The sequence below is a fragment of the Patella vulgata genome, chromosome 1 (assembly GCF_932274485.2).
Source record: "Patella vulgata chromosome 1, xgPatVulg1.2, whole genome shotgun sequence".
NCBI classification, from domain to species: domain Eukaryota; kingdom Metazoa; phylum Mollusca; class Gastropoda; family Patellidae; genus Patella; species Patella vulgata.
Window position 1 is genome coordinate 917,817 of NC_065879.2, and position 272,184 is coordinate 1,190,000.

General features: G+C 37.1%; 9 protein-coding genes and 2 long non-coding RNA genes across 13 annotated transcripts; 5 read left to right on the forward strand and 6 right to left on the reverse strand.

Annotated features, from left to right (window-relative positions):
* Positions 1–16,285: 16,285 nt before the first annotated feature.
* On the reverse strand, positions 16,286–22,025 carry LOC126808527 (uncharacterized). The gene has a single exon (XM_050533346.1). It carries the CDS (start codon positions 21,973–21,975, stop codon positions 19,744–19,746), a length of 2,232 nt encoding a protein of 743 aa, XP_050389303.1. The 5' UTR covers positions 21,976–22,025; the 3' UTR covers positions 16,286–19,743.
* A 16,635-nt stretch (positions 22,026–38,660) lies between these two features.
* Positions 38,661–45,632, forward strand: LOC126808555 (homeobox protein ceh-31). Its single transcript, XM_050533398.2, has 3 exons — positions 38,661–39,526; positions 42,211–42,418; positions 43,887–45,632. Exons 1-3 carry the CDS (start codon positions 39,085–39,087, stop codon positions 44,155–44,157), a joined length of 921 nt encoding a protein of 306 aa, XP_050389355.1. The 5' UTR covers positions 38,661–39,084; the 3' UTR covers positions 44,158–45,632.
* A 2,599-nt stretch (positions 45,633–48,231) lies between these two features.
* On the reverse strand, positions 48,232–65,093 carry LOC126825536 (serine/threonine-protein kinase TNNI3K). Its single transcript, XM_050555191.2, has 14 exons — positions 65,083–65,093; positions 64,645–64,789; positions 63,443–63,581; positions 62,459–62,563; positions 61,609–61,703; positions 60,413–60,568; positions 59,302–59,445; positions 58,169–58,319; positions 56,487–56,613; positions 55,012–55,079; positions 53,878–54,035; positions 53,058–53,243; positions 52,232–52,341; positions 48,232–51,005 (listed from the first exon to the last, which is right to left on the reverse strand). Exons 6-14 carry the CDS (start codon positions 60,498–60,500, stop codon positions 50,619–50,621), a joined length of 1,419 nt encoding a protein of 472 aa, XP_050411148.2. The 5' UTR covers positions 60,501–60,568; positions 61,609–61,703; positions 62,459–62,563; positions 63,443–63,581; positions 64,645–64,789; positions 65,083–65,093; the 3' UTR covers positions 48,232–50,618.
* A 6,805-nt stretch (positions 65,094–71,898) lies between these two features.
* LOC126808515 (uncharacterized) lies at positions 71,899–101,590 on the forward strand. Of its 2 annotated transcripts, XM_050533281.2 has the most exons (22): positions 71,899–72,228; positions 73,842–74,028; positions 75,314–75,444; positions 76,472–76,572; positions 78,930–79,024; positions 79,205–79,401; positions 79,988–80,066; positions 81,112–81,217; positions 82,054–82,137; positions 82,972–83,121; positions 84,009–84,125; positions 84,681–84,760; positions 84,963–85,226; positions 86,834–86,903; positions 87,936–88,114; positions 89,088–89,157; positions 89,900–89,976; positions 91,543–92,219; positions 93,611–93,736; positions 95,437–95,648; positions 96,364–96,511; positions 97,151–101,590. In XM_050533281.2, the coding sequence occupies exons 1-22, from the start codon at positions 72,032–72,034 to the stop codon at positions 97,257–97,259; spliced, it is 3,456 nt and encodes a 1,151-aa protein (XP_050389238.1). In that variant the 5' UTR covers positions 71,899–72,031; the 3' UTR covers positions 97,260–101,590. The 2 variants fall into 2 exon arrangements, with proteins under 2 accessions (XP_050389238.1, XP_050389239.1); XM_050533282.2 differs by lacking the exon at positions 93,611–93,736.
* A 2,778-nt stretch (positions 101,591–104,368) lies between these two features.
* LOC126808564 (60S ribosome subunit biogenesis protein NIP7 homolog) lies at positions 104,369–112,239 on the reverse strand. Its single transcript, XM_050533408.2, has 5 exons — positions 112,092–112,239; positions 108,030–108,116; positions 107,207–107,345; positions 104,779–104,919; positions 104,369–104,545 (listed from the first exon to the last, which is right to left on the reverse strand). The coding sequence occupies exons 1-5, from the start codon at positions 112,145–112,147 to the stop codon at positions 104,426–104,428; spliced, it is 543 nt and encodes a 180-aa protein (XP_050389365.1). The 5' UTR covers positions 112,148–112,239; the 3' UTR covers positions 104,369–104,425.
* A 249-nt stretch (positions 112,240–112,488) lies between these two features.
* On the forward strand, positions 112,489–135,993 carry LOC126808559 (cilia- and flagella-associated protein 300). Its single transcript, XM_050533401.2, has 7 exons — positions 112,489–112,644; positions 113,822–113,903; positions 114,443–114,515; positions 114,860–115,026; positions 116,406–116,578; positions 117,558–117,624; positions 135,351–135,993. Exons 1-7 carry the CDS (start codon positions 112,547–112,549, stop codon positions 135,480–135,482), a joined length of 792 nt encoding a protein of 263 aa, XP_050389358.1. The 5' UTR covers positions 112,489–112,546; the 3' UTR covers positions 135,483–135,993.
* Positions 119,919–131,078, reverse strand: LOC126808584 (uncharacterized). Its single transcript, XR_007674685.1, has 2 exons — positions 130,774–131,078; positions 119,919–121,164 (listed from the first exon to the last, which is right to left on the reverse strand). It is a non-coding gene; the product is annotated as an uncharacterized LOC126808584 (long non-coding RNA).
* Positions 135,994–137,400: 1,407 nt separating the features above from the next.
* Positions 137,401–145,035, reverse strand: LOC126808545 (cyclin-dependent kinase 9). Of its 2 annotated transcripts, none has more exons than XM_050533386.2 (4): positions 144,876–145,035; positions 143,457–143,538; positions 142,609–142,699; positions 137,401–141,642 (listed from the first exon to the last, which is right to left on the reverse strand). In XM_050533386.2, exons 1-4 carry the CDS (start codon positions 144,977–144,979, stop codon positions 140,807–140,809), a joined length of 1,113 nt encoding a protein of 370 aa, XP_050389343.1. In that variant the 5' UTR covers positions 144,980–145,035; the 3' UTR covers positions 137,401–140,806. The 2 variants fall into 2 exon arrangements, with proteins under 2 accessions (XP_050389343.1, XP_050389342.1); XM_050533385.2 differs by having other exon boundaries at positions 137,401–141,645.
* A 280-nt stretch (positions 145,036–145,315) lies between these two features.
* Positions 145,316–155,754, forward strand: LOC126808561 (STING ER exit protein). Its single transcript, XM_050533405.2, has 6 exons — positions 145,316–145,531; positions 148,261–148,375; positions 149,907–149,948; positions 150,776–150,905; positions 151,115–151,204; positions 153,781–155,754. The coding sequence occupies exons 1-6, from the start codon at positions 145,411–145,413 to the stop codon at positions 153,916–153,918; spliced, it is 636 nt and encodes a 211-aa protein (XP_050389362.1). The 5' UTR covers positions 145,316–145,410; the 3' UTR covers positions 153,919–155,754.
* Positions 155,755–161,772: 6,018 nt separating this feature from the next.
* LOC126808529 (uncharacterized) lies at positions 161,773–166,269 on the reverse strand. The gene is made up of 3 exons (XM_050533348.2): positions 166,171–166,269; positions 163,247–166,050; positions 161,773–161,924 (listed from the first exon to the last, which is right to left on the reverse strand). Exon 2 carries the CDS (start codon positions 165,683–165,685, stop codon positions 163,643–163,645), a length of 2,043 nt encoding a protein of 680 aa, XP_050389305.1. The 5' UTR covers positions 165,686–166,050; positions 166,171–166,269; the 3' UTR covers positions 161,773–161,924; positions 163,247–163,642.
* Positions 166,270–224,323: 58,054 nt separating this feature from the next.
* LOC126808573 (uncharacterized) lies at positions 224,324–266,186 on the forward strand. The gene is made up of 3 exons (XR_007674671.2): positions 224,324–224,600; positions 253,107–253,201; positions 265,777–266,186. It is a non-coding gene; the product is annotated as an uncharacterized LOC126808573 (long non-coding RNA).
* Positions 266,187–272,184: the final 5,998 nt, after the last annotated feature.

Here is a 272,184-nt window from a genome sequence, read left to right on the forward strand (position 1 = left end):
ATCCTTCCAATGTCCAATGATTCGGGGCAATTTAACAGTTTAACGTCAGTTTGTGTCGGGGTGTAAGTTTTGGGCGCCATACAAAGAAATGATCTTAAAGCACTCTTTGTCACACCCTGCATATCACCTCGGTGGAAGCGGACGTAAAATACAACTAACACTAACTAACACCCTGCATGGACACCCAATCCACCTCAAGTCATACGCTTCAAGCAAGAAAACATATGTCCCGGGTGGCATGGACTCATTGCTTTTATACTTAACACATCGCGCAATGGGTTTTGACGTCCATTCGACACAAACTAGATAATTTCGGGACTAACATATGGTTCAATTTTATTTCAATCATTTGCTAGGCTTCTTTAGCTGTGGGAGGAAACTGGAGGACCCGGAGATAACCCACAGGGTTAGATACATCACTTAATGATGTCCCAATACTTGTCTGCGATATCACCCTAGTTTAAAGCGGACGTTAACCTCCAGTCAGTAATTGTAGTATATGCTCTTACCAAATAATGGCTAATAAATCAGATCATTCATTTTAAAATATAAAATTTAAAATAAAAATCCAAAAGACTTTTCCGCGGATTATTTTATATATATCTTTTATAAGGTGTGTTCCATATAAAATAACCCTTGACAAATAGTTCTCTCTCTCTCTCTCTCCCCCTCTCTCTCTCTCTCTCTCTCTCTCTCTCAAATGATGTATGTTTAAAGAAGCTAAATCGCTAACATTTGGGACCTAGAAATTGACAAAAGTGGGTCGCAACGCATATAATACTGTAGTATGAATGTATATAAACTGATTTACATTCAATGGTTTCCGTTTTTACTCCAATTTCAAATCAGTTACGTTCGGCGAAATAAGCCAGCAGTCTCAAGCGAGTGCAAATTTCTAGCGTCTGGTTATTCCAGTCTACATACGCCGTTTGATTTGGTGCAATGTGTCTAGCCTCGTCCCTCGAGTCTCTTGATACAACTGGGGCTGAAGCTCATTATGGTACACGATTCGTGTACCAATGGTAAAATGTTTATTTTGTCTTAAATATTAGATATCAAAAGCCCATCTTTTTCCGGTAAGATCACAACATGAATGTTGATTTAATTTGACAAATAAATCGTGTTTTCAATGTTGAAGATTTTGGATGATATTGAGTTAGAGACTTAGCTACTTTAACTACACTGTATACATATTGTTTGTTAAGAGTATTATGTTTTATATTTATGTAGATTTCTCCACTATCCGATAAGGTGTCATGTGTATATAGGCACGTATGACATAACCTTCTCTTGAATATAAATAAAATCCACTCCATCACAGATAAATCTCCAACAGTAATGTTCAATGGCAGGTCCAAGTATACAATGAGAATGACAACCAATTCTGGGGAGGTTTTGATTGTCCAGAGGTGTACAATTCAAAGACATTATCAACTCTCTCCTCTCAGTGCCAACTAATATTCTTTCTGAAATATCCCCACTTCCTTTCCTAGCCATATCTTATGTCGGATTATAATAATATTTTATAGTTTTCACAAATTAATCATTGATATTCTTGTCTTTTTAACATAATCTTCGACAAAATAAATTTAAATTTTATATAAAAATGAAAGAAAAAACCAAAGTCGTAGTTTTATATTAGGCTACATGTATTATATATTAGTACAGGTCGAATTATAAAATTGTTCTTAAATGAATAATAATGGTATGAATTACGAGTGCAGGTATCCGTAAAAAGGGAGGGAGAGAGGGGGAGAGAGAGACAGCGCACGAGGTTGTCCAGGCGATCCTTCTCCTTGTCGTGTACATGTCTGAGATTAAAGCCACTTCCTTTGACACAATGACAGACCCTAGGATCTAAAGAAGATGCGTTAGTAGACCACTTGACCCACTTGACTCAATAACAGATCTAAAGTACTGGCTTTAAACAACACGACCACCCCACCATCAAAACAACGATTGAAAGCATATTTTCTTATTTTTGAATATTCTGTGAGTGCACATAATGGTTAAAAATAAAGTTAAATGAATTATGTCAGTTATACAGAATTATAAGTTAGTTATAACGGGTTTACTTACTGTAACGTTATATAGAATTATTACAATTCGTGCCAGTAACTTGTTATTCGTATCATGTATAACTACTCCCTTGTCAGTGATACAGGTCCGAGGACCTGACAAGGACAGCGATGCAGGACGGAGGACCTGACAAGGACAGTGATACAGAACGGAGGGCCAGACAAGGACAGCGATACATGACGGAGGACCTGACAAGGACGGTGCCTATAGTTGGGATGGAATAAAAAAACGAGACCCGTTAAAAACCCGGATAGTTAGTTAGAATTCAATTACTATCCGGGCAACATTTTTGCTCGTGGGCATGGCGTTAAACATCATTTTATTTCATTCATTCATTCATTGTGCCATATATTTATTTTATGAAAATATAGTTAGTTATGTTAAACCCTCAAATAAAAGCGAATCCACGTCGTATTTTATAGGATATCTCCATTTTGGGGAAATTCACAGCGGTCATGTTTTGGAATGAGTTTTAAGAATTATTCAAATGTGATTTATTGTAAAATGTGATTTATTAGGGTAAAATGTGATTTATTAGGGTAAAATATGTTTCAAAAGGGTAAAATGAACTTACCCAAGTTGATTCTAAAAGTTCTATCAATGAAGTGTATAAATATTTAATCCTTGCACAGGTAAATCCTTGCACAGTATTTAAAACAACGTATTACAGGTAAATATATTACTTATATCACCTTGTCACCATAGAAACATGGTTCTCACGTACCGTTTTAATTAAAATTGCCGAGATTAAACTTGAAACTAATTATAGTTATTCAAACTTTAATCTCGTTCACCTGACATCAAATACCTTTAGTCTCGATTATCAAGCTTCTGGATTAAGGAATTGAAGCGTTAATCCACTTACAAGACAATAGGTAATTAGTCAGTGACGAGTAATCCCCCTTTGATGTTCCTTTATTAATCGCCCCGCCTTTCAGTATGGGTGATTTTGTCGACCACAGCGTTGATAATGAACAGTTAAGGTATTTCATAAGACAAGCTACAATTCTAAAACAGTTCTTGTGAACAACATCCGTACAACTTGCCACAAACTAGACAGTAAAAATTTGACAATAGGAAGTCGAAATTCTGTCCACGAAAGAAGAATTTGGACGATTTAAAGTTGAATGAACCCTACACGAAAATATCCCTTTTAGATCAGAATCTTGTCTTTTGCTTTTGGTTTTCTACTTTTTACGCAAGATTGTATTTTGAACCTGATGTCATTGAGCGTGGATATGGTTAACTGATATCCCTCCACGTCGTTAAGCGTGAAAATCGCTAATTTCGAATGAAAAGTGCATAGTTTATATTGGAAAAGTTCTCGGTGCTTTCTAATTTATTGGGATACGACGTAGCTGTAGTACAAATAACTGTAGTATTTTAATTGACCTTCATTGATCCCACTAATACAATTCGACCGATAAATGTTTCACGGACTGATCCCATTGAAATCGAGCGGGTTTTTATTGCATTCGGGGACGATGGCTGGGGGGGGACATTGGTTTGGCCCATGAGTCATTAACTATGACATTACGCTCAAAGCCTTCTAAGTCGTGCCGGATAGGCCTTAAAGGTGGTCGCATTGGCTAAAAGTGTGGTCGTATTGGCAAAAAAGGTTGTCGCATTGGTAAAATACGAAGATTTGTTCGATATAATTAAAGGCGATAACTTTAGAAGAAATGATATAAGTTGCTCTCAATTATTGAAACGCTCAAAAAGTTTTACAGTAGATCAGATGACAGCATCATTCTGCATACAGAGCACCTTCTACTTCATACTTCGAGAATAGATCTCTGTCCTAAATGGCCGCCATATCTAAAAATTAGTATACAGTTTTGTAATGCGTTTCTACTCTGTTACACATCTATCATACACACAAAGACTAAATAAACTTTTTAAAATTTTATTAAATGGAAGCAAAATAAATTCTCAACAAAATTCTCGAAGTATACCTACTGTATTCGACTAAAATCATTGATTTAGGACTTAAAAATCTCGGCCAACAAGCTTAGTGTCTGTTCTTAAAGGAGTTAAATCGCTAATATTTGGGACCTAGAAATTGACAAAAATGGGTTGCAACGCATACAATAATGTAATATGAATGTATATAAATTGATTTACATTCAATCGTTTCTGTTTTTACTGTAATTTCTAATCAGTTAGGTTCGGCGAAATATGCCAGTATTCTCAATCGAATTTCAATCTCTAGTGTCTGGTTATTCCAGTCTACGCCGATAGTATTTATTGGGCATGCTCTCCAGATAAGAATATAGCGTCACCGTTTGACATGACTTGTGAAATATGCCTAGCCTCGTTTTTCGAGTCCTTTATTACAAATAGCGCTGAAACGCATTATGGTACACGATTCGTGTACCAATTGTAAAATGTTTATTATGTCTTAAATATTGGACATCAGAAGGCCATCTTTTCCCGGTAAGATCACAACATCAATGTTGATTTAAACCGACAAATAAATCGTGTTTTCAATGTCGAAGATTTTGGATGATACTGAGTTAGAGACTTAGCTACTTTAAGCGGAGCTACCTGTAGACAGACAGTCTATGTTTAGTATGATGACAGCACCTGTCGTTAGAATGGTGAACAAAGGTCATAACACCGGAAGTAATTACTGCAGTGCCGGATCTACATATAGGTTTGCCAGGTTGGGACCTAGGACCTCTTGATCAACCCGGTCTCAGGCCAGGGTGCACACTGTCTTTGACGTACGGGCCGATAGTTTTAAAAAACCCTTCGTTGTCCTGGGATTTGTTCAATTGTGTTTAATACACACCTGTATCTTCCCCTAATCGTGAGGGGGGGGGGGGTAAGTGGAATAGCCTAGGTCTTCTCTTCATCTAGTTCTTGCCCTGTATTACTGAAACTGTTTTAAACCTGTAAAATGATAGGATGATAGGAGGGGACATATTACCCGGACAGCGAAGTTTTCACCTACCGGTACTCTACATTCAATTATTATTGTAATCTCTAATAATAGGGTGTTTAGCAGTGGGAGGAAAGCAAAGGACACTGAGAAAACCCACGAGGTTGGACAGGCGACCACATTACTTGTCACGTACAACCGGGGACTCAAAACCACGCCACTTGACTGCCGAATATAACCAAAATCTATTTCTTAAGGCCAGCTCAATTTTCGTCAAGGTCACTGAGATGTAAATAGGGTTAGGGCACGTGATTGTTGGCGAGATTGTGGGTTAGGATAAGCATAAGGGCTATATCCAGGGTTAGGTTTAAGAATTTGGGGGAGACGATAAGTCTCTGGAAGCCTATTCTACAATAGATCTAATCGTATTAGAAATGTTCCCACTACTGATGTCTTCCGTCTTACTCCAGCCACAGTTCAGTTGAGCAATTATTTTAGTCAAATGACTACAAAAATGTTACTGCCCTATAGCTCCCTTAATTTACACATAACTGACCCCAAACTGTACTGCGCATAGCTTAACATATAATACCCCAATTCCCATTGAAATAATGGTAAAGACTTGCCGAATAGGCCTCATTATATGATTTGATGAAACCCAAATTGCTACGCAAAATTTCTCTCCTATCCAACTTAAAATGTCCGCCCAGCCGGAAATAGCATGCGCACTCCTTACGTGATCATACGTCCCTTTCCATATATGGCATTCATCGTAAAAAAACACAGTAGCACTGACTTATAAGGGAAGTGATGGGCGGGGTTAACACATGCGATATTTGGCGAGATTTCACCTGGGTGGTGTTATGGCGGCTTGTACATTATAAGAAATATCGCTTCGAAAATGTAGAACGCATTATTACAAAGAAAAACTGTTTGGTAACTATTCTATTTTAGTGGTCCAGTCTTCACTATTTGTGATATAATTAATTATTTCAATACAAACTGTAATGATATGTGTTGACAATTGTGCGTTTGAACCTATTTGTACTTGCGCAAGGCCTCTTAGACTGTATTAATTGTAGTGCTGAACACGGTTTAGCGCGACAATATTGTAGCTAGTCACGTATGTCTCATAAATATCTTGATATTATTATGTAAATAACTCGGTTACAGACATTTTACCATTTTCTCAGATTCTAAAATAACCCAACATTTCCATAATACTCTAATAATTGTCGCCATCTTTAATCTTTACCTTTCCAGGATAAAAGAGAGAACCTGAATTGGTCCATATTTAAATTATCAGACAAATTATGAGAAATACTTCAAGTTATCTCTCATCATGGCGCTTTCTTCTCAACCTAAAATGAAGAAGCAATTATACCGTCTGAGACGTCATACCAGACAGAAGATAGATGGCCCACATAAAGACAACGTACAATAGGTGTGTCTCAAGTTGTCCTACATTTAAAGTGGGGAGCCACGGTGGTTCGGTGGGTAAGACACTGGCTCGCTAACCAGAGGGTTCCGTGTTCGATCCTAGCGTTGGCCGAGAAAGGTCATCAGGGTTTTCCCGTGTAGACAATGGCGTGCACGTAAAAGAACCCTTGGAAGTTAGAATTCGATATAAGAATAGACCGTAGCGCCGCTGTCCGGGCAAAATTTCCCTCCTAGCACACTGTATGGCGTATGCCCGTCTTCATTACCCCAGTCGGAGCAGAACAGTCGGGTGTCAGATTCCTAAAGCAATGGTCAGGACGGAATATGCGATCATTTCACTGTAGATGCAAGTATCCCATGACATTAACCCGGCCCGGTTGTCAGGTTACTCCCTCCCCCCCATTCATTTCTTTCATTTGGTTAATCCCGCGAAAACCACTACGCCCTCCACCCTTCACATACACACCACCACCACTTTGTTAGCGAAGACTGTATCCCCCCCCCCCTCCAATTATAGTTTGTTTATCCACTTGTCTCGTGTTTATCTAGGTGTAAATTACGATCTAAGATAGAAACTAGAACCTCACAGGTAAAATTTACAGTTAAGGGAGAGAGAGAGATGGGATTTAACGTCCACTCGACACAAACTAGGTCATTTCGGGACTAACATATGGTTCAATTTTATTTCAATAATTCGCTTGCGTATTGGGGTCTTTAGCAGTGGGAGGAAACCGGAGGACCCAGTGAAAACACACGACGTTGGACAGGCGCCCCCACTCCTTGTCACGTACAATCGAAACCACAAAGTTAGGAGGTCGGTTACGTCGAAATGTAGTGCGAAAAGATTTCCCGGGTGAACCTCATACCTGCCTTTGAACAAGGTGTGGCCACATGTTGCTCCATCTGTGGTTAGTAGAAAGCGTGCAACCAAACGACAATTTGACGAAAATTACCAAAAAGTCAACAGGGAGATGAATGGTTCCACTAAATTGATATCGAAGACAAGCCCCGGAGGAGCGGAAACTTTTTCCTATATTTTAGAAAATGATTTTGAAATCTATGCATTTGAGGTGTTAGCCACGGATTGGTTTAGTACGAAGTTCTTCACTTTATTAATTAAAAAAACCCAAAACAAACATAATAATAATAGCGTTTGGATCATTACTGTTTCAAACATTACTGCAGAAATAAAGTAGCTTACATCATTGCTCTAAAAATCGAAAGATGCCCGCGATTTCAAATAGAATCAAAGTATTCCATGCAAGACAGTTGAATTGACATCAAGTGACAAGAATTTTCAACATTCCAGTAAAAAAATAAAACTATAATTAACACTTTAAAACCAGCTCGTGTCATTCTTTCTATTTCTTACGACGTTACCATAGAAACAGGCAACAGCCATCTTTACAAAATGGCTACTCGAGTCGTCATGGAGTGGTTTCCATGGAAATTGGTAATGGCGGTCTTGTTGAGGCCTACTTGAGATATGAAGTAAGAGAGGTTGAAAGGCGGGAAATGGAGTCGATGGGCGAAGAGGAGTTAAAATAATATGATCCTTGGGGTTAATGGAGAGGAAACTTTGAAGTGAGGATGATTTCGGATTTTGTAATTCGTGAATGAGAATGATATTGATTTTGGTGACTGGCATATTTTATAACCAGTTGAAGTGGATCATGTTTGAGTTTTAAGTAGCATTATAAACGTGGAAGAGATCAGATAAGGTATGAGAACGTGCATCCGAGATCACGAGATCACGTATCTTTACAAATGATTATAAATTATTAAAACAACAAGACTCGCGTCCATCTACGACTACAGAAAGTCAACCACTAGATTGAACAACTACATTAGTTAGTTTTGTTTGGTTCCCTTGACCTGTTCTCTTCTGTTGATGTCTTCTATTGTTGACACCTTCTTCTATTGTGTGTTCATCTGTTAACGTCCTGTTCTATTCTATTGTCTGTGTTGTTCTGTTGTTGGTGTTGTTTGTGTTGATGTCTTGTGCAGCTGGTGGCCTTTTTACCAAATGAAATGAGGTTTAACGTCCTACTGTTCTGCTCCGAACTGGGCTAATGGAGACTGGTAAACTCCATACAGTATGCTATGAGGGAAACTTTGCCAGGACAGTAGCACTACGGCCTACTCTTAGATCGAATTCCAACTGCACGCTAATGTGTACATGGGACCTTGGTTTTTCCTCCCATCCAATTGATGACACACCCCTTGCTGGGCTCTCCGTTCTGTATCAGCAAACACTGGGAGCGAACCCGAGAAATCCTGGTTAAGGAGCGAACATCCCAATCACTGAGGGACTGTGGCTCCCCACCATTACATGCAAGTATTAAGCCCTCTTAGACGACATTATGAATCCATAATCACAAAACCCAGTTTGAGACTCAGATAATAATGGTGATTAATTTTCTATGGGTTTTGTTTCCTAGAGACAGGAATTTAATTTCATTCAATTCATTTAGTTGCCAGATCTTAACAACAAACAATAATTATTATCTTAAAACAATGTCATTTTAACTGTTCATTTTATTTACAAAAATATTTACAGTGTTGGATAAATGTAAAATAGCTGTAACCATTAAAGTTGGTATATTCATATCAATAATAGTTAAAAGGACATAGTTCAACTTTATCAATCTAAATATAGAATTAAAACAAGGGTAGCGTTCAATAGTATTGTTGCAAGGTCATAGTTCAACTTTATCAATCTAAATATAGAATTAAAACAAGGGTAGCGTTCAATAGCACTGTTGCAAACATGTTTATGAATACGAGATATAAAACTTAGAACAAGGGCAGTACACTTTACTTTTACTTTAATAGAATAAAGATTATAATAACATCAGAGGTAGAGAGAGAAATGGGGTTTAACGTCCACTCGACACAAACTAGGTCATTTCAGGACTTACATATGGTTTAATTTTATTTCAATAATTCGCTTGCGTGTAGGGGTGGGAGGAAACCTGAGGACCCGGAGAAAACCCACGAGGTTGGACAGGCGACCCTAAAATAACATCAGAAAGATTCTTATATGTAAATATTGAATGCCCTGATTCCTTCAAGACATCTTCTGAAAGTAATCATACCGGTATATCTCTTAGACAGCCCAAAGGCCAAAAGCGACCGAAAACCGCTGTTCCTTGGACCGCCTAAAACTGTCCGGAGACAAGAGAATGTCCGGAGATATGAGACAGCCCAGATATATGAGAATACCTCTATGTATCATAGGCCTATTTATTTACTAATTCTTGGTTGGGGAACAGCTGCAAATGTGGCTCAGTTGATTTGGGCCGGTCTAAGGGGTCCTACTTGGGGCGTTTCAAGTTGGGGCGTTTTCGGGCAGCCCAAGTGCTAACGGGTTAATTTGAAGAGCTCTTCATAAACAGAAAATTATTAGACAATAACCGTTTCAGAATATCAAGATAAAACAAAGCTGAGATAACCATGCCAACATGGCCAATGGTGGAAGGTTTTTTCTTACACACCTAACATAATATGAGTCACTAAAATATCCATGACAACAGTGATGCTTTCACTGAATCAATCAGAGGAGAATTATTTAAATCACAAGGGTCGTTTCCATGGTGTTCTTGTACCAATCAGAATGATGATGATGATGATGATGATGTGATAAAAGATGCGTCAAGGTCGTCACCATGGCTACTGGTAATACAATTCTAAATTCATGCCATCATGGATCTCATCTAATTAATAAGTTAAGGAAATCTTGTAAAAAATAAAACATTATATTTTTAAACAAAAGGTTTTCTATTGATACAGGATTTTAAACAAAATCTTTTCTATCGATACAGGATTTTAAACAAAGTGCTTTCTATCAATACAGGATTTTAAACAAAACGCTTTTTATCAATACAGGATTTTAAACGCGCTTTCTATCGATACAGGATTTTAAACAAAACACTTTCTATCGATACAGGATTTTAAACAAAACGCTTTCTATCAATACAGGATTTTAAACAAAACACTTTCCATCGATACAGGGTTTTAAACAAAGCGCTTTCTATCAATACAGGGTTTTAAACAAAACACTTTCTATCGATACAGGATTTTAAACAAAACACTTTCTATCGATACAGGATTTTAAACAAAGCGCTTTCTATCAATACAGGGTTTTAAACAAAACACTTTCTATCGATACAGGATTTTAAAGATTTTTTTATTATTGAACTTTAAAGCAGGTGTACTAATATAAAATACATCTACTGATGTCAGATAAACAGAACTAATACTTCACACTATCATAAATACTACATACTACTGATCTGGTTTATACATACTAGAAAACCTCATCATTGATAAATATAGTTTATATCACCTCCATATCATCTGTATTATTTCTAATTCTTGTAAATATTGTTAAATCTCTAATACAATGTTGTAATTCCATTCAGTATTTATAAATATATCTTTTACAGATGATATAACATACCCAACAAACAGCTCACATATCATACTGCCCAGGACCCCACCTGTAATCACCAGGTGAAAATATTGTAAAAAGAATCATATTTCACAAGTTAAAGAAATTGTGTATTTTAATTGTAAAAGGATACAATCACCAACAGTAATATGATCTTTAAATATTGTATACCTGAAAAATATAATCCAAGGGAAACAACTCTTAAATAACAATTCAGAGCATACAGACCACCATATAATTCCATCATATCAACCAAAGAATGATTTTTTTTTCCATGGCCGTTTTTATTGACTATTTAGTCTAGCATCTAAGAAGAGGGTTTGAATTCACATTTTCTGACAGATTTTTGGTAATACTGATGATTTTGAGGCGGAAGGATAACATAGTTAAAGGGACAATAACACTCTTGCTGGCTTGACAGCTCCAGTAAATAAATATTAGCCTTATTCTAAGTATTAGATGTTTAAGTGTCCTACCTGTTGTGTAAATTATCCATTAAATCATATTTTACTTGTCCAGAGGGTTCGAAAATATTTTTAAATCCAAGTCACATTTGAAAAGGTTTACGTTAGGCTTTTCAAATCATTTAGTTGAATTTTTCCAATTTTTTAAATTAGGTGTGTTAAGATGAAATTTGTATCATCAATTAATTGGAATACTGTAAAATAGTACAATTTGTTGACCAGAATAAAGATTGGGACATATTATTCAGTTACAACAAGAGTGGTATTGAGCCACTTCTCAACCTATACAAACTTTGGTGTGAAGACATGACGAGATGTTGCTCTGTCTGTGGGGGGAAAGACCCCAGCCTAACAAAATTTGGGAGAAAAGTTGGCAATGGGTAAAGAGACAAGAATTAGCATTAAAGTCAATTGTGAATTTACGGTGGCCTGCCTTCTACACTATTTGGGTTTTGTGACATGTGTCACCGTCTATATCAACTTTACATGGGAAGACAGATCAACATATTTCAATTTGCTTGTGTGAAGGGGTCTTAAGCCAAGGGAAACAAACAGGAGAACTCAGATAAAACCCATGAGGTTAGACAGGCGACCCTTCTCCTTGTCACGTAAAAGCGGGGAAGTTGAATCCCTGAAAAAGATTAATAGGGCACATAATACTTACCATTTCTTCAGAACTATTTTATCTGAACGTGTTCCTGTCTGAGCTGAAATAAGTTTCTTGAGATCTCCTATCGTATCATCTATGCTAAGATTGAGTTAAGGTTTATTTTATAGATTTGAGAAAGAGAGCGAAAAAGGGTTTAATGTCCACTTGACGCAAACTGAGTCATTTTGGGTCTAACATATCATTCAATTTTATTTTAATAATTTGCTTGCGCGTAGGGGTCTTTAGCAGTAGGAGGAAACCGGGGGACCCACGAGGTTGGCCAGGCGACCCTACTCCTTGTCACGTACAACCGGGGAATCGAAATCACACCAGTTGACTCGAGGAGACTTTATGATAAAACGCATCCAACCCACCTTATAGTTTAATCATGTAGAAATACTCTCCATTAAATTCAAAATGTCCGAACAACTGGACAACGCTTTATCAGCCCCTGAAACGCTACCCACGACAAGTAGGAATCAAGCTATAGAAACCTTGGGGTTGTTTTCAGACCACGCCATGATTTTTGTACCGAGGACATACTAGTGGTGGCTCAGTTCAACTGGATCTCTGGCACTGTAGAACCTGGCACAAGGACAGAGTCCAGACGTTTAGAGGGGCTGAAATACACGAGATCCTGTGTACAAATTGGCATGCATTTAAATGGAAACCTTGAAGTGAAGGTTGGAATTCTATACAAGAGTAGGTCATTAGCCCAATAGAAGCAGAAAAGAAGGACGTTATACCCCCATTTCCTTTCATTAGCCTGATCATCTACATGTACCGCACCCTCCCCACTCTCACCGCGTGTTTGTTTTCATCAAGGATACTTGCATTTAACTCGGACTTTCTTTCCTAATCGATCATTACACGTTATTTCTAACATCTTTATTTCTATGGAAACAGGAATTCTTCTTTAGTTAGGACAATTCAGCAAATAATCTGAAAGAAAATATTCACAAATCAATTAATTCTAAATTCATATGTAAAAGTTCTATTCTTATTCAAGGCGCCATGGTGGTCAACTTATCAAGCTTAGTAAACAAGCCAACAATGAGGCTGATGTTCCCCACCGAAATTGCAAAATAAATAGATGACACATATTAATTAATCGCACATTTATTTTTTTCACCAAGTTTCATCACTCTCTATCAGATAGAATCAAGATTATCTTGTCCCAAACCATCGACAAATGAAATCGAAGGGTGGGGGACACAGACACAGAGAGAGGGAGAGAGTTTAACATCCACTCGACACAAACTAGTTTATTTTAAGACTGAAATATAGATTAATTTTATTTTAATAATTCGCTTGCACGTAGGGGTCTTCAGTGGTAGGAAACCGGTGGACCCAGAGAAAACCCACGAGGTTGGACAGGTGACTCTACTCAGTCAAAGTACAAGTGGGGAACCGAAACAATGCCATGTGACTCAATGACAGACCTTCTGATCCAACGCGCACACGTCAGCCATTCAGCCACATGTTGACCAAGGAGGTTTGTTATGATTTTCCAGCAACGTTTCCCCTTGTCAGTCGACTAGAGGCTAGAATGGATGGCCTGGCATGGAACAGCGTTGTCAGTCGGCTAGAGGCTAGGATGGAGGTCCTGGCATGGAACAGCGTTGTCATTCGGAGGTGACAAAAAAAAAACCAAGGTCCTGTGTACACATTGGTGTGAAAGAGGGTCTCGTCAAGGGGAAACTACATGGAAAAATCCCTAGGTACTTTCACGGATAACACAGGGAGTGAATCAAAGCTCTCCTGGTTAACTCAAATAACAAATGTTTCCATGAGATAGTATTTGTTCGATTCATCCAGCTCAAGACAAGTGTTATTGTACAATAAACAGGTAAATATTTCATTTATTTGTTGCAATATTTAATTGTACAATGGATTTTATGTAAGGAAGTGGATAAACGACCGGATTCGGTTCCTGACGAAAATTTACTACGAAACCGGATATCGTCTCTGATTGGCCAATTTTATCACGTGGTTATTAGCGGTCTTTTCCAATATGGCGGCCTCTACAGGCATCCTTGTTGGTGCTGAATTTACGACTCTGAATTCACTTTTAGAGGCGATGAAACAATTTGAATTTACGAATAAAGTGACATATTGGCGAAGAGATATGCGGACATTAGAAAATGCAAGAAAGCAAGGGTTAGGGTTAGAACCGAACCTATCGCAACAGAATAACCATCTGATGAAATTGGCTATCAGAGACGATATACGGTTTCGTAGTAAATTTGCATAAGGAACCGAATCCGGTCGTTTATCCACTGTCATTATTTAACATCGTGTAAAGCTCTTTTCCGGTAACACAAAAGCGTAACTAAAATTGTCACCGACAGACTGTTGATTAAAAAAAAAAATTCAGATCGGAACCGGATACACTGGCTAAAACTGGCAATGCTCATGCACATGTTAACTTACCAAATCTCGCCCAAGCGAGATTACACGTCTCATAGATGATAGAAATATTCCTATGACACGTCTAATCATTGACATCACATATTTTTGACAATGACGTCAATGAAAATAATTCTCACACTTTTTTTTTTTTAGATAACAAAATTAATACAATTTAGATCTAAATCAAAATCACTTGAGAAACTTAATTATGATTATGAAGGTTTTATATTTAACAACAATCACATCAGCTTCGCTCTACTCAGGCAATGCCTGTTACATATTATGCATACCAGTATTGGTATCTACTGTAAATTGAAGTTTACCTGATGGCAATGTATGAATAAAAATCTGGAACAAATGCTAAAACATTTCCATCCAGTTTCACGTTTTTACGTTTTCTTTTCTTCTACCGGAAGTTGACAATGTTCACTGTAAAGTCAGCTCTTCTTCACCAACCGCAGTTTGGTATTGAATAAAATGAACATAAAGTTGACATAGCATAATGTATTTTGAAATTGCGTTCAGCAAAACATTTTGATCTTGAAAAAAAAAAAAACATAACAAAAGAAATAAAACTATATTCTATTTTTGTACTGGATCTAAAATGGAGTTGTCTCCCCTTCACCATATAATCATCTTCATGTTAGAGTGAATAGAAAGCATAGAAAATAAAATGAAATGGGGTTTAACGTCCTACTGTTCTGCTCCTATGCTGGGCTCATGAAGACGGGCATACGCCATACAGAGTGCTATGAGGGAAATTTTGCCCTTGCAGTGGCACTACAGCCCACTCTTATATCGAATTCCAACTGTCAAGGGATCTTTAACGTGTATTCCAATGTATACACGGGACCTCGGTTTTTCGTATCATCCGAAGGACTAGACAGCTGTCCTTGTCAGGCCTTTGGTTCTGCACCACTGACAAGGGGAAACCACGTCGGAAAATCCAGATAAACTTTCTCGGCCAATGCAGGGATCGAACACCCGACCTCTAGACTAGCGATCCCGCGTCTTAACCACCTAGCCACCGTGGCTCCCAGAGTGAATAGAAAAGCATAGAAAATAAAATGACATGGGGTTTAACGTCCTACTGTTCTGCTTCCACTGGGCTCATGAAGTCGGGCATGCGCCATACAGTGTCTTATAAGGGAAATTTTGCCCTTGCAGCGGCACTACGACCCACTCTTATATCGAATTCCAACTGTCAAGGGATCTTTAACGTGCATGCCAATGTATACACTGCACCGCAGTTTTCCATCCCATCCAAACGACTATACGTTATCTCTTGCCAGGCCTTCCGTCCTGCACAACTGACAAGGGGAAACCATGTCGGAAAATTCTCATGAACTTCATCAGCCAATGCAGGGATCAAACCTGGGACCACAAGGCGCGTGTAGTATTGGGGATAAAGCGGAGGACTCCGTGAAATCCTGTGATCAGGATCGAAATGTTTATTAACTCGAGGAAAACCAACCGACACCATTGGCGTGGATTTACCTGTCACCCCCTTAGAATCGGAAGGGGGGACAAATAGGTCTCTGTCCCCCCCATGATTTTGATCACCAGGATAGATTTTCAGGTTTATATCCACATGAATATCCCGTTCTGAAGGCTATCTAACCACTGCCTTGGGTCTCGCCTCAGTAAATCATCTTCACGATATCTTCCTCCTTAATTGTATGTAGTCAATTTTACTATATCGTCATCATATTACCCCTAGTTACAGCTTTCATCGAAATAGCATTGGTAAACTGTTCGTAATTATTATTTTGGTTTGGTAATGAAAGGTTCCAGGGTTCGTCCGCCCCCCCCCCGCAAAAATTATGAAAAATCCACGCCCTTGACCGACACCCCCACCCCCAACACTGCTGAAAAGAAATATATTAAATAACTCAAGGAATATGAACCTTTAGTACATTTTATTATCCAAATATGTAACAATAATAATTTTCTTGAGCGCTATAGTGTTCTATTTCGGCCACTTCCCGCGTCGCCCTTGAAAAAAGAAGCCCAAAATTCACGTCATGTGTCACTTTTTTCAATGTTAATCTATAGAGAAAAAAAGCGCCGTCGACTTTTTAACACGACGTCGCCCTTCAGAAAGTGGCTTGCTCCCTTGTATTAGTTATAGTGTGAATATTCCTTGACATTTTTACACACAGAATTAATACGACAATATATTTAACAATCAACTTAGTATGTAAAATTATACCCTCCATTTTATTGAAAAACTCTATAATATATCTTGGAAAAATCATAAGTCTACCCTCTGAAATATGAAGTGGTTTACCCTCTCTATTTGCTGAAATACGAACTGGTTTACACAGGTTTAGGGGAAGCAAAGGTCAGTGATTTGCTTGTCTATAAATATTCAAAGGGACCCCTTTTGAATATTTCTGGTAAGCACTTAGACAATATTCCGTCCCCAAGAAGTGTTGTCCACGGGCATACACCCCCCTCAGGCCCCCCCTCCCCCAAATGTAAGGGCCCTGGATAAGTTAATTAATGTCTAATTAATAATTTAGAAAAACATTTCTGGCCCAAAGAAAGACCTGCAATAGGCAGATTTAGCTCTTGCATAATGTATGTTTAACATTGAAAAAAAGTGACACAAATTTTGCGTCGCATGTCGCTTTTTTTAAAAGGTGACACGCGAAGTGGCCGAAATAGAACACCATACTGAACATTCAGTCAGTTTGACTGCTCTGTGGTCATTTACAAAAAAAATAAAAAATCATTTAGCACATTAAAAAACACAATTTATATGGACAACAATCACTGTAGTTGATAACGATAAGAGTATACTTGTCAAAACATCGTACTTGTCGAAACATCGTGCTATAAACCAGTGATTGTTTTACATATAAATTGTGTTGTGTTTTTTATAACAAAAATATAGTTTAAAATATAATAATAAGCCATATCTTGGCTTATAAACAAAACATCCATGTTTTCTTCAACATGTCTTTAATAATAAACAAAAAGATTTTATAATATAAAAGTTATATAGAGAGCGTAAAATCCAACATTGATTAGAGAAGAACAGTGTTAGAAGCCACAGATCCCGTGGTAGCATCAGCATTTGGCAGCTGGAAGTGAAAGAATAGTTGGAGGATATGCTTCTATTCGAGCAATTTATCTCATAGCACACTGTATGGCCTACGCTCAGTTTCATTAGCCTCATTTCATTTCAATAATGTAAACTTTATTTGTAAATTTACACCCAGTCAAAAATCAATAAACATTTATTTCATTATTTGATATAAATAATGTAGAGGAAATACCAAACAATGAAAAATTTATATTGATTTTATATCCTAGAAGGATGATAACAAAAACCCCGGTGAAATACAATATTAAATTGTTTCAATGTCATTTAGTAATTGAACTGGAATATACAGGTGACATTTCTATGGAATACAATTACTGCTTATTACTGAACAACGTTTTGACAAGGCTTTTCTAGTCATTATCAAGCTATGATAAAATATATAAAATATAACAAGATAATATATATATACATGTAAACAATCATACTTGGTTAATGCTCATTAATTAATACTTATATGCTAAAGTTTAAAGATATATATAGATTTTAAGATACATTATGTAAGATTTACATCAAGGGCTAGCTATTCTTGATATACTACATGTAGTTTAAAGTTAGATAATCAAAAATGAATAGGCCTAAATGATTGATTCATGTAATATTTGAAGCCACAAGTTTACCGAGGAGATGCAGGTTAATCCTGGTGTTGTAGGAGAAAGATCCCAGTCTGGAATTGTCAGCGGTTCAGACCAGAGGACCTGGTAAGAAAAAGAGTGTTGTCATTTGCATGGGACAAAAAAAATGTGTACATGTTGGAGTGCACAGAACCTTTGACAGTTGGAATTGTATATAAGAGTAGGCCGTGGTGCCACTGTCCAGGTAAAGTTTTCCCCATATTATTATTAGTAAAGTTCTCTTGTATACTCTTCAAGAAAAGTAAGGGATATTGAAATAGGGGATATTAAAGTAGGGGATATTGAAATACAAATACCTATGCAGGTTGCGATATGATAAATAGCCATGGACATTTGACATGCTTTGAGAGTATGTTCACAGATGAAGAACTAATCGTCCCAACAGAACCACTGAGCTCAATAGTGCCATACACGTTGGAGGGGTTCATTGTCAAATTTGACACGTCAAGGAAGGGTTGATGAAAACTGCCACGTGGTAGTTTATCCTATCAATGTTTGCTTTTCTATCGGTTCTTGCATACAATTTACTGTTTAGCGAATCTTTGCTTTAGTGTGTTACGTTTAATTTGATCGGGAGACGGGTTCGTCGACGTCAACCGACAACACTGCAAGAATTGACCGTGGCACTGCAAGAGGAGTGGGTCAGATTGTCCCAAATCGTGATTGGATGGTTGATTAGGAGTATGCCACAACGAATTGCTGAATGTCTGAGGATTGGTGGAGCAATTACTCAATATTAAGACAAAAATCAATAACGTCCATTTTCACATTTGACAGTGTATCTCTTGAGTGAAATGGGTCCGTCAAATAAGCCACCCATATGAACTGTTTATGTTCATGTGTAGGCAATTGGCCTGTTATTAACATACACTGGTCTAATAAAAACATCAGTGCATTTCCGCAGTTTTGTATTGTTTCTGAATATCCCCTACTTTTTTTGAAGAGAATATATGTAGGTAATATTGATATTCAGCTATTAACGCATATATACAGCTGTACATGTAGAGGAGTGATCCGTTTCACAGTGTTTTAAACATTGTGAATTTCATTTCATGAAATAGAAAACTTTGTGTTTTGCTTTTATGTAATAATATCTACATGTACATGTATTCTGATACTGTTTAGCCCAATGTGCATGGGAAATATTATTATTGAGTGAGCTTGTTTCAGCTTTTTAGCCGAATACACCATAGTGTCCCGCGTGCAATTATAGATCGATTTACCACATGACGTCATACGGGAAACGCAGAAAATCATCATCCCTATAAATACAACATAAAGCATGTGGTTGTTAGGCAATAAATCTTGTCTGGAACTTAGATAACTTTCATAATCTGATATCTATCGTTTGGTTCACAACAGATGAGTCTATTTTCTATTTTGATGATATCTCAGGTGCCGTACATAGTTCAAGTTGTCTGGTAGAAAAATTGCCTGAGATTTCGTTAATTACAAATAAAATTGTTATCGGACTTGCTTTGAGCAGACACCATGTCCGCCACGTACGCTATGTCAGTATAGATTAGAAGTAGGAATTTAGCAAAACTAAGAGTTAGTTCCCCAGTATTTTGTTTTGAATGAAGAGTTAGTTCCCCAGTATTTTGTTTTGAATGAAGAGTTAGTTCCCCTGTATTTTGTTTTGATTTAACAGTTCATACAGTTTATGTAAACGTTTTGTGTTTGGTTTTCCTGACGAACTATTTTCACTCGAACTTGAAGAATGTCTGCGCATCTGACCCACGTTTGTTTCTGAACTATTTAAATTTTGACGTGGTAACAGCGATATGTGCGAAGCATTATCATCGTTTGGAGTAAAATTTGACACTCTTTTAGTTTCTGACATTCTCGTTTTTTCCAGAGTCTCCGCTTTAAGCCGATCTGACGGAGTGGTAAAAACACACGGGTTTGATACTTCACTACCCGAGTCATCGCATGACGAGGAATTACTTAATTCAGCTGAGGGAGACGAAAAAACAGGTGTATGTGCACGTCCAAGAGTTTTTGGTGTTGGAATTTCTCCATAATCTCGGGAATCATCCGATGATTTGTCAGAACAAAACAGGGATGGTGAATAGAGTTCAACTGATGTGTTCGATTTCCGTGAACTTGGATTATTATTTTGCATCAATCCTGCCGGAATAAGGGTAATTCCCTTTAACCGACTACTATCATTTTCTTCTCTTCGTATTGAATCAAAAACTCTGCTTGGAGTCAGACTTTTTTCCTTGCTGCAAACTTGCGATGAAATCTTCTGAATAAACTGGGTATCTGATAATACGCTTTCACGGTCGTCTGATTCAGATAATTCTGTCCCGGAGGACTCGACTCCTATATTTGATCTGAGAATTGACAACGATCTTGGGGAAGTATTCTTTCTATTTTCTAGTTCACGCTCATTTGGATCACAAATTTGAACATTTTGAATTTTTGAGGTACATGTAGTGTCTGCCTTGAACTTTTCGTGTGTCGTGCCTTCTGGTTTCTCATCTCTGTTGGCTGCTGCGTATTTGTTATTGCTATAAACTGTTTTCTCCATGTTTGTATGCCATGGCGAATCTTTGGATGCGATAACGTCAGGATCTATAACTCGCGTAGAAACTTCACGGAAACCATTTTGATCCTTCTCTCTTGGAAAGTTATTTTTACCAGTATTTAGCTTCATGCGTCTCTGTAAATCTTTGACAAAACGTCCCATATGTTGAAACGCCAACGGCAGAAGATGACGTTTACTCTGACATTCTGTAGCCTCTTTATCAGATGCGTTACGAACATACGTCAGGTATATTTCTACACCCGCGATAAACTCAATCATCATTTTTTCCATCAACACGATACGTAACTCTGTTAAATGTCTGACATGTTTCGAGGCGGCGTCTAAAATCCATTTAGGGGTTGGTCTTGTTGCCCAGATTTCTTGATCTTCTGCCTTGGCTTGTTCCCGAATTCTCATTACGTGTACTTGTTCATTGGGTAGATCGAGGTGTTCATACAGACAAGATGCAAGGCCTGGCACGTATCTTGGTAGATCTTTATGATTCTGTGCTTGATATGCAAAAACATGTGCAACCTGCGTATCGAAGATGTTAAGCATCTTTATATGGTACTGATGATGCAACATGTCAGAAATCATACGACAGTCATGGATAACTTTAAGAATGGCTTCTGATTGGATAATGTTTTTAAGACCATGATCGAATCCATCTTCACCAAGTTTTATCATGTCAAAGAGAAAGATGGAACCGTTGGCGTCAATCTGTATCCAACAAAGTCTGCCATCACGCCCTATCTCCACACCTTCCACAGCAAACCCTATGACAGGTTTATCAGAGATGAATCTCAAGGCCTGGTAAAAGAGGTCATCTATTTTTGTCAATACCGTCAAACCATCGGCCGTATAACTCTCTTCAATGTCACTGCCTGTGTCATAATCCGAACTTTTATCACCCTTGAAAGCAGTGCGCACCAAATCTTCATCAACATCGGGTCCATTTTTACCAAATATCAATTTTTCAGGATCTAGCTCGACAAGACTTCTTAAATGTTTTGGGGTTCGCTTGACACTTTTGATATTGTTATTTTTGTGTTTTTCTTTCTTAGAATTTTGTTTTGGGGTTTTCTGTTGCGTTTCTGGTAAAATTTCAATATCTGCTATTTCACTGGCTTGAACTCGTTGAATACCCGGTAATCGCGTCTTGCTGGTGGATTTGCCTTGCAGCCAGATTTCAACTTTATCAAGAACCAAAACGCTGTCGGTCTCATTTGTATTAATGGTATTGATAAAACCTAACAGTACATTATTATCGTTCAAACTTATCTTCACACGTGCACCAGTATATAAATCCATTGCCATTGCGACTGAAGAAGCTCTTTCAGCAAACCAAAACTGTGCGCTTCACGTATTGACATGGATAGTCAGCATCTACCGGAAGTTACTTCAGTGACGGATAGGAAATGGACTTCGATAAGGACCATAGTGTTGTGTGAATACAAAACGATAACTGTAACGACCCATAATATGTATAAAAAAAAAAGTCTCCCGGATTGTAACTGAACCGTAATACATTCACACATCAAAAATGTTTAAAAATTTGATCTCATATATCCACTAAATATCGCAGGTTAGATGGCCTCGAGAGTAGCAATTATGGTTTTTCATAAGGTAGGCTATATTAATGACGTTCTTACATTACAAACTTTGCGAAAATGACAGGTTTTGTTCTCCATTTAAAACATTTGTATTGAATTTGAAAACACGATATAACTAGGCAATATTATACCAACTTTTCAAAAATTTAAAACCTTTTTAATTTTTTTTTTTTTTTTTGCTTTTGGCTATTGCTTTTGTGTAGGAGTATTACTTGGCTGTAAGAAACAGAAATTATGTTCGTTTAAAATTGTATTTATTTTTTTTTACATCAAATATCTGACAAATGAGACAGTGATTACCCATGTTCCAAACTGTGAGTACAGCGACTTGAGCGTGGTCCATCCAATATTACTTTATTTATATGGTTTGGGGTGACAAGGAATAGGGTTGCCTGTCCAACTGTGTGGGTTTTCTCCGGGTTCTCCGGTTTCCTCCCACAGCCCTAACGCACAAGCAAATTATTGAAATAATTCATATATCCTAAGTCCCAAAATGATCTGATTTGTGTCGAGTGGACGTTAAACCATCCCTCTCTCTCTCTCTCTCTCTCTCTCTCTCTCTTCGATGGTGTTTATTCACCATGACAGTATATTTTCATCTTGACTATAGAATCATTACGCCCAATGGATATTAATGAACAATGAAATCACGTGTTGTAAAAACTCATCATTTATTATTTTATAGAATTATAATGAAATAAGATAGTGTTATAGTGTATCTTTTATTATAGAACTTTAGTTAAAGTTGTAACTGACCAATGTCCGAATTGATATCCCATAATATTAATCTTTCAAGTCTTTTTGGGTTTATACTTGATGTAACGATATAATCTGCTAACACGCGTTCTTGCTATGTCGATATCTTCTTTTGTATTTAAACATCTGTTTCCTATGTACAATTTAACATTTCTGATCAAATATTATTATATAATTATTTTAATCCTAAGCTCGTAACTTTAGTCTGGTTACCGACTCGCTCTAGCGATACCTATCTTGTTATTGTGACTGTTCGGCAGTTTTGGACACTGGTTTATCAAAAGTAGAAGTTTAAACATGCATTATGCAAGAGCTAAATCTGCCTATTGCAGATCTTTCTTTAAGCCTGGAATATTATCTAAATTATTAATTAGACATTAATTAACTTCTACAGACCATAATCAACTCTCGATGTCAACGCTAGCCTGCGACATTTATTGGATTAGGATCCGATCTACTGCTCAACTTTCATTCCTGATTTAATCATGAAATGGATAATCGGTACTATTATTTTTTTTATTGTACCGACATTAGTAATGAGGACCGAGGCTAGCCCGAAAATTCAATCGCTAAAATATCGGGTCAGAGTGGATCAATTTGACTGAAATTTTCAGCAAATACCCTTTACATTATCAACTATTATAGTGAGAACTGCCAGCTCTTTATCTAATCTCCAATAATGTATCTTTAATATTTAAATTAATTTCGGGCTTCCCCTATATTATATTGAACTCTAGAAAAGCCAATATGATTTGAATTTAATCTATAGAGAAAACTGAATGGCATGGCGAACAGCTGTAACCCATGTAAAACCCGTCTCTCGAAATCTATCAATTACACAAAAACACATAAATTCTCGCCATACTTTCATACAATTTGCAACTCGGGTTTCATTGTCTAACTATATTTTTGAACCCAGTAACCTATTTTTATTTTAAAGAAGCTAAAAAAAAAAAATTAAAAAAAAAATCAATTTTATTTTTTTTAACGGGGCGTAAAAAAACACGAGTAAATAATCAATGAATTTACTTGATGAATTCTTGTCTTTTCTTTCTGGCGATTGTATGCCAGATTAAGATAAATCCTCGAGTCTTTAAAATATGTTTTTATGTCTATAACGATAAAAGGTTGATATGGTATTATACGTCTCGCCCCCTGATTTATATCAATAACAACCATTTATTGATGATCATAGCATATCGTCTAATTATTTCATTTATTAAATTATTTCCGGTTCCTGCATTAAGACGTTGCTCGTGCAGCTCGCGCGTGACGCCATTACCTGCCGGGAAGAAGATAAAGGAATAATAAAGACGCCATGATACCTGGTTTTAAAGGGACTCCAGGTGGGTTCAGATTCCACGATTCTATTGGTTTAAATCTAGTAGAAATAAAATAAAATGAAATGAAATAGGGTTTAACGTCCTAATGTTCTGCTTCGACTGGGCAACTGAAGACGGGCATACGCCATACAATGTTGGATATTGGGCCTACTTTTATTTGGAATTCCAACTGTCAAGGATTCTTTTACATAGGCGCAGGAGCTCAAAGTAATTCAGGGGGGCATAAGAGAAAATTGCCCGAAGTCAATACCGTTTTTTTCGGGCATACATATCATAAGAGAGCTTCGGGCATATAGAAATAAGTTAGTTATATTTTTTCTCTAAACGTTAATAGAAAAAAAAGGTCGTCGAATTTTTCATTGCCCGAAATTAAATCCCCCCCCCCCCCCCGGCTCCTACGTCTATGTTCTTTTTACGTTCACATCTCGATTTTTGGTCCCATCCGAACAACTATACGGTATCCCCTTCCAGAGTTAAGAAAGAGAAAATCTAATACTGAGACAAACATGTAACTATTTATTTTTATAAAGATATAGTTATATGTATGCAACTATCAAGGGCTCTTTTATGCCCATACAAGTGGAACATTTTTTTTTGTCCCATCCCAACGACAACTATAAACGGTTCCTTTACGTGCATACAGTTGGACAACCTTTTTTTTGGTCCCATCCGAACGACATCTATCAAGGGTTCTTTTACGTGTATACAGGTGGGACACGTTTTTTTGTCCCATCCGAACGACAAGGCACTTTTTTCTTGCTGCCCCACGGATACTACCCGGACACCACCTCTGACAAGTGTAATCCAGACTTGAAAATGTCGGCCAGATAAAACTACGCTTTAAGACAGGCTAAATCTATTTGTTAAGGCCAGCTCAATTTCTGCCAAGGTCGCTGAGATGTAAACAGGGTTAGGGCGTGTGATTGTTGGCGAGATCGTAGGTTAGGTTTAGGGTAAGCATTTGGGCTAGGTCCAGGGTTAGGGTTAGGGTTGGGATTACATCTCGTGACCTATGACGAAAAATTGAGCTGGCCTTATCATTTAGCACCAACCCTTTAAGACAGTAGGTCGGCCTATTTTTTTGTTTCCATATTAAACCCTGTTTTCATGTCATTTAGCCGTCATCTATAATCATGCATACAGTGATTCTATAAGATATTTTATACAATCTGATCGAGTTAATCGTCATATTTACACACACGTATTCTGTCCACGCTCTTTGATTTAATTATATTTTATCAATCAAGTTGCAGGTAAAACTGATGCCCGGATGTTATAAAGATGGCGACAAGTTTTAAAGATAAAACAGTCTATTACACTATGTTTTAATAATATTGATTGAAGAGGTAGAAGAGAGTGATGTTCGTTATGCATGTTAAATATATCCGATCATTGATTCATACACATTTAAAATCGAACGAGAGTCATGCGTTCTTTCAATTGAATAATTTAAAAAGAAAAACATAAAAAAAATGTTATAATCATTTAAAGATACATTTCGACGAATGTATTTATGGGTAGTTATTTCCTATTATGACAATTTTAGAAACTAGAGACTCCCAGTCTTAGCCTACTACAAAAGTCCTCGATTCACTGAAAAACACCAATCTTAGCCTCCTAAAAAAGTTCCCGATTCAATGAAAAACACCAATGACGCGACAACAAGACAAAAATGTGAGGGTATCCCTAATAGGCAGTCCGTCCCCTTGAGTGACGTAAGCAGTATTTCTAGGGCTAGGGTTAGGGTTATATTTTGTGTATGAAACGCGTCAAGTTTGTGTATGTCTATAAGTTTGTATTACTTGTGCTTTTTGGCTGTGTTAATATGAACAAGAGCGGATCTAGAAGCTGTGAATAGGGAACGAGGGGCTGGGGGCACATCTAGGGCGTCATCCACAATCCCACCCACACTGAATTTCAACAAAATACATAATAAAATGCATAAAATAACACCGAACGCCCCGGTAGAACACAGATCCAGGGGTTGATCCTGCTCAGCTACATAAATCAACACTTTTCATGAGAAAAGTTTCTCGGCCGTGTGCTTTATCCTTTATCGTCAGATGTGGGACAGGATGGGCACTCAAAGCACGAGATAATGATATAGACATTATGTGATATCACAATTAATGCTTAATTTCATCCATGAAATTGAATCACAATGTCATTGTATTAATTCATAATAAAAAATGACGTCAAACGAGGTGTTGAATTTCTCTGTTTTAAAAGCTCAATATACGCCAAAATGGCGATAGAGACCATGCGGGAGGGGGAGGGGGGATACATTGTCTCAGGAACCTGGCAAACCCCCTCCTGCAAAAATTCCTGGATCCGCCCCTGAGATCGTATTGGCTATATAGTTGTTCGTCGATGGTTATCTCACTAGGAAGTAGTTTTATTCAAGTTGAATGTCAAAGTTGACGTCATAATATGATTATTATTGATTTTCCTGTGAACCTAAAGGGCGACTACTTAGTCCAGGGGGCGCGGTGGGCGGGTGGGGGAGGGGATAAATCGGCTCCTGATAATGAATTTAACAGTTTATTTCCATTACCAACTAAAATATCCATCTGTAGCCTTGAAGTCACTTTACATATTGGATGATATACTATAGACCATAGTTGGGTAGGGTATACTGGCTTGGTGTCCTGTACAGCGCCATTGTTTAATAAAACAGCGGGCCCACGGTTGATCAGTGAATAGCACCCGGGTTCGATCCTGGCAAGAAAAAGCGTAGAGCCCACCCGCAAACTTGTTGAATAGCACGAAAAAGAATGTGATGAATATTTGGATTTATATTATAAAAAAATATAGAATGTATATTATATTTAATCAGGGGTTATTAAGTATGTAGAAAACGTCAACAATCGACATACAAACGTTAAACAGAATACGACGGCCCCCTAGTGACTTGTTCAAGTTATTGATATGAATAGAGGAGTTAATAAAACTACCAATAGATCAACAATATACCCTGATAATCTCGACTTAATTAAAATAGCATTTCATTTTGTTCTCTTGTTACAGGGTGGATAATAACTTGAACTTAATAATCTCTCGTATTAACATGGTTGTATATGTAGTGTGGTAATTTTGTCAGAGAGAGAGAGAAATGGGGTTTAACGTCCACTCGACACAAACTAGGTCATTTCGGGACTAACATATATGGTTTAATTTTATTTCAATAATTCGCGTGCGCATAGGGGTCTCTAGCAGTGGGAGGAAACCGGAGGACCCGGAGAAAACCGACGAGGTTGCAAGGACAGGCGACCCTACTCCTTGTCACGTACAACCTGGGATTCGAAACCAAGACAGTCGACTCAATGACAGACTTTATGATACAGCGCGCTCACGCTAACCATTCAGCCATCCAACCCCCCTAATTTTGTCGGAACAGCAATATTGAATTCCAGCTCTCTCGCCAAAGTCCCATCCGATGTTATGGTGTATATAGGGGATGTTATTGTGTATATTAAAGTAGGGTGTGTATATTAAAGTAGGGGGTGTATATTAAAGTAGGGGATGTTATGGTGTATATTAAAGTAGGGTGTGTATATTAAAGTAGTGGGTGTATCTTAAAGTAAGGGATGTTATGGTGTATATTAAAGTAGGGGGTGTATATTAAAGTAGGGGATGTTATGGTGTATATTAAAGTAGGGGGTGTATATTAAAGTAGGGGTGTATATTAAAGTAGGGGATGTTATTGTGTATATTAAAGTAAGGGGTGTATATTAAAGTAAGGGATGTTATGGTGTATATTAAAGTATGGGTGTTATGGTGTATATTAAAGTAGGGGGTGTATATTAAAGTAAGGAATGTTATGGTGTATATTAAAGTATGGGTGTTATGGTGTATATTAAAGTAGGGGGTGTATATTAAAGTAAGGGATGTTATGGTGTATATTAAAGTAGGGGGTGTTATGGTGTATATTAAAGTAGGGGGTGACATGGTGTATATTAAATTAGGGGGTGTATGGTGTATATTAAAGTTACCCGAACCTTGCCTCCACCGTAGATTGAGATTAGGATTAGCTTTAACACGTGCCCCTAGCAAGGTTTAAGATTAGCTTAGATCACAGAAAACAATTCGGACAGATCATTTCAAAATGAATGTTTGGAGGGAAAGCGTATTCTGTTGAATGAAACTTAGTATTAAATATATAACAGACATCGATAGTAGTCATATGATCGCGACTACAATCTAAAGACTTGCTCTTCAAGACGGTAAATGTGGTACGTGTTTAACCGTATTGTATAGCTGTATGGCTTAATAGAACCAATTAAAGAACAATAATAGCTTCTATTGTCCAGTAAAGATGAACGAATTATGTTTGTTTATGACAGTCATTCGGCCCTAAAATTGACTTCTGCTCTCACTAAAGTCCTTTTCCGTCGCCATTACGCCCATCGATCAGCGCTTCACAACTGGAGAAAATTCCCCGTCACTGACATCAATGGACCCAACTCACCATAACATCTCCACAAATACGGACCAAACAGTTTCCTAGCGAAGTCATCCAGTGCTTAATTTCCCGAAAACATCAGACGAAGTCCCGCTTATAAGTTTTTCCAATTAAATAGCCGTCATATTTAACGCTAGTTGAAATTGTTTGGAAGCATGAAACGTGTAGCGTTTGGTTGCCCGGCAACTAGTAATGGTGGCTTATGTTTGAGGACTGTTTGCCACCACCATTGTGCTTCAACCCATCATCATAGACATATTCACACGTTTAATTACTACATTTCTTCAGAAGTAATGGTTCCATTGGTTTATCATGAAGACAAACTTTTAATAAAATTTCATCTTTTTTCTTCCTTCTTCTGAAATTCCCTGTCAACCAGATTTAAGCGCGTGAATAGCGCGTGAAAGGACGACTAATATTAATATTTAATAATTTTATTGACATCAAACTTGGGTCAAAGGTCATGCGATATTAGTTTGTCTCAATGCTGGTACCCTGATATGTACAACTTAAAGAAATTCCTGGCTTTTTATTTCCTGGTTTTGTGCATAATGATGTTTCTCGGGAGAAACTAGGAAGCTTAAATTTATTTACTATCGGAGGACAAACGTTTCCAAGACAATCGTACAAAAGACATGTGTACCCTCTCTGCACCCGGCGGACGAGGGGAGGGGGGCGTGAACGGTTTAACAAACGAGGTCTGTCATAGAGTCAAGTCACGTAGTTTCGATTCCACGCTTGAACATGGCAAGGAGAAGGGTAGGTTGTCCAATTTCGCTGGTTTTGTCCGGGTCCTCCGGTTTCCACCCACTGCCAAAGACTCCTACGCACAAGTGAATTGTTGAAATAAAGTTGACCCATGAGATAACCTAGTTTGTGTCGATTGGATATTACCCTCCCCCTCTCTCTCTCTCTCTCTCTCTCTCTCTCTCTCGACCGAAGTATTGCAAACAATGACCGACAAGAAAGATATGCATATTCTACACATCATATCTAAAATTTAAATAATTTCATACAATTTTTACAAAATAATTCCAGAATGACATCGATATACGATAGACAAAAAAAATTATATCAAATTTTGACCAGATGAGACAAATGAAAGGAAAATTTGTCAGTTGCGATTTTCGTGGGTGTATAAAATGGCCACGGGTAATCTGTACGCTTGCGTGTTAGTCGATTGATCTCGTGTAGTTTTGTTGAACGAAATGAGAAATTAAAATAACTATCATGTTAAACGTCACCAGATCAAAACACCTATGCAGGTAAACCTTTCATCTCACCGACAACACAAACATCAAAGTGATTTCTACAAAAAGCCGACATATAAATATCAAGAGCAACAAATCAACCTCATGTTGTGGAATTCACAGGTGAGCAATGTGGCTTTCTGTCGACAAATCTGAAGACAATTAACAATATTTATATAAAAACATAGAATGGTCCAAACGTTATTTAAATTGATCAGTTTTAATTTCATCAAAATTTACAACCAATTAAATAAATATAACAAAATAAATATAAACTAATTTTTATAAAAAATAAACACACAATAATCTAGGAAACGTATTTTTTAAAAATCAAACAAAACACATCTTGTTTTAAAATACAAACAATACGCATACTCTAGTAACAGCAATACTCTAGAAAACATCTTGTTTTAAAACCCAAACAATACACATATTGTTTTAAAGGGACAATAACACTCTTGCTGGCTTGAAAGCTCGAGAAAATAAATAATATCTCTATCTAAGTACGAGATGTTTAAGTGTCCTACCTGTTGTGTAAATTATCCATTACATCCTATTTTACTTGTCCAGAGGGTTCGAAAATACTTTTAAATCGAAGTTTCATTTGAAAAGGTTTACGTTAGACGTTTCAAACCATTATGTTGAATTTTTCAAAATTTTTAAAAAAAGTGTGTTAAGATGAAATTTGTATCATCAATTAATTGAAATATTCTAAAATAGTACAATTTGTTGACCAGAATAAAGATTGGGACATATTATTCAGTTACAACAAGGGTGGTATTGAGCCTTTAAAATACTCTAGTAACAGCCATACTCTAGAAAACATCATCAGAATTTAGAAAACAATATTATTCCCTGGTCAACAAAAACATTCGTGTAAAACTGCTGGGCATCACATTTTGTTTTTGTAGAGTCCAACGACCCTTGACCTTTAGTAATTGTAGTTCGACATCAATTTAAATTTACACGCGTAGTGATATATAGTTAGTTAATCGTTTGATGGAGTAACAAAATAATATATTACCGCCTACTAACTCCGCCATTCCTCAAATATTTCCCTGTAAAGAGCTGTTCTAACTTAAGACACCCCTTCATTATATTGTTTTATACTGTGTTGATCTGTGGTTGTATAAATAAATGAATTTATTATTATTATTATAAATTTGTTGTCGATAGAAGACCCCCTAATGTCCCCTCTGATCCTGGATTTATTTCAAACTTTGGACTGCCATGTTGTAATAATGTAACAAAAAATCTACAGAACCCTTATAACAAGTTCTTGTGGTGTTTTTACTAACAGATTATAGAAGCCCCAGATTCAAACTCGTATCAGCGGGGTTGGGTGGCCGAATGGTTAACGCGTTCGCATGAAATCATAAGGTCTGTCGCTGAGTCAACTGGCGTGGTTTCGATTCACGTCTTGTACATGACAAGGAGTACGGTCGCCTGTCCAACCTCGTGGGTTTTCTCCGGGTTCTACTTTCTCCTCCCACTGCTAAAGACCCCATATGCGCAAGCGAATTAATGAAATAAAATTGAACCATATTTTAGTCCCAAAATGAACTAGTTTGTGTCGAGTGAACGTTAAACCCCATTTCTCCCTCTCTCTCTCAAACTCAAATCCATTCAGCTTTTGTCCATAATTCAAAATGAATTAATTCATCCATGTCAAGTTTTCGCAAATCTACACCGATCAAATAAATATTAAATAAAGATTAGTTTATTAATTTAATACATCTCGTCGACGTCTATTGTATAACCTAAAATCTCATCTTTATCCAAATGAAATCGTATTTTTTGTGTTGTATCCCTCAGCAAACATAACGGACCATATGTTTATTTTCCTCTTGACTAATTCTAAAACTTAAATCATAAAAACCACTCAAGTGTCAAAAGTGAATTAAATAGAAGTTAATTTGGCGGGGTCTTTAGTTGTGGGGGATTTCATTAACAGACAGAGGGCCCGTGTCGTATATACTTAAATTAGATCAAGTCTTAAATCAGAAACATGCTCGTCGAATAATAAATACCCCGTAAAGCGAATAATGTGTATTCATCAACTCGTATTTTCATTATTAAGTTTGTTCAGAACAGTAGTTTCACTTTTAATAGAGAGTCGGAGAGTAACAGATTAACTCTTTCAATCTACGGGACGTTTTCAATAGACGACAAAGGATATTGGTTTGATTCTGGGTTCTGTATAAAAGACGAAGCGAGCTACCACGTTCATTTGAGTCTATCAAGTTGTATAGCTGAATAAAGGTACATTGAATTCAAACAAAGCTTTAATAGAGTTGTCACCTTTTTATGTGCTAGTACGAACGACCCCTAGTCTATTGTCAATCCGTTATTTAGACAAACTATGAACTAAACCTGTACCCCGCCTTTACCATGCCCTTAGTCCAATATATTAATTAACGATTATAAAAGCCACCATAGACATGTTATTCTATCAACAGAATGCAAACTATCCTCAACAAATGCACGTAAATAACCCATGTACAAAACAACACAGGAAATTAGTATTATTATTACATAAAAATTGTTAAAGATAGGTCTACCCCCACCCCGTTCCTGGATGGGGGTGGATGGCCGAATGGTTAGCGCGTTGTATCATAAGGTCTGTCAGAAGGACGTTAAACCCCATTTCATTTCATTGTACGTGACAAGGAGTGGGGTCGCCTGTCCAACCCCGTGGGTTTTCTCCGGTTTCCTCCCACTGCTAAACCACCCGATTAGATTTTATATACTTCGAGAAGGTTTTTGTTGAGTAATAAAACCTTCTAGTATAGTTTATCGAGGGCTGGCCGTCCTTACCGCACGGTACAAATATTATCACCACTAGAAGCAACAAATTCCAGAACAAGCCAGAACTCATACCAAAATGGCCGCGTTATACAAATGAGTATTTAGGGGAATACTAACCCGAACCCTAACCCTAACCCTTTTAAGAGAAGTAAAAACTAAATTAGACCCAAGTTCAGTCTTTTAAAAAGGGTTAGGGTTAGGATTCGGGTTAGTTATCCCCAAAATTCTCATTTATATTTAGCGGCCATTTTGGACTCCGGAAGCACCCGAACCTCGATAAACTACTTGAAGGTTTTATTTGTACCATATGCGGTAAATACGACCAGCCATCGATAAACTACTAGAAGGTTTTATTACTCAACAAATACCTACTACGAGCTAGTTTGTGTCGCGTGGACGTTAACCCCTCTCTCTCTCTCTCTCTCTCTCCCACTTTCTCTCTCTGCCTCTCTCTCTCTCTTTCTCTCTCTCTCTCTCTGTCTCCCCCTCTCTCTCTCTCTCTCCCCCTCTCCCTCTCTCTCCCCTCTCTCTCTCTCTCTCTCCCTCTCTCTCTCTCGTGTTTCTTGATGATTTACAATGGCTCAAATATATAATAATATAAATGATAAGACTAACAAAACTAGAATAAAAAATATAATCAAATCAAACATATATATAATCTGACAAGTTTGATGAAATAAATGGGTTTTAGTTGTTTCTTAAAAAGTAGATGCTTGATGTCATGGTAACAGGTGTCAGAATGATTTTACACCGGAAGTTATTGTAGATGCCTGATTTCATGGTAACAGGTGTCACAACTCTTAACATGTTTTGAATGTTGAGACTTGTTTAAATGAAATAATCACCCGAAGAACAAATTTACCTAAATTTGTGTATAGCGGTAATTGGTTGGGGTAACAATTTACTTAATTTTATTGTTCATTTTGAAAAATGTAATGGAGTTTATCATACTACTGTGTTGCACCCACCTGACTAGATGGGTGAAATTCTCTTACATCGAATTCCATCTGTCAGGGGTTTTGTTAAGTGCACGCCAACCTGTACATGGGACTTCGGTTTTTTGTCCCATCCGAACTGCTAGACACCTGCCAAACCCTCCGTCCTTACACCGCTGACAAGGGGAAACCACGCTGGAAAGTCTAGGGAAACTTTCTCGGTCACCACCGGAGGCCAGCGCCTACTCACTGAACCATCGCTGCATTCGCACGGGAAGGGCGACGGGGGGCAAATGACACATTCTTTGTTATAGAAATTAACCCTTTTTAAAAGTTCACCCACTGTACCCATGCGCCCCACCCCCACCACACCCATGCGCCCCACTATCCAAACCCTACTCCTACATCCTAGAAATTTTGAAACCAATTTTACACGCAAATGCTTTAAATAAAAAAAAATAAAAAAACCCCAAACAAACCAGAAATACTATAAGAATTTAATAATTAATTGGATGATTGAAGAACAAAAGAGGATATTATTTAGTGTAGAATTTATTTCTTGATTTCAGTCCAACTAACAACAAAACAATAATATCTAACACGAGGAAAGGATCGAGAATTTCTTTATTCTAAATAATCAAATTTAATTTCCTTCTTCTGCAGGTTTTCATATCTGTCTGGTTTTATTGATATTAATACAACACACGGATTAACTGCCATTTTGTCGCTTGTTATAATGTTAATTTAATCAATGGATTTATTTAATTGTGTCAACTAGTAATTTGTTAATCGGGAAATCTCGTATTTCCGCGACTACAATTTTTTTTTTCTTTCGCATGTTACATTTGAATTATATTCTGGAATTATTTACTTAGGTTAAAACATGAGTAGAGAGAGAGAGAGAGAGAGAGAGAAATGGGGTTTAACGTCCACTCGACACAGAGTAGGTCATTTCGGGACTAACATATGTTTTTTAATTTTATTTCAATAATTCGCTTGCGCGTAGGGGTCTTTAGCAGTATGGAGGAAACCGCAGGATCCAGAGAAAACCCACGAAGTTGGACAGGCGACCCTACTCCTTGTCACGTACAACCGGGGATTCGAAACTACGCCAGTTGACTCAGTGATAGGCCTTATGATACAGCGCGCACGTGCTAACCACTCGGCCACCCAACTCCCCAAAACATGAATAACAGTTACATGAATACGAGTTTCGGACGATACGCCAACATATGGTTCAATTATATTTCAACAGTTCGCGTGGGCGTAGAGGTCTGTAGCAGAGAAAAACAGAAGGATCCGAGGGAAAACCCACGAGGTTAGGCAGGCGAATTGTAACCGGCACCTGATATTTCTTAATTTCCTTTGTAGTTCACGTTCTGGACTCATTAACCCCAGAGAACTCGGGTATATCTACTATCTAAATGTCGTGTACTCTAGGACCCAACCCACGACTTGCATCCGTAGCATAGCGTCATTGACCATGTGATCAGTCAATAAAATAAGTTTGCTGTGTCGATTTGTTGACCGTATAACAAGGAACTAATATTAGCATCTGGTGACTGGATATAATGATGGACTAATACCAGTATCTAGTGACTGGATGAAATCATCAGAGGTTTTTACTCTATCGACTGTTGAACGAAGCGAGATAATTCAATTAATTAAGATATCATCATTCCTTTATTACCGTCAATCATTTCATCATGTATATCAAATCATAAAAATTAATAAATCGCTGGGCTGCACTTTATTTGTTCAACTTGGTGCGCAAAAGTACGATGTTAAACCCCATTCCATTTCAATTTCTTTTTCCCCCGTGGATGGCCGAATAGTTAGCACGTTAGCGCTGTATCATAAGGGTCTGTCATTGAGTCAACTGGTTGGGTTTCAATTCCCCGGCTGTACGTGACAAGGAGTAGGGTCGCCTGTCCAACCTCGTGGGTTTTCTCCGGGTCCCCCGGGTTCCCCCCCCCCCACTGCTAAAGACCTCTACGCGCAAGCGAATTAATGAAATAAAATTGAACCATGTGTTAGACCCCATCTCTCTCTCTCTCCCTCTCTCTCCCCTCCCCCACACACATCTAACTAAACGTTATGCATGCTCGTAAGACGATAAAAAGATGAGCTAACTTCGACCATGCCAGAGAGTAATTAATTTCAAACATTCCAAATAGACCCCATCTCTCTCTCTCTCCCCCCCCCCCCCCCACACACATCTAACTAAACGTTATGCATGCTCGTAAGACGATAAAAAGATGAGCTAACTTCGACCATGCCAAAGAGTAATTAATTTCAAACATTCCAAATAAACGATAAATAAGGGAGGGGTGGGATGGGTGGTCTGGTGTCACTTGTTAAATAATACAACCCAAAAGGTCACCGACCTCCTACTTATGTTTATAAATATAAATTAACTCTTACTGGAATCGGGTTTAACATCTTGACTAACATTTAATAATATCCATTTCACATCCCAACATCTAGACACAATCTTCACATCCCAACATCTAGACACAATCTTCACATCCCAACATCTAGACACAATCTTCACATCCCAACATCTAGACACAATCTTCACGTCCCAACATCTAGACACAATCTTCACATCCCAACCTCTAGACACAATCTTCACGTCCCAACATCTAGGCATCCATTTCACATCCCAACATCTAGACACAATCTTCACATCCCAACATCTAGGCATCCATTTCACATCCCAACATCTAGACACAATCTTCACATCCCAATATCTAGGCATCCATTTCACATCCCAACATCTAGACACAATCTTCACATCCCAATATCTAGGCATCCATTTCACATCCCAACATCTAGACACAATCTTCACGTCCCAATATGTAGGCATCCATTTCACATCCCAACATCTAGACACAATCTTCACGTCCGAACATCTAGGCATCCATTTCACATCCCAACATCTAGACACAATCTTCACGTCCGAACATCTTGGCATACATTTCACGTCCGAACATCGAGAGAGAGAGAGAGAGAGAGAGAGAGAGATGGGGTAACATCCACTCGACACAAACTAGGACATTTTGGGACTAGGATCTCTGCTATAAATTACAGTGTAATAAAAGAACGTCTTTGTTTATAAGCGAAGATAATACATAAACACAAAATAAACCGCGGAAAATGTTTTCAAACATTCCAATTAAAGCCGTCGGCTCGAACTTTGAAACGTTCGTTCCAACTAGCGGTTGTATGACAATCGAGACTATAGACGTCTGATTGACAAGCTGTTTCTGTATTAGTCTCGTGTAATCAGCCGTGCTTTCTATTGACTTGTGTTATTGGCTTGTGTCGAGCATATGCTGAAGTCATGAATATAATCATGTTAAATCCATCTTAAGCCGATTGACAAATAATATTCCTTTCTTTTCAATTTTCCCTCTTTATGTTCATTTTTATTAAAACTTAGCGAGAGAGATCGTTCTCTGATAGGCTGACGATTGTCATTCATATCTTTATTTGATAAAGTTCTGTCGTATCGCTTGGACGGTTCTATCCACGGCACCGTCTCAAGACAAGGAAGTGATACGGAAAGGTTCTATCCACGACAAGGAGGCGATACGGGACGGTTCTATCCACGGCACCGTCTCATGACAAGGAAGTGACACGGGAAGGTTCTATCCACGACAAGGAGGCGATACGGGACGGTTCTATCCACGGCACCGTCTCAAGACAAGGAAGTGACACGGAAGGTTCTATCCGCGACAAGGAAGCGACACGGGACGGTTCTATCCGCGACAAGGAAGCGACACGGGACGGTTCTATCCGCGACAAGGAAGCGACACGGGACGGTTCTATCCGCGACAAGGAAGCGACACAGGAAGGTTCTATCCACGACAAGGAAGTGATAAAGGAAAGATTCTATCCACGGCACCGTCTCAAGTCAAGGGAGAGACAAAAGACGATTTTATTAATATTGAAACTTTTTGGAGAATCGAGATAATCTGCCAGTTTTACCTTTAAACAAAAACATTTTATTTAAATGGTTGTTTATAATTACGGTTAATACAAATTGTGGAAATAAATTTATTGTTTGATTCTAGTGATTAACTACACGTGTTCATGCACGTACTTGTAGGCGTGACGAGAATAATTTTAAAATTCTCTAAAAGTGGAATAATATATGGAATATTTATCATGATTTTAGAAAACCCAGAAAGACAAATAAAGCAGCAACAGTGATACCAATAATTATTATTCCTGGAAGTTGGACGGACGTTTTACAATTCCTTACAGGCATATTTCTATTTGGTTAAAAGGTGAATTAATAAGATAAAAGCGAAATTAAACTATTATATTTTAAAAACAAAGTGAAATATCGGATAAATAATATAAACACGGAACTGAACAATTTACATTTCAGAACAAAAGTGAATTAATAGCCACAAGGGACGCGAAAGAATTTTGTGATTTCGAACATTAACAATTCGTTTGAGAACAAACGGATACCAATTCAGTGAATGAAATTTTCATATGTAGTTTATAGAACTTGATAAAACTACAGAGGAACCAACAATTCGTTTCAGACGGATACCAATTCTGCGAGTTGAATTTCTGAAATCTATTTTAAATAAATTGAGTGAATGGAACAACAATATTTAATGGATCATCTTAAAGTGGTTTATTAAATCTTTTTTTAAAGTTTGAAATAAACCATCCGAAATTGATCATTTACTAACAAAAAAAAGGATAGAAGTTCAAAGACATTTTAATAATCAGACATCCAACAAAATATGTCTGAATATAATAATAGGGATTAAATATGTTTTTTTTTATCGAACAAACTGTAGAAAGCCAATGTTTCACAATTAATGAACAAACGACCAAACACTCCGTTAATGAAGACCATTAAGGAATCGAAATCATTATAAACTTACAGAAAACCGCATCGATTAGCGGTCAATCCTAAGATTGCGTGCTTGAGGTGTTTTGATAAAATCCCATATCAACGATTTCATCAATCTTGTTATTAGTCGTCAATTATTCTCATATTCAGAACAACAGATTTTATTCAATTAATAAGATCAATGGATTGAAGGCGGTTTCACTCAGGAAGGATAGAAATAAATAGAAACTTATTTATCTGGCGGTTTTCATTTAGTATTTTTACTGTCAAGGTTACGTCAAGGTTGTTAGATTTTTCAATCAAGATCTGACAAAAAAAAAATCAACGTAGATTTTTTTTATTTCAATCGGACATTTCAAGATAAAAAAAACCCAAGAATGGAAAAGAAAGAGTCTGTAACGACAGAAGAGAAATTGGGTTTACCCGGATATCAAAACGAATCTTTGTCCGATGTTTCCGACTCCGACTCCGATTCCGAATCAAGAAGTGGTATACTCGAAAATTCAGACACTGAAACCAAAGGGCAAAATGGATTTATGAAACATAATGCTGAAAAACAAAATTCAAATTTCAAAAATCCGAAAGACAGCGATGATTTCGCGGATAGACCAATGGAACGGGGACAGCAACCACCCCGTCCATCGTTTTTAATTACAGATATTTTATCTAGAGTTTCCACTTCGAGATCTGTAGTCAATCCGTGTTATTTAAGAAGTGACAGTACTGACGAGTTATCCCCCGTTCCTTATGTTGACATGACTAATAATTCTAACCAATGGGAGAATACGTCTAGTTGTGAGGATGGAACAAAAATTAAAGGTAATAATTCTTATGTAAATCAGTTAGAGATACATTATGTAAGATTTAGATCTCGCTATAATTGTTTAAAGATACATTATGTAAGATTAGATAAAGGACTGGTCGTTCGTGCTATAATAGTGTTAAGATGCATTATGTATAATAGTTTAAAGATAGGCTACATTATGTAAGATTTAGATAAAGAGCTGGTCGTTCTCGCTATAATAGTTTAAAGATACATTATGTATAATAGTTTAAAGATAGGATACATTATGTAAGATTTAGATAAAGAGCTGGTCGTTCTATCTATAAAAGTTCGAAAATAGATAATGAAAAATTAATATATTGAAAATTCCATTCAAATTACTTTTTTCAGAGCGACGTTCACTGTTTGGAGTTTTGTCATAGATTGTTATCGCGGCAAAGTTACTTTTTAATCGAGACTCAGCCTAGCTTCTACATTTTTAAATTAAATCATTAAATGGCTATCGTATTTTAATCCGTTTAAACTCCCGCCACTCCTAAGGAGTGGATTGTGGGCGTAAATAAATGTCTAAATAACAAAATTATATAATATTTTAAGCCTTAATAAAGACCAGTCCCCGGTTACACAAAGCATTCTCAGGCTTAAGTTAAGAATTTACTCAACTTTCAATCACTGTTTATGAGAAATATCTTTGATCCAGAAACACACAAATCTGCACATAGTTTCTTATTGATGTATTTGATACATTAAAACGATAAAAAGAATCATGAAGGGCTGTATTTTAGTTAAAATAAGGCAAACAATTTTAAGTAAATTCTTGAGACTAAGAATGTTTTGTGAAACCGGGGCATGTACCTAAATAGGCAGATGTAACTCTTACATATGGCATCCTTGAATAAACCGGTCTGTAGACCTACTTAGGGCTGGATATGCACGGGCTTAGCTTAGGACATCAGGGAAAGAGATGGCACCACACAAATTTGACATTGCCGGATTTACCATGAATTACCATACGTTGACAAATTACAGATAGCCTGATTCACGAAAAGCGCTTCTGTTAAAGTAGATTAAAAATCCCAACAGAATGAATGAAGACCATTTAAAATTAGTTTGAAGAATCTGATCAAAGACCTCGCAAATTAAAAAAAAGTAGGAGAAATTTTTCAATTAATATAAATAAACATTATTTTCAATCAGAACAAGAAATGAAATAAATGAATTAAAAAAAAACAACCCAAAAAACATATATTAATTAAAAATAAATGATGACCTTGTTACAAACAATAATAAAAAATAACTAGAAAGAAATAAAATATTACATATAATGGAGACAAAAATACCCTGTAAATTAAAATATTAATAAATTCCCTGTAAATACCCTGTAAATTAAAATATTAATAAATTCCCTGTAAATACCCTGTGAACTAATATTAATAAATACCCTGTAAATTACAATATTGATAAATACCCTGTAAATTACAATATTGTGAAAGTTGAATGCATCTATGAAAGAAATATCCGCTCAGTTGGTTCATCTCCGTTCAGTATTATTTTTAAAGAAATATTCACCACCCTCTCCTCTATGTTGAGCACTCCATGTAATCTTCGCTAAAATAATTTGGTGGGCCTTTTTTTTAATTCCTAACCAATCTAAGACTAGATATTATATATAGTTGATTTTTTTCATTAATTGAATGTTAAAAAAAATCAATTTAAGCGTGGACTCAGTCGTAGAAAATTTCCAGATAAATACAAATTACGCACAAACACTTCAATCACAAAAAATAAAAAAAAATATTTAAAACACAAAATAATTGAAATTATGATTATTACGATTTCATTTCATTTAACAACATCTTAAAGGTGTTTGAATGTTAGAGAATCGACCGGTTTCAACCATTATGTTTTTTTGCTGATATCCTAAACGTATAGCCTTATTCCTCGTATACTTCAAGTTTATTTTTTATTACGCTATATAGAATAAGTTCGATTGAACTAAAACCTTTCTGATTGACAACAATACACGTCTAATTTGTTTATGCTAAAATAAATTTCAACAAATTTGTTAGAACACGAACCAAGAAACAGACGCAGTTACCCCCTTTTTTTTAGAAATAACTATCAAAAAAATTCAAAGGATTTCATATTTAAAATACAAATATTTTTATCTTTTCTTCGTTTTTTTTTATATATACATTGGGAACAAAATAATTCACTCGACTACAAGCCCACGGTTATTGTGCGTTACATTAGTCAAGACATTAGTCAGTGGATTAGTCAATGGATTAGTCGGATTAACCGCAACATATCGGTGCGAACAAGATTTTTATATTTTTATTAGATAAAAGATTTGAATGATCGTGTTTCGATGAATTCTGTTAAATAGGCCAACCATTGTATGTTAGTATTCGCATAGCTTGCATGCTCCCCAGGTCTAAGTGTGGAGTAAGGTAGTCTGTCAATCTTGTGGGGTCTCTTCTGCAACTCTTGTTAGATTCCCCCCTCCCCCCACCAAAACAAAAACAAAACAAACAAAATTTGTAACGCCAATAAAAAAAAAAAAAAAGCAAAACAAACATTTGTACCATGTGCTGGCCCCGAAATGACCCAGTTTGTGTTGAGTGGGCTTTAATCTCTCTCTCTCTCTCTCTCTCTCTCCCTCTCTCTCTCCTAGGAGAGACCATTCGTGTTCACATCTGGGTTTTATTTAATATTACAGTAAATGTTGGTGGAAGGGAATCGCCTATATTGATGTATAAATCTAAAAAACCAAGAAAAGCCAGAACAGCATTTTCTGAAAATCAGTTGCGGTGTTTAGAGAAACATTTCGACCGTCAGAAATATTTAAGTGTCCAGGACCGGGTGGAATTGGCGACAAAACTACATCTTTCTGATACACAGGTGAAAACGTGGTATCAAAATAGACGGTATGTATAATCAATCCGATTAAAACACAGATCCAATTTCGTTTCGTTTTTATGTTCAAAATTTCGATTTTACTATAAAAAACGAAACGAAATATAGATCTATATTTTACTTAGATTGTATGTATATTAATTTATTAATTGTATAGCTATATTAAGAATAGGGAGCCACGTGAACGACGGGTATAATTGTAAGCATGATCTCTTACAAATATAATTAACATTTATATCATTCTATCAGGGATTCAGATTCTAATACCTTTATGGTACTTGACTAAACAGACTAAGTCACCAAAAATAAAATCTGATCTTTGTAAATCCAAACTTTGCTAATCTATTATGTAAAGACGGATTTTTAAAGTTGTTGTATATTGTATTGTATATATCGGTAATTGTTTTATAATCAACCTAGCTGAGGAATAAAATTGTTAGATGTTGTCTTTTTTATCACACATTTTTGGCAGATAAAATATTCCAGTTGGCGGAAAAAAATATAAACATTTTTTTATACAAAAATTATCACCCATTTTGGCGGAAAAAAATTGAAAGCCAGTGTGAGCCCTGCTAAGTGGGTAAGGCGGTGACTCGTGTTCGATCCCTGCATTGGCCGAGAAAGTTCATTGTGAAACTCCGACATGGTTTCCCCTTGTCGGTGGTGCAGGACCGGGGGGGGGGGGGGCTCACAAGGACAGCTGTCTAGTTTTTTGGATGGGGCGAAAAACCGAGGCCCCGTGTATACATAGACGTGCATGTAAAATATCCCTTGGCAGTTGAAATTCGATATAACAGTAGGCCATAGTGCCGCTATCCGGGCAAAATTTCCCCCATAGCAGGCTGTATGCCTGTCTCCATTAGTCCAGTATAGGAACAGAACAGTAGGACGTTAAACCCCATTTCATTTTTATTTATAATAAGAATATAAATAGACGGTATATGTAACCCTAAACACATTTATTAATTAAATCTCCAAATTCTAAAAAAAACAACCCAAAACATGCTTGGTTGAGAGGTGGGCGAGGGGTGGGGGGTGGCGGGGGTCTAGTGATCTAACGCATGCACTTTAGATGATAAGGAGTGTCATTGAGTCAAATATTGTTGTTTCCATCCCTAGCTTGATAAGGAGTAGGGTCGCCTGTCTAACCTCGTGGGTTTATCATGGGTTATCCCGTTCCCCCCACTGCCAAAGACCTCTACGCGCAAGTGAATTATTGAAGTACATTTGTACCATTTGTTAGTCCCGAAATGACCTAGTTTGTGCGGGACTAACATGGTTTAATTTTATTTCAATAATTCGCTTCCGCGTAGGGGTCTTTAGCAGTGGGAGGAAACCGGAGGACCCGGAGAAAACCCGCGAGGTTGGACATGCAACCCTACTCCTTGTCACGTACAACCGGGGATTCGCATTTCATTCTGAACAAATCAAAATAAATGTGCTAATCTACTTTAAATATGAAATATTTTTATCTTTCAGAACAAAATGGAAGCGACAGACGTCCGTAGGTTTAGAATTATTAACAGAAGCCAGTAATTTCGCCGCTGTGCAGAGAATTCTTCAATCTAATTCTTATTGGTCGTCGTGTTATCCCCAAACTGCCAGCCTCGTTTCCAACTTTGAATCGGTCGTTAGAGGAAGTACCCCCTTACTGCCACCACGCCCCCCATTTCCAGGCCTCTTCTTATCGGCCATGCATCCACAATTACGACCATTATCACCGTCATCGTTACCAAGTAAAAGAGGATGAGTTCGGATGAAGAATCTCTGCTAAAAATGATCACTGACATTTTATAATAATAGTATCAAAAACTAATCGGTTCTACATGGATTATTATCGCCATTGTTGTTGAATATTCGAATGGTTTTGCGAATTTGACAGGATAGGATGTTACTCGATTGGCTAACCATTAAGAATTAGTGAGTATTGCGATTGGTTGGCGGAATGTAGAAGAGTCGTGAACTTTGATCCCACCTTTCTTTGACGTGTTTCTCACCTGATAGACAATCGGTTTCAGACGAGTTATTTCCCCCTGAATGTGATAATGTCGCTTACGAACATGATGTAAAAGACTTTATACAGTATATATCTAGCCGCCATATAAACAGGGATTGTGTAAGAGCTAAATCTACCCATTGCTAGGCTTTAATAGGCCTTTTAAATGTTGTATAAATTATTAATTAGACATTAATGACAAGACCATAATCAACTCTCGATGTTATCGGATGGCACCGATTTTAAGTAGATTAGAACGGTTCGGCCATTTAATGATTTAATTTAAAAATGGATAATCGCGACTTTGTTATTGACGCTGTTCTTCTATGGCCGATGACTCGGCTTAGACTGCAATTTTCAGCAAATTCCCTTTCTATTATGTATTTTTAACTATTATAGCGAGAACTGTCAGCTCTTTATCTAATGCTCCTCCCTTTAATGTTATTTTGTACAGAGATTGTTATGTTCTAGACGCCCCTGTCGCGTTTTATACATTCATGTCTAAGTGTTTTTTTTACTTCTATATTATATATCTAACTATTCCTGACCCGGTGGACCGGTCACCCCTGGCTTCAGGTCATGGTTTCGGTTCATGGTTGGAGCGTATGTGGCTTGGAGATAGGGACGCCTCCTCAACCTCGTGGAATTACTCCTGGTCCTCCGGTTCCTCCCACAGGAAAGACCCTGTGGGTATAAAGCCTAACTATTCCTGATCCTGTGGGTATATTGGTACCAAACTATTTAACAGCGACCTTAATTTATGAATAAACAAAGACTCAGTTTGAAATGGTAATTTTTATATCTTGCCGACCATTAAAGGCCGGGTTCGAATGACAAGAACACAGTAGTTGGTCCAATGTACGCAGTGGGTGTGAATTTAAAACTGGAAACAAGGTCTACAAACCGAGGTTGTGTTTATGGTATCTACGACTATTCGACTTGAAAATAAAGAAGCAATCAAAGCCCTAAACCCTTATATTGTCTGCTTGCAAACTCATGTATCATTTAAGACTCTGCACCAGAAGATATTTAGGATTCGAACTGTGACTGTCTTAGATTATAATCCTAATAACAAATGTCTCCGATTATAATCTCTACATGTATAATAATAACAAGTGTCTCAGATTATACGTGTATTATAATAACAGATTATGATCTACATGTATAATAACAAGTGTCTCAGATTATACGTGTAATCTATTAATGTATCTCAGATTATAGTATCAACTTGTGTCGTTTGTATTGTTTTAATATCAATAAAACAAATTATGTCTGTGCAAAACTTGAATTTGTTATTGGCGAAATTATTGGCGATAGTAGTGGATTTGTAAAAATTAATAGAATTCCAGTCCTTTGTGAAATGAAACTGTAGTCTGTAGGTCAGGTTTAATTGAGGACTGTCATAGTTTGGCTATGATCGAAGGCTTGTAGGTGACAGAGAGAGAGAGAAATAGGTCATTTTGAGACTAACATATGGTTTAATTTTATTTCAATAATTCGCTGGTGCGTACGGGTCTTTAGCAGTGGGAGGAAACCGGAGGACCCGGAGAAAACCCACGAGGTTGGATTGTAGGTGACAAGTTGCTGGCTTCCTAACCAGGTTTCATCCTATTTGTCTACGCTGCGAATGTCTACCCACAGTTCTGTGCACCACATGCCAAGAACTCGCCACAATTTCATTGGCTAATGTCTCACATCAACCAGAACGCGGGTTATGTAACAATTCTTCCAGATCGGCTAAATCTATTTCTTAAGGCTACCTCCAGACTTGATCAAAGGTCACAAGATGTAAACACGGCTAGTGCTAAGCCTATCCCTAACCCTAACCCAAACCCACAATCTCGTCAACAATCACGTGCCCTCCTTATTTACATCTCAGCGACCTTGACAATAAATATTGTGAATTAATCTTGCTGTTTGGGGATGAAGAGTAAATAGACAAAGGTTATAGTCAATCACATCAGCCATCATCCAATACACCATTTGATAAGAATTAACACATAATAACTGATAAACACAATAAGTCATAGCTCAAGAATACACGTTCTCAGGCGGAGCTAACTGTAGACAGGCAGTTTGGGATGGATAAACACAGTAATATATATATATATAGAGAGAGAGAGAGAGGGTTTAACTTCCTCTCAACACAAACTAGGTTATTTCGGGACTAACATATGGTTCAATTTATTTAAATAAATGCGTGTAGGGGTCTTTAGCAGTGGGAGGAAACCAGAGGACCCGTTAGACAGACAACCCTACTCCTTGTCACCGGAACCACCCTAGTTGACTCAATGACAGACCGTATGATACAGCGCACACACGGCACACACACGGCACGCGCTAACCATTAGGCCATACAACACATTTATTATTTTAATTAAAGTGACATTTCTTTAAGTGAAATGAAATGAAATTGGGTTTAACGTCCTACTGTTCTGATCCGAACTGGGCTAATGAAGACGGGCATATGCCATACAGTGTGCTATGAGGGAAATTTTGCCCGGACAGCGGCACTATGGCCTACTCTTATATCGAATTACAACTGTCAAGGGATCTTTTACGTGTAAGCCAATGTGTACACGGGACCTCATTTTTTCGTCCCATCCGAACGACTAGACAGCTTTCCTTGTCAAGCCCTCCGTCCTGCATCACTGACAAGGGGGAACCACGCCGGAAAATCTGGATTTAAAGGAGCTAAGTCGCTAATATTTGACACAAATGGGTCGCAAGCATACAATAATGTAATATGAATGTAAATAAATTGATTTATATTCAATCGTTTTTGTTTTTACTGTAATTTCTAATCAGTTAGGTTCGACGAAATGCGCCAATATTCTCAATCGAATTTCAATCTCTAGCGTCTGGTTATTCCAGTCTACGCCGATAGTATTTATTGGGCATGCTCTCCAGATAAGAATATAGCGCCACCGTTTGACATGACTTGTGGAATATACCTAGCCTCGTTTTTTGAGTCCCTTATTACAAATATCGCTGAAACGCATTATGGTACACGATTCGTGTACCAATTGTAAAATGTTTATTTTGTCTTAAATATTGGATATCAGAAGGCCATCTTTTCCCGGTAAGATCACAACATCAATGTTGATTTAAACCGACAAATAAATCGTGCTTTCAATGTCGAAGATTTTGGATGATATTGAGTTAGAGACTTAGCTACTTTAACTTTCTCGGCCAATGCAGGGATGGAACACCTGATCTCCAGGCTAGCGAGCCAGCGTCCTACCCACTTAGCCACCATGATCCCCCATTTCTTTAAGGGTTTCGCTGAGGGTTCTCTCAATGGGATCACGGTGGCTAAGTGGGCAAGACGCTGGCTCGCTTGCCTGGAGGTCGGGTGTTCCATCTTTGCATTGGCCGAGAAAGTTCATCCAGCAAGATTTTTCGGCGTGGTTCCCCCCTTGTCAGTGATGCAGTACGGAGGGCCTGACAAGGACAGCTGTCTAGTCGTTGGGATGGTGTGAAAAACCGAGGCCCTGTGTACACATTGGCGTGCACGTAAAAGATCCTTTGACAGTAGGAATTCGATATAAGAGTAGGCCGTGGTGCCGCTGTCCGGGCAAAATTTCCCTCATAGCACACTGTAAGGCGTATGCCCGTCTTCATTAGCCCAGTTCGGAGCAAAACAGTGGGACGTTAAACCCCATTTCATTTCATTTCTCAACTGCATCAAGCAAATGAAAACGTTAATAAAACCCTCAACGAAATGTTGCTTTAATTAAAATAGTAAAAGTGTTTGATATTACGTTCTTTTAATTTTTTTATTATGGGTGTCAATTGCTAAATGCCACTCAAAGAAGACATAAATACTAACGTTTTTTCATTTTTTTTAAATACAAAGTTTGAATAAAATAATATATAAAAAATACATTTTATAATTGAAATATAAAACTGACCTATAATTACTGGTAGTAACACATTTTATAATCAACCATTATTTTGAGATGTTGCTCAATAGGTCTGATCTTGTTGCCCAATCGACGTGGTAAATACTGTAATCGAGTATAAGATCAATCTCTTTTACAACGGAAAACAATCTCCATACATAGGTGCGTCTAATACGCGAGAACTATTTAAATAAGTTTATATTTGATATATATACGTGAGAAAATCAGAGAAATATTTAAACACTTTTATATTTCCTCCAAATTATAGTACATGTATTTATAAAAATCTCACGGTACACAAATTTTATTCCCATGACAATAAGATATATGTACTTGTTACAAGGAAGTCTTGGCACGTCCTAAAAAAATTACATTAAAATATATTTAAGAATCCCCGCACAACAGACTTGGTTTAGAGTAGAGATTTTTAAATGATTATAACGTTATAATCATTAAAGAAATCTCTACTCTTAACCAAGTCTGTTGTGCTGCTGTTGTGCGGGGATACCTAAATTTATTTTATTGCTCTCTTGTCCCGGGGGTATCATCTTCCTGATCTAGTACCCACGTAGATCTACCAGTCTGTGCAGCTATAGTTACTCTATCAAGGGAGTGTTGACGTTCCTCTTCTTGTATCCAGTATTAATATTAACCACAATACTTATCTAAGAATCAGATACACACTGAACATACACACACACTGTGACGTGGAGGACTGGTGATACCCCGGGCCAAGTCCTTATAGGGTCTAGTAGCTGACTGTGTACCACCAAGTATAGAGTCTAGTAGCTGACTGTATACTACGAAGTATAGAGTTTAGTAGCTTACTGTATACCACCAAGTATAGCACCTTGTTTGCCCCTAGACTCAAATATTGGGCCTTGTACTCAGAAATGTGAGCAAGGAAGACATTTTAAATATGAGTCGAAACAGATAAAATAAATGAAATAAGTAAGGCAGCTTGTACCACAAACTTAACACCGATAATTTTAAATTTAAAAAAAAATTAATTCTACTATTTGATTGGATGCCCAACTAACTGAAATATACGTCCGCGGTTCTCCAGCCCTTCTGGATGCCAGGCTAGAGGGAAGAGTGGTTATATTAAAGAGTTTTGATTATAATGTTTATCATTTTAAGTAGAATTATAAAATACAATGTTGAGAGTAAATAAAGAACAATAAGATGTAAAGATAATAATAGCTGTCACATGACATGTTATTGCTGTCACATGATCTGTCATTTTATAAATATATATGTTTGACTAGTATATGTAAGCACAAGAGAGATGAAATATTTCTGTTTGAACTTGTTTCTATGTAGGTTACCCACCCAAACTTGATCACGATCTAGTTTACACATAAACACACTTGATCACGATCTAGTTTACACATACACACACTTGATCAAGTCTAAGTTATGATCCTGCACTTGTTCATGATCTAGGTTACAGTCCTGCACTTGATCATGTTCTAGGTTACGTCCCTGCACTTGTTCATGATCTAGGTTACAGTCCTGCACTTGATCATGTTCTAGGTTACGTCCCTGCACTTGTTCATGATCTAGGTTACAGTCCTGCACTTGATCATGTTCTAGGTTACGACCCTGCACTTGTTCACAGTCTAGGTTACGACCCTGCAATTGTTCACAGTCTAGGTTACGCCTATATTTGATCAAATTGCCAACAAGTCTGAATGTTTTTAATTTCTATCATCAATATCTATCAGTATCACTCATGATAAATTCAAACCATTGATATAAATATATTACAACCACACAGTCACATTACTCCCACCATTAAATATTCAAATAGTCCTGGAATAATTTAACATATTTATCATACACGAAACGTCAAAATCAAAACAATATCTAGTCAAGTTCACAATGATGAAGTTTTTAAAAAATCACGATCTAGGTTAGGATCACACAATCAAATTCACAATGGTGAAGTTTTTAATAAAGTCATTCAAGAGGTGAAATGGATCCATTACACAATAAATGGAAAAATTTACAGCATAATTTCATTTGATTGTACAGATACAGGTAACGGTAGTTTCTATGATGCAATGTGGTAATGATCATAAATATCGTTTATCTCCATGACAACATAAATATTGTCTATCTCCATGACGACATAAATATTATCTATCTCCATGGCGACATAAATATTGTCCATCTCCATGACAACATAAATATCGTCCATCTCCATGACAACATAACTCAGGTATATGACAACACCAGGTCTATATCATACCTGTTTAAATCAGATGTAATTGTATTTCCATGACAACCACAGGTAAATGATGTGTATCAGGTGTTTGGCGACTGTGATCTATCCCGACTATCCCGATTATCTTGTCGTGGTAAATCAATGGGAATACGTAACGTACTGAGTGGATCTGAGACGTAACCGTTTTTATCAATCTGAGGAAAAGGTAGATGGCGACGTATTTCTTCACGCGGCGGATCACTGTGTCTTGTAGCCTCTTGTTCCCAGTGAGATCGTAACGCTGAGACGTGACCTGCTAATGGTGGTGTTGATCTACCTTCATCATCTGAGTCACGATCTGTAACCATTGGTAACGCTGTAGGGAATGCTACAATAGGTGTTGTATCTGAGTTACTTAACATGGCTACCGCCTGTGACTGTTTACATTCTTCTAAAATTGGGACGATTTCTTTGAACTCTGGTCGATCCTTGAGAAATCATAGAAAAGAAGAAATAATTTCATGAATAAAGGTGAAATGATTTCTTTATTTATTACATCTTAATCAGGTTTAACTTAATTACTAAATAATACTAATCAGGTTTAACTTAATTACTAATTAATACTAATCAGGTTTAACTTAATTACTAATTAATACTAATCAGGTTTAACTTAATTACTAATTAATACTAATCAGGTTTAACTTAGTTACTAATTAATACTAATCAGGTTTAACTTAATTACTAATTAATACTAATCAGGTTTAACTTAATTACTAATTAATACTAATCAGGTTTAACTTAATTACTAATTAATAAATGAAATGAAATGAAATGAGGTTTAACGTCCTACTGTTCTGCTCCTAAACTGGGCTAATGAAGACGGGCATACGCCATACAGTGTGCTATGAGAGAAATTTTGCCCGGACAGCGGCACTACGGCCTACTCTTATATCGAATTCCAACTGCCAAGGGATCTTTAACGTGCACGCCAATGTGTACACGGGACCTCGGTTTTTCGTCCCATCCGAACGACTAGACAGCTGTCCTTGTCAGGCCCTCCATCCTGCATCACTGACAAGGGGGGACCCCCGCCGGAAAATCTAAATGAACTTTCTCGGCCAATGCAGGGATCGAACTCCCAACCTCCAGGCTAGCGAGCCAGCGTCTTAACTACTTAGCCGCGTGATCCCCCTACTAATTAATACTAATCAGGTATAACTTCATTCCTGATGAATACTAATCAGGTTTAATGATTAATTTCAATTAATGATTAATTTATTAATTTCAATATTCAAATCAATTGATTCAGTAATTGCAAAGAAAATCTTTTTTGATATAAAGTGCCCCTAAATTATGCTACACCATTTTAACGCAGGAGTCGTTTTATTTAGCAGGTAAATTTTATTGGCTTTATCCAAATTGAAAGAGAATTTGAAATCTATATAATGGTCAGTAGTGATCTCAAACTCCTCTCATAAAGATACTTGTTTTATACAAAAAACTCTTCAGGTTTAACTGAGAATGTGTGGCTGTTCCCTTTATTAGTTTTTACATATGACTCATCTGAGATGAGGTAAGCTACTAGAACTCTGTAGGCTTATATGAGAATCTACAGCTATTTCTTTTATATGGTTGATTGGGAACGGGATGTGGTCTGGTGTCGTCCTGCTTTCGTAATGTGTGCAGAGAAAGCTGATTTAAGATTTATACTTACATCAGGGTTGGCATGCCAACCAACTTGTAATAGACCAACTATAGGTTTAGGTATGGTGATTCCGATTGGTGGACGAGTGATATGATACGCCATCTCAGCAGCAGCAGCCGCTAAAAAAAACCCAACCCAAATACATTAATAGATAAACTAAACAGGTTTTAAACATTGGGCTAGAGAAAAGGGTTTAAACATTGGGCTAGAGAAAAGGGTTTGAACATCTATTTATTACTTCCGTCCTAAATTTGTGGCAGGAAATGTGTGATGTCCTACCAGCTGTGCTCATGGGCGTGAATTTAGGGGGGGCGGGACGTGGTCCCCCCCCACTTAGAATCGGAAGTGGGGGGGGGGGAACAGGTCTCTGTCCCCCCTATGTTTTTGATCGTCAGGCTATGTAAGCACTGCCTTGGGTCTCGCCACTGTTACTGATCGTCACGATATCTTTCTCCTTAATTGTAGGTGGTCAGTTCTACGATATCGTCATCATATTACCCCTAGTTACAGCTTTCATCGCAATAACACTCGTATAGTAAACTGTTCGTAATTATTATTTTGGTTTGGTAAAATGAAATGTTCCAGGTTCCAGGGTTCGTCCGTCCCTCCCAAAAGTTATGACAAATCCACACCCTTGGCTGTGCTACAAGAGACAGCACCCTTTCTGCATACTCTTTATTAAAATATTATTCAAAAGGCCCCTGACAATGTACAACAATCCCAAGGAACTTTATCGACTAACAACGGGAACAAACTCCTGATCTCTTCCTAGGCCACCATAGCAAACAGTTGTGGTTATAAACGAGTCACCATAGCAACCAGGTGTGATTATTACCTGGTTTAAGATGAGCGAAAGGTAATTCACCCGCCAATAATTCCCACAAACACAGAGAATAACTGAATACATCAGCTTTTATACTATATTTAGTACATTGTGTAAATATTTCGGGGGCCATCCATCGTAAATTACCAGGTTGTTTCGTCATGTTGTCCTCTTCAGCAGATCGTAAAAAACGTGATTCTAAAAAATATCAATAAAACAATCGTTCAAGTTTAACAGGGACATTATATTCCCATATTTATGACACGGAAGGGCATCAGTTTTCAATCCTATCTGATTGACTAGATGTCTTTCCTTGCTAGACTCTGCAACCTGGACCAGAGACAAGGGAAAAGAATGCCGCTAAAACCAAGGGGACACCACTCCATCTTGCACCAAGGGGACGCCACTCCATCCTGCACCAAGGGGATGCCACTCCATCCTGCACTAGAGGCAAGGGGAAACCACTCAATCCTGCAACAAGGGGACAGGACTCCAACTTGAACCACAGGAAAATAACTCTAACCTGCACTAAGGGGACATCACTCTATCCTGCACCAAGGGGACTGAATGTCACAACATGTGTGGTTTAGATCATAATGTCTGTCATTGAGTCAAGTGACAATGGTTTCTCTATCCCACACATCCACACATGTAAGTGCCCAACCACGTGGGTTTTCTCTGGGTCCCCCAGTTTCTTCCCACTGCTAAAGACGGCTGATCATGTTTCATGGCTATCAAATCAACAATATGACGATAAAATACTGATTAAATTAACTTGATACCCATTTCGAGAGACAAGTGAAGTATTATATCTAATAAAATAAATACATACCACCGAAATCAGCAACTAGAGCATGACCGTTTTCATCCAGTAATATATTATGACTGTTTAAATCTCGGTGTATTATAGGTTGTGGTAAGTTGTGTAGATATTCCATACCTTTAGCCACATCTATCGATATCGTTAATTTAGACTGTATATCTATCAACCTATCAAATATACACAAATAACATAAACTATTCTGAATGAAGACACTTTGTCAAACTACAACTGTCAAGGGTCCTGTTACATGATCATGTAACCATGGTTTTTTGTGTGATCCGAATGATTACACACTGATCCTTGTCAGGTCCTCTTTCCTGCACCAATGACAAGGGGAAACCACTCTGAAAATGCATGAGGAACCTTCTCGGCCAACACAAGGATTAATCCATGGACCATAAGGTTAATCAACGCAATAATCACCAAGCAAAAATATAGACAATCCTTTAAAAATATAGACAATCTTTTAAAGATACGTTCCCAGAAAAGTATTTATCGGGTGGTTATTTCCAATAAAAGTATTTATTGGGTGGTTATTTCCAATAAAAGTGTGACTAGAAAAATACTGGATGCCCTGAAAAACACTCATGGAGCGCATACAGGACAAAACTGTAAGGGTTTCCCTAATCGACAGCCCGGCTATTAGGAGTGTCTGCACGCGTGACGTCAAAGGTCGCACGAGCGCTTGATGTACATGTTGAAAAACTTTATGAAGTGTTAGACTTACAACAGTTTCTGAGTTAAAAACCACAGAAAAAAACTTGAGCAGTGGATAATCCGAGAATTTAATTAGGCCTTGATATTTGTGATAGATAGTTATCGATTAAAGACAACATCGTCTTGTGTATGCAATGAATTCTCCTCCGACTTCACCCCAGTTTCTAGGTACTGAGAGAGGGAAGTCACATGACACCAACATGACCTCTTTTGATCGATTTTTTTATTTTAAGGGAATTCCTTGGCAATAGCAATATTTTGAGAGGGATTTGAAGCAAAATTATGATAAATTTATTAGTTTGAATAATTTTTTAGTTCAAATATATCATCAAATCACCCGGTTTGTATGTGGGAATGTATCTTTAAAGATAATTCCATACATTATTTTGTGAATATTCTTCCTAAAATTCATAATAATTATTTTACCTTTTTTGTTCATGTAGTAGACTGTAGAGGGAGCCACCAGAGATATATTGTGTCACTATGGCGAATTGCTGAAATACAAGGCAAGATATAGATAGTCTATTTTATTCATATTTGAAAAGACTAAACAATTTAAAAATGTTTAATTGTATTACCATGGTTGTTTTATAAAACAAATATTCTTGGTACTCAGTTTAAAGTACCTAAGTCTCTAACTCAATATCATCCAAAGTCTTCGACATTGAAAACACGATTTATTTGTCGGTTTAAATCAACATTGATGTTGTGATCTTACCGGGAAAAGATGGGCTTCTGATATCCAATATTTAAGACAAAATAAACATTTCAGCACCATTTGTAACATGCGACTCGAAAGAACGAGACTAGACATATTCCAAAAGTCATGTCAAACGGTGACGCCTTACTCTTATCTGGAGAGCTTTCACAATAAATATTATCGGAGTAAACTAAAATAACCAGGTGCTAGAGACTGATTTGAAATTAGAGTAAAAACGGAAACGATTTAATGTAAATCAGTTTATATACATTTATATAACATTATTATATGCGTTGCGACCCATTCAGTGAGTAAGTGTTTGTTTAGCTGGCTAGCTTGTAGGTTATTGCCAACTGATTACGGACAGGATCTTTAGCATTAGGTAAGCAACTGGAACAAGGATGACTTCATACATGGCGAGAAACACTAACACAGTTGTGACCCAAGCCTTTGTCATGTACAAGCTTTGAATATTAAAATTATTACAATCAACTAAAGACAGTGAAGTAAAACTTACGCTAGGATCATCAAGACAAGTGCCGAGGAACCTGATAACATAGGAAGTAAAACTTACGCTAGGATCATCAAGACAGGCGCCAAGGAAACCAATAACGTAGGAAGTAAAACTTACGCTAGGATCATCAAGACAGGCGCCAAGGAAACCAATAACGTAGGAAGTAAAACTTACGCTAGGATCATCAAGACAGGCGCCAAGGAAACCAATAACGTAGGAAGTAAAACTTACACTCGGATCATCAAGACAGGCGCCAAGGAAACCAATAACGTAGGAAGTAAAACTTACACTCGGATCATCAAGACAAGTGCCGAGGAACCTGATAACATAGGAAGTAAAACTTACGCTAGGATCATCAAGACAGGCGCCAAGGAAACCAATAACGTAGGAAGTAAAACTTACGCTAGGATCATCAAGACAGGCGCCAAGGAAACCAATAACGTAGGAAGTAAAACTTACGCTAGGATCATCAAGACAGGCGCCAAGGAAACCAATAACGTAGGAAGTAAAACTTACGCTAGGATCATCAAGACAGGCGCCAAGGAAACCAATAACGTAGGAAGTAAAACTTACACTCGGATCATCAAGACAGGCGCCGAGGAACCTGATAACATAGGAAGTAAAACTTACGCTCGGATCATCAAGACAAGTGCCGAGGAACCTGATAACATAGGAAGTAAAACTTACGCTAGGATCATCAAGACAGGCGCCGAGGAAACCAATAACGTAGGAACTCTTTAACTTGGATAAAATGGCCACCTCACGACAAAACATATCTACATCTGATTTAGCTCCTACTGTACTGGCTCGATATCTGTAATTATACAATATCATATAAACTAGCTCAATATCTTATCTGTAATTATACAATATCATCATATAAACTAGCTTGATATCTGTAATTATATAATAATATCAACATATAATCTGGCTCGATATCTGTAATTATATAATATCAACATATAAACTGGCTCGATATCTGTAATTATATAATATCATCATATAAACTAGCTTGATATCTGTAATTATATAATAATATCAACATATAATCAGGCTCGATATCTGTAATTATATAATATCAACATATAAACTGGCTCGATATCTGTAATTATATAATAATATCAACATATGAACTAGCTCGATATCTGTAATTATATAATTCACAAGGTTGAGCATGCACCCCTATTCCTATGATCGCCATTTATTGATTTTACAAGTGGCACAGGAATTGACCAAGTAGATGCAGAACTGTTCCAGGAAGAAGCATGCCAATTTTCATGTCAATCAGACTTGAATTGACGGAGCTATAGACCTTATCGAAGAGCATCACCCCAAGAAGAACAAGATGAGTAGCGGTTAGCGACTAGTTTCTGGTCCAAAAATAGTGAATTGAGACCAAGTCCCATTAATAAGTACCGTGGTTACTATAATAAACAATGTATGCCACATCTTGTTAAAACTACAAACAGTGATAACTTTGCTCAGAATAAAGTAATTTGAATGAAATTTTCAATATATTCATTTTGCATCATCTTTTTATGAATTATTATAGAATGAACGGCCAGCTCTTTTTTTCTAAATCTTTCATACGGCATCTTTAAGAATCTAAAGTATGAAGTGTGATCTATTAATGACTCTAATTTCAATACAAGTTTTTATTTTAAATAACAACATCTCTCAGAACAATAATCAGTACTGATTAAAATAGATAATGGCTAATCAACAAGGTTCATTTATTTCATCTGTTTGATATACTTTTTTCCTTAATTATATTTCTGAGTACAAGGCCCACAGTCAGCTACTAGACTCTATACTTGGTGGTATACAGTCAGCTACTAGACTCTATACTTGGTGGTATACAGTCAGCTACTAGACTCTATACTTGGTGGTATACAGTAAGCTACTAGACTCTATACTTGGTGGTATACAGTAAGCTACTAGACTCTATACTTGGTGGTACACAGTCAGCTACTAGACTCTATACTTGGTGGTATACAGTAAGCTGCTTGAATCTTGGTGGTATACAATCAAGGATTAGGTTACATATATCAATGCTGCTTCTTACCCTTTGGTTTTAATAAGATTTTTATTATATTCTTTAAATATAAATATATTTATTTATAGTTTTAATTAAGGATTAGTTTCGACATGGACGATGAAGTTATTACCATATATTACCTGTAGTTTTATTACCTTTTAATCAAGGATTAGTTTCAACATTGACGATGCTTGTTAGCATATATTACCTGTAGTTTTATTACCTTTTAATGGCAGCCGTTTTTACCTATTACCTATTATATATATTACCTGTCGTTTTATTACCTTTTAAAGGCAGCCGTCTTTACCTATATTACCTGTTGTTTTATTACCTTTTAATGGCAGCCGTTTTTCCTTTACATTTTCCTTTATAAACTTTACCGAATGATCCACTACCAATGACCTCTTGACATTCTATATCTAATAACTGCAGGTGAAACTGGTGAGGTAACGTAGCTCGTAGGTGAAGAACATCAATCTTCTCTATACAATTAAAAATAAAATAAAATAAAATAAAATAAAATAAAATAAAATAAAATAAAATAAAATAATCAAATAAAATAAAAAAAAAAAAAAATAAAAATAAAAAAAAAAAAAAATAAAAATTAAAAAAAAAAAAATAAAATAAAAAAAAAAAAAATAAAAAGAATAAAAAAAATAAATAATGGGTGGGACGTAAAATCAGAGGTCCATCCATGTACACAATCGTGTCAGTTGGAATCAGAAGAAAAGTAGGTGAAAATGTTGCTGTCTTGACAAAATTCTCCCACATCACATTATAAGCACAGCTCAGCCGAAAATTGGGTTATAAACAGAGTGTATTTATTTTTATTGTTCAGTGAAATCTCTGAGTTATAGTGAGTTTGTTGAAACCACTGACATACCATCATATGTTTGTCTTAAAATAAACACAGTATCATTAAAGCTTGGCATTAAACCTCATCAGTATCCTTAAAAATGCATTATGCAAGAGCTAAATCTACCTATTGCAGGTCTTTCTTTAGGCCTGAAATGTTATATAAATTATTAATTAGACATTAATTAACTTATCCAGACCATAATCAACTTCAAATGGCATCGTTAGCCTGCGATCTATAGTGGATTATGAGCCGATTTACTGCATAACTTTCCTTCACGATTTAATGATTAAATGGATAATCGAGACTATGTTGTTTATCGTACGGACTTTAGTAATGATGACCGAGGCTAGGCAGAAATTTCAATCGCTTAGTTCTCGTTTCATAGTGGATCAATTTGAATGAAATTTTCAGCAAATTGCCTTTACATTATCTAGTTTTAAACTATTATAGTGAGAACTGTCAACTCGTTATCAAATCTTCCATAATGTATCTTTAAAACTTGGCATTAAACCCTGTTAAACTCCATTCACAGAACCATTCCTACTAATAGTTTATTACATTTTGTTTTTTTCTGATCTCCACTAACATATTATTAATACACATACCTCGTGTCATGCTACGTAATTTACCAAGTGGTGAAGGAACGGAGACGTAAGATCCGTCAGATCCAGGTTGGGAATAATCTCCACATGCCGACTCATCCTGCGGTCGTTTATGATGTTTTAAAAATATTACGATAGAATCATGTCCTGTAAAACATGAAAACAAGTAACAGATCGGACAAATAAAACATGGAACCACTGTGACTCAGTGAGTAAAACAATGGCTCGCTAAAATACTAAAAAAGAGATCTTCGGTTCGTTCCCAGTGGCATGGTTCTCCCTTGTCAGTGATGCAGCACAGAGGGCCTGGCAACGGACAACGTCTAGTCGTTTTGATGGGACGAAAAAATGAGGTCAATTGTACAGATTGGCGTACATGTACCTAAAATAAGTAATGACAGTTGGAATTCGATATAAGAGTAGGCTGTAGCACAGCTGTTCGGTCAAAATGTTCCTCATAGCACACTGTATGGCGTACGCCCGTGTTGATTATCCCAGTCGGAGCAGAATAGTAAACCCCATTTCATTTCATGAAAATAAGATAAAATGGTTGAAATGTCCTTGTAATTGTCTTCAGTCAGGCGAGTCCTGACAGTAGGATATTAAAATAATGAGAAGGACGTAGGGTCGCTGTTGTCCTCATTTGTTTCGTTTACATGGTTGATGCTGAACAATACCATATTTCTTGACATAGATGAGAATCTGAATGATGAACTGTCTAAAGTCTTGAGATGCCGAAATCATCTGACCAATCCTATTTGGTTACGTTTTTTATAGTTCAAAATTTCGTTTTCCTTGTCTTTACTACACAAGAATCTGTTAGAGTTGTTATATAGCCCATGTTCTGGTTGATGTGAGGGATTAGCCAATAAAACGGTCTGTTACGGCAAGTTTTTGGCATGCGGTGCACGGAACAGTGGGTAAACCAATAGAAACGTCAATGCTGATTGATTAATCAATGTCTGACATCATATGGTTAAAAGTCCCTTGGCGCGACCTTGCACTTCATGTAGTGGAGGCCATTGAAAGTATAAAAAAAATCGAAACGAAATATAAATCTGTATTTTAATGAGATTGAAATTTAACCAAAGTTAAAACAAATAATCAATTTTACCTTTCTCGTAGGCCCACATTAATGCCGTCTGTTCTTCCAGTTTTTCACTTCCACCATTTTGATCGCTGACGGCTGCTACTAGATTCATGTCACCACCTGATTCCAGTAGATATTGTACGATACGAAAATGGCCGTGATAACACGCGCTGTGTAATGCTGAAATAACAAACAAGGTCCCAGTAAGCCAGAATAACGTACAAGGTCCCAGTAAGCCAGAATAACGTACAAGGTTCCAGTAAGACAGGATAACATACAAGGTCACTGTAAGCCAGAATAACGTACAAGGATCCAGTAAGCCAGAATAAGATACAAGGTTCCAGTAAGACAGAATAAATTAAATATAGACCATGCTAATCAACAAAACTTAAATCTAAAAACATTTTGGACGATGAATTATTGAAATTGATCTATCTAACAGCAGTAATTGTCATCTCTATTGATATTACAGTTTAAAGGTCAAGTATCCCAGAACAATTTATTATAACGGACGCTGTGGTCATGTTACACTGGTTTATACTGATTTCACATCATCATCTTTATCTGTCTTAGTACAAGTAAATTTCTAAGACTCCCACAGCATACGTAACCATATTATTGAGAGAAAAATAAATCGTAATACTTGAAACAATTTCTCCACAGGAAGACAGAGAGAGAGAAATAAATAATAACACTTCAGACCATTTCTCCACAGGAAGTAAGATAAGTAAATTGTAATATCTGCCAGAAGGAAGTAAAAGAGACATTTTACCTGCAGGAAGTAAAAAAAAGGCACTCAAGACCTTTTTATCTGCAGAAAGGAAGGGAGAGAGCTGTATCGCAACACTTGAGACCTTTTTACCAGCGGGAAGGGAGATAACTGTGTCGTAACACGTGAGACCTTTTTACCGGCAGGAAGGGGGATAGCTGTATCGCAACACTTGAGACCTTTTTATCTGCAGGAAGGAAGGGAGATAACTGTATCGTAACACTTGAGACCTTTTTACCCGCAGGAAGGAAGGGAGATAACTGTATCGTAACACTTGAGACCTTTTTATCCACAGGAAGGAAGGGAGATAACTGTATCGTAACACTTGAGACCTTTTTACCCGCAGGAAGGAAGGACGATAACTTTATCACAACACTTGAGACTTTTTTACCCGCAGGAAGGAAGGGAGATAACTGTGAGACCTACAGGAAGTAAGTATAAATATATTAACCTGTGTGACCATCTTTGCCCTGGTAGTTGATGTCTACGGCTGGTTGATCCAACAAAAACTTTACCAGATCTAAACTTCTACCGTTCGTACACGCGCTATAATAATAATAAAAATAATAATATCATACAATTAGTCTACAATAATACAGTCATTAAATGCTGCATAAAGATGGCATACACCATCCTATCCATTTACAGCTCGGTAGGCCTACTGACTTGAATAAACCATCCTACTGGTACCAATTTAGAGTTGGGAATACAGGGATAAACCATCCTACTGGTACTCATTTACAGCTGGGAATATAGGGAGGGAGTATCTTATACAAGAACGGAAAAACATGATGCACAATTCAAGGGTCACAAATCGTTCCAATGATATAGCAAGTCCTTTTCGTTTTATTTTAGGGGGGGGGGGGCAGTTCCTCGCTGTATCATAAGGTCTGTCATTGAGTCAACTGGCGTGGTTTTGAATCCCCGGTTATATGTGACAAGGAGAAGGGTTGCCTGTCCAACCTCGTAGGTTTTCTCCGGGTCCTCCGGTTTCCTTCTACTGTTAAAGACCCCTACGCACAAGCGATTTATTGAAAGAAAATTAAACCATATGTTAGTCCCGAAATGACCTAGTTTGTGTTGAGTGGATGTTAAACCTTTCTGTCTGTCTGTCTGTCTGTCTGTCTGTCTGTTTCTCACTCTCATTTTATTTTAAGTGAGGCCCAGGACTATACAGTTTCCCTTACATATCATTCTTAAGGACTTGACTACACTGTTGTTAGGAGTTCGGAGCCACACCTGTATTATGATGAGTTAGGAGCCACACTGAAACCTGTGTTATGTTATTTATAGAGACATACCTATGTAATGGAGTTTCACTGAATATATTTTCTTTAATTAAACTATCTGCACCAGTTAACGTGACTAGTTGTCGAGCTACTTCTGTTTTAGCATTATAACACGCTCTGAAATATAATCATACAATTCTTGTCATAATGGTTTACATCCCCCTGTACACCACAATACATATATTTGATAAATAAAATGAAATGGGGTTTAACATACTACTGTTCTTGTCCGACTGGGCTAATGAAGACAGGCATACTATTGGTTGAAGGAACATCACAGCAGAAAGCCAATGGTCAGGGAACATTGAGTTCCAAGAAATGAAATGGTTTTTAATGTCCTACTGTTAAAACAAAAGCTATTATTAGATATCTTGACCTGTGCCGTATAAAAACAAATCTGATGATAGTACCATATAGAGTGGGTACCGAACATGACTCCATCGCCACCATCTTGGAATTATGACATGACAGTCGAAGTCTATCAATCGATGAACAATTGTCCTAGGAACAACCATGTCGATCGTACTTCAATAGACAGAGGTTTAGTCTTTTTACGAAGAGTGTCTGCCGTCTGTTCGAGGTCTTGGCCGAGAAAGTTCATCCAGATTTTCCGGCGTGGTTCCCCCTTGTCAGTGATGCAGGACGAAGGGCCTGACAAGGACAGCTGTCTAGTCCTTCGGATGAGACAAAAAACTGAGGTCCCGTGTATACATTGGAATGCACGTAAAAGATCCCTTGGCAGTTGGAATTCGATATAAGAGTAGGCCGTAGCGCCGCTGCCCGGGCAAAATGTCTCTCATAGCCCACTGTATGGCGTATTCCCGTCTTCATTAACCCAGCATAGGAGCAGAACAGTTAGAAGTTAAACCCCATTTCATTTCATTTCATTTCTGTTCGAGATCTGTCCAGAGAATAAGATAATTCACGGCAGGTCAATTAATCTTAAAACCGACACACGTCTTATTGAGAATAAAATATGACACGCGACCAACTTACAGATGTAGCGGGGTATCTCCGTATATATTACAGACATGTGGATCAGCTCGATGTTCTAATAAATAATGTAATATCACTAGATTACCTCCCTTACAACAAAAATGGAGGGGTCGATGTTCTTCATCATCTTTAATATTCACTGAAAAAAACAAAAAAACAATTTTATTATTGTTTTAAATATTTGCCACTGATATCCACATGCTCTAACGGAAATGAAATGAGGTTTAACGTCCTACTTTTCAGCACTTACCAATTTAATTAATAAATAAAATAAAACCAAGTACAAACAATCCAAACCATTAGACAAAATTTGAAGTCCAAAAAAAACGGTATAGGCAAAATAGTGTAATCAGCATAGACGGGCAAATACCATGCGTTATGAGAGAATTTCGTACAGGCAGTGATGCTACGACCCATTTCAACGGTCATGGGATTTTTAACATCTTGCCAATCATATACCAGGTACCAGAGACTTGTAAATTTTTGTCCCAGGCCCTTCAACCTATACCAATGACATGTGGAAATTAGGCTGGGAAATTGGGAGCCACGGAGGCTCAGTGAGTAAGATCATTGGTCAGGGTCAGGGACAACATATAGTCGGTGGTTCACCCTTGTCAGTGGTGCAGGACGGAGGGCTCGACAAGAAACAACATATAGTCGGTGGCTCCCCCTTGTTAGTGGTGCAGGACGGAGAGAGAGAGAGAGAGAGAGAGGGAGAGAGAGGGAGAGAGAGAGAGAGAGTGAGAGAAATGGGGTTTAACTTCCACTCGACACAAACTAGGTCATTTCAGGACTAACATATGGTTTAATTTTATTTCAATAATTCGCTTGCGCGTAGGGGTCTTTAGCAGTGGGAGGAAACCGGAGGACCCGGAGAAAACCCACGAGGTTGGACAGGCGACTCAATGACAGGCTTTATCATACAGTGCGCGCATGCTAACCATTCAGCCATCCAACCCCCCGTGCAGGACGGAGGGCCTGACAAGGGACAACATATAGTCAAGGGACAATGTATAGTCTTTGGAGCAAAAAAGTGAGGTCTTGTGTACACATTGGTGTGCACGTAAAAGAACCCTTGGCAGTTGCAATACGATATAATTGTAGGCCATAGTGCAGCTTTCAGGGTAGAATTCCCCCTCATAGCATGCTGTATGGTGTAGAACTTGACTACCATTTTATTTTATTTGTGTGAAATGACATACCATCTGCTTTCTGATGTGACGTTCCTTCAACCAATAATTGTGTTATTTTTAAATGACCTTTAGCACATGCTAGATGTAGAGGTCTATCACCAACTCCACCACTGATATTTAAATCAGCACCATGGATCACCAGCTGTTCTACAACCTATACCAATCAAATATAAAATAAACAAATTTATTACATTTTTCTTTGTAAATTTTTTTTTTCATTTCTGCTGAAAACAGATGGAAAAGATAAACATTCAAATGTGGATTTTTCACAAATTTTATCACACGATAACAATCTTATAGACATTACTCTATCATGTCCATAATAATAACCTTAACGTGCCCATAAAACCAATCTTATACCTTATCATGAAATAATAACACGCTTATCCTGTCCATAATAACAACCTTAGCATGTCCATATTAACAGCCTTATGTCCAAAATGAAACCTTATCATGTCCATAATTACTCTATCATGTCCATAATAATAACCTTAACTTGCCCATAAAACCAATCTTATACCTTATCATGAAATAATAACACGCTTATCCTGTCCATAATAACAACCTTAGCATGTCCATATTAACAGCCTTATGTCCAAAATGAAACCTTATCATGTCCATAATTACTCTATCATGTCCATAATAATAACCTTAACTTGCCCATAAAACCAATCTTATACCTTATCATGAAATAATAACACGCTTATCCTGTCCATAATAACAACCTTAGCATGTCCATATTAACACCCTTATGTCCAAAATGAAACCTTATCATGTCCATAATAACACTTTTATCACGTCCATAATAACAATCTTATCATGTCCATAACAACAATCTTATCACGCCCATAATAACAATCTTATCATGTCCATAAAAAAAAAAAAAACACACAATAAAAAAACAAAACAAACAATCTAATCACATCCATAATAACAATCTTATCATGTCCATAATAACAATCTTATCATATCCATAATAACAATCGTATCACCTCCATACTAACAATCTTATCATGTCCATAAAAACAATCTTATCGCGTCCATAATAACAATCTTATAAAAACACCTTATCATGTCCATAATAACAATCTATAATAACCTATCATGTCTATAATAACAATCTTGTCATGTCCATAATAACATAATAACAATGTCCATAATAACAATCTATAATAACCTATCATGTCTATAATAACAATCTTGTCATGTCCATAATAACAATCTTATAACATCCATAATAACAATCTTATAAAAACACCTTATTATGTCCGTAATAACAATCTTATAAAAACCTATCATATCTAAAATAACAATCTTATCATGTCCATAAAAACAATCTTTTCACATCCATAATAACAATCTTATAAAAACACCTTATTCCTAATAACAATCTTATAAAAACCTATCATGTCCATAATAACAATGTTATCATGTCCATAATAACAATAGTATGGCCATAATAACAATCTCATACCTTATCATGTCCATAATAACAGGCTATGTGTAAAGGTGAAAACTTGACAGCATCCGAAGCATTAATTTTACCTCCATAATCCAATAAAGTTTTAAAGATCTACAAATATAAAGAAGATATTTGATATTATTACTGGTATATGAATCACGGTGAGAGGAAAGATGGAGAGATTTACATGTCATTAGATTAATACAAATGAAATGAGGATTAATACAAAATGCATTGAATATATTTTCAAATTGACTCTAGTATATTTAGGCTTTAATATCAGCATTATGAATGTTAAAACAAATCTTTTTTTTGCACCGATGCGTGAACCTGTCAATAACCCGTCAATACTGGGTGTGTTACTAAAACAAACAGAACAAAGGTGAGTCTGAACCTGTCAATAATATTTCACACTTTTTATTTTGTGTTTACCATAGCTCACGATGGTCACATGTAGCTCATGATGGCCACACGTAGCCGCTATATGTAATGGTGTTTATAATACCTCATGATGACCACACGTAGCTCATGAGGGCCACACGTAGCTCATGATGACCACATGTAGCTCATGATGGCCACATGTAGCCGCTATATGTAATGGTGTTTATGATGCCTCATGATGGCCACATGTAGCTCATGATGGCCACACGTAGCTCATGATGGCCACACGTAGCTGCTATATGTAATAGTGTTTATAATACCTCATGATGACCACACATAGCTGCTATATGTAATGGTGTAACATCACTGTTACCAGGGAGATTAACATCAGCGCCACCTGTTAATAAAGATTCTACGATCTCTCCATCACCCTAAAATACAAAAACATAAAAAAAAATATCTATATTTAACAAAATAATGGTTGTATGTAATGATGTATATTAATATAATGGTTGTATGTAATGATGTATATTAATATAATGGTTGTATGTAATGATGTATATTAATATAATGGTTGTATGTAACCATCTATATTTATAATGGTTGTATGTAACCATGTATATTTATAATGGTTGTATCTATACATGTATTTAATCAATTTAATTTAAAATAACTGATTTGAGTATGTTGTTAGATGAAGGGGAGAGAACTGATGATGACTTACCTTGTATGTTGTTAGATGAAGAGGAGAAAACTGATGATGACTCACCTTGTATGTTGTTAGATGAAGGGGAGAGAACTCATGTTGACTCACCTTGTATGTTGCTAGATGAAGGGGAGAGAATTGATTTTTACTCAGCACTGTTTTATTATCTTTTGTATACAAGAGTTCTACTAAATCTTTACCCACTGACAAAAGAAATAAAATAAAATCATTAGCTTTATTCTGATTCATCATTTAGTTACAGTGAATATTACCATGACAATAATAATTGACAGCAATTTATATGATCTAATCTGGATGATCTAGTCTAGAAGACTTAAAGATACATTATGGGAGATTAGATAAAGAGCTGGCAGTTCTCACTATAATAGTTAAAAACTAGATAATGTAAAAGGAATTTACTGAAAATTTCAGTCAAATTGATCTACTCTAAACCGAGATTTTAGCGATTGAATTTTTGGCCTGGCCTTGATCATCATTACTAAAGTCGGTACGATAAAAACATAGTCTCGATTATCCATTTCATGATTAAATTGTGAATGGAAATCGAACAGCAAATCAAAACCTAATCCATTAAACATCGAAGGCTAGCAATGCCATCGAGAGTTATTTATGGTCTGGATAAGTTAATTAATGTCTAATAAATAATTTAGATAACATTTCAGGCCTAAAGAAAGACCTGCAATAGGCAGATTTAGCTCTTGCATAATGTATGTTTAAGTTTGAGGTGTGTGAAATGAAATAAGTTTTAACATTAACCATTTGAGCATTAACTGGACTGATGAAGACAGGGATATAGGGTTAGATATCCTACTGAACCATGCAGTGTACAATAAGTGAAACTTTGATCGAACAATTGCTCAACGCGGGCTATTCTTATTTATTTTAAATTACAACTATCAAGGGATCTCCTCAATCTATTTTAAAAGAAATACAAGCCATACCTCCTGATATACATGCTATATGAAGTAAACTAAGTCCTGTGTCCGTTTTTTCACCAATATTCTCATCCGTCAATAATCTAGTCACTCTTACTACATCTCCTCGACTGGAAAATATATAACATATACCTGGTTATATACAACATCTACCTGGTTATAGACAACATCTACCTGATTATATACAATATCTACCTGATTATATACAACATCTACCTGATTATATACAACATCTACCTGGTTATATACAACATCTACCTGGTTATATACAATATCTACCTGGTTATATACAATATATACCTGATTATATACAACATCTACCTGGTTGTATACAATATCTACCTGGTTATATACAATATCTACCTGGTTATATACAATATCTACCTGATTATATACAACATCTACCTGATTATATACAATATCTACCTGGTTATATACAATATCTACCTGGTTATATACAATATATACTTGATTATATACAACATCTACCTGGTTGTATACAATATCTACCTGGTTATATACAACATCTACCTGATTATATACAACATCTACCTGATTATATACAACATCTACCTGATTATATACAACATCTACCTGGTTATATACAACATCTACCTGGTTATATACAACATCTACCTGGTTATATACAATATCTACCTGAGATACAGTTAGATTATATGAAATGAACTGAGGTTTAACATTCTACTCTTCTGCACCGACTGGGCTAGTGAAGACGGACATATGCTATGCAGTATTTTATGAGGGAAATTTTGCTAAGACAGCCCCGTTATATCGAATTCTAACCACCAAGGGATCTTTTACATGCACTCTTGTTATACAAAAATAATTATTCAAATCAATTCCTTTTAAATTAAAGATACATTGCCAGAAAAGTATTTATAGGGTAGTTACTTCCAATAAAATTATGGTACATTTAGTATTTATACCCACCTACAAGCCAGCTGCAGTTCTGACCAATCAGAATCTCTTGGTCGTAAATCTTCAATAGCTTTAGAACGAAACAGGGCGTAACTCTCGCTGATCTTCTTCTTCAACTCATCTGTACATAAAACAGTTTATAACAAACATTACATATTGAATGAACAACCACATATAAAACATACATTACATATTGAATGAACAACCACATATAAAACATACATTACATATTGAATGAACAACCACATATAAAACATACATTACATATTGAATGAACAACCACACATAAAACATACATTACATATTGAATGAACAACCACACATAAAACATACATTACATATTGAATGAACAACAACACATAAAACATACATAACATATTGAAGGAACAACCACACATATAACATACATTATATATTGAAGGAACAACCACACATAAAACATACATTACATTTTGAAGGAACAACCACAAATAAAAACTGTGAGCTTTTATTGATTTTCACCACGGTTCTTAATCCATTTAGAAATGAACCGGCCAGAATTGGGTCAAATGAGGTCCCATAGGAAATGGGTTAATTATAAGCTTTACATTCCCTTTAATATAACTAGAATTCAAAAATAATTCCATCCGTGCAGAAACAGCCCCAATCAAACCCCTAATTCAGCTACTGTGTGTCCAACCTATTTATTTTTGTCTTTTTCCACTTACCTACACAGGATATTGTTGGTCTAGATTTATAGTTGCCCATTTTCTTCTTGGTCTTGATTTTATACACCTGAGCCCGGACTTATACACCTTGGTCTGGACTTATGTACCTTGGGCTGGACTTACACACTCTGGACTGGACTTGCATTATCAAAATATTCCAGCTATGATTCTAGATCATTATAAAGACAGGCTAGCATGTATTTGTTCATCACATCCTAAATAAAATAAAACAATTTATACAGTAGTCAACAATACAGGTGTACAGCTTGATGTAACTTATACAGGTAGTCAACAATACACGTGTACAGCTTGATGTAACTTATACAGGTAGTCAACAATACAGGTGTGTAGCTAGTGTGAAAGTGTGACTAATTATAATACCCATCACTATTGAATACACAAACCTGGCTAATAGTGGTGTTTATCTTTCTATAGTTATCACTTGTCTGTGACTTCACTTCGGTGGAAGCCAGGCCAGGAAATAACGGTTTAGATATATCTGACAAAATGTCAGGCACTAATGAAATAGTACCGGACATTTTCAACTTAGTGCCGGACATGTGTTAATAATATCAATAAAAAAGACAAATCAGACAGGCACCAAAGGTTTTGTGCCTGAAAAAGCCTGAATCTGTGCCTGACATTATCTGTGACAGGTGCCTTTTTTCCAGGCTGGGTGGAAGCGGACGGTAAATAAAGCTATTTCACACATTCTATTGTCATGATTTAAACCGTAATGACATAAAACCTACTTACATGTGTAATAGCTTACCTACTGCCTGATTACTTATCAATTTAACTGACCAGTAAAGATTATGTATATAAAATTAGGACTTAGATCTGATTGTAACATACATGTAAGTAAAAGTCATGTTTTTATCATAGGGATCGATAAAAACTTTACAGTGACGAATCAAAACTACTAGACTGTGTTCCATACAAGGCTACATTTAATATATAATAAGTTCTACATGGCTAGTACAGTAGATAAGAATAAAGCATATACATCGAATAAATTAATTAAAGATACATATGTTAAGAGCTAAATCTGCCTATTGCAAGTCTTTCTTTAGGCTGCAGATGATATCGAAATTATTAATTAGAACTTTATTTACATGACAAGCCCAAAACTAACTCTGTAGACCCTTGGATGGATTGGATACTGTTTGGTTTTTAAAGAGTAGTCCATATAATATTTAAATCAATAAATGACTGACCAAGCTAACATTGAGCGTTAATCACTAACTGTCGATGAAAGGCCTGCCAATCAAGGGTACCCTAGCCATTGAGAATGTTACTTGATAATGGAGAATATGTGACTGGAGTTATCGTCTGTCAATCAAACGATCTGCAATTCTCAGAGACAGTGCGGAGATAGTTGATCCCTATTTCTAGTCCAAACTTACAATAGTGAAAACTTCGTTCAGAATAAAGTAATTTGACTGAAATTTTCAATATTTTCTTTTTTTATCATTTATTTTTGAATTATAATAGCAAGAATGGCCAACTCTTTATTAAACTCTTAACTAATGTACCTTTAAGGAAGCCCTTCAACAATGCTAATAAGGGCGACTCGATCACCAGTGTGGTATGCCAGAATTGGTCCTATGTGCTGTATACATACAGATACAAAACCTTAGAACGCTCAACTACCTTGGCTGGGGTCAAAAATGGAACAGTTTGTATTAAGGAGTGTGGGGGGGGGGGGGGAGTTCTGAAAAATCAAACTCAGTGGTGGCATAGGAGGCCACTGGTTAGAGAATCTTCTACAAACGTTCAGTTCAATCTATAAACGAATCGCTCTTTCGACAACTTATTCCATTTCCATAACAATAAAAATTAAAATAACGACTAAACTAACGTTGAGAATGAGATTTAGTAATTCAAAAACAACCAAAATAAAACGATTTGCTAACTTCCATAATATTTTGTTGACTAGACCTTTTTTTACGTTACTGTATACGAATTTAATGCAATAAATAGCGGCTTTGGTGGTCTTTTATCGAGAAAATAAACTTTTGATAGGACTTTTTCTGCTAAATACAGGGCGCTGACATATTGGATCTCGCAGTGTCCCGTTATACGAGATATAACGAGACTGGCTGTCAAACATTGGATACGATGTAAACAAAATGGAAAATGCTGCTGTTTTTTGTAATTTCAGGAAATATAAAAGTGCCTTTAAATTCTAAATGATTGAAAAGAACTAGTGCTCAACCTTTTTAATGAAACTGTCGTTGAAAAAATGGCATGTAATTGGAATAAAGAGGACTATTTTCCCCATCTATTGAGGACTGACTCGACTTCTCATGCGGCACTAGAAAAATTGGTTGATGATTTGCATGCAGAAAAGGATCGCACGATCAGCTCGTTTCTGTGTCATTCCGGATCAGAAGATTTCCTATGGGGTTTGGTGAGATTACTAGGGGAAGATATCACCAGGTACAGGATTATACCCCCCCCCCCCTAATATTTAAAGTTTTAATAATGTCATATAAGTATAAGTATTTTCAATAACAGAAATTTTGTTACAGTAGGCCTACTACTAATAATAATAGCTGGATATTGTTGAATTTTTATTATATTTTTGACAGTCATGCCAACGGCCGAAATGGTTCATTTCATTGCTTGTGAGGTGGGTAAGGGCTCCAACAAGTTTGAGAGTGAGTTTTCTCTGGGTTCTCCGAGTTCCTCCAAAGAATTCTATAGCTATGTGCATATGGGCATAAGTCAGTCCCAAAATGACCTATGTTAGGCATTAAGTTCACATTATTTAGCCAGTTTCACACTTTCAGCACCCCCGCCCCCCCCCCCAATTTAGAAAGTTGAAGTTGAATTAAATATGTGAAAAATGTCAAAATAATATCCTTCATCTACGCCCACCCATCACAGACACTCCCAGCAACACAACCACCAAATTTGCTTCACCATAAAATGCATGGTTTAGGAGAAGAAATTAAAAAATTAAAAATCTATGAAATGGCCTAAAAGTGCCTTTTTTAAATGCACCGCCCCACCACAGGCCTATGGATCTTAAATCCATTTGAACCTAGGGATTCCCCGGTTGTACATGACAAGAAGTAGGGTCGCCTGTCCAACCTCATGGATTTTCTTTGGGTCCTCCGGTTTCCTCCCACTGCTAAAGACCCCTATGTGCAAGCGAATTATTGAAATAAAATTGAACCATATGTTAGTCCTGAAATGACCTAGTTTGTGTTGAGTGGACGTTAAACCCAATTTCCCTATCTCTGTGTCTTGAATGTTGAACCTAGGAATATCTTATTCTAGGAGAGAAGAAATGAAATGCGGAGAGAGAGAGACACTTGATTTAGGTAATTTTGGGACTAACATAATATGCACAATTTTATTTCAACCAATACTTAAGTATAGGGATCTTTAACATCAGGCGGAAAACTGGAGGACCCAGAGAAAAAATAGGGGTCCTTAATATCGGAGAGTAAACAGGAGTACCCAGAGAAAACCTATAATGAGGTTAGACAGACTAGCCTTCTGATTAATTTAGAATCCCTCAACTCCTCATATGGTTAGTTTTTAATATTCCTGTATTTCACCACAAAATGTGGGCCCTTAGCTGAACCGCTCCCTTTCCATTGGACGCAATACGAAGTCAACGACCAACATGCCCATATCAGTATGGGCGCCCTGTAAAGACAAGTGACATTGGTTAGGCTGCCCCCGCCCCCCCCCCCCCACTAGCAGTAGCAACAGATCTGAAATGGCAGAACTGAAGGATGTTAAACTCCATGTCATTTCACCACAAAATACATATTTTTATGATTTTAGGTTGTTTTTCAGTATGTAAAATGTAGTTCTGATTATATTATAAATTAGTACCAAGCTTATGTTCAATCAAACAATTTATTAATATCAGCCTCATCTTCTATTGATACTAAGCCCATACAGAAACCTCATACACATGGAACTACTGGAATAATATTTTGGTTCTATTTTGCGTGAAAGCTGCACCGCCGGTACCAGATATTTTTAACCCAAATTTCTTACAAAGATTAATTTTTCTTTTAACATTGTTTCAGAGTTGCTGGAAATGCTGCCTATATTATTGGTACATTGGCCGAGTCGGAGTTGGGCTGTTACAGAGTTCTTGCCCTTGCCCACTCTGGTCGTGCCGAGAGTGAGAAGATTCTACCAAACCTGACGCGGATGCTGGCTTTCAATGATTCTGAATCCGTCATGAATGCTGCGGGTACAATGGGAACTCTGGTATATTTTTTTATAGTTCAGTTTTGTGTCATCGAAGTAGCATTCTGGTCCCGAGTTCAAAAAGCATTCTCAGATTTAAAGTTAAAAATTTACTCAAAATTGTTCGCCTTATTCTAACTAAAATATAGCCCATTATAAAACTTTTGTTGTTTTAATGTATCAAATACATCAATAAGAAATTATGTACAAATTTTTGTGTTTCTGGATCAAAGATATTTCTCATAAACAGTGATTGAAAGTTGAGTAAATTCTTAACTTAAGTCTGAGATTGCTTTGTGAACTCGGTGCCAGGCTTGTTAGACCAGAGGCTCAGTGCAGGAGGTGTCCATCAAATGGGCACAAAACCAGATCCAACTTTTCTATGGTAAAATTTTCAGTGTAAATGACCTCATTTGTCTTTTGACCCCAAATATCTCGAAAATGCCCCAATGGCTGACAGATTACCACTAGGCATCGTATTCTAATCAAAAATGCGGTAGAAAAAATTGGGTCTGGTTTTGTGCCCATTTGAGCCTAAGACCATGTGGTTGGGCGTATATTTTGTTGCCATGTAAACTATGTTTGTAATCCGCTGTGTGTCATCTATATATGATTAACAGAGGGTTAATTTTCTAAGCTTTAACCAGTTGAATCAGGATTTCCTGAAGGTTCTCTGGTTTGCTTTCCATTCCCAGCTTGTACGTGACAAGGTGTAGGGTCGCCTGTCCAACCTTGTGGGTTTCATCCCACAGCTAAATTCCTCTATGTGCAAGTGAATTATTGAAATAAAATTGAAGCATATGTTATTAGTCCCGAAAGGACTTAATCTGTGTTAAGTGGACTTAAATCTCTCTCTCTCTCTCTCTCTCTCTCTCTCTCTCTCTCTCTCTCTATTTCTCTCTCTCTCTCTGCAATAACAGTTCATGAGTGGTGGTGGTTCAGTGAGTAAGATGTTGGCTCGCTAACCTGGAGCTCTTGGGTTCGACCCCCGGTGTTTATCCAAGAACATTCATCATGATTTTCCCCTTTGTCAGTGGTTCAGGATGGAGGGCTTGGCAAGGGACAATGTGTAGTTGTTCGGATGTCACGAAAAATCGATATACCAATTGCACCATGTTAGTCCCGAAATAATGATATACCAATTGCACCACGTTAATCCTGAAATAACGATATACCAATTTCACCATGTTAGTCCCGAAATAACGATATACCAATTGTACCATGTTAGTCCCGAAATAACGATATACCAATTACAGTTTGTTAGTCCCATCATTTTCATTCCCCATTTTATTTTTCTCTGGTTTAGGCCGAAAGTCCCCAAGGTCGTGATTGGATGTTATCAGTTTCCTGTTTAAATATGCTATTAGATCATGTGACAGCATTATTACATACAGAAAATATGTGGACAGCAAGTAATGCAGCTCTTGTTATAGCCAGGTAGGTCCTCTTATACCCAGGTAGGTCCTCTAATACCCAGATAGGTCCTCTTATACCCAGGTACAGTCGGGTATAGATCCTAATAGGCAGGTAGGTCGTAATACCCAGGTAGGTCCTAGTAGCCAACCTGAGGGAGCCATGTAGGTCCTAATATTTCTTTGGAGTGGTTGAGTGACAGAGTAGTGTAAACATGTTCACTGTTTATTGTAAGATCTGATAAATATCCCTAACAGATTAACTCTTGTTTTTTTTTTCTGGTTCCTATTATAATGGTTCAACCATGACACAATCTGGTGCCTATTATAATGGTCCAACCATGATAAATCGACCTTGATTAGAGGAATATTGTTTTATTTATGTGTTTTTATTTTTCGTGATAACTTGATTTAAATTATTGTCTGACCTAGTAGTACTCTAATACCCAGGTACAGTCAGGTATAGATCCTATTGTCTGACCTAGTAGTAACTGTAGACACATGGATGAGACAAAAACACAGACATTTTAAACTTGAAATAAATAAAAAATAAAGAAAACAAACGGGGGCCCTGTTCTAGCCAGAAAAATTGGTGCAGATAAGTGAAAAGCTAAAGCCCATTCCATTTAAAGAATCTACATGTAAGTCTCTAACTCAATGTAATCCAAAGTCTTCGACATTGCAACCACGAATTATTTGTCAGTTTAAAATAACATTGATGTTGTGATCTTACTGGGAAAAGATGGGCTTCTGATATCCAATATTTAAGATAAAATAAACATTTTACCATTGGTACAGGGGACTCGAAGAATGAGGCTAGACATATTCCACAAGTCATGTCAAACGGTGACGCCATGCACAATAAATATGGTTGTAGATTGGAATAAGCAAATGCTAACGATTGCCTTTCGATTGAGACGTCTGGCGTATTTCGCCAAATATAACTGATTAGGAATTAGAGTAAAAACAGAAAAGATTGAATGTAAATCAATTTATATACATTCCTGTTTTGTCAGGTTAAAACGTGATTTGATGTTGGGGTATATTTACAGATTATCGATATCAGAAGATGGTTGTAATAAAATATTAAGTCATCCATTGTCGTTAAATATCCTCGTTAAGCTCATCATGTCACTCGGAACAGACGAAGCAGGTTAGTAAACACTTACTTTAAAGATACATTAATCCAGTGGTTCTCTGATTTTGTTGGGGGATTGGATGGCTGAATGGTTAGCTTGCGCGCGCTGTATCTTAAAGTCTGTCATTGAGACGACTGGCGTGGTTTCGAATCCCCGGTTGTACTTGACAAGGAGTAGGGTCGCCTGTCCAACCTCGTGGGTTTTCTCCGGGTCCTCCAGTTTCCTCCCACTGCTAAAGACCCCTACGCGCAAGCGAATTATGTAAATAGAATTAAACCATATGTTAGTCCCGACATGACCTAGTTTGTGTCAAGTGGACTTAAACCCCATTTCTCTCTCTCTCTCTCTCTCTCTCTCTCTCTCTCTCTCATGTTTTTTATGCCAATGGCACACATTAGAACACCTGGCTAAATATATATGAAAAATGTTTTGATTTTGTAATATAAAAACATGGTAAGTCAGACAGCATACAGCCCTAGACACAGACAAGTCATAGATACATAGAGTGACTCAAACTAAATAAAGAAAAACACAGCTATGAACTTATCAGTAGACACCTGTGAATACTCAACTTAGGAATATCTCGTGGCCCACCTGTGTGTCATGGCACACCTGGTTGAGAATCACTGCATCAATCTCTCTATTGCAGATCTTTCGTTTGGGCTCAAACGTTATTTAGATTATTAATTAGACATTTAATAACATGAATATCCTATAATCTACTATGTAGACCATCGGATGGTTGTGATTTTTAACAGATTTGAGCATGATTTCCATTAAATGATTTAATCTAAAAATGGATAATCAAGACTTTGTTTATTATTGTAATAACAGTAGAAATGAAAATCGTGACTACGCTGTACTTCAAACAGTTATAACCTTGCTCAGAATAAAGTAATTTGACGTCAATTTTCAATGGATTACTTATTCATTATATATTTTTGAACTATGATAGCAAGAACTATCAGCTGTTTATCTAAATCTTACATACACATATCTTTAAAGTAGTAAAACTGTTGTTAGGCTATAGTATATATCTTATAAGGGGGTTGGATGGCTGAATGGTTAGCGTGTGTCATAAGGTCTGTCGTTGAGTCAACTGGTATGGTTTCAATTCCCGGGTTGTAGGAGTAGGGTCACCTGTCCAATCTCGTGGGTTTTCTCTGGGTCCTCCGGTTTCCTCTCACTGCTAAAGACCCCTACGGGCATGCGAATTATTGAAATGAAATTGGACAATGTGTTAGTCCCGAAATGACCTGGTTTGTGTCAAGTGGACGTTAAATCCCATTTCTCTCTCCTATATATTTATATCTCGTACTGAAACATTACATAGTGTAAAAACATACATCTCTAATACACCATGTTTCTTACAATTGAAAATCTATAAATTAGCAAAAACTTGATTCAATTCAAAATTATTGTCGGACGAAAAACTGAGGTCCCTTGTACACTTTGGCATGCACGTAAAAGATCCCTTGACAGTTGGAATTCGATATAAGAGTAGGCCGTAGCGCCGCTGTCCAGGCAAAATTTCCCTCATAGCACACTGTATGGCGTATGCCCGTCTTCATTAGCCCATGTTAGGAGCAGAACAGTAGGACGTTAAACCCCATTTCATTTCATTTCCAAAATAATTGTCTATTATTAATCACACTATCTGATTCAGAAATTGTAACTGCTTGTACTTAAAATATTCTTGAATAATTCCCATTATTTTATCTTTTGATAGCATCGTTTACTGTTAACTAATTTTATTTGGTTTGTTAACTACAGTGAACTCTGTCAATTCTGACATCGTACAGGATCAATACAATATGCCGGATTACACAGCATGTCCGAATACTCAATTGCCTCAATCAACCCAATAAACAAAGCCCAACACATGTCTTGTGCTCGCAGATAATTGATTAGTGATTGCTTGTCGGTTAACACCCAAAGATTATCCAGTGTTAATAAAATGCAAATTGTGTGACAGGAACGCTGATTGATGTCGTAATTCGAAATATTCAGAATCTGGACTACTCAAAACTTTTTCTGTTGAAGTAATAAGGAAATAAATCGGGAAATGAAAATGATGACGGATTTCACAGAATGTCGTCATATTCAGATGTCAGAAGTGACAAGAGAGTACTGGAAGAACAAGATGCCTGTTTATATCTGTAATTAAACAGGACACAATTGTTATGGGAAATCACTGCACATCGTTTTTACAAGTATCATCTTATCGTTATCAAGCACAATGAGGTAAACTTGAGGTCAATTTATTAGAATAAAACCTTTGATTGATTTCCCATATAGAATTGTATTCTGTTAATTATGTTCTTCTATCCCTGAAAGTCACTTTAAGATTATAAATTGACTTGTTTTACAGGACGGGGGATGAATGCAGCATTTGCTATAGGAAGATTATGTGATATGGAATCTGGAAGACAGAGGCTACTGACATTACCTGAATCGGATAAAATGGTGAGATGAAAGATCATGGTTTTCTCTGTTTTCGTTCCATTGCTATCACAAGCAAATATCATTTATGAAAAGTGAAAGATATCTCTTAAAAATCTCTCCAAAATCTGACATATTTCTCTTTTATAAAATGAAATTTTGTACCAAGTTTAAATTGTGTTCAATGTTTATTTTTTGTGGTAGATATCATCTTTAGCCCGTATGTTGAGTTGCCCCGATCTCGGAGCCAGTAAGAATGCATGTTTTGCTCTGAGTTGCCTAGCAACTAACGATGAAGGCCATAGTAGATTATTAAAGAATCCTCTTATAGAGGAAGTTTTGTCGGTGTTATCACATTTGTTGAAGTCTGAAGATAGCGAGACAGGCTGGTTTGCCGCCATGTAAGTTTATTACATATATATCTTGATGTATTTTATGAGTATTTGGATCTAGAATTAGGTTGGGAGATATCTAGCAAATGATTTTATGTTGATTACACAGTTTTGATATTGCAAAATATTCAAACAGCTAACACATGTTTTAAATGAATATACTTTATATATTTCTACTCAGTTAGTTTCTACTACAGACATGTCGGACCGCAGACCGCAGACCGCAGACCGCATGGTTTTTCTTATCTATGATTGGTCATACACGGGAAGTAGTATTATGTTAGAATGGTCAAAAGTCACTATTACCATAATATACTCAGTGTAGTTATTTCAATACTGTAACCAAAGATTAATACATAACAGATATATATTTGTGTATATTTTAGGACTATTCTGTATTTTTGTATATTTTATGTATTTTTGTGTATGTTTTAGGACTATTATGTATATTTGTATGTTTTATGACTATTATGTATATTTGTATATTTTATGACTATTATGTATTTTTGTATATTTTATGTATTTTTGTATATTTTAGAACTATTATGTATTTGTTTTTGTTTTAAGGACTATTATGTATTTGTGTATATTTTAGGACTATCCGTACACTAGCCAGTCAGCCTAAAGGATGTGTAAAACTTCGAGATAATCAGCCATTACAAACAGCATTAAAGGTAATACTTACTCTAACTAAAACAAGCAATTATTGTTGTGTGTTTTAGACAATGAATTTACAACAACAAATGTCCCATAATCAAAACAGAACATCCCTTGGTGAGGGTTTGAGCCTACTAGAAAATTCTTTGGGCGTCCGTATGAGATAATTAATGGAGGTTGTGTGTACACAATGGGTTTTTACCTAATAGACTGACAAGATTGCAGAAAAGTAGGCCAAAGCGCTGCTGCCAGGGCAAAATTTCTCCTATAGCAAACATTATGGTGTTTGCCCATCGTCATTAGCCCATATGTTATTCTCAAAATGATTTAAAGTAGCTAAGTCTCTAACTCAATATCATCCAAAATCTTCAACATTGAAAACACAAATTATTTGTCAATTTAAATCAACATTGATGCTGTGATCTTACCGGAAAAAGATGGGCTTCTGATATCCAATGTTTAAGACAAAATAAACATTTTTGCCATTGGTACACGAATCGTGTACCATAATGCGTTTCAGCCCCAGTTCTAGCAAGAGACTCGAGGAATGAAGCTAGACATATTGCACCAAACCAAACGGCGTATGTAGACTTGAATAACCAGGCGCTAAAAATTTGCATTCGATTGAGACTTCAGGCTTATTTCGCCGAACATAACTGATTTGAAATTAGAGTAAAAACGGAAACCATTGAATGTATATCAGTTTATATACATTCATATTACAGTATTATATGAGTTCCGACCCACTTATGTCAATTTCTAGGTCCTAAATGTTAGCGATTTAGCTCCTTTAAGTAAAGTGTCAATGAAACATTATTCATTTATTTTTGTAATATGGATGCATTTTATGTCAATTAACGACAGGGATGCTATTTCAAAAGTTTGCTTATCAGACATTTTTAGTTAATAGAGGCCAGAATTATGTCATCAGCGTCTAGAAATAAGGTCATTAAGCTTCTGTTCACCTTGATAGATCTCAACTAGAAATATTTCTTATATTATATGTACTACGCAACTTAGCAGCAGCTGTACTTGACGTAATATGTATGAGTTTAATTTCAGTTAACGGCAGCTGAACCTGATGTCAACGTGGATTTAAAAGAGGAAGTAGAGATAACTCTAGATATATTAAAACGTCTGGAAAAACCAAATTTACCTGTTATTGAAGGTACTTGTTAAACATGTATTTATAAAATAAAACAGTTCAGAAACCTGCTGCTTGTTTAATCAAATGTAATTACTCGGTACTGGAAGCCATTTTTTTCAAATTTCCCATCTGTAAAATCAGTGCCTGCAGGACTGACAGGGAAAGTGGCCCAAGTCATTCAGTCATAGGTTTTCTCCGAGTCCTCTGGTTTCCTCCCACAGCTAAGGACCCCCTGCATGCAAGCGAATTATTGAAATAAAATTGAACCATATGTTAGTCCCGAAATGACCTAGTTTGTGTTGAGTGGACATTAAACCCCATTTCTCTCTCTCTCTCTCTCTCTCTCTCTATTGATGTTTACACACCTCCAGACTATATCTCCCATAGCAAATGGTGATGTTTTAATGTCATTAGCGGTTTGTATTTCACCTGCACAAGGTGATCGGCGGTTGATATCTCGTGATAACCTTTATTATTATTATTATTATTATTATTATTATTATTATTACAGCATATTTATAGTACACCCTTTCATATAACATGTTCAGGGGCACTTTACAAAGTGACAATGTAAATCACACATAAACAACAAGATTATGGGCATGTTAACGATTGTATACAGAGTCAGTTAAAAGCCTGATTAAATAAATGTGTTATAAGTTGTTTTTTAAAAGAATATAGAGATGTACAACATCTTAAACTTTATAGTTTATATTAGTTTATAGTTTATAGCAATCTATTTCCACTGCTGTAATTAGAAATAAAAATTGTATGGGCAGCTAGCTACTACTATTAACAGTTTGTTAATTTGTTTATGTAAATGAAATATATTATTTATCTATATTTGATGATACAAGCAATCAATGGCTCAGAAGTCAACATTCAGTGGCAAGAAGTCAAACCCAAGAGTGGCCTTGAAGTTTCCTATCAAGTTTTGGAAGGTAATTAGATTATCCACTTTGAGCTGATAACTGGGTGATCTGGTCGAGTGGTCTCGATCATTAGGTATCTCATTAAGTCAAGTCAAGTTGTTTCGAAACAGGCTCCAACCTTGTTGGTTTTCTCGGGGTCCTTCGGTTTCCTCCCACAGCTAAAGACCCCTATGCGCAAGCAAATTATTGAATAAGATTGAACCATATGTTAGTCCCGAAATGACCTAGTTTGTGTCGAGTGGACGTTTAACCCCATTCTCTTTCTCTCCTCGATACAGCCTTGAAAATGACAATGGGTCGGATCGCCTGCCCAACCATGTATGCTAATTTATCAAAATCCTGGATATATAGACTATGAATTTTGTACCTCTACCTTATTAACACACCTTATGATTGCCAGGAATCACACACCTTATGATCGCCAGGAATCACACACCTTATGATCGCCAGGAATCACACACCTTATGATTGCCAGGAATCACGCACCTTATGATCGCCAGGAATCACACACCTTATGATTGCCAGGAATCACACACCTTATGATCGCCAGGAATCACGCACCTTATGATTGCCAGGAATCACACACCTTCAGGTCATCAGTCTTGTCTAGAAAACAAGAACTGATTTTTATTGTCCAATCAGAATCGCTTAAATAAATCTGACTAATTGAAAGACTCAGCGAGTCGTTTTACACGATCATATTTTCGACTCTTCAAACCCATAATGTTGAGAATTGAAAGTATCAGCAAGCCCTTTAACACTTATATTTTCGACTCTTCATTCCCCGTTGTCGAGAATTGAAAGCACCAGACGTTATTAGCATGGTTATATTTTATTCTGCAGGTAATCGAAGTGTATATAAAGGTCAACAATGTTCTTGTTCTGTGGACGGGCTTCAACCTGCAACCAAATATGGTTTTAAACTACGATGTTTAACAGAAAACGATGAGAGTCCATTTACAGACGTAGTTTTTATAACAACTTTAGAAGGCGGTATGTTCTAATTGATAATAAGGCTCCGGTAGTCAAGGGTTAGGGCACTTGTCAGAAGTGAGGCATGGTGGGCTGATAATGAGACTCCGGTAGTCGAGCGTTACGGCACTTGTCGGAAGTGAGGCATGGTGGGCTGATAGTCAAGCGTCAGTTCACTAGACTTGTGACTAGAAATTTCTGGGTTCAAATCCCAGTCTGGAGCAGGAAGTGAAATCCCTGTGTAGATCAGGAAGAAGGGAAGTGAGTCCTGTAGGGAAGTGAGTCATGTAGGGAAGTGTTAAAGGATGTGTGCCTAGTTCCTTAGATGGGACAAATAGTGGTTTTCAGATTAATCATGACTATACATTTGATTGAATTAGATATACAACTACCTGTTTACAAACTTCTTACAGATTTAAAATCGATTAATAATATAAATCGATATATTGTCCGTGAAACGTATATCATGTACAGAGCAAATGTCCATGTGTGTAACTGTATTATAAAAACATAGAATATATTTTTCCTGAAATGACCTAGTTTTTCCTGAAATGACCTAGTTTTTCCTGAAATGACCTAGTTTTTCCCTGAAATGACCTAGTTTTTCCTGAAATGACCTAGTTTGTCCAGAAATGACCTAGTTTGTGTTGAGTGGATGTGAAACATACTATTCTATTTCTAATGAATACATATTTTGTCGAGTCGACATTAAATTAATACATATTTTGTCCCTTTTGTTTAAACTGCACCAGGCCCAGAGAAGTGGATGTTAAATTAATAATTTTGTCTAAACATCACCGGGCTCAGTCGAGTGTACGTTAAATTAATACATTTCATCTTTTTAATTGATACACAAGCAGGCCCAGTCTAGTGGACGTTAATTTTTTTTGTTTAATATATTCAAACAGCACCGGGTCCACCAACCAATATGCGTGTATTAGGATGTACAATAACACAGTTAAAGATTGGGTGGGATCCACCAGATATAACAAATGGACAGGTCAAAGGTTATCACGTATATCAAGGTTAGTATCAAACAGATAGGTCAAAGGTTACCAGGTATATGAAATGAAATGAAATGGGGTTTAACGTCCTACTGTTCTGCTCCTAACCTGGGCTGATGAAGACGGGTATACGCCATACAGTGTGCTATGAGGGAAATTTTGCTCGGGCAGCGTTACTACGGCCTACTCTTATATCGGATTCCAACTGCTAAGGAATCTTTTACATGCACGCCAATGTATACACAGGACCTCGGTTTTTCGTACCATCCGAACTACTAGACAGCTGTCCTTGTCAGGCCCTCTGTCCTGCATCACTGACAAGGGGAAACCACTTCGCAAAATCTGGATGAACTTTCTCGACCAATGCAGGGATCGAACACCCGACCTCCAGACTAGCAAGCCAGCGTCTTACCCACTTAGCAACGTCATACCTACCATGAATATTAAAATATGTCTAATATATTGGGATTGTATATTTAACCTTTATTCTGGTAGGTCAGGTAATACACACTCATTGTCTGGATATTTTTTATAGCCATGTTCCACATAATTCATATTTATTTTACATTTCAACAGGTGGAAAACAGGTGGATTTTACAACTGATGTGACGTCAATAGTAACAGGTTTAACACCTAATTCACAGTTTACTGTTCAGGTAATATACACAGTTTACAGGTAATATACACAGTTTACAGGTAATACACACAGTTTACAGGTAATATACACAGTTTATAGGTAAAAGCAATAAATAGTTTATGTTAAATATAATGTTTATCTGTAACATAACGACAAAAATGGTCTGTTGTTATTTTTTTTTAATGTTGTGTTTATTCAGTGATCAACTCGTATGTTTTTAGGTTTGTGCTGCCACTGCCAGGGGTAAAGGTGAAAAAGCATCTGTGGTTGGAACAACAGCTGAGCTTGGTGCCCATGCTCCATCGAAACCTAATGTTACAGTTCTAGGACGTAATGAAGTACATGTATCATGGGCTAGCCCAGAGGTTCCGTTTGGTCGTATCACCAGATATGATGTTATCATGAATGGGAAGATAATCCACACAGGAACGGAACTGTCATGTTCCGTACACAGACTCACGCCTGATACTGAATATTGTTTTGTGGTAAACATATTAAAAGTATTTCTCTGATAAAAGATGCCAGTCCTGGATCTAACTCGTAGTTTACAGGGGGTGGGGTGACCAAGATAGAAAGGGGACTGATTGGCTGGAGGTGTTTAAGTGACCCGTCTGTCAGATGACATGTATCAATCACAAGCTGGTTAATGACAAGTTAAAGTGTCACCTGCCTAATGAAATGAAATGAAAATGAAATGAAATGGAGTTTAACGTCCTACTGTTCTGCTCCTACCCTGGGCTAATAAAGATGGGCATACGCCATAAAGTGTGCTATGAGGGAAATTTTGCCCGGGCAGCGGCGCTACAGCCTGCTCTTATATCGAATTCCAATTGCCAAGGGATCTTTTACGTGCACGCCAATGTGTACACGGGACCTCAGTTTTTTGTCCCATCCGAACGACTAGACAGCTGTCCTTGTCATTTCCTCCGTCTTGCATGACTGACAAGGGGGAACCACGCCAGAAAATCTGGATGAACTTTCTTGGCCAATGCAGGGATCGAACACTCGACCTCCAGGCTAGCGAGCCAGCGTCTTACCCACTTAGCCACGTGATCCCTCACCTGCCTAACATCGTGGGTTTGTTTTCTCTCTGATATTAGATCACATTTATCTCTCTCTCTCTCATTTCACCACATCTTCTAATTGATAGATTTTGTGTGTTGTTTCTATTTAATAGATTTTGTGTGTTGTTTCTATTTAATAGATTTTGTGTGTTGTTTCTATTTAATAGATTTTGTGTGTTGTTTCTATTTAATAGATTTTGTGTGTTGTTTCTATTTAATAGATTTTGTGTGTTGTTTCTATTTAATAGATTTTGTGTGTTGTTTCTAGTTAATAGATGTTGTGTGTTGTTTCTATTTAATAGATGTTGTGTGTTGTTTCTATTTAATAGATGTTGTGTTTCTATGTTCTATTTAATAGATGTTGTGTTTCTATGTTGTTCTATTTAATAGATGTTGTGTTTCTATGTTGTTCTATTTAATAGATGTTGTGTTTCTATGTTGTTCTATTTAATAGATGTTGTGTTTCTATGTTGTTCTATTTAATAGATGTTGTGTTTCTATGTTGTTCTATTTAATAGATGTTGTGTTTCTATGTTGTTCTATTTAATAGATGTTGTGTTTCTATGTTGTTAGGTAGTTGATATGTCAATCTGATTAAAACCCAGATCCTATTTCGTTTCGTTTTTTATAGTTTAAAATTTTGTTTTACTTGTCTTTACTACACCATAGAACTATGACTACACTAGGATCTGGAAGAGTTGTTATATAACCCACATTCTGGATGACGTGAGTGATTATTAGCCAATAAAATGGTCTGTTATGGCGAGTTTTTGGCGTGAGGTGCACAGAACTGTGGGTACCCCGCTAGAAACATCAACGCAGATTTATTAATCGAATGTCTGACATCATAGGGTCAAAAGCTTCTTGTATGACCTCTGATGTGACCTCCCAGTACAACTTGTCAGATCTTCATATAGTGTACGTCATCAATGTATAAAAAACAAATCGAAATATAGATCTGTATTTTAATTAGGTTTTTGCAATAACAACCTGTACCATATATATACTAAATATATATATTTTTTTAGGTTGTTGCTATAACTAGTGAAGGTAAATTTGAAAGTAAACCAACAAAGAAACGGACTGCTAAAGATGAATGTAAGTAGGCCTATATTTAATATCAAGAAAACTTGGCTCCTATCATTGCCCTGATCATCAATTAAATCTATACAGTTTGCTATACGTAATGAAAGGTGAGAACTGTTCTGAGACAGAATAACGTTTACAGTGCCAAGACCACCTTATCTTGAGTGGTCCAGATTGGAACGGTTCTAGTATGGGACAGTTATGTTTTATACCACATTACCCGTTCTTGATTCTGTTCCAGACTCGTTTGATATTTGTAATGTAAACAGGATTAATGACATGCAGCAGAGGGTTTGTGTCTGACGCAACTTGTGATATCGGTGTCTGACGCAACTTGTGATATCGGTGTCTGACACAACTTGTGATATCGGTGTCTGACGCAGCTTGTGATATCGGTGTCTGACTCAACTTGTGATATCGGTGTCTGACGCAGCTTGTGATATCGGTGTCTGACGCAACTTGTGATATCGGTGTCTGACGCAGCTTATGATATCGGTGTCTGACGCAGCTTATGATATCGGTGTCTGACGCAACTTGTGATATCGGTAGCATGTGCTTCATTTACAGCCCAGCTTTAAAGAAATCTAGAAATTAGGTTAAATGTTAAAAATGCATTATGTAAGATTAAGAACTAAATTTGCCTATTGCAGATCTCTCTGTTGGCTTCTAGTGATACATTAATTAGACATTTATTAACATGACAAGCCTATAATCAACTCTCTAGATCATCAGATGGCAGAGATTTTAATGGATTAGAACACCAGCAAGATTTAAAAATTTAACAATAAAATGGATAATCACAACTATGTCTCGTTTGTCCAGTACCATTGCTATGATAATAAACAATCTGTGCTACATCTTCAAATACTCATAACTTTGCTGAGAATAAAGTAATTTGAATGACATTTTCAATATATTCATATTTCATTATCTATTTTAGAACTACTATAGCAAGGACGGTCAGTTCTTTATCTAAATCTTATATTATGTCTCTTTAAACTACACTTTTTAAAACTAATATAGAGTTTGTTTATTGTATTGTAGATGATGTAACTAGGCAACCATTATATCAACCACCGCCTCGACGAGATTCTGTTACGGAAGACATAATAACAAGCTCATCATCAAATAACAACAAACAATCCACATTTAAAAATCGTAAATCAATAGGGGAGATAAAACCACGTCAAAATAGTGCCAAAATAGATAAAAACACAGCCAATGTAAGTGTTATACTACATGATCAGTTCTAGTTGGTAAAATATTAATTTCTTATTTTCACTTTGACTACATGTACAGGTGCTGAGTGTTTGCAAGGACATGAAACAAAATCCATATTTCTGAAAGAATTACATGTAATTATGAAGAATTTATTCTTAATTGATCCCTGACAATCAAGAAACAAGTTCTGATATTGTATATGGTGGGTGGGTGTCTGAGTGGTTAAGGTGTGCGCTACAGTCTGTCATTGAGTCAAATGGCATGGTTTTGATTCTGAGCTTGTTTAGGGCAAGGAGTAGGTTCGCCTGTCCAACCTTGTGGGTTTTCACTGTGTCCTCCGGTTTCCTCCCCCACTGCTATTAAACTGTTTAGATATCAGAGTCTCATATCACTGTATTTAAAGGACAATATTGGTGTCAGTCATTATCACATATTAAAGGACAATATTGGTGTCAGTCATTATCACATATGTGATAGAACTGGTTAAACACCTTCCAAATATAATTTTAACATGAGATCTTTGCTACTATAGATGCGTAATGAAGATTTCAAGAAATGGAAGTGACGAAAGCAAAAGGAAAACACAAGTTATCCTTCTATATAACTGACTGAGGTGACGAGTGATAACAGTTACACAGGCGAATTTCTGCTCACGAAAAAGTCCATTCATTACCATGTTTTTACTCAGTATGGCAGAGATTTAAACGGATTAAAACACGATAACCATTTAATGATTTAATTTAAAAACGGTGAATCAAAGCTAAATCTTGATTAACAAGTACCGTTGTTACCATCATAAACAGTCTATAACACATCTTATCAAAACTTCAAACAGTGATCACAGTAATTTCAATGAAATTTTCAATATATTCATATTGCATTATCTGTTTTTGAACTATTAAAACAAGAACAGCCAGCTGTCTATCTAAATCTTACATGATACATCTTTAATAAGAATGGTAAAATCTATTGTAGGTGAAAATAGCCACAAGTTCAACCGTTGTTGTGCCAACAGCTAATGAAATCGTGGATAGGCCTGATTCAGGTAGGCTAAATTCAAATTTGTAATGGGAAGATGTTTTTCGATGGATTATATTGCACAGTGATTATATTACACTGTGATTATATTACACAGTGATTATATTACACAGTGATTATATTACACACTGTGATTATATTGGTTTCTGAAAGATATGTGTAGTATTGGTATTATACTGGTAACCATGGTGATGGTAGTATTATACTGGTAGCCATGGTGATGTGTAGTATTATACTGGTAGCCATGGTGATGGTAGTATTATACTGGTAACCATGGTGATGTGTAGTATTATACTGGTAGTCATGGTGATGGTAGTAATATACTGGTAGCCATGGTGATGCACAGTATTATACTGGTGACCATGGTGATGTGTAGTATTATACTGGTAACCATGGTGATGTGTAGTATTATACTGGTAACCATGGTGATGTGTAGTATTATACTGGTAACCGTGTGATTTCCTCTTGTCAGTGGTGCAGGATTGTGTGGCTGGCAATGAACAGTGTCTGATCATTCAGATTGGACATTGGCTTACACTTATAGCAACACTTCACTCATATAGCGCACTGCATGGCCGTCCTCATTTGTCAGGTTGGAGCAGAAAAGTAGATTTTGTCAAAATGGAGTAATTCTAAAAGTGATTATAAAGATATGTTTATTCTATGGCCTGGAGCTCAGATGTTATGTTCTATTTTGTATGATAAATTTTATATTCATGAGGACATTTTATATTTTATCATTGTTTCAGCTGGCAGCAGTGTGACCACAAAAACCTCACCGTCTAGACCAATAGATACAACCAATCAACATCAAGAACAGATAAAGGTGTGTTCAGCTAGTCGAGTATCAGGTGACATCCGACCCAAACGATATCTTAAATTAGCTCTGGTCAGTTCCTAGCCAATTATAGCACAGTGTGAAGATCATGTGACTTGTCTGTTTCCCAGCACCTGTAGCACATTAATTGTCATTTGGTTGTTTTGTTTTTGTTTTTACTTTTAAACTGACCTCTGACCTTTCTGATTTGACTTTCTAGATCATTAGGTCTTTTATTGAATAAAGTAAGGACCCGCTGTGGCGCTGGCTCTCCGATTCCACTGTTGGCTGAAAAAGTTCCCTGGGATTTTCAGCATGGTGTAGGATGAAAGGCCTGGCAAAGACAGTGTATAGTCGTTCAGATGGGGTGATAAATAATATCCAGTAAACATATTGGCGTGCATGTATAAAAACCCTTGACGGTTGTAATTTGATATACAAGTAGACCAAAGAACTGCTATCCAGACAGAATTTCCCTCATAGCACGATGTATGGGATACACAGGTCTTCATTAGTCCAGTCGGACATTAAACCCAATTTCATTTCACTTCCCAGGTTTGTAGGTGACTGAAATAGGTTTTTAGATTTTACACTTTTAACAGTTTTGGCACTTTGGTTTTTTTTAAAATTCTGACAAAGATTGTCAGCTGTTTTTATGTTGTATTTGAATTTGTATAACAGTTTGTAATTTACATTCTGTGGTGAAGCACGTATAATGTCTACTGATTATACTAATTTGAAATTGAGGTTTGAATTATTTAAAGATATGGCTTATGGAAATATTCAGGTGTTCGAATGGTCTAACGACTAGACTTTAGATCATAAGGTCTATAAAGTGTTATTATTTTGATCCCACCAATGTACATAACACGGAGGTCCGTGGATCGAAACCACGCTCTGCTACCATGTTAAATGAAGGCTAACTATAATTATATATTCTTTATTAGCTATCAGACGTGCATCTGCCTTTCATGGTTACATACATAAAAGTCATGATCTACAGATACACAAGGACCGAGGCGTCCTCTCACTGCACGTGCGCTATACGGATCTAATTAATATTCATGAGTCTGACATAACGTTGACTGTTCCACCTGCTGGTTTCCTCCCCACAGCTGAAGCACTCTACCCACAATTGAACTGTATGGTTTGTGTCAAGTGAATATGTCTAACCTGTGATATTTTGGAAGTATCAGAACCAATTTTATTTACAATTATGGATTAATAATTACAAACTATATTAAACATTCAAATTGCTCTGTGGTCAGTGCTTACACCTTATTGTATGAGGTTTGGGTTGGTGTGAGTTACTGGCAAGTCTTGACTGGCATTAGGTGGGAGGGGCTTGCAAGTCTTGATTGCCATTAGGTGGGAGGGGCTACAAGTCTTGATTGCCATTAGGTGGGAGGGGCTACAAGTCTTGACTTGCATTAGGTGGGAGGGGCTAGCAAGTCTTGACTGGCATTAGGTGAGAGGGGCTAGCAAGTCTTGACTGGCTGTAAAATTTATTTATATCTTAAATGTTTTGATATTTTACATAAAAGATTTATGTTACCATGAATATTATTATTTCAGAAAATAAAAACATCAGTGAAATCACCTCCACTGGAGAAAAGACGCGATTCCAATTTGAATATGGGTGGTAGTAATAAATCGAAAATAGAATTCCATCGACCAAGTATTTCGATACCTGTATCAGTATCCAATAATAAAGATGTTTCGTCATTTCATCGTAAATTAACAGATCGTGACCCTAGTATTATTAAAAGTATGTTTCCCGTGACAGTTAGCTACGTTTCAATACAAGGAGATGAACGACAGGACGACCTAGACTATAAGATTAAAAATACTGGCGCTTGGACTCGTCGACCAATCGGAAGAGCAGTAGTAGTTTCAAATAAATCAAGTGTCAAATTAAAACTTGACAGATCGAAGGCTTTGCCAGCGTCTGTTGGATCTCAGAGTTCTGTGAAAGCGAAACTTTCTCAACCTGATCCGGATGTGCCAATTGTTCTGGAATCAGATGTTTTATACGAATCGACAGACAAGCCAATGGATCCAAACGAACGAAATAATCGAATATACGAGCGCAAAACCATGTTGCCAAAACCAACGATGCCAAGTCAACAATATCTAGATGGAGGAAAGACTTCTGTCAGTGACTTGTCTAAATCTCGATGTTTTGGGTCACAAGGTTTAACGGACTCAGCATGTAGTACGGATACGTCCGATAGCAACAACAGAAACAGAAGGTATGATATACATTTACATTAAATAATATTAATTACCATGGACTCTGTCACTTCCGACATCTGAATGCTACGGCATTCTATGAAATCCATCATCATTTTCATGTCCCAATTTATTTTCTTATTACTTCAACCAAAAAAGGTTTGAGTAGTCCAGATTCTGAATATTCCGAATTACGACATCGATCAGCGGTCCCATCACAAGATTTGCATTAAATTATCATTGGATAATCCAGCCTTCAATCAGTGGGCATTAACGGAACGGACAAGCAATCGCCAATCAATTATCTGTGAGCATAAAACATGTGTCGGTCTTTGTTGATTACCTTGATAATTTTATAATCTCTTGTAAGAGAGTGCTTGGTTTTTGATTTGAGTTTCTCACGTCAAATACAGCAACATTAGGCCTATATATAAATTGCTGAGATAAAGAATCATTATTATACTGTGTTCAAAATGTGTGATCGTCCTGCATAGCGTGCCCGTACAGATTTGACATTCAAATTATAGCAGATTTTGAGAAGGTTCCACGACCTATTCAAATGTGACTATAATCTTTCGTCACCCCTGTCCTTCCATTACTTCGTCCATCATCCAATCGACTTGTATTCTTTAAATTGTTATGAGACAAAGAATCCTATTGGACAACACATCAGATTAATGTAATCTACTAATCCTAGATTAAAGAGAATTTGCTGTTTTAACATGTGCTATAACTTGTGTTGTTGTTAACAAACTCATATCAAATGAGATTTAATCTTTGCTTGAGCTATTTATTGCTTTGTTAAAATTTAATCCTTGCTTTGTTAAAATTAAAACGGGTGAAATTTTCTATACAATTCAAGTAAGACATTAAACTTTATTTTGTCTGAGGATTTCCCGGATAGCTAGATATTGTAATAGAGTAAACTGTTTCCACAGAGCTTGAAGGTCGCATTTTCAATCCCTACATTGGCTGAGAAAGTTCATCTGACGTGGTTTCTCCTTGTCAGTGGTGCAGGACAGAGGGCCTGACAAGGACAGCTGTCTAGTTGTTCAGATGGGACAAAAATACAATGTCCTTTGTATACATTGGCTTTCACGTAAAAGATCCCTTGGCGGTTGGAATTTGATATAAGAGTAGGCTGTAGCAACGCTGCCTGGACAAAATTTCCCTCATAGCACACTATATGGTGTACGCCCGCCTTTATTAGCCCAGTTGGAGCAGAAAAGTAGGATGTTAAACCCCATTTCATTTCAAGATTTCCTGCACCAATTAATCATTTTAAAAGTATATTGATGAATTTATTTATGTAGAAATGATAGAAATATTTGTTACTAATTATGAATTCAGAATGCACCATCACTTGGTTTGTTAGTTCAGGTTTTTGTTTTTGCACTTTAAATATTTGCAGTCGTCACCAGGACTATATTAGAGAATTAACAAGTTTACCAGCCTTTCGTGGCTCGCCAGACACCATGTTTGAAAACTCCCACAATGCCTTTCTACAACGTGCCAACACATTTGTTCACACCCACAGGTACATATACTAACAATATTTTTGTTTCTTCAATCTCAAGCGGGTTAGCGATCTTTAACGATAGTAAGTCTTGATCGATCCAGTCTATATTATCTCTGACGTGACTTCCAAGGGAGGGGGGGTGGCATGATGTAAGGGTCGAGTAGTCTAATATTTGCACTTTAGTTCACAAGGTCTTTCAATGAGGCAAGTGGCATGGTTTGGATGTGACAAGAAACCCTAACCCTGTCCATCCATATTAGGTTTCTCCTGGTCACCTGTGTTTCTCCCACTGCTAAAGACCCCTACATGCAAGAGAATTATTGAAATAATATAATATTGTACAATAATTTACTCCCAAAATGACCTAGTTTATATCCCAAAACGACCTAGTTTATAACATGAATGTGAATCCATCTCTCTGTCGATTATATGGTAACAGGCTCTTCATGTTGTCTCTATCCTCTAGTTAACAATGCGTTCTGCAAGGTGAAGGTAGTCCCGAAATGACCTAGTTTGTGTTGAGTGGACGTTAAACCCCATTTCTCTCTCTCTGTGCAAGGTGAAGGTCATTTGTTTCAATCGTTAGACATCTGATAATCTGTCTGACCTTTGACCCAGAATACAACTGTAGCCCTGTTTTAGCCGAAGTAAAGATATTATAGGCTGGAATGATAAAGACTAACTGTATAGCTGGACGTTGAAGACTAACTGTACAGCTGGACGTTGGTGACTAAGTGTATAGCTGGACGCTGGTGACTAACTGTATAGCTGGATGTTAAAAACTTGTTTCTATGACTCTACTTGTTATAACAAGCTGTATTTCATTATTAACTATAAACATACAAGTATGGACAACAACTACTAATTTATTTATACCAGGTTTCGAACAATATTCTCGCAACAGTATCTAGCTAATTAAAACCTGTTTTCAATAAGTATATGTTATGCAACTTAAACATACATTATGCAAGAAATAAATCTGCCTATTGTAGGTCTTTCTTTAGGCCTTAAATGTTATATAAATTATTAATTAGACATTAATTAACTTATCCAGACCACAATCAACTCTCGATGGCATAAGATTTCTCCGATATTAAATAGATTAGAGCATTTCTCAGGTTAAAATTCTATGGAATACAATTACCGCTTATTACTGATTGACGTTTCTCTAGTAATATTATTGTCTAGAGATTTTAGTATGGTCTTGTCATGTTGATTTTTGTAATATTTGAGGCCAAAAGAAAGGTCTGCAATGTTGCTCTAACAACCAGTTACTAAATGTCTATAAGTATGTGCTATAGATTGTTGCTCTAACAACCAGTTACTAAATGTCTATAAGTATGTGCTATAGATTGTTGCTCTAACAACCAGTTACTAAATGTCTATAAGTATGTGTCTTATAGATTGTTGCTCTAACAACCAGTTACTAAATGTCTATAAGCATGTGCTATAGATTGTTGCTCTAACAACCAGTTACTAAATGTTTATAAGCGATTATGGTAGTTGATATTAACCTGGACTTGTTAATACTAGCTAATTACACGGATATATTAATAGATGTCAAGTATATATTTTAACAAAATGTTGCCGAACTACGATTACAGATCAAATTTTGTTTTGTTTCCACTCGGATTATGACAGTAGATTATCTGATAATGACAACAGAATTTTTTATACGTTAAAACTACCCAAAAAATATAATTATATTTCATTTCTAGGAATTCTTTACGTCGATCATCAGACAGAGTTACATGTAAATCTAGTAATATTACTGGTGGTCCAATAACCTTGAACCCTGACCTGCCCGATAATCACACAAATAAACTACATAAAAGGTTTGTCCCCATGCAGACACGCACTCAACCAGCTCATCTTCCTCAAGGTCATCGGGAAACGCCCAAAATCAGTGCTACATTATTAGAACCACGAGGTGAGTTGGGCATTTGTTGAATTTCTTCATTTCTATTGTAAATTAAACAAAACACAAGACTGTCTGTCTGAACTCTTTACCCAAAGGGGGATGGGATGGCCGAATGGTTAGTGCGTTTTATCATAAGGTGTGTCATTGAGTCAACTGGCATGGTTCTGATTCCCCGGTTGTACGTGACAAGGAGTAGGGTTGCCTGTCCAACCTTGTGGGCTTTCTCCGGGTCCTCTGGTTTCCTCACACAGCTAAAGATCCCTACACGCAAGCGGATTATTGAAATAAAATTGAACCCTATGTTAGTCCCAAAATTAACCTAGTTTGTGTCGAGTGGACGTTTAGACCCCATTTCTCTCTCTCGTCATGGGTTGAGAACTCTGAACTCAAACCTTGTCATGGGTTAAGAACACTGAACTCAAACCTTGTCATGGGTTAGGAACACTGAACTCAAACCTTGTCATGGGCCGAGAACACTGAACTCAAACCTTGTCATGGGTTGAGAACACTGAACTCAAATCTTGTCATGAGTCGAGAACACTGAACTCAAACTTGTCATGAGTCGAGAACACTGAATTCAAACCTTGTCGAGAACACTGAACTCAAATCTTGTCATGGGTTGAGAACACTGAACTCAAACCAAGTTTCTTTGAAAACCTTTGTGTGTTATATCACCTTCTGTGAAATTGGTCATTAACTCTGTTTTCTTTGATTTTTGATTTAGGTTATCCAGGTCGTCGTATGGAGTCGTTGGCTCGGAGTCACAGCAGTTTAAACCCACATTCTGCCTCCAATCGGCGAGGTTCAGCCCGGGGTCAGACCACTGATGATTTTATTAATCTGGCCAGCCACGAAATTATGAAACAAGAAAAGTAAGTATCAAACAATATAAATTCTCTCCAAAAACAATATTAATTCTCTCCGCAAAAAATATCAATTCTCTCCACAAACAATATCAATTCTCCCCACAACAAATATCAATTCTCCCCCCAAAATAAATGGAGACGTAATCTTGGTCTTTGACAGTCACAAGGTGTTGGCCGAGAAAGTTCTTCAGGTTTTTTTTCAGCCTAATATCCCCCTTTTAAATGGTGCAGGATGGATGGCCTGCAGATCGAAGGGCCTGATATCCCCAGTTTAAGTGGTGCAGGATGGAGGGCCTGATATCCCCACCTCAGTGTTTTAGGATAGATGGCCTGGTATCCCCACCTCAGTGTTGTAGGATAGATGTCTTGCAGGACGGAGGGCCTGGTATCCCATGTAATTTTGTGTCGAGCTGATGTTAAACCCCATTTTTCTCTCTCTCCACCACCTCTTTCCCCCCTGGTCTCCTCTCTGCTCTCTCTTCTCTCCCCTCTCTCTCTCTCCCCTCTCTCTCTCTCTCTCTCTCTCTCTCTCACTCTTCAGTGCACAATACAGGACATGATTTATAATTTTCTTCGAAATGAAGCTGAACTTCCCCCTTTATTGTATTTGAGTAATTATAAATAATGTTTTTTTGTATATTTCAGATTATCTCGTGGACGACCATCATCTCAAGTTAAAACTTTAAACTCTAAACATATGAATGAACCTGACTCCGTTAGACTATCTCAATCGTGGGCCGTTAACGCCAGATAGTAGTACATATGACCGAATCCAATTCCGTTAAACTATCTCAATCGTGGGCCGTTAACGCCAGATAGTAGTACATATGACCGAATCCAATTCCGTTAAACTATCTCAATCGTGGGCCGTTAACGCCAGATAATAGTATATATGAATGAACCTGACTCCATTAAACTATCTCAATCATGGGTATATAAAATACATTAAACACCTTTAATTACCTCAGGTAACATCTTCATTTTCATTGGCTGTTTACAATACATCAATGAGAAGTTGAGAACACAGCACAGAAAATATCGTCCGATGTTAAGAAAAATCGAGTCCTGTGAGGCCATAAAAAAAAAAAATTCTGTTTCTGAGACAGTCCATGCCAAATATATGATGCGGGAGGGAGGTGTTTTTTATTTTTATTTTAATGGGTTATTTTTTGAGGAAAGAACCATTTTTTGGTGAAATGTCTTCTCATAAACATCACATTTCAAGGTACTGCATTTATTTCAACATGTTGTTTCTAGGAATGTATGATTATCCAGTACATGTATTTGTTATGATTGTGAAGAACATTCATCAGGGTAACGTACTTGATAACTGAGCCTATGCATTTATTCAAATTTGTTTACAGATTTAGTTCCTGTATATTTACGTGAGACTGTTTTTATTTTTTATAAAGTGATGCTGGATTGTCTTAGAACCAGATTCTATTTTTTATATGGTCTAAAATACAGAATAACAAATTGACAAGCATCTGATTCTGATTAAATTGACCACCATCATGTCATGGGTCGGAACCGCTTTTATTTATAGCAACTGCCCAGAGATTATTAGCTTTTTAAGAGCATGATGTGTCATTTTTGCTGAAACATGAAATTTCTCATGGCTTAATTCCTGTTCAATATATGTACACAGATTTAACATTTAATTAAGAAAACAAAATCAAGATAATTTGATTTAAACTAGGCCCATCAGGTTTCTCCACCAATTTATCATAAGTTTATTAATACTGAATGGAATCAAGCCATATTTGGACTGATATTCCCGTTAGACATTAGTCTCGGTCACCCAGAACCACCCAGTCTTCAGGGTACGCAGGGTCTGGGACCGTTGTAGTCTCGGTCACCCGGAACCTCCCAGTCTTCAACGTACGGAGGGGCTCGGACCGTTGTCAGTATTTGACGAAAAGTTTCATTGCCCATGCGTAACCTGGAGTTGTTTTTTTTTATGTGGTTGATTATCCAGTATTTTTGGCAAAGTTAAATAAGAGTTGCGCCCCTTCCCACAATAAATCCCATAATTCTTTCATTAATATAAACAAACATGAATCTTGAGGAATTAGGATTAATTAAAAATACATAGATATGGCCCATGGAGAGAGAAATTTTACAATAAAAAAAAACTGGATATTGAAATGGCAATGCAATCAAATTGATTTTCTAAAATGACATTCTTAAATTAATTTCATGGGCGTCAACATCTTGTTTTAGGACTAGTTACCTCCCGTAGACTTTGTTTATGATAATGTAAAAGACTGGCATCTGGACTAATATTCGTAGAATATTTTTCTGGATGATAGAGACTAGTTAGACATTAAACTTCCACAATATTGTAGTTTGTAAAGAGATTCCTTTAACGTATAAATAACCCATCAAGTCTAAAAGTTATTGTTTTATCAGCACAATAAAATATTTATCTATTTTAGATTATTTTTACATTGTATATGTTAGTGATTTATCTTATTTCACCTAAAATAGTATTAATTTATTTAGATCTCTATTGTTGCTATGGTAACATAAGAAATTAATGTGGCAAGATATTAATGCAACCCAGAATGTTATTATTATACTATTATTTGCCATCTGCTGATTTATTATGAGGTATTTAAGTAATCCATTGTTGCCACGGTGACTATGATACTGGCTGTTCGTTTACCAGAGTGGTTTCCCCTTGTCATTGGTGCAGGATGGAGTGGTTTCCCCCTTGACATTGGTGGCAGATTGAGGCTTCTTTCGAAGAATTATAGGTCAGGATTTATGTGACATTTTATTGAAACTTGGTTCAGTTAGTCGTGTGGAAAAATGCTATCAAAACTGAGGGTTAACAAATTTTTCACAGAGTAATGATTTGTTTCAAACATTCATGCCTAGTTATTGCCCCATCCAGACCCCCGAAAACCTATTTTAGGGCACAAATATATTCATTATTTGGCAATGTCTGTTTTTGAAATGGGTTAAAGATATTGGCACCTAATAACAGTGTTTGGGGAATGGCCTGTAGATGATTTTATCAGGATTACCTCCCCCTGTATTTATGATTTTACCAGGATTATCTCCCCCTGTATTTATTTTAATTTCTTGCTCACATTAGTTTCTTAGTTTACATTAGTATATTTATATAAAATATCTTTCTCGGAAACCCATCTTCTATTTACTCTCAGATAGCATGTTATGCCTACTTCTCCAAGACCATCTCATACCACCACTATTTACTTCCAGATAGGAGGGTTGGATGGCTGAATGGTTAGCATGTGCGCACAGTATCATGAAGTCTGTCATTGAGTCAACTGGCGCGGTTTTGTTTTCCGGTTGTACGTGACAAGGAGTAGTGTCGCCTGTTCAACCTCAAGGGTTTTCTCCGGGTCCTCTGGTTTCCTCCCACTTCTAAAGACCCCTACGCGCAAGCGAATTATTGAAATAAATGGAACCATGTGTTAGTCCTGAAATGACCTAGTTTGTGTCAAGTGGATGTTAAAATTCCATTTCTCTCTCTCTACTCCCAGATAGCATGGTATGCCTACTCCTTCAATTTACTCTCAGATAGCATGTTATGGCTACTCCTTCAAGACCATCTCATACCACTTCACCTCTAGTTCTACCTCTAGTTCTACCCCTAGAATTGATGCGTTTTAGTTGATTTTAACCTAGGTAAGTCATTGGTATAAGTTTAACAGTGAAATTTAACTCTAGTGTTAACTGATTTATTGATGGTGGGTTTAACATAGTGTTATCTGATTTATTGATGGTGGGTTTAACATAGCGTTAACTGATTTATTGATGGTGGGTTTAACATAGTGTTAACTGATTTATTGATGGTGGGTTTAACATAGTGTTATCTGATTTATTGATGGTGGGTTTAACATAGTGTTATCTGATTTATTGATGGTGGGTTTAACATAGTGTTAACTGATTATTGATGGTGGGTTTAACAGTGTTAACTGATTATTGATGGTGGGTTTAACATAGAGTTAACTGATTTATTGATGGTGGGTTTAACATAGTGTTATCTGATTTATTGATGGTGGGTTTAACATAACGTTAACTGATTTATTGTTGGTGGGTTTAACATAGTGTTATCTGATTTATTGATGGTGGGTTTAACATAACGTTAACTGATTTATTGATGGTGGGTTTAACATAGTGTTATCTGATTTATTGATGGTGGGTTTAACATAACGTTAACTGATTTATTGATGGTGGGTTTAACATAGTGTTATCTGATTTATTGATGGTGGGTTTAACATAGCGTTAACTGATTTATTGATGGTGGGTTTAACATAGTGTTATCTGATTTATTGATGGTCGGTTTAACATAGTGTTATCTGATTTATTGATGGTGGGTTTAACATTTTGTTAACTGATTATTGATGGTGGGTTTAACATAGTGTTAACTGATTATTGATGGTGGGTTTAACATAGTGTTAACTGATTTATTGATGGTGGGTTTAACATAGTGTCAACTAATTTATTGATGCTGGGTTTAACATAGTGTTATCTGATTTATTGATGGTGGGTTTAACATAGCGTTAACTGATTTATTGATGGTGGGTTTAACATAGTGTTATCTGATTTATTGATGGTGGGTTTAACATAACGTTAACTGATTTATTGATGGTGGGTTTAACATAGTGTTATCTGATTTATTGATGGTGGGTTTAACATAACGTTAACTGATTTATTGATGGTGGGTTTAACATAGTGTTATCTGATTTATTGATGGTGGGTTTAACATAGTGTTAACTGATTTATTGATGGTGGGTTTAACATAGTGTTATCTGACTTATTGATGGTGGGTTTAACATAGCGTTAACTGATTTATTGATGGTGGGTTTAACATAGCGTTAACTGATTTATTAATGGTGGGTTTACGAGAGAAGATAAAACATGTGATTATTTTAAACCAATTTTTAAATCACAGTTTTTGATAAAAAATATTTTTACTCTTTTTTAAAAATATATTTCCTTTTTATGCATTATGTATAGAATTTTGTAAATATGTACAAAGACTTGTAATTGTACATTCTGAATTATACGACTTTATTCCTTTCTGTTTACCTAAAATATTAAAACACTTTTTAAAAAATTGTAATTGTAATTGATCTGTTTTAATGGTTGGATGGCCGAATGGTCAGTGCATGCACGCTGTATCATAGGGTCTGTCATTGATTCAATTCCCCAGTTGTACGTGACAAGGAGTAGGGTCATCTGTCCAACCTCGTGGGTTTTTCTCTGGGTACTCTGGTTTCCTCCCACTTCTAAAGACCCCTATGCGCCAGCAAATTATTGAAATAAATTTGCACCATATGTTCGTCCCGAAATGGCCTACTTTGAGTCGAGTAGACATTAAACCCTCTCTCTCTCTCTCTCTGGTTGGTTAAAGGTGTTTGAAGTCAGGCGGCCCTTGTATCACTTTGCCACCATAGCGGAGGCTGATAGTGGAATTCAGAGTCTGCGGTTTCACGGTGTGGGCACACAGCATCCTTCTCCTATTGGTTGATACAAACTAGGTGATTTCGGGACCAACATATGGTACAATATTAGTTGAATAATTGTCTTGCACCTTATGATGTAAAGCACATCACATTCCACAGAAGTTAATCATTACATCAACTTATTGGATTTTACTCTGTCAGTATCTTAAATGAGAGAAATGAAATGAAATGAAATGGGGTTTAACCTCCTACTGTTCTGCGCCAAACTAGGCTAATGAAGACAGGCATGCGCCATACAGTTAGCTATGGGGGACATTTTACCGGGACAGCGGCACTATGGCCTACGGTATTCAAATTTATGTCAGTAATATTCCTACAAAATTATGTGTTGTCGTAATACGATAGACTGAAGGCGTGTCGACTACTGTCGGCACGTACTTTTGTTCAAAATCACCTAAAAAATTACCGTATTTTTTGGGGTATAAGTCGATACTTTTTCCAGCAGAAGTCCGGCATTCGTCTTGTACTACGTTTTGACGTCTATACGGGTGGAGATAAAAAATAAAAGACATCCCGAAAATTTTTTCGAAGTGACTGTCGCTCCCGGGCAAGTGACATCATCTGCTAAGTATGGCACTAGCACGCGCTATCGTGTAAAACAATTAACTACTTACATGTACACTATTCCAATCGAAATATTTGTCGACATTTCTCAGCTTGTTTATTCCTTTTTATTTAAAAATAAACCCCATTCAAAATATTACCATAATCCCGAGAATATGCCACCAAATAGAATCTTTCCTACGACGTGATAATTGTCAGGTTTACATCTCTTGTAGTTTCACGTGTCTCGCGAGATTTCTACTTTAGGTTTCGATTATTGTATTATAACCACGTGTGGGTGTTTGTGTAAAATAGCTTTATTTAACGTCCGCTTTCACCGAATTGATATCGCAGACAAATTACCGGATATATTGATTAAAAAGTTAACGTGCTAAAAGTCACGTTTACATATCTTGTAATTTCACGCGTCTCGCGAGATTTCTACTTTCGTTTTCGATTATTGTATTATAACCACGTGTGTTTAAATAGCTTTATTTAACGCCCGATTCGACCGAAGTGATATCGCAGACAAATTAACGGATATATTGATTTACAAGTTAACGGATAATATATTGATGACATCTATGATTAGTTTATACATATTGTCGGCTCACATCAACGGGATTAAAATGTACGACAATGGAGAAACCACGAGGTAAACACGTAGATTAAAAGGATAATCGCTCTTATTGGATTGATGAATAGTCCGACAAAGGGGAAGCAATGACTTCTGTTTAAGATTAGATTGAGGAATTGTCTGACAAAGGATTAAGTCAGTCAATCAAAGCAGATTAAGTAGTTAATCAAGGTAGGTGTTTACACGATAAATACGTTGATCACTTAATGACCTAATCAATCCCGCTTATTATCAACGATAATCGGGTTGAGTGGTAGTTAGACACTCAGTAAGCTATATTAATTTCGGAATTTTGAATATTATTCACCATTTCTTGATGTCCGATTGGGCATATTCACGGTCGGACAATTTTGGGCGTTTGGAAAAAAGATTTGGACAAGTCCGGAATATACGGGCAAAATCCCATCACTGGCCTACTCTTATATTGAATTCCAACTGTCAAGGGATCTTTTACATGCACGCCAATGTGTACATGGGACCTTGGTTTTTAGTCCTTGTCAGGCCCTCCGTCCTGCATCACTGACAAGGGAGAACCACGCCAGAAAATCTGGATGAACTTTCTCAGCCAATGTAGGGATCGAACACCCTACGTCCAGGCCTTAGATGAGAGAGAATCTGTGTCAGTATGTTAGATGAGAGAGAAGCCATTCAACTCAAACTAGGTCATTTTAAGACTAACATAATATTATCTTCAGCAAAGGGGGAACTTGGAGAAAACCCATTAATAATAATAATAATAATATTTGTATCGTGCAACTATTCAAACCACTAGGGAATCCACTAGACGCCAGAAAATGTTCTCACTTTGGAGTGTTAATGATAGTGACAAAATAACCATGTTTTCACTTTGGATTTAAAAACTGTGTGTAATGCAGTCCTCTTGCACTTACTATTTAAGGTTATAGCCAATTGCTTGTCGTCGTCGTTTCGATTCCTGGTGTGAGCATATGTGGCTTGTAGATAGAGGTGCCTTCTCAACATCGTGGCTTTACTCCAGGTACTTCGGCTACCTCCCATAGGTAAGACCCGTGCGTGCACCAAGCATAATAAAAAAAGAATAAAGTTGTCTGTGATTTTCACCATTGGTGGAAGCGGACATTAATCACTAATAGAAGAAGAATCAATAATGTAAATCTTCCCAGTAGACTTTTTAATTCAATATGTAACTCTTATAAACGATTATTCTAAACTTTTTCTTTATTTACATTTTTTACAAAGTTTAACGTTCATTGTCTGTTAAATCAACATTTCTTCACTTCTGATATATTCTCCGATATCTGCTTGATGAAATACAACAATCGCCATTGGATCACATGAACGACATAAATCGGTTGATTTAGCTGCTACGCCAAAACCCTACAAGATCAAAAATAATACAAGATACTAAACCCTACAATAATAAAAGTAAGAATAATACTGCTATTGCACCAGCTTTTCAAAAGTATTGCGTTGAAGTGACATTAAATATTACTGGTCAAGTCTCTGTCATAAGTAACTATTTGTGACGTTTCGGACTGACAATCGAACACCCTCCTCTAATTACAAAAGGGAGATAATTCAACATATAAAAGCCAGATAATTCTACTTACCAAAGGGAGATCATTCATGTTATAAACCACAACACCTTGATATTGTGGGGTATTTTCTGTTATTCTACCTAAACCTGCCTTCATCACATGATGACCGTATAGAAACTGTTGTTCAGCATTAGGTTTTAACCACACTTTAAACTACAAATATAAAATCAGAATTCATCTAATCAAGATATCAAATATTATAAATCTAGATACTAAATCTAGATATCAAATATTAAATCAGAATTCATCTAATCTAGATATCAAATATTATAAATCTAGATACTAAATATAGATATCAAATATTAAATCAAATCTAGATATCAAATATTATAAATCTAGATATCAAATATTAAGTCTAAATATCAAATACTAAATCTAACTATCAAATATTAAATCTAGCTATCAAATATTATAAATCTAGATACTAAATATAGATATCAAATATTAAATCAAATCTAGATATCAAATATTATAAATCTAGATATCAAATATTAAGTCTAAATATCAAATACTAAATCTAGCTATCGAATACTAAATCTAGCTATCAAATATTAAATCTAGATATCAAATATTAAATCAAATCTAGATATCAAATATTATAAATCTAGATATCAAATATTAAGTCTAAATATCAAATACTAAATCTAGCTATCGAATACTAAATCTAGCTATCAAATATTAAATCTAGATATCAAATATTAAATCAAATCTAGATATCAAATATTATAAATCTAGATATCAAATATTAAGTCTAAATATCAAATACTAAATCTAGCTATCGAATATTAAATCTAGCTATCAAATATTAAATCTAGCTATCAATTATTATAAATCTTGATATCAAATATTAAATCAGAATTAATTTAACCCAGATCATTTATCAAATCAGAATTAAAATATACATTATGTAAGATTAGGATAAGGAGCTGTCCGTCCTTGCTCTAATAGCTCAAAATACATAATGAAAACTTTCATTCAAATTGCTTTATTCTGAGTGAAGTTGCGACAACGGTTCTTGACAATAAAGGTTAAGTCTCGATTATCTGTTTTATGGTTCCTTTTTAAAATCTTGCCGCTGTTTTAATGGATTAATGGTCACAACAAATTCCCTTCATTCATTCTCGACGTTTCATTTCTCTATCTTGCGAGTGGGTTGTACTTTGACAGGTCACATATAGACCAGTTCAAATACTTTATAAGATTAGTAATGACATAAATATTTGAAAGCATACCTTTGGATTTTTAAATACAAAATATGTTTGATTATTTAACATGTCAGCTATTTCTAAAGAATTTACTATAATTTTTTTAAACCGGTTCACCTGTGCATTTAACCGGTTCACCTGTGCAACTGAACCTTTTTCGGTTAAACGATTAGCTGATTTGCCGATTGAGATCCCTATTTTCATCTATGGTCTACGAATTTCTGATAGGCTTGTCATGTCTGTATCTGTTGATCTACCATTGCTAACTGTCAGGGAGAAATTTACAGCACACCTACCGTAGCATATGGTAACCAGGTAAATTAGCATATGGTAACCAAGTAAACTAGCATATGGTAACCAAGTAAACTAGCATATGGTATCCAAGTAAATTAGCATAATTATGGTAACCAAGTAAACTCCAGATGGTAACCAAGTAAACTAGCATATGGTAACCAAGTAAACATGCATATGGTAACCAAGTAAACTAGCATATGGTAACCAAGTAAATTAGCATGTGGTAACCAAGTAAATTAGCATATGGTAACCAAGTAAACTAGCATATGGTAACCAAGTAAACTAGCATATGGTATCCAAGTAAATTAGCATAATTATGGTAACCAAGTAAACTGACATATGGTAACCAAGTAAACTAGCATATGGTAACCAAGTAAACTAGCATATGGTAACCAAGTATACTACCATATGGTAACCAAATAAACTAGCATATGGTATCCAAGTAAACTAGCATATGGTAACCAAGTAAACTAGCATATGGTAACCAAGTAAACTGACATATGGTAACCAAGTAAACAAGCATATGGTAACCAAGTAAACTAGCATATGATAATGAAGTAAATTAGCATATGATAACCAAGTAAATTAGCATATGGTAACCAAGTAAACTGGCACATGGTAACCAAGTAAACTAGAATATGGTAACCAAGTAAACTGGCATATGGTAACCAAGTAAACTAGCATATGGTAACCAAGTAAATTAGCATATGGTAACCAAGTAAATTAGCATATGGTAACCAAGTAAACTGGCACATGGTAACCAAGTAAACTAGCTTCTGGTGACCAAGTAAATTAGCACATGGTGTCTATGACTGTATGTTGTCCATTATCAGGTCCTGCATACCTGTGCCACTGGCTAAGTGGGACAACGCCAGAAGATCCTGCTGAACTGTCTCTACCAACGTAGGAATGGAACAGGTAATCAGCTAGAAAATACCTACCTTCGCATATGGAGCCAAATAATCTAGCGCTGTTATATGAAGACGAATTCTCTTGGTTTTTGTGAATTTACCAAAACATGTTCCAATACTCAATAAATGTTTAGGATCAACGCTTGTAGCTCTTTTCATAATGTCTTCTCTGAAAATCAAAGTAAAGCTCAAAATTTCCATGATTTATACATATTTATATCTTCTTGACTATAGAACCCTGAATCAGAGAGAAACAACCAGCTGTGTCAGAGGATTATTCATCAATAAAACCAAGAAAACTGAGTCATCAGTTTGATAATCTGCCCTGTAGTAATTACCCCGGAATACATTAGCCCAGTAGTAATAAGTCCTGTAGTAATTACCCCGGAATACATTAGCCCTGTAGTAATAAGTCCTATAGTAATTACCATGGAATACATTAGCCCTGTAGTAATAAGTCCTGGAGTAATTACCCCGGAATACATTAGCCCTGTAGTAATAAGTCCTGTAGTAATTACCCCAGAATACATTAGCCCTGTAGTAATTACCCCGGAATACATTAGCCCTGTAGTAATTACCCTGGAATACATTAGGCCTGTAGTAATAAGTCCTGTAGTAATTACCCTGGAATACATTAGGCCTGTAGTAATAAGTCCTGTAGTAATTACCCAGGACTAATTACCCCCGGAAATCATTACCCCTTGAGTAATTACCTGGGAATACATTAGCCTTGTAGTAATAAGTCCAAGAATATTGATGTGTTAAAACTTATAATATCTGCTGGTCCTACATGTACATGTATACATAAACCTGATAATACCTGTACTTGTCCTATATATAAATTTATTTTTACCTGACATAAAATATTCTGTCTTTTTGAAGTCTGAAGCAGAAATTACCATCAGGCCTGTCCAACAATAATTTAATATTCTCACCGATACTGAAATAAAACAATTTATAAAAACTTTGAATTATACAATCCTCGATAGCTTCAACCCTTTTCTAGAGACACAAAGAATTGGAAGAAGAGGTACCTTTTCTAAAAACTTAAAGATACATTATGGGAAATTAGATAAAGAGCTGGCAGTTCTCACTATAATATACTCAGCCAAATTAAAAACTTGACACTGATGAATTTCAACAAATTTTTTTTTTCTGGTAAGTCAAATAAATTTTAAAGTGTTTCTAACAATAGTAAGTAGTAAGAAGCCTTTAATTTCATAAAATTGTAAAGTCACGCGGATCGCGTGACTTTTGAGCATATAAAGATGAAAAACATGTGCAAACACAAACTCGTGAGGTCAATCGATGCAAGTTTGCTTAAACTGAACACGCACACGTAACTTGAACTGGAAAAACAAATTAAAATTGTTATTTTCATCTTTGTTAGAAAATGCCGCGCCTTTCAAATGTAGAACGTATGCGTCAGAGAAGTTGACCTAATATGGTGGCGGCAGCATCATGGTTTGGGGTTCTTTTTGTGCACATGGACGTTCTCCTCTTGTTGTCCAAGGGAACTTAAATGCTGTCCAGTACAGGGATCAGACTTTGCAACCTGTTCTTCTTCCGTTTATGCAGAGACATGGGCCTGGACTAACATTTCAACAAGACAATGCTCGACCCCATACAGCAATTGCTACCCAGAATTTTTTAAGAAATGCCGGTGTCGAAGTCCTGGATTGGCCGTTGCTTAGCCCCGACCTTAATCTTATTGAACACATCTGGGTCGACGTGTTCGTCAGCAAGTGAATCCACCACTGACGTTGCAGGACCTTCAACATGCTCTTGCTGAGCAGTGGCGACGTCTTCCTCGGGTAGTGTTTACTAATGTTCTGAGATCCATGAGAAGACGTTGTGTGGCAGTACGAGAGGCTAGAGGAGGCCACAACCGTTACTAAACACTTTATTCCGATTGTTCTCCAAGTCTGTGAATTTCATTTTGGGGGGTACTGTGACATCACGAACGTTATCAATGTCAAAGACTTTCGGCGAGACGTATTCTTGCTTTCTGTTGATGTCAAGGTCGTCTGTGCACAACATAACACTAAAATAGTTGCCTTAAACCAAATATTAAAAATCTAGTCCCAAAAATCCTGAGTGTCAAGTTTTTAATTTGGCTGAGTATAGTTCAAAACTACATAATGTAAAGGGAATTTGCTGAAAATTTCAGTCAAATTGATCCACTCTGAACTGAGATATTAGTGATTGAATTTTCTGCCTAGACTCGATCATCATTACTAAAGTTGGTACGATAAAAAACATAGTCTCGATTATCCATTTCATGATTAAATCAGGTGCATGTATGGAAGTCGAACAGCAAATCGGAACCTAATCCAATAAACATTGCAGGCTAGCAATGACATTGAGAGTTGATTATGGTTTGGATAAGTTTATTTATGTCTAATTAATAATTTAGATAACATTTCAAGCCTAAGGAAGCCGATGTGATTAGCATTGGGGTTTGCCAATAGGATCTATACAGTACCATCTCTTATCTCAAAACACTGAGGAGGGATGAGAGGGAGAGAGAGAGAGAGAGAGAGAGAGAGGGAGAGAGAGAGAGGGGGAAGTCCACTTGACACAAACTAGGTCATTTCAGGACTACCATACATGTAGGGTTTAATTTTATTTCAATACTTTGCCTGCTCGTAGAGGTCTTTAGCAGTGGAAGGAAACCCGAGGACCCGGAGAAAACCCACGAGGTTGGACAAGCGACCCTATACTCCTTGTCACATACAACCAGGGAATCGAAACCATGCCAGTTGGCTCAATGACAGATAAAGCGAGGACGCGCTAACCATTCGGTCATTCCTCCCCAGAGGGTAAAGAGATGAGGTTTCTTATCTAATAATAATATATCAGTGGACAGTGGACTACACCATGGACCTTATCCTTATATATATGTATAACTAGAATTGCACCCTGACAATACCTAAAACAATAGTGAATTATCATTACACAAAGGATACGTTCGCAGGGTTAGCTAGTTGTGTTTGAGACGCTAGTCTGGGGAAGCCTGTAGCCATTAAGAAAAATCATCATCTCCATTCCCTTATTAAGGGTGTTTTATTATTAATATGAACAGTCTTGAATGACTCAATCAATTGCTGAAGGTAGCAATGCGAAAGCTCGCTAGGGGCGCCACTGATACTATTTTTAACACTGTCAAAAAATCTGACCGCAAAATGTGCCGTTTTTGTTCTGCGACTTTGGGAAGGTGTATGACCACCAACACCAATGACTTTTTACTTTTCGTGAAGAGGAGAAAACAGAGTTTGTGTCGAGCGTGGTTTGGACATTCAGAAACGTATTTACGACTGATTTTTTATATTTTGAAAAAATAAAATAATCAGAAAAAGGCAAAAACGACGCTCGTCACTGGATGTAAACGTATTTTCTCATAAAATGACCCCTTTTCTTGTTATATTGACCTGCATTTCATTCATCAACCGTTAGAACAAGTGCCAGAACTCGGGGAAAACAAATCATGTGGAAGAAAAGAAAAAATAACTCCACCCGTTGTGGGGGTAGATCACAGCCACTTTCTTGTTATTGTGAACGTGTCCAACCAAGTTTCCCTTTTGCAAACAGTAGGCTGGTTCAGTGGCACGATTTTCACGTGCACTTTTTAGGGGTATAAAGTCTGGTGCACGGTTTGAATTCTTTCTCTTGTATTGTTACAATATTTTATTGATTCTAATAACACTTTCCTAAAATTATTTTTTTTTAAAAATTATCTCTTGGATTAGTTTCTCTTTTTGGTGATCAAATGACAGCCATATGGAATCTGTTACAAGAAAATGAAATAGGGTTTAATGTTCTTCCCCTACTGGGCTAATGAAGACGGCGGGGCATGGGTGGGGGGGAACACGCCATTGCAGTGTGCTATGAGGGGAAACTTTGCCAAAACTGTGGCGCAACAGCCTACTCTTTTTTCGAATTTCAACTGTCGAGGGTTCTTTTATGCACACACGGGACATCAGTTTTCCATTCTATCCAAATAACTATGTTGTCACTTGCTAGGTCCACCACTCCCCCGTCGTACATCTGGTGGGGGGGAGGCTGGTGTGTATAACACAATGAACTTGCTCGGCTAATGCAGGAATTGAACACGGCACATCAAGTTGAGTGAGCCAATGTCCTACCCACTGAGCTACCGTGGCTCCCTCTTGCCAGAAAAGAGAATGGGCTAGATGAGTATGGGATGTCCAGTGCTCAATCCCCAGAATTCACTTTGTTTTGCGGATCAGAGAACCTATCAATGATAAGTTGAATGAAAAACAAGGTCGTACGTACGGATTGGCGGCGCACATTAAAGATCCCTAGATACCTACAAATCGAGGAGCAGTGTAGGAAGTTGTTATAAGGATTAATTCTGCCAGCATAAAGCAATACCCGAAATTTGAGGTCTATCATATGTGAATTCTATCTTAAAAAAGTCTTCAACACAAATTAACCAAATTTGGGTTTTTTATTCCATGTTCAATGATGTTGCAGACCCCATATCAAAACAAATAAATTATATAGGCCAAATTTAAAAATTCCAATAGATAATTAATGGTCGGAAGGATATTTCCTAAAAATTTGATGCGAATATCTTCAATAGTTGCTGAGAAATGGGCTTCGGTCACTTTTTTGGCATATTTTAAAATGACATCCATCAATTTGGGGTCTTATTAAACAGTGCAATATCTTTTTTATTTCTTAACCGATTTATACATTTTTTTTTAATTTCTTAAATGGGAAGGGGGTTGGAATGCTAAATATTCAGTTTTAGTCAGATTCAAAAATATAAAAAAGCTTTTGCATTGCTAAATTTACCACGGTTCAGACAGTAGCTAAAGGTACAAAGAATAAGATTATGATTATACACTATGGCTGGTAAACAAAAATTATAATCAAAGGCTATTCTTACTATTTAGATAATTTTTCAAAGAATATTTTTGTTTCATCTTCTGTAAGAGGTCTCATTTTGTATAAATTCTGCAGGGTCGACCAGTTTTTGTTTTGTTGATACACGTGTTTTCTCACACTTCCGGTAAAATTTTGTTGGAAAATGAAAGTTATCTCCCCGTACTTAAAACTGATTTTTCGTGCTTCCCCTTTTCTCGTAAAATTAAATGCAGAAGAATCGTTATTAAAGAGTTAGTTAGTTTTGTGAATGATAATTAGTCTAAATCGTGAGAAACTGATGTTGTTAGGTATTTTGTGCGTGTGCTTATAATTAATTTTGTAGTTAGAGTCTTTTAAAATAAAACTAGAAAATGGGGGAATCCCCCTTCTTTAGAGTTACGCCCCCTTTATATATCAAGATCATGCAAGTCTTTTCATGTAATAAACAAGTTCGACAGCAGACCTAACGACGACGCGATGGAGAGCGCGGCTTCAAAATTTACATTTTTACCTCTCAAAGACAAAAAATTTCCCTCGATAGATGGAAAAGAAAACCAGGATAATTTGTTGAAATGGTTAGTTATTTTTAAAATTGTGTAAAAAAAAATCTGTGGAAGAACAGCAGAATTACGTTATTTTGATTATTTGTACTGGTCACCAACACTATTCATGACTATGCCTAAAAAAGTATGAATCCAATGATTATGAATGAAATGATGTCAATATAAAACTGTTCTGCCCAAACCAGGCTAATATGAAGATGGGCAATATACACCAGGCAGTGTGCTATGAAGGAAATTTTGCCTGGACAGCACTTTAATTACAATTACTGTCAAGGCTTCTTTTAATTACATACATGCATGCCAACATTTGCAAGGTATTATAGGCCCTACCTGTTTTTTTCATCCCATCCAAACAACAAGAAGCTGTTTCTTGCCACTCCCTCTGTTCTGTACCACTATACTTAGGGGAAGTAACCACTCCCATACATTATAGGTGTTGAACTATTTGGTCGATTTTATGTGATAGATTGTCTCAGTGATGAGATCAGCTCGATCTGTAAATGAAATAAAGACAGGACAAACTCTGTAGGCCTACAATCAAATTATATTTCAAAGGAACAATGCAGCCAGCTTATAATACATTTATGGCAAGACCATATGAAGCTCTAATCGAAAAAGCTTCAATTGTAAAACAAATCGAGTTCAACGGTGAGCAAAAATGGCCTCCAATCACAGAGTTTTGAGTGTTTTATAAATATGCTGTTTCTATTCGTCCGTCATTGGATCCATATGTCAAATTGCTATTTGTCCAACGTTGGATTCATATGTCAAATTTGCTATTTGTCCAATGTCGGATCCATATGTCAAATTTGCTATTTGTCCAATGTCGGATCCATATGTCAAATTACAATTTGTCAACTAGTATTTATCAACTAGTATTTGACATTTTAAACTCTGTGCCAGACAGGTGTTAAAAAAATCCAAATCAGTGCTAGGTGTCAAATTTCTAACTTTGAATCATTCAACAGGTCATATTGTGTTACATTGATTTGATCATTCGACAGGTCATATTGTGTTACCATGATTTGATCATTCGACAGCCATATTGTGTGATCATGATTTGATCATTCAACAGGTCATATTGTGTTACCATGATTTGATCATTCGACAGCCATATTGTGTGATCATGATTTGATCATTCTACAGGTCATATTGTGTGATCATTATTTAGATTAATTCTTTACTTTAGGTCAATGAAAGGAAGAATGAAAGCCCAGATGTTTTGTTTTGATCAGGTTTTTCAGCCATATGAAAAAGATCAATTTGTTCGGGTAAGACCCTTATTTTATGTTTAAAACTTCAGTTTAAAATTTGTCTAGCTGATTGAGACCATATTGTAAAGATCAAATATTGAAAGAATACTGTCGTTTTATTGGTTATATAAGGTCACTGAGCTATACTATGATTTTAACTCAACCAATGAGATGGCTAATTCCCTAAAAAAATATTTTAGTTAAAAAATTTCTATTTGTTCAGATGAGACTACAGTATGTTTTAACTTTGAAAGAGTGGGAACTCCATGTACAATTATATATTGCTATCTAAATGGGGGGTTATGTGGGTGAGTTAACTACCACTGGGGGGTAGATAATGATAGGTTATGTGGGTGAGTTAACTACCTCTGTGGGGTAGATAATGGGAGGTTATGTGGGTGAGTTAACTTCCTCTGGAGGGTATATAATGGGAGTTTATGCAGGTGAGTTAACTTCATCTGTGGGGTAGATAATGGGATTTTATGTGGGTGACATAACTACATCTGGAGGGTATATAATGGGAGATTACTATATATTTGTGTATTTTATTATTTCAGGATTTTTTTAAAGATGAAAATGTGATTAATAATTTGTATATTTTAACTGACAGTGGGAGATGGACATCTGTAGGTGAGTCAACGACGCACCTGGCTTTCCCTTTAATATTTAATACTCTGACAGGCCTTTCCCTTTAATATTCAATACTCTGACAGGCCCTTTAATATTCGATACTCTGACAGGCCCTTTAATATTCGATACTCTTGACTAATTTCATGGATTCTCTCTGTTTTCTACAATTTCCACCAACAGCTAGTTAACCAGGAGCACAAACTAAATGATAATCTCTCCTGATCCTCCCAATGATAAAAAGCCCAAAGAATAGTTTGTATCATATGTTAGTTGCAAAATAACCCATTTGTGTTGAGTGGATGTTTAACTCTGTTGATTGATGAGTGTATTTGTTTTATATCTAGGTATACCTTTAAATCCTGTTTCCGTGGAAATAGTTCCGTGTTCAGTATTAGCCATGACCTTATTTGATCGTCTGTATAGTAATAATATCGTGAGAGAAGGTGGAGCTATCTGTAAATGTCTTGATGAGTTTTACGATGATTTTACTATATCAGATGAACTAAGAAAGGTGAGAATTTACATCATTCAGAGTTGTCTTCCCTTACAATTTACATCATTCAGAGTTGTCTTCCCTTACAATTTACATCATTAACTAATAAATCAACATTCAGAGTTGTCTTCCCTTACAATTTACATCATTCAGAGTTGTCTTCCCTTACAATTTACATCATTAACTAATAAATCAAAATTCAGAGTTGTCCTCCCTTACAATTTGAAGGGTGGTCGAATGGATCGATGCTTAATCATAATTAAGGTCTGCCATTGATTCAACAGAGAATTTGTGAGATACGTGGCTTTTGAGAAAGATCATAAGGTCTTTTATTGAGTCATGTGGCGTGATTTTAATCACGGACTTGTACATGATAAGGAGTAGGCTGTCATACCTAACCTCATGGGTCTTCTCCGGGTCCTATGGTTTTCTCCCCACTGCTAAACACCCCTACAAGCAAGGGAAGTGTGCCATCTGTTAAAACTGAAATGACCTTGTTTGTGACAAGTGGATGTTTAACCTCATTTTCACTGACCTCTAATAATGGCTTGACCAGGATAGATCCATGAAATTTCAATTGATCAAATGTTTTCTTTATAAATGTTGAATGGAATTGAACCATTATTGGACTGATATTTCTTATGTGACGTTCATTTTTGACAATATTATACTTTGTAAGGGATACAATAAATCGGGTTTCCAATTATAAATTATACAGGATATGTACATTGGTTGTATATGTATGTACAGTCTGGACTAAATTCTAGAGGACGTTTACGTTGGTTGTATATGCATGTACAATCCTGACTATTTTACTAAAGACTCGATGCATCATTGTAGCGCTATAGGAATTGTCCACAACCATGAACTAATAAAATATTTTAAATTAAATTTTTTGGAAGCGGGGATCAGGGGACAAGTAAATTTTTTTTTTTTTTTTTGATAAACAATATTTCATTCTGAGAAATAAATTGAGGAACAGGCTAGGCCTATATTACCTCTCTCCTTATTGGTGAATATATTGGGAATTGTTTTATTTATGTGTCTGGGTGGGTAAGATGCTAGGGTAATATGTTCGATCCCTGCATGGTTTCCCCTTGCCAGTGGTGCAGAACGGAGGGCCTGACAAGGACAGCTGTCTAGTCGTTCAGTTGGAACGAAAAACCGAGGACCTGTGTATACATTGGCGTGCATGTAAAAGATCCCTTGGCAGATGGAATTCGATGTAAGAGTAGGCCGTAGTGCCGCTGTCCGGGCAGACTATCTCTCGTAGCACACTGTATGGTGTATGCCCGTCTTCATTAGCCCAGTTCGGAGCAGAACAATAGGACGTTAAACCCCATTTCATTTCATTTTATGTGTCTGCTGTATTTTCACCGTTCTGTATTATTTTTCAGATGTTGCTCTCGGAAGATTCAGATAATTATGACATATATTCAGATGCGGACAGAGATGAATTCTTATTCCGTTTGTTTAAACACATGTGTCTGGGTGGTCAAGTCTGCCAGTTTGAAGATAATATCCAGCCTTATTTAGATATAACTAAACAGATATATAAAGACTTGATAAGGTATGGAATAGATAGAATTATCCAGTCTCTGATTACTCCCATTTATTGATATGTTGTGTATTAGAGACTGAAGTCATAAATGGCTGTTACAGATAGAGACAGACGGACAGAGAGAAGAGTGAGAGAGAGATGGGGTTTAACCTCCACTAGACACAAACTAGATCATTTCGGGACTAACACATGGTTCAATTTTATTTCAATAATTAGCTTGCGTATTGGGGTCTTTAGCAGTGGGAGGAAACCAGAGGACCCGGAGAAAACTCATGAGGTTGGACAGGCAACCCTACTACTTGTCACGTACAACCGGGGAATCGAAACCATGCGAGTTGACTCAATGACAGACCTTATGATACAGAGCGCACATGCTAACCATTCGGCCATCTAACCACCTCTGAATTGGACGAACAAACAATAAATGTTTTGATCTTTTACATCCATATTTCTGTTTTTCACCTACATAATAAAACATTCAAGAACTAAATTTTATCTTGAGATGTTATAATATATAAACTATTATTGACGTGCCAAGCCTTTAATAAACTCTCTATAGACTATTGGATGGCCAACATTTAAACTAGTGATATTTAAAATGGACAATTGAGGCGAAGTCCCAGTTGTCAAACCAAGGTTCTTAATCCATTTTGAAACAAACCGGCCAGAATTGGGTCAAATGAGGTCCCGGTAGGAAATTGGTTAATTATAAGCTTCCGTTCCCTTTAATATAACTAGACTTCAACAAAATAATTCTTGGTAATTTGTTATGGAGAATGTCGTATAGTAATGTCAGTGATTACCAGAACAATAACAACAAATAGGTACACCTTTTGAATATTTTCCATATTTAATTCACGCACCTGAGGTCCTTGTGTACACATTGGCCTTGAGAGTTAGGCTCTGATGAAGACCAGACAGAGGTTAATGATTGTTGTTTTGTTTATTTATTAAAAGTTAATGATGGTTGTTTTTGTTTATTTTTTAGTGTACAGAAGAACAGTGAAAGTAAAGAATTAAACATCATTTCAAGTGTATATAAAATAACAGCTGGGGTAAGTCTCAAAATAACTATTTTAAATTAAAACCCAAAATAACAGCTGGGATAAGTCTCAAAATACCTTTTTTTTTTAGTCTAAAACTCAATTTCATTAATAAAATATCTCAGCTGTGTTATCACTTCCAGACATCTGGGTTAAGTAGATTAATGCTGAACAGAATTCAACCATTTGTGGACTGGTAATCCATTTGGGGATTCAACTCTTAGTTTACAAGGGATTCAAATCATTTAAATGGCAAAATAATACATTAGGGATACTTGACTGTCAATCCAGAACGTCCAGACTGACAGGATTACAATCGAATGACACAGAATTCCGTCCTGTCAGTCCAAACAACGGAGGTTGTGGGAGTAGAATCGTCACGTAATTAAACACAAAGAATATGTTTCAGCTGTCATGGCGGGTTAAAATATCTTCTTTGGCGCATGCATTGTAACCCGAAACCCCCCCTTTTTTGGGGATTGAGAGAATCAAATTCCAGAACGTTCAGTCACGTATCCCCCCCACTCCATGTGTTTTAAAGGGAGGTAATCCTGTTGATTTCAATCAAATAAGTTATACGCCATTTTTAATGAGTTTTAAATTAAGAAAATCGGTCAGAGCTGTGATGGCTCTTCAATCCTGATGTTTGTGGAGAACGTGGTGGAGGATGGAGGGCGTGGCATGGAATCCTGTGGCTAGTTGTTCGGATGGGACAAAAAACAAGGTCCTGTATACACATTGGGATGCATGTCAACGAGTCATTGGCAGTTCAAGTAAAAATATGAATTTTGCATTAGCCATTGAAGTTACAGCAAATTTATAAAGGTGCAAAGCTTTTGAAGTTTTCGATTTTCTTTTTGTTAACCAATCGGCAAGGAACAGCATTTAGTCGTTGGGATGGAATGAAAAACAAGAGTTCCTGTTTACGTTAAAGATCCCTTGGCAGTTAGAATTTGATGAAGAGTAGTCGTAGTGCCGCTGTTTAGGAAAAATTCCCTGCACTGCCCAGTCTGAGTTGGGTCCATGTTATTTCAGTCTCGATGATTGAATCCATTTTAATTTTAATATTTGCCATATGTCGTTGTAAAAATCGTGGCCCATCTGAAGGTCAATTAAAGTTACTCAGATTGTGTAAATAATTTATTCATTTTGGCTAAAGAATAATGGAATTGAAAAGTTTATAAATACACGGATTTGAACAAAAACCTCTGAGCTCATAATAACCAGTTTACATGAGCCTGGGAATTATTATTATCAAAGATACATTATGTAAGATTTAGATAAAGAGCTAGCCATTCTTGCTATAATAGTTCTAAAATAGATAATGTAAAATGAATAATTTGAAAATTTCATTCAAATTACTCTATTGCGAGCGAAGATATTAACTTTTGAAGTTTGACAAGACGTGTGCAATAATTTCAACCACTGTACTGGTTGTTCCAAGCTAAGTCTCGATCCTCCATTTTTAGATTAAATCAAAATATAGCTGAATCGTTCTAATCTATTTAATATCGGAGAAATCCAATGCCTTTGAGAGTTGATTATGATCTGGATAAGTTAATTAATGTCTAATTAATAATTTATATAACATTTCAGGCCTAAAGAAAGACCTGCAATAGGCAGATGTAGTTCTTGCATAATGTATGTTTAAGAATTTATATATATAGTGCCATTTCTACAAACAGTGCTTAAAGGCATTTTACAATAAACAAATGGTAAAAATATGATGGTAAAAAAATCACAAATTATGCTCAAAATAAAAGTTAAATATAAATTGACACTGACTATAAGATTGTTAAAATGATAATTAATCATATAAAATAAGCCTTCATGTACCTATTTACTTCTAACTCCTTTATTTTTCTTAGAAGTTATTTCGCAGAAGAAACAAAATTTGATATTTGGTGATAATTAACTCGCCCCCCGATGTCCTGTCAGTGATACTGGTGGCCATGTTAATATTAACTCGCCCCCCCGATGTCCTATCAGTGATATTGATGGCCATGTTAATATTAACTCGCCCCCCGATGTCCTATCAGTGATATTGATGGCCATGTTAATATTAACTCGCCCCCGATATCGTATCAGTGACATTGGTGGTCATGTTAATATTAACTCGCCCCCAATCCCCTATCAGTGATACTGGTGGCTATGTGAATATTTGCTGGCTTTCAAAGTTTACGATCCTGACTTTAGGACATGTTACACTAGTCTACATGTAATATTCGGGGAATTCTCCATTTTTTGTCCTTTTTGTTTGTGGAATGTCTCTCATGTTGTGAATTATTTTTAGTTTTGATTGAAGCCTGTTTCACTGCAGGCCTGGGGATTGTATGGTCGGCCATTTTACTTGAACTGTTGGTATCAGTACTTCTATTCAGTGATGGTTCGACATGGCTACTATCCGTATTAATAATATCACATGTTGAAACCGATTATTGGGACCATCAGTACTTTTATTGTTTATGATTTGCATTGTTCAAGTTTCCGTGTGATCATGTGTGTCCACTATATTAGTTTGTTTATGCTTGGTGTGGTTCTCTTACTATAAGGAAAATATTTTAAACATTCCTCTACACTTCTTCAATAGAAATTGGCTTCATTGCAGTTTTCGAGACACTTGGTAAACACCATTTCATCGTTACATGTAGCTGAAATTTGGATGGACAGTTTGTATTTTGTGTTGGTTTCCTAGGAGTTGAGTTAAGCTCAGTCAGTGCTTCGCCTTCTTGTATGACGAGTTTGTTTAATCTCCTGGTAGCATTGTGTAGATAGAGCAACAAGACTGACACAACGAGAAAAAAAACACAGCCAATTAAAATCATTACAAAGACAAACAGCATGTAGTAATTCTGCGTGTCATTGATAAAGTCAAAAAGGCTATTTCTACAAGTTCTCCATTCAGGAAGTTCTACGGAGTTGTCTTTCTTTGTTGTATTGAGATGACTACACTTGGTGATTATCCAATCAGCGGTTTTAACACAAGTCACATGCCTATGTTTGACCAATCGCCAGCTTGCACTGAGTTCTGTGTTCTGTGTTACACAGTTAGATACTGTCACGTTTAATAACCCTGTGATTTCACTTGGATGCATCGTACAATTTTTACACACAAATAAATACACTCCTACAGCAGTCCCTGAAACAGCGAGAATTAAAAACAAAATGGCTGTTATTCGCTTGCCCAGACAACACAGACCAAATATGGTAAAGAATATAACAACACATCCGATGTAACCAGGGGTAACTAGATGATAGCATGGCGCATGATGTAGTCCTACAGCATTAGTCACATCACGTAGTCTATTCCTACACTGTGTAAGGAAGCACAGAGATACGATTATTTTAATTGCGGCTACAATCGGGAGTATCACAGTCAAAGTTCGGGTGGTTAAATCAATTTTTCGTTGATGTTTATATGGTGATTTCAAGTCCGATATATCTGTAGTCTCCATGGTGATCCGTTTCCACGGTAGATTTTGAAAGGTTGGTTAGATATATCACAGCGTAAAATGTATTCGTTATTTTTTTATCTTTTCTCAATCTTTACTCCTGAAAAAGAAATGTTTACAATAAATGATTAAGATAAAGAGGGAGAGGGAAATGAAATAAAATGAAATGAGGTTTAACATCCTACTGTTCTGCTCCGACTGGGAACAGGGAGCGAGAAATGGGGTTTAATGTCTACCAGACACAAACTAGTTTATTTCAATAAATTGCTTGTGTAGGGGTCTTTAGCAGTGGGAGGAAACCGGAAGACCCAAAGAAAATCCACAAGGTTGGACTGGCGATCCTACTCTTTGTCACGTACAAGCGGGGAATCGAACCCACTCCACTTGACTTAATGAGATTGATTACCTTAAACTGTTTAACAGCGGTAATGTGAAAGCCTGCTTTTAATACAGTATAGTTCTATATGTGATGTCAAATCATATGACTTCCATAACACGTACATTATTTACATTAAGTGTAGTAATATAAAGTAGTACAGAATTGGGCCTTTTACTTATTTTACGCCTCTGTGTACTATATTATGTACCTATTTATACTAAATAGATAATATTTTTAAAAACTTTTATTTTTTTCATAATAATTTAAAGGGGCATTAGGTAAGATTAGATACGCCATTTTTAATGAGTTTTAAATTAAGAAAATCGGTCAGAGCTGTGATGGCTCTTCAATCCTGATGTTTGTGGAGAACGTGGTGGAGGATGGAGGGCGTGGCATGGAATCCTGTGGCTAGTTGTTCGGATGGGACAAAAAACAAGGTCCTGTATACACATTGGGATGCATGTCAACGAGTCATTGGCAGTTCAAGTAAAAATATGAATTTTGCATTAGCCATTGAAGTTACAGCAAATTTATAAAGGTGCAAAGCTTTTGAAGTTTTCGATTTTCTTTTTGTTAACCAATCGGCAAGGAACAGCATTTAGTCGTTGGGATGGAATGAAAAACAAGAGTTCCTGTTTACGTTAAAGATCCCTTGGCAGTTAGAATTTGATGAAGAGTAGTCGTAGTGCCGCTGTTTAGGAAAAATTCCCTGCACTGCCCAGTCTGAGTTGGGTCCATGTTATTTCAGTCTCGATGATTGAATCCATTTTAGGTAAGATTAGATATAATAGGTGGGGGTCACGGTGGCTAAGAGTAAGTGAGTAAGACGCCGGCTCGCTAGCCTGGAGGTCGGCTGTTTGATCCCTGCATTGGCCGAGAAAGTTCATCCAGATTTTCCGGCCTGGTTCCCCCTTGTCAGTGATGCACGACGGAGGGCCTGACGAGGACAGTCGTCTAGTCGTTCAGATATAACGAAAAAACAAGGTCCCGTGTTCACATTGGCATGCACGTAAAAGATCCCTTGACAGTTGGGATTCGATATAAGGATAGGCTGTAGTCCCGCTGTCCGGGCAAAATTTCCCTCATAGCACACTGTATGGTGTATGCCCGTCTTCATTAGCCCAGTCGGAGCAGAAGAGTAGGACGTTAAACCCCATTTCATTTCGCTATAACAGGTAAAAAATGGATATGGAAAACAGAATATGCTGAAAATTTCAGTCAAATACTTCACTCTGAATCGAGATATTAGCTATACAATTTTAGGCTAGCCTCGATCCTCAGTACTAACGTTGGTACGATAATAAACAAAGTCTCTATTATCCATTTTCACGTTAAATTATCCATTACAATATGTATTCAAATGTGGAGTTGATTATGATCTTGTTTTGTTAATAAATGTCTAATTAATAGTTTATATAACATTTCAGGCCTAAAGAAAGACCTGCAATAGGCAGATTTAGCTCTTGCATAATGCATGTTTAAAAAATAGTTTTAGAATTTAAGTTAATATCAAGGGCTAATTAACTTTGAATGTCATCGGACATGCGGAAACCATGCGATTAAGTCCTGTTGATCTTTCTACACCGGTAGGCCAAACAAAAATAATTTTGATTAGATTAGTGATTTGGTGAACCATGCAATCAATGACTATGAATGAATCAGGGAAATGTTAAAAGCAGTATTAATACAACAGTAGGTAATTATAAAGTCATTAACTCTTTCAAGTCAGGAATATCTATTTCCAATATTTGATATTTACGTAAACAATATGGTTCCTTGATACAATAAAAATAGATTGGCCCGTGTTTAAAATAGAATCTATTTTTATGTTGATTGATGAATTCTGTTTTCAATCTAAGTATATTATTATTATAGTCTCTATTTGTTACTGTGTACTTTATAGAAGCAATATTCTTATTGATTTATAGAACAACCACCAGAGAGAAAGAGAGAGAGAAATGGGGTTTAACATCCACTCGACACAAACCAGGTCATTTCTGGACTAACACATGGTTTAATTTTATTTCAATAATTTGCTTGCGCGTAGCAGTGGGAAGAAACCGGCGGACCCGGAGAAAACCCACGAGGTTGGATTGGCGACCCTACTCCTTGTCACATACAACCGGGGATTCGAAACCACGCCAGTTGACTCAATGACAGGCCTTATGACACATTCGGCATCCAACCCCCTGAAAACCAACCAGCTTTTTCTATATTGTGATTCCACATTTCTGAAAGATAACATTTGTCATGCATCAACACAGTTCTTACTTGGTATCGCATCAACACAGATCTAACAGAGGGGCTGGCAAGGGACAAAGAAGCACAGTCATTTGTATATGACACAAAAAAATGAGGCCCTGTTTACACTTGACGTACACGTAAAAGAACCCTTGACATTTAGAATTGGATGTAAGAGTAATTTGCAGTGTCGTTGTCTGGGTCAAATTTCCGTCATAGCACACTGTATGGCATATGCCTGTCTTCATTAGCCTAATCGGTGGAGGACATTAAACCCTGTTTAATTTAAACTCTCTTTCTTTCAATCCAAACATAAAATATAAAAAAATCAAAGATGCAGTAAGAACAAACCCTTCACAGATGTAATACAGCAAAAACAAACCCTTCACAGATGTAATACAGCAAGAACAAACCATTCACAGATGTAATACAGTAAGAACAAACCCTTCACAGATGTAATACAGCAAGAACAAACCCTCACAGATGTAATACAGCAAGAACAAACCATTCACAGATGTAATACAGCAAGAACAAACCATTTCACAGATGTAATACAGCAAGAACAAACCATTCACAGATGTAATACAGCAAGAACAAACCATTCACAGATGTAATACAGCAAGAACAAACCTTTTACACATGTAATACAGTAAGAATGAATGAACAAACCCTTCAGATACTTGAATGAAGTTTCTACCTTCTTGCACCTGTATAGCTATGTCTTGTATACAATTAGAAATAAACATTTCAGTAACCAGGCAACTTAATCAATTATTAAAGTCAGATACATGTTTTCTCATTTTAATTACATGTTCTATCATGTAATAAAACATGTACCATACCGTATTTAACTGAATCGTGGGGGAGGGGGGCTTATTGAAACAATTCAGAGACATAAAATGTGCTATGAGGAAAGTTTTACCCAAGGGTTCTTTTACTTGACAGACTAATGTGTGCACGGAACCTCAGTTTTGCGTCCCATACAAATGACTAGGTGCTGTCCCTTGCCATACCATCCGTCCTGCACCGCTGACACGGGGAAGGCCATACCAGAAAATCGTGAGGAACTTTGGGAGCTGGAACATGATTGAGAGTTTTTATTATAGTGAATACGGTAATTTGATGAAGCTGTTCTGTTTAAACAGGGTCAATATATCATGCAATATTTATTACCTTCTATTTCTAGTTGATATAGTCAAACGCTAAACCTCATTTCATTTCTAGTTTAACTATTGAATTACGTGTTGAAGTTTATAGATAGGTGTTGAATTACCTGTAGTAATTGATTTTTCAATCCACTAATTACCTGGATTAAATGTAATCTTTGAATCATCAGATTTAGGAATTGTAACAGTTATTATGGTTTATGAGAGAGATGGAAGAGATAGGGAGAGAGAGAGAGAGTATCAGTTTTTGCTCCGGGTTAACTAGCTGTTGTGCTCCGGGTTAACTAGCTGTTGTGCTCCGGGTTAACTAGCTGTTGTGCTCCGGGTTAACTAGCTGTTGTGCTCCGGGTTAACTAGCTGTTGTGCTCCGGGTTAACTAGCTGTTGTGCTCCGGGTTAACTAGCTGTTGGTGGAAATTGTAGACCCCCCCGGACCCTCCCATGTGTGACGCCCATGTATGTGAAAGAGAGATACAGATGCCGATGTGAACTCAATAACCAATGTAAAAATGTGAACTCAATAACCAATGTGAAAAATGTGAACTCAATAACCAGTGTAGAAAATGTGAACTCAATCACCAACAATGTCAGATCAATTACCAACGATGTCAGATCAATTACCAACGATGTCAACTCAATAACCAACGAGGTCAACTCAATAACCAATGATGTCAACTCAATAACCAACGTAAAATGACCATAAGACCATAATCTATGTTAGAATGAGTGAATTTGAATAAAAGTACTTAATATGATATTAAACTCTATAATTAACCTTTATTCTAGCATGTTGGGCCTTTAATCTCTATTCAACAGGGGGGGGAAGCTGAATGGTTGGAGTCTGCTCGCTGTAGCTGTTTAAGCTGTACATCATTGTGATCAACAAATCTAGGTTTCTTGTTACAATCAATTAACACCTGACACAATTATATAGAATTCAACTTTCATCTTTTAGTGACTTTGACGGGGGTTGGGTGGCCGAATGGTTAACATGTAAGGTCTGTCATTGAGTCAACTGGCGTGGTTTCCATTCCCTGGTTGTACGTGACAAGGAGTAGGGTCACCTGTCCAACCTCGTGGGTTTTCTCCGGGTTCTCTGGTTTCCTCTCACTTCTAAAGAACCCTACGTGCCATCGAATTATTGAAATAAAATTGAACTATATGTTAGTCCCAAAATGACATAGTTTGTGTCGAGTGGACGTTAAACCCATTTCTCTCTATATTTAAAGTAGCTAAGTCTCTAACTCAATATCATCCAAAATCTTCGACATTGAAAACACAAATTATTTCTGATATCCAATATTTAAGACAAAATAAACATTTTGCCATTGGTACACGAATCGTGTACCATAATGCGTTTCATCAAGAGACTCGCGGAACGAGGCTAGACATATTGCACCAAACCAAACGGCGTATGTAGACTGGAATAACCAGGCGCTAGAAATTTGTATACAATTGAGACTGCGGGCTTATTTCGCGGAACATAACTGATTTGAAATTAGAGTAAAAACGGAAACCATTGAACGTATATCAGTTTATATACATTCATATTACAGTATTATATGAGTTGCGACCCACTTTGTCAATTTCTAGGTCCCAAATGTTAGCGATTTAGCTCCTTTAAACTTTATTCTACCCATCTCATGTCTGTGTTAAATTTTGTTAACAAAGTACACGATACCTTTCATACATTTACTCGTTCTGTTCGAGTTAGTTCAACTGTGTCAATTATTCTTCTCACCAGAGACTTCACTCAAAGTTTGTATTAGTTTTAAATCTTTTAGCTGTCTGTCATACCACTCTGACCACTGAGGTAACTAACTGGCTGTTGAGAAGCATGTACAATAAATACATGGGCTGTTTAATCTCACTTTCCCCAGATTTGATTGTTTTGATAAAGGATTAGGAGGTTACTAGACTGTGGGTGTAGAACTATAGTCTGTTCTAATTAATTAGTATTACTGGTGTAAACTTCTCACTATTATTATTGTTACTGGTGAACACTTCCCACTATCAGTAGATTGGGCAAATTGGTGAAATCAGTTTACTAATAAATTTACACCCTAGACACCCATTGAATACCTCAACACTGTTATGAATTTTGTTGGACTGAATTGTCATGTTTATCAAACTGTTTATAAATATTTATACTATAAAAATGTATTTATTTATTTTTTTAGTTAGTTAGTTACTCATTTTAATATATGCACTTACTATGTATTACTTATTATAATATAATATATATAAAAATTTATTATATATTTGTACTTATTATGTATGTATTATATTATATATATGTATTATATTATATATATGTATTATATTATATATATGTATTATATTATATATATGTATTATATTATATATATATGTATTATATTATATATATGTATTATATAATTATATTATATATGTATTAATTTGTATATTATCAAAATTCTGGAAATGGTATAATATAAGAATCCATATTATATGTATTTTTTACATGTAATCTTTTTCACTAATATTATTTAAATCACAAACTTGTTACAGACTATACTTTAAACCCCCTTTGTTGATTAATTAGTCATGGCCTGGTGGACCCAGACTCTAAACAATAGATGTGGGGAAAGTGAGGTGTCCCCACATGGGCATACTTTTGTTGTAGTAAACTAACAATTAATTAATTAATTGATTAAATTAAACCTTCAGTCATTAGCTTGCTTTCAAATGAATAATCCCTCTGGTCCATTTAAACTGCAGATGTTAGAATAACGTTGCCTGAGTAATAATCCCCTCTATTAGAAACCAATTAAATACTTTATGTAAGCAAACTCAAAAAAAATATTGTAAACAAAATTAGTTTATAAACCCATACAACCTCCGAGGCATAATCTCCCCTATGACTGGCTAATCTTCAGATATTACAAGAGTCTGGGAACAACCAACTAGTACCTATTACCTAATAATTTACAATATAAGAAATAAAATAATGGTAAATAAAACAATTAATAGATTAATCATACGATTGGCATGTTCACGAGACAGGCTATATTGGCAGTTACTTTCTATCTATAAAAGTTTTATAAATAATAAGGGATTATAATAAATTAACATGTCATTAGCATTACATAACATTTCACCCTCTTGGCTAGTCACCTTTCAATAGCACACACACACAATGTTTTGAAGAAAAATAACAATTATTGTCCTTCAAGTTTACATGTATACAGAATTCAGTTTGATGACTTTCCTTTTTTTTAAATTATTAAAGTATAATCTGAAATATTGAAGATTTAAATTCTAACACAGAACTAAAATAACCAGCTCAGTTCTATGTACAAGGTGACACTTGTCCGCGATATCACCCTGGAAACGGACATCAATATTAATACTTCTAGAGACATTAAAGATATAGTATGTTTTGACAACCCTGTGGGGGGAGGGGGATGACCCAAGGGTTGTAGCCACGTCCCCAACAACAAAATAACCCAAAGGTTGTAGCCACACCCCCAACAACAAAATAACCCAAAGGTTGTAGCCCGTCCCCCAACGACAAAATAACCCAAAGGTTGTAGCCACACCCCCAACAACAAAATAACCCAAAGGTTGTAGCCACGCCCCCAACAAAAAAATAAGGACAGATTATTCATATCTTGTGTGATATACCATCTTAGTAATGATGACGACATCATCAATAATTAATTAGTTAGTTAGTTAATCACCATCTAGTCATAGTCAGATCTATTAATAGAATTGATTCCAAGTCCAATCATTCTGTCACTCAACACAATTACAAGGTCATTTTGTCGGGACTAACATATTTACAATTTGTTTCAGTAAGGAGAACCCACGCCACGTAATTCAATGAAAGACCTTATTATTTAAACTACACTACTTGACTCAATGACAGACCTTATGATCTAAAGTGCCCTAGTCCTTCGGATGAGACGAAAAACCGAGGTCTCGTGTAAACATTGGAATGCACGTAAAAGATCCCTTGGCAGTTGGAATTCGATATAAGAGTAGGCGATAGTGCCGCTGCCTGGGCAAAATGTCCCTCATAGCACACTGTATGGCATATGCCTATCCTCATTAGCCCAGTATAGGAGCAGAACAGTAGGACGTTAAACCCCATTTCATTTCATTTCTGTCATATTGTTTTCCGTAGAACTATTTATTTTGATAACTAAATGGGGTTCAAGCAGAACACCAGATATAGTGATCAACAAATCTAGATTTCTTGTTACAATAAACTAACACATGACATATGAAACACAACATCTTTCAGTGACATTGAGGAGGGTTGGGTGGCTGAATCGTTAACATGTAGGATCTGACAGTCTGTCAATGAATCAAGTGGCATGTTTCGATTCCCTGCTTGTACGTTACAAAACCTCTATATTTAACTTTTATTCTGGCATGCTGGGCCTTTAATCCCTATATTCAACCAGGGAACAGTGTGGAGGGGAGGGGATGGCCGAATGGTTAGCATGTCTGTCATAAGGTCTGTCAATGAGTCAACTGGTTTGGTTTTGATTCCCTGGTTGTACGTGACAAGGAGTAGGGTCGCCTATCCCACCTCGTGGGTTTTCCCTAGGTTTTCTTAGTTATTGAAATTAAATAGAACCATATGTTAGTCCCGAAATGACCTAGTTTGTGTAGAGTGGACATTAAACTCACTCTCTCTCTCTCTCACTCTCTCTCTCTCTCTCCCTCTCTCTCTCTCTCTCTCTCTCTCTCTCTCTCACAGTGACATTGAACAGTAACACACTATTTATGGATTGACAATCATTTGCTTGAAAAAGAGGAGAGAACCGTTGACGAAATGTTGTATGTTAATAAATCGGTAAGTAGCCATAGTAGTTTTTATTGGAATACAGTTTTCTTAGACATTTATTTCTGGTGAGGTATCAACGAGGGTTCATTGAATGACAACCATAGTACAATGTAGATATGGGGATCACGTGGCTAAGTGGGTAAGACGCTAGCTCGCTAGCCTGGAGGTCTGGTGTTCGATCCCTGCATTGGCCGAGAAAGTTCACCCAGATTTTCCGGCGTGGTTCTCCCTTGTCAGTGATGCAGGACGGAGGGGTTGACAAGGAAAGCTGTCTAGTCGTTCGGATGGGACGAAAAACCTAGGTCCTGTGTACACATTGGCGTGCACGTAAAATATCCCTTGGCAGTTGGAATTCGATATAAGAGTAGGCCGTAGTGCTGCTGTCCGGGCAAAATTTCCCTCATAGCACACTGTATGGCGTATGCCCGTCTTCATTAGCCCAGGTTAGGAGCAGAACAGTAGGACGTTAAACTCCATTTCATTTCATTTCATTTACAATGTAGATATACATGTATTGTTTTATTTTGTGTTTATAAATATCTTCAATGAGCTGTGGTTCGTAAAGACAGAGAACCGTAGTCGAATGTGGTCTCTCTCTCTCTCCTTTCAACTGTTGAAAGTCAGGTGTAAAACTATAACGTAGAGCTATATTTGATCAAATCTGTGGTACATAGAGAATTATATCATTTATAACATCTATTTTTATTTGAACTGATAGAAATAGTATGATATTATGCAGGATAGTATATTCTCTTATCCTATATACATGCTAATTATACATGGAAAATAAATATCACAGCTGATACAAATTATAAATGAAATGGGGTTTAACGTCCTTCTGTGCCAACTGGACTAATGAAGACAGTGTGCTATGAGGGAAATTTTGCCCAGGCAGTGGCACTATGACCTACTCTTATATCGAATTCCAACTGTCAAGGGATCTTTTACGTGCACACCAATGTATACCTGGGACCTGTTTTTTTTATCCCATCCCTTGTCAGGCCCTCCGTCCTGCACCACTGACAAGGGTATAGAAATTATAAAAAAGGTAGGCCTACCAGGTACATGGAAATACAATATATCCAGAAGAAAGACATCAAATTACCTGAACACTGACAGACATGGAACTAAACACATGTTGTAAACTCCTGAACTAAGAGATATGGTGAGTCAATGAATGGTGTTGTGACTCATGCTATGGACAGCAGACGACCAAGCAGCCATCTTGAATGTTATAACTGGTTTATTGATCCGGTTCACGAGAACAAGTTGTTCACTGCTTGTCAATAAATGAGGGAAAGTTTGAATCAGTCATTGTAGGATGTAACCTTTTAAATGATCTTGATATCGTGGTGTGGAGAGGACGACAGGCCCTGATCATTCATTTCCAGGGGGCAGAGAGGTGAAGGCCTTGATCTATTTCAGGGAAGCAGAGGGGTGACGGCCCTGATCTTCTATTTCAGGGGAGCAGCGGGGTGACAGCCTTGATCTTTTATTTCAAGGAGGCAGCGGTGTAAAGGCCATGATGGGTGAAGGCCTTGATTACCCCTGAATCTAGAGGGTATACAGTCATGGAGTTTGACCAGGGTATCACTAAACCCATGCACACCACTGCTTGAAAACCGTTTCATACACGTTTTGGGTGTGATGATTTGCATGATTACGACACTGAATGCACCAGCGGTCTCATCCAATGATGATTTCATATTGAAATATTTTATATCCAGGACATGATTCGATGGAATAGTGTAAAAGTATGTAATACTGAGGTTATGGACCCTCCAGAGGTTAGAAGTTTTGTCTGATTTAGATGAAACTTTGGATATGTGTTAACTTAAACTGTTAATTATCAACAGTTCTTGAGCTTGGTCAACTTTGGTATGCATTAGACCTTCCATTCTAGAGTTGTTGCCCCTGCTTTTTATGTAAAATGTGAAATATGTATGATCCATACTGATTTTCTCTGTTCTCTTCCATTTATTGTAAAATGTGGGCGAATCTTGCATGACAACAATTTGTTAACTTTTCTGATTTATATTATGACTGAAGTTTTGAAGCTTACTACACATTCAGTGTATATCAACACACGATCTGTCTCGTCAATTTGGGTTGAAAGTCAGACGTGTCCAAAATGTCTCACTGCGCCTCAGACTCCGCTTCTGCTATTTCGAGCTATCAAAGATAATTTTACCTACATGTAACCTTGGTATTTGTCCTTGACCTTTCGAAGAAAGCAGGGGACTATTAAAATGGGTTCGCCTGTCTGTCTGAGTGTCTGGGACACAATAACTCTCTTTCTAATTGAGATAGAATGTTCAAACTTGGTGTAAGTGTTTATTAGGTCAATGCCTTGATGAAGTTCGAATATGAGCAATTTGATTGGTTGTTGCCTTGGGACACGATAACTTTAGTTCTAATTAAGTGAGAGTGAGGACACTTTGTGTATAGTTTCATTACATCAATACCATGACTAAGTTTGATAATGAGCATTTTCTGCTCGGGTAAGCAGAGCGATAAGCAATTTGATTGGTCGAGACTTTGGAACGCAATAACTCTCCTTCTAATTGAGCTAGAAAGTTCACGCTTGGCGTAGGTGTTTATTAGGTGAATGCCTTGATGGAGTTTGGAGTTCGAAGATGAGCATTTTCTGCTTAGGGTATGCAGAGATAAGCAATTTGATTGGTTGTTGCCTTGGGACATGATAACTTTAGTTCTAATTAAGTGAGAGTGAGGACACTTGGTGTAAAGCTTTATTACATCAATACCTTGACTAAGTTCGATAATAAAAAAATTCTGCAGAGGGTAAGCAGAGCGATAAGCAATTTGATTGGTCAAGATTTTGGAACATAACAACTCTGCTTTTAATTGAGGTAGAGTTTTTAAACTTGATGTAGATGTTCATTAAGTGAATGTCTTGACTGAGTTCAATGATTTACATTTCGAGCAGAAGCTGAGTAGAGCTAAGCAATTTCATTGGTCGATGCTTTTGGACAAGATAATCTTGATTCTATCTGATAGAGAGTGATGAAACTTAGTGTACAGATTGATTCGATAACGAGTTAGCAGTTCGCACTATAATAGGTAAAAACTAGATAATGTAAAGGCAATTTTCTGAAAATTTCATTCAAATTGATCCACTATCAACCGAGAACTAAGCGAAATTTCCGTCTAGCCTCTATCATCATTACCAAAATCAGTACGACAAACAGCATAGTCTCGATTATCTATTTATTCGTTAAATCGTGAAGGAAAGTTATGCAGTAAATCGGCTCATAATCCATCGAGAGTTGATTATGGTCTGGATAAGTTAATTAATGTCTAATTAATAATTTAGATAACATTTCAGGCCTAAAGAAAGACCTGCAATAGGCAGATTTAGCTCTTGTATAATGTATGTTTAATATGTGTCACTGTTGGCTTGTGGGATTTTGGCGGGGGACATCAGCCTCACTGTTGGCTTTTACCTATACATCCTAATGACAAGAGATAAGTTTATCCTTCGTTTATCTTTGGTAAATCTCACCAGCCATAAGACGGCCATTTTGAATGTCAGTTGATGTATCCTTCTGTTGGTGACTTCACAAATATCCAAGATGGCAGCTTAAACTCACGTTTCTTCAGAGATTTCACGTATTAAATAGCCGAATCACTAAAAATAGTTCCCGATAAATCATCAAATCGGCTGTTTTGAAATGAAGTTTTGAAATGAAGGTGTGGAAAATGTTCCAAGGATCATTAATATGTCATTGTTGAGAAATCGGCAGTATTTCATTTTAACAAATCCTGGCGATCAGGAGCCACTGGGGGAGGAGCTCAGGAACCGAACTGACACTGATTAATGACCGGACGAGTTTTACCAAAGATAAATGAAGGGTATCACTGGGACTGTGATTGTAGATACTGTTTCTTGCTCTGCCCTCCTTCAAGCACCACTGACAAGGGGAAACTACCCTAGGAAATAGTGATGTACCTTTTGTTACTTAGATAGTGGTGGGGATTATATTGTTTGCTGGCAACCCATCTTGTTAAAGGGATTGTGGTAGTCCCGGGTTCTAACCATGACAAAAGATATGGTTTAATGTCTGTCGCTTCTGCTCCAACACCCAGAATGAACACGTGGAACATGACAAGGGATGTAGTGTACCCTTGGGATTGGTTTGAAACCTTCTTGTCATTTTTGTTAGATGGGGGTTGGATGGCCGAATGGTTAGCACGTGCGCGTTGTATCATAAGGTCTGTCATTGAGTCAACTTCCGTGGTTTCAATTCCCCAGTTGTACGTGACAAGGAGTAGGGTCGCCTGTTCAACCTCGTGGGTTTTCTCCAGTTTCCTCCCACTGCACCCCTATGTGCAAGCGAATTATTGAAATAAAATAGAACCATGTCTTAGTTCCGAAATGACCTGGTTTGTGTCGAGTGGGTGTTAAACCTAATTTCTCTCTCTCTTGTCATTGGTAACACATTCAACACGGACTTGTCCGTCCACAATTGTTTGTGGACTCTCTACAGGTCACAATTCTTATCCGATTTTGACGAAACTTGAAATATAGGTGTATCCCCAAAAGCTCTCGGCTGCTTTCGATATTAGCATGTATCGGATCGAAACTTCATGGATTATGGCCTCTGTTTGTACGAAAAATCACGTTTTTAGCTTGTGGACCCTATAGAGGTCACAATTTTTATCCGATTTTGTTGAAACTTGAAATGTAAGTTTATAACCCAAAGATCTCAGTTCCTTTCGATATTCGCGCATATCGGACAGTAACTTCCTGAATTATGTCCCCTGATTGTACGAAAAATGATGTTTTTAGCTTGTGGACCCTATAGAAGTCATAATTTTTATCTGATTTAAAAAACCGTTCTATTATATCACCGTTACACCCTAAGGTTGACTGAGTTCGAATTTCGTGAAAATCGGCCCAAAATTGACAGACAAAATGGCCGCCGTTCGTTCCCAAATAGCGGAAGAATATGGTATATCAAGGTTGTGGACCCTATAGGGGTCACAATTTTTATCCGATTTTGTTGAAACTTGAAATGTAAGATTATAACCCAAAGATCTCGGTTCCTTTCGATATATTAGTGCATATCAGACCGTAACTTCCTGAATTATGGCCCCTGATTGTACGAAAAATCACGTTTTTAGCTTGTGGACCCTATAGAGGTCATAATCTTTATCCGATTTAAAAAAACGTTCTATTATGTCACCGTTACACCCTAAGGGGGACTGAGTTCAAATTTCGTGAAAATCGGCCCAAAATTGACAGACAAAATGGCTGCCGTTCGTTCAGTTCCTTTCGATATTTGCGCATATCGAATTGTAATTTCCTGAATTATGGCCCTTTCTTGTTAGCTTGTTCTCTATCCATCTCTCGAAAATGTGGGCGTATCTTGCCTGGCAGCCGCTGGTTTTATTTTATTATGAATGGAAGTTGAACTGCAAATTGGAATGTAGTCCAATAAACATCGCAGGCTAGCGAAGCCATCGAGAGTTGATTATGGTCTGAATAATGAAAGACCTGTAATAGGCAGATTTAGCTCTTGCATAATGTATGTTTAACATAAGTTACCATGGTCTCAAAATGTCTAAAATATTATTTCGACGGATTGGGCATGTCACTCTAATACACAAAACAACAATAGGATTGACTTTCTAAATAAATTTTTACATTCATTTTTTCAGACTGACAGCGGATTGGTTTATCCATCAGATACAGAGCACGAGCAGACATTCTCTTATTTTATTGTGGATCCGTTAAAACGTCATATCACAGTATTTTATCATCGATTTGGAGCCTCAGCGTTTGATTCCTAGTTGTCAGAAATATATTAAATACTTTACTTTCATTTCAAATCATTATCCATTGCTTAATTAAGGATAATATTGTTATTCAGATTACATGTGACATGTTATTCAGATTGCATGTGATGTGTTATTCAGATTAAATGTGACATGTTATTCAGATTGCATATAACATGTTATTCAGATTGCATGTAACGTGTTATTCAGATTACATGTGACATGTTATTCAGATTACATGTAACATGTTATTCAGATTGCACGTAATGTGTTATTCAGATTGCATGTAACATGTTATTCAGATTACATGTTTCGATTCCCCTCCTGTATGTGACAAGGAGTAGGGTCGCCTGTACAACTTTATTGGTTTTCTCCCTCAAGCCAATTATTGTAATAAAATTGTCCCGAAGTGACATATTTTGTGTCAAGTGGATGTTAACTCCCTCCTTGTTCTAACTACTCAAACCCTCCAAATTCATTCCATTATATTCTTTTTATTTATTGTAATAAATTATTTTTGAATAAATTCTGTATTTAATAGTTGTTTTTTTAGTAGACAAGAGGTATTAGTGGGTTTAAGATTCAATAAGAAGTTTTATAAATGGTTCTGTGGGTTCAAGTTTTTGATAGTTTTGTTCAAATAGTCAAGGGTTAGGGTTAGTAATAAGACAATCATATGACACATAGTGGGCTAGTAGGTATGCAACATTTCCACCTACTGTAAGAGTTCTTGTTTTTTGTCCCCCGCCTTTCGAAGAAAGCAGGGGACTATTAAAATGGGTTCGGCGTCTGTCTGTCTGTCCGTCACACTTTTTGGACACAATAACTCTCCTTCTAATTGACCTAGAATGTTCAAACTTGATGGAGTTCGAAGATGAGCATTTTCTGCTTAGGGTAAGTAGAGATAAGCAATTTCATTGGTTGATGCTTTGGGACACGATAACTTTAGTACCAATTAAGTGAGAGTGATGAAACTTGGTGTATAGTTTCATTACATCAATACCTTGACTAAGTTCGATATTAATTTATTTTCTGCTCAGGGTAAGCAGAGCAATAAGCAATTTGATTGACCGAGACTTTGGAACACAATAACTCTCCTTCTGATTGAGCTAGAATGTTCAAACTTGGTGTAGGTGTTTATGAGGTGAATGCCTTGATAAGAGTACAAGGATGAGCATTTTCTGCTTATGGTAAGTAGAGATAAGCAATGGTAAGTAGAGATAAGCAATTTGATTGGTTGATTCTTTGGGACACGATAACTTTAGTTCTAATGAAGTTAGAGTGATGAAACTTGGTGTATAGTTTCATTACATCAATACCTTGACTAAGTTCGATGATGAGAATTGTCTGCTTAGGCTTAGGAGCAATAAGCATTTTGATTGGTCAAGACTTTGGAACATAACAACTCTGCTTCTAATTGTGGTAGAATGTTTAAACTTGATGTAGATGTTCGTCTTGACTGAGTTCAATGATTAACATATCGCGCTAAAGCAAAAGCAGAGATAAGCAATTTCCTTGGGCGATGCTTTGGGACAAGATAACTTTGATTCTATCTGATAGAGAGTGATGAAACCTAGTGTATAGTTGATAATCAGTTTGATTGCTCGATACTTTTAAAAAAAAAAAGATGTGCGATTAATTAATATGTGTCATCTATTTATTTGGGGATTTCGGTGGGGGACATCAGCCTCACTGTTGGCTTGTTTTTTTTATCCCATCCAACTGACTAGATTCTGTCCTTGCCAGGTCTTCCAGGTAATACCACGCCGAGAGGAGCTTTCTCTGCCAACACAGGACCTCCTTATTAGCGAGGAAGCGCCTAACTACATGATCTGACATGGGCCCCCCCCCCCCCACCAGGATTGCTTACTAAATATGATAGAATTGAAATAAAGGATTTTCAACACAGAATATTATATAAATTTAATAGTAACCATGGTAACAGCATACAGTCAAACCTTACACTGTATATACAAATTGTGCAAAAAATATATATATATATATCACATTTCTCCCAAAAATGTACATTTTGTAAACCAGTTCGAGATAAACAAATAGTTTATACTAATCATACACCCATATCACATCTTGTTAGGTTAGATAAAAAACAATTAGAATCTGCTGTCTACACCAGTAGAAAAGACGACTTGTCAAACGAATGTCGCAACACAGGATATTTGGTTAGGTGTCCGGAAGAAGCTGGAATTCCTGCTCTGATCTACAGAGGTGTCCGGGAGAAGCTGGAATTCCTGCTCTGATTTATAGAGGTAGGAAGTTGAATATTTAGTTGGGGGGGGGGGGGGGAAGGGAGAAGCTGGACTTCCTCCTCTTGAGAATAATTTGAGAAATTGGTGTGTAAACCCGAATATAAGAAACATTTTCATTAGCTACATGTACATCACCCCTACCAACAAAATTAACACCATTCACAAACAGAATAAATATTACTAGGAGTCCACTGGAATTAAACGGCTAATCATTCACCTAACCTCATATTAACCTTAATTTGGTTTGAAGCTAGTCATAAAGATTTACTGCCTTTTACATAAATCGCAATTTGGTTTGATTCTGGTCAGAAGAGTTACTTTCCCTTCCCTTACATAAAACCTCAATAACATGTAAATGGTGAATTGACCACCCTAATAACTGAATATAAATCATAACACAAAGCATTTATAATATACTAACACTCATCATTATAACAACAAGTGATTGCCATGCAAGATACGCCCACATTCCGCAAGGGATGGACGGAAACCATCATCTCATTGTTCTAATGCTTCACATCGAATTTAAAAAAAACAATTAAGTTACAAACTGATAAAGACCCCGACACCTGGTGATAAAGACCCCAACACCGGGTGATAAAGACCCCAACACTGGGTGATAAAGACCCCAACACCGGGTGATAAAGACTATGTTTTATAGATATTGTCCTTATTAGTCAAAGGTATTGCATAGTTTTAGGGAACTGTCTCAAATTTGGGGCAATGAGAGAGAGTGAAATGGGGTTTAATGTCCACTTGACACAAACTAGGTCATTTCGGGACTAACATATGGTTTAATTTTTTATTTCAATAATTCACTTGCGCGTAGGGGTCTTTAGCAGTGGGATGAAACCGGAGGACCCGGAGAAAACCCACGAGATTGGACAGGCAACCCTACTACTTGTCGCATACAACCGGGATTCGAAACCACGCCAGTTGACTCAATGCCAGGCCTTATGATACAGTGCGCATGTGCTAACCATTCGACCATCCACACTCCCTTGGGGCAATGAACCATGATCGAAATATACCAAGGGCTCAGAACCAGCAGTGAATATCTTCAATTTTTCCCATCTTAATTAAAGCCCACCAACATAAAACTGTTTTGGCCAGAAGTGGATATCTGGCACATGGTCGCTTCTAGCACCAAAAAGCTAATGACAGAACTGGTTATGTGTCACAGATTCACTTCTGGCTGGACTGTTTTGTGGTATTAGGAGTGAAAGCCCTTGATTTATGATATATTCCCAATGTCTATTGGGTAGTAACAAAATAACCAACAGTGAATATACATGATATCAGCCTCATATAAGATACAATGTTTCAATAGTGTTCATTATAAACAGTGATGCAGGAAGGACAGCTGTCTAGTCGTTCAGATGGTACAGATGGTCTTGTGTACACATTGGCGTGCACGTAAAAGATCCCTTGACAGTTGGAATTCAATATAAGAGTAGGCCGTAGTGCCGCTGTCCAGGCAAAATTTTCTCATAGCCTGTCTTCATTAGCCCAGTTTGGAGCAGAACAGTAGGACGTTAAACAGCATTTCATTTCATTATAAACATAAATATTCATGTTAATAAATTCAGAAGTAGTATATCCATATAAGTGTTTTTAATTTTACAAGATATGTCTACCAAAAATGCAAAAATTTGAAGCAATAAATCAAATAATTAAGTAACTCAATAGGTAATCGAAACCATCACTTAAAGCCATCGTTTACTTTTTCTAAACTTGGCTTATCCAGATACTTGAATATTGGGACTTTACCACAAAAAACATATGGGGACCATAAGTTTGTATTGATGCAAAGAGGTTCCATCGAAATCCACACAGTGGTTCAGGATTTTGATACAGTTTTCCACACAGAATCTATCTGTTTGATTCCCTGAAATATATCTGGGACAACTCCCTTTTATGGAATGCATTGATCAAAGTAATAAATTATTCCCTAGTTAGTAATTCTTCCCATATTTTTAAGCACCAATAACATAAATTGTAAAAAACGCATAAAAATAAATATTCGGTTTGTCTGTCTGTATGGGCTCTTGTCCACTCAGTACAAACAGACCACAAAGAAAAAATTGAACTTGGAAGTCATTTACATCTGATGTAATACACGTGTATTACTACACATATGATGTAATACACACTATGACGTAATACACACACATATAATATGACATAATACACAAATAATATGATGTAATACACATAATATATCACGTAATACACACATAATATGATGTTATACACATATACTACGACGTAATACACACATAATGATGTAATACACATATAATCTGACATAATACACACATAATATGACGTAATACACACATAATATGATGTAATACCCATATAATATTCTGTAACACACACATACTCCTACACATCTGACATGAATATAACCAACAATAAATACATGAATTAATCCAACTTTAAATACAGACATTTTTATCATTGCACAGATGTTGATTTGGTATAAAGTAGACAAGGCATTCAACAGTCATAATAACATTAATTAATCATTTGGTATGAATAAACAGTCATAATAACATTAATTAATCATTTGGTATGAATAAACAGTCATAATAACATTAATTAATCATTTGAGAAAAACAAACCTATCAAGAGAGAGGGAGGAATGAAACCATGTCACTTGGCAAAATGGCATTTCTTGTGATTTGTTGGACAACTTGACCAATTAATATACCAATACCCTAAACAAATATACCCCTACCCCGGCGGTCCTAGAGATATAATCAACCCCCTGTCCTAGAAATATAAACAAATACATATTTCTCCAAAATCTGACTGAAATCCATTCAGCGATTCTGGAGAAAACCATGAATCTGTAAATATTGAACCGAAAGCCAAAAGATAAGAAGAGACAACTGTGGTAATAATAGCCTGATGTATCGCCGAGGTATATAATTATAGTATAATGCCCCCTTCACTGACATACAAAAGCAAGAACAGATAACTCTAGTATTGTCAATAAGAAATAATAGCTAGAAAAATAAAGTATATAATGCCCATTTGGCTGACACTTGCTGTGTATTCCTAATGTTAAAATACTCGTTCAAAATGTTGGTCTGTTGGGGGTCTAGCCTGTTGAGGTTGAGGAACATGTCCGCGTCTCCTAGGTGGCGCCAGATATTCAAACATAGATTGATTGTGTCGAGATAACATGATAGACAAGTCAGACGGTGACGGATCTTCCCAGAAAAAATCGTGATTAAGCGCTGTATCACAATCGACACGCTTCAAGGGATCAATTTGTAGCATTTTATCGAGGAGATCTAACGCAAATTGGTCTTTGACGTAGGGTTTTAACCTCTCTTTCACTTTACGCTTCATACCCTTTGGAACTTCTAATTTATCGTATAGGTCAAGTTTATCACAGTCGGGCCACACTTCCGGACATATTGATCCACATAGTTGACTAATTAACGTGATCTGGTGTTGTTCTGTGTTACCTTGCATTATGGGGCTTCGTGTCCACATCTCCGCCATTATACATCCAGCGCCCCACACGTCAATCGATGGCCCGTAACTCCTCTCCCCTAGCAACAATTCAGGTGGACGATACCACAATGTGACAACACGATTCGTATATCGTGGTGGACCTCCTTTCTGATTCAAGCTGCTGTAGGCTCGAGCTAGACCGAAATCAGCAAGTTTGAGAACTCCATTTTTGGTTATCAGCACATTGGCAGCTTTCATGTCCCGATGTAGAATTTTATTTGTATGTATAAAATACAAACCATTTAATAGCTGCTGCATCACACGTTTTATATCTCCTAATGTAAACTTGACGTTGGCGTTACTCAACAAACCTGCCAAATCATGTTCACAAAACTCAAAGATGAGGTAGAATGTGCTCTTAAAACGGTTGTATGGTCCTGCTGAAATAACAATACGACTTCTAGTAACATGGAGTTTAATGGACTATGGTTCTCCAACAACTGGGCTAATGAAGACATTTTGAGGGAAATGCCCATTCTTTATCGAATTCCAATGTTAAGGGTTCAATGCAAGTCAACATGTGCACAGGACGTCCATTTTTTTTCACAGACAAAGACAGAGAGACAAATGGGGTTTAACTTCCGTTCGACACAAACTAGGTCATTTTTAGACTAACATATGGTTCAGTTTTATGTCATTAACTCGCATGTGCATAGGGGTCTTTTAGCCTTGGGAGGAAACGGAAGGTCACAGAGAAAACCCACGAGGTTGGACAGGCGACCGTACTCCTTGTCACGTACAACCGGCGATTCAAAACCACGCCAGTTGACTCAATGACAGACCTTATGATACAGTGTGCATGTGCTAACCATTCGGCCATCCAACCCCCTACAGGACGTCAGGTTTTTTCACTAAGGGAGAGAGAGAAAAGGGGTTTAACATCCGCTTGACACAAAATAGGTCATTTCGGGACTAACATATGGTTCAGTTTTATTTCATTAACTCGCTTATGCATAGGGGTCTTTTAGTAGTGGGAGGAAACGGGAGGACCCGGAGAAAACCTATGAGGTTGGATAGGTGACCCTATTTATTGTGACTTGACTCAATGACAGACCTTACGATACAACATACACTTGTTAACTCAATACATCCAGTCTTGGTCAATTTATATCAACACTGATGTTGTTATCTTACCGTGAATAGATGGGCTTCTGATATCCAATATTTAAGACAAAATGAACATTTTTAAATTGGCACACAAATCTCACGAACGACACACGTAAAACTTAACTGAAATGTTTCAAGTGTGCGACATTTTTATTGGCTAGGATTAATGTCCAAGTACTTATCCATCATTGAAAATATAGTTTAGTTTTAAGGTCCGTAAAGAAAATATACATTACCTCGACTACGACATATTTCTATTAATTTTACAACATTTTCATGATTGAGAAGTTGAAGGATTCTAATCTCTCTTAACGCTGTGATGGGAAACTGTTAAAAAAAAAAAGTATACTTAAATATATGTTACATAATGGCTATCAGAAGATAGGTTGCCAAGCAACGAAACATAAGCCACCCAGCAGCTATGATCTACTGACAGTCCATACAGGTTGTAGACGTGCATATGCCATACAGTGTGCTATGAAGGAAATTTTGTCCTAACAGCGGCATTAGAGCCTACTCTTATATCAAATTCAAACTGCCAAGGGATCTTTTACGTGCATGCCAATGTGTAGGCCTACATGGGGCCTTGGTTCCCACCTGAACGACTATCCACTATCCCTTGCCAGGCCCTTCGTCCTGCCCCACTGTCAAGGAGGAAAATCTCGATGAATTTTCAAGACCAACGCAGAAAATCGAACCTGGGTCCTTCTGGTTAATGAGCCAACGTCTTACTCTCTGAGCCACTGTGGCTCCTGTACTTCAAGCGAACAAGGACTGTAACTCTAAAATGTTACCATCTAGATTCAAATTGTAATGTAGGCTATATATATAAAAAATGTTACATCAGACAGGACCAGAACGATACCATTTGGTTTCATCATTTGTTTGGTCCAACCCTAGCATGTTGGGGTCTTTAGAAAGTACAGGACCTGAATGACCGGGGAAAAAACCCACAAGGTTCGGCACGTGTACAGTTGGGCTGGAAACTCTGCCACTTAACTAAATGACAGACCTTATGATCTGAAGAACACTCGACAAGTGATTTAGTCCAAACTATTAAATTAAAATCTTCTGAATTACCCACCCCTTCTTTTTCATTTTCCATCAGAACTTTCTTCATGGCCACAATTCTTTTTGTTTTTCTATCTCTTGCCTTAAAAACTTCACTAAAACAAAAATATTCAAAATAAATTGTTGTTTAGTGTCATTAAGCAAGCAATTATCACCATTATTTCAACTAATATGACAAGATTTATAAATTAGAAGTTATTGTTGAAACAATATACCGTGAGACGGTATATACATGCCAAGTTTCGATTCTGAGTACTTTAAATTCTGTACCGCATATCGGTAAACACAGTACCGTACCGATTTATTTAACCACCTGTTTTCCTCTTATAATTAACTGTTATGCAGATTTATGTTTGCCTGTAGTTCCTCTGAAAAGGTTGCCTGTCCAACCTCGTGGGTTTTCTCCGGGTCCTCCGGTTTCCTCCCACTGCGAAAGACCCCTACCCGCAAGCGAATTATTGAAATAAAATTAAACCATATGTTCGTCTCGAAATGTCCTAGTTTGTGTCGAGTGGACGTTAAACCCCATTTCTCTCTCTCTCTCCTCTGAAAAGGAGGAAAGATGGTTTCCAGCAATGAAAGCTTTGCTTCGAGTGAACCACAAATTACGGATATGGGAACATTTTAGATTAAAAATACCAGATACAATGTTACAATGTCTCCCTCATTATACAGTGTGCCATTAGGGAAATTTTGCCCGGGCAGCGGCACTACGGCCTACTCTTATGTCCAATTCAAACTGCCAGGGATCTTTTACATGCACACCAATGTAGACATGGGAACTCGGTTTTTCATCCCTTCCGAACGACTAGACAGCTGTCCCTGTCATGCCCTTCATCCTGCACCACTGACAAGGGGAAACCACGTCTCATAGTCAAAATCCTGATGAATTTTCTCTGCCAATGCAAGGATCGAACCCACTTAGCCATTGTGGCTCCCGAGAGAAAGTGAAATGGGGTTTAACATCCACTCGACACAAACTACAGGTCTTTTTTTAGACCGGACGAAACTCACTAGGTTGGACAGACGGCCCTACTCCACTCCAAGTGGGGGATCGAAATCAGGCCACTTGAAGTTGATGATTCAGTGATAGACCTTATTATTATAATCGAACGCACATACAAGTTACGACAATTTGGCCATCTCGCCCCAAATGTGATAAGCTTCTTTAATTGCCCAAATAAACAATCCTACCAAGTTTTACACAAGTCCATATTGATTTTTTTTTTGCCCACTCCCAATATAAACAGCAATGGCAATGGAGAGGAAATTCGAAATGAGAGATGACAGTAGCCTAGGTACATGTACATCATATGTACACACGACTTCATTGGCCATCTGGATGAACATGATGTTGATGATGATGATCAAAACCAAGGAAAGGCCAACCGCCAAGGGTTGGTTCATTTTATTTTATTGTATGCAAACTAACCCAAACGTTCCCTGTCCAATCTTAGTGAGTTTTTCATATTTCTCGCTGGCATTTTCACAATATGGGAATTCTAGTTCTTCCATGAGTTTGGCGTGGCTACTCATTTTAAAGCCGTAAGTTCGATCGTTACCCAACACAGGTGAGCAGAAAGTTTCAGAAATAGTTCATGTGTTCTACGTCATCAAATTGTGTGTATTAGCCTCAGAAACATTGACAATAACTAGAAATTTTTATCGTTATACCAAGCATTTGATTTAAATAGTTTAGTTTTTTCAATATATATAAAATTAAAATCAAAATGTCACACAAATAGATGCTATACTTTATAAATTTGATTTAGTGCTGTAAGCGGCGTAATATGTTTTACTCAAATATCCAGACATACACACGTTTTTCAACAAAGTGGAAACCAAAGAAAACGGCCTGGAGTAATCCGAGCTATTTGTATGACGTAGTACGCACCGGAAACCAATATCCTAGTTTGAGAATTTGTTTTAATTTAATTGTGTGAAAAGGCAACAATTGGGAAGCGAACATGCCAAAAGTTGTATCTAAAAGTGTGGTGTGTACAGACACTAAAGATCAAGAAGAATATCAGGGAGAGAAACCTCTCTATGTCTATTACTGTATCTGTGGTCAAATGTCGCTTATTTTAGGTGAGCTCCAAATCCACAGGTTCCTTTACTATTTTTAATGTAGTTAGAGGGAACGGTATCCTATCTGTCCCTGTTAAACAACAACATGAAAATACCGGTCTTCCCCACCTCTATTCAAAGGCTATTTTGGAATCCCCTCCTTCTGCTTTTCACCATGATTCTTTATTTTTCGCCAAAATCATTTGGCCTAGTTGTAGTACGTTGACCTGGCTGGTACCCGGACCAAGACCAATCGGACCAAAAAAAAGACCACTCGGACCAAAACGGAGACCACTCGGACCAACCTAAAAGACCACTCGGACCAACCCAAAAGACCGCTCGGACCAACTCATTTATGTTGGAAGACCACTCGGACCAATATTTATGTTGCCCCTCGGACCAATTAATTTAATTTGGAAGACCACTCGGACCAACCCAAAGGATCGCTTCTCGATCCAATTATTCACTTTATGTTGGAAGACCACTCGAACCGATATTTTAAATTAAATAAATATTATTTATTAAAAAAAACAATACAAGGAAGCGAATAATTTATAGGTAAATCTATACATAATTTAAAAATGTCATCATTCCTTACATAAGAGCAAATATTCATATTTATTACATCAACAATTTATAAAATAATTTTTTATTTTTAATATGCCCGTGACATATGGTACAGGTAAGTAGCATATTCATATTTATTACATCAACAATTTATTAAAAATTTTTTTTTTTTTTTTTTTTTTAGTTTTTGATATGCCCGTGATATGTCTAGTGACCTATTCGCTGGGACCGTAAATTAACCCACATTTCTTTAATAGTTGGCTTGTGCTGATTGCTTCTTCACTGTAAAGTTTCCAAATCGCAAAAAGTTTTCCCTGAATTGAACAGGTCCGTCTTTTTTGGTGTTTTTTTAATTTCCCTTCTGCCTTGGTCGAACTAAAGAATCGCAAACTATACACGTATCAGACATTTTGACAAATGATAATGAAATATATATTTTACATGTTTATATATAATTTAAGCGCTTGGACATTACTCCAATCACACCAATTAAAAATGAATCAATTTTCTTTCATGTGCTACATCTACTGTACTTAATTACATTGTAACATGGGTGAGTACATTATCAACACATACTAATGTATTAATCACTACTCATTTATCGTTGTTTTGTTAATTAATCTTCTTTGATGTGCTTCATTATGATCAAATACCACGGGTAAGTACATAACACTTATAATTTTCATATTAAAACAAACACAATTTATTAAAACAACAATTTATTAGCGATCCGAGTAGTAGTAGTCATATTAAAACAAACACGATTTATTAAAACAACAATTTATTAGCAGTCCGAGTAGTCATATTAAAACAAACACAATTTATTAAAACAACAATTTATTATTGGTCCGACTAGTCATATTAAAACAAACACAATTTATTAAAACAAAACTTTATTATTGGTCCGAGTGGTCTTTTTGTTTGGTCCGAGTAGTCTTTTTGTATGGTCCGAGTAGTCTTTTTGTTTGGTCCGAGTGGTCTATCAATTGGTCCGAGTGGTCTTGGTCCGAGTGGTCTTTGGTCCGAGTGGTCATGCATTCACCTGGCTACTTTTGACTTCTAACCCTAACCCTAAGTTATGTAGCCGGATCAATGTACTGCGGCAAAATCATTTTTATATTTTAACCGAAGAAAAGGTATAAAAAGTAACCGGAACGTGTCTTGTTTTGTGCCAGCATTGAATACAGATCTTGACAAAAAAAGTTATCCAACACTTGTTAAATTAAAAAGACCAGTAAAATCAAAACGATACCAAGACTCGATACAATCAATTATCGTTGAAAAATATACCACCAACCACTTGGATTGTTACCAAATCAGCAGGGCTACCGACAACCACTATCACAGCGCAATTTGTGATATATGATATATTTTGTCCGTTGCTACTTGCTAATCAAAAATGAAAATCAAACATTTTTGATTCGCAGTATATGTAACTGTGAATCATTAGTATGCCGGTCATTTTGGATATTGACGTGGAGATTTATCCACATTGTGACATTTTCTTCTCGAACTACCCAGACACATATACCGGTACTATATAAAACGGGACATAACTCTATGAATAGAGACTATTAAACCGGAAATAGGGAATCAAGTAGTGCTACTTATGCTGCGAGACATGTCAATTTTGAGTAATTATATCAGTATTCAATTTGAAAAGATAAATCCAGTGTATCCCCGACGTACTGTTAATAAAATATAAAAAAAATAAATGCATGTAAACGTATTGTAAAATGAGAAATCAAAGTAAGAATTCACGTAAAATATTATCTATTGTTTATATTGCATGATTGTGATTGTAGTTAATTAATCAAGTTTATTCGTTAATTACTGCGTGTGTCTGATTGAACAAAAATAGTAGCACACGATAAAAAGCAGACGAAGTTGTTTTCTAACGAAGAAACAACAATTAAAATGAGTGGGGCTTCGGAAGCCACTGCCAAGAATTGGCTTCAGACAAAAGACCTATCCCAAAGTATACCCTCTGGGTTGTCTGGTTTTCTTCTTCTGCTAAAGATATCTACACAAATTTTCAAAATAAAATTGTCCCGTATGTTAGTCCCAAAATGTTTCAATTGCTGTCCCTCTCATATTTCTGGCTTCATCAATTGAGTTAGAATTTAAGTTAGAAAAACATTCAGTGATTAATGATGTGTAAATTTCAAACGTTTTTGTTTCAGATTGTCCGATGGAAAAATTACCGCTAAGGAAACGAGATGGATCGAGAGTGATCGATGGAAATAAACATGCGCATAAATTAACATGTGAACCTGATAATATAATTTATCTACAGAGGTTTGTCTTTCAAGTTAAATATATGAGCAGGTTTTATATGCCATCCATCTGTCCGTCCAGATTTGTATATTATCTAAGAACAACAGATAGTGAGCGAATATTGTTGTGAACCAAAGTTTGTCTGTGCATCCACATTTTTCATTGGATTATAATAAAACTTGATATGTCACTTTATGTCCATGAGATCTTATCTTTGAGTGAAATTCTTTCAATTATTCAGCAAGTTATTGCCCCATGATAGGACAAAATTAAATTGTTAGCGGTCACATTTTTCCCCCCCGATTTTGATGAAACTTAAAATGTACATTTACAAGCTAAAGATAACGGTTCGTTTCGATATTCGTGCTTGTCCTGGCTTAACTTCCTGGATTGTGGTCCCTGATTGTACGAAAAATCGTGTTTTATCTTGTGGTCCCTCTAGAGGTCACAATTTTTGTCTAATTTTAAAAACCAATAAAATACATCACCATTACACCCTGATGATGGTGGAGTTCGAAATTTGGACTGAAACTTGCCCGCTCCTCGTAAGCAAATAGTATAAAAGTATGCAAGCTTTTGGACCCTCTAGTGGTTACAATATTCATCCGATTTTGATGGAACTTAAAATGCACGTTTATATCCCAAAGATCTCTGTTCCTTTCGTCATTTGCACATTTCGGTTCCTAGCTTCCTAAATTATGGCCCCTGATTGTATGACAAATCACTTTTTTAGCTGGCAATTTTTATCCGATTTTAATGAAACTTAAAATATATCCTAAAGATCTTACAGTAGTTCCTTTTGTTGTATGTCAGACCGTAGCATTCTGGATTATAGACCCTGAATGTTAAAAAAATTGCTATTTCAGATTGTTCTCTGACCATCTCTTGCAAAATGTGGGCGTAGAGACTGTTCGTTGGGATTGAGTCTTAAACAAAAATGCCATTGGAATTGGGAGCAGCAGGCGTTCAATGAGTAAGGTGTTGGCGCCCTATCCTGGAGGTCCCATGTTTGACCCCAGTGTTAACCATGAAAGTTCATCAGTATTTATTAGTGGTGCAGATGGGATGGAAAACAGAGGTTCTTTATACACATTGGCATACATATGACAGAACCTTAATAATTGGAATTCAATATAAGAGTAGACAAATAGTGCCACTGTATGGGCTAGATTTCCCTCATAGCGCCACTGTAAGGGCTAGATTTCCCTCATAGCGCCACTGTAAGGGCAAGATTTCCCTCATAGCGCCACTTTAAAGGCTAGATTTCCCTCATAGCGCCACTGTAAGGGTTAGATTTCCCTCATAGTGCCACTGTAAGGGCTAGATTTATCACATAGCGCCAATGTAAGGGCTAGATTTCCCTCAAAGCACCACTGTAAGGGCTAGATTTCCCTCATAGCTCCACTGTATGGCGTAAACATGTCTTCCTGACTTCAGAATATTGTGGATGGGGGAGGAGAAACACACGAGCACCGTCTTCCCAGTGTTCATGAATAAAGTTTAGAGTACATTACTCAGTTTAATTTTGAAATGTTAAAATAATTGATTTCAGACCTGAGGGAATAGAGAAACAATACAGACAGAAATGTAAAAGGTACAGTATGTTTTTATACTCACATATTTAATATGGACATATTGTCTTTGTTTATTCACAAGGTCATGGTCTTTGGCTATACACAAGGTTGTCATCGTTCATCTGTCAACAGTAGGTCACAGGTCTGAATGTGAATTTCATTAGTTCATGTTAATAACTTCTACAGTTATGACTCTTGTTTCACTTTGTTGAACCTTACGAACATTCTATTAACAGCAGTTATCATCCGATCTGTATTAAATTTATATGCATCATTTAGATTTATAAAATCAAGAATCCGATAGAATTCAGCAATTTCTGTTAATAACTTCACTCTGTATTAAATTGATATGCTTCATTTAGATGATCTGTAAATTGTTATACGTGAAAAGTGAACAGAGTTATTCCCCTTGATTACAAAAGTTTAACCTGTAATTTATCAGAGAACCTTTCTCTTTGATTACTAGATTATACAAGGTATGAACGGAGGTGCCTGACAAAGGACCACATATAGTTGTTCAGATTGGGTGATTTGGTGTACCCGTAAAAGAACCCTTGACAGTTGTAGTTCGAAATAAGAGTAGGCCGCTTTCTGGGCAACATTTCCCTAATAGAAGACTATGTCTGTCTTCATTAGCTCGGAGTGAGTAGAAAAAAGTAGGATGTTAAACCCCATTTCATTTCATTTTGATTATACAGTCTTGTTACCCTTAAAGACTCCATTATAATCTTTATGAAATATGAAAAGATTGTCCAGCTTGATTTTCAACGATTTCCAACAATCACTCACAAAGTTATATCCCTTGATCTCTGTAAAAATGTAAATGATATAAATTTATTATGTGTAGATGTGGTTTATGGTTATATTATCATCACCAAGGTAACAGTAATATAATATTTGTTATAAATGAAGCTTTAAAGGTGGAGAGTGAAGGTATTAAAACAGATATTTATACTCAGTTAGCCAAACCTGTGAAGGTAAAATATCTTTTTTTATATATTCCTTACACTAGAATCTAATTTAATAAACTGTATTCTAGGTATGACAAATATTAAATCATGTATTTAGGTATAATGGTATTAAATCATGTTTTTATGTATGAGCCTATGAGAATATTAAATCATGTTTTTATATATAAGGGTATTAAATCATGTATTTAATAATCTTTTTGTTTGTGATTCATCAGGTGACGTTAACTAAACACACGAAAAATATGGGTAAATTTAGTTCCGTAACAGTTTCTACTATTGACGAAGAAGAAGATGAATTGGAAGCTGTAAGTTCAACAAATTATAATTTATTACCTGTCCAAATTTAATGTCAGTACAGCATAAACTGTCATCACCTGTGGGGTGGGGGGGGGGCAATGGTTTGATGACAGTGCTATGAGGGAAATTTTCCTCAGGCAGCGACACTATGGCCTACTCTTATATCGAATTCCAACTGCCAAGGGATCTTTTACGTGCACGCCAATGTATACACAGGACTTCAGTTTTTCGTCACACCTGAATGACTAGACAGCTGTTCTTGTCAGGCCCTCTTGACAAGGGGGAAACCATGTCGGAAAATCCTGATGAATTTTCACGGCCAATGCAGGGATCGATTCAGTCGAAGAAAATCAGAGAATTATTCCCCTCTCCCCCGCCCCCAGATGTTCAAAAAGTAAAGGTTCATGATTTTTCCTAAACAAAGTTTCTTTAAAGGGACAATAACACTCTTGCTGGCTTGACAGCTCCAGAAAATAAATAATAGCCTTATTCTAAGTACTAGATGTGTTACACATCTATGTTGAGATTCTGGTAGGGTAAAAAAAAAGTCCAAGAGGGAAACTCATTTGCATCTTGTATTAGACCACTGTAGCAATTAAAATCCGAAAAAATTAAAATCTTGTAAAGAGCCCTTTTCCGGAAATGAAAAAAATGCGCGCCTCCGGCTCAATTTCACCATTAAAGACAATTTGCCCCTGACTGAATCCACAAAATTTGATAAAAAGCCCATCCAAATGATGAATACGAAGAAAAGGATCATAATTAATTGATATTTAACTTTTATTAAACATTCTCCACTAAACATTCTCCACTGACTTAGATATTATTCCGACATTAAAAGAATCATGTATACTACAATCATGTAACACATTATACAATAATTTCAACCTCTTATCTGTGTCTGGAGCAGTAGGTTACCACGCACTGCAAGAGCTTACTGGCGTACTCCGTGTGCGTTAAATCGCGCTTGTATCCGCCCGTTTTCCACAAGGCATTAAAGTCATGGTGATCGGATTCTGAGGCTTGTTCTGACCAAATGCCTAGCCCTTTGTCGAACACCTTCCGTTCGCCTATGGGCAGTCCAGTTTGCTCTTTTTCGAAAATATTTTTTTGGGCCTCTAGAAATTGGGTAATGTGTGCAAACACCGCATGACGCTTGCTTGTGACCGATATTCCTAGATTCAGGTATGCCTTCCGAAACTCTTCAATGCGGTCTTTGTAATTAGTTTCGGCCTTTCTTCCAAAACAACTCTTTCGCACTTCGTTGAATGACTTCAGCGCCCGAACAACTTTTTGGCCCTTGAGCCCTATCTTCGCATTCTCGATCAGTATTTCCAGCAATGCTGTGTTTTCCAATAGTTTTACACACTGAGGGCCGTTGAATTCGCCTCCGTGCATTGGAGGCCGTCGAATACCCAGCTGGTTTGACCAGTCAAGTGTGCCAATCTAGCATTCAGTCTGTGTAAATATATTGTTGATCTCATCATAGAGGCGATTTGTGATACCAAGAAGCACATGTAACTCCATAACGGGTAAAATATCCAGAACCAAAGTTTCATCCGGTAAATTTCTGGTTAGCGGTGGTTGGATGCAGCTTTTGTAAGCTGCTGCGGACAACGGTTTCGATCCGTGATGCATTGATGCTGCCTCTTGATACTGGGAGGCGTTTTGCCGAATAGCGCCGAGAGTCCTCAGAGTCATGGTTTCGGGGGCTGCAAACTGTCGTTTCGGCGTCTCACACCAGGGGCAGGGGCACGCTGATGAATGTGAGCCTAATCCAAGAAACGCGTTGGCCAGTTTCATATCAAAGGCCGCCATGAAATCTACCCTTTCAAGTCCGAGTAAGTCCATTATGGCAACCCTTATTTAAAGGGAAATGACCACCAAAATACTTGGTCCTGCGTAATTTGTCTTGCTTCATGATTAGAAAATCAAAATAAACCACAGAAACTACAAATTGTCGCTCATGTTTGCCGTATAATCAAAGGAACGCGTATAAGCGCGCAGGAGGCGCGAAAAAAGTGCAATTCTCGTGAAGGGCTCTTTACAAGATTTTAATTTTTTCTTATTTTAATTGCTACAGTGGTCTAATACAAGATGCAAATGAGTTTCCCTCTTGGACTTTTTTTTTACCCTACCATAATCTCAACATAGATGTGGTTAGTGTCCTACCTGTTGTGTAAATTATCCATTACATCCTATTTTACTTGTCCAGATGGTTTGAAAATATTTTTAAATCCAAGTCACATTTGAAAAGGTTTACGTTAGGCTTTTCAAATCATTTAGTTGAAGTTTTCCAATTTTTTAAATTAGGTGTGTTAAGATGAAATTTGTATCATCAATTAATTGGAATATTGTAAAATAGTACAATTTGTTGACCAGAATAAAGATTGGGACATATTATTCAGTTACAACAAGAGTGGTATTGAGCCTTTAAGACATAAGTCAAACCCCCACTCACAAGTTTAAATGTTTTCCTTGCATGACTTGTTGAAAATAATAATAATGGGGGGCCTGACAAGCAACTGTCTATGTTTCACAGTTTGATTCTAATTATGTGTTTGTTTTGTTTTTATCTCAACAGAAAGAAATAGCTGATTCCTACGCTGCTAATGCCAAAGTTATAGAGAAACAGTTATTACGGAAAGGGATGAATAAACGTAAATTATTAGAAGAAGCTGAGGCGTCAAAACGACCAAAAGGAACCTTGATAGACAAATAATAAACATGAATTTAATTTTATTTGTACAGACAATATAATTAAGTAAGACTGTTTAAAATGTTAAAGTGATAGTTTAAGTCGTGTCATATTAAGACTGGATATTCAAATCAAAGTTCTAGTAATATAGAGGTGTGTTGATTTACCAGATTCAAACCCAAGCATGGACTGTAAACGTCTCCGAGGATAAACAGGACTGTGTGTGGTGTTATAAAAAACCCAGTGACAAGATCTTCCTGGATAAACAGGACTCAAGCGTGAAGTGTAAAAATCTTCCAGGATTACCAGGACTCAAGCATGAAGTGTAAAAATCTTCCAGGATTACCAGGACTTTATTGTCAGAATTGATAGAATTAAAACTAAAGATATAACTTGCACAATTTAGTGATTTCATCCACGCAAGCAATGAGATTAGTATTCTATTAGTGGTGGGGGTCACCTGTTACAGCTGGAGGATATTTGAAAATATTAATATCGCGATATTGTTTTAAAAATCTTCAATATATTGTCACTATTGCGATATTTTTGTGCACTAAGCATTAAACTCAGTAATTGTGTATCCATAAAATTGTACCTTGTGTTATTATATGTTAAAAATCAAGGAAGACAAGCAAGTGTTGTTTAATATCGGGTGCTATTCCTCTCAAACAACAATCTCTCTTATTCATAGTTTAAATATGGGCCTTGAATTGTTTTATTAATCAACCTGCATCATACTTAATATATTTTATTTAACCAAAACCACGTTATTTCTTTTTCCACTACTTCGTTGTCTGCCATTTTCAGAACTTTTGTGAACATACCATTTTTACATATTTTTGAAACAGGTTTCGAAGAGTTTTGGTTCTGTTATGCAAGATCTTTTTCGACGTTCCAAAGTAAAAGTTCAGTTCTAAGACCACCTAAAGATACATTTTAAATGTTCCTATTATTAAACATGCATTATGCAAGAGCAAAATCTGCTTATTACAAGTCTTTCTTTAGGCCTGAAATGTTATCTAAATTATCAATTAGACATTAATTAACTTATCCAGACCATAATAAACTCTCGATGTCAAGGCTAGCCTTCGATGTTGGCTGGATTAAATTCCTATATGCCGCTAACGGCCGTTGATAATTAAATCAAGAAAAGCGGATAATCGAGACTTGCTTTTATTGAAAGGGTGATTACTTTCGATCATTTTCAGCTTATTTTCATGATACAAGAATGGCTGTGCGTTCACTTTCAGTGCAAATGAACTCATTTGACCTTTGACCTTTGGGTCTGGTTTTGTGCCCATTTGATGGACACCCTCCGCACTGAGCCTCCAGACTAATATTGCAGTGCAAACGTTGGTAGCTGGTCCGGGCAAAATCGATGCCTTTTACTCATGTCATGTCTTCGCGTACTATTTTATGAACCTATTTACACTAAATAGGAAATATTTATTATCCAGATATACTTCTAAAACTTTTTTTTTCTGAATATTTTAAAAATTTGTTTTAGAATTGAATTTGCAGAAGAAGATAAGTTAATATTGTGAGCTACATGTAATTAACCCAATGTTATTGACGGCCAAGCTGATCGGTTTGATGTACTTTAACACTGTCAACAATTTGTGTCCCTTTTCGCCCATCATGTCGTTGTCACTTCTGTCCGTTCATCCGTTATTAGTAATAAGTAATTCTCGACTAAACAGTTTGATGGATTTCGATGAAATGTAGTAGACATGTTGCGAGGGTGTTCAAATACACGGACATCACAGAGGGATAAATTTAAATATTTTTGACTTACATGTACTCTCTTAAAGCTTTTTGATTTTGATACAAATGTATGAATGAATGTAATTATGCTGTTTAGTTTGGTGTTATTCGAATTTATTCAAATAAAGCTGCTTGACCCCACAGGGTTGGGATCGGGGCACAATTTACCCAAATCTACCATTATTCCAACTTATAAGATTAGAATTTATATCTATATTCACTAATCTATATTCTTGATGCCAAATTGTCATTTTTAATTGAAGACAGTAACGTTTTTGTGTCAAAATGACCTCAAAATACAATTTCCAAGATTGTTTTAACACATTACAATAATTTTTATGGATATTTGAAAATATACCCTCCTTTGTTCTCAAATATCATTTTTAATTGAAAATCGTTGTGTTTTTGTGTCAAAAATGCCCCTCAAAATGTGATTTCTGAGCAAGTTTGGAAGGTTTAACAAAGGGACATAACTCGTGTTTTGCATGGAATCTCTTGCTTGGTAATTGCATATTTAGAGACAATTTTGAAACAAAAACATTATGATTTTAAATTAAAAGTATATAATCAAATACAGATATAAATTATTATCATTATAGGAGTTTAAATAATGATGGATTTAGGTAAATCGTGCTCTCATACAAGAACCCTCGTCAGTTTAAAGACACTGTGACAGTTGAAAATAGAAGAAGAATAGACGGACACTAAAATACTGTATGTTTGTTTCATATAAATAAACAATAATAAACAATACCATTCAGAATGACAGAAACATTGTGTCAGACATTAAACCCCATTCCATTCATGAGAACCTTTATTTAATTTCAACCTTATTCTTTGATGAAGGGAGCCACGGTGGCTAAGTGAGTAAGACGCTGACTCGCTAGCCTGGAGGTCGCGTGTTCGATCCCTACATTGGCCGAGAAAGTTCATCAGGATTTTCTGACGTGGTTTTCCCTTGTAGGTGGTGCAGGACAAGGACAGCTGTCTAGTCCTTCGGAAGGTACAGAAAACCGAGGTCCTGTGTACACATTGGCGTGCACGTAAAAGATCCCTTGGCAGTTGGAATTCGATATAAGAGTAGGCCATATTGCCGCTGCACAGGCAAAATTTACCTCATAGCACACTGTATGGCGTATGCCCGTCTTAGTTAGCCATGTATAAGAGCAGAACAGTAGCACGTTAAACCCCATTTCATTTCATTTCTTTGATGGTTTTCAACCAAACAAGGTCACCCTCAGCTAGCCTTGAGAATGGTTCAGAGCGGGTAGGGGCCCACTGATGATTTGATCCTCCTGTTTCCTCCTGAAAATGAAGGACAGGCTAGGGAGAGAAGGGCTTTGGACTCCTTCCTGGACCTAGGCCGAATGTGGATGGCCGCATGGTTAGCATGTGCGCGCTGTATCATAAGGTCTGTCATTGAGTCATCTGGTGCGGTTTCGATTACCCGGTTGAACATGACAAGGAGTAGGGTCGCCTGTCCAACCTTCTGGGTTTTCTCCAGGTCCTCCAGTTTCCTCCCACTGCTAAAAACCCCAATTGAACCATATATTAGTCCCGAAATGACCTAGTTTGTGTCGAGTGGACGTTAAACCCCATTTCTCTCTCTCTAAGTAACCACATGGTTAAATTTAACAACAAGTTCAATAACCAGCCCATGCGATGGTTACCAAATGACCTAGTTTCTTTTGAGTGGATGCTAAACCCTATTTTTTGAGAATTCTCCACCGATTGATTACCGTGCTACTAACAAACTACCACTCGTGATAAATTTGTTTTAAAATCCCTTAGTATCGGCCTCTACCTTAGGGCCCAGCAACTAACTCCATATATGTGATATGTTTGGAAACAACTTAAATTAGTCAAACTTCTTCTGGAAATGAACAACTCAATATTTGCAGCTGAAATTTTGAGACAAGGTAAAATACATGATTCCTCTGTAATTTGGCGCTTAAATTTCATATATACACAGACTTTTATTTCGGAGACGGGGTCACAGTGGGTAAGACGCTGGCTCGCTAGCCTGGAGGTCCGGTGTTTGATCCCTACATTGGCCCAGAAAGTTCATCCAGCTTTTCTGTCATGGTCCCCCCCTTGTCAGTCATGCAGGACGGAGGGTGTGACAAGGACAGCTGTCTAGTCGTCCGGATGAGATGAACAAAAGAGGTCGCATGTACACATTGGCGTGCACGTAAAAGATCCCTTGGCAATTGGAATTTGATATAAGAGTAGGTCATAGTGCCACTGCCTGGGCAAAATTTCCCTCATAGCACACTGTATGGTGTTAGCCCAGTTTGGAGCATTTTCATTTGTATTTCCGAGATTGTTAAAGTCAGGATGGTACCTTTAAAGCCTTAATGTATTGATTTTCTCTTCATGTAAATAAAGACAATGGGCTGTTAACCGGGTGGTACAAGATACATAAAATAAGCCACCGGATAAGCCAACTCTCTTTCACTTTCACATAAAATAAATAAACAAAACGATAGCGTAACACATTATTTTTTTTTTGATATTAAAGCAGATTCTAAAGTATAATAGCTGTTGCTAAAGTAGCTAAGTCTCTAACTCAATATCATCCAAAATCTTCAACATTGAAAACACAAATTATTTGTCAATTTAAATCAACATTGATGCTGTGATCTTACCGGAAAAAGATGGGCTTCTGATATCCAATATTTAAGACAAAATAAACATTTTACCATTGGTACACGAATCGTGTACCATAATGCGTTTCAGCCCCAGTTCTAGCAAGAGACTCGAGGAACGAGGCTAGACATATTGCACCAAACTGAACGGCGTATGTAGACTGGAATAACCAGGCGCTAGAAATTTGCATTCGATTGAGACTGCTGGCTTATTTCGCGGAACATAACTGATTTGAAATTAGAGTAAAAACAGAAACCATTGAATGTATATCAGTTTATATACATTCATATTACAGTATTATATGAGTTCCGACCCACTTGTGTCAATTTCTAGGTCCCAAATGTTAGCGATTTAGCTCCTTTAATGAAGTGGACAAAATTAGATTTATAATATATAAACTATACAATATAAATAACTGTATTTAAGTGGGGTAGATCTGATTGATGGCCCATTACGACATCTTATTAAAGTATACGTTACTTGGTGTACCCCCCCCCCCCCCGCCAGACGTTTTGCCCCCCCCCCCCCTTGTGAAAAAATTACCGACCATAAAAACAATAGATATACATTTTCCGTCAATTTTACAAAACCCCTAACAACACCCCCTCTCGTTGCTCTGAGCTAGTTACGTCCCCGTGTACCAGATTCTATTGGTCACAATTTCTTTGAATGTTTCCATCTTCCTGAAAATATACACAATATAGTATTTGAGTGAAATGTTTTAAAATTAATCATGTGTTATATCCCAAAGATCGCGCGAATAATGGACGGTAACTTCCGGGAGTATCATCGCCCTTATGATTGTTCTCAAAATCGCGATTTTTAACTTGTTGACCCTCTAGAGGTCAAAATTTTTATCCGATTATAAAAATCTTTTAAAATAACATCGTTACACCCTGATGACGATTGAATTCGAATTTCGTAAAAATCGGACAGTAACTGCCCGTCAAAATGGCCGCTCCTTGAACTCAAGAAGAAGAATAGACGGACACTAAAATACTGTATGTTTGTTTCATATAAATAAACAATAATAAACAATACCATTCAGAATGACAGAAACATTGTGTCAGACATTAAACCCCATTCCATTCATGAGAACCTTTATTTAATTTCAACCTTATTCTTTGATGAAGGGAGCCACGGTGGCTAAGTGAGTAAGACGCTGACTCGCTAGCCTGGAGGTCGCGTGTTCGATCCCTACATTGGCCGAGAAAGTTCATCAGGATTTTCTGACGTGGTTTTCCCTTGTAGGTGGTGCAGGACAAGGACAGCTGTCTAGTCCTTCGGAAGGTACGGAAAACCGAGGTCCTGTGTACACATTGGCGTGCACGTAAAAGATCCCTTGGCAGTTGGAATTCGATATAAGAGTAGGCCATATTGCCGCTGCACAGGCAAAATTTACCTCATAGCACACTGTATGGCGTATGCCCGTCTTAGTTAGCCATGTATAAGAGCAGAACAGTAGCACGTTAAACCCCATTTCATTTCATTTCTTTGATGGTTTTCAACCAAACAAGGTCACCCTCAGCTAGCCTTGAGAATGGTTCAGAGCGGGTAGGGGCCCACTGATGATTTGATCCTCCTGTTTCCTCCTGAAAATGAAGGACAGGCTAGGGAGAGAAGGGCTTTGGACTCCTTCCTGGACCTAGGCCGAATGTGGATGGCCGCATGGTTAGCATGTGCGCGCTGTATCATAAGGTCTGTCATTGAGTCATCTGGTGCGGTTTCGATTACCCGGTTGAACATGACAAGGAGTAGGGTCGCCTGTCCAACCTTCTGGGTTTTCTCCAGGTCCTCCAGTTTCCTCCCACTGCTAAAAACCCCAATTGAACCATATATTAGTCCCGAAATGACCTAGTTTGTGTCGAGTGGACGTTAAACCCCATTTCTCTCTCTCTAAGTAACCACATGGTTAAATTTAACAACAAGTTCAATAACCAGCCCATGCGATGGTTACCAAATGACCTAGTTTCTTTTGAGTGGATGCTAAACCCTATTTTTTGAGAATTCTCCACCGATTGATTACCGTGCTACTAACAAACTACCACTCGTGATAAATTTGTTTTAAAATCCCTTAGTATCGGCCTCTACCTTAGGGCCCAGCAACTAACTCCATATATGTGATATGTTTGGAAACAACTTAAATTAGTCAAACTTCTTCTGGAAATGAACAACTCAATATTTGCAGCTGAAATTTTGAGACAAGGTAAAATACATGATTCCTCTGTAATTTGGCGCTTAAATTTCATATATACACAGACTTTTATTTCGGAGACGGGGTCACAGTGGGTAAGACGCTGGCTCGCTAGCCTGGAGGTCCGGTGTTTGATCCCTACATTGGCCCAGAAAGTTCATCCAGCTTTTCTGTCATGGTCCCCCCCTTGTCAGTCATGCAGGACGGAGGGTGTGACAAGGACAGCTGTCTAGTCGTCCGGATGAGATGAACAAAAGAGGTCGCATGTACACATTGGCGTGCACGTAAAAGATCCCTTGGCAATTGGAATTTGATATAAGAGTAGGTCATAGTGCCACTGCCTGGGCAAAATTTCCCTCATAGCACACTGTATGGTGTTAGCCCAGTTTGGAGCATTTTCATTTGTATTTCCGAGATTGTTAAAGTCAGGATGGTACCTTTAAAGCCTTAATGTATTGATTTTCTCTTCATGTAAATAAAGACAATGGGCTGTTAACCGGGTGGTACAAGATACATAAAATAAGCCACCGGATAAGCCAACTCTCTTTCACTTTCACATAAAATAAATAAACAAAACGATAGCGTAACACATTATTTTTTTTTTGATATTAAAGCAGATTCTAAAGTATAATAGCTGTTGCTAAAGTAGCTAAGTCTCTAACTCAATATCATCCAAAATCTTCAACATTGAAAACACAAATTATTTGTCAATTTAAATCAACATTGATGCTGTGATCTTACCGGAAAAAGATGGGCTTCTGATATCCAATATTTAAGACAAAATAAACATTTTACCATTGGTACACGAATCGTGTACCATAATGCGTTTCAGCCCCAGTTCTAGCAAGAGACTCGAGGAACGAGGCTAGACATATTGCACCAAACTGAACGGCGTATGTAGACTGGAATAACCAGGCGCTAGAAATTTGCATTCGATTGAGACTGCTGGCTTATTTCGCGGAACATAACTGATTTGAAATTAGAGTAAAAACAGAAACCATTGAATGTATATCAGTTTATATACATTCATATTACAGTATTATATGAGTTCCGACCCACTTGTGTCAATTTCTAGGTCCCAAATGTTAGCGATTTAGCTCCTTTAATGAAGTGGACAAAATTAGATTTATAATATATAAACTATACAATATAAATAACTGTATTTAAGTGGGGTAGATCTGATTGATGGCCCATTACGACATCTTATTAAAGTATACGTTACTTGGTGTACCCCCCCCCCCCCGCCAGACGTTTTGCCCCCCCCCCCCTTGTGAAAAAATTACCGACCATAAAAACAATAGATATACATTTTCCGTCAATTTTACAAAACCCCTAACAACACCCCCTCTCGTTGCTCTGAGCTAGTTACGTCCCCGTGTACCAGATTCTATTGGTCACAATTTCTTTGAATGTTTCCATCTTCCTGAAAATATACACAATATAGTATTTGAGTGAAATGTTTTAAAATTAATCATGTGTTATATCCCAAAGATCGCGCGAATAATGGACGGTAACTTCCGGGAGTATCATCGCCCTTATGATTGTTCTCAAAATCGCGATTTTTAACTTGTTGACCCTCTAGAGGTCAAAATTTTTATCCGATTATAAAAATCTTTTAAAATAACATCGTTACACCCTGATGACGATTGAATTCGAATTTCGTAAAAATCGGACAGTAACTGCCCGTCAAAATGGCCGCTCCTTGAACTCAAATAGTGTAAACATCTGGTATATCAAGGTTGTGTGTCCGCTAGAGGTCACAATTTTTGTCCGATTTTGATGAAACTTAACATATATGTTTATGTCTCCAAGATCTAAGTTGCACATATCAGACCATAACTTCCTGGATTATGGCCCTTGGTTGTACGTAAAATCACATATTTAGACTGTGGACACTCTAGAGGTCACAATTTTTGTCCGATTGTGATGAAACTTATTTTTAGATCCCAAAGATTTCAGTCCCTTTCGATATTCGCACATTTCAGACCATAACGTCTTGAATTATTGGCCCCCGATTTTTCTCTATGTGACTTCTAAATGGTCAACAAGCTTAAAACGTGATTTTTCGAACAATCAGGGCCATAAACCAGGAAGTTACGTTCCGATATGCGCTATTATCCAAAGGAACTGAGATCTTTGTGATATAAACATAAATGTAAAGTTTCATCAAAATCGGATCAAAATTGTGACTTCTACAGGATCCACAACCTGTACACTATTTGCGTACGGGGAGCGGCTATTTGTCCGGCAGTTTCACGAAATTCGAACTCAACCGTCATTATGGTGTAACGGTCATATATTCGAACGGATTTTTAAATCGAATAAAAGCTGTGTCCTCTGAGCAACCACAAGCTAAAAACGAGATTTTTCGTACAATCAGGATAATCAAGAAATTTACGACCCAGTATGCGAGAATATCGAAAGGAACCAAGATCATTGGGTTATAAACATACATTTCAAGTTTTATCAAAATCGGATGAAAATTGTGACCTCTAGAGTGTCCAGAGGCTTAAAACATATCTTTCGTACAGTCAGGGCATGAAGTTAAGGTCCGCGATACCTGCCAATATCTGATATCGGAAAGTAATCGGATAAAATTGTGACCTGTAGCTAGAGTGTCCACAAGCAAATTGTGGGCGGGCGGGCGGACAGGGGCGACGACAATATGCGTCCAAATATAAATGTGGGCGTATAAAAATATACAAACGATTAAATACCAGCTATATATAGACAAATTCTACTCACTTGTTTCTATTTTTATAACTGACGTCATCATATATACAGGCGGGTCTGTTTATATCAGGTGAAGGCCATCTTATTTACACCAGGTGAAGGTCATCTTATACACGTAGGTAAATCTATTTACATCAGGTGAAGGTCATCTGATACACAGGTAATCTGTTTACACCAGGAGCAGATCATCTGATACACAGGTTAGTCTATTTAGATCAGGTGAAGGCCATTTGATACACAGGTAAGTCTATTTACATCAGGTGAAGGTCATCTGATACAGGTTGTATGTATACATTAAAGAAAGTTGATCTGATACAGGTACATCTATATACATCAGGTGAAGGTCATCTTATTGTGGTAATTGTAGACTAGAGCTATAATGGTAACTGTAGTCTAGATTGTCAAGTGTTAATATCTGTCTATATCAGTAATGGTAATTGTGGCCTGGACTGTAAACTTGTTACCATCAACAAATCTACGAGTAAAATCATCCCAGTCTATAAACTGAGGCAGGCCATATCCAATACCACTACCAGGTTTAAATGTGTATTCTAGTTCAGCTCCTTCTCTAGATTGACTCTGATCTGTTGGGTGAATCAGTTTTAGTTTATATTTAGTTGAACATGTTTTAACTGTTTTATCAACACCTGGGTATAGAGATAGTAACAAACCTAAAGATGTTGTATCTGTATGATGTCTAACACCTATACGCCATGGTAGATATTGTATAGTATGACTATAACCAGCATAGCATGTATCGGTTGGTACATCAGTTAAATTAAACGTGTGTGTAAAAGTTGAACTAGTAACTTCAACGGTTGTCTCTATAGTAAAATGGCCGTTGTCTAGAAAACCGTTTACATCATTCTGTAATGTATTCCAGTCTATAAATTCTATACAACCGTATGTATTCCAGTCTATAATATCTGATGCACCGTGTCCAGTACCGCCAGGTGTATATAATGTATCAGTAGACTGTTTTTCTATAGATTTAGAATCATCTGTACCATGAACTAATTTAAGTTTATAATCAGCTGAGCAGGACGTCAAATTCTTTTCTTGTTCTGTATTCAGGTCCAGATAAACTCCTAAAGTTGATTTATCATGATGATGTTCAACTCCAGCTCTCCAGTATAAATCCTGTAACATAACCAACTTGTTATTCCAGTAGTTTGTGTCTGTATTGGCTCTCTTCAGATCAAAACATGAAGTAAAACACATTTTACTTATTTCAACTGTTGCTTGTACTATAAAATCATTGTTATTGTCAGTGAAACCAAGGTTTTGGCATTTGATCTTGTACCAGTCAGTAAACTCTACCCATTCCCGCCCCCTGTCACCTGGTGTAAACGTGTGACTTCCCTGCTGTGATATAGACTCGCTGTCATGTATTCTATTTATCAGTTTAAGCGTATATTTAATTGTACAAGATTTAACATTGGTGTCCTGTACGTTCTTTAGACACAGATAAATACCCAGTGTTGATGTATCGGTGTTGTGTTTAACACCAACATGCCAGGGTAGATCCTGTACCATATAATAATCTGGACTCCAGTAGAGTTGATCTTTCTTCATCTGATCCATATTAAAACAGGTTGTAAAGGTTGGACTGTCCATGGTATGTAGTTCACCAAACAGCCGTGTGAGGGAGTCTGGGTTTATCTTCGTCTGAGGGAAATTGAAATACTTAACAACAGGATTACAGAAACGTATTGGACTGTGATCTTCAGCTAGAGTTTCAATATGTGGTAGAATATTTATAACCTGAATGGTTGACACATCATCCAAAACATCAACAGCACATTTAACACTGGTCTGTAGTCGAGTTTTATCTTTGTTTATTCCCGCTTTAAGATCTTCTACTTTCTTGCTTTCTTCTACCCGGAGAACATCAATCTTATCGTTGATTTCATTCCCTAGTTTTCTGACTTCACTACAGATGGACTCAACTTTCTTGAGAACATTATCTTTAGAAGTTTTAGCAAACACGTCGATGTCTTTTGATTTCTCGTCTAAATATTCCAACTGATTGTCTAAAAGTTTGATTTGATTTTCTATTTCTAGTTTGATGGTTTTTAATGATTGTCTCAATTCAGGATCAACAGTTTTTAGTTCAGCTCGTTTATGATCAGCATGATCAACAGCGATGCAGTCAGAGCAGATAGCTACCGAACAATCACGACAATAAAACTTTAATTCCATTTCTTCATGTTTAGGACAAATATTCCTATTACTCCGGTCTTCGATATAGAAGTTACTGGTAAAACCGGCAGCTCCGCCTGGTGGTACAGGTATTTCTGTTCTACACATTGGACAGTTAATCTCCCCATTTCGAGCAGTCTCCGTGATATGGCATTGTAAACATACCTTACAAAAAGTGTGAAAGCAAGGCATGATTTTAGGTTCGACAAAATCACCCAAACATATACCGCATTCGTGTCTGGAAGCCATCTTAAATGTGTTAGATTTTGAAATGTTTTTGTAAGTATTGGAATTAATCAAGCGCTATAAAAAGTTCCGTTCAAAACATTATGATATAAAGTCACTCTTACTTCCACAAGAAGACAGCATGCCTAATTTAACCTTCAAACTCTACATGTCTTCGATGACATCAATCCACACAATAGTTTCATCTCATATTTCAGACCGTGTTGCCTCCACGTGTCAACAGAAGTAAAATGCTTTGTCTTCTATTTCCAGATCAGTCCTATATATTTGCTACATAATGTTTAGGTTATGGCCACAGTTTCTTATTCCGTCTTTACTTGATATAGACATTACATCTATACACTTCTCTTGCATTTACAGATCCTCTGCTGTAAAATTATTATTAACCGTTTATATTTACAGATTTCATGTGACGTAATATTAATATTAACCGTTTATATTTACAGATTTCATGTACTGTACAATTAATGAAACAGTATTATTCTTACCAAATATTTCGTTTCACTCGGCAAGTCAATCGTCCAACATCACACGCCCGTTCTATGTAAGTGTTTCAGTGTTTTATATCCAGCCACCTCAATAGTTGGCGTCGTAACTGGTAATTCTACTTTGTGTCATGAGATATGAATGGTTGACAGACGGAGTATAATAGAGACCTTAATAAAATGATTGGTTGGTGGGTTCATTACGTCATCAAATTTATTCCCCGAGAAAACTAATTAGAATAGATATTGATAGAAACTTAGTAGTAATATGAAAATAAGATATTCATAAAAATATTCCCCAGAAAAGCTAGTTAACGTGATCTCGCTTTTATACATTTTTAGCCTGATTTTATCTCAGGGGTTTTCAGGTTATTGAGGAGATGAAACAGCACTGGTTTAAATAGTTTATTGATTCACAGAAAACAAAAAATACCAAAAACAAAAGAAAAACACTGAAAATATAAATATAAAGATATTACAAACATGCAAACAAGATAAACAGAACATAATCAAAATAGAAATAAATATACAAAAGAAACATAAAATATAATCTGAACTAAATATATTTATAGACATTTAGAAAGACAGAAGAGGAAAACAAGAAAACTAAACATACCCTGGGAAAGGTGTTTTAATTATAAAAGTACCAGTAAGGACTATATTACACAAGCTAAAATAAAAACAAACACGACAATAAATAAAGACCACGGGGAAAAGGGGCGAAAATGGCGAGAAAACTAAAGATATGAAATATATATAAATTAAGGAAATTACTATTACAAGAATTATTAATTAAACTACTGAAAAAAAACCTATGCTAAATAAATATATTTACTGATAGATTGAACTTGATAAAATTACTAAAAATAAGAAAAATAATATACCTGAAGTTGAAGAAAACACAAAGATCTTGTCATTGGTCATGTGAAGATACAAGTGCAGTTTTAAACAAATTACAACACCATATATATTACATAAACTTTATTTACATATATACAACTAAACATTAAAAAATTCCACCCTACTACACATTCAACAAAACATCTTGACCTAAATGTATTTTTCAAATACGTGTATTAACATATCGTTTACTAGTGCCTGCCGAGGGTGTGGGGGTGTGTGTGTGTGTGTAGTGAGGCCTTCATTACTATCCATGAGACACGCTATGTTATGTTAGAGCATCTGAAACCACCCCTCATCCACAAAGTAATATAATATTGTCAAGGATCTAAATACTAACGATGACTGTGGATTTGACATCTTTATTTTAATAATACAGGAACACACATTAATAACAACCAATACAGGAACATAACATTTCATATCGTCTTAGTTCACGTCTGCCTCCATTGTGGTACACCCTCGTTCTGTCTGGAGCTTCCCAGCTCCTCTAGTGTGGACAACCAAAGCCTGTCTCATTTATGCCTAAGCCATTGTATACTAATGTATCAGCTGGACTGATTGGATCTCCAACTCACAACACAGCTATAAACCACTGCTGCTTAATATTATGTAACACCTTTGTTAAATTAAGAATTACTAGTTTTCGGCTAAAACACAGTTTTTGTGACAAAAGTATCTCAACAGGGTGAAAAATAAATTGCCTTGCAACTCTTAAGTATCAATAGCTTCAGAAGCTGTTAAAAATACACCTTTGTGAAGGTTTGTAAGTATGGGTCACTATAGTGTCCCTAACCTTTAAAAAGTGAAATAAATCAACTTCAAATTTAAATGAATAAAAAATATTTTAGATTTTAAAAAAAATGCACATTGAAAAGTAAAATATTACTGAAGATCACAGTTTTATTGTAGATTTTCAGTGTTTTTCATGCAAATATCCACTGTGAATTTGAACATTTGGTGGTCATTAGGAGAGGTCATTATTACAAATGTTGAATATAAGAAATGGACTGTAAATTCTGGAAGTTGTTTCCAAACTGTATATAACATCAAAACATTGAAAACAGGACAAATACTACATCGTGACATCATGATTCTACACGAAAGCTCAGAGCTCATTTCGTTTCGTTTTTTATGGTCAGTAATAAGAATTATTTGTGACCTGTATATACAATATTTGAATAATTATTATGCAACTATACACGTCAGAATTAGGCATCAATTCATTTCTAGAAAGAGGACGGATATTAATCACATGACGTCATTCATATATACTCGGGGAAAACCACCATGACACATGTTATTCTGTACACAGCTACTATGATTCACCATAGATATCATATTATTTGTTTGCGCAAATATTGCGTCAGAGGTTGCGGGGAAGGAGAAACAGACTAGACAACTTTTAAAAAATGTGGGGCACTATAGATGGATCATGGGTTAGGTTTTTTTTCAGACGTTAATTTCTCCCGTTTACACCTTTCAGCGCGACATTTTCTTTATGCACTAGTTATGAAACAACACAACTTAACGCATGCTATTTAGAAACCATTTAGAGACATGAAAGTGCTGAGCAGTCAAAAACCTTCAATATCAGCTTTGGCCTTTGTGCAATGGATTATATACAATCGGCTTATACCTCAAATTATTTATTTTCTAATTTTTCCTGAAAGCTGATTGCACAATTGACAATCATTTGTGGACTGGCACACACAGACCATCAATGGTAGACTGGGCCACAGACCATCAGTGGTGGAAATGAAATGAAATGTGGTTTGATGGCACGTCTGCACCAACCGGGTTATATTGCGCCAAACATAGGATGATTATTTCGAGACAGGCTAAATTATACCACAGAAAAAATTCCATCAATGGTGGACTATGACACAATAGACCATCAGTTGTGGAATGGGCCACAGGCAATCAGTGGTAGACTGGGCCACATACCATCAGTGGTAGACTGGGCCACAGGCCATGAGTGGTGTAGTGGGCCACATGCCATCAGTCATGGAATGGGCCACAGACCAAGCAGTGGTGGAGTGGGCCACATACTATCAGTCGTGAAATGGGCCAGACTTCAATTGTACAACTTAACAAACTTTCTGGTACCTTTTAAATTCTGTAGTAACACTACAATGGTTTCAGTATAGAATTATACACAGAATCCTCACTAGAAACGCCTTTCTACATAAAATATCAAGTTTATAGATTCACCTCAGGCCACCTGTAAGCTATCAGAACACTAGAACGCCTATTGTATAAATGTCAGTGCAGTTATTGTTGTAAGCTATCAGAAACACTAGAACATCTAATGTATGAATGTCCAAAAGTACTAAACATTTGGAAAGAAATTATCTCACGAATTATAAAAATCTGTGGAAAACCATTAATATTTGAAAAAAAACCCCACAATTTTAATATGTAGCTTTGATGAATCCCCGAGTAATGACATAATGCCATATAGTTAACCGGGTAATCATGAATGTGAAATTATAAAATTTACACAGACATCACTGAAAATGAAAGCTATATGCTAAATACAAAATTGAAATAAAAAGATATTGGATACAAAGGAGTGAACAGTCTGACAAATACGGAAGCTTCTTAGAGAAATTGAACACATTACTAATAGAATAAAACTGACTTATAATCTAAATCCATGTACAACAATACGATAGTGGACTGTGTCCACATAATAATATAATATTTATTTATTTGGGGATTTTCTCTAAATATGAATATTATTTTGCTAGAAAATCAAGTTGTAAAAAAAGGGAACAAAAACTAAGGATTGATATATTGAAAGCGGCTGTACTAAATTCCGAAAAAAACCGAAAAGTTTCGAAAAATACCGAAAAAACCTTTTTTGATACTAATGACGGAAAAAATCCGAAAAACCGAAATATCACTAAATACCTGAAAAATCCTAGGCCACACATAATAATTGTTAGGTGGATTATGCCTCTAGGTCAGGCATGAAAATGGTGGACAGTGTAGTTGGGTATTGGGTTACTCTACGCCACATATAAATATAGTGGAACACTCTAGGTTGGTCATGAATTACGCTAAGTCACGCATAAGACTTATGGAGCACTGTAACAAAGTAACAAAGAAAAGGAGAGGAACTGTAACAAAGTAACAAAGAAAAGGAGAGGAACTGTAACAAAGTAACAAAGAAAAGGAGAGGAACTGTAACAAAGTAACAAAGAAAAGGAGAGGAACTGTAACAAAGTAACAAAGAAAAGGAGAGGAACTGTAACAAAGTAACAAAGAAAAGGAGAGGAACTGTAACAAAGTAACAAAGAAAAGAAGAGGAACTGTAACAAAGTAACAAAGAAAAGAAGAGGAACTGTAACAAAGTAACAAAGAAAAGGAGAGGAAAGTTGGAGTAGCTCAAAAAATCCTGCAGAAAAAAAACTGTACAAAGGATCAAGGCTGCATTCAATCTAATACGTACAAACTTTGGTTTCATTCCAAATTTGTACAGATTGAAGGCCTATTTCTGGCCTGGGAAAAGGCAGGCTATTTCTATTCACTAGAATCACTCATTAATTAATAATATTTATTAGTATAATATAGCTGTTTAAAATACCGATGTGACGTCACCCTTTGATGTTGGCCTACCATTATTTCAAATGATCGTACGGGCAACTTTGCTAATCGTACATTATTTATACTAGTGAAATATTGGACTCGCGTGACGTATTTCACTGTAAAAGCAAGTGTGAAGTGTCTGTCCTTTAAGTCGTTTAATGGTCTCGAGCTTAAGACATTGCGTAATATTTTGTAAAAACACTCGGGACTCACGGCCCTCTTGTTGCTACAATATATTACTTAATGTCTTGCTGTCGACCATTAAACAATACATATTGATCTAGATACCAAGGTAAATAGGAGCCTATATCGATCCGAAAGTTTAGTTACATAATATATGGGTTCAAACATGACTTACTCTTTTCCTATTTGTAGTTGTAAGAAATTGCCTAAAATGTACCCTGTGAGGCGGGATTTACAGAAAAATTGAATTCTCGGAAAATGTTCGGTTCTGAGGTCTGCAAACTTATCATGTGGTTTAGTGGTACTTATTAAAATAAGTGTCCATTACACATAGTTTTATTAAAATCCATCACCCAGTGCCTTATTACATTTTGCATGGTTCTTAAATTTTCGTTAGCGTGTCAACATCCTTTTAAACGTTCGACCTGATAACAATAACATTGGTTCCTTTAAACGTGGATATCATTACATCTGTTTACACGGTCTACATCATCCATTTAAAGGAGAATATCGGTGAATCCGACCTCCGTTAAAGGACAATATTGGTGTCAGTCATTATCACATATGTGATAGAACTAATTAAACACGTTCCAAATATAATTTTAACACAGAGATCATTGCTACGATAGCTGAGTAATACAGGTTTCCTGAATCGGAAGTGACGAACGCCAAAGGAAAACACGAGTAATCCCTCTATATAAATGACTGATGTGACGAGTGATAACAGATACACGGCCGAATTTCTGCTCGCTAATAATTCGTTCGAAGACCAAAAGTTGTTATATGGGACTGTAGGGGGATATCTGACAAATCAATAAAGTAATTGAATGTCATTCTCACCCAGCTCAAAACTTAAATAATCATGTTAGCGTGACTAAGGTGTTAATTGGAATTTCTAAAGAAGGATTAGCTGTAGTCTGTTTCACATTGGGAACTGTTTATTTCATTAGGTTAAACCTAATAGTAAAACAAAATCACTTGATAATGTTTTATTCAACATTTATTATAGTTAAACATGTTTATTTTAACACCTTTCATGTAAATGGAAAAACGTAATATAAAAAATAAATAACTAAATAGCACTATGAAATGAGCATCAACATTAAAAATATATTTCATATGGGCAAGTAAACATTTCATACTTTTTACTCTAAATGGACAAGATGAGATACTGCATCTACATAAAGCATGATGTCTCTTTGACCATTTCGGAACTGATCTTTCAATGCTTGAAGTCTCTCTTCTAGTTCACGGTAGGCTTTCTTCCTTGGCCTGGAAATGCCGTTAGCACTGAGCTGTACAATTCTTATTTCAGTCACTTATTAAACACAGTTCACATGACACTTATTAAACGTTTAATCCATATCTAATTAGGTGAACACATTTCAGCTACAGACCATAATCCCCCAGTCCTAAACCCTTAATCCCCTTAATCAATATTTTGAGCTGGATGAGAACACCCCTCGCCTTGCTTGAATAGAAGGTTGTTCTATTAAATTATTGCTGTTCAAAGAGGCCAAGTTGATAATTCATAACTTAAATTATAATGTATTACTCTTGAAAAGGGGTTATTGAATTTCAGTTGAGAAAGTTACAGCCAATCAAAGGGGAGTTATAGGTATAACGTCATTATAGGCTACGGCTCTGATGATGATAATAATAATAATAATAATAATAATAATACGATGAAGAAGAAAACGACGACGAAGAAGAAGAACAACAACAACAAGGAGCAGACTGATAGAAGGCCTACTGATAATACCAGGGCCTACGACTTAGATGATAATAATTATAATAATAATACGAAGAAGACTGATTAAAGGCCTACTGATAATATTATAAGGGCGAGCAGGGGGGGGGGGGTGTTTTGGTACAATAAAATCTATCATCTATTCCAATAGTATTTCTGACAAGTGGAGCAATAATGATTTGTACTAACTGAATAATAAAAAAACCCCGTAATTTGTCATTTCTTTTTAATTGTAGCCTAGACCCTATCGAGCGTTATATTGTTATTCGTAATATCTCTTTTCAGTCCTAAAATATGAAAACATTTGTTAGCTATATAAATTCATCAAATCAAAAGTTCTAGAAAGATTTGGAATATCCTGATTCAGTAACAATTGTATAAATTTTTATTTTAATTCGGTCATTTTTAAAATAGTTAGTTACTAGTAATACTACTTAGGATTCACCGTGGTCTAGATTCCGATTTGACTTTTGATGGGGGTATAAAACCGTGACTCTAACAGACACTTCATCTTGTCATGTATTTATATCGAACACAGCAAGTCAATTTATTATGTCACGCAATTAATTATTATCTTTAATCCAGTCAAAACCTGGAACTATTTTGCGATATGGTTCCATTACGAGCGGCGACATGGTTATGCGCTGCGTTTACCCGAATAATTCTCTTTCAGAATCTCATTATTCTGTTACAGAGTTAATAATTATATAATTAAAAAAAAACCGTTTAGGATTATCTACAGAAGAAAAGGTGTAATGGGTCGAATGTCTTGTCAACACAATATTAGACATTCTGAGATTAATTTGTTTATATCGTTAGATAAATTTATCGTCTCAAGGAATAATGATGAGGCTGAAAGTTTTGAAATTGAATCAATCGGGTTGACTGACAAAAAACAAACAAAAAAACGCGCAATTCGCCTGTTCTCAGGCGGAGCTAGCTGTAGACAGGCAGCCGAAGTTTGGGATGTGTCTAGTACCTTTATGCAAATTTAGCAGGGCACAAAGACCTTCCCTTTATTTTATTGCACATTCAGACGTTGACATTGAACTGGATTGAATATCATTTGAACCCAAAGGCGGGACAAATAAACCAGTTTAAAACCGTGCCTGTACCCGTCTTCAAATCGGTGGCTCCAGCTTGCATTAGGCATGCACAGTAGGCTATATTCCTGGCAAAATGGCGACATGTGCCCATGTGTAAATTAACTCTAAACTTTAACCGACGATGTAACATTAGTTAAACATGTTTTGCTTATAGTATGCGTGAATGCAACACTATTCGGTCTTAAAATCCCCTACAATTTTGAACTAGTTTGAATATAAGGTTCTGAATGGACTACCAGAAGGAAATAAACAGCCGACTAATGGCAATTCATTTTAGAATTTTCTCAAGCTAAAAATAAATTGGGGGATGTATAAACTGACCAGAAAAAGATCAGGCAATTCCAGTTCGGGGCAATTTACAATGTACAAGGACATGGATGCATCTCAAGACAGTTTTAGTAAACTGTAGGCCTAAACATGCAGAAGGCCTTCAGCCTAATTCTGAATGGGACTTTTGTAGTGAAGTGAAGGTTGACCAATGAGATATTTTAACTATATTAGTCTACATGGCAGTAGCTAGATATATTTGTCCCCCGCCTTTCAAAGAAACCAGGGGACTATTAAAATGGGTTCAGACACTATTTCGGACACAATAACTTTCTTCTAATTGAACTAGAATGTTCAAACTTGGTGTAGGTGTTTATGAGGTCAATGCCTTGATGGAGTTCGAAGATGAGCAAAACTTCTTAGGGTAAGCAGAGATATTCAATTTGATTGGTTGATTGGAACACGATATCTCTCGTTCTAAATAAGTGAGAGTGGTGAAATTTGGTGTATAGTTTCATTACATAAATACCTTGACTAGGTCGACAATTAGCATTTTCTGCCCAGTGTAAGCAGAGCAATCAGCAATTTCCCATTTGGAGTTTGACAGAGTTTCAAATTTCAGGTAAATTGTATTTTATCTACTATCTTATAATGTAAAACTGTGAGACATGTATTACCATCACAAAATAGTGTGTGCTTAAATTTAAAACACAAACCCATGGTGTCATCTCTTTGATGCTGTATATTTAAACTTTCCAATATTGTCGGTTTTATTGCACACAATTCTGCTTTCAGATTTTAGATAGCAATTTCTGTTTGGTTTGAACTAACATAAGACCATATGTTAGAATGATTACTTGAAAATATTTTGTTGTCTCCAATCAGACATGCCAACAATTTGTTCTCAAATGGATAATAGGTATATATCTTAGCTTTGCAAAGTTTTAACAGTACCTTGTCAAAGGAAAATTTCCGGCTGCATGAAAGGTCATGTGGTCTTAATTCACTTCTACCTGTGTTGTCATTTTCATACGCCCATATTGAAATGTGGTTGTATATTGTCGTCGCCCTCGTCCGTCCGGTGTCCACAATTGCTCGTGGACGCTCTAGAGGCTAAAATTAATATCCGATTGACTTTAGATTTATACACAGTGTTTAAGGTCATGAGACAAAGAAGCCTATTGATTTTCAGCAATTTCCGATAATTACTGCCAGAGTTATGGCCCTTGATCACTTCAAAAAATCTTGTGGACGCTCTAGAGGTCAAAGTTAATATCCGAATGACTTTAGATTTATACACAGTGTTTAAGGTGATGAGATGAAGAAGCCTATAGATTTTCACCGATTTCCAATAATTACTGCCAGAGTTATGGCCCTTGATCAAAAAATCTAGAGGTCAAAGTTAATATCCAATTGACTTTAAATTTATACACCGTGTTTAAGGTGATTGGATGAAGAAGCCTATTGATTTTCAGCGATTTCCAATTATTACTGCCAGAGTTATGGCCCATGATCACTTCAAAAAATCTTATGGACACTCTAGAGGTCAAAGTTAATATCCGATTGACTTCAGATTGATACACAGTTTAAGATCTTGAGACGAACAAGTATTGATTTTCAATGAATTTTTATGACTTGTATTAAAGTCACCTAATGAAACTGACGAAGAAACAAATGACAAAATGAAATGAAGTTCACATTCATCGATTTATTCCAAATGATCGTTAGACTAAGTAAGGCACAGACTGACCATTATAAGGGTAAAATGATACCCGGGGTCAAACAGCAAAGTTACCACAGCATCACAACCAAGTCAGTAACGGGTAAATCCTCCTCTGTTTGCCAAACAAGCATTGATGCGACGTGGCATACTCCTAATGAGACGTCTAAGGTCATTTTGGTCCATATTGTCCCATTCCTGTTGCAACGCAGCAGCAAGTTCTTGGACATTGGCAGGACGTTGTTGACGTTGACGTAACCTCTGTCCAAGCATGTCCCAGACATGCTCGATGGGGGAGAGGTCGGGACTCAGTGCTGGCCAAGGTAATGTGGTGATGTTCTGTTGTTGGAGGTAACCTGTAACGATCCTGGCCCTGTGACATCTTGCGTTGTCATCCTGGAAGATGAAACGGCGGCCATGACGTCATGCGAACGGCACAACATGGACTGCCAAGATGTTGTCCCGGTAGTACTGGCCTGTAACACGCCCTGCAACAACATGTAAAGCCGTTCTTCCAGCAACAGTGATGCCTCCCCACACCATAACAGAACCACCCCCAAATCGATCATGTCTGATGACTCATCTGAAAACATCACATTGCTCCAGCGTCGATTATCCCAGTGTTGACGATCCCTACACCAACGACGTCTTGCCTGAATGTGATGATCTCTCAAACAAGGGATCACGCGAGGACGTCGGGCGCGAAGGTGACCCCTATGCAGTCGATTCCGAATCGTCTGGCCACTCACTCTCACACCAGTGTCTGTTTGAAGACGAGCGCTGATCTGATTTGCTGTGATGACATGATTTCTCAAGGCCAAGGTACGGATAAATCGATCCTGGGCTTGAGTTGTCGCCCTTGGTCGACCTGAGCGTGGTCTGTCCTGTACAGATTGTGTATCACGGTATCTGGACCATAGCCTGCTTATGACAGACTGAGAAACATTCATCGTCCGCGCCACAACCGCCTGTGTTGTGCCGATCTGTAGCATGCCAAGGGCACGTAACCTTTCATTTTGGGTAAGCCGACGCATATCAAAATTTGTTTTCTGGTCACTAAAACAATTAAACTGATGTTTCCACCCTGGAATTCAATGCCACAATGACTGTAACATTCAAAGTCAGAGTCGTGCAAATCTTGGGTTGGACCCCCATGATGATCCCAAGCATCACATGCATTCCATGCGGTAGCTATTGGTGCGTTTGGGCGTCACATGTAACTGGAAATGTTTCTTCTGTTAGGTTCTATAGTGACTTTTTTCGTAGTCATTTGCATATTTTAGTATTATGCCCCCAAAATCAAATATCCCCTACTTTTTTTGAATAGTATATTATAAATGTTTCATTACCGAAAAAAGTAAAAATATGCGACAATTCTTGTTGACTGCCCGGACGATATAGCTGCTGTGGGCGTATGTTTCGTTGCCTGGCAACCTATCTTTAACTATTATAGTGAGAACTGCCAGCTCTTTATCTAATCTCCCATAATGTATGTTTAATAGTGTAAAACAAAGAATATTGGAGACAGGTGATTAGGGAAATATGATATAGATATAAATGGGTCGGGGGAGAAATTAAAGTGGATTAAGATTCATTAAAATATAGCTGACTGAACTAAGTAACACTGTGTGGATTAGTACGACGTATTAAACATTTACTATTGGGCTGTAATTATCAGTTGTAAGAATAATGCATATTTATAAACGAATTTCATGCTATTACCGAGTTCTTGGTGTGAAATTTTCCACGGAAATATTTATTTATGGCTAGGGATATATATCTTTCCTATCTAAATTACCTCCTGCTTATATATATATATATATATCCCTAGCCATAAATAAATATTTCCGTGTAAATTTCCACATGAAGAACTCGGTGATGACAGAGAATATAAGTAATATTGTTATAATACATTATAGAAGGGTCAAGATAACCCGCTGTATAGAGATGTATGATGCAGCCTAGTCTTATATGGAATTCCAATGGCCAAGTGTTCTTTTACGTGCACAACAATGTGTATACAGGACCTCGGTTTTTCGTATCATCCAAACGACTATACGCTATCCCTTGCCAAGCCATCAATCCTGCACTTCTAACGTCAACTCCAGGTTAGCGGGCTAACACCGTACTCACTGAGTCACTGCGACTCGTGTAATTTCAAAGCAGACAAATATATTCGCAGCCATTATCTTGCAAATAGATTAAATAATTTCTTGAAAGTTCTAACCCAGGATTAACGTGTTCGCTTTAGTTCATATAATCTGTCATTGTGTCGACGATTCCTAGCTTGTAGGTGGCAAGGATTAGGGTCGCCTGTCCCATATCGTGGGGTTTTCCCCGGTTCCTCTGGTTTGCTAAAGAATAATTGAAATAAAACTAAATGATGTTTTAGTCATGAAGTGACCAAGTTTGTGTCGAATGAAGATTAAATTCTCTCTGTGGTGTATTATGTATTTTTTTTTTACGTGAACACTCTACAGAGTATCTTATGGAAGCCTATAACTACCATTCATAATTTCTACTTTTCGCCTCTTCAGAACACGAAAGTCGAAAAGTAGAAGTTACGACAAAATGTGAGGCGACAAGACGGTATACAAGCCAAAATCAACTCGAAAATAGGAAATTAAGAAATAACACACCGCGATAATAGCGCCCCCTGTTTTTTCTTAATTTCTACTTTTCGACTTGCATTTTGGCTTGTATACCGTCTTGTCGACTTTCGACTTAGTCATATTTTTGTATTTATTGATGTCAGTAAGAAGGCGCCAACACGCTATACAAGCCAAAATGTAACTCGAAAAGTAGAAATTAGGAAATTAACACACTGCGCTATTAGCGTTCTATGATCTGTTGTACTGTCGACTTTGTATTTATTGATGTCAGTAAGAAGGTGCCAACACGCTATACAAGCCAAAATGTAACTCAAAAAGTAGAAATTAGGAAATTAACACACACGCTATTAGCGACCTATGATCTGTCGTACTGTCGACTTTTCGACTTTTCGCCTAGGAAGTTGTTGTAGTCTCTGCCTTGCAGGTCACATTTGAATACGCGCAATTCCCGTTGTCTGTGTGATAGAGTCTAGTAATGATGGCGATTATTTTATTATCTCGATCAAGCTTAGTTTTATAATATTATTACTGACGGCTGCATAAAATTTTCCATAACATAGGGATCGAGATATTAATAAAATAATCGCCATCATTAACGGGAATTGCGCGTATTCAAATGTGACCTGCAAGGCAGAAACTACAACAACTTCCTAGGCGAAAAGTAGAAAAGGATAACAAAATAAAATGGGGAGTTTTACGTCCTACTTTTCTGCACCAACTGGGGATAACGATATATACGTTGGGAGGATAACGAAATGAAATGGGGTTCTACGTACTACTTTTCTGCACTGCAACATGTATTGTGCTATGAGGGAAATTTTGTCCGGATATCGTCACTACGGCCTGTTCAACACTCAACTTTTACTTGATAGGGGTGGCTAAGACGCTAGCTCGCCAGCCTGGACGTTGGGTGTTCGATCTCTGCTTTGGCCGAGAAAGTTCATCCAGATTTTCTGGCGTGGTTCCCCCTTGTCAGTGATGCAGATTACTGCATTCTTTGAGACGTTGTAAATGTTTGAAGAATAGCGTTGTCTCGATTTTCCTTGCTACTGTTTGTTACGATATAAAAAAAAAGTCTCAAATATCCATTTTTAAATTATTATTAAATGGCAATCCTGTTTCAATCTGTTCATAATCACAACCATTCGATGGTCTAGAAGGTTGATTATGGGCTTGTCATGTGAATATATGTCTAATTAATAATTTTAATAATATTTGAGTCCAACAACATTAGACAAATTTAGCTCTTACATAATGCATCTTTAAAAGAAACCTTAAACATCGTATCTACTCCTACAGCAAGCTATCACAATAAACATCTCCCCTGACTACCTGATAATGAATCTTTTAAATGTTGCATTGAGAATGTCCATTATTACCTGAAGAAAATATATATATGTCATATTGTTGAAATATTTTAAGGAATGAGTTCTATAAATTAAAAGAAAGAAAGATATGTTACCAGGTAATGAAACGTACGCCCACAGCAGCTAAGTCGCCCGAGCAGTCACTAAGGGTTGTCACATTTGCTTCTTTTGTCAGTAATGAAAACATTTACAACCAATTTGGCTTCTAGTTCTGCCCTATGTTAACGTTTAGTATACAATACATTTAATATCAAGGACTATAACTCTGGCAGTAATTATTAAAAATCTTTGAAAATCAATAGGGCTCTTCGTATCATGACCGTAAACACTGTGTATAAAAGTCAATCAGACATTAAGTTTAGCCCGTAAAGCTTCCAAAAGATTTTTTCAATGTGATCAAGGGCAATAATCTGGCAGTAATTATTTGAAATCGGTGAAAATTAATAGGCTTCCTTGTCTCATATGACCTTAAACACTGTGTATAAATGTAAAAAAGAGAAAAACTAGGTCATTTAAGGACTAACACATGGCTCAATTTTATTTCAATAAATGTTGCGTGTATGGGTATTTAGCAGTCGCGGGAAACCAGAGGACCCCCGTTAAAACCCACGAGGTTAGACATGCCACCCTACTCCTTGTCACGTATAACCGGGGAAACAAAACCACACCAGTTGACTCAATGACAGATCTTATGATACAGTGCGCATGTGCTAACCATTCGGCCATCCAACCCCCCATAAATCTAAAGTCAATTAGTCATTAACTTTAGCCTCTAAAGTGTCCACAAGATTTTTCAAAGTGATCAAGGACCGTCATAATTATCGGAAATCATTGAAAATCAATTGACTTGACTTGTCTTATGACCTGAAACGAAATGAAATGAAATGGGGTTTAACGTCCTACTGGTCTCACTTCGTATAAATTTAATGTCAGAGATGAGAGTGGCTATGAAGACCTGGTTATCCCGAGTGTCAGTGACGGAACTCTTCCGACTGATTGGAATCACGTGGCAGGCGTTTTTATTTATACTATTCCGAAACCCTGGCACTGGTTTATTTACATCATATTGGGAAGGTCAAGGATACAGCGCGATGTTCATTTGCTACAGTAGGCCTAAACATTTGGAATGATATACATCTACTCGTTTGTCAGTTATTGTTGAGAGAAAGAGTGATCTATTCTAAACTCTGACCTACATCCTCTGTAAAATGAAATGAAATGATAATGTTTCTTTGACACGAGAATCAAGCAAAGGACTGTTTAGGTATCGACTGCAACTCTTTTATGAATATGAGTAGGCCTACACTTTTAATTTTAGGGGTCGATTCAAATTATTCTTTGACAATGCAAAAGAAAAACAATAATGATGTTACCAGGTTCATGTAATATGAACAAGAAGGTCAAGAAGTGCTATCAGATGTTCTAAAAAGAATAAGTACACCCTGCATAGGCTACTATATGACTTGCTAGTGCTAGGTGTTCAGTTCTCTAATTTAAATTAAAGTAGCTAAGTCTCTAACTCAATATCATCCAAAATCTTCGACATTGAAAACACGATTATTTGTCGGTTTAAATCAACATTGATGTTGTGATCTTACCGGGAAAAGATGGCCGTCTGATATCCAATATTTAAGACAAAATAAACATTTTACAATTGGTACACGAATCGTGTACCATGATGCGTTTCAGCGCTATTTGTAATAAGGGTCTCGAAAAACAAGGCTAGGCATATTCCACAAGTCATGTCAAACGGTGACGCTACATTCTTATCTGGAGAGCAAGCCCAATAAATAATATTGGCGAAGACTTGAATAACCAGACGCTAGAGATTGAAATTCGATGGAGAATATAATCAATTTATATACATTCATATTACATTATTATATGCGTTGCGACCCATTTGTGTCAATTTCTAGGTCCTAAATATTAGCGACTTAGATCCTTTAAATTAGCCTTAATAAAAAGGCCTAGCCTAAAGTCGCATCCTTTTTATATTTCAGTTTTTTTCGAGGTTGTTCAACCATAGAAATGGGCTATGTCTCTGGTTGAACTTTTGCATGGAACAGTGCCTAGTTGTTCGGATGGGAAGAAAAATGCGGTCCTGCACATCCTAGACAGTTAGAATTCCAAAAAGAGTAAGTGTAGTAGGCTACGTTAGTGTCACTGTCCATACAAAATTTGCCTCATCATAAATTAAAATATTGATGTATGTCATCTTCATTAGCCCAGAAAGAGCAGATTTACTATAGTTATAGGGTACACAAGTTGGCTTCAAATCTAGTATTATAGTGCTTAATGACAGTCTGTATGAATATTTTTCAGATTTTATTCATGGGTGGGTATTTTATTTTTATTTTATTTTATTTTATTTTATTTTATTTTTTTTTTGGGGGGGGGGGGCGGTAAGTAATTAAAGCTTGCACTTGAAAAGGCCTAGATTCTAGATCATCTGGTCTGTCATCCAGTCTAACATGGCGTGGGTCGACTGACCAAATTGATCGGGTTTCCTTTCACTCCTATTGCGCAAGTGAATTTAACAATGTTAGTCCCGAAATGATTTAGGCTTAGTACTAAATAGTAGTAGAATAGGCTACTTAAAGTAGTTTAAATATTTAGTAATAGTTTTTGTCGAGTAGTTGAGACGAGTGGACTATCCCTATCTCTCTCTCAACCCTTTGGAAGGGTTCTAATTCCCTGTTTAGGTCTGCCCTTTTAATATAAAATAAAGTAAGATACCTCGTATTTTGGATTTTCCAAGCATTAATAATGGTGCCCTTAACTCACAATGTGATTTAACATCTTATAGACCCAATGCAGTATGCTATGTTGGGGGGGGGGGAGGGGGGTTCCCAGACTTCTGCGGTACTGGGTACGGTGTGCTCTTATTTCGAATCAAAAATGTGACCGATTCCTTAATGTGTACGCGTGACCTCGTTTTTGTCCCATCTGAACGATTGTAGCTTTTCCTTGCTATATAGGCACTCCACCCTGTCCCACTGACAAGGGGAAACCTTGCCTCAAAACCCTGCACCACTATCATATATCAAGGGAAAACCACGGGGGATTTATAAATCCACACCGGGAGCGAACTCCAGGCCCTTTCCAGCCTAAGTAATAATAAGCAATAGGCCTACTGGTAATTGCGTTCCATAGAATTAGAATTGTGACCTGTAGGCCTATATTCCTGTTCATAATCATATACTAAATGCTATTGAAACCTATTTATTAATTACTGCACTCCATAGCCTTTTACGCTATAGGCCTAGACTAATCTCCACCCAGGTTCAGCGCTACTGGTTCGATCCTGCGGTGGCATAGGGCCTACCGTGGCGAGGGTGGGCGGGCGCTATGCTATATTTTAGGTCAGCGTTTTTTGAAAGATTTTCTCTAACTTAAAAGAAATGTTCGGGTCGTCATAAGAAGGAACCCTTTATCAATTCGATCTTTTATTCCGATTTATATTGGAAATTTACTAACTTTAAACTAGCCTAGGCTATAAAAAAAAGTATAGGCCTATACGGCAGCCCTTCCCTTATTAGTTGCTACTAGTATACTTGTCTAGGCCAGGGCCATAGCAACCAAGCTCTAGATACCCCCTCCCCCCGCACGCAATAATTTTAAAATACTTGCTCCTTGGTTGTAAGGCCAGCCCCCAGAACAATTCATCTAATTCTACTCCTTCCTCTAGGCTTACCTGTTCATCAACGGCAACAACTGACGACGCCATTTTTATACAATTACCCAATCGCAGGCTTCTGTGCAAACTCCTAAACCCGTGTTTTGATTGGTCTTTTTGCCAGTGCGTCTACCGACCTCTTCAAGAGTAATAAATTATAATTTAAGTTATGAATTATTAACTTGGCCCCTTTGAACAGCAATAATTTAATAGAACAACCTTCTATTCAAGCAAGGCGAATCGGGTGAGAAAAATAGAAATAGTCCGTACATTCCCTTGTTCACGGACTTTTTCTGTTTTTCCCACACTCTCCCTATCGAGCTACATCGTGCCTCCGGCGAACAATTAATTCCAATTTTATGGTCCTTTATATTTAATGTTTTGTGTACTAAACGTTTGTATAGGACAGATCTAGAAGCCAACAAATCGGACAATTACATAATGGGTCGTTATTCGTAAATAGATATTAAGTGTGTTTTAAATCTTTTCCTTGCCGACAAAAGAAAAATATGAGACACCCCATAATGTTGACTCCCGGACGACTTAGCTGTTGTGGGTGTATGTTTTGTTGCCTGACAACTTATCTTCAAAGTCCACAACAGGCCAATGGATAATGTAATATGTATTTGGTGGGAAGGGGGTATGCTGCATTGACTGGTTTACATTTTACATTCACGATTCGTCAGCGACAGAATAAACTAACCATATACGAATGCGAAAAAAATAGCATGTGCCATGGACGCAGATCCCGGTGGGGACACCGGGACGCGTCCCCACCAATATTTTTAATGGTGGGGACATGATATACTGTGTCCCCACCACTTATTTCCGATGTTTTGCTTACTGTTTATTTTTTTAAATTGAAATCATTCCAGAGCTTTTATTGACATTTCAGAAAGTGTAGAGTTGGTCCGATGCACTTGAGGCCAGGGTCCTTGAAGTTGTACAGCTGCACCCGGTGACCGATTTTTATTTAACAGGGAATAAGTGATAATTCATATTATAACAGTAAATAATTAAAATATTCCATAGGGATTATAATAATATTTATATCGTGTAGGTGTGCATATCTGATACGCTGGGAATTAAAGGGTTAAGGAATAACTGAGATTTTGTTTTTATCTGGTATACTGGATGATAAATTTACCTAACTAAAGGATATAGTTTGTATATCAGGGGAACCTTTCATTGCTCGATTTGCTACCATACTAAATAAACGTATTTTTAAAGACTGGTTTCTATCTCTCTCTGTGGAATATAGGCAATTAAATCTAAAATTTTTGGAGTACAGTAAGCTGAGCCAAGAATCGTGTACTTATTATTACAAGTAAGTGAAATTTTTTTTGCTGTTTTGAACATGGTTTAGAAATTTAGGAAATTTATCGGAAAAGACATTTTTTAAAACCTGTCATGGGCCGTCCAGAAACAAGACAAAGGGAAAAGAAACGGACAGAGTGGATATGTGTACTGTTCTTTAGCTTTAAATATATTAAACGCTTTATTGAATGTTTTTTTCGATTAAAAAATTGCTCTCTGAACTATTTTGTTATTGGTAAAAACTCCTCAGAATCGCTGAGAATGCATATTTAGACACCATTTTGTAACAAAAATTCAAAAAATTGTAAAAGCCCCCCCCCCCCGTAGTACTAGCAGCTCGCGCCAGCGGCGTTCGGTTATATAGTCGGTCCTTTGGTTTCACAAACGAACCTGCCCACCTTGCTTCCAGCCTACGGGCCCGACTCTGTATGAACACTTATAAATTTCTAAAGAAAATATTCTTTAAATTATTATTAGGATCGAACACTACCGGGAATGAAGGCGGAGCTGAAATCTCAGTAGTGTAAATATTTCTAGTTGTAGTGTACACGAGAGAATAAATCGTGAACGGTGGCGTGAAGATTTGTCTTTAGATTAGATTTCGTATCATTTGCTGCCTCAGGGATTAGAATTGTTTGCCAGAAAATGATGTTGAAAATACCCACAGAGTGCGTTTTAGAGCGTCTAGTTTTCAAAAAATTTCGGGGGAGGACCCCCCAACCCTCCTCTTTACCAATAGTCACCCGCGCATGGACTGTCCCCACCACTAATTTTTGGCGATCTGCGCCCCTGGCATGTGCGATGATGTTGGAATGGTATTTTATTTAGAAAAGACATCCAAAAAGAATGATTAAAATTATCTAAAATATGGCCAAACATAAATTTATCCCAGTTCGCTAGATTTTATGTAAATATGTATTTATTGTTTTAACTGCTTGTATTTATTGTCTTAAATTAACACGGTGTTTCTTGTTATTTCTAATACAGTGCACACATGAAAATGTTAGTATATATGTTAAGGTGTTTTCATTTATATCAACACCCACTTTTCCTCAAATCATCACTTATGCACGTGTTAAAACAACACATTACAGGTTGATCAGTAACTTGAACACCCGCGTCAGAAATGAAATGAAATGAAATGGGGTTTAACGTCCTACTGTTCTGCTCCTATACTGGGCTAATGAAGACGGGCATACGACATACAGTGTGCTATGAGGGAAATTTTGCCCGGACAGCGGCACTATCGCCTACTCTTATATCGAATTCCATCTGCCAAGGGATCTTTTAAGTGCATTCCAATGTATACACGGGACCTCGGTTTTTCGTCTCATCCGAAGGACTAGACAGCTGTCCCTGTCAGGCCCTCCGTCCTGCATCACTGACAAGGGGGAACCATGCCGGAAAATCTAGATGAACTTTCTCGGCCAATGCAGGGATCGAACACCCGACCTCCAGGCTAGCGAGCCAGCGTCTTACCCATTTAGCCACGTGATCCCCCACCCGCGTCAGAACAAAGGGTCCAGTGTGTAAGTGTTTATATATCCCAAGCAATACGGAGTCATGCATCAATCTACATGAATAAGATATATAGCAGATTATTAAATTACACTAAAATCATGTAGGCTTATCAGATGATATTCATCCTGTTGACGTGACAATATGCGTGGCGGCACAGGAAAACCCGTCGGATGTCGCGCTGGCTCAATCTATACCAAAATACAATGGCAAACAATATAGAGGTCAATTTTCCGTTCTTGACATATTTACATTTATTAAACATTTATCTATGAAACTACAAAGTTGTGAAACAGAAAAATGATTTTAAAATGATCTTAATAAGAAAGGGACAAAACCGTTGTAATAGATAGATTTGTGTACGAAGTTTCATCAACTTGTGACAAATTTGCATTTCGCCACATGTTTAACATTCCTAAATTTGTATTAACCGCTTTTACTCTCGTCTCATTATACTTTCTTTGATATCGTGTTTCGATTCCCCGGTTGTACGTGACAAGGAGTAGGGTCGCCTGTCCAACCTCGTGGGTTTTCTCCGGGTCCTCCGGTTTCCTCCCACTGCTAAAGACCCCTACGCGCAAGCGAATTATTGAAATAATATTAAACCATATGTTAGTCCCGGAATGACCTAGTTTGTGTCGAGTGGACGTTAAACTCCATAGCTCTCTCTCTCTCTCTCCGGCGTCAGAGATTGTCAACATTTTAATTAATTTCATTTCCTCCCCCCCCCCCCAATATATATTTCACGGCTACGCCTCTGATAAGCAGGTGTGGTGTGTGTTAGTCTTAGTCTCTCTCTCTCTCTCTCTCTCTCTCTCTCTCTCTCTGATAGCGTTGCATAGAAAGGCACGATGTCATATACTATTCAAAAAAAGTAGGGGATATTTGATTTTTAAGTGTTATTAAAGTCACCTAATGAAACTGACGAAGAAACAAATGACAAAATGAAATGAAGTTCACATTCATCGATTTATTCCAAATGATCGTTAGACTAAGTAAGGCACAGACTGACCATTCATTATAAGGGTAAAATGATACCCGGGGTCAAACAGCAAAGTTACCACAGCATCACAACCAAGTCAGTAACGGGTAAATCCTCCTCTGTTTGCCAAACAAGCATTGATCCGACGTGGCATACTCCTAATGAGACGTCTAAGGTCATTTTGGTCCAGATTGTCCCATTCCTGTTGCAACGCAGCAGCAAGTTCTTGGACATTGGCAGGACGTTGTTGACGTTGACGTAACCTCTGTCCAAGCATGTCCCAGACATGCTCGATGGGGGAGAGGTCGGGACTCAGTGCTGGCCAAGGTAATGTGGTGATGTTCTGTTGTTGGAGGTAACCTGTAACGATCCTGGCCCTGTGACATCTTGCGTTGTCATCCTGGAAGATGAAACGGCGGCCATGACGTCGTGCGAACGGCACAACATGGACTGCCAAGATGTTGTCCCGGTAGTACTGGCCTGTAACACGCCCTGCAACAACATGTAAAGCCGTTCTTCCAGCAACAGTGATGCCTCCCCACACCATAACAGAACCACCCCCAAATCGATCATGTCTGATGACGTTAACGTCTTGGAAGCGCTCGTTTCGACGACGCCACACCCTCCTACGTCTGTCCAAAAAATCAACAGTGAACCTTGACTCATCTGAAAACATCACATTGCTCCAGCGTCGATTATCCCAGTGTTGACGATCCCTACACCAACGACGTCTTGCCTGAATGTGATGATCTCTCAAACAAGGGATCACGCGAGGACGTCGGGCGCGAAGGTGACCCCTATGCAGTCGATTCCGAATCGTCTGGCCACTCACTCTCACACCAGTGTCTGTTTGAAGACGAGCGCTGATCTGATTTGCTGTGATGACACGATTTCTCAAGGCCAAGGTACGGATAAATCGATCCTGGGCTTGAGTTGTCGCCCTTGGTCGACCTGAGCGTGGTCTGTCCTGTACAGTTTGTGTATCACGGTATCTGGACCATAGCCTGCTTATGACAGACTGAGAAATATTCATCGTCCGCGCCACAACCGCCTGTGTTGTGCCGATCTGTAGCATGCCAAGGGCACGTAATCTTTCATTTTGGGTAAGCCGACGCATATCAAAATTTGTTTTCTGGTCACTAAAACAATTAAACTGATGTTTCCACCCTGGAATTCAATGCCACAATGACTGTAACATTCAAAGTCAGAGTCGTGCAAATCTTGGGTTGGACCCCATGATGATCCCAAGCATCACCTGCATTCCATGCGGTAGCTATTGGTGCGTTTGGGCGTCACATGTAACTGGAAATGTTTCTTTTGTTAGGTTCTATAGTGACTTTTTTCGTAGTCATTTGCATATTTTAGTATTATGCCCCCAAAATCAAATATCCCCTACTTTTTTTGAATAGTATATGTTATAGGCAGTAATATTTATTTGTAGTTGAAACATTTAATTTTACTTGCCTTACACTGCCTTAGTCATATTTTGTGTGTGCCTGAAATAATTTAGTAGTTTTGTGGAGAGTGAGTCGATTTTAATGTCAAGCATAGTCTACACAGTGTGTGTGTGTGTCACAATGACCCATTCATGTACCTTTCCAATGCTACTGAAAACTGCAAAGTTCAGTCATGTTTATTTCGATCTACATTTTTGATATTGTACAAAACCAAAGTACTCATTGTAAATAATGTATGTATATATTTGTTACCATAGTTTTTTTTAAGAAATAACTCTCATTAATATTTTATCGAGCTTGTCAACCTGTTTATATATCCAATAGAGATAATTATTATTCTCTGCCTCTGACGTATTATACGTTGTTTAAAATATGTTCACTTTGAATCGTACCATGTGTCGTCATTCCCGCCCTCTTACGTCATCCTCATCGTGTCCATCGTCCTTGTCTTTGCCATTGTCATATCAGTTGTCCAATTTCTTAAATCAAGATTCCAAATTAAGATTGTCGTCTGTTAAATACCACCACTAACCATTGTTAGTCTGCTCCTTTTAATCTCTGGTGATGTTCATCCCAACCCTGGTCCGAACAAACTCAATATAATTCACTTAAACGTTAGAAACCTGCAAAACAAATTAGACTTACTGTCCACCGAATTTCCCGACGTTGATATCCTTACCTTATCTGAAACGTGGATAAATGACTCTATTGAAACTAAGAAATTACGATTAAGTAATATTCATGAACCCATTCTTGTTAACAAGTCTGGTGGACAAGGTGGCGGAGTAGGCATCTACGTTCGCGAAAATCTATATTATAAACATCGTAGGGATCTTGATGTAAACCGCCTTGAATCAGTTTGGAGAGAAATCCAAGCCCTAAACAAAACTTTTCTAGTTGGCAACTTCTACAGAAAATCATCATCTATAAAGGTAGAATATTGGAATGAACTTGAAAATAGCGTCTCACAAGCTAAGGACGACAACAAACCACTCCTTATTCTAGGCAATTTTAACTGTAACTACTATTCCCCACATACTCGGAAACTAAACGACATATCTGATCGCTTTAACTTGGTTCAGCTGGTAACAGAACCTACGCGAATTACAGAATACTCTTGTACAAACAGAAAACATGACCTTTTCATAGAAAAAAGACCCCTCTTCGTTTCATGTGAAATTTAACAATACCGACATAATAGATACAGCTGACCACAAACACCTTGGGCTAATATTCAATTCCTCAGGACAGTGGACCGTTCATATTAACTCCATAATTACTAAAGTAGGTAAACTTGTGGATGTTCTTAGAAGTTTCAAATGTAAATTGTCAAGGAAATCATTAGAGACTATATACAAATCCTTTATTCTCCCTATATTTGATTACGCTGATATGATTTATGATAATTGTAATAAAACTGAGAGTGAAAAATCCACCTTGATGCCCTTAGAACTATAACGGGTTTGGTTAAAGGTACATCCCACAATATTCTATACACTGAATCAGGACTCACTTCTCTGAAACAACGAAGATATAGGCATAGGTTAACCATATTTTACAAACTAGTAAACAAACTGGCCACCCCAAAACTTATGTCTTCTTGTCCCACCTAAAATAACTGACATTAATCCATATTTTCTGCGCGACACCAACTCTCTACGATCTGTCCATTGTGATACAGAAACCTATGAATCTTTCTTTGTCCCACTGAAAGTGCACGATTGGAATGAACTACCTGCCAATGTTAAAGATTCCTCTTCAGTTGAAACATTTAAACAGCATCTTTCCAAACATGATAAACAAGTCCCCTTATACTTCTACTTTGGCAATCGCTCAGTAAATGTCGTCCATACAAAACTTAGACATGGTAAAAGCGCACTAAATTATCATAAATTTCTAATGCATATCTCCGAAAGTCCTTCATGTAAGCGTGCCTACTACATGGAAAATACAGAACACTTTTTTCTTTTTTTGCCCACTGTACAAGGAAGAACGAATCCGTACCATCGATAAATTCCCCTACCATTTCCACAATATTTCAGCAATTCTTGACGGAAACCCGAACGTAAACGATTGTGAGAACCAGGCCTGTTTTGAAATTGTTCATTCGTATATTAGTGCTAGAAAACGATTCAAACTGATAAAGTAGTGATGTAATCGATTAAAAACCCTACACTATCCCCCACCGCCCCCTGCCCCGCCCCGATGGCATCGAGAGTTAATTATGGTCTTTTCGTGTTAATAAATGTCTAATTAATAGTTTATATAACATTTCAGGCGTAAAGAAAGACCTGCAACGTGCCGATTTAACTCTTGCATAATGTAGGCCTATGTTTAAGTGACTAGTATTATGTTCTAGAGGTTGTTTTTCTTTATGTCCTACCTGTGTTAATCTTGTTCGATTGGAACAAGTAGCGTACAGTAGAACGTTAAACCACATTTCATTTATAGTCTTGTTTTATTGTATAACAGATTTTATTACCTATCTTTGTTCAACAACTATACGGGGGTTAATTTGTTATGTTAATTTAATGTCATTGTATATGTTTTTCAACTGCCATGTAGTTCCCCCCATTTTGTTTTGTTACTATGATTTTGACTAGTTGTTTCATGTACATTGGTTCGAGCCTCGTTATCAATTGCGATCTGGGTCGGACTAAACGTCCGCTACTTATTGCTTGATAGATATCTAAAACGGTATAAAAGTATCCGTGTATCAGAAATGATCAGTACTCTTTCTGTACATTTCTGATACACGGATACTTTTAAGCATGTAATGCAATTAAACAGGACAGTTTTATCAAAGGTTGCCAGTGGCAACGAGTAGAAGTGGGATGTAATCGTATATACTAGGCTGAAACAGAGGATTACCGAGATGTATTGAAACCATTATACCATACTTGAAGCCATACAAGTAACGGATACAATGTCAAATCGGTATATCCGACAACTTATAGTATTGTACAGTCATGAAACAAAGTTTGACATACATACAACAGTACACCCAACATATAATTTATAGTGTCAAATTAAGTGTCACAGCGACATAAAAGAAATATAATTCATGAAGCTGGATGTAAAAATAAAAAGTAATTGACATAGTATTTAGACGTGGATTTCAGAAGCCGAAGGCCATTAAGTTTAAGATAAGCTCGGGACCTTTAACCCCCAGAATAACATAATTTATGGAAGCAATCCACGCCACATAGCTACCCCTCTCCTTTCATTTTCTCAAATAATGAAATGAAATGGGGTTTAACGTCCTACTGCTATGCTTCAACTGGGCTAATGAAGACGGGCATACGCCATACAGTGTGCTACGAGGGAAATTTTTGCCCGGGCAGCGGCACTATGGTACACTCTTATATTGAATTCCATCTGCCAAGGGATCTTTTACGTGTATGCCAATGTATACACGCGACCTCCCATCCGAACGACTAGACAGCTGTACTTGTCAGGCCCTCCGTCCTGCACCACTGACAACGGCAAACCACGTCGGAAAATCCCGATGAACTGCTAAAATAATATTTTCTTGGTAGAATAATAATAATAATGGATATTTATAATACGCAAGATAAGTTAAATACTGATTTGTATGAGGATGAAACGTGTATTACGACGAAATCTATATAACCATATTCTCTACACACATATATAATTTTAAACCCAATTTGGATGATATGACTGAATGAGCAAACCACGGTATTTTAAACCCTTAATTTAAATGAGTAATAAAATAAAGACACTAATCAATTTTGTTATAGTTTTGCATGAATTGAACAGAGTTTATATGGTAAACAATTGTCGGCAAGTGTTGGGTATCTGTAAATAGTACGAAGAGATTCGTAGGAAATGTAATTCATTTTCAATTTTTTGTAAAGAACATTGCTGGCATATGCTTTGGTCGGGTGAAAATTCTTATATCTGGGGCTTTCAATTTCGAGTGAGTGGGAACTGAGTCTCAGTGAAGACATTGTAATAATGAAATTCTTGTCTTGAACATGTAGCAAATAATCAGCAGGAGTGTTAATTTGGGTTTTAAATAATCCATATGTTCTTAATTTCGCACCTTTACTTTCATTTGAGCAGCATGATTCAGTAAAATTTAAATTAAATTGTGATTTAACATTACTTCTAGTGAGATTATATGGGTTAATATTAAAGTAATTTAGTAAACATGTTATAGAGGCTGTCCAAGACAATTTACCGTTTTAATGTCATCCTTGAATGCTGCAGCAAGGACAGGGTTAGTTTCTTTCATTTCATAGTTATTTATTAGTCTTTATTTTAAAAAAAGGTATCATGCTATGATATACATGTAATTGTAAGGGGAAAAGTCCAAGTTCTGCAAAGCAACCAATATTGAAAGTTTTAGGAGGTTGGCATAAAATTGACTGACCTACTTTAACCCAGATCTATAGGGAGGTAGCTAGAGGAATACATTTTGTTTTGTTTCTTTGTTTTTTATAATATACCAGACTCTTCTAGCCTTTTTGCCAAGGTCAGATATGGCAGCCTTAATCATCTTCATGATTATTGTACAAAATGGCAATTACAAGTAAATCCGAATAAATCTTAAGATAATGCTCTTTATAAATAAACCTAACAATAACAAAACTAATAGAAAATACTTATGTTTTATTTTTGGCAATACAAAACATGATATTGTAAACTCTTATATTTATCTCGGAGTCAATATAACGGACAATTCATCGTTTAAGAGAATTTTGAAGACCTTGCGATAAAGTTGAGAATAAAACCAGGTCATCTGCAAATAGCAAATGTGAGATTTTCAAGTCATTAAAATATGGGGCCTCTGGGTCATCAAGATATGATTGGAAATCATTCATTTAGATGTTGAAAAGTGTAGGACTCAAGACACACCCTTGCTTCACTCCCATATCTGAATCTATCTCTTTTGAAAGACTTTTATTAGTTTTAACTATATCAGAGATATAACAATACATTGATTTAATTAAGTTAAATATATTTCCATTGATATTGTTTTACAGTAATTTTAATAACAGTTCTTTCCTCCAAATCGTATCAAATGCTTTTTTGAAATCTATGAAACCTATATACACATGTGGACGTATCCTGCCTGGCAGCTGCTGGTTTGAAATCTATGAAACCTTTTTTTGTTACTTTTGTATTTATTAATAATGGTCTTAAGGATAAATATATTGTCAACAGTGCGATGATCTTTGGGCAGGATCACTGATATTATTCAATTCCAAATAATCAGTACTTCTATTATTTAAATTGAAAGAAAACTTTTTGACAGACAGCTGGTACGAGCTATACCTCGGTAGTTATTTGGGCCATCTTTTGGACCTTTTTTTATGAATAGGCACTATATACGACTCATTCCATTGTGATGGCAATAAAAATATTTTGCATAGTGGTCAATAAGAATTTCAGACGAAGCTTTTAACATCTCATTTAATATTCGATCAGGACCATTCGATTCCTTGTTTTTAGTCTTTTAAAGGCATGTCTTATCTCTGTTGATTTCAAGATTTACATTTGTTGAAAGTTTAATTTCTTGATAAAGCTTTCTCTTTCGATCTGAGCTGAGTTTTTCGTGTTTTTTGCTCTGTTTTGAAGTAAATAAGAGAAATGTTGATGCCGATTGTCAACGGGTATTTCAGAATTAGTTTTAGAATTTTCGTTTTTTTCTTCCAAAAGGCGTTGACTAAGTTCCAATAAATTTTTGGGTCATTTCGCTTGACCTCATTTAGTTTTTTTGTATTATTATGTTTTTTAGATTCCAGGCTTTTATATTTAGTAACACGTTTATACAGTTTTTTCCTGCTGCAATAAATTTCTCTTAGATAGTTATTGTGTGGGTTATTATTAAAGTTATGCTGAGCTGCTGAGCTCCTCAGTTTGCTACATTCCTTGTCAAAACCAGTCTTCTATAGTCCTTGTCAAACCATTTAGGTCTTTTTAGAATTTTGGTTTTAAATTGGACTAATTTGACATATGCTCTGAAGGCATTAATTAGAATAATACTTATGTCACAATTAGCATTGTCAATATCATGGTTGGTTAAATCGAAATAGGTCAATTTTCCAGATAAATTTATACGGTTTTTGCTTAGATTCAGAATTGTATTTACTAAATAGCATATAAGAAATTAGTCAATGACCAGACAAATAATTTGATGCAGATACTCTTAAACAATCCATTTTATCAACAAGTGAAATGCTTGTTAGAATATAGTCTAATTGATACAGGTATAATTGGCTAAATAGTCACCAAGGGTTCAGCCATTAATAATACAAATATCAATCCTGTTTACATAAATTGATGAGTTCTTTACCCCAGGCATTTATTACAAGGTCCTTAAATTATCCCTAGTTTTTAACCTATTTTTATATGTTATATTAGTATTATTGAATTGGGGGAAGGGTTTGTTACCAATACTATTACGTGAAGATTACTTGCCCCCCCCCCCCCCCTCCTAGAATTACATCGTCTATATTTTTACATTTCGAATATAATTTTCAAGCTCATCAAAGGGTTGAATTTCTTTTTCTGCCAACTTGTAGAGTTTTAGTGGGCGGGGGGTATAAACTGTAGCAATATAAAGATATTACAGATATAAAAAAGATGATTTGAACCAAATTTTATCGCCATCGAAAGAGTCAAGAATCTGTATACCGTTTTTACATTTATCTCGTATGAAAATGCCAGAGTCAACGTGTCTCTCAAATCTTGATGAGTTGTCTCCCTTCCGACTGAATATATATAAAACACATTTTTGAGAGATTCTAAATTTTCATCAGTTCAAGTCTCGATTATACATATTACATCCATTTGGCATCAGTATTAAAAGATATCGGACCCCGAATTTTCAAAGTTCAGTTTTGATACAAGAACATTGACATTCCAAATTCCTATTCGTAATGACATTGCGTTAAAGTATATTTATACAAATTAACCCCCGTATAGTTGTTGAACAAAGATAGGTAATAAAATCTGTTATACAATAAAACAAGACTATAAATGAAATGTGGTTTAACGTTCTACTGTACGCTACTTGTTCCAATCGAACAAGATTAACACAGGTAGGACATAAAGAAAAACAACCTCTAGAACATAATACTAGTCACTTAAACATAGGCCTACATTATGCAAGAGTTAAATCGGCACGTTGCAGGTCTTTCTTTACGCCTGAAATGTTATATAAACTATTAATTAGACATTTATTAACACGAAAAGACCATAATTAACTCTCGATGCCATCGGATATCTCCTATATTACGTAGATTAGAGCGGTTCAGCCATATTTGATTTAATCTAAAAATAGCGAAACGAGGCTAAGCTAATATTGCAATTAATGCACACATCTAAGCTAATATCAGCTGTTGTTGTTGGTTTCACCGTACACCTAGTAAAACATGTTTGCCGTGCTGATCACACATGTACTTGAATAAACTTATATGACTACACTGTATACCCTTTGTTCAGTCAAGATAACATCAACTAACAATAGACCAATGGCAATAGTGAATAATAGGATTAATAGGATTATTCTTTAACAAGGCAGGACTGTGTACAGATGTCATGTATTTTAAGGCTTTATTCTGACACATGATAGTTTTCTAGGGACCAGTAGCTGATCTGGAAACTGGGGTGGGGGTAGGGGGTAGGTTCCAAATCTAGCACCCCATCCACAATCACACCCCACAATGAATTGTCAACAAAATACTGACAATAACACTGAGCGACCCGGTAGAACATAGATCGTATTGCCTATATAGTTGTTCGCCGATCGTTATCTCGTCGGAAAGCAGTTTTATTCAAGTTGACATAAAATAAATGTGATATAATATGATGATTGTTATTGATTTTGTTATTAAATTTATGTGAACGTGGCAGTGGCTATAACACTGAGCAACCTAAGAAAATTTTGAAAAATTAAATCAATATTTGTCTTATTTTATAGTCAACTATTTTGAAGTACATGTAATCCCAAATTTAAAACAATTTTGTATTTTTTGAGGGGTATGTGTGTGTGTGTTGGTGGGGGGGGGGGATGTATAGGAATAATTTTAGCAAGTTTAAGGGCACTGGGGAACATGTTTTGAGAAATACAAAGATTAATGATATATGTCAAACTGCTACAAATTGTATACGCAGGCAGATAATTTTAAAGTTTTGGGTCCAATGCCATCATACCCAATGGCTTTGTTACTATTTACACTCAATAAATGTTTAATACCTCCGTGTTAGTAATACAATTAATAAAAAAGTTGTTATTTGGAGGAATCTTATCATTTACGTAATCTGATATCTTTCGTTTGCACTATTGAGAAAGTGGTGTATAGGGGGGCTTAATGTCATCAGTTAAATTAGTGAAGTAATCATTCATCACATTAGCAATAACATTTAGATCATTAACTGTTGTTTTTCCATATTTAATAATAAATAAATATAAATAATAATAAATTTTATTCGTACACTAAGTACAATAAATATGAAAAAATAAATACAAGTTCTCAATTAATACAGAGTTGATTATTATTTCATTTAAGTTTACATATTCAGATGGTGACCAATCTCTTAAATCTATGTATTCTCGTATAGCATTTCCTATTCTCTTACCATTTTCCTTCCAGGAACTTTTATCGTGACATTCTATTTTATTAATACTATTGGGATAAGAGCAATTTTTGGGTTTATTTTGTATGTCACGAAAATATCTCCACATGTTTTTAGATTGCTCTTCATTATTCGATAGAGTCCTTGATAAAGTTTCTTTTGGCTTTAGTAATGAGATTCTTGGTTTTATTTATCCATATTCTATAGTCGTCACACCTCTTGGAGGCTTTAAAGAAGTCCCGGAACTTTCGGGCAATTTTTATTTCCTCATTAAACCACTTCGGTTGATAGTATCTTTTCACTCTTTTTCGGAGCATGGCAGTCTATAACACCTATAAAAAGGTTATACCAAGTATCAAGGGCAGAATTTGGGTCATCAATTGAATCGACTAGTTCAAATGGAATTTTAGCGAGATCATTTATAAAATTAGAATCATCAAAGTTTTTGTAATTTCTGTATAGAATTTCCACGTGGTTGTGTTTTGTGATATTGCTCTTGCAGTTTCCAATGACAAAAGTAATCGGAAAATGATCACTAATACCATATTGAGGAACTTTAATTTGGACAATATTATCCGGTGTATTTGTGTATATATGGTCAATGGCAGTAGAAGAATTTTTAGAACAGCTTGTAGGGGTAGTAATTAATTGATGTAATCCCCGCATATTGATTATGTTTTCCCATTGTTTTGGAACAGTAGTTAAATAATTTATATTAAAATCTCCTATTACATAAATAGATTGACCAGTATTTATGGAATTTGAACTAGTTTCAAAATCATCAAACTAAACTGCACACGAAAAAGGTGGTCTATATACAAGACATAATAAACATGATTTTCCATATTCTGGATGGAGTTGAATCCAAATGGATTCGATATTTTGATGTTCATAATCAATTTCTCTTGAATATTTTAGATCTGAATTTAAATATATTATAAGGCCGCCACCGCGTTTGCTCAATCGATCTTTTCTGATCAGATCAAAACCAAAGATATTAATAAATTTATCATCAATTTCAGAATGTAAAAATGTTTCAGAGAAGCCCATGACATTAAAATTTTCATTCTCTTACAAAATTAAATACCTTACTTCATCAATTTTACAGAGAAACCTATTTATATTTAAATGACCTATTTTAAAACCTTTATATTTGGTTGAAAATAATGTGGAAACAGAGGGATCATCGATGGATTTTAATGAATCGAGGGCTACATCAGGGTCAATAAACTGACTGCTGAGGTCGCATTCATGCATTGTTGGATCGTTAATTGTATGAACTTCAAAAATCAGACTATTATTATCAGTACTAACAGGAAAATCAGACTATTATTATCAGTACTAACAGGATTATCAGACTATTATTATCAGTACTAACAGGATTATCAGACTATTATTATCAGTACTAACAGGATTATCAAAGGAAGTTTCAGTATCATTAGTAGTGCTACTACTGGAAAGAGTTACATTAGTGAAACAGTGGAAGTTATCAATCAGTGGTTCAATAGAATATTCAAAAATATTAGTGCTGTTAGTCATATATATTGCATAAAATTATTATAATCAATTAAATCAGAATCATACGTAGATTTGCCTTTATCCTAGTACCTATCTGTACAATATTGCCGATGAAATGCTTTACAATAATTCGCTTTATGGCCCTCAATATTACACCGGTAACCTGTAACCTTGGTACCAATTTTACACGTGTCTTTTGTATGGCCCGAAATACCACAGAAGAAACAGGGTTTAATGGAACTATTGTTAATTTCGCGTCTTTCCGTGATAATAACTACATATTTTTCATAAAGCTGCAGTGACGGAGCTGATACCCCACTCCCTCCCATGCTCATCACCACCACTAAATATTTCCCATTATATATATATACCCTCTTCCATGTGGGGAGTATATCTAAGTTATTTATACGAATCAATAATTGTATATATCGAGATTACAGAGTTTTGCTAGAGACAGGTCTGACAGCTCAGGTCTAATACAAGGTTATTTATTTCATATGTAGGAACTGATCATTGCCTAATTTAACCTGGCGTAAGTGGCGCGATCGTGCCGGACTTCTACATTCGCCCCGCCCCGCCCCGCCCCGCTGTTTTTATTAGAGGTAACCAGTGTATGTTAATAACAGGCCAATTGCCTACACATGAACAAAAACCCCGTTTACATTACAATTTTTAAGCGTACCAGGCACGGTACCAGGTACGGCACGCTTTGCTTTTTTGTAGTGTAAACGGGTCAAACGTAAGCGTGCCGCGCCTGGTACGGTGTCAATCTGGCCCACTGAAGTGAGGTGGTCTCGGAACGGTACCAGGACCGGCTCGCTTTAATTTTTGGTAGTGTAAACGCTAACCGGTCGGAGCACGGATCACTACGCATGCGCCAAATGAACCTTGACCTTTTTCCCCGCAAACTTTGACAGCTCTGTCGTCAGTTCTGTCAAAATGGCTGCTCAAACCAAATCAACCATCATAATTGTTTTCATGTGGGTAATTTGTATATAAGGAACTGAAATTAACTTTTCCGTGAAGAGTTCCACATTTAGCGTGCATTGGCACGGTTCTGAGACTGGTTATTTTAGAGTAATGTAAACGGGTCAATTTCTTGAAATTTATCGCGGCCTGGTACCGTGCCCAGAACGGCACGCTTATCGCGGCCAAGAGTAAACGGGGCTTTAAACAATTCATATGGGCGGCTTATCTGACGGTCCCATTTCACTCGCAAACAGATACACTGTCAAAAGTGAAAATGAACGTTTTTGATTTTTGTCTTAATAATAAGTAATTGCTCCACCAATCCTCAGACATTCAGTAATTCGTCTTGGCATGCTCTTAATCAGCCGTCCAATCACAATTTGGGGCAATCTGATCCACTCCTCCATCCCAAACTTAGACTGCCTGTCTACAGCTAGCTCCGCCTGAGAAAAGGCCCTAAGCTAATTTAACGTAACGCACTAAAGCAAATATACGCTAAACAGTAAATCTTATGCAAGAACCGATAGGAAAGCAAACATGGATAGGATAAACCAGCAAGCGGCAGTTTTCATAAACCCTTCCTTAAAGTGTCAAATTTGAAAATGAACCCCTCAGACGTGTATGGCGCTATTGCGTGTCGCACATGCAGCTCAGTGGTTCTTTTGGGCAGATAAGTTCTTCATCTGTGAACATACTCTCAAAGCATGTCAAGTGTCCATGAATATATTTTTTTTTTTTTTTTTTTTTTTTTTTTTAAAAGAAACTTTATTACCCAGATGTAATATGGTAATGCCAGGGATGGGGCCCTGACTTATTACCTTACGTGTTTTTTCCTATACAATTTTAATTATCAATAATGCAAATATACAATTATATAATATACAAGATAATAGCAACATTAATAATAAAAGAAGTAGAGTAGTCATTCTCTGTTAATATGTTAAAAAGTTAATATTCGTCTGATAATAGAGAATCAATTACTGACCATTTTTCTAATTTTTTTGAGGTATAATGAGCTATAGCAGATTGGTACCCAAAATAAGATAGCAGTGAGGATAGGTTCAAAGTTTGGTTTTTCTATGCCGAAACATATATATGAAATTTAGATAGAAGTATTATTAAATTGAGGGCGTCTTTATATTTGTGAGTGTGTAATCCAAAATGAATAGTTTTAGGTTCAAAAGTAACTTCAATATTAAGATTATTTTTAATTAATAGTTTTAGACTTTCCCATAGTTCTTGAACTATTTTACAGGGTGTGATCGTGAAAAAATAAATTAAGTCTTCCGTTGAATGTTGACAAAACAAACATAGGTCTGTATCTTTTATTTTAGTTTTTTTAGGTAAGAGTTGAGAGGTAAAATTCGATGCAATATTCTGTACTGAAACCACTGTAAATTTGTATCATTTGTTAGTAAAAAGACGTTGCTAAATGTTGTTTGCCAACTTTTTGGTTCCAAATCTAAAAGTTCCTGCCATTTTATTGTTGAAGTAGGAATAACATTTGTATTTAGTAAAAGTTTATAGAAATAGTTGCAACCTTTTAGGTTTGTTTGTAATTTTTGAACAATTGTTGGAACATACTGTCTTTCTAATTTTATACCTAAAGTGCCTGTTTCATTTTTATTTAAAAATTCTTTTAAGCAAGAATATAGGCTCTGAAATTTTAAAAAACAAATTTGAGGTAATTTAATTTTTTTTTTCCAATTCAATTTTTGATAGTATTTCACCATTGTCATCGAACAGATCGCCTAAAACTGTAATTCCGTTATTGTACCATGATTTGAAATATATAGGTTTGTTATCAATTTTAATATTCGAGTTATACCAAAGAGGATATTTGGGTAAGTCAGTGTTAATTATATTTAGAGATATATGTGACCAGGAAGTAAAAATGTCTTTCCAAAATGGATTAGTTGTGTTTATTTTAGAATTTAAAAACTGGTCACCGAAATCTATTAACTGTTTAGTAAAGTTATTACCGTAGCAAGCATGGACAATATCAAGCCACGGAGTATTTAAAATTAACTAAGATTCGTCTTATCCATGTGCATTTTAGAGCCATAATAAATAAATTTAGATTCGTCATTTTTAAACCTCCGTACTGATATGGCGTCACAAGTACATCTCTTTTAACCCTGTCGACATTAGAACCCCATATAAATTTAAAGAAGTCAGTGTTTATTGCCTTAATGATATTAATAGAAGGATTTGGTAGTGAGATAAATATATGTATTTGGTAGTAGTAAAGTTTTTATAACAGTAATTCGACCTATCGGACTCAAAATTCGCCGGTTTCATTGTGTTATTGAGCTTTTAATTTTAATGAGCTGTTTGTCAAGATTCAACGTGATGATATTGTTAAGTTCAATAGAAAAGTCTATGCCTAATAGAGAGAAGGAAGTAGAACCCCAATATAATTTCCATTTATCATGATGATAGACTTGATTACTGTATGTTTTAGAACCTATCCTCCACACAATCTTAGTTTTGAAGCTATTTATTTTTAAACCAGATATGCTTGCAAACTGGTCTAGGGTACCTTATGCTGAGCGAAATGATTGTTTCGATCCATCTAGGAAAAGAGTGGTATCATCGGCATACTGCGAAATGACGTGTTCTGGTTTTCCTATAACTATTCCTCCAATGAGCTTATTATTTTTAACTAAAATGGACAAAATTTCAGCACACAATATGAAAATGTAAGGGGCAATGGGATCACCTTGTCGACAACCGCGCTTAACATTGAAGGATTCAGACAGATGTCCACATTGTATAACAGAGGATAGGATATTATTGTTAAAAATCTTAATCCAATTTTTAATTGTATCGCCAAAATTAAAGAAGTCTAGGACTTTATAAACAAAAGACCAAGCAACTGAATCGAAAGCTTTTTCAAAGTCAATAAGAATTAGTAGTCCCGGTATGTCATTATTTTCGGTGTAATGAAGTAAATCAAACAAAAGCCTAGTATTTTCCCCAATGTATCTCCCTCTTATGAAACCAGTCTGAGAATTGGATATTAAAATATTTAAAACAGATTTTATTCTATTTGCTATGACACCAGATAATAGTTTATAAAATACATTTAGTAAGGTTATGGGTCGCCAGTTGGTAAGAATATGTCTTGGCTTATCACCTTTAGGGATGTAAGTTATTACTCCAAATCGCTGATCAATAGGCAGTATTCCTGTCATAAATGTCATTTGCAGCTCTGAGGATAATGGTTTTTAACTGACCCCAAAAATGCTTGTAAAAGTCAGCCGGGAATCCGCTAGACCCAGGTGATTTGTTTAATTTCATTTTGTTCAAAACTATAAGTAATTCCTCTTCAGAGATTAGTCCTTCTAAACTGTTAGATTGTGTATCGTCCAAAATAGTATAATTAAAATTTTTCAGCAGTTCGTTAAGGTCATAATTGTCTAGCTCTAATTCGCGATCATTATTAAGTGAGGCATAAAAGTGCCTGACTTGTTTTAGAATTTCTTTCTGGTCTGTAATAATATTCTCATTTCACATTTCTACCCTTTGAATTGTTTTATTCATAAAATTGTTTAGTTCTAAATTGCAGAAATATTTCCCCATCCTCAATCCATTGAGCTTTAGATCGAATTACAACACCTTTCATATAGTCATTCCGAATATTTTCAAGATCATTTTTATGTTCAGTTAGTTTTATTAGTTCTTCTGATTTTAGTTTGTTTTGGTCTGAAAGGGATTCTAATTTACAGATTTTATCAATCAAAATTTTTTCTCTACTTTTTGTTTCACCTTTTGTGTGTATAGAATACGACATAGAATTTGATCGTAATTCCATAATCCGAGATACTATATTGTAAGTCGTGTTCGTCAATATTAGGTATCATGTCTCTGTTATAAATAATAATGGCGTATTGCTGTTTAACCTGGTTAATTGTATTTTTAATAATATTTGAATAGTTTTCATCTTTTAAAAGAGTATTATTAAATTTCCACAACCCTCTGCCTTTATCAAATTTACTTACTGAAAGTTCTAAAACTACAGTTGAATGATCCGATCGATACCCCGCGTTAATCTTAATATTTTCTCTGAAGTTAAGAAAAAGTCTAATCTGGCTTGTTTCTTTGGACTCTTTTTTCGCCAAGTGTATCTTCTTAAGTCAGGGTATAAAATTCTATAGTAGTCAAGTAAATTAAATTCCGTCATAACGCTTAAAATACAGGACTTTGCTTTAGGATTGTTAATATGTAAGTAATTGACAGTATCTATTTCCGGTTTTAAAACAAGATTAAAGTCGCCACAAATTATATTAAAGTTATTTCCGAATTCTAGTACTATTCAAAAAAAGTAGGGGATATTTGATTTTTAAGTGTTATTAAAGTCACCTAATGAAACTGACGAAGAAACAAATGACAAAATGAAATGAAGTTCACATTCATCGATTTATTCCAAATGATCGTTAGACTAAGTAAGGCACAGACTGACCATTATAAGGGTAAAATGATACCCGGGGTCAAACAGCAAAGTTACCACAGCATCACAACCAAGTCAGTAACGGGTAAATCCTCCTCTGTTTGCCAAACAAGCATTGATCCGACGTGGCATACTCCTAATGAGACGTCTAAGGTCATTTTGGTCCAGATTGTCCCATTCCTGTTGCAACGCAGCAGCAAGTTCTTGGACATTGGCAGGACGTTGTTGACGTTGACGTAACCTCTGTCCAAGCATGTCCCAGACATGCTCGATGGGGGAGAGGTCGGGACTCAGTGCTGGCCAAGGTAATGTGGTGATGTTCTGTTGTTGGAGGTAACCTGTAACGATCCTGGCCCTGTGACATCTTGCGTTGTCATCCTGGAAGATGAAACGGCGGCCATGACGTCGTGCGAACGGCACAACATGGACTGCCAAGATGTTGTCCCGGTAGTACTGGCCTGTAACACGCCCTGCAACAACATGTAAAGCCGTTCTTCCAGCAACAGTGATGCCTCCCCACACCATAACAGAACCACCCCCAAATCGATCATGTCTGATGACGTTAACGTCTTGGAAGCGCTCGTTTCGACGACGCCACACCCTCCTACGTCTGTCCAAAAAATCAACAGTGAACCTTGACTCATCTGAAAACATCACATTGCTCCAGCGTCGATTATCCCAGTGTTGACGATCCCTACACCAACGACGTCTTGCCTGAATGTGATGATCTCTCAAACAAGGGATCACGCGAGGACGTCGGGCGCGAAGGTGACCCCTATGCAGTCGATTCCGAATCGTCTGGCCACTCACTCTCACACCAGTGTCTGTTTGAAGACGAGCGCTGATCTGATTTGCTGTGATGACACGATTTCTCAAGGCCAAGGTACGGATAAATCGATCCTGGGCTTGAGTTGTCGCCCTTGGTCGACCTGAGCGTGGTCTGTCCTGTACAGATTGTGTATCACGGTATCTGGACCATAGCCTGCTTATGACAGACTGAGAAACATTCATCGTCCGCGCCACAACCGCCTGTGTTGTGCCGATCTGTAGCATGCCAAGGGCACGTAACCTTTCATTTTGGGTAAGCCGACGCATATCAAAATTTGTTTTCTGGTCACTAAAACAATTAAACAGATGTTTCCACCCTGGAATTCAATGCCACAATGACTGTAACATTCAAAGTCAGAGTCGTGCAAATCTTGGGTTGGACCCCCATGATGATCCCAAGCATCACCTGCATTCCATGCGGTAGCTATTGGTGCGTTTGGGCGTCACATGTAACTGGAAATGTTTCTTCTGTTAGGTTCTATAGTGACTTTTTTCGTAGTCATTTGCATATTTTAGTATTATGCCCCCAATATCAAATATCCCCTACTTTTTTTGAATAGTATATAATACTTCTTACCAAGTCATAGAAATCAGGGCGGTCTTGATTAGGGCCGTAAATATTTAAAAGGCTCAGTCGGATTCCGTCAATATTAAGGTCAATTGCCAATAAGTTACCATTTTCATCTTTTTTGGATCGATGTATTGTAAATTCAAAATTATTTCTGAAAAGTACCGCAACACCCCTCGAATTAGTGGAATAAGAATTAAATAGACACTTATAACCTCAAAGTAATTCAATTTGAGTTTCATCTTGTGTGCTGAAATGAGTGTCTTATAAGCAGATTATATTATAATTGTGTTGTTTATAAAAATTAAAAACATCGTTTCTTTTACTTTTTGAACCTTGACCTTGACTATTAATTGTTTTTATTTTTATATGATTACTCATTAAAATATTTCTTAAATTTTAATTTAATAGAAATATGTAATATAAGAGAATGACTTGTTAATAACAAACAATAACCTTGATAGAACCATGTTTTCTTAGGTACCAAAAATATTTTGTTAAGTAAATGTAGAGGGAAAAAATAATTAAAAATGTATGTTAAAAATATAAGAAATTCTATATTTAGTTTTACCATTTTTTGTAGAAAGACTTTTTCTACAACATTTAAAGAATTGGTTTTTGAGTGAGTGAGCATACATTTTATCAGAAAGTGTACATGCTAGTGTATTGTGCCAATTAAAAGACTTGAGTGTCATTTACTTTAAAGACCAGCACAACACTCAAAACTAAACACGGTAACTTAGGATGAATTAGGTTGAAATTGTGCTTAATACACCTTAATACTTTTAGAGGTTTGAATTTATAAGTTTAGTCAATTTTAGTGACACATTCACTTGATGCAAAATATTTTCAAAGTAATAGTTAATCGACTTTGACAAAATAGTCGAGTTGAAACAGTAACCAATATGCAGTACATATATACAAATAATATAAATATTTGATTAATGGAAGTATACTAAGACGCCGAGTTGAACAATGACTAAACATTGTGGGAACAAGCAAACAAAAATTTAACAGGAGGGGAGGGGGTAGTTTAAAAGTATTTGAATTTATAAATTTAGTCATTTTCAAAACAAAAAAACAAAAAAACGAGCTTGATTCAGAGAACTGTGCTAAAGACAAAGATAATGAGAAATAATTTGACTAGGCGGGGGGGGGGGGTGTTAGATTATAATTATCGGAGTTATAAAATTATTCAATTTTAATAACTTCTTTGCTTGATCCAAAAATGTTTTAAGAAGTATAAATTAATCAACTAAGATTAAATAGCCGAATTGAACAGTGACTATATGTACAATATATGAATATACAAATAATATAAATATTTGATTAATATAGAATTATACTAAGAAGCCGAGTTGAATATTGATTAGAATAATTACACACAGGCACTTGATATCTGTACTGTTATCTAAGAATCTCTCTGCACAATAGTTAATATTTGAATTGATTTGGTTTGGTCTCTGTCGGCGTTTGCTGTAACCTTTTAATTATATCTTCTGTACTTTCAAATAGATTTATTTTTGCCCCGTGTCGGCCTTGTAGTTTAGCATAAACACTTCCGTTGTAGTACCAGGCTGATTCAACTGTTGGTATTCTTTTTACTCGATTAATTAGTTGGCTATTATGGCGAGTGATGTCATCAAAAACCTTAATGTTCCTGTCAAAGAACTTTGATCGGTTGATCATTATACTTTTTTTAATATCATTGTTTCTAAATTTAACTAAAACTGGTTTGGGTTTGGGTTTGTCCTGGAACTTACTTGGTAGATGATGAACAGAATTAGTGTAGAGCATTATCCCCAAAGGCCTACAGATTTTAATCCTTTGATCTTGTTGTTGTCATGCATGGTTTCTGAATTGTTGTTATTGCTTGTCTATATATAATTGCTCTACACATTTGTTACTGTACTTGCTTGAAAACGTTGAGAGAATACTCTTTGAAACGTCGCCCAAATAAATCAGTAATTGTTCTTCCATAAGTATGTGTTATAGTTTATTGACCTGAATACAGGTGTAGAGCAGGTAATCAGTTGTTTGAGTTAGCTTTAGTTGTGGTCACTGAAGTGTTGTAGAGCTCAGTATTTACCTGTCATGGATGAATAATCACTACTGATAATCTTCAGAAAAATTAATTTGTCCAAATTCAGCAAAGTTTGTATTTTAGATTAGAATTTTTTTTTCTATATCATTTCTCTAGCTTCTTAACTTTATCTGTACAAATTTTTACAGCTCACACTCATTTACAAATTGTATAAATGTTAAAACATTGTAGACAGTCTTCCAGGTGTGACTTGCCAGGTAGCCATGCTAAATACCTTAAATCCATGACTATTTATCATATCACAACCTGCATAGGTATTTGCATTTCAATATCCACGTGTATTTTTTCTAGTAATTTTCGAAAAGTACAAAGATATATAAGTTAATTTTGTTTTTGTTATTGTGGGGTATTATATATTATCTTCGAAGTCTATAATTTTTGAGTCTTTAAATTGCATAATAAAATCCTTTCATTGCATAGTTATATATCCTATTTTAAAGAAAATACTTATTTTATAGATCTATATTCTTTTTTCTTCTTTACAATTTACAATGCTGTATTCCCAGTCTTAATTTCAGAGAAAATAGCACAAATGTATTTATTTTTTAAATCTAAGATTACATATAATTATATTTTATAGGCCTATATTTCATATTCTTCTTTACAATTCAAAATTGTGTATTTTCATTGTTTAATTAATAAAAAACAGTCCGTATTTATTCTTTAAAAATATAGACCTTATAAACCAATTGTTTTTACTTTTCTGTAATTTCACAGTTAATTTTAGGGGAAAAAAATCAACATGTGTTGTGCACTTAGTTTTTTCTTTGGTCTTTTGGTCAGCATAGTCTGGAATTTTTTAATCTTTATTTGTACAAATTATAGACTATTCGACCCATGTGTATATGTGTCCAACTTTATTTTATTACCTTTTCTTCGCTGATATTTAAAATGAGATAATATTTTAGTGGATTCTGTATATTGTTATGTATGACAAAAACCCTCCATCGCATAGGCCTCATCCTATTTTCTTATTTAAAGAACCCTGCTTATTGCATAGGCCTGCCTATATCCAATTTACAATTCTGTATCTTCCATGATAATTTAAGAGAGAGAGAGAGAGAGAGAGAGAGAGAGAGAGATGGGATTTAACGTCCATTCGACACAAACTACGTCATTTCGGAACTAAAACATGGTTCAATTTTATTTCAGTAATTCGCTTGTGCGTAGCGGTCTTTAGTAGTGGGAGGACACTGGAGGACCCGGAGAAAACCCACGAGGTTGGACAGGCGACGCTACTCCCTGTCACTTACAACCGGGGATTCGAAACCACGCCAGTTGACTCATTGACAGACCTTATGATACAGCTCGCACGTTTAATTTAAGAATAAATAATGCAAATTTATTCTTTTAAAAATCCCAAGATGTATATTTGGTATTGTGGACTCGGCAGTCAGCAATTTTAGAGTCTTTAGGGTATCCATTTTCTTTTTATTACTTTCTATTTACTTTCTGTATATAAATATAAATACATATATATACAGAAAAACAATGACATGAAGATATATATATAAGTATACAAATATGCTTGTTATGGGGGCTAATTTAAGTAGTCCTTTACCATAACTTTATGTCTGGACATAATCTATAAAGCCAATCTGTTTTCATTTGCTGTTCTTTTCACTCTTGAATTTAATTCTCATTTCTTCCTCTACGATGTGAAAAGTTTAATGAAAATCATTTAACAAGTGACTGGCATGCGACGTTATTAATAATATTATAAATAACATTACGGCACAACGCCATACTATTAATAATATTATAAATAACATTACGGCACAACGCCATACTATTAATAATATTATAAATAACATTACGGCACAACGCCATTCTATTTGTAATGAATAATATAATTTTGATTAAATTATGTCTTAACAATGTATACAATTTTCCATTTGTTATTTAATTTTAATAAACTATTTTATTTTTTTACCTTTACTATTTGTAACCTACCATTATAGTCCTATTTTCCACATGCATATTAACCCAATATTACCTATGTCGTTATTACCTAAATACACTCACAGAAAATATTATTTAAGGATCAATTTACCTACCCATAATAATAAAAATCTTCAGTTTTTGGCCAAAATATTTTATTAGTATTTTTTTGTGACGGAGAAACAATATATTTTGAATTCTGAAATAACCATAAAATGTTAAAAATATAATTTTTGTGTGAAAACAAAAACCAAACTATAATGACAAAGAAAATGTAAGATGAAGCTATTGTTTTTTTATTATAGTTTTGATTTTTGATTTTAAAAGATTGGCTAAGTGGGTAAGACGCTAGCTCGCTAGCCTGGAGGTCGGGTGTTCGATCCCTGCATTGGCCAAGAAAGTTCATCCAGATTTTCCAGCGTGGTTCTCCCTTGTCAGTGATGCAGGACGGAGGGGCTGACAAGGAAAGCTGTCTAGTCGTTCGGATGGGACGAAAAACCGAGGTCCCGTGTACACATTGGCGTGCACGTAAAAGATCCCTTGGCAGTTGGAATTCGATATAAGAGTAGGCCGTAGTGCCGCAGTCCGGGCAAAATTTCCCTCATAGCACACTGTATGGTGTATGCCCGTCTTCTTTAGCCCAGCATAGGAGCAGAACAGTAGGACGTTAAACCCCATTTCATTTCATTTCATTTTCTGGTGTATTCTACCAGAATATGTTTACTATATTTATTTTTAATCTTTATAAATGCCCAAACTGTATCATAAAATACATAAAATCTATTTCTGTTTTTCGGATGCTTTAAAGTCACATTTCTAATAGGACTAGCCATCTCTAACTGTGTAATCTGAGACAACTTTTGGTGTAGATTATGAATTTAGCATCACATTCATTGTCCAATGCATATAATACTGTTCGCGCCACCAGGTGGCAAAGTGACTATTGCACAACCTCCAAACTATTCACTTTTATTTTCAGTATTTCCACAGCCTCTGGCAAAGTCACTATTGCATACACAACCTCCAAAATTGGCATAGTTAATGTCAGTTTGTCTTATATCCATTTACAAAAGATTTCGAGTCGATGGGATATATACTTTTCTAAATATTCAGTCTTGAAATTCAATGCACACTGAAAACGTACAAAATATACCCATTTTCACCATGTGGGACAGAGGTTAAAATTCTGAAAAAAGTTTGATAATAAAACTTCAATTACTATACTATAACACACATTGAATTCCATCTTGTGTATTTGATGGCTTATATTTTTAATTGGCACTTGAAATATGTGCGGTGATGAAGTTTTAATGGCTGTTATCAAAATTGTTTCTTTTCATATTGATTTTAAAATAACTTCCAAATGGGTTTTGATGATCAGATTAAAATTATTTCTGAAAGACTTAAACCCCTCATATTTGTCATTTTAGATCAACTCTTAACATAGAAAAAGAAAAAAAAGGCTCTTTTGGGATCCAGGGAGTATCGTTTCGATTTAGGTTTACTTTTAAAAACAGGTGAAAACTTGTTTTGTCTGCTTAGTTTCACTATCACTAAACGCCTCAAAACTACAGGTCGCAATACCTAACGCATCGTCTGTGAAACTATTGTTTTGGGGACGTGCCCGACCCCCAGGGACAGAGAGCCACGCTCAATTTTTGTATGTGTTAGTTTGTCGCCTATAAGCCACACTTTTTAATGGTTTGTTTTGGAAGTGTGTATACGGTATTCCTTATACCCTAAGAATGATCGCTATTGCCTTTTGTGCATGACCAACCCCCAGGGGCAGAACGACGCCTATTTTTTCTTTGTGTGTCTGTATGTTTTGATTATCTTGAAAACCTTTCATACTTATTCCTTATACCTTTAGGAAGACTGCTATTATTTTTGGTGCATGCCCGACCCCCAGGGCACAGCAATGCCCATTTTGTTATGTTTATCGCTTAGGGGCTGCAATTCTGAATGGATCATCCTGGAACGTGACAGGAGTCGGGCATACACCAAAAGTTCAGAATTGCAGCCTGTGGACGATAACACAAAAACAATTATTGTGTTAGCGTGCCCCTGGGGGTGGGGATGCACCAAAAATAATAACAGTCACCCATTGGGTATAAGGAATATATATGAATAGTTTTCAAGACAATCCAGTAAGAATTGCGGCCTATTGGCAAAATACATAGACACACAAAGAATAAATGGGTGTGGCTGTGACCTGGGTTGGGCATGCACCAAAACAATAGAAAACATTGCCGGTAGTTTTCAGGTGTTCAGTTATATTGTAACAGGATTACTGTACTTTCAACTTTCTAAGCAGACAAAACAAGTTTTCCCCTGTTTTTTGAAAGCAAAATTAAATTGAAACGATACTTCCTGTATCCAAAATGAGTCTACATGTATATTCTTATTCTACATTATAAGTTGCTCTAAAATGACAAATATGAGGGGCCTAAGTCTTTCAGAAGTAATTTTAATCTGATTGTCAAAGCCCAATATTCCAATTTGTAAAGCGGAATAATCATTTTGTTTCTCATTTTGGAAACCAAATAAAAATTAGAACAATACAATGTAGATCCAAAAGGATTGCACATTCGTAATTTACGCAAACATTTACTCTAAATAGACACGTTTGAGGGGTATAGGTCATTTGTTCCACATTTTGCCACCCAGTGGCACGATCAGTATGCATTGGGCAATGGCTGTGATGCTAAATTCATAATCTGCATCAAATGCTATCTTAGATCACAAAGTTAGAGAAATCTACTCCTATTAGACATGTGCGTTTAAAGCGTCCGAAAACCTGAAAATAATTACTGCATATGATCCGTTTCAGTACCCTAATTTCAAATGGCCATATCTCGGCGAATTTTCGACCTAGAGAGGGAGAATTTTGGATTTGTTAGCTTAAGAGCATGCACTATAACGTATATTTTTTTGATATTTTTTTGGGTGGGGGTCATGTTCCAAACTTTCCGAAATTTGGTCCACTTGACATGGAATATGTACAGTAATTATATTACCGATTTATCTCGGCAATGGAGCATTACAAGTTCAAATTTGAATACTGTACAGATTAATTTTGTTTGGTCTTTTTGTCATATATGTAGTTTTATAGCCATTTTCAACATACATCTAGACCTATATTCTATTTTCTTTTTTCCCTTCTGTATTTTCGACTATTAATTATATTAGGAAAAAAAATGTTCAATTATAGATAAGCTACTTTTCTTCAGTCTGTAAGTTCAGAGTATTTATATATAAACATAATACACACGCACGCACAAATAACCCATTTTCTTTTATATTTTATGTGGTCTTACATGATATGATTTTCATAGCCTGTCTTTCTAGTGGATAAACATATATATAAGTTACATATTGTTTAATAATTTAATAACCTTTCATTGCATCATAGGCCTATATCCTAGTATCTTAACAAAACTGACACAGTTATATGGGACAACAATCACTGGTTTATTATACACAAGTAAACTTGAGGGTCTATATATATGTACTTGAATATATTTCCCTTCTGGTTTACTAAGCTGACGTATACACTTAGTATCTTCTGTAAGAAATGCTCAGGCCTATATCAATTTTCTTCTTTACAGTTTACAATGCTGTATTTCCAGTCTTAATTTCAGAGAAAATAGCATAAATGTATTTTTTTTTTAAATATAGGATTACATTATATAAAATATTTTAAAGTCCCATAATATTTTTCTTTACAATTTAAATTTCTGTATTTTCATTGTTAGTTTTGGGTGAACAGGGATATTGAGAATGGACTTTTTCTATAATTTAGCTCGTTGTTATTGAAGTAATCAGTAACTAATTATATTGTTGTCATTTTTGTCATAATATTAAATATATGAAACATATTTTAAATACTGTTACCATTCACGTGATGGTCCGGATGAGTGGAGAATAATGGTCTGAAATTGTCCAGAATCTGGTCCGAAAGAGTCACTCAAGAATCGGCAAATAATCTGGCCCGAATGAGCCATGGACAGAATCAGTCGATTACCTACACCAATACTTTTGTACTTAGGTTATTAGCATACCACTTGAAATAAGGATTTTACATAAGGATGGTTTGATGGGCAATTCTTGATTTTAAGGATTTCTTGAAATGTTTTATTCATCTGGGCCCTGGGGTAGTGAATTGATTCTTTATATTCAGTTTTAGTTTTTTCTCTGGTTTATATAAATAATATGTCCTAACTTTGTAATTAATACACACGCTTATGTTTTGATTCCTAACTGTACAGGGCCCTGTTTCACAAAAATAGATTTTAACTAAAATCAAACTGAAATTTCAAATTTTATGCGTTTCACGAAGATCGATTGTAACTTAGAATGTAATTTTAATAGATTTTAGTTAAAATTGCTTGCGCTCGCGCAGTGCACAATTCCGGTGACGGCACTTAGTGTGTAAGCTTTCTAACTTCTGAACTGAAAACTGTTGCCAGGTTGAACTAACCGTTACAATACCAATGAGGAGAGTTTCATACGTTGTAACAATGTCTACACATGGTCAGACAGTCATAGATATAAATCAGTTTATTGGGTGTTATTCGTTTTAACTCAAACGATTAATCTAGACTAAAGTATTGTCGATTTTTAAAAGTATTTAATAACTTTTAAATACACGAAATAACCAATGTTTCGATGCCCAGATTTGAAATGTTAGTCCCATGGACCCTTTCAATAATAATTTGAAAATGCCAAAGTACCACACTCCTTATTGAATAATGCCTATCTATCCACAGGTATTTGACCTTCTAATCGTATATATATGCATACACCATACCGAACTAGACAATATATAATAAAAAAAAAGAAATAACCTAGTTTGTGTCTAGTGGACGTTACCCCCCCCCCCCTCTCTTTCTCTCATTTTAAACAATTGTAGGCCTACAACAAAAAACAAAGGGAGAGAGGGAGAGAGAGAGAGTGAAAGAGGGAGAGAGAGGGAGGGAGAGAGAGAGAGAGGGAGTGAGAGAGAGGGAGAGGGGGCTGACGTCCACTCGACACAAACTAGGTCATTTCGGGACTAACATATGGTTCAGTTTTATTTCAATAATTCGCTTGCGCTTAGGGGTCTTTAGTAGTGGGAGGAAACCGGGGGACCCAGAGAAAACCCACGAGATGGACAGGCAACTCCTTGTCACGTACAACCGGGGAATCGAAACCACGCCAGTTGACTCAATGACAGACCTTTATGATACCTACGCACGCTGTAACCATTCGGCCATCCAACCCCCACATGTTAAGAGGAATCACCAACAGGATTTTTACAGTGGATAACAAACAAATTATACATTCGATCCAGATTAAACATACATACAATAGCTAAATCTTAGTATTGCAGGTCTTTCTTTAGGCCTGAAATGTTATATAAACTATTAATTAGACCATAATAAAATCTCTATGTCATCTTATACGTCCGATTTTCATTGGATTTGAATCCGATCTGCAGAGGGTTTAAAAACGCAAAAGTGGATAATCCAGACTTTGTTAATTATCGCGACAGCGCTAACAATGACAATCGAGGCTACAGTGATTTTAAAATAAGGTTTTATCGGCTTAGATTGAAGCAATTTGACTAAAATTTTCATCCTATTCTCTTTACATTATCTAGCTTTTAACTAGTATAACGAGAACTTCAAGCTCTTTAACTAATCTTCCATGATGTATCTTTAAGCAAGGTGTAAAATAAGAAAAAAACATAGCAGAATTGTGCAAATCAAGATAAGGCAACGGTTTAAATTATCACTTGAAGAAAAAAACCTATAAAATATTCTCAATATTACATGAAAACTCCTAAAACTCGAATTACTATTAACAAAAGGCCTACATGGATTATCAACTAGAAATGTAGCGATCCAGAATCCGTTATAAAACCCAACCCGAACCGCTTTACCGATTTATTCAAATTTAATATAAAAAAGCAAAATTTGAATTGAATAAAAAAAAATATGGTAGTCGCAGACTTTAGTTCTAATATAAATTGAAACCGTCAATTTCATCTCATGTTGAAAGGGAAGTAACTCCGTTAAAATTAATAAACTAAACTACCTAATTCCCTAATCTTATGAATAATGTTGAGATAAAACCGATTTTGTCAATATTAACGAATTAAGTTTTTGTAGAAAAATAAATATACATGTATAATGATATGTCAACTTTCAGAAATCGTATCACAATATATTTTTTAATGTAATTAACGCAATTTATCGATGTCTTGTGCCTATACATTGAATATGAACCGGTTAGTTTCAAACGCAAAACGCAATACTTCTGATTCTCGATCATAAAACCTCTTTTGATTTAAAGATAAAAGACACGAGAGAGTTCTTTATTGAGTTTAATCAATATTCGATATCAGGTTACAGAATCCCTTTTAAATATTTTGTAAATTTGTAATGATCAGACTTGTAATTATCTTCCCCATTGAATCAGTTTTAAGGCCTACAACATTCGATTCGATTCTTGCCCAATAAACGGTCAATAACCATTGCCTTGGAAAGAGGAGAATAGAAAAGGGTTGAAAATAGCTACATAAAACGGTCCGCCCTATTTCGTTTGAAATTGTTTACCAAGATTTTTTCTATAGTGTTGGCTGAGACTAGATGAAGATGACACCTCTTTGATTCTAAACTTATTAAGATATGTAGTTATAAAATATAATTTCCATCAGATAAGATCAGTGGTATTAATCAGCTAAATGTACGTTAGCTTAGCTTTTCATTTAAAGATACTTTCCCAGTAAAGTATTTATTGGGTGTTTATTTCCAATAAAAGTGTGGCAATTTACAGATACTTTAAGTGGTATTAAACAGGCATTATCCAAGAGCCAAGTTTGCCTATTGCAGGTCTTTCTTTAGGGCTGAAATGTTATCTAAATTATTAATTAGACATTAATTAACAAAACAAGACCATAATCAACTCTCGATGTCATCGCTAGTCTGTGATATTTACTGGATTAAGATCCGATTTGCTGCTCAACTTTTATTCATGAAATGATATTAGAGACTATGTTTATTTTTTATCGTACCGACTTTAGTAATGATGATCGTGGCTAGACCGAAAATTCTTCCATAATGCCCCTTTAAACTGTAATATAGAACTTGAAACCTTGATCTTCCCCTTTAATCTGTAATATAGAACTTGAAACCTTCATCTTCCCCTTTAATCTGTAATATAGAACTTGAAACCTTCATCTTTTTTCCATATAATCATATCATTCGTACATGGAATATCTGTCAGCACAAAGCAAAACCAGAAACTGTGGGTCTACTATCGTCTACCCACCTATAGCACTTAGACAATGAACAATAGAACTAGGCCACACAATTTACATACTCTCCCCGAATCCACGATGAATTACACTTCATTCCTTCATATGCTAATAGATATAAAACCCTCGACCTTATTTTTGTCTTGACAGCTAACATGTCCAATGTCACAGATCGTTTTGACGTCTTATTAAATCCTTTATCAAATAACACAGCTGTCAATTCTGTCATCTCTTAATGTCAATACTGTGTTATTTACATTTCCATGTGATATTATGAGACCTAATAATACAATTTTGCTCTGTAATTAATTGTTATGGTTGGAAAGTTGGAGGGGTGGGGTGTAGAACGATAAGATCATGTTTTTTGTTAGGTTTTTTTTTTGTTTTTTGGGGTTTGTTTGAGAGGCATTTGAGAATGTTTTTGTATGTCCTAAATCAGCCACCGTACATAACTCTGTAGTCTTCAAATAATAATATTTATTTGTGGTTTAATATTTCATTAGGACACTAACTACCATTACCTATTGCAAATGAAATGAAATAAAATTGTGTTTAATATTCTACTGTTCTGCTCTGAACTTGGCTAATGAAGACGGGCATACGCCATACACTGTGCTATGATGGAAATTTGCCCGGTCAGCAGCACTACGGCCTGCTCTTATATCGAATTCCAACAGTCAAGGGATATTTTACGTGCACGCCAATGTGTACACGGGACCTCGGTTTTTTGTCCCATCCGAACGGATAGACAGCTTTCCTTGTCAGGCCCTCCGTCCTGCATCACTGACAAGTGGGAACTATGCCGGAAAATCTGGATGAACTTTCTCGCCCAATGCATGTATTGAACATGCAATCTCCAGGCTAGCGAGCCAGCGTCTTACCCACTTAGTCACCGTGACCCCATATTGTAAGGGACCATGGCCACAGATCACCAATAATTTCCCCCTTGACTTTTATGTTAATTCTCGTCTCTTAGATCGGCTCTAACTTTTTCCCAAATTTTCGTTGGATAAAACGTTTTCTACCACCACTTGCCCAGTATGAGATTCATCATGACAAACTTGATATACACAAGCAATTGATATGCAATTTTCCGCCCTACATTTCAACCTAACCAACCTTGTATCCATCCGCCTCAAAATCATGAATATTTACCAAAACCTGGCAGAAGGTGTATATTGAAACCTTTTTCTTCGATTCTACACCAAAAAGTCAACAAGGGGGATAAAGAGAAAGGGGATAAGGACTAAAAATAGCTTTGGCCCTTGGTGGGCTGTGTTCTATAGTAATGGTGTTACCCATCTTACATTTTGAACATATCACTGGAATATTCAGCCATTTATCTTTTTTCTGCGACATTCAACAAAAATATTTACAAAACCATAAATTATATCAACCATCTGAATTTCCGAATGAAGGAACTTCTGTATAAGCCTAATCTACTTGGTAGACGGGTCGATGAACACTAGTCGTGTCCAAAGTGCGATAAACATTATTCGCAATATGATAACAGCAAAATGTCAGTTAAATCAATTTAGTCAATGTTTTGTCAATTTATTATTCTGAAGTAATCATTGAAAACCGCAAGTAGCCTAATCACATGAATGAGAAGCCTAATCACGTGAATGGGAAATTTTCATTTGCCTGTAAAAACTGAAATTTTCTTCCATAGGAGAATAAATGCTGAAAGGTCGTATTATTGATTATGTACGATCTGACATTCAGAATAAAAACCACAGTAAAAAAATAACACGACATTATATTTGGTTAAATGGATTCACATAATTTGTTTATCGCCTATAAAATATTGAGAGGCTGTAATTACGGGAGACGTGTGAATGTGGTAGAATGTACCATAGACACTGCGGTATGGAATCATTAAAATAAATTGTTTGGTGCCCGATAATTGTTTTGCCTATTAAATCGTATTGATTGTTTGGACTAAATATATGTTAGTGTTCCGTTATCGACCGACAGCCCAATGTTCTAATAGACAGTTTTTAGCGGCCATAATGGAAGTTGACAGTACACACTAATGGCTTTTTCAAAAGCTTATTATTTATTATTTTTAAACATACATTATGCAAAAGATAAATCTGCCTAATGCAGATCGTTCTTTAGACCTGAAATGTTATCTAAATTATTAATTAGACATTAATTAACTTATCCAGACTATAACCAACTCTCGATGTCATCGTTAGCCTGCGGTAATTGCTGGATTAGGATCCGATCTGCTGGTCAATTTTCATTCATGATTAAATCAAGAAATGGATAATCGAGACTGTGTATTTTATCGTACCGACTTTAGTAATGATGATCGGGGCTAGGCTGGAAATTCAATCACTAAACTCTCAGTTGAGAGTGGATCAATTTGACTGAAATTTCCAGCAAATTCCCTTTACATCATCTAGTTTGTAACTACTGTATTATAGTGAGAACTGCCAGCTCTTTATCTTATCTTCCATAATGCATCTTTAAGATTTGTAGCTTGCTTTTTAGTTCCAGTCTTCTGGGAGGTTTTGGTTATTTTGGGGGGAGTTTACCGATTTCTGAAAGTTAGGTATTGACATATTTGGCTAACGCCAAAAAACACGAAGCTTTTTCCGAGGATTTCCGATCCTTCAGCCGATTGACTTATTAATTTGATGTCCGCCTCACGCCTCCCAAATAATAATAATTAATTTTGAACATTGATCTATTTTTCTTTAATTAAATCATGCCATTTTTAGATATCCTCGTGGTTTCTGTAATATAGAACTTGAAACCTTGATCGTTTTTTCAATTTAATCATATCATTCTTACATGGAATATCTGTCAGTATCCATTCAACAGCAAAATAGACTTGGGTTATTTCTGATATAATCTGATTACTATACAGATCTATATTTCGTTTCATTTTTATACTTTCGATGGCCTACACTACATGAAGATCTGACCGGTTGTAGTGGAAGGTTCGTCAGACCCTATGACGTCAGGCATTGATTAATCAATCGGTGTTGACGTTTAAAGTGGTTTACCCACAGTTCCGTGCACAGCACTCCAAGAACACAATGTAACAGACCGTTGTATTGGCTCATACCTCACATCAAACAGAAAGCCTGTTATATAACAACTCTTCCAGATCCTAATGTTGTGAAGATAAGTAAAATGAAATTTTGAACTATAAAAAACGAAACGAAATAGGATCTGAAATGAAGTAAAACTTAATGTTCGGCACCAGTATTCGAATATTCAATCCCGGAAATCATGCCTTTCAATATTCGAATATTCAATCCCGGAAATCATGCCTTTCAATATTCGAATATTCAATTCTGGAAATCATGCCTTTCAATATTCGAATATTCAATCCCGGAAATCATGCCTTTCAATATTCGAATATTCAATTCTGGAAATCATGCCTTTCAATATTCGAATATTCAATCCCGGAAATCATGCCTTTCAATATTCGAATATTCAATTCTGGAAATCATGCCTTTCAATATTCGAATATTCAATCCCGGAAATCATGCCTTTCAATATTCGAATACTGCACTGGTATTTAATATTCGAATATTGGTCTGATTTTCAAATATTTGTTACAAAATAAACGTGATCTATCGCAGCTAGTTTCTTAGAGGAATAACTATTTTGTAGTTGCGACTCTTCATTAGGGAGATATAGCTGCTCTGAAATGGCATTATAATCACAGATATGGGCTCCAGCAGTTGGTCCACAGGCCCTTGCAAGTTTCTGCACATATTGGTCCAGGTTGGAACACGTCAGGCAATCATCAGCACTGGCTTCGTAGTGTTATATTGTTCACTTTTGTAAATACAACTTATTCAACCAAAACGATATTTTTATGTATATACGTACATGTAGTCAGATGTTCGACTTGTCTATACCGATATGGTGTTAATCCTATATAATCCTATAAACAATAGAGTTAATTAGAATTGTTTAATTAATAGGATTAACCACTTTGAGGTATGGAGTATACATGTAGTAGGTAGCAACCCGGGCAGGTTGTTTATGAGTTGGTAACAAGTTTCTATAGTTTTAACATGGCAACGTGGGATATATAAATCCAAGAAACTTGTCTACTAGCCATAAACTTATTAGAGCCTTACCAGTTGTTCCTTCTCTTTAGGTATGTGTATATTATACTGTATATGATGTTTTATATTTAGTATTTCATTACAGGTTGCAGTATAGCTTTTTGATAACTCCCGTAAATAGTTTTTATTTCATAGTTCAAACGTAAATAGTTTCTATATTTCATATTTCAAACGTATAATTATTATTTCGGTTATTATTTCATTTTCATTTATATTTGATGTTTTATACTTCTTACGTTTGTAAATTGTTTTGCTTATATTTAATGATATAAACTTATTAGAGCCTTACCAGTTGTTCCTACTCTTTAGTTCCAGCCCCGTATAGTATAGAGACTGATTATTAGACAGAGATCGTCCCTATATTAGTAGTGTTAACTGGAAAGTGAAGGAGCATTTATTTCTATAAGTTGCTACGGATACCAGCCAACTAGGGATACAAGCTGCCAGCAGTGTCGGGGGGGGGGGGGTTGGATGGCCGAATGGTTAGCACGCGCGCGCTGTATCACAAGGCCAGTCATTGAGTCAACTGGCGTGGTTTCGAATCCCCGGTTGTACGTGACAAGGAGTAGTGTTGCCTGTCCAACCTCATGGGTTTTCTCCGGGTCCTCCGTTTTCCTCCCACTGCTAAAGACCCCTATGCGCAAGCCATTATTGAAATAAAATTAAAAACCATATGTTAGTCCCGAAATGACCTAGTCTGTGCCAGCAGTGTCATCTTGGTAGGGGGGAGGGTGGGTGGGGGGGGGGGGTGGGGGATGGGCATGGAAATGCTTATTTGTGACATAAAAGGGAATAAACCCACATATAACCAGAGACCTGTGGTAATATCTTATTCGATGTCTGTAAATAAATGTATGGCAAATTTGGTATATGGAAAATAGAGACATACAACCATAGTAGAAAATACTTGATTCCCTGAAAACAGCCATGGAGAGCACGCTCAGGGACAGCAGCATGTTGCCATGTTATCTACTCGAGTGACGGTGGAAGTGCTTTGTATATGATGATCGAATGGCTAGTGGCTTTGAGAACAGCGAAACACTTAAACGTATGCAGATTATCTTGCGGGTGGCATGGTTTCCATTCCAAGCTTGTACGTGGCAAGGAGAAGAGTCGCCTGTCTATCCTCGTGGGGCTTTCTCCCCCCCCCCCCGCCCCCGCCCCCGCCCCCCGCGCAACCGGATTATTGAAGAAGTACTGTTGTAGCGTACGTTAGCCCCCTAAATCCCCCCCCCCTCTCTCTCTCTCTCCTTATTACAATAACTAAACCCGTACTAACTATAGTTTGCTCAAGCGAAAACTTGAAAGGATCCAATGTACATAACACCGTGACGGTTATATATGTCAATCTGATAAGCTTTATACCACGGTGTAGGTTATTTGTATATACCACAGTATAGGTTATTTCATTATTGATGCATATTACAAATATCATCTATTTGTTAAGGTTAGCTCAATTTTTGTCAAGGTCGCTGAGATGTAAATAAGGTTAGGGAACCTGATTGTTTGTGTGCTTAAATTGTACGTTAGGGTAAGGGTAAGCATTGGGACTAGATCCAGGGTTAGGGTTAGGGTTGGGATTAGCGTTAGCCCTGTTTACATCTCGTGATTCTTGACGAAAAATTGAGCTGGCCTTATCATTTAGCACTAACCATATATCCTGACAATGTATATCACACTATACGGTGAAGGTTATATTTGTATAATAAATGGCCAGTGCAATCACAATAATTACTAACTGAATCATTAATACACAAAAAACACATACTTATGGAAAAACAGCTACTTATTTATTTGGGCGACGTTTCGAAGAGTATTCTCTCAACGTATTAGCTTGATAACGTTGAGAGAATACTCTTCGAAACGTCGCCCAAATAAATAAGTAGCTGTTTTTCCATAAGTATGTGTTTTTTGTGTATTGCTCTACCTAGTTACTAAATGCCTCTTAAAGATTGAATCATTAATGTTTTCGGTGCAATCATAGAAAAAGAACGAAAAAACCAAAAAATACTTGTATAGGATGGTCTTAAACATTTGACCATGACTGTATATTGAGAAAGGTGTATGTAATGCCCCCGTCAGAGCGGGTTGGCGTCCTTACTGCGCTGCTGGGACCGTACGGTGACCGTACGGCGACCAGAAAATGCACAAGGTCGCCGGCAAACGTGACCACAACGCGAGAAAATGTCCCAAAAAATTACAAACTTGAAAAAAGTCGCTTTCTCACAGCTTTCCAGGTATGATCGTAGAACCTTGGCGTTATTTTTGAACATGCTCAAAACAAACGATTTCTAGCGTTTCCACCATGCTTTTACCACGCTTATGGAGATCTTGACGCGCTCCGAGACCTTTTTCCGTCGCCGTAGCAGCACAATAAGGTCGCCACCCCTGACTGACGGGGGTATTAGAACAGTTAATCCAATGGGGAATATGCTAGCAATCCGTGAGTATAGAACACGTTGAGAATAATAAATGTGCTGTCAATCTGAGAGTATATATAACACGTTGAGAATAATGTATGTACTGTCAATCCGTGAGTATATAACACATTGAGAATGTATGTACTGTCAATCCGTGAGTATATAACACATTGAGAATGATGAATGTACTGTCAATCTGAGTGAGTATATAACACGTTGAGAATAATGAATGTACTGTCAATCTGAGAGTTTATATCACATGGTAAGCGTTAAGGGGACAGTCTGTGAGATCACTTCGGTGGAAGCGGACGTTAAATAAAGCTATTTCACACACATTTCAAATCGACCCGAATTTGAGCAAAATATTACACCAGGGCTCTGCATATTAAAAGTCCCGTCATCTTTTGCTATAATATGATGAAGTCTCAATTCCCAACTGGACGGGAATATTCGGAAAATGACAAAGTTTGTACCAAATGATGCTATAATGATGTGTTATATGTTAGACGCAGAGAATGGTTCCTGTTAGTGATTCCACTATTAGTGCTGTATTCGGATATCCTATTTGTAAATTCAGTTCAATTGAACTGATATCACTAAATTGAATTTATTCCTTTGTCAGAATCTATGGGCGTGTGAAATTTGAAATCGTATATACAGCCATGTAGTTAATCAATGAACAATTTAACCAAATTCCACGTGACCCACGGAGATAATTCTTTTTTTTTATTATTTAATCTATAACATCCACAGCAACTGATCGTGGATTTTATTGAATTTATTTCACTGCCAATAAATCATGGTGCAGTGGTTTAAACAATATCCAACAAGAAGTGGAATCTAGTTTGTTAATAATTGATGGAATCGTCCAACTCGCCCAAACTAACATATCGACAAACCCAACCTGTAGTAGAATGTTGAGGACAGCGAAGCTAGTATATAACGTAGTATAGCGTAGACTCGACTCTATTTATGTGTACTCTATTCGGTGTGTCGCATGGTTTGGCTTTCACGTTTTACATGTTGTAGTGATAGGATATCATTACTTCAATACGTACGATCATCCTAGATTAGTTAATTTCACCGGGTCTCTTTACTGTAATGGCTGATATTAAGGAACTCACAGTGAAAGTCTAGTAGGAAATAGTCAAGGTCGACGTTAGTTCTTATATGCAGGTGAGTTGAATTTTGAATTTACGTCACGACAAAGCACTGATTAAATAAACCACAAGAACTCAGATCATAGATCAAATTATGTAGGAAGGTTCAACTCTCCCCAGAGTAGGACTTACATTTTTACCTGCTAATTTTGGTAAAATTATGTAGCAAGTTTTAACCCTTCCCAGAATAGGATTTAATCTTATAGAGGAGAGATCCTCGGTTACATTTTTACCTGCTAATTTTGGTAAAATTCAAACAAAACTTCCTGTCGCGTTCTATAGCCAGAAACAAGATCGGGCCCCACCGAGAAGGGCCAGGGGATAACTCATTTCATTTGTTTCGTTGTACGTATTCTTTTATCTGTATTCGTACACTGAGATTTATAGATTTATGTTGTGACAAAATTTGATTTGAAATCCCCATGCTTGTGTCAAACTAATCTATAATTTCAAGCTCGTCTCTTGATTAACTAACCTGAAATGGACTGGTTTACTACATATCGTGATTGGGCTTAACCAAATAATATGTCTAGGGATTATTGAATTAAAAACCGTATAACATTTTCCGCTATGGCAATTCGAAATGTATTTTCTTGGAGAGAGAGAGAGACGAGAGAGGGGGGGGGGGGGGGGTAACGTCCACTCGACACAAACTAGGTCATTTCGGGACTAACGTATGGTTCAATTTAATTTCAATAATTCGCTTGCGCGTAGCAGTGGGAGGAAACCGAATGATCCACAGAAAACCCACGAGGTTGGACAGGCGATCCTACAATCGGGGAATCGAAACCACGCCAGTTGACTCAATGACAGACCTTATGATACAATGCGCACGCGCTAACCATTCGACCATCCCACCCCGTATTTTCTCGGCGTAAACTAGATATCATGTGTTCATTGCTAACTCAATATATGAAGGTGAATACCGGATTTTGCGCACAAAAAGAACGCGAGAGAATTAAATGTTGGATGATATAAAAAGGGTTCCGCTTTGCAAATATGTGCCAGTTTATTATTATGTACACGCTGAAATGACTCCATATCCACCGACCTTTGAAATTACTTGAATCGACAACAGACAAGTTGACGAGAACTTGACACAACTTACACACGTATTGTAATCTTTTGTTTAAACGAAAGGGCTTGAGACATTGAAAGATCCTGAATTACTCGGAACTGCAATAGACTTGACGAACACACGCGCTCATTGAATTTTTTGTTTAAAGATACATTATGGGAGATTCGATAACGCGTCGGCAGTTCTCACTATAATAGTTAAAAACTAGATAATGTAAAGGCAATTTGCTTAAAATTTCATTTAAATTGATCCACTATGAACCAAGAACTAAGCGATTAGAATTTCCGCCTAGCCTCGATCATCATTACTAAAGTCAGTACGATAAACATCATAGTCTCGATTATCCATTTAATCCTTAAATCGTGAAGGAAAGTTATGCAGTAAATCGGCTCATAATCCACTAAAGATCACGGGCTAGCGGTGCCTTCTAGAGTTGATTATGGTCTGGATAAGTTAATTAATGTCTAAGTAAGAATTTAGATAACATTTCAGGCCTAAAGAAAGACCTGTAATAGACGGATTTAGCTCTTGTTGAATAATGTATGTTTAAATTAAACCAGTGGGCTTGTGTCTCCATTGTTCGGTTGGCCTTTGCAAATGAAATGGGGGTCAACCTTCTACGTTTCTGCATCAGTTGCTCCTTGGACCCAAGGTTTTTTTTCCAGTAGCATCGGCAATTGAAATCCTTACTATAGTTCCATTCTGTGGAAATGTGTTTCTAGTTATGCCATGTTATTGCCTATGTCTTGCAGCACAGTCCCCCCCCCTCCATACTGTCTTGTGGTTAGCGCTTGCGTGCTGTATCACAAGATCTGTCATTGAGTCAACTGGCGTGGTTTCGACTCTCCAGTTGTACGTGACAAGAAGTAGGGTCGCCTGTCCAATCTCAAGGGTTTTCGCTTGGTCCTCCAGTTTCCTCCCACTGCTAAAGACCCCTACGCGCAAGCGAATTGATGAAATAAAATGGAACCATATGTAAGTCCCGAAATGACCTACTCTCTCTCTCTCTCTCTCTCTTCTCTCTCTCTCTCTCTCTCTCTTTCTCTCTCATAACACCATATGACGGCAACAATTCTACATAATGATCCTTAATTAAAGACGTTACAAGATATCATCTTGTAGTCCATCATATTTATAAAGATATCGTACATGACTAGACATCTATTGATGTATCGTCATTATTCTTCAGTTGTTGAGATGTAGACACATACAGTCAATTCTTAACTTTACTTACTTAGGCATCTGACACATAGACGAAGCAATCGCAATTTATCGGGAGAAAAACCTCAATACTTTGACGAGTTTAAAATGTCGGGTGTTCGATCCCTGCATTGGCCGAGAAAGTTCATCCAGATTTTCCGGCGTGGTTTCCCCTTGTCAGTGATGCAGGGCAGAGGGCCTGACAAGGACAGCTGTCTAGTCGTTCGGATGGGACGAAAAACCGAGGTCCCGTGTAAAAGATCCATTGGCAGTTGGAATTCGATATAAGAGTAGGCCGTAGCGCCGCTGTCTGGGCAAAATTTCCCTCATAGCACACTGTATGGCGTATGCCCGTCTTCATTAGCCCAGGTTAGGAGCAGAACAGTAGGACGTTAAACCCCATTTCATTTCATTTCGTTAACTCAACCTTGGACGACTACGACAGTGTAGACAAAACAGTAGGACGGTCTACTACTTTGGCTGGAGCAAGACGGAAGACATCAGTAGTGGAACCATTTCTACAAGTACAAGTTTAAAATGTTAAAGGCTCAATACCACTCTTGTTGTAACTGAATAATATGTCACAATCTTTATTCTGGTCAACAAATTGTACTATTTTACAATATTCCAATTAATTGATGATACAAATTTCATCTTAACACACCTAATTTAAAAAATTGGAAAAATTCAACTAAATGATTTGAAAAGCCTGACGTAAGGCTTTTCAAATATGACTTAGATTTAAAAATATTTTTGAACCCTCTGGACAAGTAAAATAGGATTTAATGGATAATTTACACAACAGGTAAGACACTAACACATCTAGTACTTAGAATAAGGCTATTTTTTATTTTTTGGAGCTGTCAAGCCAGCAAGAGTGTTATTGTCCCTTTAACCCAACCTTGGGCGACTACGACAGACTGGACAAAACAATCGTAATTTATCATACATATATCAACTCCCGTTAGTTTTTGACACATAGACTAAACAGGCGCAGGTTAAAGGGCCTATGGCTCTATTTCTTTTAACCATAAATGGGTCCGAAAGCGCATATTAATGTAATGTGAATGTATATAAAGTGATTATTTATATTTAATTTTTTTTTTTAATATTGTAATTTCTAATCAATTATGTTCAGTGAAATACGTGAACAGTTCAAACTGAACAACAGTCGTTTACGGGTTTTTATTATTATTATTATTTTATCATTTGTGAATCAACCATTACTATTTACTGTCACCTTGTACTTTAGGATATGTTTTTCTTTGTTCATTGATTTTGTGCCCGAAACCCCACATTTTCACTGCAACATAACAACATCAATAAGGATTGAAATAGGTCAATATTGAATTCTAATTTGTGTTTTTAATTTTGAAAATGTTGAGTTAGAGACTTGCCTCCTTTAAAACCTTAATACCTTTAGCATACATGTTAATATAGACGAACCAATCAAAATATTTTAACCCCTTTTAGCAGCTGACGAGCCGCTGTAGCTCAGTGAGCAAGACGTTGGCTAGCTAACCCTGAGGTCCCATGGTCTGTCCTGTGGCTGGCCGAGCAAGCTCAACGGGATTCCAGCGTGACCACCCCCTCCCCCCCCCCCCATTCAGTGGTGCAAGAAAGATGACCTCGCAAGGGACAATGCGTACTCGTTCGTATCGAACGAAAACCGGAGGTCCCGTGTACACATTAGCGTGCACGTAAAAGATTCACGCAAAATTCCCTTCATAGCACACTGTATGGCGCATGCCCGTCTTCATTAGCCCAGTCGGGGCAGAATAGTAGGACGTTGGCCCCCATTTTATTTCAGCAGCGCAAGTTAAAATCCACCCAATTCAATCTAATCCACCTTTTTAGTTGATGGCAAATGAACAAAAATAGTCATAGTTTATCTCTCAGATGTTGTTGCAGTCGACCGTCCTGGCTAAAAAAACACTTTCAGACAAGTTAAACAGTTTGTAGACTACCCGGTAACCTTGAGAAAACTTATTTATTTTTTTATTTTATTTATTATCAAAGATTAATATAAAGCCCTTTTCATAAAATGCTCAACAATGCTTTACAATAAGGAGCCCACGGTGGCTAGGTGAGTAAGACGCTGGGTCGTTAGTCTGGAGGTCGCGGGTTCGCTCCCCTTGTTGACTGAGAAAGTTCATCGGATTTTTTCGGCGTGGTTTCACCGTGTCAGTGGTGCAGGGTTTGGGTCTGACAAGGACAAATGTCTAGTCGTTCTGATGGGACAAAAAAAACGAGGTCCCGTAAAAATACTGGCGTGCAGATGGAATTCGATATAATAGTAGGCTGTAGTGCCGCTGTCCGGGCAAAATTTCCCTAAAAACACACTGCATAGAGTATGTCCGTCTTCATTAGCCCAGTCGGAGCAGAGCAGTATGACGTTAAACCCCATTGCATTAATAAATAATTATTAGTACAAAATACATTAATATATAATTTAAGTTTGAACTATACATCCACCATCAGATATAACATTAAAATAAATATAAGCATAGATATAGGTATTTAAAAATAATACAGTTATTCAAAACATCTATATGTATAGTTAGTCTTTATAACTGTCGCCTCTAGAGTCTGGTCACACCCTCGCGCAGAAGGATTATTACTTTCCTGTCTGGAAATACAATAATGAATATCGAGTTGTGGACGAAATAATCATTCCTGGAATAAGGTAACACTTACTTATTGCGCAGTTAGTTCTAGACTATTCCTAATCTCATTATAACATCTATTGGAGTGTAATAATACTTTGTCTCTAACTGAATATCATCCAAAGTCTTCAACACTAAAAACACGAATTATTTGTCAAATTAAATCAACATTGATGTGATATTACCGGGAAAGGATGGGCTTCTGATATCCAATATGACAAAATAAGCATTACATCATTGCTACACGAATCGTGTACCATAATGCGTTTCAGCGCCATTTGTAACAAGAAACGTGAAAAACGAGGCTAGACATATTCCACAAGTCATGTCAAATAGTGACGTCATATTCTTATCTGGAGAGCATGCGCAATAATACTATCGGCGTAGACTGGAATAACCAGACGGTAGAGACTGCCATTCGGTTAAGACTTCTGGCGTATTTCACCGAACATAACTGATTTGAAATTAGAGTAAAAACAGAAACGATTGCACGTAGATCAGTTTATAGAGAGAGAGAGAGAGAAATGGGGTTTAACGTCCACTCGACACAAACTAGGTCATTTCGGGACTAATATATGGTTTAATTTTATTTCAATAATTCGCTTGCGCGTAGGGGTCTTTAGCAGTGGGAGGAAACCGGAGGATTCGGAGAAAACCCACGAGGTTGGACAGGCGACCCTACTCCTTGTCACGTACAAACGGGGATTCGAAACCACGCCAGTTGACTCAATGACAGGCTTTATGATACAGCACGCACGTGCTAACTATTCGGCCATTTATTTCAATAATTCGCTTGCGCGTAGGGTTCTTTAGCAGTTGGAGGAAACCGGAGGACCCGGAGAAAACCCACGAGGTTGGACAGGCGACCCCACTCCTTGTCACGTACAACCGGGGATTCGAAACCACGCCAGTTGACTCAATGACAGGTCGTATGATACAGCACGCACGTGCTAACCATTCGGCCATCCAACCCCCCAGTCAGTTTATATACATTCATATTACATTATTGTATGTATTGCGGACCATTTGTGTCCATTTCTAGGTCCCAAATATTAGCGATTCAGCTTCTTTAAAGGGACAATAACACTCTTGCTGGCTTGACAGCTCCGGAAAATAAAAAATAGCCTTATTCTAAGTACTAGATGTGTTAGTGTCTTACCTGTTGTGTAAATTATCAATTAAATCCTATTTTACCTGTTCAGAGGGTTCAAAAATATTTTAAATATTGTAAAAAAGTACAATTTGTTGACTAGAATAAAGATTGGGACATATTATTCAGTTACAACAAGAGTGGTATTGAGCCTTTAAGACATATACTAGAACGTGATGACAAAATTAGGGTGAGATTCCAAATACCAGAACACTAAAACTGAATAATTGTAGGGGTTTTCAGCAGTGGAAGGAAACCGGAGGACCCGGAGAAAACTCACGAGGTTGGACAGATTCCAAATACCAGAATACTAAAACTGAATAATTGTAGGGTTTTTAGCAGTGGAAGGAAACCGGAGGACCCGGAGAAAACTCACGAGGTTGGACAGATTCCAAATACCAGAATACTAAAACTGAATAATTGTTGCTTATCATTATAAGTTTTTAAATGATGCACTAACATGGCACTTCTGTGAATTACAGACACCATTTTGCGGACTAGAAATCGCATTATAACTCATAAGTGAATCATAGAACTGATCAAGAAATCAAAGTTGACATTTTATTATCGATTAGGCTTTCAACACAGAATTCTTAATTCCATATACGTACTTATAATGGCTGCTTTTAAGTCGATGATAATCCTTTCAATGTTACTGACTCAACTTATGCTCTAAAACCTCAGAGAGCGGCTAGCGGGGATTCCCGAGATGCAGTAATATCGGGCTTCCCTGTGTTTTCTTTGTGATCGTAAACAAAACTACAGGTTAGTTGTTCCTACAATATTATTAAACTGTTTGGCTTTGATATCCCTCGTTCTCAATAAATCATAGGTGCTCGGAATATCTGGGTGTGAATTTCGGTCAGCACCCACTTTTATACCCCCCCCCCCCCGCTAATTTCTATACGTCATAGACTGACCTTGACGTTAATTTCCTTCCCAAATATGGAATAGGGAGAACATTACCTTGTTTGATCTACCAAACACATGTCACAAACAAGATAGCATTTGATGGATATTTTGATAATGGTAAGGATTTTACCAAAATATCACGGTATTGTTATATATAAATAGATCACTCAATTCATAAAGTACGTGTGATTGGGAACCTAATAATAGTTAAACATACAATATGTATGTTCAGTTTCTAGAAATCATGGACATTATAGCAATCTTAGTTTCCCCATATAACTTTGTTCGCTGTGGAATTTATAATTGTTTTGGTGTTTAACAACTTTTTGTGCTTACCTTTGTCCGTGCTGTATATATAAATTGTTATTTTTTAAAAATAATTTCTGTCTCATCATTGATCATTGTGTGTATGAATCTGGTTTCTCGTGTTTGTCACATTCCAGGGGTAATAAATTTATTCCTCCAATGAGATCAACGAAACTAGTATTAATTGAATCGTCGATCAACCAGTAGAAGATTTATTGCTATACCGCAAGTCGAAATGATATAGTGCTGCTACTGGCATGGATGCTATACATTTGAAATGTCAATAACATCTCTTGGTTGAAGGGTGTTGTTTATTTCATCTGTGGTGGTTTGACTTTGTACCAGTGATGGACTGCAATAAGCCTACAAGTATGGCAGCGTTGGGGGCCCTTGCAAATTAAATTTTCTTACGTACTTCGATGGCCCTTTTCGTTTTTTTTTTTTGATGAATTGGTAAGATTACCTTGCGATAAATGTGTCCATAAGCCAGAAACATACTCAGGGAAACGCCATTATGTACAGTCAGTTTTGCAAAGGAAATTCTCTCCACACGGGGTTGGTTGTTTTGGGAGTGGGGTGGAGTAGACACCCACTTTAAGTGAGGGTCCCTAAAGATGCCGTCCATCGGCACCCCAGTTCGTCCCTGTTCTGTACCTGGATTGGTTCTTTAATGCTTTGCAAGTACTTGGCAGTTGGAATTCGATATAAGATTAGGCCATAGTGCCGCTGCCCGGGCAAAACTCCATTTCGGATTGGTCGTACAGTACTTATCCCAGCTAACATAATATATATTTAAAAAGGCAACTATGTAAATAATAAGCAAAACAACTCTGATAAAAACACTCGAGCAGTTTGTTTCATAAAAATAATGAAATGAGAGAGAGAGAGAGAGAGAGAGAGAGAGAGAGAGTTTAATGTCCACTCGACACAGACTAGGTCATTTCGGGACTAACATATGGTTTTAATTTTATTTCAAAAATTCGCTAGCGCGTAGGGGTCTTTAGCAGTGGGAGGAAACCGGAGGACTCGGAGAAAACCCACGAGGTTGGACAGGCGACTAATGAAATGGGTAAAGCAATGTAATAAAACGGGAAACCAAATGGATAGGTATAGAAGGAATTGAATCCAATCGGATACCGAGTCAATAGGCGAACATCGGTCCACGGATGTTTGTGGTATGTCGATCTAATTAGTACTGTGTTAGATTTCGTTTCACCTGTCACGTGTGTGTGTTCTATTGTCCATTTCTTCTATTAATCTTGTGTGCGCTTTGCTAATGTAATGTTTGTCGTATCTATGTTATGTTATTCACTTCTCCTGAGCTGTACATTAGTCAATGCACTCACGAATAAGACGCTGATATCCTGGGTTTTAACCCCCCAGCATCCCGACAGCCATTAACGACAAGCCCAGGCCCAGGGTGGTGCAGATCCCTGGGTTGGATGGCCGAATGGTTAGCCCATGCGCGTTGTATCATATGACTATGTCTGCAATTTTAGAAGAGAATAGAATATTGTTTGAACAGCGATATTTTCACCTGTTCTTCTTCCAATTCCAAATACAAAGGGTGGGGGTGGGATGGATGGCCGAATGGTTAGCGCGTGTGCGTTGTATCATAAGGTCTGTTTTTGAGTCAACTGGCGTGACAATGAGTAGGGTTTCCTGTCCATCTTCGTGGGTTTTCTGCGGGTCCTCCGGTTTTCTCTCACTTTTAAAGACCCCTAAGCGCAAGCGAATTATTTAAATAAAATTGAACCATATGTATGTTAGTCCCAAAATAATGACCTAGTTTTGTCGAGTGGACGTTAATACGCCTCTCTCTCTCTCTCTCTCTCTCTCTCTCATTTCATGGTGATGGACTAACACGCCCGATTCGATCAATAGCTTACAAGGCTTGCCCGATTTATAGTTATTACAGAAATGGCTTAACTTAGTTGAGTAGACGCTACTCTCTCTCTCTCTCTCTCTCTCTCTCTCTCGAAGCTCCCTTTCCCATATACATACAGAAGAAACTTTGATTTGTCACTATTTCGGCATTTATACTTCTTCTGGTGAATGTGTTTTGATATACAAGCAATAGCATCTGTAATTTAATTGACCATGATAAACTTTTCCATTGTTCTCTTCTACCAATATCTTTTTTTGTTAAATTTATAAATGGAATTGCCCATTAGCCTACAATCCCGTTTCTACTTCAACTAAAAAGAACAGTTTTGTCTGTTGTCAACTTTGTAGCTCTGTTATTTGAATAGTCTGGAATTTTAACCTGGATATTTTTTGCTCCAGGAACATAACTAGAAGAGCCCTTTAATTACCGCTCAGGGTTGATATGCTTCTGCTTAAAACGAAAATTATAAACTGATTGCTTTATATCGTATATAAAAGACATTAAAGATGGATTATGGAAGATTAGATAAAGAGCTGATAGTTCTCATTATGATAGTTAAAAACTAGATAATGTAGAAGGAATTTGCTGAAAATTTAAGTCAAATTGATCCACTCTGAGCCGAGCATGTAGCGATTGAATTTTGGGTCTAGCCTTGATCATCATTACTAAAGTCGGTACAACAAAAAAATAGTCTCGATTATCCATTTTTTATCTAATCAGAAGCAGCAGACCGGGTTCTAATCCAGTAAATATCACAGGCTAGCGATGTCATCGAGAGTTGATTATGGTCTGGATGAGTTAATTAATGTCTAAAAAAGAATTTAGATAACATTTCAGGCCTTAAGAAACACCTGCAATAGGCAGATTTAGCTCTTGCATAATGTATGTTTAAGTGAATGACTTCATGGAAATGTCTAATATGGGGCTACGTTTCACTCAAATTCTACTTAGTTTGCTTGGAGCAACAAATGTTTAGAATTACGAGAACCGGGGTCTTCGTTATTTCATACGATTGCTGACATTTACGTGATTGCTAAAAGACTGATAGATGAAATAAAAGGTTGGCAAGTTGGCGTGTACGACTATTTTCCACTTGAGTTGGTTTGTTATTTACGTTCATTGAGGAAATAAATCGATAGAAAGAGTACTGAAGAGCTACCAGTTATTATAGAGAGAGAGAAAGAACCACGTCATTACTCGTCAACTTCAGCACGTGACACCGTGGCCTCCAGCTAACGTCATATAAAACCTTATATTATTAAGTTTATTAATATCTTTTTATGCCCCGTTCTCTAAAACAGTTCTTGGGATGTAATTTTGTTGTTAGCAGACCTAGTAGTCATTATCTATACAGACGGTCAGTGCTAAATGATAAGGCCAGCTCAATTTGTCGTCATAGGTCACGAGATGTAAACAGGGCTAGCGTTAACTCCAACCCTAACCCTAACCCTGGACTTAAACTCAATGCTTACCCTAACCCTAACCCACAATCTCGCCAACAATCACGTGCCCTAACCTTATTTACATCTCAACGACCTTGACAAAAATTGAGCTGGCCTTAAGTAATAGACAGTCCGCCGAGGTATAGTTGTCTTGACCTGTCGACCGATCTTGTGGTTGTATTGACTTTCTCACTGCAGTTAGATTAAAACTGCATCTTTAGTTTGTTCCGATATACCGTTGTTGTTGTTGTTGTTGTTGTTGTTGTACTTTGTGATTAACGTCCCCTTCCACCGATGGAGGGGGGTGATGGCCGAATGGTTAGTACGTGCGCGCTGTATCATACGGTCTGTCATTGAGTCAACTGGCGGGGTTTCGATTCCCCGGTTGTACGTGACAAGGAGTAGGGTCGCCTGTCCAACCTCGTGGGTTTCCTTCCACTGCTAAAGATCCCTACGCGCAAGCGAATTATTGAAATAAAATTGAACCATATGTTAGTCCCAAAATGACGAGTGGAGGTTCTCTCTTTCTGTCCGCTTCCACCTAGGGTGATATCGCAGACAAGTTGTCTTATTTTCATTTTTATTATCTTAGCGCACTCTAATAGTCTAGAGTGTCACGCTTTGACCTCTAGCTGGCCGGTCACCTCTGGCTTGCGCTTGTGGTTTCCATCCCTGGTGTAAGCGTATGTGACTTGGAGATAGGGTCGCCTTCTCAACCTCGTGGGTTTACTCCTGGTCCTCCTCCCACAGAAAAGATCCCTTTACCAGTTAGCTGCTCTCTTTCAACTCTAATTTAAGAGACTGTGATTGACTAAAAGAATTATTGCCAAAGAAAAGGCATCTAAAAGGCATCTTTTCATTGGCTAAATGAGGAATGAAGTCAAGTGAACTTCTTGAAGATGTTTACTACAGTGTAATTGTATATACAAAGCAGTAAAATGGAATCTAATTTAAAATAGACTGCTCTCTCGTCCGTTTGCTTGTCAGGTTTGTATGAAATGTGACCCTCCTGCTTAATAGCGGACTGACCAGGTTGTCAGCTTGCCCAATGGACTGCTTGATCTTAATATAGTGGATTAATAGTGGACTGTTTGAAATATACTTTTGTACTTTTGAAATGAAATGAAATGGAGTTTAACGCCCTACTGTTCTGCTCCGAACTGGGCTAATGAAGACATACTCCATACAGTGTGCTATGAGGGAAATTTTGCCCGGACTACGGCCTACTCTTATATCGAATTCCAACTGCCAAGGGATCTTTAACGTGCACGCCAATGTGTACACGGGACCTCGGTTTTTCGTACCATCCGAACGACTAAACAGCTGTCCTTGCCAGGCCCTCCGAGCTGCATCACTACCACGCCGGAAAATCTGGATGAACTTTCTCGGCCAATGCAGGGATCGAACACCCGACCTCAAGGCTAGCGAGCCAGCGTCTTACCCACTTACCCACCATGACCCCCCTTGTACTGGTAATGTGTATAATATGAAAATATCCGCCAATTACTTAGAAATTTGAAAAACATAATTTTAAAAAAATCAACAATTCAATAATAAGACTGTATTTACAATTGGTATCTACTGTATTCTACTGTGTACTGTTAGCTATATTTACACTATATTTAAACTGTAATTACTAAAGAAAACAAAATCGAGAAAATTCTAATTACATCTTTTTGTTTCCAGTTACATGGGTTTTTTTTTTAAAAAATTAATTTATTCATTTTAAAAATTAAATGATAGAATTGCATTGGTTGTTGGGCCCCCTTCGTCTCCTGGCAACCCATATTTTCAGACCCAGTCCGCCACTGCCCCTGCTTATACGTTTCAGACTAATATTGCTGGAATACATTTAGAGAAAACAATTATATTCTGATCCGTATGTCATTCCAGTTTTAAATTTTTGGGGGGATCACGGTGTGGCTAAGTGGATAAGACGCTGGCCCGCTAGCCTGGTGGTTGGGTGTTCGATCCCTGCATTGGCTGAAAAAGTTCATCCAGATTTTCTGGCGTGGTTCTACCTTGTCAGTGATGCAGGGCAGAGGGCCTGACAAGGACAGCTGTCTAGTCGTTCGGATGGGACGAAAAACCGAGGTCCCTTGTACACATTGACATGCACGTAAAAGATCCCTTGACAGTTGGAATTCGATATAAGAGTAGGCTGTAGTGCCGCAGTCAGGTCAAAATTTCCCTCATAGTACACTGTATGGCGTATACCCGTCTTCATTAGCCCAGTTCGGAGCAGAACAGTAGGACGTTAAACCCCATTTAATTTCATTTTTTAAATTTATATTGTCTCTACCCCTACTACATGAAGTTTTAACCACGTCTTTTAACCACGTCTTTTAACCACGTTTTAACCACGTCTTTTAACCACGTCTTTATCAATTCACTGCTCTTTTTGAAGTTTAGGTCAGACACTATGATTCGTTTAAACCATTCTGGATCAAGACATAACGTCTCTTCAATTCCAAGACAAAAGGTCAAGTTAGGTCAATTGGGCCCAGATGTCTTAACGAAGTTGTTAGATCTTATTGTAATTTTAATTAGACGGAGATAACGAGCATGACTGCTGTCATGTTAGGCGTCCACGTCATCAAAGTCTGTGTGGATATAATGAATACGGAATGCAATGTGGGAAATCAAATACAACTTTGATTTGCAAATTGAGTGAAAAACTCGGCATAAATAGCTGGGATTAAATAATGCTAAATTCTGTCTAGAATCGGTAAATAAATCTGATATATAAATATAAACGAGCCTCTGTCTACGGTCGGGTTTACGGCACATCCAATCTAATCGCCGACTCAATGCTATCTTCATTCAAATAAAATTCCTTTGAGTTTCGACATAAGTGTCCTATTGATTTTAAAGCTCTGGGGAGTTCGACTTCCAGCCGGCAATTTTAGCCACATTATTGACTGATAACTCGGTCTTTTATTTCTACAATAAACCTGATGTGAGCAGAATAAGTTTTATTATGTGCGATCTCTTTCCGATAAAATGTCCCCAAAGCAAAAAGTCAACCTGACTAAAAGTGAATTGTTGTCGGAAAGGAAAGAAATGGAGTTTAACGCCTCGCCATCACAATTCGTCGGTACTTTTGAGTTTGTAGAACTTACATCTTGTTTCCTATTGTCATTTATGCAGTTCCATGGAGGAGAATACTGCCCAGACAGTGGCAACTATCTAATCTTACGCTTAAAGTATCTTAGTTTCTAACTCAATATCATCCAAAGTCTTACACGTTGAAAATACGAATTATTTGTCAATTCAAATCAACATTGATGTTGTGATCTTACCAGGAAAAGGCAGGCTTCTGATATCCAATATTTAAGACAAAATAAACATTATACCATTGGTACACGAATCGTGTACCATAGTGCGTTTTAGCGTCATTTGCAACAAGTGACCAGAAAGAACGAGGCTAGACATATTCAACTGGAGAGCCTGCTTAATAGACTGGAATAACCAGACGCTAGAAATTGCTATAGAGTTGAGACACATGCTGTATTTCGCTGGACATAACTGATTTGAAATTAGAGTCAAAAAGGAAACAATTGAATGTAAATCAGTTTATATACAATCAGATTACATTATTATATGCGTTGCAACCCATTTGGGTCAATTTCTAGGTCCTAAATATTAGCGATTTAGCTCCTTTAAAGCCAAGATTCAAACCCTGAAGATTCTAATTGAGAGGCCATTTCACTTAACACCGAGCTACCGCTACTGGATATTTTATTGGGATGGTTTTTACCTAGTCAAGATATGAAATCACATTTAATGTGATTTTAAAGGAGCTAAATCACTAATATTTGGGACCTAGAAATTGACACAAATGGGTCGCAACGCATATAATAATGTAATATGGATGTATGTAAACTGATTTACATTCAATCGTTTCTGTTTTTACTCTAATATCAAATCAGTTATGTTCGACGAAATACGCCAGAAGTCTCAATCGAATGGCAATCTCTAGAGTCTGGTTATTCCAGTCTAAATAGTATTTATTGCGCATGCTCTCCAGATAAGAATATGCCGTCCCCATTTGACATGACTTGTGGAATATGTCTAGCCTCGTTCTTCGAGTCCCTTGTTACAAATGGGACTGAAACGCATTATGGTACACGATTCGTGTACTAATGGTAAAATGTTTATTTTGTCTTAAATATTGGATATCAGAAGTCAGTCGTTTACCGGTAAGACTTTGGATGATATTGAGTTGGAGTCATAGCTACTTTAGCATCTTAGTTTTCTAGACCAATCGGACTAATGAAGACGTACCTACGTCATGCAAACGTGCTATGATTGACAAGTGCGTGGTGACAGATGATTTAGCATGAGAAACAATAAGATCCCGGCGGGCCCCAAAAAACAATATTTATATGTGTGTGCGGGGAAGAGGGTGGGGTGGCAGTCCCCTCCAATGCCACCGGGTAATATTGACTGTGTGGAACATGATAGAGTTGATTTGTAGTATATCTGATCCATGGTATATGTTGATTTGTAGTATATCTGACCCATGGTATATGTTTGACACTGGTGGGCATTATGATTATGATTAAAAATGTTGAAACCCGCATTGAAACCTCAAAAACTCTAAAGCTCGTCGTTGCGTCCCTCTCACTTATCCCTTTGGGGATCGACATTTTGCCGCTGGGACAGCATACACATATTTACATTTCCAACTGTCAAGGGATATTTAACAGACTACTATTAATATATACAGGACCTCGGTTTTTCGTCCCATGCGATAGGCTAGGCGGTATTCCTTACCAAGCCTTCCGCCCGGCAACACCGGCAAGGGGAAACTTTTACCAGGACAGTTAAGTTTCCGCCTACTTTTCGTGGAATTCCAGCTGTCCCATGCTAAACGTATCCAATGTAGGAGAATACTACTGGTGTAAACTGGAATAACCAGATGCCAAAGACTGCCATTCAATTCGGACTCTTCGCATAACTGATTAGAAATTACAGTAAAACAGAAACTATGGAATGTAAATCAGTTTATATACATTCATATTACATTATTATATGCGTTGCGACCCATTTGTGTCCATTTCTAGGTGCCAAAGAATAGCGATTTAGCGCCTTTAAAGTTACAATTTCATATTTTCTAAGAAAGTCAAAACACAATTATTTCTATGTTTTTTGCTCAATAGGTTGTCAACTCACTATTATACGGTCATAGGTGTCATTCTCACACTTAAAACTCATTTACACCGGAAATAATAACACAATTACCTCCCAATTACCTCCCTTGTTTTCTATTCTCCACCATGGAGTAGCTATCTTCAAACGTTTGAATTTGAAGAGGAAAATGATATTTTTGCCAATTTCTTAACTGGCAATAGTGAATTATAGGATTAATAGGATTATTATTTAACAAGGTAGGACTGTTTATAGATACCATCTATTTTAAGGCTTTATTTTAATACATTTTAAAAATATAACGTAAAAATATGAAATTACAACTTTAAATACTTCTTGCTACCGATGTGAAATCGCAACAACCCACCATGATCTGTATCCCAATAGACAGTTTCTGGCCTCATAAACTATTTTACATTGACTTGATCTAAAGTAGGAAAATCATATACATGTAATAATTCATGTCGTGTTTTTATTGGGGAATAGTGCAATCTTTGTCTCCATGGAAAACTACATGTATTACACACACCGGCATTATCGGACAATATTTTATGACCATGGAATAATCTCAATAGCAATATAATACAGTAATTTATGTCGGAAGGGGGGGGGGGCCCAATACCACATGGGTGTGTAGAACACTTATCTTTAATTTCGTTTTTAAGCTCTGTGGCATATTGTCTGTGTTTGGTGTTGCCGTATCGTTGTTGGTTAGTGTGACTATGGGAGGGGTAATATGCTTCTAGTTGTTAGTGTGAATATGGAAGGCGTAATATGTTTCTGGTTGTTAGTGTGAATATGGGAGGCGTAATATGTTTCTAGTTGTTAGTGGGAATATGGAAGGCGTAATATGTTTCTGGTTGTTTTGGATAGGGAGCGATGCTTGGCCAAACAGAACCATAATTTGCCCTTATCTCGTCGAGGTGGTGCGTCTTTTTTGGCTTCTTGCTTATCCCAGTAGTGAGTTAATTTTCTTTTGACGAAGATTGCCAGTGATATCACCTTATTGGTGATGTTACTGGTATCACAGCGGAATTATCAAAACGAAGACTCTTACTGTACTGTACTGTCATACCACCTTCTGCTCTGTAACGTTGCATTTCTCGCTGCATGGCGTATGCCCGTCTTCATTAGCCCAGTATAGGAGCAGAACAGAGTTCGAAAAAAAATATTCATGATATTTCACCACCTCCTCTGTCGCCAGGTAGAAGGTATATGTCAACTCCAGGATATTGATGCCACATCGTCGAGTAGTTTTATTTTAAAAGTTCAAGTCATTCCCCCTTTTAGAACATCTGCTTTCACATCTTGTTTGTTTTTGAAGCTACACTTGCGTTTTATCTGTGTGTTTGTAATCTTTTCTAGGGTGAAGAGGGGTTGGATGGCCGAATCGATGGTCGTTGAGTCAACTGGCGTGGTTTCGACCTCGGTTGTACGTGACAAGGAGCGGTTTCCTTCCATTGCTAAAGACCCCTTCGAGCAAGCGAATTATAAAATAAAATTGAACCATATGTTAGTCCCGAAATGACCTAGTTTATGTCGAGTAGACCTTACCCCCCCCCTCTCTCTCTCTCTCTCTCTCTCTCTCTGTTTTAACGAGAAACCATGACGATATATCTCTGTATATTGTTTATTTGTGTGTATGTTATATTTTTTATTTAAAACAGTGTTGTTAAGTGTGTATTGATTTATTATGTGTCAATACGCCGCCATCTCATTAAACTAATTTACGATAAAACCATCTTATTGTAGGTGAGGCATCTTCTTTTTAATTCTAAATTTAGTTATTGATTCTTACAGGAGAGAGAGAGAGAGAGAGAGAGAGAGGGAGAAAGGGAGAGAGAGTAGCGTCCACTCAACTCAGTTAAGCCAATTCAGTACAAACCCATGGTATTTTAACGAATCAAAACAGCGCAGGGTCAGCAATCGGGGAAAGCCTTCTAAGCTATTGATCGAATCGGGCGCGTTAGTCCATCAGGAACGTGTATAAAACTATTTAAAGATGGTTCTCCATCAACCAGTATTCAGAAATTTTATCTTTAAAGATACATTAAAGGGGCATTATGTGAGATTAGATAAGGAGCTGACAGTTCTCACTATAATAGTTAAAAAATAGATAATGTAAAGGCAATTTGCTGAAGTTTCAGTCAAATTGATCCACTCTGAACCGAGAACTAAGCGATTAAAATTTCCGCCTAGCCTCGATCATTATTACTAAAGTCGGTACGATAAAAAATATAGTCTCGGTTATCCATTTAATGATTAAATCATGAATGAAATTCAAGCAGAAAATCAGAACCTAATCCAATAAATATTGCAGCCTAGCGATGCCATCGAGAGTTGATTATCGTCTGGATAAGTTAATTAATGTCTAATTAATAATTTATAACATTTAAGGCCTAAATAAAGACCTACAATAGGCAGACTTAGCTCTTGCCTAATGTATATTTAAATGACAATAATATATGTTTATCTAAAGGTAGTCAATTATATAGAATGTAGGGGGTTGGGTGGCCGAATGGTTAGCACGTGCGTGCTGTATCATAAAGCCTGTCATTGAGTCAACTGGCGTGGTTTCGAATCCCCGTTTGTACGTGACAAGGAGTAGGGTCGCCTGTCCAACCTCGTGGGTTTTCTCCGGATCCTCCGGTTTCCTCCCACTGCTAAAGACCCCTACGCGCAAGCGAATTATTGAAATAAAATTAAACCATATATTAGTCCCCAAATGACCTAGTTTGTGTCGAGTGGACGTTAAACCTCATTTCTCTCTCTATATACCAATGGTGTTTTATAATGTATCAAATCAAACATTAGATATCTTCTCTTAAACCCCATAAATATTTCAGTCCCAGTCACGTACGAGCCGGAGTCTATTAGGCCTTGCAACTAACTGAATCATCTATAATAACGCTGGTTTTCTTGGGAAGGGGTTATATTTTAACTTAGTAAAAAATCAGTTTCGCTAGTGTTGCGTTTCCGCGCCACAAAACACCGACACTTACCCGCGCCTTTAAAGATCAATTTCATCAGCAATCTAAAGATACATTATGGAAGATTAGATGAAGAGCTGGCAGTTCTCACTATAACAGTTACAAACTAGATAATGTAAAGGGAATATGCTGAAAATTTCAGTCACATTGCTCCACTCTGATCCGAGATATCAGCGTTTGAATTTTGACCGTAGCCTCGACCATCATTCCTTAAGTCGGGACGATAAAAAACATAGTCCCGATTATCCAGTTTTGGATTAAATCGTCAATCCAGTAAACATAACAGGCTAGCAATGGCATCGAGAGTTGATTATGGTCTGGATAAGTTAATTTTAGATAACATTTCAGGCCTAACGAAAGATCTGCAATAGGCAGATTTAGATCTTGCATAATGTATGTTTAATGATTAATACAATTACGTCATTATTAATGTGAAGTCATAATGTATGTTTAAAATGTGTTAACCACATCCAATTTAAGAAATTCTACTTATAATACTACTGTCACTTTAAATTCAGTCGTGTGTTTTCTTGACAACCGCTAGAACGTCTAAAATGCAAACGACAGCCACATTAAGACTTCCAGTTTTGTTGATAAAAGGCCAAAACGGAAGAAGTTCATGTGTTCGCGCTTCACTTTAATGGGGGTTTGTCTATTCTTTCAAAAGAACACATGCGTAAAATAATACATCAACATGGCTTGTGTTTAGACCTGTTTTCATTCCAACAAATGTTATACTGAAAACTAAAATTGATTTGTTCGAATGGAGTAATGCCAGATTTCACTAACGATCATAGTAGTAAGTTAAAGTAACTCTTTAAAACGGTCTATTTTATCGTGTTGTCAATTCGGGAATAACCGGATTTTAAGTTGGACACAACGTGGTTAAGGAACGAAATATTAAGCCTAGGATGACGTAACAAATATCAGGATTCCCCACCCCACCCTCTTTCTGTCTTTTTATAGTGGGGGAGGGGGGTGGATGGCCGAATGGTTAGCGCATTGAGTCAACTGTTGTGGTTTCGATTCCCAGGTTACACGTAATAAGGAGTAGGGTCGCCTGTCAAACCTCGTGGCTTCTCCAGTTTTCCCCCACTGCAAAAGACCTCTACGCGCAAGCGAATTATTGAAATAAAATTGAACCATGGTAGTCCCGAAATGACCTAGTTTATGTCGAGTGGACGTTAAACTCAATGGCCGATCTTATGAAACAGCGCACACGTGCTATTCATTCGGCAACCCAATCCCTTAAATACATGTACTTCAGAAGCGAATCTTAAATCTGCCTTTTTATATTGTACCAGATTTTCCGGCGTGGTTTCCCCTTGTCAGAGCTGCAGGATGGAGGGCCTGACAAGGACAGCTGTCTAGTCGGACGAAAAACCGAGGTCCCGTGTACACATTGGCGTTCACGTAAAATATCCCTTGGCAGTTGGAATTCGATATAAGAGTAGGCCGTAGCGCCGCTGCCCAGGCAAAATTTCCCTCATAGCACAATGTATGGCGTAAGCCCGTCTTCATTAGCCCAGTATAGGAGCAGTCCGAGCAGAACAGTAGGACGTTAAACCCCATTTCATTTCATTTCATTTTTATATTAAACCCTTGAACAAACGCATGCGTGTACAAATACATACCACAGCCGTGAGTTAAAACTAAGGTCGACTCGTGTTTTAAATAATTCAGTCTTGATTGATTTTATGATAAAGGCGTGCGGATTTATTCATTACATTGTTACCATCTGATTACAAAAAAAAACAACATTTCAATGATTTATTCATTTGCCTGATTAGAATCTGGTCTGAATAAAAAAAAAACATTGCATGAGCAAAATGTTGCGGATATTTATTTCTATTCGATCCCAATTGAAATGCCATTAACTAGATAATAATGGAATAGACCAATGAATTCAGATGTAATGTGTCCTCTGGGTGTACTTGTTTTGTCTGATTCGACTTCTCTGTTTGACAGACCACTGGTTGTTTTAGAATAAAAAGTGGGTGCTTGTCAATTTATCTTAGTAATTTAATTGCTGTGATTTCCTGAAGTCGAGCAACGAATATTTTATACTTTTGTTTTTGTCTATCAATGGTTTAACGTCCACTCGACACAAACTAGGTCATTTCGGGACTAGGGAGGAAACCGGAGGACCCGTAGAAAACGCACGAGGCTAGACAGGCGACCCTACTCCTTGTCACGTACAAGCGGGAAATCGAAACCACGCCAGTTGACTCAATGACAGACCTTGTGATACTACGTGGAAGCGCTAACCATTCGGCCAGCCACACCCCTCCCCCTCCCACACACACACTACCTACTATGTATGTCGCTAGACTGTCCGAGAAAGTTCATCCAGATTTTCTGGCGTGGTTCACCCTTGTCATTGGTACAAGGGATGGGGCGAAAAACCGCGGTCCCGTGTACACATTGGCGTGCACGTAAAAGATCCCTTGACAGTTGGAATTCGATATAAGAGTAGGCCGTAGTGCCGCTGTCCGGGCAAAATTTCCCTCATAGCACACTGTATGGCGTATGCCCGTCTTCATTATTAGCCCAGTCGGAGCCGAATAGTAGGAGGTTAAACCCCATTTCATTTCATTTCATTTCATTGTATATGTATGTTTGTTTGAAAATGACCGATGTATTGTGTTAATGTGACTTCAAACCCTATCCCGTCCTTTTCATCAATTGGAGAGCTGTACTAGGTATGGTTTAATGGTCGAGAGCGAGACATTAAGTAATATATTGATACTGCACGATGCGTTAGCCGAGTGTTGTTTCAATATGTTATGCGATGTCTTTTTACAGACACTGTCGTCGCCCCTGTCCGTCCGGACGTCCGTCCACAATTGTTTGTGAACAGTCTACAGGTCACAATTTTTATCCGATTTCAATGAAACTTGAAATATAGGTTTTTTCCCTAAGATCTCGGTTCCTTTCGATATTGGCATGTATCGGAGCGTAACTTCATGGATTATGGCCCCTGATTGTACGAAAAATCACGTTTTTGACTTGTGAACACTGTAGAGGTCACAATTTTTATCCGATTTGGTTTAAACTTGAAATGTATGCTTATAACCCAAAGATCTCGGTTCCTTTCGATATTCGTGCATATCGGACTGAATTATGGCCCCTGATAGTACGCAAAAACGCGTTTTTTGGCTTGTGGACCCTATAGAGGTCACAATTTTTATCCGATTTAAAAACCCGTGTTAATATATCACCGTTACACCCTAAGGACGGCTGAGTTCGAATTTCGAGAAAATCGGCCCAAAACTGACAGACAAAATGGCCGCCCTTCGTTCTCAAATAGCGTAAAAAATATGGTATATCAAGGTTGTGGACCCTATAGAGGTCACAATTTTTATCCGATTTTGTTGAAACTTGAAATGTAAGTTTATAACACAAAGATCTCGGCTCCTTTCGATATTCGCGCATATCGGACCATAACTTCATGAATTATGGCCCCTGATTGTACGAAAAATCGCGTTTTTAGCTTGTGGACCCTATAGAGGTCATAATTTTTAAAAAAAAAACGTTGTATTATATCACCGTTAAACCCTAAGGACGGCTGAATTCGAATTTCGTGAAAATCGGCCCAAAACTGACAGACAAAATGGCCGCTCTTCTTCTCAAATAGCGTAAAAATATGGTATATCAAGGTTGTGGACCCTATAGAGGTTACAATTTTTATCCGATTTTGTTGAAACTTGAAATGTAAGTTTATAACCCAAAGATCTTGGTTCTTTTCGATATTTGCGCATATCGAATTGTAATTTCCTGAATTATGGCCCTTGATTGTAGGAAAAATCACTTTCGTTTTAGCTTGTTTTCTATCCATCTCTCGAAAATGTGGGCGTATCCTGCCTGGCAGCCGCTGGTCAATGAAATGCGTCACGCAAGTCCAATATTTCATCGAGTATAGATAATGTACGATTGGCAAGTGTCCGTACATTATTGGAAATAATGGTACGCCAACATCAAAGAATGACGTCACATCTGTATTTTAAAAGAATTTAATACATATCTTAAATTATACAGGACTACTGGAGTTAGTTATCAGACGAATATGGCTATCAATTAAAATGATGTCCTTGATTACTTTCAACACGCCAAGAATAGTTAAAGTTTCTAATATTTACCCAAAGAATCACAACGCGACAGCCTTCCTAGAATAAACATCTCGGGCAGCTTAGTTGCTAAGGGCTTATGATTCATTGCCCATCAATTTCAAAGGGTAGAAAGGGTTTTCTTTTTAAATCGTTCACACCAATTCCTTCAACGAATGACGTCATATTTTTTGAAAGCTTAAACATACATAATGCAAGAGCTTAATTTGCCAATTGCAGGTCTTTCTTTGGGCCTGAAATTACTTATCCAGATCATAATCAACTCTCGATGTCATCGCTAGCCTGCGATATTTACCGGATTAGAATCCTGACTACTGCTCAACGCTCATCGATAATTAAATCAAAAAAATGGATAATCGAGGCTGTTTTTTTATCGTACCGACTTTAGTAATGATGATCGAGGCTAGGCCCAAAATTCAATCGCTATGTTTCGTTGCCTGGCAACCTATCCTTCCTATAATTATTCCTTCTCCTTATACAAACGTTACTGTTGTAAACAGACAGACAATCATGGTGAAATGTTTTGGCTAGAATCATTCAATGTTTCCTTGTTATATGAACAAAGGTTTGAGTTCATGGTCGAATACAGACAATTTGACCTACACTACATGAAGATCTGACAGTTGTACTGGGAGGTCGCGTCAGGGATCATACGTGCGGCTTTTGACACTATCACGTCAGACATTGGTTAATCAATTAGCGTTGACGTTTCTAGTGGTTTACCCACAGTTCCGTGCAGAGAACGCCAAGTACTCGCCGTAACAGACCGTTTCATTGGCTAATTCCTCACATCAACTAGAACACCTGTTATATAACAACTCCTCCATGTCCTAGTGTTGTGAAGACAAGTAAAACAAAATTTTGAACTATAAAAAACGAAACGAAATAGGATCTGTGTTTTAACCAGACTGGAATACAACTGTCACAAGAAATAATCTGGGCGACGTTCTACCCTTTTAATTTCATGACATTTCAATTGTGTATGTCAACAATGAATGGACGGTTTGGTTTGATCAAATATACAACAAAGATCGAAGCAAATGTTTCCTAGAATTGGATAGCGTGATATTTTGATGTTATCGATATGGAGGCTAATCACGTTCGTCTCGTCTCTTGGTATCAGGTTAATTACCCCTGACAATCATCTCCAAATCTCTCGTACCATCAGATTGGGCTCTCGATAAGCCCCCCGATAATCACTACAACCAATATACACATTTACAACCAATCAGAATTGGCTACAAGACAAGCTCTTGTGGCTCTGCCAATCAGAACAGGACATTAGAGTTAATCCTCCTTCATACCACCATCTTGGATATTAAATCAAGTCATTAGAAGACTTGTCTTTCACAACACATCCGTATTTTACTGACAAATAATGAAAATAAGTCCGTCTTAGCCATTACCTCTGGGTCAAAAGTTAAACATTTCCCCCCAAGGTTACAGTTATTTGGTCCTGAGAATGGATTGGGATATACATACAATAAAATAAGGGAGCCTTTTTGTAACGAAGACATTTATCGTTGTTGTTCTTAGAGTTTAACGTCCGCTTCTACCGAAGGTGATATCGCAGACAAGTTGTCTTATCATTTTTATTATCGTAGCGCAGACGCAGGGGTCTTTCCTGTGGTAGGAAACTGGAGTACCCGGAGTAAACCCAATAGGTTCAGAAGGCGCCCTTATCTCCAAGCCACATACGCTTACACCAGGGACCGATACCACAGCCGCAAGCCAGAGGTGACAGACCAGCTAGAGGTCGGAGCGCAACACACTAGACCACTATACCCCCGCCCCCGCATGACATATATTCAAATGGAGAGAGAGAGAGAGAGAGAGAGAGAGAGGGGTAAATGAGGTTTAACGTCCACTCGACACAAACTAGGTCATTTCGGGACTAACATGTGGTTTTAATTTTATTTCAATAATTCGCTTGCGCGTAGGGGTCTTTAGCAGTGGGGGGAAACTGGAGGACCCGGAGAGAACCTACTCCTTGTCACGTACAAACGGGGATTCGAAACCACGCCAGTTGACTCAATGACAGGCCTTATGATACAGCGCGCACGTGCTAACCATTCGGCCATCCAACCCCCGATATTCAAATGGGCTCTTATATAGTCTAATGCCGTATTACAATTGGACTTTTTATCCAATGGCTTTTTCCAATATCTGAATTTCACACTATATTGTTCCCAACCGATTCTGATTAAGGAAGAATTAACAGGTAATTGTATGTTTATGGGGTCGTAAATAGGCGATAATAATCCCACAAGTGATTATTTAGTGCTACGAAACTTTTCTTTTGTGTGGCATTTAGAAGATATCACAAAGATTACAAGACACGCTACTGTGTTGGAGGCATCTACTGCGTTTGAATATTGATAAAAGACGGCCACGGCGGCTAAGTGGGTAAGACGCTGGCTCACTAGCCTGAAGGTCGGGTGTTCGATCCCTAAATTGGCCGAGAAAGTTCATCCAGATTTTCTGGCGTGGTTTCCTCTTATCACTGATGCAGGACGGAGGACCTAAAAAGGACAGCTGTCTAATCGTTCGGATGGGACGAAAAACCGAGGTCTCGTGTACACATTGGCGTGCACGTAAAGGATCCCTCCTATGACCGTTGGAATTCGATATAAGACTAGGCCGTAGTGCCGCTGTCCGGGCAAAATGTCCCTCATAGCACACTGTATGGCGTATGCTCGTCATCATTAGCCAAATTCGGAGCAGAACAGTAGGACGTTAAACTCCATTTATAAAAAAATTCGTAAAAATGATATTAAATAAATTTCGAAGCATCAAAGATGTTAGAAACGGAATGAAGTACAAAATAACAATATATTAATAATTTTAAACAGGCTATAGGGCTAATTTGCTATTGGATTAATTGAAAGCCGCGTTTCGACGATGATTCTGTTGACTTTCGTAAAAAAAAAATGATTTAAATGTCTTCATTAAAACGACAGAATGATCGTGAAAACGAATACTAGTCACGCATCTCCCTATGGCTATAAACATTAACCGAGATTCTAACGGACTGCGGCAATCTTGATAATTGTATGACCACTGTCTGTAAGCCAAGGTGGACTGCCCAAGGTCACTAGAAAATGGATTGATATTGACTATGTCCTGTGTTCCTCAATGAATAATATTATATTTATCCTACACTAAACGTAAATCATTCAAATGAAATAAAATAGACGTTACACATGCTACTTTACTGTGCCAAACGGGATTATGACGGTCATACGCAAGACAGTATTATGGGGTGAATTTGCAAAGACAGTAGATATTTTTGGCAAGCGTAAATTCCTGGTCCGTATCGCGTATCCGTGTCGATTTTGCATGTGACGTCATCAATGCGTGTGTTACGCCACACGGACTCGGCAGCACGTATCCAACAGCCTTCATACGGGAAAAGTTCCGTATAACATCTTCGTCTTTTTACCGTATTTTAGACATTGAAATGTTGTATCATAGCGTTTTTATGAATCTATGTGTATCCTAGAACATTAAGGTGTATATTTGACGTGGTTTTAAACATAACAAAGACTGCAATTTTATCATTGAAGAAGAGCGCCCCAATGGTGAAAATCGGAACTTCCAAAACTCTTAAAACTACATTGACGCAAAAGTCTCTAACGGCGCTAATGCCTACGCTTATTTCAATTACTGTCACCGGATCTCGGTTTTACGTGCCATCCGAAGGATTAGACACTGTTCCTAGCCAGGCTATTCGTCCTACAAATGGGAATCGAGGCTGTAAAATTCCGGTGTACTTTCGTAAACACCAACTGCATCGAATCCCGTTGCGCCTCGTTAATGAACCAGCATCCGTTACATGGAAGTTATCTCTATTTTTTAGCTAATATATTGCGTGTATTATATATTTAATAACTAATATAATCTGAATGGCCACTTCTTTATTACAAACTGTACAAGAACGAATATCAGAATCCATTAGCAACATAATAATGTATATATAAGGCTAATGGCTGCAGCGCATGTGGCCTTATCCGGCTCTTTCTTTTCTTACTTAAACGTAACTCGTCTACTGAGAGAGAGAGAGGGGAGAGGGAGAGGGAGGGAGGGGGGGGGGGGGTGATAACGTCCACTAAGTCATTTAGGGACAAACATATGCTTCAATTTTATTTCAATAATTCGCTTGCGCATACGGGACTTTAGCAGTGGGGGAAAACAGGAGCACCCGGAAAAAACCAACGAGGTTAGACAGGCGACCTTACTCCTTGTCACGTACAACTGGGGAATCGAAACGACATCAGTTGAATCAATGACAGACCTTATGATACAACCCTTTACTCGTCTACAGAATATATGTGATGAAACTGATATCATTAAACGGGTATTATTATGTAAGAGCTAAATCTGCCTATGTACAGGTCTTTATCGGGCCTTAAATGTTATATAAATTATTAATTAGACATTTATTAACATGAAGTTTCCCGGCTAATGCAGTTATCGAACATGCGACCTCCAGACTAGCGAGCCATCGTCTTACCGTGGTTCCTATTTATAAGATATAACAGGTGATTATTAGAAATCTTTATACCTTGACGTGATATTGACGTGACATCTCATTAACTAAATTAATTAATCCTCGTGTTAGATATTAACGATTATAGGATCAATTGTAGATTAATCTAACGAACAGGTACACGCCTACATTAAACATACTTAATAATTATGTCTTTTAAAGGCTCAATACCACTCTTGTTGTAACTGAATAATATGTCCCAAACTTTATTCTGGTCAACAAATTGTACTATTTTACAATATTCCAATTAATTGATGATACAAATTTCATCTTAACACCCCTAATTTAAAAAATTGGAAAAATTCAACTAAATGATTTGAAAAGCCTGACGTAAAGCTTTTCAAATGTGACTTGGATTTAAAAATATTTTTGAACCCTCTGGACAAGTAAAATAGGATTTAATGGATAATTTATACAACAGGTAAGACACTAACACATCTAGTACTTAGAATAAGGCTATTTTTTATTTTCTGGAGCTGCCAAGCCAGCAAGAGTGTTATTGTCCCTTTAATACGCGTGTTGTGAAAGAATGCTTTATTAAACTAATTGCTAGCATAGTAGGGGGTGGATGACCGAATGGTTATCACGTGCGCGCTGTATCATAAGGTCTGTCATTGAGTCTACTGGTGTCGTTTCGATTTCCCGGTTGTACGTGACAAGGAGTGGGGTCGTCTGTCCAACCTCGTGGGTTTTCTCCGGGTACTCCGGTTTCCTCCCACTACTAAAGACTCCTACACCCAAGCGAATTATAGAAATAAAATGGAACCATATGTTAGTCCCGAAATAATGACCTAGTTTGTGTCTTGTGGACGTTAAAGATCATCTCTCTCTCTCCCCCCCCCCTCTCTCTCTCGCAAGCATAGTACCCAAGCTGACAAGTATGAAAAATATATTTTGGTGAAGCGGATGATTCTGGAAGCTTTAAAGAGCTTAGCTGAATGAATTATAGATGTTTGGAAATGGTGTCTTAGTCTTACATCCTATTTTAGCTCAATCATAACGTAATAGTGCCACCTTTTAATATTTGGTTTGTAATGTAAATATTTTTCGTCTGTTTCAGTTATCGTTATGACAGAAGAGCAAAGTGAACTATGGGGTCAAGGCCGTTACTCTCAGCAACAATTTTGGTCGCCATGACATTGACAAGTTGTTCCGGTTAGTATAATTTTTATATTGGTTATATTGACTTGTTTTCGTTCCAGGAGTCTGTAGACTAGATGGCCTCAATCTGATTAAAACATAGATCATATTTCGTTTCGTTTTTTATAGTTCAAAATTTCGTTTTACTTGTCTTTACTATACTAGGATCTGGATGAGTTGCTATATATCCCGCGTTCTGGAAGATGTGGGGGATTAGCCAATGAAACGGTCTGTTACGGCGAGGTTTTGGCGTGGGGTGCACGGAACTATGGGTATCCCACTAGAAACATCAGCGCTGATTGGTTAATCAAATGTCTGACGTCATAGGGCCAAAATTGGCTCGTATGAACCCTGACCCGACCTTCCACTACAACCGGTCAGATCTTCATGTAGTAGAGGCCATCGAAAGTATTACAAACGAAATATAGATCTGTATTTTAATGGATTAATATGGCTTGTATGGAAATGTACGCAATTGACAATCACGTTGCAACGAATACAAGAAGACTCAGTTATCAACATACATCGGCCTTGGAACATGTTTTGAAAGCTACATGGATAGACAATATATGTGTTTTATTGGTTACAGAAATCTTAAGTACTGGGACATAAAGGGTCTGGGGAGCTGTCTCCTCTCCGGTCGTAATAAAATATTTGGCAAAGTTGAGTTTTAGGATGTAAAGGCTCTGGGCCCTGTTTCACGAAATTTTAACTAAAGATAAAATTCAAATTTTAGTAGATACTTCAATTTTGATTGGCTAAACACTAAAATTAATCTAATATTATCCAATCAAATTACTAAAATTTGGATTTTATCTTAGTTAAAATTTCGTGAAACAGGCCCCAGATCTTTGTGTTACAAGAGCGTGATGTTTACCATCTAACAAATAGTACCAAAAAGCGCACGAGTTTCACTTCTTGGGTATTGCCTAACTGGTTCTTGATTGTTTTTAAAAAGGAGTGGAGCATGTGTTTCAGTAGTAGGCCATTTGCCCCACTACTTACTGTACTGACATTTGCTCTGATTGGTAAGCAACAACCAAATACCAGTAGTATGCACGTTATAGCAAATGGTACCTGGAAATAGTGGACTAACTGCCACGATTGTTAGTAGGCCTACACTATTAGAGTATCACAATACACTGAAATGGAATATGAAATAAAATGGGGTTTAACGTCCTACTGTTCTGCTCCCACTGGGCTAATGAAGACGGGCATGTGTTATGAGGGGAATTTTGCCCGGTCAGCGGCACTATGACCTACTCTTATATCGAATTCCAACTACCAAGGGATCTTTTACGTGCACGCCAATATATACACGGGACGTTGGTTTTTCGTCCTATCCGAACGACTAGACAGCTGGCCTTGTCAGGCCCTCCATCCTGCACCACTGACAAGGGGAAACCACGCCGGATAATCCCAATGAACTTTCTCGGCCAATGGAGGCTCCACGTTTATCGAATCGACATTTACCCATTATCCATATTTTACATGTGAGCATGAGAGAGAGAGAGGGTTAACGTCCACTCGACACAAACTAAGTCATTTCGGGACTAACATATGGTTCTATTTTATTTCATTAATTCGCTTATTTCATTAATTTAGCAGTGGGAGAAAATCGGAGGATCCGGAGAAAACCCACGAGGTTAGACAGGCGAACCTACTCCTTGTCACGTACAACCGGGGAATCGAATCGAAACCACGCCAGTTGACTCCATGACAGACCTTATGATGCAACGCGCACGCGCTAATCCTACTGCCATCCAACCGCCCCATGACTCTTTGAACAACTAGGTATAAGTTTTGTTTCTGGCCAATTAACGTTTGTCCTAGATGAAGTAGCACTAAAACAACAATTCCTTATTTAAAGGGACAATAACACTCTTGCTGGCTTGACAGCTCCAGAAAATAAAAAATAGCATTATTCTAAGTACTAGATGTGTTAGTGTCCTACCTGTTGTGTAAATTATCCATTAAATCCTATTTTACTTGTCCAGAGGGTTCAAAAATATTTTTAAATCCAAGTCACATTTGAAAAGCTTTACATCAGGCTTTTCAAATCATTTAGTTGAATTTTTCCAATTTTTTAAATTAGGTGTGTTAAGATGAAATTTTTATCATCAATTAATTGGAATATTGTAAAGTAGTACAATTTGTTGACCAGAATAAAGATTGGGACATATTATTCAGTTACAACAAGAGTGGTATTGAGCCTTTAACCAAGTTTGGATCAACCGTTTGTGAAGCCGTTCAAAATGAATCCGGTGATCAACAAAACCTATAAAATGATATATTATTACACGGGTCATTTCGCCAACAATGTTGGCCAGGGCCCTGTGTCTCGAAATCTTAACGAAAAATAAAATCCAAATTTTACTAGATACTTCAATTATGATTGGCTAAGCACTCCAATCAGATTACTAAAATTTGGATTCTATCTTAGTTAAAATTTCGGAAAACAAGCCCCGGGGTCAATTTCAGACCATATTTGGCCGCCATTTTGTATTATTGGATCTGGCGGTTGTGCCTTGACTATGACTAGAGTGCCGCGCTTCGACCTCTAACTGGCCGGTCACCTCTGGCTTGCGGGTGTGGTTTCGATCCCTGGTGTGAGCGTATGTGGCTTGGAGATATGGGCGTCTTCTCAACCTCGTGGGTTTACTCCGGTTTCCTCCCACAGGAAAGACCCCTGCACGTGCGCTGAGATAATAAAAATGAAAAATAAGACTTGTCTCTGATATCACCTTCGGTGGAAGCGGACACGAAACACTAAAACTAACAACAGCAATAAAAAGATCAATTTTACGTTTATTCCCAACTGAAGAGATTTATACAATTAGTTCTGACGATGCTAATTATTTCATCGCCCTAGGAAAGCTGAAAAAAATTAGCTTTATAACTGGATAACAAAAATAACACACTTAGAAATCAGATTTTTCACTATGACTGTGAAACAGGAAGCATTTAATATTAGCCAATGAAAAACATGCATTACTTTCATTTATCAACCGGGTCATCAAACTTTGAAAAGTAAATCCTCCATTTTTTCAGTAAAATAATTTTTGAATATAAAAATGATGTTAAATAATCGCACGTATCAAATGAAGTGAAAATCAGATACAGTTCATTAAACAACATTGATCGAAACGTCTTTAGATCGGTTTTGGGGTTTTTTTTCAACAATATTTTCATTCCGGATATGATTTGGATGGGACAGGGGAACAGGCCTATGCAGCCTATGTAAAAACCCTTCTCACTTTCAATCGTTGAGGACTTTTATATAGCTAAAACCACTACTGGTGACCCACATGTGACCCTTCATTCCAAACCATTATCCCCCTTTAAATCGGTTAGTACTAAATGATAAGGCCAGCTCAATTTTTTGTCATAGGTCACGAGATGTAAACAAGGCTAGAGCTAACCCCAGCCCTAACCCTCACCCTGGACCCAGCTCCAATGCTTACCCTAACCATATTCTACAATCTCGCCAAAAACCACGTGCCCTAACCTTATTTACATCTAGGCGGCCTTGACAAAAATTGAGCTGGCCTTAACAAATAAATTTCAACCAAAACGACACACATATGACCCTTGGACCCCGATGTCATCTTCTGTCGCGTTACGTAGGTACACCCCCCCCCCCCTCACTCTTAGATCGTTCAGGATTTTAAAATAGCTTAGAGTTTTTGTATTTCAACCAAAACGACTTGCGACACACATGTCATTGTGGCCCTTGGCATACGAGGCTATCTTCTATGCTTACATATTTTGATTGTACTATTTTTTCATTTCTATGTTCGCATATCATATGCACGTAAAAGAACGCTTGGCAGCTGGAATTCGAAATAATAGTAGACTGGCCGATCCAAATTTCCCGCATAGCACACTGTATGACGTAACCCAGCCGATGCAGAAAAGTTAAACCCCATATCCTTTTTAAAGATCATAATATTTCTCGGCTAATTGAAATGATATTGCCACATGAACTAATAGCTACGTATGAATTTTAGCTACAACTATAAAACTATAGCCGGAACTGGTCCTTTTTTATTTTCTTATGGATGTCTTTTATTACTCGGTAACCATGGGGATGATAAAGTACGCTTGAATTCTAACGTCCATTGAATGAAGAACAAAGTAATGTATTTTACATGCTATTAATTTAAGATGTTTGTTCGAATTATTTTTTCCTCGCTGTCGTGTAGCAGGCATCTTAAAATCAATTTCATCCTGTTCTTTGGCGAGAGGGTTCTCCGTGTTTCGTTTGCGTTGCCATGGTGATATTCATGCCCATAATTTACAAGATGTTAATCTTAATGTAAAGATATAAGAAGTAAAATTGAAATATAGCTGAATTATTTTCAAAACCCTTCCTGTTATTAGTCAATTTTAATTCCACTCAATTCAATCCGAACACGACATTTTACGTTAGGCTATGTCATCGCATGAACTCGCTTTTGCAATAATGACAAACAACAAAAAATCCAAATTCTATTAAATCAATTGATTTCCTTATCACGGCATGCGTTTACATGCATCCAGTCGTCAATTTTCAATACATTCTAAATATGGTCATATTGATTTCTGCTTGCCAGACGTCGTGAAGAATCATTATCCCCCTTCGTGAATAAAGTACGGTTGAAATCCGAACCGGTTTCCGTTTGTTTTGTTACGCGCCCGTATTCCAATATCCGGTCCGCAGTTAAAGAGTTGGCGGTTTCCGATTAGCCAGAATTGAATCGGTTCATAAACACGATTGCAAAAGATTTATGGTAAATATAATCAACTTGACTGCAACAAACAAAGGTCACGGTATTTAATCAAAAAAACAGAGCAGTTGTTATAGGCTACAACTTTGTTTGTTGTGTATACGGTCAGTACAGAATTACAGTATACGGAAGCTGTGGTGGCTCGGTGAGTAAGACGCTGGCTTGCTAGCCTGGAGATCTCGGGTTCGCTCGTGGTGTTTGACGAGGAGGTTCCTAGGGATTTTCCGGAGTGGTTTCCCCTTGTCAGTGATAGTGGAGGGGCCTAACAAGGACCGTGTCTAGTCGTCCGGATGGGACGAAAGAACCGTCGACGTCTGTTATTCGAAATACAAGTAGGCTGTAGCGCCGCTGTCCGGTCAAAATTTCTCTCATAAGCCCGTCTCTATTAGGGTGTTCGATCCCTGCATTGGCTAGCTAGTCTAGAGGTCACGTGTTCGATCCCTGCATTGGCCGAGAAAGTTCATTGGGATTTTCCGACGTGGTTTCCCCTTGTCAGTGGTGCAGAACGGGGGGCCTGACAAGGACAGCTGTCTAGTCCTTCAGATGAGACGAAAATCCAAGGTCCCGTGTATACATTGGAATGCACGTAAAAGATGCCTTGGCAGTTGGAATTCGATATAAGAGTAGGCCATAGTGCCCGGGCAAAATTTCCCTCATAACACACTGTATGGCGTATCATTAGCCCAGTATAGGAGCAGAACAGTAGGACGTTAAACCCCATTTCATTTCATTTCATTTCCGTCTTTATTAGCCCAGTCGGTGCAGAAAAGTAGGATGGCTGTGATGAAAAGCAGGACGTTAAACTCCTGAGAGAGAGAGAGAGAGAGAGTGAGAGAGAGAGATTTTATTTGTATTTACCTATTGGTATATATATGTTTAGGATGTCGAGGATGCTTTACCCCTGTTTCTGGTTTGTTAATAAGCTATTAAGTTCCATTGATTTACAGTGTGTTAGTCCGATAGTTTATCGACAAGACGTAGTAGAATAACGACAAATAATCGCCTGTTTGTGTTCTTCTTAACCTGTCTGTGTTGTTCTTAACTTGCTTAACCTGGGCGACCTTCGGTTATAATTTTTTCACGGCTAGTGGTCAGAACTGGAAACCGAACGCGAATGGTCATGACCATCGTCTGTACAAAATGGCTGCCCCCAGGGACATGGTGATGTCATTTTACTCTGCTTTAGACCTCGACCATAACCCTACAAAAAGCTCAAGAAAGGTTTATATATCTCTCCGTTATATAGTTTAGTAAACAAATAATACTTTCAAGAAGTTAAATTTGCGCGACTCAAATTAATTTTAGAGACGACAAAATTCCTTGTAATTTGACTTTACGTTTTGCATAGCGCAAGTATTGAAATTGTGCGTAATTTTAAAACTTACATAGATTCTACACTTTGGTTTCATCGACATCGCCATCTTGGAACTACTCCGACCATGCCACAACAGCATGGTTCAGTATTTTCGGACTATGGTCCGTACTAAATGAACTTCGAATTCAGTTAGTTCGACCATAGTCAAGAAATCACGATAACCGAAGGTCGCCCTGTTTGTGTTGTTCTTAACCTGCTTAACCTGTTTGTGTTGTTCTTAACCTGCTTAACCTGTTTGTGTTGTTCTTAACCTGCTTAACCTGTTTGTGTTGTTCTTAACCTGCTTAACCTGTTTGTGTTGTTCTTAACCTGCTTAACCTGTTTGTGTTGTTCTTAACCTGCTTAACCTGTTTGTGTTGTTCTTAACCTGCTTAACCTGCTTAACCTGTTTGTGTTGTTCTTAACCTGTTTGTGTTGTTCTTAACCTGCTTAACCTGTTTAACCTGTTTGTGTCATTTACCTACTTTTACCATTCACCTATATCAAAGGTTCTCTCCTGAATTCTTTCCGACGTGGTTCCCCCTTGTCAGTGGTGCAGGACGGAGGACTTGACAAGGACAACTGTCTAGTCCTTCGGATGGGACGAAAAACCGAGATCCCGTGTATACTTTGGCGTACACCTATAAGATACCTTGGTAGTTGGGATTCGATATAAGAGTAGGCCATAGAGCCGATTCCCGGGCAAACTTTCCCTCATAGCACACTGTTTGACGTATGCCCGTCTTCATTAGCCCAGTCGGAGCAGAACAGTAGGACGTTAAACCCCATTTCATTTCATTTCTGTCCTGTAATTCCGACCTCTTCAAATTACGTAGAACCCTATTACAGATTTCAGCAAATTTGAAATACGAACTTAGGAATTTTTAGAATGTGTAAGCATACCTTACCTGTGAAAGACACGCGTTAATACCTTACCTGTGAAATACCTTACCCGTGAAAGATATGCGTTAATACCTTACCTGTGAAATACCTTACCCGTGAAAGACACGCGTTAATACCTTGCCAATGAAAGACACACATCAATTCCTTACCTGTGAAAGAGAGAGAGAGAGAGAGAGAGAGAGAGAAATGGGGTTTAACGTCCACTCGACACAAACTAGGTCATTTCGGGACTAACATATGGTTTTTTAATTTTATTTCAATAATTTGCTTGCGCATAGGGGTCTTTAGCAGTGGGAGGAAACCGGAGGACCCGGAGAAAACCCACGAGGTTGGACAGGCGACCCTACTCCTTGTCACGTACAACCGGGGATTCGAAACCACGCCAGTCGACTCAATGACAGACTTTATGATACAGCGCGCGCACGCTAACCATTCAGCCATCCAACCCCCCCTTACCTGTGAAAGACACACGTCAATACTTGAGTGATCGATTGAACTAGAAGTCAATCATAAAAAGAATTGTTTCAGTAATATGGTCTATTACTTGTGTTTTTTTATTTTATAAAATGTGTTATATATTCTATATTTAGACTTAGAAAGGGACGTGATGATAATACGGTGTCTGGAAGGGAAAATTAAACTCAATTTGATGATTATATCTATTTCTGTAACCATAATCAATCAGTCAGCGATATTCTGAATCCATAATTAGTATCTGATATAATCACCTTATCTCTGTCAATTACTTGACATACTCTCTCACTTTATTCAATTCATTTCATATTTCTCTTATAGATGGTTTCAGTCTTCATTAACGCCGTCGGTGCTGATAAAATATAGGAAGATGATCAACCCCATTTCATTTCATTTTTCTTATGGCTTATATTCCGTCTACATTAGACCAGTAGGACGTTAAACCCTATCTCATTTCATTTATCTTATGGCTTACATTGGACGCGATTTATTTTCACTCGCCCGTGAGTATTGTAGTAGTTATTTAACGCTTTGGTATATTTCTGATATTCGCTTGTGGTGTGTACTCACATGTTGTCTTTAGCAATGAGAGAGAGAGAGAGCGATGGGTTTAACGTCCACTCGACGATACAAACTAGGTCAATTCGGGACTAACATATGGTTGAATTTTATTTCAATAATTCGATTGTGCGTAGGGGTCTTTAACAGTGGGAGGAAACCCACGAGGTTGGACAGGCGACGTACCCTACTTCTCCATGTCACGTACAATCACGCCAGTTGACTCAATGACAGACCATATGATTCATTGCGCAAGCGCTAACCATTCGGCCGTCCCACCCCAATTTAGCAATGAAAGAAAACCGAAGAACACGAAGAAAACACATGGCACACAAGGACCTTTAAACATCACAGGGTGCTTCCACCGAATTCTAGAACTTTCTTCCAATAATCTTTCACTGTTAATATACGATGAATACAGCGTTTCATGTAACGTTAAAAGTCATTCGGTTTACTTCATTCCATTACGTCCTAACTAAAACGATTTGATTTCTTGATTTCTCTTATCACCAACAGTAACACCCGCCATCAACAGCATTAAATATTTAATCGGTTGTCTGAATGTAGCACAGCTTGTGGCTGTCCTAATGGCCATCTTTACACCATTTTCCATTCCCACTAGCAGATTACTATCCATTATAATAACACCCCAACTATCCCAGCTAAAAAGGAACAGAATAGATTATGGTTTTAGGGTTTATCCGCTGTATCTTTAAATGTTTTTTGGGTTTGGTTTTTTTTTATATTTGAAATATACTTATAAGATTCCTTTTATACGGTAGAAATATAGTTCAAGCCATTGGTTGAAATAAAAACATTTATCATTTCATGTTTACTTGTAGCTAGTGAAACCTATTTTAGAGAGAGAGAGAGAGAGAGAGACGATTTGGGAGCTAACGAATGGTATAGCAGTATTTCTTCAATGATTCGGTTGCGCGTCGGGTGGGGGGGGGGAGAGAAAACCCACGAGGGGAGGCTGGCGACTTAACTCCTTGTCACGTGCAAGCTTGGAATTGAAACCATGCCACACGACACCATTTCGGGACTAATCTATGATATAATAATATTACTTCAATAACAGGCTTGCGGGGGGGGGGGCGGCACGAGGGTAGGCAGGCGACTCTACTCCTTGGCACAATGACAGTCCGACTCAATGACAGGCCTTATGATCTAAAGTCACGCGTCTATCAGATTGCATTATAGGTTATGATTCACTAGTGCGCATGTACAGGACAAAATTATTCAGGTTACGAGGGCGACTCTACTTCGCCACGTACAATAAAAGTGTGGATCGAACCCACGACACTTGCATCAATAACAGGCCTTGCTCTTAATATCTAAAATGTCAAAGATATCCAAAAATTATTATGAAATGTCATTTTCCAATTTGACTCACACCCGACGTATCTTCTATGTCAAATTAAAATGTGTTGTTGGGGTTGAAGTATTTTTCATGTTGGATATATAGCAATCCATGTGGACTCTAGTTTTGGCACCTTGTTCAAACGGAAAGATAACGGTAACTACATTATGGCGTAATCCACGTCAAAGTGGAAAGCTTCAGAACAAAAAAAATAAAACGTCATTTTCTCGCCTATAGCACTGGAATTGTCGATAGCCAATAATTGCGTAAAGCAAATCGAAATCTATTTTGGGCGGATATGGAAGTCGGTAACGTTATTACGGTATTTCTGTGGTAAACTGTCATTAAAGATATTATAATCAGAAAGCGGGTTAAGGATGGGTTAATCGGTATATCTCAGACGGTGTCAGTTTTATTTAATGTCATCGACTGTCTATAGAATCTGGCTGTTGTTATTTATAATGTAGTCCAATATTTGAAATGGTTATCCCTCGGTTTAGTTAAGTTTGTACAGGCTTACGTGTGATTATACTGTCTCGTGTGGTCTGGAGACATGGAATTTTCAAAGCTGGGAATCATCTATCTAAATAGTATTATTTGTATTGAATGATAAGAGATACTAGTTTCCTGTATGAGACGATAAGAGATAAGAATCGTTGTTTAAAGATACATTATGGGAGATTAGATAAAGAGTTGATATTTCTCACTATAATAGTTGAAAAATAAATAAGGTCAATAAAATATGTTGAAAATTTCAGTCAAATTGCTCCACTCTGAACCGAGATATTAGCTTTTTAATTTTTAGCCTAGCCTCGATCATCATTACTAAAGTCGGTACGATAAAAAAAAAACATAGTCTCGATTTTCCAGTTTTGGATTTAATCATCAATGAGCGTTGAGCAGCAGATCAGATTCAAATCCAGTGAAAATCCGACACATAAGATGGTTTGGATAAGTTAACTTTAATTAACTAATCCAAACCATTAAAATGTCTAATTGATAGTTTATATAACATTTAAGGCCTAAAGAAGGACCTACCTGCAATAGGCTGATTTAGCTCTTGCTTAATGTATGTTTGACGCCCGCTCGACAATATCTACTGTAGGTCATTGGGGACTAAAGTGTGGCATATTTATATTTCAATCATTTGCTTACTTACGCTTGTCTTTAGAAGTATGATGAAAGCGGGGGCGGAGAAAATGTGGCACCCAACCTCAGGCCTCATGGGATAGGTATGCAATCGGTCGGTGCGCCGCCCCAGGACCCATAAGAGTCTATGGGGCCTATGCTTTTTGTGACAGCATTGGTTCTTTATATCACGTTCAGATGACAAGACCAGTTTAACTTCTCATAATACTTTTATTCTTCTTCTAACATATTATGTACAAAACTTAAGACTCTGTAATTAGCTTGTGTTGAGGGAGCCATGGCCCTAGCTCGGCTAGGCACGAATGTGCCAACTCACAACTAACTTACATTACATGGCCGTTGTCCGGTCTTAACTCCAGACCTGCGTGGCCTGTCCTGGCCGGACCTTTTCTCGATTCGTTTGTTCTCTGGGCTTATAAACCCTTCCAGACAAAGGAATCTTATTAGACATCTGGCTGATGTATCATGTATCATATCAGGTTTAACATTTGCTTATCATCAAAGAAAGTTTAAATAAGACATGCCAACAAGATATGGTTAACTAATCGTTACATAATCACATAGACCAAGAACTCCAGGGATGTCGATAGCGAACAGGTGTCAAGTTGGCAGGAAGCGTCTAAAACATCAGATAATCTGTGATTATGTAACATTTTTAATACTATGTCACTAACCCTTATGACCTTTTAAAAAGTGTTTTGATTCCTCAGAACTTAGATATTGGAAAGAAGGAGGGGGGGGGGGGGGGTAACATTGGCTGTCCTAGCACTGCACATGTGACCAAAGAAAGAAAGAACCGTATGTTAGAAATGAAATGAAATGCAATGAAATGGGGTTTAACGTCCTACCAAATAGGTAGCATATAAGAATGAAACTGAAATTATTAATCTCTCCCATTGTGTCTAACCATTGTACTGAGATTCTGAACCAAATAGATAGCACATAAGAATTAAATGGAAATTATCACTGAAATTATTAATCGAAGAGTTGCTGTGGTGAAACGTATAAAATCTGTTCATCTCTCGGCATTGTTTCGGTATAAATGATATAGTATAGTAAAATCTCTTCATCTCCCGGCATTGTTTCGGTATAAATGAAACAAAACGTACATTTACTGAACTGAAACTTTGTAGACAATGGCGACTGATTGGTGACTGATTAGTATCATGTCGTGATGTCCTGGTGTCGCCCTTCATAAATCGACAACCCGACAACCCGACAACCCGACATCACATTTTAACCCGACAATCCGACATTTTCACCCGACACCAGGACATTAAAAATACAAGAACTTTAACTATATTAAATCCACCATTCCTCCGCCTCTCTTATCCGCCTCTCTCTCTCTCTCTCTCTCTCTCTCTCTCTCTCTCTCTCTCTCAGTCTCTGTCCCTCTTAGTCCCGAAATGACCTAGTTTGTGTCGAGTGGACGTTAAACCCCATCTCTCTCTCTCTCCCTCTCTCTCTCTCTCTCTCTCTGACTGACCTGTCTGTCAGCAAACTCCTGATCATATATGGAATTGTCTATTTATTACGTCATGGTATGATTAACTGACCAGATGAGTATTTCCTTTGAAGTCATGTGGATCTTGTACACAGATCATATGTAGCTTGTAAATGACATATGGGATTAATTACATGTTTAATTAGAACGTGACTAACAGAAGTATACAGAGTTGAAAAGTCACTATCATATCAAACACCAGCTGGGGTCAATAAGTTCTATGCACCTAACTGATCGTTCAATTTGATGAAAGTTATAGAGCTCTTTGTCACAGACTTAACCAGGTCCATTCATTAGATTGTGTCTTTGACTAATAAATTCCAACTTCGTGGGTTTTCTCCGGGTCTTCCGGTTTCCTCCCACTGCTAAAGACCCCTACGCGCAAGCGAATTATTGAAATGAAATTAAATCATGTGTTAGTCCCGAAATGACCTAGTTTGTGTCGAGTGGACGTTAAACCCCATTTCTCTCTCCCTCTCTCTGACTGATAAATTGATTATTTTGTTCTCTTTTCAGCGTTTCTGTGTAAATGGTCTAATGAAGGTTGTGATAGGAATGACGAGTGCTGCAGTGGTTCATGCCAACAACTACATCCGGGTATGAACGCGAGATGTACAAAAAGTGTGCTCCATAATCCTTGCATATTTACACACCACTGTCAAGATAGACTCCACTGTGGTGCCGATAACACGTGCTGTTCTAAATACTGGGGAACGTGTCGTCGACAAATAGACTGTTGCAACAAGAACTACATTTGTATCGACGTGAAAGGATTTCATTACAGACGTTGTTTGCCAGCGCCTGTTGACGGCGTAGGAATAAAACAGAACGTCACAGCAATACTCACTATGTTTTCAACCTTTTTCATTCTGTTTTTAAACCAGTTTTAACTTCTTTGTAATGTTACAATAAAACCCTTTTTTGCATTTGGTACTAATGTCAAATTAATCCCGGAAAGGCGTGGTGGACATCTGTAACACTATCTTAGGGATAAAAGAGATCAGTTTCATACATGTAGGGTTTATTTACATCAGAACAGAATATTAAACAGCTACATAAATACAACAGGAACTAAACTACATCGGGAATATAAACGATAACATTAACATGATACATTAAGACAACCATTCCGTCCTCTTGCCACGGCAGCGGCTGAACTCGGGTGAGTCCATACCCCGATCTCGCGTCTCGTCCCCGCTCGTCAGTAAACTCCTGGTTATATAGCGTCCGACAATTAGTGAAAATGGATAAGAGTCATCATCATATATGGTATTGTTTATTTATCAGATTATAATATCTGTAATTGAAGTCATTATCAGGTCATTGTATGATGCACTGACCACCGAATTCCCTTTGAAGTCATACCGAGTGTTGTACACAGATGATGTGTAGCTTGTAAAGGATATATTGAATTAATTACAGTCGTGACTTAACAGAATTATATACGGGGTTGAAAAGGCGATATCATCTATTATCAAAACCAGCTGGGGTCAACAAGTTCACAGAATCTAAATAATAGGTCGTATTTTATAAATTAGAAAATTAATCACTTTGTCACACATCACAATTAATTTTGCAACAGTTTTCGTGCAGCACCCTCTTAATGAATTTACCACCATCTAAATGAATTTATCACCCTCTAAATAAATTTACCACCCTCTAAATAAATTTACCACCCTCTAAATAAATTTTTTACCCTGTAAATGAATTTACCACCATCTAAATGAATTTTTCACCCTTTAAATGAATTTATCACCCTCAAAATGAATTTACCACCCTCTAAATGAATTTACAGATCACTGATCCTACATGGAGAAGTGGAAATGAAATGAAATGAAATGGGGTTTAACGTCCTACTGTTCTGCTCCTAACCTGGGCTAATGAAGACGGGCATACGCCATACAGTGTGCTGTGAGGGAAATTTTGCCCGGACAGCGGCACTACGGCCTACTCTTATATCGAATTTCAACTGCCAAGGGATCTTTTACGTGCACGCCAATGTGTACACGGGACCTCGGTTTTTCGTCCCATCCGAACGACTAGACAGCTTTCCTTGTCAGCCCCTCCGTCCTGCATCACTGACAAGGGAGAACCACGCCGGAAAATCTGGATGAACTTTCTCGGCCAATGCAGGGATCGAACACCCGACCTCCAGGCTAGCGAGCTAGCTTCTTACCCACTTAGCCACGTGATCCCCATGGAGAAGTGGTATCCGGTGTTCTTTTATATAATTATATACCTCCCCCCTCCCCCACCCCCAAGCAAAACGGATTTCAGATTAATACTATAGAGTGGGAAACTATTGCTTATAATATATGTACAAATAACAGGTGTCCCAAAGTACAAAATGGAAATATCACGAACTAAATTTTCCTAGGTCAGTGCTTATGTTGAGACTAAACTTCTCCCCCAAATTCTTAAATCTAACCTACTATCTCGCCAACAATTACGAGCCCTAACCTTATTTACATCTCAGCCACCATGACAAAAATTGAGTTGACCTTAACAAATAGATTTAGCCCCTACACAACCTACCATGTATCAACCCAAGAATGCTATATTGAAAGGTTGTTCTTAGTGATTAAGTTTAAAGTCGGCTTCAACCGAAGGTGATATCGCAGACAAATTGTCTTATTTCATTATCTTAGCGCACGCGCAGCGATCTTTCCTGTGGGAGGAAACTGGAGTAAACCCACGAGGTTGAGAAGGCGACCCTATCTCCATGCCACATACGCTTACACCAGGCATCGAAACCACAGCCGCAAGCCAGAGGTGACCGACTAGCTAGAGGTCGAAGCGTGACACTCTAGACCACTAGGCCACCTCCCCTACCTACCTGTCGTCTGGAATACATAAATACTAATTAAGGGTGGTTGTATTAATCTGTTCATTTAGGAGCCGCCGTGGCTCAGTGAGTAAGACGTTGACTCGCTTATCTGGAGGTCTCGTGCTCGATCCCGGTGATGGCAGAGAGAGTTTATCTGAGTTTACCGGGGTGGTTCCCCCTTGTCAGTGGTGTCGGGCAGAGGGTCTGGCAATGGACGACATATGGTCGTGATGGCCGAGAGAGTTTATCGGAGTCTACCGGAGTGGTTCCCCCTTGTCAGTGGTGTCGGGCAGAGAGTCTGGCAATGGACGACATATAGTCGTTTGGATGGAACGAAAAAACGAAAAACTGACGTCCCATGTACACATTAGCATACACGTAAAATAACCCTTGGCAGTTGGAATTCAAAATAAGAGTTGAGGATCGCTTTCCGAGCAAAATTTCCCTCACAGCACACTGTATGGCGCATGCTCGTCTTCATTAGCCCAGTCGGTGCAAAACAGTAGGACGTTAAACCCCATTTAATTCCCTTACGAATAGTTTATGCTGTTAACAAACCCCATTTTACCACTGACAGAATATAAAACAAATATTCCACATGAGAAATTAAACTTTAATCTTTCACCATCTTTGCAACCTCGGCTTTAAATGACGGGCCGTGCTTTTGTCAATAATATGTCAAGTTATCATCATGATCATCATGCTCGACCCAGTATTATCACCATCCTCGGTCCAGTATCATCATCATCATCCTCGGTCCAGTATCATCGTCATCCTCGAACCAGTATCATCATCCTCGGTCCATTATTATCATCCTCGGTCAAGTATTATCATCATCCTCGGCCCAGTATTATCATCATCGTCGGCCCAGTATTATTAACATCCTCGGCCCAGTATCGTCATCCTCGACCCATTATTATTATCATCCTCGGCCCAATATTATCATCATCCTCGACCCAGTATTATCACCATCGGGTCATTATTATTTTGTGCTGTGGTGCGATATAATACCGCCGTCAGTGATGATAATAGGGTATTATGGTAATTTCTAATAAATAAAAATCAATAAATATTAAAGATACATTATGGGAGATTAGATAAAGGGCTGGCAGTTCTCACTATAATAGTCAAAAACTAGATAATGCAAAGGGAATATACTAAAAATTTCAGTCAAATTGCTCCACTCTGAACCGACATACTAGCGATTGAATATAATCTTTAAGTGGCATTTAGCGATCGGTAAACAGATTAACAGTTTTTATGGGATACAATCACTAGTTTTATTCTAAAAGCACGACGTTTCGACAGCGATTGAATGTTAGGCCTAGCCTCGATCATCGTTACTAAAGTCGATACGATAAAAAAAAACATAGTCCCGATTATCCATTTTTGGATTTAATCATCAATGAGCGTTGAGCATTTAATCATCAATGAGCGTTGAGCAGCAGACCGGATTCAAATCCAATGAAAATCAGACATATAAGATGGCATCAAGAGTTGATTATGGTCTGGATAAGTTAATTAATGTCTAATTAATAATTTATATAACATTTCAGGCCTACAGAAAGACCTGCAATAGGCAGATTTAGTTCTTGCATAATGTATGTTTAAGGTGTTGACATGTAGGACTGCAGACTGACACTAGAGGAATAGTTACTGGTTGCCGATGATGCCGATTACAGATGATGATATAAAATAAACCTTAAACCAATATGGCTGCAGAACCACATAAACAAAAGAGATTCAGAGCCAAAAAGTCTCACTGTCACGTATTTATCAGCAAAAAGACAAACAAAATGGACACAAACAAACAGAAAGGTTATCAAATGTCAATATAAAATGTATAATATATAAACTTGCACGTAATGGAGGATGAAATATTCCTTGAAAGGTCAAACAGAGAAGACCGTGACAGATCGTAAGAAAGTCAATATTTTCTAATAGTACTTTATCAGAACTTCAGACATTTGACATTTCAAAGCATAGCATGCTGTTCAATTTTGAAGAATGTATACAAATCTGACACTCGAAAAGGAACCAACCATGCGGCTTTAGAAGAGAGAGGAAATTCGATTATTGTCCTATCCACACAACTAGGGCATTTCGGGGGAATGGGAATCTGGAGAATGCCTTAAAACACTCGACCACACAATCCATTTAGAGGCACATTGCCATTAAATTCGAACGATCATCGATCGAATATTCAAGGCCAGCGATTTATTCCATACAAAGTTTTCTCTGAATTTGGCGGGGGGTGGATGGCCGAAAGGTTAACACGTGCGCGCTGTATCATAAGGTCTGTCATTGGGTCAACTGGCGTGGTTTCAATTCCCCGATTGTACGTGGCAAGGAGTAGTGTCGCCTGTCCAACCTCGTGGGTTTTCTCCGGGTCCCGTGGTTTCCTCCCACTGCTAAAGATCCCTACGTGCAAGCAAATTGTTGAAATAAAATTGAACCATGTGTAAGTCAGAAATGACCTAGTTTATGTCGAGTGGCCGTTAACCTCTCTCTCCCTCCCTGAATTTGGAGTCACGGCGGCTAAGGGGGTAAGACGCCGGCTCGCTAGCCTGGAGGTCACGTGTTTGATCCCTGCATTGCCCGAGAAAGTTTATTGGGATTTTTAAATGTGGTTTTCATGATTTAGGGGCAGTCAAGAATCGAAGCAGAATATTAGATTGCACATTTCCTGCTAGAGTTTATTAAATATGCATGCGGAATCAACCCTCTACTAATTTCTTTTTCAAATAAATGTAACATGCTAGGCTCTTTGTGATTAAAACGTTCAAAGCATCGGGTTGTTAAAATTTTATAAGCCAAAAATAACATGGCTTTAACAGGGCGCTTCTGGATTAAGTCTAGTAATTATTAATGTAGTGCGAGTTTTAAATAGACAATTTTTCCCTTACTGTTGTTTAACCCCTCTTCCTGCATCTTTTGGTTGACTTTTTGGTCTAGAATTGGGGAAAAGGGATCCAATTTGCAATTCATGCCAGTTTTGGGTAATACTGATGATATTACAGCGGAGGGATAGGGGGTGTAAAGTGTCTTTCTGCAGAGCAATCATTGTGTCGGACGTGAGATTTTGACCCCAGTCAACATCAAATCCCCGTAGCAAAAAATCTAAACAGTCAACCCCCTATAAAAATTATAATGAGAAGATTGCCAAATGCGGTCCCCAGTGTGCTTATAAAGATTGGAACCAACGGAATGTTGAGCAAAAAGCTACAGCCTGTGATGTAACAACCATTCCACATTGAAGTCAATGGGCAAATAATTGCTGTCTGGGACCTTCTGTGCCGTGCTCTGCTCATTGCAGTTACTTCCCTTATAGTAAGATACCAATGGTCGGCTAAAAGAATGGTCGCACAATCGGCATTCCTTGATATGTTCCGGTGCGATTTTAAAGTTCTACTCGATATCATGCAGTCGGACTGGAACAATTAGTCCAGAAAATGGTATATATATATTGTCGTTAAACTATTTTCCACAAAATAAATCTCAAGGCCAACAACGCAACGAATCACAGAGGGTTATTTAAAAAAAAACCAATTATTAATATCACTTGAATTTTAAATGAACACCTGTCAGAATACTGAATGTTGGGATAGAAATTAAGACATTATTTTTTAAAATTAAAAATAAAAATTGGAAATAAATAAATAAAACAAAAATAGTTCCTATATTTCGGCTTCCGTAATAACCAGTGAATAATTATATAGTTTTACTACACGCTCCTCGGTTCAAAATTAACGATGACACGTGACATGCATATATCACCGACTGAATCTATTTGTTAAGGCCAGCTCAGGGTTCGTAATTATCGCTGAGATGTAAAAAGGTTAGGGCACGTGATTGTTGGCGAGATTGTAGGTTAGGGTTAGGGTAGGCATTGGGGCTAGGTCCAGGGTGAGGATTAGGGTTGGGATTAGCGCTAGCCTTGTTTACATCTCATGACCTATGACGAAAAATTGAGCTGGCCTTATCATTTAGCACTAACCATATATCACTTGGAATTGGATTTTAAACAAAAGACAGCGATACAAGATTTACCGTTATAATTTAATATGTCATGCTGACAAAGGCTCAATTTTTAATAT

What these genes read in the sequence shown, in the direction of transcription:
- LOC126808527 (XM_050533346.1), bottom strand. Translation starts at nt 21,975, where the DNA reads ATGGCAATGGATTTATATACTGGTGCACGTGTGAAGATAAGTTTGAAC.
- LOC126808555 (XM_050533398.2), top strand. Translation starts at nt 39,085, where the DNA reads ATGGAAAAGAAAGAGTCTGTAACGACAGAAGAGAAATTGGGTTTACCC. An exon ending in GGATGGAACAAAAATTAAAG is followed by an intron (nt 39,527 to 42,210) that starts GTAATAATTCTT and finishes TTAATATTACAG; the next exon opens with TAAATGTTGGTGGAAGGGAA. An exon ending in ACGTGGTATCAAAATAGACG is followed by an intron (nt 42,419 to 43,886) that starts GTATGTATAATC and finishes TTTATCTTTCAG; the next exon opens with AACAAAATGGAAGCGACAGA.
- LOC126825536 (XM_050555191.2), bottom strand. Translation starts at nt 60,500, where the DNA reads ATGAATCTAGTAGCAGCCGTCAGCGATCAAAATGGTGGAAGTGAAAAA. An exon ending in AATGTGGGCCTACGAGAAAG is followed by an intron (nt 59,446 to 60,412) that starts GTAAAATTGATT and finishes CATGTTTTACAG; the next exon opens with GACATGATTCTATCGTAATA. An exon ending in CCTGTCTTGATGATCCTAGC is followed by an intron (nt 55,080 to 56,486) that starts GTAAGTTTTACT and finishes CTTGTATTTCAG; the next exon opens with CAATTCGCCATAGTGACACA.
- LOC126808515 (XM_050533281.2), top strand. Translation starts at nt 72,032, where the DNA reads ATGGCATGTAATTGGAATAAAGAGGACTATTTTCCCCATCTATTGAGG. An exon ending in ACAGGCTGGTTTGCCGCCAT is followed by an intron (nt 79,402 to 79,987) that starts GTAAGTTTATTA and finishes TGTATATTTTAG; the next exon opens with GACTATCCGTACACTAGCCA. An exon ending in CATTACAAACAGCATTAAAG is followed by an intron (nt 80,067 to 81,111) that starts GTAATACTTACT and finishes GTTTAATTTCAG; the next exon opens with TTAACGGCAGCTGAACCTGA.
- LOC126808564 (XM_050533408.2), bottom strand. Translation starts at nt 112,147, where the DNA reads ATGAGACCTCTTACAGAAGATGAAACAAAAATATTCTTTGAAAAATTA. An exon ending in TTTGAAAAATTATCTAAATA is followed by an intron (nt 108,117 to 112,091) that starts GTAAGAATAGCC and finishes GTTTTATTTCAG; the next exon opens with TATCGGTGAGAATATTAAAT. An exon ending in ATTTGGCTCCATATGCGAAG is followed by an intron (nt 104,920 to 107,206) that starts GTAGGTATTTTC and finishes TTATATTTGTAG; the next exon opens with TTTAAAGTGTGGTTAAAACC.
- LOC126808559 (XM_050533401.2), top strand. Translation starts at nt 112,547, where the DNA reads ATGGAGAGCGCGGCTTCAAAATTTACATTTTTACCTCTCAAAGACAAA. An exon ending in CAGGATAATTTGTTGAAATG is followed by an intron (nt 112,645 to 113,821) that starts GTTAGTTATTTT and finishes TCTTTACTTTAG; the next exon opens with GTCAATGAAAGGAAGAATGA. An exon ending in TATATAAAATAACAGCTGGG is followed by an intron (nt 117,625 to 135,350) that starts GTAAGTCTCAAA and finishes TCATTTTTTCAG; the next exon opens with ACTGACAGCGGATTGGTTTA.
- LOC126808545 (XM_050533385.2), bottom strand. Translation starts at nt 144,979, where the DNA reads ATGAGTAGCCACGCCAAACTCATGGAAGAACTAGAATTCCCATATTGT. An exon ending in TGGAAAATGAAAAAGAAGGG is followed by an intron (nt 142,700 to 143,456) that starts GTGGGTAATTCA and finishes TTTTTTTAACAG; the next exon opens with TTTCCCATCACAGCGTTAAG. An exon ending in AGAAATATGTCGTAGTCGAG is followed by an intron (nt 141,646 to 142,608) that starts GTAATGTATATT and finishes TTGTTATTTCAG; the next exon opens with CAGGACCATACAACCGTTTT.
- LOC126808561 (XM_050533405.2), top strand. Translation starts at nt 145,411, where the DNA reads ATGCCAAAAGTTGTATCTAAAAGTGTGGTGTGTACAGACACTAAAGAT. An exon ending in AGTTAGCCAAACCTGTGAAG is followed by an intron (nt 150,906 to 151,114) that starts GTAAAATATCTT and finishes GTGATTCATCAG; the next exon opens with GTGACGTTAACTAAACACAC. An exon ending in AAGAAGATGAATTGGAAGCT is followed by an intron (nt 151,205 to 153,780) that starts GTAAGTTCAACA and finishes TTATCTCAACAG; the next exon opens with AAAGAAATAGCTGATTCCTA.
- LOC126808529 (XM_050533348.2), bottom strand. Translation starts at nt 165,685, where the DNA reads ATGGCTTCCAGACACGAATGCGGTATATGTTTGGGTGATTTTGTCGAA.